The 282,418-nt window shown below is 48.4% G+C and overlaps 12 protein-coding genes across 39 annotated transcripts; 5 read left to right on the forward strand and 7 right to left on the reverse strand.

The window, feature by feature from the left end:
• The first annotated feature begins 3,575 nt into the window (after positions 1-3,575).
• ARMC7 (armadillo repeat containing 7) lies at positions 3,576-6,756 on the forward strand. 2 transcript variants are annotated; one of them, XM_080629522.1, is made up of 3 exons: positions 3,576-4,550; positions 4,623-4,766; positions 5,698-6,756. In XM_080629522.1, the coding sequence occupies exons 1-3, from the start codon at positions 4,484-4,486 to the stop codon at positions 6,033-6,035; spliced, it is 549 nt and encodes a 182-aa protein (XP_080485648.1). In that variant the 5' UTR covers positions 3,576-4,483; the 3' UTR covers positions 6,036-6,756. The 2 variants fall into 2 exon arrangements, with proteins under 2 accessions (XP_080485648.1, XP_080485647.1); XM_080629521.1 differs by having other exon boundaries at positions 3,576-4,766.
• A 679-nt stretch (positions 6,757-7,435) lies between these two features.
• NT5C (5', 3'-nucleotidase, cytosolic) lies at positions 7,436-11,649 on the reverse strand (the record flags this gene model as incomplete). The annotated part of the gene is made up of 5 exons (XM_080629546.1): positions 7,436-7,578; positions 7,660-7,774; positions 8,541-8,601; positions 8,705-8,805; positions 11,476-11,649. The coding sequence occupies 5 exons, from the start codon at positions 11,647-11,649 to the stop codon at positions 7,436-7,438; spliced, it is 594 nt and encodes a 197-aa protein (XP_080485672.1).
• A 918-nt stretch (positions 11,650-12,567) lies between these two features.
• On the reverse strand, positions 12,568-23,145 carry JPT1 (Jupiter microtubule associated homolog 1). Its single transcript, XM_080629575.1, has 5 exons — positions 22,978-23,145; positions 20,080-20,222; positions 19,414-19,511; positions 17,491-17,518; positions 12,568-13,558 (listed from the first exon to the last, which is right to left on the reverse strand). The coding sequence occupies exons 1-5, from the start codon at positions 23,031-23,033 to the stop codon at positions 13,416-13,418; spliced, it is 468 nt and encodes a 155-aa protein (XP_080485701.1). The 5' UTR covers positions 23,034-23,145; the 3' UTR covers positions 12,568-13,415.
• Positions 23,146-29,941: 6,796 nt separating this feature from the next.
• Positions 29,942-37,114, reverse strand: SUMO2 (small ubiquitin like modifier 2). Of its 3 annotated transcripts, XM_080629584.1 has the most exons (5): positions 36,789-37,112; positions 35,185-35,316; positions 32,177-32,248; positions 30,984-31,043; positions 30,530-30,617 (listed from the first exon to the last, which is right to left on the reverse strand). In XM_080629584.1, exons 1-4 carry the CDS (start codon positions 36,807-36,809, stop codon positions 31,032-31,034), a joined length of 237 nt encoding a protein of 78 aa, XP_080485710.1. In that variant the 5' UTR covers positions 36,810-37,112; the 3' UTR covers positions 30,530-30,617; positions 30,984-31,031. The 3 variants fall into 3 exon arrangements, with proteins under 3 accessions (XP_080485708.1, XP_080485710.1, XP_080485709.1); XM_080629582.1 differs by lacking the exon at positions 30,984-31,043 and having other exon boundaries at positions 29,942-30,617; positions 36,789-37,100; XM_080629583.1 differs by lacking the exon at positions 30,530-30,617 and having other exon boundaries at positions 31,021-31,043; positions 32,128-32,248; positions 36,789-37,114.
• A 3,837-nt stretch (positions 37,115-40,951) lies between these two features.
• On the forward strand, positions 40,952-53,297 carry NUP85 (nucleoporin 85). Its single transcript, XM_080629478.1, has 19 exons — positions 40,952-41,177; positions 41,249-41,342; positions 41,410-41,572; positions 41,952-42,022; positions 42,498-42,541; positions 43,322-43,391; positions 44,331-44,452; positions 45,022-45,156; positions 45,696-45,818; positions 46,185-46,316; positions 46,721-46,827; positions 47,129-47,212; positions 47,903-47,968; positions 48,423-48,574; positions 48,665-48,782; positions 50,129-50,229; positions 51,816-51,967; positions 52,571-52,657; positions 53,188-53,297. The coding sequence occupies exons 1-19, from the start codon at positions 41,145-41,147 to the stop codon at positions 53,287-53,289; spliced, it is 1,956 nt and encodes a 651-aa protein (XP_080485604.1). The 5' UTR covers positions 40,952-41,144; the 3' UTR covers positions 53,290-53,297.
• On the reverse strand, positions 53,260-73,544 carry GGA3 (golgi associated, gamma adaptin ear containing, ARF binding protein 3). 7 transcript variants are annotated; one of them, XR_013958007.1, is made up of 19 exons: positions 73,472-73,519; positions 69,421-69,585; positions 68,239-68,323; positions 67,444-67,519; positions 66,858-66,956; positions 66,005-66,128; positions 65,103-65,206; positions 64,491-64,571; positions 63,294-63,431; positions 62,249-62,330; positions 61,661-61,777; positions 60,454-60,702; positions 59,755-59,822; positions 59,039-59,361; positions 58,266-58,531; positions 57,913-58,082; positions 57,111-57,221; positions 55,648-56,017; positions 53,260-53,323 (listed from the first exon to the last, which is right to left on the reverse strand). XR_013958007.1 is itself a non-coding variant. In XM_080629473.1 (18 exons), the coding sequence occupies exons 1-18, from the start codon at positions 73,509-73,511 to the stop codon at positions 55,907-55,909; spliced, it is 2,409 nt and encodes an 802-aa protein (XP_080485599.1). In that variant the 5' UTR covers positions 73,512-73,519; the 3' UTR covers positions 53,320-55,906. The 7 variants fall into 7 exon arrangements, 5 of the variants coding, with proteins under 5 accessions (XP_080485599.1, XP_080485600.1, XP_080485603.1 ...); XR_013958008.1 differs by having other exon boundaries at positions 53,320-53,558; XM_080629473.1 differs by having other exon boundaries at positions 53,320-56,017.
• An 85-nt stretch (positions 73,545-73,629) lies between these two features.
• MRPS7 (mitochondrial ribosomal protein S7) lies at positions 73,630-77,124 on the forward strand (the record flags this gene model as incomplete). Its single annotated transcript, XM_080629334.1, has 5 exons — positions 73,630-73,685; positions 74,354-74,545; positions 74,807-74,870; positions 75,451-75,618; positions 76,417-77,124. 5 exons carry the CDS (start codon positions 73,630-73,632, stop codon positions 76,636-76,638), a joined length of 702 nt encoding a protein of 233 aa, XP_080485460.1. The 3' UTR covers positions 76,639-77,124.
• A 192-nt stretch (positions 77,125-77,316) lies between these two features.
• MIF4GD (MIF4G domain containing) lies at positions 77,317-95,027 on the reverse strand. 15 transcript variants are annotated; one of them, XR_013957983.1, is made up of 12 exons: positions 92,415-92,511; positions 92,123-92,262; positions 91,487-91,642; positions 90,573-90,743; positions 89,485-89,668; positions 88,176-88,306; positions 86,925-87,055; positions 82,955-83,039; positions 82,482-82,508; positions 80,960-81,097; positions 80,073-80,182; positions 79,779-79,805 (listed from the first exon to the last, which is right to left on the reverse strand). XR_013957983.1 is itself a non-coding variant. In XM_080629169.1 (10 exons), the coding sequence occupies exons 3-10, from the start codon at positions 92,246-92,248 to the stop codon at positions 82,260-82,262; spliced, it is 1,233 nt and encodes a 410-aa protein (XP_080485295.1). In that variant the 5' UTR covers positions 92,249-92,262; positions 93,734-93,804; positions 94,875-95,027; the 3' UTR covers positions 80,966-82,259. The 15 variants fall into 15 exon arrangements, 6 of the variants coding, with proteins under 6 accessions (XP_080485293.1, XP_080485292.1, XP_080485294.1 ...); XR_013957982.1 differs by lacking the exon at positions 82,482-82,508; XM_080629169.1 differs by lacking the exons at positions 79,779-79,805; positions 80,073-80,182; positions 92,415-92,511 and adding exons at positions 93,734-93,804; positions 94,875-95,027 and having other exon boundaries at positions 80,966-82,508.
• Positions 95,028-95,065: 38 nt separating this feature from the next.
• Positions 95,066-145,192, reverse strand: GRB2 (growth factor receptor bound protein 2). 2 transcript variants are annotated; one of them, XM_080629172.1, is made up of 6 exons: positions 145,038-145,192; positions 139,902-140,116; positions 104,453-104,550; positions 100,051-100,173; positions 97,508-97,676; positions 95,069-96,152 (listed from the first exon to the last, which is right to left on the reverse strand). In XM_080629172.1, the coding sequence occupies exons 2-6, from the start codon at positions 139,977-139,979 to the stop codon at positions 95,967-95,969; spliced, it is 654 nt and encodes a 217-aa protein (XP_080485298.1). In that variant the 5' UTR covers positions 139,980-140,116; positions 145,038-145,192; the 3' UTR covers positions 95,069-95,966. The 2 variants fall into 2 exon arrangements, with proteins under 2 accessions (XP_080485299.1, XP_080485298.1); XM_080629173.1 differs by lacking the exons at positions 139,902-140,116; positions 145,038-145,192 and adding an exon at positions 138,879-139,128 and having other exon boundaries at positions 95,066-96,152.
• Positions 145,193-153,857: 8,665 nt separating this feature from the next.
• TMEM94 (transmembrane protein 94) lies at positions 153,858-204,090 on the forward strand. 4 transcript variants are annotated; one of them, XM_080629290.1, is made up of 32 exons: positions 153,858-153,931; positions 162,053-162,177; positions 173,385-173,504; positions 174,322-174,449; positions 175,026-175,162; positions 175,800-175,996; positions 176,759-176,910; positions 177,505-177,607; positions 177,920-178,006; positions 178,509-178,625; positions 181,721-181,777; positions 183,570-183,674; positions 184,270-184,434; positions 184,685-184,891; positions 185,060-185,375; positions 186,123-186,296; positions 189,399-189,501; positions 190,718-190,935; positions 192,125-192,306; positions 192,481-192,619; positions 193,231-193,346; positions 194,063-194,162; positions 195,563-195,671; positions 196,205-196,394; positions 196,937-197,014; positions 197,385-197,470; positions 198,038-198,119; positions 198,490-198,644; positions 198,959-199,053; positions 199,994-200,087; positions 200,335-200,505; positions 201,257-203,722. In XM_080629290.1, the coding sequence occupies exons 3-32, from the start codon at positions 173,391-173,393 to the stop codon at positions 201,327-201,329; spliced, it is 4,050 nt and encodes a 1,349-aa protein (XP_080485416.1). In that variant the 5' UTR covers positions 153,858-153,931; positions 162,053-162,177; positions 173,385-173,390; the 3' UTR covers positions 201,330-203,722. The 4 variants fall into 4 exon arrangements, with proteins under 4 accessions (XP_080485416.1, XP_080485418.1, XP_080485417.1 ...); XM_080629291.1 differs by lacking the exons at positions 153,858-153,931; positions 201,257-203,722 and adding exons at positions 164,034-164,136; positions 203,985-204,090 and having other exon boundaries at positions 162,115-162,177; XM_080629289.1 differs by lacking the exon at positions 153,858-153,931 and adding an exon at positions 164,034-164,136 and having other exon boundaries at positions 162,115-162,177.
• A 2,666-nt stretch (positions 204,091-206,756) lies between these two features.
• On the reverse strand, positions 206,757-234,154 carry CASKIN2 (CASK interacting protein 2; the record flags this gene model as incomplete). The annotated part of the gene is made up of 20 exons (XM_080629310.1): positions 206,757-206,853; positions 207,551-207,860; positions 207,971-210,106; positions 210,428-210,566; positions 210,770-210,871; positions 210,952-211,062; positions 211,252-211,346; positions 211,459-211,540; positions 211,693-211,814; positions 212,212-212,391; positions 212,583-212,700; positions 212,782-212,876; positions 213,158-213,266; positions 213,389-213,497; positions 213,684-213,814; positions 214,632-214,727; positions 214,841-214,986; positions 215,091-215,188; positions 217,013-217,064; positions 234,061-234,154. 20 exons carry the CDS (start codon positions 234,152-234,154, stop codon positions 206,757-206,759), a joined length of 4,422 nt encoding a protein of 1,473 aa, XP_080485436.1.
• Positions 234,155-250,309: 16,155 nt separating this feature from the next.
• Positions 250,310-254,718, forward strand: LOC308226995 (melanin-concentrating hormone receptor 1-like; the record flags this gene model as incomplete). The annotated part of the gene is made up of 2 exons (XM_080629249.1): positions 250,310-250,367; positions 253,667-254,718. 2 exons carry the CDS (start codon positions 250,310-250,312, stop codon positions 254,716-254,718), a joined length of 1,110 nt encoding a protein of 369 aa, XP_080485375.1.
• Between the last annotated feature and the right edge of the window lie 27,700 nt (positions 254,719-282,418).

A 282,418-nucleotide genomic window follows, 5' to 3' on the forward strand; every position in this document is an offset into this window, starting at 1 on the left:
AGGTCCCCCCTGAGCCTTCTCTTCTCCACACTGAACCCCCCAGGTCCCTCAGCCGTTTCCCATCACACTGTGCTCCAGGCCCTGCACCAGCTCCACTCCCTTCTCTGGCCTCGCTCCAGCCCCTCAATGTCTCTCTTGCAGTGAGAGGCCCAGAACTGAACACAGGATTTGAGGTGCAGCCTCACCAGTGCCCAGTGCAGGGGCACAACCACTGCTGCCACACTGAGGCTGATACAGGCTAGGATGCTGGTGGCTTCCTGGCTGCCTGTGCACACACTGGCTCATACAGCTCACAAAACACTGCGGATGAAGACTACTCAACACATCAGAACCATCAGAGAGACAGAAGTGTAACACGGGAGTGAGATGGAAGAGGTATCAGCCCTTCAGAGGGGTTACTGCTCCCACAGCTCAGCATCCTTTTCAGTGCTGCTCTAGGATTACTGAACCAGCAGGCTTTGCACTTCCTGATCAAACATATACTTACATAAAACAATGAGTGGGAGACCATACACATCTAATCTCTTGTCACACGTGTTTATTAACTTGTGTAATGCTTACATGGTCCGTAAGTACAAAGCAAACAGCGACTGGTGCTTCTTAGCTTACGGAAACAATGACTGCTGTACATTCCTAGGACAAAGATGGGGCTTTCTCCCTTCCTCCGCAAAAAATCAATGCAAAGGGTGAAGTCCCAAACCTTTCCTAGCTATTGCAAATAAAAGAGCCATGCTGCTGAACAGATTGCTGCTTTCCTGGGTGTAATTCTTACATTTTAAGTTCTGTTCACCTTTCTACACTCCCTGTTTTCTTCCAGAAATATGGGATCATATTGTCCCACATCTCCCCACTGCTACAGATACCATGGGCAAAACAGGTAAAAGATGGTGTAAGCCACAACCCACCAGTTTATCCCAGCAAAACAAAGGTTAGTTGGAGGAGCAATGGAACACATCTTTGTGGAGCCAACTGCTCCATCTGCGATGCTTTAGTCCTAGAGCTGGCTCGCAAGCAAGGAAATGTGTCGTCTAACGCATGCTTGTGAGATATAAGGAAGCTCCCCATGTCCTCTTTTGCTCCCTTTATCATTTAAGGTATCATTAACCTTGCAAGGTAAGCATTTCTGCACCGAGCACCTTTCCTTACTGCAATGAAACATTCACCAGGAAGTTCACACTGGGCTAGTGCAGGATCATGATCCTTCAGAGCCAAAGTGACTCATGGACAAGTTTAATACAAACCCAAAGGAAGGTCACGGTGAACTTACACGCTCTGAAACACCTCAGAAGGGCAAAAGCACTTCAGTGAAGAGCTTGGCATCCTGCCTGCAGACCTGGTTAGTGGCTGCAAGAAGGGAAACGTAACTACTAGCAGTAGTAGTGTTTCTATTGAATCCTACCTTGCAATGTCACTATAGACCAACCCCTGGAGCTATAGCAGTCATTCTGCACTAACTCTTCTGGCAAACAGCAAGTGCTTGGAGCATTCAGAGATTAAACATAGAATAGAATCATAGAATGGGTTGGAAAGGACCTTAAGATCATCCAGTTCCAGCCCCCCTGCCATGGGCAGGGACACTCCACACTAAACCATGCCACCCAAGGCTCTGTCCAACCTGGCCTTGAACACCACCAGGGATGGAGCATTCACAACTTCCCTGGGCAACCCATTCCAGTGCCTCAGCACCCTCACAGTAAAGAATTTCTTCCTTATATCCAATCTAAACTTCCCCCGTTTAAGTTTTACCCCGTTACCCCTTGTCCTGTCACTACAGTCCCTAATGAAGAGTCCCTCTCCAGCATCCCTATAGCACCTCTTCAGATACTGGAAGCTGCTATGAGGTCTCCATGCAGCCTTCTCTTCTCCAGGCTGAACAGCCCCAACTTTCTCAGCCTATCTTCATACGGGAAGTGCTCCAGTCCCCTGATCATCCTCGTGGCCTCCTCTGGACTTGTTCCAACAGCTCCATGTGCATTAAACGTATAAGACAGTATTGGATGAGTGAACAGTCAACTCCTGCTACTGCCAAGTGACCTGTCTGGATGATCTGGCCAGACTCCCCACAGTAAGTCAGCACAAAGACAAGCAGCGCAGTGCCAGTAGCAGAGCAGGTTGGGTGGTCAGGACTAGTGTGGGCTGTTGGCTCTGCAGAGAGCCTCTGTTGTCAACCTCTGCTCCCGGAGGCAGCTGTGACACAGCAAAGGAAACGTAAAGCATCCCTCACATCTCCCAACCAGCCTTGGTGAACCTCAGTGCCAGACAAAGGCTGGAAGGAGCTCAGCTCGCAGTCCCCAAGGTGTTCCTCTCTCCTGGTTACCTCTTGCCATGCACTGAATAGTGTGATCTGGAGATGCATCACCTGGAACAGACACCAGCCTTTCCTAAGCACCACTGCCTGTGAAACCATGCCAGGGGACAAAGTTCCTCCTGTGCATGCAAAATGATCCTCACAGACACAAATCATTGCATTTTTCCTCTTTAAAGAAATGGTTTCACCCCTTATTAGTCAAGCCCAGCATCCTTAATCGCTTCTCTTTGTGCTGTGTTTGCTTTCTCTTCCCCTGCTTTCTCCCATTAGTCATTCACTTTCCATGTAATGACGGATGTGGCTTTAAAGTGTGTCAACACCTACCACTTACACAGGCATACATTAAGGGATTTGTTAATACACTAGCAAAGCATTCTGATATAGGAGTTGTCTCTAGCACCTTTGTGACCACTTTCATGTATATACACATATACACACACACACATATAAACACATGTATAGACATACCTATACATACACATACATATATATACACACATACAGATAAATATATACATGGGCCTATAAGGATGCTGGAGAGGGACTTCATCAGGGACTGTAGTGATAAGACAAGGGGTGATGGGTTCAAACTTAAACAGGGGAAGTTTAGATTGGATCTAAGGAAGAAATTCTTTACTGTGAGGGTGCTGAGGCACTGGAATGGGTTGCCCAGGGAAGTTGTGAATGCTCCATCCCTGTCGGTGTTCAAGACCAGGTTGAACAGAGCCTTGGATGCCATGGTTTAGTGTGAGGTGTCCCTGCCCATGGCAGGGGGGTTAGAACTGGATGATCTTAAGGTCCTTCCCAACCCAAACCATTCTATGACCCTATATATACATATACACACACATACACACACACACACACACATATATATATACACATCAGCTTGAGAAAGCTGAAGTTGCTAGCACAGGCTTGACTTAAATCTTTATGCTAGTTACAAATAAACACCTTCCCTTTCCCATTCTCTGCCTTCCCACAGCACTGCAATGTTACAAGCTTTAGCAACCCTGCACTCAGCATAGGTCCTTTGCTCATCCTTCTATTGAATGTGGGCATGGGCACGCGGGTTACTCCACCCAGCTGTATAACAGGGAATTAGCAGCCCAACACACTTGCCACCGGCACCACGTAATCCGGCCACCTTCAATTTGCTTTCTATGAGAATCAGCTGCATTTGCGACAACACAAAAGACAACCTGTTCCCTGCTTATCTACAGAAGAACCTCCATGTGTTTAATTGCTCCAATAAAAGCAGCACCAATTTCTGCTGAGCTTCGGTACCTTTACCTTACATATTTATAAGACATGAACCACACGAATCCACTTGCGACGCCTGCAATCACAGCGGTTTCACCGGCACTGGGCTGGTTCAGGCTCATTGTTATCACTCTGCTCCGCGCTTAGACCAGGGCACTGCGCAACCAGGATGGAGTTACCCGATGCTGCCTTCATTCACTCCTTGCCTTCACATTTCTTTCCCTGTAGTTTATCCCATGGAAGTTTAGTGGATAGGTAACAGTGAGCGAGGCAAGGTTAGCTGCTTCCCGGAGCAAGGCGTTTAAACAGCAGGGCTTGGCCGTACACTGAGATACGAGAACCCAGCACCTCGGGCACAGTCGTTTATTGTGGTGGTGGTGGTGAACAGGTTACACAGTCCATGGGGAAAGAGAAGAGGGAAAGCGGGGAAGGAAAGGGGGGAAAAGGGAAAGGGGAAAAAGTAAAGGGAAAAAAGGAAAAAAGTTGGAAAAGAGGAAAAAGAAATAAAAGGGGGAAAGAAGAACAAAAGGAAAAAAGGGAAAGGGGAAAAAAGGAAAAGAGGAAAAATGAGAAAATGGAAGAAAAAAGGAGAAAAAGAGGAAAAATGGAATAAAGCAGGAAAAGAGGGGAAAAGAAATACAGAGAAAAAAGGGGGAAAGGGTAAAAAGTGAAGAGAGGGGAAGAAAAGTGGAAGAAAGAAAAGGGAAAGAAAGAGAAAACGAACGGGAGGAGGAGGAGCCGCCTCGCCACGCCCCCAAGATGGCGGCGGCCGCGCAGTGCCTCGGTTGGTGCTGAGGTGGCCGCTTTGCCGCCGGCTCCGCTCCACGCCGCGGTCCGGCCCTGAGCATAACCGAGCCGAGGCTCAGGGGAAGGCTGTCCCCGGCACCGTGAGCTGCCGGGGCACGGCGCGGGATGGAGCTGGGCCGGCTGGAGTACCTGCAGGCCCTGGTCACCGAGTTCCAGGCGACGGAGAGCGCAGGTACCGCGGCCGCGGCCGCACCGCAGCCCCGTGCGGAGCTGCCCCGCGCTCACCGGCGCTTCTCTGTTGCAGAGGCCAAGGAGCAGGTGCTGGCCAACCTGGCCAACTTCGCCTACGACCCTCGCAACTACGAGCACCTGCGGCAGCTGCAGGTCCTGGACCTGTTCCTCGACATGCTCAGCGAGAGCAGCGACACCCTCGTGGAGTTCGCCATTGGTGAGGAGCAGGGCCAGCAGCATCCAAAGGGGCCGACAGGGCAGGGGACACCGGGGGTGATGCTGGGCTTTGGGGTTCATTTCCCTCCCGAGGGGCAGAGAGGAGGCTGATGCATGAACAGCCCCATGCTGCGCTGGTACAGCCTCATGGAGTGGGGATGAGCGGAGGGGGGGAGAGGTTGGATGGAAGCATCGCCCCTTCATCCTCATAGGGCTGCTGTGCTGCAGGAAGGATTCTTTATCCCTGAACTCTAACTGAACACTAGCTGAATGAGTTTTTACTGAAATTGCTCTCAATTTTAGTGAAATTCAGTGAATTTTAGTGAAATTTTAGTGAAATTAGTGACAACCAATAGCAGAATTGACAACCAAATTCCAACAGTTACTTGAAATCCTGTAATAAGTCCTCCAAGTAACTGCCTTACACTGACTCAGTGTGGTCCAAACAGAAACTAAAGGGGTACATCCTAACTGTGAGTGATGCCATGAGCTGATAGTATATTTGATGTTTAAGGTTTGTGGCTGAGCTACACCAGGACATGGCTGCATCTTAAAGTGTCACATTCGAGCATTCTGCACCTCTTGCCTTGTGCTGTTGCCTCCATTCTGTTTTCCTGTAACACCTGCAATGAACTGCAGGCTTTAGCCTCTGTTAGGGTTAAGTAATCCTGGCGTTCTGTGGAAGAGGTTACGTCCAGCAGTAACAGTGCCCTCTAATGACATAAAGGAGAAGGAATGTTCTGATGGAAAACGTGTGGAAAACATTGCCCAGGACCCATTAAGAGTTTTCCATCCAAACCTCACAGAGAATCTGGATTCTTATTTCTTTGTTAGGCAAAGGGCTCCTCAGTGAACCTGAATCATAGCATGAAAAGCTGACGGGGTGAAGCGCTTGTCTTGCATGTGTCAGATGCCCTCTCTTGCTCTTCCAGGGGGTCTGTGTAACCTGTGCCTGGATAAAACGAACAAAGACTACATCCTGGAGGCGAACGGGGTAGAGCCCATCATCAACTGCCTCTCCAGCGCCAACGAGGAGACCGTCATGTCGGCGGTCACGACGCTCATGTACCTGACGACGCCGCAGTCGCGGCAGCAGACCACGGCGCTGCCCGTGGTGGAGTGCATGCTCCGCTTCTCCCTCTCGGCCAGCAGAAGGCTGAGCAACCTGGCGACCGTCTTCCTGGAGGATTACTGCACCCCTCTGCAGGTGGAGGAGGCCAGGAGCCTGAGCAAACACACGGCCGTAGGCATTCCTCTCCCCAAGGACTGATCCTGTGTAGGCAGGACAGTGCAAATCATAGCATCAGCCAGGCTGGAAAAGACCTTTAAGATCATCATCAAGTCCAACCATTCCCCAGCACTGCCAAGGCCACCACTAACCCATGGCACTGAAGGCCTTGTCTACATGGTTTTTGAGGGGGAAAAAATAGGGAGACCCCCCCTCTGTTTTCCCAGGCCTCCACTTTCTGCTCAGCAGGTCAATAGTGGTGTCAGGAACAAAATTAGAGTGAAACTGGTCGCAGCAGCACTGGATTTAGTTACTAAAGAGGATGGATAGCACTGCCCTGACAGGGAGGCCAAGCACATAGCTAAAACTGAAAGCAGATACTTACAATAGCACAGGTCATGGCCGTTGGAGAGCAGGGTGCCATGTGCAGCCCAGCACCCAGCTGGCACAAAGAACCCTTCCCAGCAATGAGCAGGGGTTCTGCTTGGGTTACTGGGCACCTTACATCCCAGTCCGGTTTCTGCTTGGTGAGGCTGCAGCTTTCCAGTGTCAATTCAAAGGACTTCGAAATGTCTCATAAACATTGTTCCTCCTGCAGAAGCAAGGTGCTTCCCTGCCCTCGCAGTCTGCAATCTTCGTGCATCCCTTTGGTACCAACTGTGCCATCTGTCATAGTGGCACAGACTAATAAATCACTACACGGGACAGTGTGTATCCTGTAAATGGGGAAGTGAAAAGCTGGTTTTCTTTCATTACCACTGGTGAGAAAGAAGATTAAAAGGAGGGTCCATGGCAGCCTGGCTCATGAGAGCAGCTGTCTTGTAAAACCTTCTTCTAATAAAACATTAACTTCAGCGCTGTGTAAACAGTTTGGTATAAGCTCATAAATACTTCTCTCCAGCACCTGCAGCCCAGCCTTCACCCACCCTTACTCACGCACATGGGCCAGAAATGGAAGCCAGCTTCGTGTCCTTTCTTCATCAGCCAGCACTGCAAAAGGTAACCCAAAAGCCACGGTGGCTAAATCGATAACATCAGCAGGGTCTGGCTATTGCACAGTGTTCCCGACAGGCACCCTCGCCGTCTGCTCAAGTTTCAGAGCTTTACTTCCTCTTTTTTCTTCCATTCCACCCCCAATGGGCCCAAACCAAACAGGACTGAGGTTAAGAACACACACACACACACACAAATACAACCCACAGCTGCTTGTATTTTATCGTTTCACCAGCAGCAAACATCCCAAACTCTACAGACGTAACTGCAGAGCAATCTTCCAGACACGTGGAGCAGCAGCAGCAGCTCTGCAGCTAACAAAGGCAGCTCTTGTTGTAACTGCTCCCCGAGTGCCTCTGCCTGGATGAGGGCGCTCGCTGCCTCCTGGGAATGGCATTCCCTGCCCATGGATGCGTTCCTGGCAGTGGGAAGAGCACCCCCTCTGTGCACTACTGCCTGCGCTTGCTTTCCAAGATGCCCTTCCAGTCATCCGCCCAGGACAGCAGCCGCCTGCGCGGGGCCTGCAGCTGGATGTGCCTGTTGTGGCAGCAGGTAAAGAGGATGTGCTCCCAGCTCGGGTTCGGCTCTGCACCTGTGGGCAATGGAGGAGAGCTGGGCTAAGGCAGGGGTTTCCTTCCTGGCTAACAGAGAGCAATGGAAGCACTTTCCTAACCTGTAATGGTGTCCTTGTCATCAAACAGCAAGTCCGCAGACACGATGGTCTTATCTCGGGTTAGAATAATCCGCTCCACAAACTCGGGTCCCAGATGTTTCTCTACCCACTTATACTGCAGAGGTAAGAAATGAGAGAAGACGCAGCTGTGCTTCAGCTCCAGTCACATCAGCCCCAGTAGAGCAGCTTTTCCCCTGCAGACCTACATCTGTGTCCATGAATCCTCACCGCAGAGACTGGCCATGGCCCAGGACACTGATTCAGCCTGGTTTCTATCAGCAGCACTGTGCTTCCCGTGCCTAATCACTACCCAGTTTGTGAGCAGCACTGGCTGTTCACCAGAGCATGCGGATTGTGCCCATCCAAGTCATTTCAGTGATTAAGGTCCTCCTCTCTGTTCTTATGCAGTGGCAAATGGGACCAATTCCAATGGTGAAGCCTCCACTTAACTCAGCACTGGCCTCCTTCGGGACACTGGCTGTCTCAGGCTCTGCATTTAGACAGAATAAGGATTGAGGCTGGGTTGAGGATTCTCCAGTGTGGAATCCCCTGGGAATATCCCACCCCTATGGGCCATTCTACAACAGTTCCTTCGCTATCACCTGCCAACACAACTGGAGCAGCAGGGTCACATCATGCCAGCTCTGAGAGCACAGGGCGCACATGCCCCACAGTAAGGACACTGGCACCATGTGGCACTCCGAGATTCCTGTGCTACTATCCTGTGTCTGGGAAGCTGCCCCTCAGACAGAGAGATCCAGGGAAGCCTGGGAGCTTGAGCCAGCCACTGCCTTTGTAAATGAATTATTCTGACTTGGGCGATAAAACAAGGCCTTGCAAAAGCATCAAAATAAACCCCATTAAACCAAATTCTCTCCCACCTTTTCCAGGATGCAGTGCTCATAATTCCGGAGAGGACTTGTGCAAATAAAGACTTCAGTGCTGAAAAGGAACAGCGTTATTTACTATACATTATACATTCCTTAAGGCAGGGAAAAGTGTGTAAGATAATGGAAAAGGGCTGTGGAGTGCAAAGTGTCCTTACTCCTGCATGCGGATCATCTCCTGCAGAGCTTCCAGGGCGCCTGGAATGGGGTCCAACCCTAGAAAGAAGCCAGGTGATTCATAGACACTGGCTACCTTAGCCTGCAAGAGACAGGACAGTCAGCAAAGCCCACCCGTGCCTCTGTCCGAGCTCTGAGCACTACAGCTGTCCCCTTACCCCAGGTGTAACAGCCATCAAAGGGCAGTGATGCTTCACTCCAAGAGGGCATTACAGCATTTCTCACCTTCTGGGTTCCGGCTCAGGCACCCAAGAAGAAGTTCCTCTCTGGTGGCTTGTCTGGAGTGAGGAGGCAGAGCTGGTCCTGACCTTGCGCAGCACCACAGACCCAGCTCTGACCTACAGCTCGGCTGGCTCGTGTCTGGTACAGGGGAGCTCACGGCTCACCCCTTCCCAGCAGGTCTCTCTCTACTGCCTCTTGTGAGGAATCAAAGGAACAAGTTCAAGGCTCCTGCTCCTCTGTCCCGTCTGACTGGAATGTGCTGGTGGCTCGGAATCTACCAGGGCTGAGTGGGCAGCAGCCACATCCCAGCAGCATTAAAAGGGCTGAATCCAGGCCTAAGTTTCATTCTCAGAGGACCCTAAAACATGTGAATCTCGCCTTCCCTGGGGTCACAGTGAGCTCCAGAGGTGTCAAGGCAGCATTTTCCACTAGCTTAAAGTCAGGAATTTCCCACAATTTGGAAATCTTAGTTCTCTGTGAGTATTCTTCAGCCTGGCAGCTTCTCTTAGGAACTGTACCAGACTGCTTTATAGTCCAGCTGATGGGCTCCTTGCTCTATTTCACCAGTGGAGCTTCGACATAAAGCCCATTTCAATTAAGCAGCAATGAGGAGTCAGCATTAAACAAGTCTCCCAGATCAGGGTGCTCTCTCAGCTATCATAATTTACCACTACTCGTAACAGCCAGACATGTGAAAGCGCTGCCTGATTCCTCCTGCAGAGCAGAAGAGTTAAGGCGAAGATGTGGGGATCAGACCTGCTCCGATCCCTGCTTCCAGGCAAAGCCTCATTGATTTCAGCAACAATTCCCTGGAGCTCTTCCCGAGGAAACTCAATTACAGAACCAGGGCTTGTATCGGAAAGCTCTTTTATCCACCGCAAGACACCAGAAACGGGCCAGTTTCCAGCATGTCACCAGCAAGTCTGGCTTTGCTGGAGAACGAGACTGGAATTGATGACTTTTAGAACCAAAAACCATTTTACCCACCCAAAAATGTGACAACTCATTCTTATGCCATTGTTGCTGAAGGTTTCCTCCTAACAGTGATGCTCCTGCACCAGCCTGGCAGAACTGAGGTCTCTATTTACAGCCACAGGATTCACATAAAAGAGCTTTAAAACTTTACAGTTGTGCCAAATGCACCTAAACCAGCCCAGAGATGCGAAGGTGACTGAAGGAGACAGACACACAACCACATACACCTCATTTCTTTAGGAAGCCAGGCTAGTAACGAACAGTGAGCTAAGAGCTTTGTGCCACTGCTGATCTGCATGGGATTCAAACCAGTTACGCAGTTATTGCATTGACACACCTAAAGGTCTGGGAAGGAACAGGATGAGCATGAACCAACTCAGGGAATGGGAATGCCTGAAATAGAACAGGATGTGCCTTTCAGGACAGATCAGATTGTAGCCCTTCCAAATAAGAGCAAATAAAAAGCCATGATCCCTTAAATAACCTGCCTTTTTTTGGGTCCCTGTAATGGGATTCACTTAAGGAATACTCACATAAGCAATAAATCACGTTTGGCTCTATAAATGATAAACAATTCATGCCCATTCCCCATCTATACAAATTCCAGGTTCAGGAAGTTCTGAGCATCAATAGTCATCCATTAGAGCTCGGTCACTTTGGAGCCAGCACTCCTGTGGGTGCAGGGGCCTGAACCTTGCCATGGAATGGGGGGGAACTGATTGTGAGTTGTCATTTTTCAGCAGTAAAAAACCCTCTACAGGCCCACGACAACATCTTATAATGAGCAATGAAAGCACAGCCTGGATCCGCAGCCTGGATCCACATCCGTTCCATCTTCTTACAGTCCCTGTGTGTTCTGAGGTAACCAGAAGGAAGCCTGAAGTCTGCATTCACACTGCTTTTAACTTTGCCTTGCAAATGTCTCTGATGTTCACTCACGCATTAGCAAACATTCAAAACAGAAACTATCTGCAGGGATGGGGGGGTACCACCAGCATTTTACATGGTTCTCCATGGTTTAAATACCACACACTTTGCTTGTCAGAGGGCATGATCTGGGTGTGGGGTTTCACTAGCTGTGCAAACACAGTGTTCTGTTTCTCATCCTGCTAGAGGTACATTAGTACTTACAGAGCGCTCAGAGAGCTTTCAGTTATTACTTACCTTGTTATTATTTTAATAATGTTAATATTACTTTTTAATACTACTAATATTATTATTACTGCCGCACAGTAATACACATACCATAGAGAGGTTCACGAGTAGGTAAAGAACAAGCTGAGGATGGCTCAGCAAACAGTTTCATCCAGTTATTTCGAAGAGAGAATCAGGCTTTGCCAATTGATTCCCGCATGCACATCCCTGTGAAGGGCAGGAAATCCTCCTGGAAGAGCTCGCTAATTATTTCCATACAAATGAAGGCACGAAACAACCCTTTGCAACACTGTGACACCCCCCTCCCCGCTTTGCATACCCACAGTGGGTAGGAAGAGATTTCCTCTGCTCCCAGCAGCATACAGGGGAAGAGGCGCTGCTTCCCCCGCCGGGCACTCACCGCCAGGTCCCGGCGCAGGCCGCGGTACTGCTCCCGCACCGAGAAGCCGCTCCGCGCCGCCAGCTCCACGCGTGGCTCCGCGGGGAAGCGGGCGCTGAAACCCCGCAGCACCGCGCCCTCGAAGTCGGCCACGACGCCGTCCATGTCCACCAGCACCCGCAGCGCACGGGCCATGCCGCCCCGAGGTACCCAGCGAGAGCCGTGCGGGGCGGCGCGGCCGGAATATGCATGAGCATGGGCGGGGAAGGCGGGCATCGGGGAGCCCCCCGGCCCCGCACACAGGTGGCTCGTACCAGTGTCGGGGGTTACTTGCTAAGGGTGGAAAGCAGAGCAAGAGCCGCTGCAGGCTTCTCGGCACCATTGCCACGCTCCAACCGAGACAAAGAGGGCAGGGGATGGAGGGGCAGCCCCGCTCGGCTGAAGTCTCAGCAACTGTTAAAGGAGCAGTAATGAGTTCTGCGGGTTGTGGGGCTCGCAGGGGAAATGGGATTTGATTGGTTTTCTCCTCCCAGGGCAGAAAACAAGTGGGCACGATTTACCTTGGGAGCCACACCGCGTTTACCAGCCACGAGGAACAGCACCCCCAGCTGCAGGAGGGGAGGAGCATGTTAGAGCAAATCCGGTTTTATAGGTTAAGCAGGCACGGCTGGGGCTTCCCAGGAACTGAACTGGAAAGCCAGGGTATTTTTAAGCACCGGTTCTTCGCGGGAAAGGGTGGAAATGGAGCAGTCACACGAGCTCTGTGCAGATCCACTGCTCTGGCTTATTGTGCAGCAGATCCCCTTCCAGGACAACAGAGACCTTCATGGCTTGGTCTCCCCTCCCCAGTTAGGGTCTAATTTTCACGAGAATAAACTTCCTTCTATTTTCTTGATAGAAGAAAGCATTTGGATAAAGCAGGTTACAGCAATCACACCATACCCCACACTTCTCCGACCTAGAAGATAGAGGCCAGTCAGACACAGCCTTCAGGGGAAGATGGCAACTCCAAACCAGGTACACAAACACTCCTCCTCCGCTGCCTCCCACCTCTGTCAGAGGCTGAACAAAGGCCGACTGAGACCAGAGTGAAATAAAACCCACACAGGAAACACTGCTTCAAAACTTCTATATTATTTACTCGTAAGCAACAGTCCAGCTTTGTGAAATTACAACACACACTTGAAAGGATGAGATTTTCCACCTCATGGTCAAGCACCAGCATGATCATGCACAGCATTGAGTCAGTTGTAAAAAAAACGCCCTGTCATTTGTATTGATTTCACTGATCCACTCCACTTCACTGAGTAAAGTCTGAAGAATTCCCCTCCTAGCATCAGGCCAGGCGGCTCTGCTCATCAGCCCTATTTGGCACATACCCTGCTTCATAGTAGTCCAGTATCAAGTGTTTGATTCTATAGTGTATTTTAAAGGCAGCATGGTGTACACTAACCACTTCAGGATTCATATGGCACAGCAGGGCTCAAGGCATTTAACCACATGCAGTCAATGAAGCCCTTTAGGGTCCCCAAATCCTGCATGTGGAGGAAAGGACTGCTCTTGCTGATTGTTTGCTGGCCTCTTTAACCAGGATTCTAGATCCTTGTAAAGCTAAAGGGGTTCTAAAAAAACCTCAGTACAAAAACCCTCTAAGCACACTTCGAACCAATCTACTCTCCTTTGAGTTACAATGACGATACTTCATAAAGCTTTCCCTCAAGTCTATCACTAGAAAACACTCATGTCACTTCCAGTAGATCTGGGGAGGGGAAAACACAGGACAGAAAGTGAGGAGAAAATAAAACCAACCCTTGATCTCAACAAAAGATGGGAGTACATAAAGTGCTTCTTTTTAATGAAAGGAATTGGAGATGTACAGTCAGGCTCAAGTTGTGCAGTTCACAAGCATGGGGGGGGGAAGAAACAAGACACGAGTTCAAAACAGTCAGGAAGGGAAAGGTTTAACCGAGGACTAGGCTGGACTTGCCACCGGGTGGATTTCTCCTGGTTGGTGCTGGTGCTACTGGGCTAGGAACAGGTGCAGCAGGCAGGGATTTCTCTTCACTCTGACCTGGGGCAGCTTCTACATCAGCCTCAGTGATTTCTAGAAGAAAAGAAGCTTTTAAAGTGTCTGATGTGGATGATGAAACCACGTTTTGTGGCTTAGACAGACAATCAACTCCTCTAAGTCTGCTTCAGGCTGACACACAGAGTGCTGCTGTAACCTGCTGGCAGGACAGGCTGCAGCCCTCTGAAGTGTTTCAGATGTACTCTGATGCCTTAAGGTTCGGCTTCAGGCATTCAAGAGCCACATTCACTCAGCTGCTATTAAGGAATCCATCAATTTTTCATATACCTATATTTTAAAGACAAGCAGCTTAAGTCTTGTCAATGTTATTAGTCAGTGTATGACCATGCCAATTGTAACCCAAAGCCGAGCAGGTGCTGGAAACCAAGTGACGGAGGCACCAGGACTTGGAAGCAAGAGCTCAAACTACATTCCCAGTATCATGAACTAGAGGGAAGAGCTTCACAGAGACAGAGCAGGGAACAGCCATGCATGGGGAGGCTCCGGCTGTGCACCCCCTGGGAAGCACACGATAGCTTAATCTATCTAAATGCTTCTGAATGACCACAAGTGAAGACACGACACAGGAGGAATCTTCATAGGAAGCACTTTAGATACTGTAGCAAGTAACTAATGGTTCTCCTCCACTGCCAATTCATTAAGGAGCACATCAAATACATCAGCAGCTCATGTTTTTATAAATGAACACAACCAGGTATGAGCCAAAGGCCCAAATCAGCACCAAGCAGCCCCTGATACTTGCGGGGGATGAAGGGAATGCAGTTTCACCATCAGCTCTGTGAAGATGAACTTAAGAGACCCCTTTTAGTTTCATCTAATCACTAGTTCTTGGTTTGGAGGATTCACCTTCACCACCACCTTCATGATTCAGTAAATCTTGATCCTATTCCCTCTCCCTTTTCCAACTGAAGCCATTTTAGTCTCTCCTTACAAGGCAGCTACTGCATCCCTTTCCATTTCCCCTTACATTCCTCTGCCTCTTTTTTACCTCCACTCCACTCTACATGTCCAGAACTGCATACATGAGTCAAGACGTGGGAATACCATTGTTTACAGAGGCAAAATTATGTCTTGTTCCCCATTCTCTCCTTGACAACACTTCAGAGTGTCAGAGAACTTCAGTAACAGGACTCAAGGCAGATCCTGGGAGTTAATTGCTGCAGAGCTGAACCCAAGGCTGGCATCGTTTAGGCGCTGGGCTCCCCACCCGTCAATGCATTGCTTTATACTTACTTACACAAAAACTATCTTGCCACCTTTTAAGCTACCTGCCTTATTGAGTTGAGTTCTCTTGACAGTGAGATTTTCTCACCATCAGCACAATTTGGCTACTTGAAAGAACTCATGTCACGAACAGGATGGGAGACTTCACAGTTCATTACCTTTTCCAGGTCACAGAAGAAGGCACTGAATAAAACCAGCCCTGGCATCACTTCCATTTTTCCAACATGAAAAGGAATCACTAAGCTCTACCCTTTGCCTCCTATGCTTTAGCTCCCTTCCTATCTAAAGGAGCAGTTTTCCTCCAATCCTATGGCATCTTTGATGCAGAATTTTATCCACAGCGCTGAAAACACACTCGTGTGGACTGACCCCCCCCCTGTATCCATGCTTCTAATAATGTCAAAGAGCTCCAGCAGCTTAGTATAGTCTGCATGAATCAGAAACAATCTACAGGACAGATTCTCTGCTGTATTCATTAACCCACATCTGAACATCACAGTTACTATGAAGCTTGAAGCTCTGCAGCTCATGTGTACCACTGCCTGCTTACTCAGCAAGCTGCGAACAGCTCAGGCCATCCCCACTGCTCACAAAAAGCTGAATGCTCCATTGTCTGCACCTTCAGCAGACAGTCCAAGTACTGTGCAGCACTCCCAATGATGATCTGTCCACCAAATGCCAGACTCTACCTTCCTGTGTATCATCATGTAGAGTCAGTCATTGGTGACAGTCAATCGAGGGCTGGCTGGTTCTCCTTAGCTGGTCACATTCATTAGGCACGCAGTGCTAACTGAATCACAAAAGAAACCAGAATTACTGTCACAGAAGGCTTTGGGGAAGTTTCTACAGCATTTAGAGGCTCACTTGGCCAGCTGATGCACACATTAGTGCTTCCCACATAATCAGGGTGTAGCTGAATTCAACCTAATAACTGAAGTAGTAAATGCAACAGGATCAGATCAAATGTTAAAGTTCTTCCCTTATCAAAAAGGCTATGATCTCTGAAACAGCTTCCTCCTGAGTATACTGCAAGCCACTGGAAACTGATACACAGAAAGGAACTACAGCTTCCAAACAAGCAGCAAGAACACTGATGCAAAAAGGAACAGGTTTTCTTCCCCCAGACAGGCATGATTAATAAAGATGCACACACCTGACACCTACTGGGGGTTTTACAATCAGTTACATACAGAAAATCATTTCCAAATTCAAAAGAATAACCACTTTATTCTAATGATGGGAACCCATTAAGAATCTGGTTATGCAGTGAACTGTTTTGCCTTGGAGGTGTATTCATTCAGCCCAGAGACAGGTGGGATGTTCACCAGCTCATGCCTGCCATCTCACACAGCAGGAACATCAAGTGCAGTGACACAGCCAGCTCAGCAAGATGCTGCGCTCCATTAAGCTCCGATACCTGAAGCTATCAACGGTAGAAATTAACTTAACAATCCACCAAGGTTCTCAGGTATCTGCCACAGTCACCATTTCCACTTTCTACTCCTTCCTAAGCACCATCTGTGGAAGTTTAACATTCACACCTCTGCTGTCATTTTTATTTCATCTTATACATCTACCTAAATGCAATTTGAGTCATGGCTACAACAGCAAACAGCCCAGTCACTGGCCAGTAACACAGCCTGCATCTGCTTCCTCCCTTCCCATCTCTACTTGCCTTACCACTGCTCACAGGCTCTCATCTGACCCCATGTGAGCTCTTTAAATACTAGGAGAAGCAGCAGAGCCCTCAGATCAGTTTACTTCTATTAGCAAACCACATCCTCCTACTTGAAACATAAACTCCAGCTGCCTACAGTGCTAATTAAGATCAGACAGACATGGGAAAGAAACACAGAAGAAGCCTGTACAGTTTGATTAGAAGCAGCAAGACTAATTTTGGGCACAGATACCACTTAGAGGTAGGTAAAACATTCAGAGAACACTCTTCCCCCTCCCAGCAGAAGTCTTTTCAGGACACTGAGCTGCTAATGGCTTTAGTGATCTCCCACAACTCCTAGGTGTTGAAAGTAGCACTTGGAAAGCAACAGTCAACATGCACATTCCTCTGGTCAGGAAGTAAGCTGTTCTTAAGGTCAGTCTTACAAAAGAGAGATTTCCAGCCTCAGAGCTAGAGAAAACACTTCAAGGTTACCATGCATGCTGCAAGGGGAAATGCCTGTTTACACCACGTTTGCAGTATGCATATGAACTTCCTTGACAGAAATCAGCATTTAAAAAGCAACAGGAGCTTAAAAGCCAGTAAGTGCAGACACTTCCAGATGCAAGTGCTGGGTTTGATTATTTCTGTGAATGTAGTGTTTGCTGCAGGAGACAACAGGAAACTGAACTGCTAAACTAAATCAGTTGACTGTACTATTGAATTATAAACTACTAGAAGAGCAGTGCAGTCTCAATCACTGAGCTCTTTGCAGGATGGTAGCCACCTTGCCTTCTAGTGCTTATACAAATCCGGACATCAGCTGCTGCTGGCAAAATAAATGAACAGGACTGTTCTCACTTTTAACCTGATGGCTACCAAGCACTCCAGCATTTCACCCCACAGCCACATTGCCACTAAAGCAGTCAGCTGACTTTACTGATTTGATGGATTCCAGGAACAATCCTGAGCTGTCTCCTGACACACGACCATTTATATATCCTGTGTCCTCTTCTATTTCAGAAGTCCTCAACTGCAAAAAGGCTTTTACGAAGGAGTTACTCACCAGAAGTTTCACCACCACCAATTTCTCCCTAGAAGAGAGAGAAACACATTAAATCTTACACTTCACGATGTGTTTTCCCCTTCTATCAAGAGGGTAACTCAGTACTCCACATTATGACCATGGTGGTTGGGCATCACCTTCCAAGTGACATTCAGTGAATCACTTACAGACCAACAACAGGCTCTTAGGGACAGATACCAGAGTAGTGGGTTCTGCATACGTATTTCTGCAGATATTATGGGTTTGTAAGCCCCAATTCTTACAGAATGACTAATACAACTTCATCAGCTGTTTATTTATCTGGCATAATTCTTAATGTTTAAGCAGAAAGATACTACTGAAGCAGTCCTGATTGCCTCTAACATGTGGCATTGTACTTGTTCTCACACTGTGAAGGACATGGATGGGCAAGGACACTTATTACAGACATCACCCTCCATGAGGCAGCAGACAATAACCAGGACACTGTAACTGCTGAGCAGTAGTAACAAGGAATTAATAACGTAAGCAATTCACAGCAGTTCAGTGTCCCCTCCCTTCTACTAAGCAATTCTTTCCAACACCAAATACTTATCTGTCAGCAAGGCCAAGAGCATTTCTTCCATCCCTTTGTGAAATACAGATCAGTTTTTTGCAAGGTTACTGATAAGGTTCCCTTCACTACATAAACAGCTAAACCCATTCCTTTCATGCTGAGTCTCTTCACAGGCTGCAACTTGCCACAAAGATACAGAAAAGTCTTTCACCAGCAGCCAAGGCTCCCCAATGGCAGGAGGTTTCAGCAGCTTCCATAGATTTAACATTGTTTATTACACAGTAAAACTGCAGCCATCAGGATATAAAATACACAGAGACTCATAGAAATATACCAAGTTAAATCTCAGATGGGGCTACAAAGCACTAGCTCCAGCTTCTGCTGTTCGCAGTTGTAACTACTGCACAAAGTTAAACTATTCCACATTGGAACTGTCTGCAAAGCTGAGAACCACAGTATTGAATACAATTAAGTAGAAAATAGACTAAACAGTTTGTGTTTTCTGTGGCAGCAGCTATAAATTTAATCTTACTTATATCTGCTAACTGGAACAATGTATTTCCTGCAAGAACCATTTTGTGGCTCCAAGTGCTTATTGTTAGAAAAAGCTACAACAAATGGGTTGTGATGATTGATGCCAATTATCAAACTGAAACTTGCTCTTTAGCATCCATGAGCCAAAAGGTTCTTCCACAACAGTTGAGATCCACAATTTACCTGCCCAGTTCTTTTCAGAAAACCTAAAGCTGGAGAGCTGTAAAGAACAAGGCTTCTTCTTTCCCCACCTCTAAAATTTGTTCAGGCAAGCGCAGCCCATCCTGGTTCCTGTTTTCCTAAGTTCAGAGGAATTGCTACACTTCATCCTGGTTTTGGTTTTCCCATTAAATATAATCATACCTCAGGCAAATCCCATGTTAACACTAAAATCTTGCTCCATATTGCCACCAAGTACAGTTTATCTAGCCAAGAACACACCTGATGACAGTAACAGAAAGAAAACAAGCATTCATGCTACTGAGCTAAGTACTTGTTGGGATGTGAAACCAAGTCCTTTGTCAGATCCAGTTTGTTGTAGGTAATTATTGTTTGTAAAGTCTGTTACAAACACAATTGCACACATGTCTGAAGCTGATTTCACCCCACTTCATTACTGGCTCATCAACAAGAATTGCTGAGAGCTCTAGAAAGTGGTCCTGTTACAAAAATCCAGCCCTTCGTCAGCATATGCTGCAAGACTATCACATGGAAAAGTGAACCTTCAGGAAAAGAACAGATTCGAGGCTTCAAATCCTACAATGTTTCCAACTGTGTGAACAGCAGTGATAAAGCGATCCCACACAGAGCATGAATTGTCCCATTATCAGGCTCTTCCTAGTTAATGTACTGACCTTGGGATCTACAGAGTCTCCACAGTTTGCATCAGTTGAGTTTCTTCTTTGTGGCCCAGATGATTCACAGTTTTCTCCGCTTTCACCTGGCTTAGTCCCTACAAGCAGAGATTGATGCTAATCAGGCTGCAAGATAAACTTCCTGGGAAAGTACATCATTGGGGTTTTTTTTTTACCCTTCTTAGACCTTTAGATAGTAACTCACAAATTACAGTCTTACAATAGCATTACATGCAGTTAAGAGTGTTCTTTAAACAGATGGAAACTGGGGTCCCAGGGCCACCCATACCGGCAGTGCTCTGCAGAGATGGAAGCTTAATCCCACAAAGCTAAACTTCCTCTGAATATCCAAGACCAACCAGTGCTACTAAGACACAAGTTCACCTTATTGTGACTTGGAGAAATTGCATCCCAAATACAATTCCCTGCTTGCAACACCTATGCCCATGACTTGCATAAAAGAATTCCCAGCCAAGCAAAACTCTGGAAGTAATTCAAAATGAGAAATAGAGAGTCTTAGGCAAGCAGACATCATTTATAGCCCTCAACTCCCAAGTGGGAAGTGAACTCTGGTTTCCACACTAAGCCACCAACAGCTTCAGGCCCATTCAGACACTGGAATTAGCACATGTCAGCAGCTCTGGGAACAAAGCACTACGTTCGTACCCGATGATTTAGCCCAGGAAGGTGGATTTTCTTCAGGAGTTCCAAAGATGCTGGATGCCATTTTGTTCCTTCTCACAGGTTGTTCTTTTGGTTCATCAAAACCCAGGGAAAAGTTGGACCCACCTCCAGGAGGACGCAGCACTCTGGGGAGAGAAAGAGGCAGCTTTACAACCCTGCAGGGACCATTACTGAGTGCAGTCCAACATGTAAAACAGGACTCCTAAGCCAAGAGATCACAGTTGGCTCTTGTACCAGGCAGTCATACTGTCCAGACAGTACTCTGTCCAGACAGAAACTGCGAGATGACTGTATTAAGCACTGCCTTTTAACAAATGACACAGGGTGTCATGTCTTCAGTGCAGGATTTCAGCTCTAAAGGCAAGCTGCCTGCCAGCATTCAAGCCAGACACTGTAACTCCACTACTTGTCTCGTCAGCAACACTTCGAGCCCTGAGAATTCCAACATTAATCTTCTAACTGGCAGCACAGCAAAGACAGGAGCCAAAGTACTGGTTGTATCATTGATCACTGGGGGCTGCAGCCTTTATCCACATTTGTTCCATTGGAAAAATCCTTAAGTCTGCAGCATGCTGCTGGACTAGACTTAAAAGGTGCAATTAAACAGTCTTAGGCTAAACTATTAGGAGACACATATATATGAGGCTGCAGGTATATAACCTAAATCTAGCAATCCTCCTATTAGACAGACACAAAAGAAACCTGCTTGGTACTTTGTGAGCTATATTGTGGTCTGCTTTCCAACATGCAGACATCAACCCAAATGAGCAGGAGCAGTAAAACGCATCTTTAAATGTAAATTCCTTCAGATCTTATTTTCTTAAGCATGAGATGTTGTGTTAGCTAGAGAAGCCAGACAATAGCTAGGAGCATAAAAACACATAAGGAGAATTGTCATCAGCCCCAGTCAGAAGTGAGTGCATCAACAGAACTGGGCTTTAAGACACCCAGTGCTCTGTAATGAAGCCCAGAACACACTTGGGATGGCGTACATAAAATAAAGCTAGAACTTTGCAGCAGAGAACAGTGCAGAGCTCGTCAATGCCCCCAACCCAGGAACTCCACACAAAGAACACGTCTGATTTCACCATGCCATCACCATCAGTGAAAGGGTTTAGATCTTTTGAGACTTTGTGCCTATTGCATTCCAGATGCAACACAAGAACAATTCTCCAGCCTATAGAGATCACAAAGCTCAATGGCAAGAACTGACACAGGTGTGTGGTGTGGGTATTTAGTGTTACTTAACCAGCACACTACTGTTCCTAACAAAATTCTTCTCCAAAGTTCCAGTAATGCTCAGCTGTTAATGGGAGGATCCCACGAGACTGTGGAGCATGTATTGAGAATCCAGGAATGGTTTTTTTATGCCTTGCTTTGTCTTCCTTCTGAATGCAGAGATACAATGTGATGGTCTTGAAGCTTCTTTATCTTTTTTCCCCAAAGAAAATGTCCCCATGTAGGTTTATTTTCTCAGTTACATCTGTTGCAGTAATTCGAAGAACAGACTATTCAAAGGGATTGTTTCCACATCTCAGATCACCTTTATTTTACCAGAGCAGTGAAACCTGTACTCTCTTAACAGCGCAAGTTTCCACTGACAGCCTTAATGAAATTAACAGAAGAGGGAATTGGAGGAAGAAAGCCATCACTCAAGCTATTAAAAAGGAATAATCCCTCTTGCCAACCTCAGCTAAAGGTTCACAGGTTTTATTAGGAGCCGCTCACAGCCTCAAGACATTGCAACACGTTTGGTCAAAGCCACATCTAACACTTCAAGCAATGAGCCGCTCTTAAAATTGCACCTGATACCCAGGGATGTTTACTGCAGATTCACCACAGCTCCATCCAGGAAGCACACTGTTATACGGGGTTTGCTTTGTCTTAAAACGCACCCCAAAAAGCCAGAAGCAAACAGGAAGCAGCTGCTTTATCAGGCCAAAACCTCATAGAAACACACTACATGGTTCTCCCCACGCCAGCTGCTCCTGCTGCAGGAACGTGGGTGCCGAGCATCTTTTCCAGACCTACCTGCCAAGTTTTCTTTGTCTCCAGACAGGCTACAGCTCCCCGACCCCCCCGCAGCTCCCCAGCCTCCGTTAGCCACCGCAGGGCCGGGAAGGGGCATCCCCCCGCCCCACGCATGGTCCCTGCTCGCCGATGGTCAAGCATCGAAACGGCCACCTCCGGGCGCTGGGAGCTGCACCGGCCGGCCAGGGGGGCCCCGCTGAAGCGGGCAGGTGGGGAGGCCGGGGAAGCAGACAATGGAGCCCGCTCGGCCCCACCCAGAACGCGGCTGCTCCGCCAGGCCGAGGGGTAAGAACGGCGCTGGCAGCCGGAGGGAGGGGAGAGCGGCTGGCAGAGGAGGGGAGCGGAGGGCAGCCGGGTGCCGAGCCCCCCCCATCCCAACCCCCACGGTGCGGTGCGCGGCCGCGCAGGGAGTCGCCTCCCTTCTTTGTTCGGGAGAAGCAGGGGCGCACGCCCGAGGACCCGGGGTGGGTCTCGCCAGCTCCCTCCCCGCAGCTCCCACACCCACCTCTCCCGGGCAGCTGCGGCAGGGCACAACTCCGGCTCCGGCCTGGGCCCCCCCGCCCGCGGCAGCGCAGCTGACGAGCCGAGCCTACCGGCAGCCCAAGGCAGCCGGGTGGGTGCGGCCGCCGCCTCCCGCCCGGGAAACGGCGAGGAAGAACCGCACGCACCTATCCCCGACCCGGCCGGCATCCGCTGCACTCCCCCTCCGGGCCGGCTCCGCGCCCCTCAGAGCCGCTCCAGGGAGCCCCCTCCACACCCGGCCGGGCCCTGAGGCGAGGCGGAGTGCCGGCCCCGCCGCGAACGCCCTCAGCCCCGCCGTCCTAACGGTCCCAAAGGCCCCCGCCGGACCTGGAGCTGTTCCTGCCACTGGGGTCCATGCCCGAGAAGGTGGTGGTGGTTGTCATGGCGGCGGGGACGGTGGAGATGGACGCAGAGGAAAGGGCTCCGTGGAGCGGCCAGCGGGCGGTGACAGTCCCGGGAACGGAGCTCCTCTCCCTTCCCCGCCCGGCCTCCCCCTGCTGCTGCCGGTGACAACTGCGGCCACCGCCCGCTCTTTTTATACCCGCGTTAAGGCCCGCCCTCTGGGCGCCGCTTCATTGAACGGTTCAAACGCACTCCCGAGCTCCTATTCGACAGCATCCTGCCACTCTGCCCTATGGCCCGCCTCCCCGTCTCTACTGAAGCCTTGCCTCAGCGGGAAAAGCTCATTGGTGAAGCGCTACGCCTGCTCTGCGGTGATTGGCTGGGCCTGGGCGGCGGCGCCTTTTATTGGTGATTGGCAGGAGCCCCGTCGCTCATTTCAGGTGAGCTGCGATTGGCTTTTCCGTACATGAGGCGAGACAAATGTGCGTGCGGCGCTCCCCCTGTGAGGGCTGCTGGGTCAGCGCCCGGCCTTATGGCGGCTGTCCGGTACCACCGGGCTCCCACCGCCACCCTCACACCTATCGCCATGCTGGCAGCCGGCCCGGCCCGTGCCAGCCGAGAAGGTGCCTCAGAGCATGTCATGGTGCTACCTCAACAGCCATGGATGAACAACAAAGAGGCCATGGAGGTGTGGAAGGCGTTCCCATGAGGCCACTGCGGTGTCAGAGGCTGGTTACATTGAGGATAGACACAGCCAGAGCCCTGCAGAGACACAGGGCTGGTGTGAGATGCGTTCGCCTCGAAAGACACGGTGGAATGAAGTAAGTTGCAATATCAGATGGTGGCTATTCCATGAGTATCACTGTCTGTAGTAGTGAAGTACGAGGCCCAGCAAGGCTGTCTGTTAAACCCTGGAGGCTGTGCGGATCCTCCCCAAAACACGTGCAGCATGGACTTCTCATTACCAGATGTTGGCTGCTGACCTATCTGTCAAATCCACCTTGGAGCTGTTCCTGGGCTTCCAGACACACAGATGCTTCCTGGATCACCACCAGCACATCTACTCCTGAATTAAGACATCAGGACCTCCAGCTGCAAATGTTATTGTAATTAGCACTTGCATAAAGGACATAGAAGGGGGAAAGAAAAGCCTTGCGTGTTCTCCCAGTCTGCCACTAACAACAGCCCTTCACAGCCTCAAAAACCCATTCTTCTAGATAATATTCCTTTATGCTTTGGCAAATGCAAGTTGGTTTTTGCTGCTTCACCCTGATTGTACAACAGAAGGCATCAAGTGTCCAAGTTATCATTAACCTTAATATTAACACAGCTCAGAGCTGAACTGCTGAAACCACACAAACAGGAGCACAGCATTTTAATTTTCTAATCTAGGACCTATAAGTTCTTGTTTTGTTAAGAAAAAAGCCCCAACCACTATTTAGGTCCACAGGGAATTCTGTCACATTTTTCCAGATGTAGATTAAAGGGAAAGTTTAAGTAACATGACACAGTTGTTTTAATTCCATTATCCCTTAGGCTTGGGCATTAAGAAGTCAAGTGATCCCTCCTCACATACAGGTAAGCAGGTGCTCTCTCGGGAACTTGCTCAAGTATTTTGCCATCTAAATGCTTTTTATTCAAACCCACAGCATTTGACTCCTAAATTTGTACCCTTGAGACAGGCAGAGCCTTTTCTTAAAGTCAAGATGAAGAAAAACCCGTTCCCTCTGCCAAAGCCAGTTTTAACACGCAGCATTACAACTCTGAACCTTCAGAATTTCCAAGGGGACCCCACTGATGTCTCAATCTGTGCAATGGTCTGTAAAGAAAAGCTGCTTTGCTGATTAGTTACTCATAAGAAGAGATTTAGGAAGATGGCTACAGAAACTGGGCTTGTGATCCTTCTCAGCATGATGGCATTCGACCAGAACAATCCTCAGCAGCTGTTTGACCAACTCAGACACCACAATTCCACCTGCTCTTGAAATTCAACCAGCAACGAATGCAAAAAGCATCTGGAAGTGCAAACAAGGCTCCAGGAAATGCAAGGGTTAGGCAAGGAGAGATGCCATTGGGTTGAGAAAAGCCCCATCTTGGTCATCCTCCCATGACCAAGGGCTGCTTCTTCATGACACTCTCTGCTACTTATGGCACAGCCACGAAGAACATTTGTTCTTTAGTTCATTTTACCAAAAATAGGGTTTGACTCAGTCTTGTCTTCTCCTATCCCCCCACTCCATTCATAGCTGAAGGTAAGAAATAAGCTTCAGCTAATAAATAATCCTTGTCACAGCTGGATTTGCAGCTGTAAAAGACCTCTGCATCTGAAGTGGTGCACAGTGCATCCTAAAGATCCAACTGTTCCTACTGAGCGGATGCTGCAGTTTGCAGGAGCTGTAAAAGCTTCTTTGGTGCCCCTGTACATCTTTATGTAAAGTCCGTAACAGTAAGCTAGTGTTTGGGAAGGAGGCTTGAATCAATGTCCAGATTCCTCTCAAAGCTGCAGAGATTTAGTTCTGAACAATATAAAAAGCAGAGTGAAATTCATGCTGCTGTTCCTGTCTGGGCATCCAGCATTACCAAGGCTGGCTGTATACTCCAAAGCACCGTTCCTCAGTGGAAAAAGACAAGCATCACTGGAAAGGGAAGTCAGTGTCCTGAGATGAGAGTCCTCAAAGCGCTCCTTTCATTCCAGATTGCTTAAACTGAAGTTTTCTTTGTTAAGTCATCCTTCGAGAGACCTTGCAGGGCATCAGATGTGCTTTAATGAGATCTATAGATGGGAGCTGAAGGGGGGTGCATCTAAGCCACCAAAACCAGCACAAAATCCATCCCAAAGGGTGTCCTGTGCACCCACATCCCCCCTGGAGAATATTTCTTTCCTAAGAAGTAACAATTTACTATTTATTTGGGCTTCTACAGCCTTAAGTCTTTCCTCAGTGCTCCAAAGTCATCTTCCTATCAGGATTAATTGTGAGAGCCTCCTGCCCTGCCCATTCCCACCACAGCTCCTCACTAACTTGCTCTTCCTATAGCACCCATACCCTCATTACTTCCAGGATCTCTGTTGCCAGTGAGCCATTTACTTCATAGTACCATCAGCTCTACCTCATCCCTCCTGCAGTCTGAAATTCTTCAGGGATAGGGGAGAAAGAGGAAAACTCTTCCCTTCAAAGAGACTCAAAACCATTTCACAAACACCCGCTGGGCCTCCCATGTTAGAGGAAGATCGTTAGTCCCATGCTCTGAATGAAGAAACCAGGAAACCTCTGTAATTAAGCACCTTGAAGGCCAGCCAAAAACTGAAACCAGATCAAAATCCAGTCTTCCATCTCCTGATTATCCTTACACTTCTTCTACGTCCTAACCACCAGGGAGAACTGCTGTGCTACCAATCCCTTCTGACACCAAGTACAAAAAAGGGAAGGTAATTTTCAGGATTAAATTATTCCCTATCAGAACACATTCACTTTGGCAACCATTTAACAGCCAGAATGAACTTCAATAATCCAGAGAATGAAATCTATTAATGACAGTGGTAGCATTAAGTTATTTAAATGCTTTTAGAGTGTCTTTTAGTACTCCCCAATAATCCCTCACCAGCTGGTACAAGTGGCCCGAGAAGCAGCCACGACCTAAACCTCTAATAAAACCCTTCAGTTTATTGTTCACTTTCAATTTAGTAGATGATGATCAAGGAGTATCCAGTTTTTCATTTTTAGCTTTGAAAACAAAATGCTGTTCCTTAGCAATTCCCTTCTTTCTAGCTGCCTGAAGCACAGAAAGCATTCTTTCCTTGAGCAGGTCACATGCCTGTTCATTAATGTTGCAGTGACGGTCACAATAGAACCAGTATCTGACAGATGAAACGACAGCACTTACATTACATTGACTCAGAAGTAATGAAGTCAAGGTACTAGAAAGGAATATTCTTGCAAGAAAATAATCTCGTTTTGACACAACCTTTGCAGGAACACTCTTATCTGTTTTGCTATTGTCATGATCTTGAAGCAGCAACTATCATACTGCTACTAGAGGTGCTTTTCTTTTGTTGAGAACATCTCTATAGCCAGTACAAGAATCTCTCTTACATCACCACTCAGAGTATTTCCTTACCCTCTTGGCAGCTCAGCATATTCTGTTTCAGACCAGCCTTGCACTCCCAAACCACCTCTGAAACCAGCATCTCAGGCTACTTTGTAGTGAACAAGAGCCCTATTAAACAGGTGTCATCCCCCCTGTGCAGATAAAGGGAGGCTCTGGCTTTCAGGTGTTAACTAAGAGTCCCACCACAACAGTTGTACTTCCAGTCTGCCATTACCCCTCCCAGAAATAAAAATACCTCAACTTTCCATCTTTTTAAACACTGGTACTGTCCATTTCACAACTGAAACTGTCTGAGGGACTGAAGACCCAGCATACAGTAAAAGCAAGGCCTTATCATCCGCAAGAACTCCCTAGAGAATTGTATCTGACTATAACTTACTTCATTCTTTTTCATTTAGAAACCAGGAGAGGAACATTAACTAAATCACACAGCAATCACTTCAGAATGTGTTATTTGAAAGCTGTGGGTAAAAGTATCATTTGCCCAGGCTCTTGAGAGATCTCAGCTGTTAATAAACATGAAAAACTCACCACCCAACTAGTGTGACAAGACCTCTGCACCCAGTTTCCCATTATCATCTGACATGTGGACTTCTAGTAGGCTATTAGGGCACCAGTGTTAAGAACTGCTACAAACCAAGCCAGGCCAAACAGCCAAGTGAACTCCAAATAATCTGTTCTGAATTGTTCATACCCCTGCACTTCATAGAACTCCTGAATCCTCACCCCTAGAAGCAGCTTTCCCAGTGAAGAGGTCTCAGAGGAAACCCACTGAGGTCCCAGCAAACAGGAATCAACAGGTAAATTCTCCAGCCACAGAGGAATGGTACCAGTGAGTACCAAGTTCTGTCCTAAGGAGAGTATTAGTAAGATGAATTCTACAAGAATAGGTTTTAAAAGCAGGATTTACACAGCATTTCTGTATTGCTGTGTCCACAGATGCATCAGAATGTGAAAACTCAGCAGTTTGCTGGACTAGTGGAAATTAATGCTTGAGGCTCTTGAGGAATTCAGCCACTTGAGACAGTTTCTTGATACCAGTCTAACCGAGAAAAAGCCCAATTCATCAGTTTCTGACTGCAGTCACCAACTCACACCAACACCATCCAGCACTGTTAGAGCAGTTATTGCAGAAACATGAGGCGCAAACCCAGGTGAAGACCAAAGAGACGTGAGAAATGAGGACATTTAGGCAAATGCTGGACATTAAGTTCATGACAAATGAAGTGCCCCTCTTAATTCAGGAAATTAAGACACTGTTTTTGAAAGCATGTTCAGTACCTGTCACTTGGCTTTTATGGCCTCGGGAAAGAAGAAATAGTTGGCAAGATATAATAGGGAGTTTTGAGCTTCCCAGGCTGAAGTTGGGCTGGAAAAATCCCTGTATTTAAGGAGACCTCACCCTTTCTTCAGAAACCAAAGCAAGTCCAAACATCTTTTTTGGCTAAACGAGACAGAGAGCTTTCTCCTGGGAGAAGTGTTGGCATGACATCAAGTTGAAAGAATTTTAGACACTGTTATCAGTGCCAGAGATTCTAAAGCCAACAAGCAATGTCTAACCTAGGAAAGGTGTTGAAATATATTCCACCCCCCCCCCCCCCCTTTTTATTCTTCCCAAGAAGTTTTTTCCAGGTCTGTGCGAGCTTGGATATGAAAACATTTGCTCACAAGAGGGAATTCCAACCTTGCAATATACCACAGAAGTCTCTAAGGTACATACCAGAGGAAGAAATCATCTGCTTATCAGGAGAATTCCCTACAGTGGAACCAATGGCAAATGGTACACATCATTCTTCAGCTCCATAGTCAAAAGCAACTGCAAAAACAATGCTATTTTTCTTCTAAAAAGTAATGTAATATCATATGTGTTCAAATCATGACAAAAGTCAAACAGATCATTGTCCATCAGCTAAATGCACAGACCTGATCCAGCAGGCACTGGCCTCACATATAATCACTTCTTGAACTGACCATTACAAAACCCATCACCCACAAGTGAGCTCTGCCAACAAGTTAATACCAGAAAAAGCATTTGCTCACTGCAAAAACTACAAGATATCGGAGTGTTCCCAGGACATCAGAGAATGCTTTGGGGGCACTGAGTCGACAGGCCAATCTTTCATGAATGTCCCTGGATTTCACTGCAACCTCTAAACTTCTCCAGGAGAAAGCTCCAGATCAACAGCCTTGTGGAACAGACTAATGAAAAACATCACTGTCACCAGCTCCCTTTGGTACCTCCAGCCTTTTCCTCTTGCAGGCAGGAAAGAGGTTATCTTCCTCCTTTACCACCATGATAAAGCAGAGCTTGGAATCTATGCGACCATTGCTAAATACACCCAAACCCCAGAACTCAGGTTATTTGTGCTTTACATTTCCAAGCATCTCCCATCTGATACCATGGGAAAGTGAATGGTTAATGAAATTATTTGCTATTTTTAGCTTAATTTTTACATCAAAAAGCATTCACATAGTTTTAAATAAGCTACTGGAACAATACTGATACTACAACAATATTGATGCTTCTATTACAGACTGACAAAAAGAGCTCAACCCAAAGTCCAACATTCTGCAGTTTGCCTATTGAAACATTTTTGCCTTAGCAGAACATCTAACACAAGAAATCAAAAGAGAAAACCAACTTCTACTTCCAATTCAGCTACCAACTGGGAGGGCTTAAGGAAGCCTTTCATTATCCAACAGTCTTCTACCTGTAAAAGGGGAATTATACTTACTTACCCCACGGAAAGCTGAGCATTGGGAAGCATAAAGTGCTGCAGAGAAAGAAACATAAGTGCCGAGTACTGTTACTCCAGAGAAAACTAAAGAAACCTGGTTATTTTAAACAAGAAGTTTATTTAAACAACAAGACGCTTTACTTGAAGGGAAAACTATCTAGGATTTTTTTTTCTTCTTTTTTTAGAGTAATTTACCCCTACTTAGACAGAGATTGCTCTACATGTAACAGCTACGTACAAAAAAGTTATAAAATTGTCCTTGGTTTTACAATGATAAAAGAAAAAACATTGAAATTATCCAATCAAACAAGGTATGCAAGGTTCTTTTGTCGGTTTTTTAAACAGTGAGAGCAAAATAACTTACTGGAATATAAAGATAAAAGGAGAAGGAGCATGCCACTAACGGAGAAAGGGGCATTTTTCACAGAACCAGTTTGTTTTTCCCACCCCATCTCCATTAAATGTTGATCAAAACATACCATTGGCCATTTAGTTAAAAAAAATATGCATTATGTCTGTGCACATACACCAGTTACTTTATGTACAATAGAAGGAATAGGAAAAAAAAAAAAAAATCAAGAGAGAGAAGAGAGAAAACTCTACTGCAGTAGTCAGGATGTGGCTGAACCAAGTCTCGTTTGTCTAATTGTGAATGTGTCGCCTGTGGGAGCACAGTTCTGCAGAGGAAACTAGCAGGTTGTTTGTGTGTTGGTTTGTTTAGTAAACTCCTCCTGTTTGCTGCTGGAACACATCAATTGTATCTTCATCCTCCATTTCCAACTGTAGCAGAAAAGAAAGACAGAAAAGGCTTTTAACTCTTCTCAGGTATCTACTATAGGCTCAGTTGTTCTCCCACTTCCTATGTTCCCATTTACTTTGTATGCACCTTAAACCAGTCCAGCCCCTCTCCCTTCTATTACCATCACTTTGTACATTTAACCTCAAACACCAGAACTCAAGAGCAAAGAAATTACATAGCAAAATCAAAAAGCCAGTTGGTAACTCTTGTCCTACAATGGATTCTAGTATACAACTTCAGGGTGCACTGTAGGACTCCTGTGGAAAAGACCAGCATTCGTAACATTTTGATTCAGTTGCCTACTTTTCCACAACATCTTCTTTCTCCTATTTACTTCCTCAGTTTACCTTAGAACATTGACACAATTCCACCTTGCTGCTGTTGTTCAAATGGGTTCAGCTACAGCACTGAAGAAAACAGACCGTAATTAAGGCCCCCAGCCCAGGCAGGCAGTAAAACCAAGCATCAGCAAGCATGATATAAAGCACTTCACATGGTCACCCATGTAACAAACTGCCAGTGAGCAACAGCAATACTTCATAAATGTAAGTCTCTTTTTCATCCTAATTTTTACAGTTGGTATTTCTGGGATGTTGATGTTACCTCGTGATAAAAATCTATTGGAAGATTGAAAGAGTTGCTAAAACTAATGTTATATCCCTAAACAGTCTCAATTTCTACTCCAGAAAACCAAACAGGTCTATGGCATTTACCACAGCTATAAATAGACTGATCCTGAGCTTCAGCATAACATGGATGGAGAAAAAAAGCACCCTGTTACCTTGATTATCAGCGTTCCGAGTTGAAAGGTTGCACAGATTGTGCCCATAAGAGGCACATTCTTTGAAGCAACTGCTTAGAAAATACAGATCTATTATAAACCTTCCAACACCAAGAATTCCTTATTTCATAACAAGTAGTTCTGGCAAAGCACATCAACCTGTATCACTTGGAAACACTGATAAAACACAGCTATGTGGAGCAGTACAGAGAAATACTCAAAAGCCACAGCAAACCATTCTGTTCTTGGAATGGCCTTGATTACACTCTGTTACAACCCCAAAACACAAGCTTCACAGTATCCATTGATTTTCTGCTGCTGAAACAGAGCTTCCAGTTACAAATAACAGAAAATGACTTTTGCATTACAAAAGCCAGTTTGCAAACAGGATCCTGATAACATCCTGGCAACCTCTTACAGAAAAAAGAAAGCCACTGCTTCAGGAAAAACTCGATTCTTGACTTACCAACTCTTAGCTCAGAGCTGTGACTCAATAAGGTGATAGTTTTACAAGACTCACCATCTGTACACTGCACTTCCATTTCTTATTTTATTCCTGGTGATACAGACTCATTATTTAAAACGCTACAGAAGTCTGAGATTCCAGTTCCAATAATCCTAAACTAGTTCAACCATAATACTGCTAAAAAAAGATCCAGTTCAAATATACAATTACACAAGTACTTCATATGCAAGAGAAGCATCAACACCTGCAGTAAGTATCAAATGCAGTTCTTTAGCCTTTCTTCTGCTGTTTACCTGTGCAGGTGTGTCTGATTCATTAATAGGCTGCCCATCGAACCGGAATCTGATTTGCCTCATTGACAACCCCTGCACAAAGGGAAGCAAAAAAGAGAAGTAAGTCTGGTGTAAAAGTACTCCCTAGCTTTCTCTTGAACTTGTCAGCATGATCATTAAACACCACGATATACTTTTCATACTCCCCTCATTGCACTGACTTTAAGGCATTTCACTACAAATCCTTGCAATCTGTTTTGTATTAATAATTGTATTGTGGCCAAAACTAAGAGAAGCAACAGTGCCCCCACTGACTGAAAGGTAAAATAAAGCAGTTTCTAGTGCTCACCCCAAAAGCCAGGATTTTTAGAGCTTTTTAATAATAATTGACTTAAAATTAGATGCAACACTTCAGGTAATAGATGTCAAACAGTAATAGTCAATATTCCTTTTTGATCCTTCCCAAAACCAAAAGTATTTGTCCCATAAATGCAACCACCATCTCAGTCTGCAGCAGCAAAGCGCAGGCAATGGTAACCTTTTGACCTCAAATTCCTATTTACAAGAAGCCAATGGATCAAAGTTCTTCCCTGCACAGCTGAAACTTTAAAAAAGATAAAGGAATTTTCTACTTCCAGAAACTACTGAATAGGATTTGAACTCATTTTAAGCATTTCTACCACACACACAGTCACTTTGCTGACCTCTTCCATCCCCAGAGGATGGCTCATTCTTGCCTGAGCCAACTCAAAAAGAAATAAAGAGCAACAACCCCTTCTAGTAATAACATAAGCCTCAAATTCACAAGTCTTCAAAGGTATTCTACTGTACACCATGTTCTGCAAAGGAAGATGAATGAAGTTTGAGGATACAACCAGAACCAACAACCTTGGTGTCTACTTCTTCCCCAGTTCTATCTACTCTCTACAATTCAAGTTGAGGTAAATCCAACACGGTGCTGTATTTGAAGAGCAGCCTTTATTTAGCCCTGCAAGAGCAGCTCTATCACACAAAAGGTAGTTCATTATTCTTGAGATTTGTCAGGAAAAAAAGATTTTAAGAAAGAATGAGTAAAATTTTCAGTCACAATTTAAAATTCAGAGCAAAAGCCTTCTCCAACATGACTCAGACTCTGCAGTGTTCACTCAGAACATCATCTTGTTTAAAAAAACCATGTGGCAAAGTGGCATGGCAGCAACACATTTTTGCACAGCAACATTTGGTTGGAGCTGTTTTCTCTGTCATTGTGTTGCTTAAAATATATTTTTCCTATTCCAAAAGTGTTGGGGTTTTTTTGCAGGCTCCTGACAACTTTATGAGCTGGATAAATGTTAGCTGAAAACATCCTCAACAATGGTACCTTGGTGAGATTAACAGCCACAAGAAACTGGCTGTTCCATGGATTAGTTTTCCCCACACGAATAGTTTTGATCTTCTAAAAGTATCAGTCAAGGTTTTACTTCCATTTTAGGTTTACTACATGCAATACATGATTTTCCTTCTTTAAAGCTGCTCAATTCTCTACTATTGCAGCTTCCACCTCTCCAAACTTAGATCTGAAGTCCACAGTTTAAGGATTTTAAGACTGGATGTGCCCAGTTACAAAACCAAACTAAATCTAACTTTTAGACTAAGGCAAAACAAATGCTTCTAAACAAAGTAAGCACCTCGGAAATGCAATTTGAAGACAACATCCTTTGCACACCTACTGCCTTCAAACTGAAACAAGAAATAATGTCTCCCATTATAAAGATGTATTCTTTTTCTCCTCCAGGTGACAAATGGGGAATTCAGGCGATGAGATTATAGTCTCACTTTTGTTTCCAAGTCACTGAAATATGAATGGTGCTTCTAAAATCATCTTTCCCAGGACTTTACAGACAACTGACCAAGACAGATGTAACTGCACTTCATGTTTGCAAAAGCAGTACACAGAGATCTCCATAATCTAACAAGAGTTTGCATGACAGAGGTAGGAAAAATGAGCTGACAGCTTCAAACACTCACTAATTTATCCCCAGAACACCCATACAAGTACATTTTCACACACTCAGTGAGAGCTGATTTGCCCTGTCTTTATTTGTATCACTATCCTGCTGAGGCAAAGGGTAAATCAAAGAGGTTTTACTGCTCTGAATGTGAATTAGTTTGTTTTTTCCTGGTAGTGAAACAGTTACCTCAGTATTTTATACTGATGTCACTGTATTTGATGGTATCACTGAATATTTATGTTTAAAAAAAAAAACCAACCCAAACCATCCCCAGTTCCAAACACTTTTGTACAGATGGAACTTTTTAAAGGCAAGACAGTCATTAAAAATTCATGGGCAGCAGAGACAGAACTTTCCTAACTGCAAGCTCCAGATTAAAGTGTTAAATAGCACCGCTCTTATACAGGTGGGTGTAAAACTTGCAATAGTTGCCTGCATTTGCCATTACACTAACAAAATCCAAGGATTTTTGCTCCTCAGAGGATTAATCTGACAAGGCCACAAGAGAAAAAACAACCCACGCTCAGCATTAACCGTACAAGCTCCTTCTCAAGGTGGACATTTGACACCTTTAAACGCTGCAATACCCAGTGATGTTCTCCCATCTCAATACAATACTAAGCTAATAAAGCAGAAGCATATGACCACACCAAGACGCTACCCAGAGTTATAAAAGTACCTCTGATTACCATTCAACTCTCTATCCTGAGTTCATACCACAGGTTCCCAACCCACCCTTTCCATATGGGTACTTTTGAGCCATAGAATAACAGTCACCTCCCAAGAGCCTCCACCTATAACACAGATTTCACAAAGATAACAACAGATCTTTATTTTACCCGTTTCCTGTCACAACCCTGTCAGTCCACTCTGTAACACATCCTAAAAACAACACACACCCCACAACACAATTAGTTTCTGTTAAGCCTTTATCATTTTGAACATTTACATAGATCTAAGCCTCTACTGTCTTTATGTGTCACCTCTGGAGATCACCTCTCCCCCAGCCTTCTCCTGAGGACCACACAAGAACCATACCTGTCGTTCACAATAGGCTTTCATTAGTTTACTAAGTGGTGTATGCCTCTTAATCTTAAACTGCACCACAGACCCATCTTGCCCTGCCACCTTCAGATTAATGTGGTCATTGTTTTCAGTCTTCACTCCTTCCTGTGGAGGAAATGAAAGAAGAAGACAAAAAAAACACACTTTTTAAAAAAAAGGTATGAAACAAGAAGTGAACATTTCACCACAGTGCAACAGGTCATTAAAAAGGAGGAAATAAAAGGCATTATAGCTTGAAAATCTGGATTAGGAGATAAAGCTCAGTAGTTTTTATTTGAAACTTTAAAGAAAAAAGCCACGCACACAAAAAGAACCCCCAAACCCAACTGATATTGGTTGTCACTGGTTAACATGCCAGGTAGCAATGAAAAACTAAGACAATTGTTTTACAACATATTTAAAGATAAAGAAGTAGTTATTTCTATAAAGGGCAAAATAATATGCAACACCATAGTTCACAACCAAAGGAATAAAGTTAATTATATTATAGCTATGGTCTCCACCACTACCAAGTGGGTTTCTTACTACACCTCAAACTTTTTCCTACCAGCTGAAGTCCTTCTGAAGAAAACTTCAAGCTACTTTCAAAGGCTGTACGCGAAAAGGTGGCAAAACCTGACAAGAACCAAGCTTCCTCCTTCATTAAGCACTCAGTAAAGCCCCTCCTAAACCCCGAGTCCGGTCCTGTCGCTTCCACATGCACAAACTGCAGAGAACCGACTTCAACTCTGCTGTTCGCGTTCTGATCCGGAGGGAAAGGGAAGATTGAACGCGACCCGGTTCCTGGGTAACGTGTTTATCTGTGTTTCCTCTCGGACAAGCGACCCGGGGCCGGGTGCGGGTCGCCGCCGCCATGTGACAGAGATGCCTCCGAACCCCGTTTAAAATGAGGGAAAAAATAACAATTGAGGGAGAAGACGGTGGCAGAGCTGGCTGTGTTGGGGGGTTTAATTATTATTATTTCGCTGTGGTTGTTCTTTAATTGCCGCTGTGGAAAGCGAAGCTCTCCCCCTCCCGCCAGCGCGCACCCCCCGCGGCCAGGGCCTCCGGGCCCGGAGGCAGCACAAAAGGGGGCAGGGAGCGATATCCGCCCGCCCCTCCCGCAGGACCAAACGGGAAGGGGCTGGCAAGTGCCTCGACGAGAGGCTGGCTACGAGCGAGGATGCTGCGCCGCCAACCGCGCAGGGGAGGCCAGATCCGGCCTCGCGAGGAGGAGGAGGAAGAAGGCAGCGGCAGCAACCGCCTCCGGACCTGCCTCTCCCCCTGAGGAGGGCGGGAAGGGAGCCCGGATTCGCCCCCATCAGCCCCACTCTTCTTTCCCCGCCACCCTCCCCGGGGATCCCCCGCCCGCCCCGGGAGGCTGCGGCCCCGGCCCCCCTCCCCCGGCGGGGCGGGAAGCGGCCGCGGCCTGGGTGCGCAGGGAAATGGCGCGCAAAGCCGGCGCGCCGGAGCCGAGGCCGCTTGGCTGGGGCCGGGCCAGGGCCGGGCACGGGCCTCCTCCTCCTCCCGCCGCCGCCTCAGGGGCGAAGTGAGGGCGGCGGGAGCGAGGGAGGACGGCGGGAGAGCGCCTGCCTCACCTTGGGCTTCTCGTCGGCCATGGCGAGTCAGCGATGTCCGGGCCACTCCGAGCGCCTCACAAAGGGGGGGAAGAAACGACCGAGCGCGGCGGAGGAGAGAGAGAGAGAGGGGAAGGCGGGGGGGGGGGCAGGGAGCGCGCACGCACTGCCGCGGGGCCGCGCCTTGCCCCCGTGCGTGCGCGCGCCCGACGGGCTCTCCCCCGCCCCCCTCTTGCCTTCCCCCTCACCCCTCAGGCGCGGCCCCGCCGCCCATTGGGCTCCAGCGCGCTGCGGTGGGCGGGGACAAGGGAGGGTTGAAGCGACGAGGTGGGAGGGGGGCGGGAGAGGAGGGGGAGAGAGGAGGTGGTGGCGCGCGCGCGCGCTCCCCGCGGCCGTTACATAACGCGGGCCGGCGGGAGGCGGAGCGTGCGCGCGCCCCAACCGCTGCGTGCGCGCGCCCCGCCCCGCCCCGCCGGGCGCTCAGCGGGCCCCGCCGTGCCTGTGCGGCGGGTATTGTCCGACTCAAAATGGCCGCCGCGCCCCCCCTCAGGCACCTCAGCCCGGGGCACGCCTGGATGCGCCCTCCCCATACGCGCACACACACACACAAACACACCTTCCTGTGGGGCTCCCCTGCTGCCTCGGCCTTCTCTTGGGCCTCATCAAACATGAGGGGTTTCTACTCCCCAAGTCGTGCCCTCGCTGTTTTCACCCCCGACACCGAGGTTTGACAGCCATCCGATACACCTCTGACACCCCCTGCCTCCCCATCGAGGAGTTTGGTGCCCCAAAATAGGTGGATTCTGCAGAAGGAATGGAGCCTGCTCTGCTGCATCCCAAAACTATAGCTTGGATGTAGTGCTAACAATTGCAGTCAAGGTTTACTTGTGTTCTTCAACGAGCTAAGGACATGAGGCAGCACCTCAAAGATTATCATACATAAATAAGATACACTAATGATGCAAGTGGTCTCCTCAAGTTCATTTCAGTAGGGAAGGGGGAGTTCTCAGTAACTCCAGGGATTTCACAAACCAGAGTTACACCCACTGCTGCCATTTGTCATCTGCTCCTCCACAGCACAGCGGTGCAAACAAACCACCACAAAAAGGACATTTGGGAATGCTTCAGGGCTGGATTTACCATTAATGGTGGGCATCAGCCCCACTCGGAGCCACTCATGTGGTGAATGGACGCGCTGCTCCAGGCAGGACAACACCCAGGCCTGTGTTTAAGGGACCATCTTGGAGACGCTGCAAGGTGGGATTTGTCCAGATTAAAGCACTTAAATAGTGAGGTATCAACTGAAGAGAAACTTCTGAGCAAAGCTCATTCTGCAGACGTGCTTCCATATAAAACACAGGCCATGAAGTCTTCTACCATCTCCTTGTAGACTGGGCTCCATAGATTGTGAAGTTTTCCCTCTGCTTCAGTGCTCTGAAAGATCAAATGTCACCTAGAGCTTCACAGAACCTTTTAGTACTTCATTCCTGAAGAGCCTTAACGAGTCAGTTCTGGAATCACAGGCATTGGAAGAGCTCCATCTGACCCAGCAAAGCAACCTGGACGCTGTTCTAAATGATGACTGCAAAGATCCTCCTTTGAGCTGTACTTTCCACTCCTACCTGTGTGATTTTCCTTATCATCAAAAGACTCTTCCAATCAGTCGATCCTGCCTGTTTTCCCTGCATTTAATGCCTCATGCTATTGCTTTTTCTATTTACTTTAGCTACTAGGAGGCAAGAAGCACCTGTGACTACAGAAAACAACACCCTGCTGTACAAATCCCTCCTCAAGCAGTCTAATGGTGACTCAGCCTCCTGTGATCTCCTTTCACCTTTTCTTTTAGCTCTGAAAAGCAATGGGCAATGTCACTGTGACCTTCTGAAGTCCATTATCACTGCTAAGAAACAGGACTATACGTGAGGACAAGGGAATAAATCATCTTAAACTCCACTCAAGTCTTCTACATGGTACATAGCTTTCTTTAAGTGAGGCTCTGAGCACCAGGGGTGCTTTGCAGAACAAAAGACAAGTGCCATTTCCCAAGAGACCTTAAGTTCTATTTTTAGAGATGATGCAACATCACAGAGGAGCACTGCTGCAAGGAAGGGCATCACGAGACTGATGGTGCTTATTTTGCTCTCCCTTCCCTCTTCGAAGACCTCTGTGCAGCAAGTCCAGGAGGAGGATTTCTTGGGGGAGAAGTGGGATGAAGCTGGCCAGGGCCTGAGAGTAGCATGGAAGAACTGAATGCAGGAGTGGCACTGAGACGTACATTGAGGCCAGTATTACAAACAGAACTTGAGATGGGAAAATACACTAGATTTTATGAGAACATATGAAATTTTGCTACCACTGTGGATGTTATATGTGCTCAAAAAAGCTGAGAACTGTTTTCACCACTGGTCTCACCACCAATTACACAGAGCAGGTTTGTACAAACCTCTTATTTATATGGCTTATCTTCTTATAGAGCAACAGAGGAAACAAGGAAACACATACAGGAGACTTGGAGGAGATACCAGTACATGCTAAAATCCCCAGAGAACTGGCCAGAAGGGAGCAGCAGGGGAGAAGCCACACTGGGAAATACAAAAGACATGGTCCTGCAGGATCCAGGCTGCAGCAGAGGGGAGCAAAAGGCAAAGCTTTTTTGTCCCTCTGAGCTCCTCCTCTTCAATGCCTGGAGTTGGAGGGAAGTGAATGGGGCAGCGGCACAGTGAGCATTCCAGAGAAATTCCATCGCTGGGAAAAAAAATTCCACGTGTTGGTTCCTAAAATGTTTCCACGCCTCATTTCATTCTTGGACAGCAGCTTCGTAAAGGAGAAATACAATTTGTCTACATCCCGCAGAGAGTAGAGCAGCACCATTTGTAAGCCAGTAGATGAATTTGTACAACAGAGATTCCAGCAGTCCCACGTTCCCCCAGAACACAGGGCTCTTACCCACAGTGAAGGATGAGCTTTCTGAAAACTGGTGAGTCTCAGTTTCTCAAGCAGGTTTCTGAAGAGATACGTTCTTCTACCCTGCAACAAGCCATTCCTCCTGCCTGCCCTGCACAGACACCACTGCCTTTGCTCAGCATGACTGGCAATGCAACATGCTGTTACCAAAGATAACTGCTGGCTTTATTGTTATTAGGAATGATGGATGCAATAGCCAGTAAAGTAAAGAAGGAGGATTTAGCAGTGGAGTGTTGCAGTTGTATGAGGTCAGCAAATGATTTAAGCTATCTTGAAAATAGTGAGCTTTTCTAAAGCACCAGTTTGAGGGCCTGTTGCCTTCTTGCAGTTGGGAGCTCAGTGAGGCAGCATTGCTAGGGCTTTTGTTAAACAGTGAATCACTGAACAAGTTCATTAGTGAGAGGAACGAGCAAAAAGTGAGGAGCAAGCAGAGATGGGAAGGAGAGCAGAGTGAAGGAAAGGAGCAGCGTGTGGTCAGGGTTTTACCACACCAAGTTATTAACGGATCCTTAAGTTCAAGTCCATCCATAGGTGAGCTCTCAGCGTTAGCAGAACGTCCATCAGGCTCTGGGGGTATTAACCCTGCCAGGCAGAGAATGGAAAATATCTCTTGACCCTGAGCAAGTGAACAGGGCACAATGGAGCTGTTCTTCCTGACACCTGCCAGTGTATCTCCCTGATCTGCTGCCATCAATCTAATGCTTCATTGCAGTCCTTCTTCAACCTACAGGCAGCCCACTTAAGTCATAAAGCACATAATCTGATTACTCAACTTTATCAATGAAAGAATATCACCTCTGACAACCTGGAGGCTCATTTACCTGAGAGTGTTTGAAGTGCATAAAGAAATAAGACAAACCAGTTATTACAAGGCAGTCAAGTCAATGAAGTGAACACGAAGACAGTCTTGACTGTCCAACTAGATCACTGCGCACCAGAGCCAGCACCAAAACCGTCGAGACAACAAAACGAAGTAAGTGGGGATAGGGCGGCCCCTTCCCTCTCCGGGCCCGGTTCCGAGGGGCTCCGTGCTGCCCGAGGCACCCCCTGCCTCCCCGCCGCGGCACTGGGCCCTGCCCGGGACCGGCGCCCGGAGTCTCCCCGTGCAGCTGCAGCCCTCCGGTGCAGCCGCTGCCTGGCGGGCTCTGGAGGCCTCAAGGGAGCGCCCAACGGAGCGGAGCCCGCCCCGCCCCGGCGGGGCCTTGGGACCAAGCGGCGCTTCCGGGGCTGAACTGCGGACGCCTGCCCCGAGCCGGCGCATCCCCGCTGGGCCCCTTCCCCCGGCCCGTGTCTCACCCAGGGCGGGCAGCGGCGCGGGGAAGCGGCGGAGCGCGGCGGGGCTGCGGGGCGGCGCAGGCAGCGGCGAGGGCAGCCGCGGCGGGGCCTTGTCGGGAGAGCAGCGCGGCAGCAGCCATGGAGGAGCTGGACGCGGAGCCGCCGCTGATGGTGCGGGCCGGGGGGCGCGGGGCGGGGCGGGACTGTGCGGGCACCTCTGACGTGCCGCTGTCCCCTCGCAGGTGGTGCCGGGCGCGGACCCGTCCGCCAGGCAGCTCTGTTTCGCCTGGGGCCCCGCGGAGGTGCTGGTGTGCGAGACACGCTTCCACCGCACAGGTGGGTCCCGGCCGGGGCGGGCTGGATCGGGCGCCTCTGCCCCGGCGCTGAGCTCGTGTGTTTGCAGGTACCGCGGATGGAGGACCGAGCGCCTCCCGCGTCTTCGTGGTCCGCAAGGATCAGGACATCTACATCCACACCCTGCGGAAACTCTTCAATGAGTCGCACGGGATCTTCATCGGGCTGCAGCGGAGCGAGGAGGAGCTGGCGGGGAAGTCGAGGAAAGCGCAGTGAGTGGATGGGGAGCGGGAGGGCGGGAAACACCCGCTCTCCCTGCGCCTTCTCCAGCCAGGAAAGTGCCTGGGGCTTAGAAATGCCTCTGGTGAGGCAGATGCAATTGACCAGTCTGCCTCGAGCTGCTGTAATCAGCTGCAGTGCAGAAACAATGACTGTTTCGGAGTAAAAAAAACCCAGAGTAACAAACCAAGTAACTGTGCTGTGTCGCCACCATATAGCAACCACTGCACACAGCCTCACTGATCCCCACTGATTCACCCAAGTATTGGGAGCATCTGCTGCTGCAGAGGAACTTGCAAAGCTAGTTGTCAACAGACAGGAGACTAAAACTCACACAGCACTTTCTAACTGAAGCCTTTCTGTGTTTGGCAGTTTGGTTCAAGTGAGTAAAAACTACCGGTCGGTGATCAGAGCCTGCATGGAGGACATGCACCAGGCGGCTAGTAAGTTTGTTCTCTTACAGCAATAAAAGGAAATGCTACTTGGGATTATAAAGTAGCATTTCAATTGTGAGTTATCACAACTACTGTAAAATGAAATCTGCATCCAGGAGATTTCCAACTTTGTAAATCTGGTCAGAGATTTATTTTTTTTTCCTACCATATTTTAACAGATTTTCTGGGGATTTGCAGTCTTTTCATATCTCAGGTTGCAGTTTTATGGGAAACAGAGTCCAAATTAAGAGCTGGCTCCCCTGATAAAGTGGGAGATTTTACTCTTCCATCCATTCCCTGTTGCCATACCCAGATTTGCACAGGATTTATAAAGCAAACTTCTCTGTAAAAGTTAGCTTTGCCATGTGCGTACTCGGGCCTGTGCTTGATGAGTAATCACGTACTGTTGTCTTTATTTGTGAGCCCAGAAAGGGCTGTGAAAAGTAAATCTGTCACACTTTGACTTTCCTTGTTCCTCTCTCAGTTTCAGCACGGGACCCTGCCCTGCAAAACCAGTACAGCACCCAGGTAATGTCATGTAGTCACACTAGAGCATTAATCCTGGCTCTTAAATCCATCAAGGAGGCCAACACTGTGGCAGTATGGAATTTTAGATTCAACTGTGGTTTAGTATTTTGGATTCAGTTTGTGACCAAGAATAAATGGGAATAGTTAGCCCTTTTATTTCTAGAACAAAAAAAAAAAAAAGAGCCCAACATCTCAATTCACTTCCGTTTCTTGTGCACGTGTCCAGTGTTATAGGGGTGATGTTTTCTTGTCTCTTAAGTCAGCTGTGAGCTGGTACTTGGCTGTCTGAAACTTCACCCCTCAAACATGCAAGTTCCAATAGGCTTCATGGCAAGCTTTAGATTTTCACTGTGAGTGTGTAGGAAGAGCAGTGCTTATGGTAATTTTGTCCTGGTAACTGCAGTGATACCGCTTCATTGGCCTTTCTTTGCTGTTTGTATTAAATCTTAGGAGTGCAAAAAGGCTGAAAATAACACTTTCTGTGTACTACTGTACTACTACTACTGTGCTCTCAGTCTTGCCCACTGGTGACGGATCATCACTGCAGTTCAGTACACAAACAGTGGCAGTATTTTCTAAGCTGAATCTGTGTAGCCAAGTTGTGGCCTGTTGCTGCCTTTTAATATGTATCTCTGGAATGTCAATATGACATTTCTCTTGCCTGTAAAAACTGAGCTTACCTGACTGCTACAGACAGCAGATGCCTTTGTGTGTTATTATTCCCAACAACTGGAATAATGACTGGATCTGACACATGGCCCTGTTTTTTTCATCCTACAGGTTTCCATCCTCTCTGCGATGGAGCTGATTTGGAACCTGTGTGAGATTCTGTTTGTTGAAGCAGCTGCAGGTAAGCAGTGAACTATCTGACATTAAGACTGAAGGGCTTTTGGTTTGCGTGTTTATTTGTTTAAAATATATATAGCATCTATTGTGTCATATTTTAATATGTTTTAGAGATACAGCACATGTCAATAAGCCTTTTAATACCTCTTCAGCCCCAGTAAATTGCCTTTGTCATACTGAGTTATGTCAAGCTATTAGATTTGACTCCTACCTTTTCCCCTCATGTAGTGCACTACAATGTAAATTCTCTTTTTGACAGGTAGGGAAAAAGAGGGATATCAAAAGTTGTTGCCAATTTATTTGACTTCGAAGCAGAAACACATCTTTGAGCATCAAATATGTTGATGTCAACTAACATTTACTCTGCTGCAACTCCTTTAACTTTAGATGCCATTTCTGAAGTCAGTTTTACACTGGCGTTTGAAGGTAGTAAATATTAAGGAAATGGGATTCTGCAGACAAATACTCTACTTACACAGTCCCAGAAGTCAGAAGAAAGATTCAGACATTGTAGATTACTTAATCTGAAGAAAAGTTAACCAGCAAGTGCCAGATTTCTTCCTTATATTCAGTTAAGAATAATGAATTGATGCTAAATTAAACAGGAACATTCTGTGTGTCCTTTGGCATTGCAAGATTTATGATCTGAATCACTCACCTTTTATTTCTTCAAGTTTCTGGTTAGGGTTTTCTCCTGGACTGTGGTGCTGTTCTGATTTGCCACCTGGAATTCTGTCAGCAGGCTGGGGCTCCCACAGCCTCCGTGCTCTCACAGGCTGGCTGCTGAGGAGCTCTGAGCCTTTGTAATTTGATTGTGGCAGGTAGAAATCCAATCAGTAAACCTCAGATAGTGATTGTCAAGCCATTAGGGTTAGAAGCAAGTAAGAGAGCGGCTTGGGACCAGACACTTGGGAACTAACAATGCAATCTTCTCTGCATAAAGCTGGCCCCCTCCTGCTTCGCCTCCTCGACTGGGTGCGACTTCATGTCTGTGATGTGGACAACATGGTCCGTGAAGTTCTGAGCAGTGAAGATCCACCAAAACACGAGCTCTTCTGGAATGTGGTGAGTACAGTCTCACCCAGCCTGTGTGCTTTACCTTCCTCTTCCCTACTCAACACTAGATGATCTCTAAAAACTGATTCCTAGGATGCTGCTGTCTACCTCCATAGCTTTTAAGATGAAGCCGTTCTGAAGATCATTCCCATCCTCATCCTTTCATTTTCATCCTCCACAGAGGTCAAGACACTGTGTACTTGAATTAGCAGGCCCTAGAGTTTAAGCATTTATAGAATCATAGAATAGTTAGGGTTGGAAAGGACCTTAAGATCATCTAGTTCCAACGCCCCTGCCACGGGCAGGGACACCTCACACTAAACCCTGCCACCCAAGGCCTCATCCAGCCTGGCCTTGAACACTGCCAAGGATGGAGCATTCACAACCTCCCTGGGCAACCCATTCCAGTGCCTCACCACCCTTACAGTAAAGAATTTCTTCCTTATATCCAATCTAAACTTCCCCTGTTTAAGTTTTAACCCATTACCCCTTGTCCACTTAACTCACAAGTGAACTCTGACACTCTCCTGGGTGTTTTCCAGCCCTGTGTGGTGCTCACAGATGGGTTCTTTTTGCAGGTGGATGTCTTCGTGCTGCAAGGCCGAATGGATGAAGCACGGCACTTGCTCTCCAAGGAAGCCAGTGCCAATCCCACATCAATGAACATGTACAGAATCCTGGATGACTTGATGAAGAAGATGCCTGTGCCCAGCGTATGTATAAAGAAGATTGTTATCATGCTGTTCCACTGGGAAAAGAGAACTGCTCTGATGTGGCTCCTGTTTTAGTATAGTATGTTCATCACTAAAACATCTCAGTCTTAATCCTTTACAGTAATAATATTTGTGTTCTTGAGTTGCCCTAAAGACCCAACCATCCCAAGAAGAGCTTGGTAGGTGACAAACCAACATAGAAAAATCATTTTGCAGCAGAATCCATTATCCAGGTGTGTGAAACATCCTGGTGAGAACTATTCCCTTGTACAGAATATTCTGCGAAGGCTTTTCCAGCAGTTTCCCTCTGTTGCAGTGATTTCCTTGTGGAGGAAAAACTGCAGCTGCATCACAGTAACCTCTCACAGGCTCCCCTTTGCCTTATTCAGATGGGTAAAGTAAGACGCTCCAAATATAACTGTAGGACAATGTAAAAATGGATTTAGCTTTTTATCACAACTGATTGAGTTCAGCCCTAAGCATCTGCTGTGATTTGACTTGGTGTTTTCCTTATTTTATGTATCTTCTCCTCTGTTCAGCTTAACAACACCCAGACACTGACCGAGATGGAGCTGAAATGGCAGCACTGGCATGAAGAATGTCAGCGGTATCTACAGGATGGAACTTTTGCTTCCAATTCCCACATGGAATCCATCTGCAAGGTGTGTTTTTGCTGGGAACGAGAGAAACTGGACAAGTATCAGATCAGCGTCTCGTGTATTTCAGGAGCCGTGTGTAGATAACTTGAATATGCAGGATGATCTGTTCATTAAATCAGGAGCTTTCAGGCCAGTCTTCTGTGTTCTTTGTTTTGCAGCAGTCTTTGCAGGACTGGGCAGATCATTTTCGCTTCCTGTCCAAGGCCATGGGGCTGATGAGGAAACTGGGCTCTGAGAAGGATCTTTGTCATTTGTTATTTCATTTTGATTAAAACTTTGAAAACTGGGAGTAATGCTTCTAAAGAGCTCCAGTGCAACTATGTGCATTGCTGGATTTGGAGGATCACTCCTGTGTCTCTTTTCTGTTAGATCCTGCTGGGAGATGAGGATGCCATACTGGAGAAGAAGGAACTCATGACCACTTGGTACCACTTCCTGGTTACCCGACTCCTGTATTCCCACCCAACAGTGAAGCCGATGGAGCTGCGGTTTTATGCACAGGCATGAGATAGAATTACTTGGATATTCTCCTCTGTTTCACACACACACACGGGTTACTGACTTAAAGAAAACTTTGGGAGGGTTGATATCCTACAGCTGCATACCTGTAAGATGTTCCCTAGAATCTGAAGTGGGTCAGGAGACTGATACAGTGGACAAATTATTGTTGAAGACCCACTCTCTTCAGTGGCTGCTGTCACCAGTCTTGTTCCTGCAGATTGCTTCCCCAGTTTCCTTATGCTAAAATAAGGAAAAAAATCTTATTTTTATTAATGTGTTCAGTCTCTGTGACCTGTTATTTCCTGTAAAATAACCGAAACAAGACTATTACATCCAACCAAATGTCTTCCTTTTACCATCTCACAACTGCGGCATTTATCATGTCTTGTAATCTCATTTCACAGTCTAGCATGGACCTGTTCCTGGGAGGAGAATGCAGCCCTGAGCCTCTAGACACGATTTTAATGGCAGCCTTTGAATTTGAGATTCATCAAGTGATCAAGGAATGCAGGTGGAGTTCTAAGGTTTTTGATTCTCTGGTTCTACAGTATTGCTACTGTGTGCATTTACTGCAGTAGGATTTGGGGTAGAGGATACGGGTACAGCCACCTCATCATCCTTTCCAAGGATTTAGCAAAAGTACATGAAGCAGGCAGCAATTACAAGTATTCTATTAGGTCTGGGACATTGCAACCAGACATCATGCTGGAATACAGCCTCTGTATTGGGAAGAAATGCCTGTGGAAAATGTGACACGTTTCTTGGCAGTGGTAGGCTTAGTTTTTCCTTTCTTTTCCTTGTTTCAAATACAGCATTGCCCTGAGCAACTGGTGGTTTGTGGCTCATCTGACTGACCTGCTGGACCACTGTAAGCTCCTGCAGTCTCACAATCTGTAGTAAGTATTTCTTTGCATTGATTATTCAGACACCCAGCAGTAGAGATGACTGAAGCAGCATGTGAATGTTGGTTGAAAAGAAGCATCTTGGGCCTGTACAGAAGATGGAGAATAAAGGTGCTGCATGTCATCTGTGGCAGGGGGTTGGAGCTACAGGATCTTAAGGTCTTTTCCAGTTCTTAACCATTCTATGATTCTATGTGCCTCTGAAGTTACAGGCAGCCCAGATGCTCTGAGAAGCAGAAGCAGTTGCTGATGAATTTGATGTCCTGTTCAGCAGTGCCTCAGTACAGTGTTAGCATTCTTAAATATAATTTTATCTGAAATACAATCAAGGGCCCAAATATTTGTTGATTATTTGGAATGGTGAGAAATGAACCTAAAAAGAATTTCAGTATTGCATCCGGGATAAATTGATGTTTGAGCAATTGGATTTTGCTGTCTGAATTCCCTTGAGGTTTCAGTTTCTTAAAGCACTTTCTTTCAGTTATATTTGCTCAGTGCCGTTAGCTGTGTGGCAGGTCTCCCCAAGGAGAAAGCTGACCTGCAACTTAGGCCCAAGGAACAAAGATTAAGATGGCCCATGAGAAAACATGGTACTTAAATTGAAATGCTTGTGAAATCAAGTCAGCAGGTTTTTCCAGTGAGGTGCAAATAATGGCTCCTGTTCATTTCCTCTGTCCCCCCTAGTTTTGGTTCAAATATGCGTGAATTCCTCCTGCTGGAGTATGCCTCAGGACTCTTCTCCCATCACAGGTACCAACTTCTGTTTTTTACTCAGACAATAGACTAACGTAGGGGCAGCCAACACAAATAACTCCATATTAATGAAACAAAAAGGCAAAACTTACAAAGCCACTGTTTGGATCCTAGCAGAGGTGTCCTGAAGGGATCATGCAACATGAGCATGTTTTCTCTCCTGAATGGAAGACAAAAGCTATTTGTTAGAACCTGTGGAGCGTGCTGACCTGGGCAGAATCCTCCTGTCATGGGGCTTTCCTAGTACAGAACAACTTGTACCAAGGCACTTGGGAGCTGCAGGTGTTCCACAGTTGTATTTGGTAGAAAGTAGAACCCATTTTAGGTCTGAATACTGATTGACTTACTGTTATTAATGCAGACCCAGCTTCTCCTTGTGACTTTACTGTTGCGCTTATTTAAGATGTACATGATCAGAGTACCTGATGGTGGGTTTTGTCCCCTCTCTCAGCCTGTGGCAGCTGGGAGTCGATTACTTTGACTACTGCCCTGAGTATGGCAGAGTGTATTTGGAGCTGCACATTGAACGGATACCCCTCAATACAGAACAGAAGGCTCTCAAAGTGCTGAGGATCTGCGAGCAGAGGCAGATGCAGGAACAAGGTGATTGATTTGTAAATCTCACTGCTTTGTAGTGATAAGTGAAGTCACTGGAACTAATTCTTTCCATGTTCTCCTGTATTTCCTTCTCAGTCCGTAGCATCTGTAAGATCATGGCCATGAAGGCGCTGCGGAATAACCGCTTGGGCTCTGCGCTGTCCTGGAGCATCAGAGCTAAAGATGCAGCTTTTGCTACACTCATCTCAGATCGGTGAGTGTGAGCAACAGCTCCCAGAGGAATGCTACCAGAGTGGGGTGGTGGGGAGAGGGCTGTCAGCCACTGCAGTGGAGCGGAGCAGAGCAGGTCCTGCTGCAGGCAGATGGACACTGGCTTTCCTTCAGAGCAAGTGCCTGCTTCTGGACTAGCAAATGACATCCCCAAGTACTCTCATCTGCACTACCCTGCCTGGTTCTTTTCTACACTGTTTTACTTCGTGCAGTCTAGAGATGAAACAGATTGGCTTTATCCAACAGGCCAAGCCTTTTAGACCTTGCTTTGGTAAACATCTCTTTGGGCAATCTCTCTCATCTCATGAACTGCCCTTTCACTTGCTTTGAAAGGGCTGTTTGATGGACTGTACAGTGAACCAGGGAACTGGTTTGGGTGGAGGATGAGGCCCTTCTGGGCTTTATATTCAGCAGGTTATTCTTAACCAGTCCAGTTCACCAGGAAACCACACAAGTCAATGGGAGTCACTTGAGCCACCATTTCTGCAAAGACTCTCAGCCCCCATTTAACAGATGTACCAGAGAATGAAGTTCTGTTGTGTCCCTGGTTTTGCTTAAGCTTGTCGCAACATCTGACCTTAGAGGGGGAATGTTATAACCTGAAGAGGATGCTGATAAGGCCTGGGCAGAAGCTCTGGCAACTCTCTAAGCTTTTCACTCCCTCACAATCCATGTCATGTATTTGTTTGCTAATGGAAATGTGCAGGCACCTACCTCTGCATGGTTTGAGTCCGGTACTGAAATTACACCTTGGGTAGGTGGCGAGGCAACGCTGTCCTCAGCAGTGGAAACAGGGAGTAAGAGATTGCTGGGTTGGGGGTTTAGTTTGGGGTTGTTTCGTTTGTTCTTTCAGGGAGTGGGAATCGTTCTGTTTCTTTCAACAGAAGGTGAAAGGAAACCAGCCCAGGAAGCAGCTCTGCAAGAAGCAGCATCATGAAGGCTGCAGCAAAACAAATGAGAAGCTTTTAGAATTATTTTGTTCCTGCTGCTTATCAGCGTTTTTACACAGCAGAAAAACAGGGCTTTTTGTTATGATCTGGGAGTATTATTTATGCACCCGCCAGCCTCAGCTTCCTGTGCTCCCTCCTTCACTCACTCCTTTCAAAGAGCAGATCTCAACTCCCACAAAACCCAGAATAAATTGAGTGGCCAATTTATTCATTGTCCACTTTCAGGAAATGTTTTGATGCCTTTTGAAACCCTCACAAGGGGCTGATTGAGGTGGAGCTCAGTACAGTGAAGTGTTCTGGGAAGGGATTAGGAGATACAAAGCTAACGTGGATGATGTTCCTCCCTCTAAGCTTTAGTTGCGTTGTATACTCTCCCCAGCTTCCTTAAGGATTACTGTGAAAGGGGGAGCTTCTCTGATTTGGACCTCATTGATAACCTGGGACCATCCATGCTGCTCAGTGACCGACTGACGTTTCTTGGTGAGACATGCAGTTTTCATTCTGGGCTGTTACTTAGAACACAGCTAACTCCACAGGATCACTTGGATTTGGCTCTTCTTCCACCTGGCTACATCCTGGTTTAGTGATGAGGGGAAAGCAAATGGCTGAAGGTGATGGGGGATGCAGCCTGATCGCTACCAGGAGACTGCTCATACAGCTGTGCTCACAGCAGCATATGTCCTGCACTGCTTTTAGCAGGACAGTCTTTTCCAAGCCAGTATCACTACCTAGAGAGCCTCTGAAACACCAACAAATGTGGTCTGGAAGACCTGAGGGGGCTTCCATGGCAGAGAAACGAGTGGTTTAAGTGATCTTGACAATGTGATGATGTTACTGACTTTAGAAAGTTCCTTAGACTCTCAACCACTTCTCTTGGTTCCATGTGCCAAGGTCAAGCTCATTCAAACTTAAGCTCTCTCTTCCCCTCTCACTGTGGCAGTTGTGCCCAGTAACAGCTGTTTCAGGCTGTGGTGACCTGGCTGCAGCTGCTCTGGGGCCTCTGATTGATGGGCTGAGAAAGGAAATGGAGACAAAAGGCACCTTTCTCTGGAGCTGGGCATTAGGGAGCACAATCACTGGGGCTAAAACCTAACCAGAGTTCGCAATAGCTGTTGGCAGCTGGGCTGACTCCTTCTGGCTGACACCAGCACTGCAGTGAGGGTGATCCTGAATTTGATCTGTTCCTGTTTGGTCCAGGCTTGCAAAACTGGAACTGTATTTCCCTTCTTTAAACCTGATCCTAAATTAAGCCTAGAAGCTGACTGTGACTTTGCAAATTGGTCACATCCCTGTGTGCCCAGTGTTACCCAGTGGCCGTGGCATCAGCCCCAAAGATTCACAGCTTAATTGTGAAACTGTGCTTAGAAACTGTGGTTGAGAGAAATTCCCTTTCTGCTGTTGATAAAACATCCTGAAAGGCCTGAAGATATTCCTGCTGGGAGTTTTTTAGGAACATCAGGTGTTCTTTTGCTGGACAACTTTCACATGTCTCTGTCTTGAGCTTGAAGCATTAGTTGAAGGGGATCTGAGTGGGAATCACTGCTGCAGTATGTGGATACAAACAAAGCCACAGATTAAACCTCATTTTCATCCTCAGGCAGTTCTCACCTACAGGTCTAACTGATCTTAGTACTGATCTAACTAATTCTTAGCAAAACCAGAACTTTCCACATTAACAAGGATCTCAGTTTCATTGAACCACTCAGGAAGACAGTGCAGGCATTCAGACCTCCCCATTTCTGTGGTATCAAAGGGAACAGTTACCCCCTGCTTCTCCCCTCTTGTTCCTGGTTTCTGCAGATGACACCAGTGTCTCTGAGCTGCTCGTGCTGTTGCCCAGTGAACACCCAGCACCAGACAGCACCAGTGAGTGACCGGCCTGGCTCAATCAGTGAATCCTACCAGCACAGTCACAGGCTTTTAGCTGCCTTCTCAGCCAGCTTCTGTTTTAACAACATTCCCCTTCTCCCTCACCCAGCTGCTTTGGAGTCTCAATTGGGGGTGGTTCTACCTCTGGGTCTGACAGACACTGACACCTTTTCCCCTTCCCCAACACCCGTGTGCAGGCAAGTACCGGGAATTCCACCGGCTCTATGGGGAGAAGCGGTTCTCCGAGGCTGCCAGGCTGCTGTTGATGCTGATGACAGCTCACATTGCTCCCTGCTCCTTCTGGATGACCCTGCTGACAGATGCCCTTCCCCTGCTGGAGCAGAAAGAGGTGAGCAGCTGGTCACACACAGCAAACCCCCCCCCATTGCTCTTTCCTTCCTTCGTGACAGCGGATCTCAAAGTGGTGACCCCCTTTCTCCCCACATCCCAACTCAGAGATGCACCTCCAGTGCAAAAGAGCTCATCCAGAACTGCAGATCACCCAAGGGTGCCATCAGTGGGAGCACACAAGAGCCAGGACAGAACAAACCACTCTTAACCTGATTCCCTGCCTTTAGAAAGCAGCAGTGGGATCCATCGGAGTACACAGCACATGCAGCTCCTCTTGGTACTTGGCTTGAAGGTTGTTCTGGTGCTTCCTTCTTCTGCACCCTTCTTCTATACTTCATTATCAAGAAAATGACAGTTCAGCAATTGCAGACCCATGAGTGGGTAAAGCCCAGAGGACCCATTCTGACCTCAAAGCTGACCCTGCTTTGTGCAGGAGGTGGCACTAGAGGCCTCCCAAAGTCACTTCCAGCCTGAATTACCCTGGTTTAACAGGTCAGGATGGATCTGAGAGTGTGGGAGCTTTCTCTTGCTCTCAGCTGAGTTCTGGTTGTGTGATGTCCTCAAACTCCATCCCTTTCAGTAAATGCTTCCGTTCCTACAGGTCATATTTTCAGCAGAGCAGACGTATGAGTTGATGCAGTGCCTGGAAGACCTGACAGCAGGGAAGTCAGACAAGCAGAAATTCCAGGTACCTCCTACTCTGAGGACAACTGGATAATGATCAGTGGGGAGGGCCAGGGTCACACAGCATTTATAGTCCTGTGCGAGGGCAGAAGGGGGAGAGCCCGAGGTAAGGCCAGTCAATTGGGATTGCCATAGACACAGACCCAGTGCTGGAGCACTTCTGCTCCTCCCTGTTCTGCTGGAGCTGGACTGGGATCCTTTTCCAAGGTCAGTAAGTGCACAAGACATGGGCAATGCAAAGTGGAGATGCTGCCAACAGCTTGCCAACAGCTCGAGCTGTGGAAGGTTCCAGATGCAGCACAGGAAGCATTTGCTGCTCATGCAGCTGACAGGAAAAGAAAAGGCTTTGTAGTGCTGCCTGTGTGATCTAGAAAGTAGGAAATGCAGCTCTTCCTTTTCTGAGGAGTTCCCCTTAACAGGTAGACACTCACATGCTTTGCCTCTGAACGTCCTTTCTTTCCAAGACCCATGGAGAGCCCATCCCCAGCTCACTGCTGTGTGCAGCAGCCTAACCCCAGCTCTGCTTGCTTCCAGGATGACAACGTTGAGACGATGAAAGTGGAAATGCTGAGGCTTGCTCTTGCACGGAACCTTGCACGAGTCATCGTCAAGGAAGGCACGCTCGAAGCATCCTGAAGTCAGTGTGATTTTACTCTTCCTCTGTGGTTCACTGTACATAAACCCAAGTGCTTTTCTAAGAATAAATGCCTTGTTTTGCATATTGCTGAGATTTGCTCTTGGCTGCCGTAGACACAGCTTCTAAGAAGGAGCTGCATCAAAAGGCTGAGGGTGTTTGTTGCAGCTGCCAGCCCTCCCCAGTGAAGTCAACCCCGTCACCAAAGGCAGTGTTACCTTGGCTTTTCCGGTTGCTTTGCTCCAGTACCCAGAGCTGACACCAAGCCCACCTTTTAAGACAAGGGAAGTTTAGGAAACAGCAGCTTCTCCATTTTCCCTTAGTTTGATGGCCTTGAGACAATGGGTTGAGTTTTAGGTTTCCCAGAAGCAGCACTGACCGCAGCAGCACTCACTAGTAAGGGCGACCCACAGAGCAAAGTAGGGAAATCAATTTATTTCACATGCAGCAGATTGAATGCATTGGAGATGTATGTACAGTTACAGCTGTGGGGGTGAGCAGGAACCTCACCCTACAGACAGGGAACATTCAGAGGTTTCTTTTCCAAAGCTTATAACCGCATTTCCACACAGCAGGACTCTGGAAGCCTCTCTCTGTCCGGCTGCACAGCACGGGCAGCACTGACACAGAACAAAGCCAGGCTGCAGAGAGCACTTGTGCTCCTCTGACCTGCCCAGAGTCACAGCGAGACTCACACTGCGTCCCCAGCAGTGAAACCTGCCTCAGGACATGCTGCCACCTCCTAAGCACCACCCTGCACCTGCTGTGTCTAAAGTGCTGGCTGAGGCACAGAGAATTCTCTCCTTGTTCCCTAGCCTAGTCCATCGGGTTAAAACTGCTCTTTAGGCATCCAACAATCCAAGCTTCAGCCCAGGCATTTACAGCAAGTTCCTTGGCTGAGCTTTGATTCATCGTTCAGGGGTTTCTACAACTGGTGCCTCCCCTGATCAGGGCCCTCAGACCTTCAAATCCACTGAGTTTTTCCCCTCCAGTGATTCTACTTTACAGCACAGTAAAGGAAAGGCAGCTGCACGTACCTGAGCTACGTGTGCAGCCATGGGGTTTACAGCAGCACCTTCTCCTCCAGTTCTCCTATCTCAGGCAAGGGTCTCCTCTCATGCTTCAGCTGACAGCTCCCACCCTGCTCTGGTAAGAGCCGCTGCCTGGCGGCACTGTGCAGTGTGCAAGGACCTGCCCTGCCTGTGCTGTGGTCAATGCACGTTAAAAACCCCATTACTCTAAACCAGTCTCAAAGCTCACTGGGGCACTGCTGGAGACTGGACATGGAGGAGGAAGGGACTGCTGGAATCACATCTTTGTGACTTAAATCTTGCTTCTGTAGTGGAAGGGGTTGGCTTTTCTACCTGCTCTAGTGGAAGGTGTCCCTGCCCACGGCAGGGGGTTGGAACTGGATAAGCTTTAAGGTCCCTTCCAACCCAAACCATTCTGTGACTCTGTGATTCTGCCCCATTAGCACACAACACCAGCGTCCAGCAAAACTGCTTCCCCTTGCAGAGACAATTGCACTTGGCCACTTACTTAATACATTAATGGGGCATCAAACCCCACACATGCACCATCCCAGCCCAGAGGAGCTTCCTTCCATTCACTGCCTGCTTGTTGCTATTTAGATATCCTATAGCTCTATTATTTACATCTTGTATGTCATTGTACTCAGCTCAATAAAACACAGTATTCAACTACAATAATAATACTGCCCACACGAGGGGACACAAGAGGCATCTCCTGATCCCTGGATTCAGTCGCTGCACCTGATTAGTGATTGTACAGACATTCCTGCACGCCGGCTGCTGTCCTCCACCAACAGTGAGCCCTCCATCCCAGCCCTGTTTACCTCCTCACTACACATTTCCTCTTTTCCACCTTAGGGAACGCGATGAAGGCAGAAAAATAACCAATGTAACCACCTGCATCCAAACCTCAGCTGCTCCGAGCAGATACAGAAGGGAGGCAGCAAGTCAAATACAGACCAACTAAAGACAGAGCAGCAGCACACAGCACAGAGTGAGGGGCTGCTTATGTTGGCTGTTGGGAATGAAGCAGCAGAGGGGGAGGAAGGGATTTAAGTGCCATTCCAGTGTAAAAAATGAGCATTCCCTCACAGATCCAGCATTATTGCTCCACATGCGTAGTGGGTCCATGTGGCACTGAGGAGGAGAGAGTCTGAGGGAGGGCGTGCGTAAGGGCTCTGCACTGAGGAAGCTCACGGTGGCATCATCACCCCACCAGCCTGTGGTATCTCTGGACAGCAGTACAGGAACGAGCCAACTAAATCCCGCTCTGCCCTCAACATACAATAGCTTCAAGTGTAACGGAGTGGAAGATAGAACCAGACTCACCCCGAGGTCAAGAGAAAAGCAGCCAGCGCTGCCTGGTACCGGCTGCTACCTCGGTCCATGCTTGGCATAAATGTTCCAGGACCCCTCCAATGTGGGGCAAAACATTCTGGACTAAAGCTACAAGCAGAGTGGTCAGGACATGTAAACAAAGCTCAGCATCACCAGTGGGTAGCACGTGTGTCCCTCGCCACGCCACAGCCATTCCAGTCCTGCGGGAGCCTCTCCTGGTCCTGTCACAGTCTCTGGCAGTGGCCCAAGGTCATAGGTTCCCCCACTGCTCTACAGGGGGAAACTGATCCACTTCGCCCACCTCTGTGCTGGGCTGGTCTCCCAGCGTGAAGGTCAGTCTGTATCTCAGCCTCACTTTCTCCTGCAGGTGAGACAAAACCCAAGAGCAACATGAGAACAGCTCCTGAACAAAAACACGGTTACAGCTCTATGGAGAGCATCAAACTTCTGCAGCACACAGCAGGGGAAGAGGGCCTTGAAGTCCATGAAGTTCAGCTCTTCACCTATTTCCCTTACAGTTTTTATACCACACAAGCTTTATTGCTTATCATGGAGCAGCAGGAGGGAAGCAGGGATGAACTGTTTGCACACACGTGGCCAGCACCACTGAGCCTGAGGAATGCTGCTGGAATCGTTCAACTTTCCAGATTAAATTCCTCATCATGTGGAGGAAGATGAAGTAATTCCTGCTCTGCAAACCTCTGAGAGAGGCAGCAAGCAAGAGATGGAGCCAGTCCTTCAGTGAGGGGATCACCATGCACCCCACAGCGTTGTTCATCTTCCCACCAAACCCCTCTGAGATTTATCCTTCAAAGCTTTCAGCTGATTCTTTAAGGACCCTTTTGCTTCAGTTCTCAAGTAGTACCATGTGGACGAGTACATCTGTGCTAACCCTGCACACAGCTTTGAGCTTTAGGCAGTGGGCTACTTAAATGAGTCACCACAGCAAGGACAAGCAGCTGCTCAGGTGCTCCCAGTACCATCAGCAGAAAAGGAAGAGTTAACCACGTTGTTTCACTGGTCCCAGGGACATCCCCACAGAACAAGGGAATAGATGTGATTTGACATCTGTCTGTTGGTTCAGGTCTGTCAGGCTACAGCCTCAACATGGCAAAAGTACATCTACAGCACCAGCACCACCAAAGCCAGACACTTCCAGTGCACAAGAGAGTCAAAGTCCTTGTACAACTCCAACTGCCACCCCTCAGAGCTGAGCCTTACATGTCTGTAACCCTTTTGCTCAGAGAAAGGTCCTTCTTGTTGCTCTCCTCACTGACACAGTCTGCTGGGGAAGAGCCTCCCTCCAGCCCTGAATTCAGACACCAGCGTTATGCAGTAACCACCTCTGGAGGGCAGCTTACAAACGGCTGCATCTGCCCAGATGTTCAGTCCAACCCCCCCCAGAATCCAGCTTACATCAAACCTGACAGGATAAACCCCACTGCCCTGCTCACCTTCGCAGGGTTTGCCAGGAGCATGACTTGGGTGATGGCAGCAGGCGGCTGGATGGGATTGAATGGAGACAGCTCCGTGCCAGAGGGTGGCTGGAGCTTCACCTTCATGGACTGCAAGTGAAAAAGAGAGAGGAACCTCAGGGATTATCTCCTGCCCTGGAGACCATGAGAGATGCTTGCACAGGCTGGGGAGGTAACAGCACACATCAGACTGAAGAGAATCAATCCACACATGAGGATGAGGAAACAAGAGTCACCCCTACATGACAGGAACATGTTCCTACATGACTGAACAGGTACTGACAAGTCAGCCCAAAGTAAAAGCACTGGTCAGGCGAACACCAACAGCACCTTCATCTGTGTGCTCTTTGCCAGAGGTTTTAATGTGAACACTTTCCTGACAGCAGCAGATCACAGCTGAGACTGAGCCAGTTTCCAAAACACAAAGCTGCGCATCCCAAACTGTCCAGGTGCATAAGACCAGAACAGAACACACTGCAGATTTAGGATGTCTTAAAAACTGATCCTGAAGACCTGAAGGGTGGCTCTATCCATGTAACTGTCTGCCTGAGCCACCTCCATGAACACACACAGCTGGACTGGTCCTAGACAGCAATTAACACAGAACCCTGCCTGCAGCGCTTGACTTATCCTACTCAGTGTTTTCTGCCTCTGACAATCACCTTCATGTTCTGAGCACAGCCTATAGAACGGCAGAACCAGGCTGCCCCAATTGCCAAGCTCACATCCAGGCCTTCCCAAAAGCAGTTTCACATCGCTGTGGGTCTGACCCCATCCCTACCTTTGGCACAGCAGCCTGGAGCACGATGTTCTTCACAGGGAGCGGTGCCGTGTTCAGCATGGAGACCACCACCACCAGCACATCCGACCTTCCCGGCGGGCATTCCCGGGCAAAGTGCAAGAGGATCCGGAAGCCATTCTTGTCGTAGGCTGTCACTGGGAGGGCACTGCCTGCCACAGGGAGGGAAGGGGACAGGAATGCAGGTTTATGGTGCAGAACATGACCTGTAGCAGCATTAGGTACTCTGACTGTTCAGCTGGGACACCTCAGCCTTTCTCTACTTCATGAGCTTGGGGAAGAAACTTGGCTTTTCAGAAATGTTCACAGAAAGGTGAAAATCCCAAAATACTCACTGGGTTTGATGGATTCCAAGGGAACGTGGACATTGGCCAAGGAAATCTCAGGTGCTCTCACGGGACTGCCTTGCTGCTGGAATGATGCTGGCTGGAAGAGAGGGCTTCCTGAGCCAGCAGGGCAGCTGCTTGGGAAGGGAACTGGAGGGGCTGCAGGGGCGGTGGCTGGCAGCCCTGCAGGCGCTATCAATGGGGCAGAGGTGACAGTGGTTGGCAAAGCAGCCCCAGGGAACACTGAGGGTGTCACTATGCCTTGGGTGGCAGTCCTGCAAGAGAGACAGGAAAACATGGGAAATGGAGCTGGAAGTGAAGCAGGAATTTCACCACAAACCCAGAGGTAACAGCAGATCTCGAGGACACAGCAGTGGCCTGGAGCCAGACTGGAGTCTGTCGCTCAGTAGAGTCCCATGTAAGGAGGAGAGCTACAAGGAAAGCGATGGTGGTAGGGTCAAGCATCACCTGTGTAAGTCAAGAAGGAAGCAGAGTCCCACCAGAGCAAAGGCTGGCGAGGCCAAGAGGGGTGCAGCCTCTGTACCTCACACCACACATTTGTTCAGGCCAGAGCACAGGTGCTGTGCTCTCCCTAGTGGTGCCTGCCCTTCCCTTCCAGAGGTGGGACCCTCCTATCAGTTTGTAAACTGAAACCCTCCAAGAAGACAAATCCCAATCACACATTTCTACCCAAATAGAGAGTTTAGAGTCTGCCTCTGAACCTGCAGCAAGTTTGGCTTTCCAAGTGCAGAGACAAAGCAAAGTCCAGGACTTTTGGTTACCCTTTGGCTTCTTCAAGGAGTTGTCCCAATGCATCCATCTTATGTGACATATTGCTCCCCACAGATGAGCTGAAGTACCCAGGAGCAGCTGGAATAGTCTTAGGAGGCCCCAGAGGGGCAGCTGGTCCAGCAGGGAATACAAACGGTGCCGAGTTTGGTGCTGGGATGCTGGGAGCAGTCTGAGAAGCTGTGAAAGCAGAGGGCAGCGTCACTGACGTTCCACATGTGGTCTGAGATGTGTGATGGAGAAGAGGGTTCCCTGCAGGGTTGCAAGCAACAGTCACCATCTTCGGGTTAAAGAAATCCAGGTCCAGCTGGTCATTCTGAAAGAGAGGACAAGTAGATGCTCTAACTCGCTGCTACCCCCTCTTGTGGAGGTGTTACAGAGGGAGATAGATTTACCGCAAACACAGGTGCTGGGTGGCAAGCAGCAAAGTCTGTGGCCTATGTCAGGGCTACCTCTGATCTGTAATTTAAGCAAAGGAAGTGCTAACATCATGGGGGACAGATGGGGAACTGAGAAAGCCAGGCTCAGGGATATCTACTCTGTTTAACACACAGCTGTCCCAGATTTTAGGGCTAAGCCAGACTTTCCCTCAGGAATAGCTGCCCCTCTGCCTGTGTGCTCGTTCCAATGCTTCTTAAGGTGACACAGTGAGTTCTGAGATCTCCCACAATGACAATCCCTCCCCTTTGCCCCAGACCCTCCTTCATACCTCAAACATGCTCCACTGGTTGTTTTCTGAGGTCTCCTTTGGTGCTGCAGGGGCAGGGTCATTCAGGCCTGAAAGGAAAACAAGAAGGAGGTGACCGGAGGAGGAGGACACGAGTGAGGTGTCATCTTTTGGCAACTGTTTCAGTACCATCAAACCACTCGATTCAGCTCTGCCACAGCCCAAGAACCTGAGGAAAGGCTGAAATGGGCTGCAAGTCTATGATGAGGAAGAGACTGACAGCACCAATAGCTGACAGCCATCCCCTGTGCACAGCTCTTCTAGCCCTGGTTTGCAGTGTCTTCTGCTGTTCCTATCTGGGCTCCACAGGTAGGTGTTCTGCAAGCTCCTACACACAACCCCTCTAAGGCACCTTGTTCTTTAGTACTGCTTGGTACAGGGGTGAAACCTGTACCGAACTGCATGTCCAAGCACCTACAGAGACCAACTGCAACTACATCAAGTTGCTTCACATGCAGCCGAGTCTGGGAAGATCAGAGTTTTTAGTCCTGACTCAATGACCAAGTCTTGTATCAGGGATGATGCAAGGGAATGTCCCCTGGACTTCTCTAGAAACCAAAGGCATCTCATGCTCCTTTTTGGCACGCCACACACAGCCAGCCCTCACTCATGCAGAGGGAAGAAAGCAGTCTTTGTCAGGCATGGACTGAGTAGCCCTTTTGTGGCCCCTCAGTGTCTTACCTAAGCACAGCAGCTCCTCATCCAGCAAGGACAGGGAGTTGCTGCTCTGCTGAGCAGGTGCAGCTTCCACTTGGCCAGAGGAGCTGCTCCTCAGGGGTGCAGATGCCTGGGGAGGAGGTGGGAGGATGGGGATTTCGGCTGGGGGGGCTGGTGTCAGGGTGCTGGGTGGCAGTGGAGGTGGTGGGGTGCTGCCGACGTCCAGTCCAGCCAGGTCAATGAGGGTGTTGCGGTTACTGGTGGAGTTACTCCCTGCAGCAGACAGGAGAAGAGCACTACTAGGAGAGAAGGCAAAAGGCTCAGAGCAAAGCCAATGCACAGAAGAAATGATCAGAGAGATGGTTTAGATAACACAGATCCTCATTACATCTCTTTGTAACACAGAAAGCCCATGCATTTGCTGCTACCTCAGCATTTGCTGTCCAGAAGCTACTTAAATCAACCAAGATACTTGGAAACTTCTATATGAAAATAAGCACCTGCCCCAACCTCAGTGCTTCTTGTAGTATAATTTGTAATGGTTTCAAAACCTTTTGAGCTCAGATGAGGCTTTGGGAGATCCTACAGAATTACAACAAACAGGGCTACCAAGAGCTGAGGAAAACTCATACTCTCTTGGGTCTTCTATTGAGGAGAGTCTTGTTTCCACAAGATGCTGCCAGGCAGCATTATGCATTCCTCTGCTGCTCTCCCTCCAGTTTAACTGACTCCCCAAAGGTAATTCTGCTGCACACATGTGCAGAGCTTTCAGTGGTGAAGCTGAAGTGTCAATGGGCAACTGGCCTAAATTCACAAATGGAACTGCTGGCAAAGTCAGGAACAGCACCTGTGGCCTGGCTCCCACCCTCCAGCTCTTGTCCTTTGATAAAATCATCTTCACCTTGCATGTCACCATTAAGGACAAATGTGGAGAGGAAAATGAATGGAAACTTCCAGCCACACAAACCATTCAGATGCAGGTTTGCTGCTGATGTTATCAAAGGTTTCAATAACATGGAATGAGCAATGGAAAATGCAAAGCTGCAGCACTGTTGCTCATATCCAGAACTGTTTATCCACTGCTTAGGAGCTGTCTTGTCCCCCTCTGATTGAACAAACTGTTGGCCACAAGAACCAGCAGTTTTCTACTTTAGCACAATAGGAAACCCTGTCCAAAAGCCTTAGGATTGCAGGATTCAAGACTGGATCAGTTGGCTTCCCCAGAACTCACCTTCCACTACAGACATCCCAGGGAGATCCACTTCACCATTGAGCACTTGCCCCTCTATGATTTTCTTATAGGAATTGATCACACGGGATAGATTGTCAGTGGCCTGCAGAATATCCCCTACATGTGAGAGAGAAACAACCTCCAGGACCTCAGTCACATTGCTCCCACTGAGAGCACCAACTGAATAACCAACAAGAAAATAACCCATGATTATCTGGCAAGGAGCTCCATTACTCTCTGCCTTTGCCTTGCTTCTCCACACAATACCCTGACCTTCCTAGGTCCATGCACATTACAGTAACGATATAAAATTGAGTCCAAAGGTTTGTCCCCCACAGCAACTCCCTTCCCCTTCCAAAGCAACAGCTCTCCCCCATTAGCACCCCCAGCCTCCTCTGACCATCATCTGTACTGTCAAGTCATTGCCTGAATTGAAATGATAAGGATAAAGAGGCTTTTATCTGCTTGTTCAAAGCAGAGTGCATCACAGTGAGGAGGTGCCTTTCCAGCAGCCATTCCCCTGCTGAACCCTTGCACAGTCACAGGTCACAAAAGCAATTAGCAAAGGAGAAGTGGCATTCAGCTCACCCAAACTGCTGTCATTATCCTCTGTCTCACTGGCCAGCTTGAATAATGTCCTTCTTTTAGTTTCACACCTTTCACAGAGCTCCTAGGAGGAGAGAAGAGGACAAAGGGTTTCATCAACCAGGAGCCATCATCAGCAATACCAGGCAGCACAGAATGACTCCCCAGGCACACTGGAAAGCCCAGAATAGAAGAACCAGTCTCCCTGTGTCAGTGTGGCTGGACAACCAAGATCCCTGTCCCTGCCCTATTAACAGAGCTGTGAAGCATTACCTTAGCCTAGGAATCTAAACACAGCCTGCATTTCAACATAACATCACCCAGCCCTCCCTCACATCAGCACTTATGGCCAGCTCTAGCCCCAAAGAGATGTTCACTTCGTGCACTACAGTTGGTCCCTAACAGCCACAGGAAGAGCAGAATTGTACTTCAACTATTATGCTTCAGTTGTGCTGCAACCACTACTCAGAGTCTGCAACTGCACGGAAGAAAGGTAGGAAGAATGAAATGTTTCACAGAAACAAACCAGTGTCTTAAGCTTCTTACCCCTGTTTCAGAAGCCTATTAAAATGAGTCATTTTAAGAGAGCAACTCTTCAAGGCCCTGGGCCTATCCAACCATCCTTGGTGGCTGGTTTCATTTTTACCTTTCTGATGGTCTCCCAACCGTCTAACAACAGCTAAAATTCTTCCTTTGAAGGGGAGAATATATTTTCTGCTTTTAGTTTATCCATCCACAGTGCTGTAAGGGACAGATCTGATCCGCAATCACTGTGGCCTACCAGCAGCAAGAATTACAAACTGCAGCTTCTTGATTCTGCCACATTGCATCTTTGGAGCACAGCTGTACCTTACTTGCATGTGCAAACCCAAACCATTACCCATGGAGTCCTTTGGTGAAAGGCTTTAAAAACAGTTATTTCCTTTCCTGCTATTTCCTGCTTTTGTTTCTCACCATTGCTCTCTGGTTTACTGCACTCTTTGTAATTTGTTGCAAAACTCAAGTCTGTCAGAAGAAAGGGCTGACTCCGGGAGCAGCTCAGACCCACCTTCATCAGCTCCCTGTCGGCCTCTGATGATTCCTCTTTGCTGTAATGAACCAGCATCTCATTTAGCAGCTTCACGTTGTTATTCACTTCCTCCAGCGTGTGCATGCGCTTTGTCACCTTCTGAATCCGAGCCTCATCCTTCAGGGAGTAAAACACAGACATAAAGTGAGTTTCCCTGTAGAGGTCCATGGTATTACAACAGCAGGTATAACCCGTGTCAAATAATGTCTATTTAAACTAGAAACAAACCAACCACCTCTCCATTCATGTGAAGCTTCACTTATTTTATTACCTGTTCCAAACAGTCTCACTAAATAGACTTTGATGTATAATTCTACCACTAAAAATAGAAAAGTTCCTTTCTGACCTTTCCAGAATATTGATTTTTTTTGGTCACTTGATATCATTTTGTGGAAAAGATGAGTTTGAAGCAAAACATTTACTAGGAGCAACAAGAACTCTCTGGTCAAAAATGTCCACCTATGGATTTGAGATTCCAACTACAAATGCAGGGAAGTCTGCCCTGGGGCCAAGAGGAGCTTGGATGGAAACACTTCAATAACCTACACATCCTCTTCAGTCTAGAAGCTATCCTCTTTTTTTGCCAGAATCCCAGTGAGTCATTTCCTGGCCTCCAGTATCTAATGACTGCCTGGGCTGGGTGCATCAGAGCTCTACAAACAGGAAGGTGTTTCCATGAAGCCTGCTTGTGAGAAGACACACTCCAAATGACTCAATTCTCAGTATCCAGGGCTGGTACTGCAATGCTCCACCAAACCCTGCCATGAAATACCATCTCGAGTGATGAGAGTGTAATTGCAACAAGGGGTATTCAATCCTTGCCCCTTCTTGCTCTGTCCTCCACCAGAGCCACCAACTCGCAGTTGCGAGCTAGAGACAAATCCCAACGCGTTCATATCACACAGAGCCCTTTATTCTGGTACCACAGGGACTAGATGCAAGTTAGCACTGTCAGAGGTTTTAAGAAGAATAAAAGGCTGGATGTCATTGGTGGTCAGTCTCATCCAGTCCCCACAGCTTAACTATGGGATGTGCTAACACAGTGCTCCCAGAGCCTGAGGAAGGCAGGTTCTACCATTCACATGATCCTAAAGCTCTCCACCAGTTTGAAGTCAAATTGCTGGAAACCTGGAAAGCAGATTGCTAACTGGGTCCAATCCTACAGGAATTTCTTACCTCTTTTACCATGGATTTGATAAGTTTGTTGGCCTCTTGTAAATCATCTGGGTTTTTGCTTTTCAGCAGCTTGGCTAGAAGCTGTAAGACGAGAAGAGGATATTCAGGAAACAAATACAGACCCTTTGACAAAGGGAAGCAGAGAAAGGAATCTAAGAGAACAATTCAGAGGAAAAGAGATACAGCCTGCTATCACACAGCTTACACTGCTGTAGTTACAGTGACTTCAGGAAGAGTCATTTATGGTTTATTATTTTATGTGAGTTGCTGTATTCTTGCCTCTACACAGGACATTTGCTGTGAAATCTTAGAGACTTCAGACACAAGACCATTATTCCTCCTATATATCATTTTTGGTCCTAAGTGTTGAATGTTCTCTGCCTTTAGTACTAGAGCAGGATGGTGCTTTAACCAGGAATAACCTCATAATGGTGACACAGACAAGGCTTTCACTTGAACTTCAGGTTAGGTAGGTGGACAAAGCAATGAGTTCTGTGCAAGTCCACACCACCACCCCAAAACCAAAAGCTGAATTTAGTATCCTTTCTTATTCTAAATGTGCACTGACTAATCACTTTTCATTAATGATTATGAACTAAGGCTTCACTGTACCTTGGATTTCTCTTCATCATCAAACACCGGGTTTTTGGGACGAGGCGGTGGAGAAGGAATCAGGGTTCGGTCTGCAGGAATCACAGGATCAAACATAACGATCCCTGAAAAGAGAAAGGGAACCCACGTGGGTTTGCACATGCAGTCACCCCAGGCAGTGCACCCAGTTACTCACAGGCTGCTATCAAAGCCATACACAGTCAATCTGTCCACTGATCCCAGCACGCTGCCCCAGTGAGCAATACAGGATCAATGTCTGCGCTCAATCGAGCGTGCTAGCTCGAAAAACAGTTTTCTTTGAGAAAGAAAGGCCTAACCCCCACAAACGTGTTGCTATGTCTATATTGCTCCTCTAATAGCTCAGTATAATCAACAGCTCTCCACTGTTTGTCTTTCTTCTTTTTTCTTTAGCTATTGAAGTACTAAGTCCAATCCCAGACAATCCAGCTTTGTACAGACTCAAGGGCATGACACCTGTTTGTACGAGCCAAGCAGGAGAACAGCAGTGCAAAATGGGGTGATGAGCAGACTTCTAACCATGGCTGGGGGAAGAGCTAAGTCCCTGTTTGCTCCACTGTCACATCCTTAGATTTGTGCTCAGCCTCAAGAGCTTTTCTGGAACCAATTTTCCTTGTGTTGAAGCCGCATCTCCTCAGCTGAGCTTTTCCACTGTTCCCACACAGGAAACATGTTATCAACTGAACTAAAGGTATAACTGTAAAGTGATCTAGTTAAAAGAACTATATAGAATCACAGAATGGTTTGGGTTGGAAAGGACACCAAGATCATCCAGTTTCAACCCCCCTGGACAGGGACACCTCACCCTAGACCATGTCATATGTGACACTCCTCCTTAAAGCCCAGGCTGGAGGGGATGCATGAACTAGCAGCCAACTTCCTACCTTGTCGCTTCAGCATGTAGTAGGCATCCTTGATTTTAGATTCCTCTGGCAGTGCCACTGTCCAGCTGTACAGCAACTCAATGACTTTGGTCTTCACCTTCTCTGAGACTCGGTCTCCCAGGTACTAAACGTGTAAAAAAGATGTAAATTCTCCATGTTCTTTATTTCTTCTTTTACAAATAAAGTCCAAACCCACAGAATGGAAGTTGAGTGATGTACATGAAAAAGTGTGTAACCCAAGGGCCAAGATTATCTCAGATACATCTTATTAAGAGGAAGAATTGCTCCTCTAATATGTTTGAAGTAACAGTGAAGAGAAGCTTTGTGATTACCTTCAGCAAAGGAAAAAGCAGCTATTTTGTGGCTTTCAGGATTTTGCTATTTAAAAATTACAGCAATACAGATATCCACCCCCTTCCTTGTCCCCAAAGAATCTGGAAATACTCAGCTGCATCAATCATGTCACGAGGTGCCCCTGTCTATTTATCACCACATGAATGTTGAGGGACTTAGCCTAGCCAGGCCCTCTTCACATAGCAAGTCAGCAGCCGAGTGAGGAATAGAACTCTCTGATGTGTTGCCAAGTGTCATGTTTTAACTTCTGCATCACACATCTCTTCCACTGATGCTGGAGTTTGGTTTGGTTTTTAAAAACAGAGATTGATGGTAAATAAGTACAACTTACTGAGAAGAACAGTAAGCAGAACATAAACCAGCCAAAAAACCTTAGCTGAATGCTCTTGAGTATAGGCTAATAAATGCATGAGCCAGCCAGAGCACTGCAAACATTTTGGATGCTGCCTGTAAAAGGCTAAACAAGAAGCAAATGCAGCCATATAGCTCAGGGACTAACCTTTGGAGACACGACTTTTATCAACTCGTTTAAGAAGCGAAACTTCCCTACTTCATTGTGAAATCTTCTCCCACAGTTCTTCATACAAGCTTCTAGCACCTGCATTCAAGGAAGAAAAACAGGGCTGAAATGAACACAAAACTCTACAGTAACTGTGTAGCTGTGTTGTGCTTATAAAGGAACTCAAAGACCCATGTCAGTGAGACACGTATTCCTGCTCTGCAATACATGAACCTCAGATCTTCAGAGGTGACACATCAAGGCAAGCAGGTCTCCCACCCTCAGCCAAATATACATGTTTAAGTTATCTCACCATTAGATCTCCTAACAATGAACACAAATCTTGCCCAAAGATAACAAACAGAAGCAGCTAAAACTAAACCAGAGCTCTTTCTGACTGCTCCCTTGCAATGAGCAACGTGGACACTTCAGTGAGGTCCCTGTGCTCCCACTCCCAGCAGAATGGAATCAGGGCTTTCAGCCCCAGAACTGACCCCACTGACACACTGTGCACCCCTTATACCCTGCACAGATGACATGAACTGATATGTAAGTGGATTTAAGAGGAGGGGTAAGGACTACCTACTGTCAAGGCTTGAACTGCCTCCCATTCCTGCGGCGACTGGATTTTATGAGCCAGGAGTCTCACAGCTATCTGTGGCCTGAAACAAAGCAGATTCCCATTACAAACAGAGCGGGTAAACACAGTGAAGGATGTTTCAGACTTGCACAAATTTGCTGTTTAAATGAGCTGTCTTTCACATAACTAAAGAAAAGTAGTACTTTTTATCTTTCCCCCAGTGTACAAAGGCTAACAAGAAGCATCGTTGTAAGGCTGGGTGTTTGCACATAGGAAAGGAAGTGAGGGCTCGTAGTCTGAGCCAGCAATTCCAGATTCCTCCTTGGGAGGGGCCAAACAACTCCCAGTCCAGTTCCCAGCCCAGGAAATCCCTTCATTTCTTGTGCATTAGTTTCATTTTTCCAAAAGAAAACTCTTCTCCCTTAACTCCCAGGAATGCTGTGGCCCAGGAGGTTGCCTCAGTTAAGCCTAGTAATGTTTTTAAGGGTGTGAGGCCCATCAGGCACTAATAAGAGTTATGACCCCACTTCACCACCTGGCAACCAGAGGAACTCTGGCCAGATGGGAATCTGCAGCTGCAGAATTAGGGGCAGATTCAGAATTCCCATTTTCTTAGTGCTCAGCCTGTGTATAAGCCATGCATCTCAGAAAAGAAACCACACTTCACAGCATCTTGTTTCTTTTATAGCCACATCTTCCTTGTGATATCAGCATATATAAAATGAAAGTCTGATGATCAAGTGATATACTTAAAGCTGTGAATATTAATTTATGAAGCCTACAGCACTTTGGGACACCCACCCTTCAAGTTCTTTGTTGATCTGGTCACAGAATCCGATGATGTATTCCCAGTCTTCTTGCCTGTTAGATGGGTTAGTGGCTTTATCTTTGGCAAGGGAAAGAGAATATATTACCAAGCAAGCAAAAGAAATGGTATAAAAGGTCATGCACTTCCTAGACAAAAACATTTGACATCTTTTGACAACTATAAAGGAGGAAGAAGTTTACATAGGTTCTGTCTGTTCAGAGAAAAGGATGTGTTCAAGCTGAAACATCCAAATATCCAGCAGGAATCACTGCTTCCCAAAAAGCCAGGTGCCAAATCTCAAATACTTATACACATGTTATTTCCATACTCTAAATGAGAGCACAAGATAAAACATGTGAGCTCACAGAGCTTCCCTCTGCCTGAATACTCTTTCTCTTTGGCTCTAACATTAAACTTCTTAAAAGCTAAACCCTCACACTCTCTACATAGGAAATTATTAGTGTATTCCCTGGAAGTTTAGTGGAAGAGCTGGAACATCAGATGTTTAATACAGGCATTTAGCATTAAGTATTGTTTTAAGAGTGCCAGTTGATTTGTTAGATACCTTAGCATTCCTTCTGGGAATTACGAAGTGAAATTTATTATTACACATTGAGTTGTTCTTGCAAGTAATGAACACCCCAGCGTGGGCCTGATCAGCAATTCAAACCCTGCATGCTCAGACTGAGAGATCGATGCTTTACTGACTGGGCTATTTCAGGCTTCTGAAGGATCCTCCCTTGGGTACCAGGACCTCACTTACTGTGCTGATTGCAGAATAGTGATGCTATCAGCAGCTTTTTTTGTTATGAATGCATCTTATCCATGTATTCTACTTAACCCTGATGGAGCACTGGATTTACAGGAGACAAAATTCCTGCTTTAACCTAATTTTCCTGTTAAGATGAGCAGACATGATGATTTTTCTTTCCTGTAAGGGAATAAACAATGCTATACACCTCAGGGCTGGCATTTAAGGAGCCTTCATAAAAATTTCAATACAATGAGAACAGATGCAGAAAAGAAAGTATTGCTTAGCTAGACAGTATACAGCAGAGAATGAAGGGCAGGGAACACATCCCTGTACTTTCATCATAGAGGGAAGCATAACGAACTCCACACATGCTACATTACAAAGTGTCATTGTTTATCATCATTAAAACACATCCTTTTACCTTTCCACAGGTAGATAAAACCAGCTGCCAAACAGAATAACCCCACTTTCACAGTGCACCTCAGTCCTCCTACTGTTGCAGTCCTACAAGGTTTGCTTGTATTTTCTTCCTCCTCAAAGAAGAATAGTTGCAAAGCCATTCTGTAACTTATTCCATGGTTTTCATCTGGAAAACACTCCACAGAGGTGAATCCCTATGCCTGCTGTTGACTTACATGGGACCCTGAAGAAGCAGAAGGCACAGAGGACAAGCTGGAGAATCCCATCCTGTTGCAAAGTGAAGCTACGAAGCTATTTTTTGAACTCAAGGGATTCAAGAGAGGCTCAGTTCAAAACACAGCTGCTGCAGAGCCAAGCAACTGTTCAAAACATATGGGACACTTCAACCTGGTTACCATATACAGCTGCTCAGCACCCTGGAAGCATCAGGAAACCATGGGCTTAGAACAATGCACGTCAAATGGCATCATGCACAGCTCAGTGCTCCAAAGCACCTCTGCTGCTTTGAAGATGAAAAAGCACAGTTCTTGGCTGGAGTTAATGGAATGGATTTAATAACTACAGGAAGAGCACAAACAAATAAGGACACTCAAGCACATGAACTCTTTGTTGGTTGCACATCCTGAAAGTAGAAAAAAGCTGCAGTACAAGCAGGAAAATGTAACCAATGGTTCCATGTTCCAAGCATTAATTTTAAAGCTGTTCCAAACATCTCCAAAGATTGGAATGACATTGGATTAGTTCACACTCTCAAACTGAGTTCAGACTCGTCTAAGTTCTTGCACCAGAAGCTCTCACATAGAGATAGTAAAGTCTCAGAAGGAGGTTACTGAAGGGAAGTTATGTTCCACATGAAGCAATTCCCTATTTCTAATACTCGTAAAATCTCAGTGTGAATCCCTAGATCATAAAAGTTAATAAACTTCATCAGGAATCCTGCCCTGGCTCTGGAGATTGATGTGTTTGCACGACAATAACACAATGGTGTGTAACGAACGGATCCTTATTCCCATCTGAGTGCAGCCACATGAACACAGCATCCCAAGTGAGCTAAATTTCCCTTTGCAGGACATCCCTACATGAAGCTGCACCATGTCTATCAAGGCATAACTTAAAAGTTCTCTATTTTTAGGCAGAACACTTAAGATGTGGGCAGGGAGCTCCTCTGCAGTGCCTTATAAATATGCTTCAACATTTACATGGAAGGATTCACCCCAGGAAGGAGAGTTTGGCACTCTGGAATATCAAATCCTTGGACACATAAAGTTGCTTCATACCTGACCTAAGCACCAAAGCCATTCAGGCCTCAGCTGCTCTGACAGATCCTGGAACACAACGAGGCAACGTTCAGATGCATCATTAGATACGAAACAAAGGTGCTTCTTTTCTGTACAGAGAATCAACTGTTGGAAGGCAGAGAAGCACAGACCATTAACTGACTGGTAATGAATGCTCATATTTTCCCAGGTTTACTTCTGAAATGAGACAAAAACCATCCCGAAAAAGGGTTTCCCCCAGGTCAGGCCTGGTACATGCATTGGGAATCCCCAGCCCAAGCATGTCAAGTTTAACAGCCCAATTTTGTTTGTATCCCCAGGAGGAGAATGCTGACCCACGACAATACAAGGGAAAAAGAACTGAAGACAGTCATAATACTTTATCCATCTGCATCTATCGTATAGAGAGGCACTGCCTAAGCCTGACATGACTGAGACACACACAGCTTCCTTCTGGATGCAGTAAAGGCAGTGCTAAAGTCAAAGGATCCAGCTGTGTTTGTACAACTGCCACTATTTCCTAACCTCCTCTATATTTCAGCTCAGTGCAGCAGAAGAGGCTGCTGGCAGGGAGAGAACAGCAAGAATCACCTTCTTTCATCCCAGCTGCCTGAGATGAGGCAGGAAACATGAAGATGCTAGATCATCACTGGCTGAAGTGCAGATCTTGCTGCAGCATTAGGACACGAGGATGATGTTACTTCATGGGTCTATGACTCCACCTGATGACAGACAGGGCAGCGTGGAAGGTACAGAGGAAAAATCATTGGCAGGAGGAAATTTTCCACCTTCCTGTGCCTGGGAAGTTGGAATTCCAGAGCAATTCCAGCCCTTCCCTTTAGGAAGGGCACAGCAGGTGCTCACCCTCAAGGTTAGCAGCTGGACACAGCCCAGCTTTGTGATGGTTACAAGAGTAAAGCCCTCAGGAGGCCTGGTGGAAGCTGCACAGCCTCTGCACCGGGCTGCACGACTCCACTAATTCACATACACTAAATGCTCTGTGCTCCTCTATGATGGGAGGAGCAACAGAATCACACCAGCACAAATCACTGTGGCAGTGACCTGGCATAAAAGCATCCTCTGAAATGAGAGTGCAACACCCAGGCCTTGAAAACCGTGTACACCTCTGCAGGCAGGCTCACTGCACTACTTACAGTGAGTAAGGCTTTTGTAACGCTACCCTTCAGCATGTGTTCTCCTGTGCAGAACATGCTACTGCTTGGCCAAGGAGGGAGAAGTTCTCTCTTAACATCCACAATGGCAAAACAAGCCCACAAAACAAACAGGCAGGAAGCTTTCCAGGCTACACAACCTAAAATAGCATTCCTACTAGAGATATTTTCACACACAAACTGAACTCGGTGAGTCAGTGCTCCTCAGAGGAAGATAAAAAGGATGGGATGTGGGTGTTTCATGTGTCTCACTGGCTACAATAAGAGATATTGACAAACTGTGGGAGTTCAGAGGAGGAGCAAAAATGGTGAGGGGCCAGAAGGCACTGATCTAAAATGAGAAATAAGAGCTGAAAATGTCATTTCTCCAGTAACTCCTGTAACAGATGAGGATACTGAGTATGTGCTGGAGTTTTATATAAAAATACCAAGAAAGAACAAGAATTAGTCTTGTTTATGGGAAGATAACTGCGAAAGGGTAAGAGGCTTTATACTTTATGATATTTAATGACCATCTGCTGTTTGCCTACTGCCCAGCTACTTCAGAATTCCACTCCCTGCTGTAACCAAACAGCTATTACAGTAAGAAGACATTCCATACAACGAGCTGGCAATGCCCAGGACAGCCTCCCAGGGGCAGCAGCAGCAGCCCCTGTGCATGGAATATAGGGAAAACAATCACTGTTATGACTGATTCATTCAAGAATCACCTCCGGATCTGCCTGCACCGTCTTGGGATTCTGCAGCACCAGGTTCTGTACAGCCAATAGCCCCACAGCCATCTGACTCCCAGACACTCAATGAGGAGATACTCAGCAAGGGCTGGGGATGAACAGGCTATGGTTTGGGGTTTAACCTGGGTTTAATGTGATGAAATAGACCTTATCTTGACAAAGGGTTTTTAAATATGCCAATGTATACGCAACAAACACCCAGAACTCCTGCCCTGAAACTGCACCTAGGCACGAAGCAAAATCCCTCTGCTTGACAATCATGGTTGTGTAACACAGGAATACAATTTACTAGGTAAATCCCCACCGCTGTCAACCTCACAACAGCACTAATGCTGCGCGCTTCCCTAACCAAAACCCAGGAGAGGGTTGCACACACATACGAACCCTCACGGTCAAAATACCCCCCAGCAGAGCAAGGTGAGCTCCAAACCTGCCCATTGCTCGCACCTCCCAAGCAGCACATCGATTAACGGACCCCAACCACAATGACACCCCTACAACCACCACAGCCGCGTCTCTGTGGCACCGAGAGCACAGGACACCAGAGCAGGCGATCGGTGGCCGCGACCCCGGGCGGAGGCGAGGCCTCAGCCGCTTTCCCCCGCGCTGGCGGAAGTCTCTGCTCCGGAGAACCGGCCCCTGGGTGCTCTGACCACCCTCGGCCTCTCCTGCACGGACACGGCCTGCGCGGGGGCTCCCGGCTCGCTGAGGCGATGGGAAAGGGGCCGGGGCTGAGAGGGGCGCGGCGGGGCGCCGATGGGAAGGGCCCGGGTGGAGGAGCCGGGGCTGAGGGGGAGCCGGGGCTGAGGGGAGCGGGGACCCCGGTGCTGAGGGAGCGGAGCTGAGGCGGGGGCTCCGCGGGTACTCACTGAGCCACGACTCCAGGCTCTCCCCTTCCGCCTCCGCCATGTTGCCGGCCCGGCCCCAGGCCCCGCCCCGGCCGCGCGAGACCGGCTGGTGCGGAGGGGGCGTGGCCATCCTAAGAACCGCCCCTTCACCCCGCGCTTGGCCCCGCCCCTCAGGAAAGATGGCGGCGCCCATGGCGACTGGCCTGGGCGGGCGGCTGCGGGCATGGCTGCCGCGGTAAGCGGGGCCGGGGCGCGCTGCACCGCACACACACGGGGTTGTGCGATGGGGTGGTCTCCGGGCCCGGCCGCACACGGGTTGCGGTGCTTTGGGCTGCCTGCGGGGCTCGGGGCAGCCGCTGTGTCGGGGGAGGTGCGGGGGTCTCGGTACCGTGTTTGCTCCGCTCCGAAACGCATCCACATGCGTTTCCCGCTTCGGATAATGGATGGAATTACGGTGTAAGGTACTCGCCCCACTGCCAGGGGCACAGAGCGGTGTTTGTTCGAGACACACACAGGCTGGGCCCTCAGGGAGCGTCACGGTCGGGCAGGGGACCAGTGCTGTGCCTGGGACTTCAGATCCCGCTCGTCCCTTTGGCGTGGCCTGCAGCAAAACTACTGATTTATGGAATCCTAGAATGGTTTGGGTTGGAAAAGACTCAAGATCATCCAGTTCCAACCCCTGCCATGGGCAGGGAAATCTTCACTAGACCAGGTTGTCCAGAACCACATCCAGCCTGGCCTGGAATGTGCCTTGCAGTAGAAATGCAGCGATGGAGAGGAAGGTGGAGATGCCTCCCAAGTGCAATGTGTCCATCTGGGGCGTGCTCACAGCTGCCTGCATCCCCATCCTGACATACCGTGTGTGTCAGTTTACAGCCCTCCTTCTCCCCTTGCTCCTTGCAGGCTGACACAGGTGAGATGGAGCCGCTACAACCCCAGTTACATAGAGCCAGAAGTGAACAAGGAATTGTACCGGAAACCTCCAGAGGAGCTCACTCAGGAGGAAAAGGAGAAACTGGAGCTTAAGGCTGTTCAGCCCATCAAAGCTGCACCCCCCACTCTCTCCAGCTCTGTGTTCAGCGACCCCATGATCAGGTCAGAGAAGACACCGTCTCCTGTGGAGCCACAATACCTGGGAGCTGTGCCTTTATTTGCTGCGCTGCCCTTGCCTTCTGTCACACACAATCCCTTTATTCCAGGTTAATCTTTTCCTCACAAAGCCAGTGACTGGCAGTGATTAGAGATAATCAGAGCAGATCCAGCAGCACCCAGACTTAATGACAGGAATGGCACAAAGGGGGTGGCTTGTTTCTGTGCGTGATGGAAATCGGTTCACCTTTGGCTTTGTGTTTGCAGTAAATTCACCAATATGATGATGAAGGGTGGAAATAAAGTGCTGGCCAGAAGCCTCATGGCTCAGGTGAGAACCCGCGTTTCTTCTATTAGGTTAAACCAATACAGAATGGAAGGCCGGGATGTCAAGCTCACTGGAATTAGGAATTATCAGAACTCAGGTTATCCCTGTGGTCCCTGCACACACTTTACTCTCACTGTTATTTACCTGATAAGGCATTTTGTACAAGCCTCAGCCTCATTCAGCTCACAGCCCAGGTGGTGAGAGCCTAATGGAGAACCTTCTCTTTCCACTCTTCAGTAGCCCCTGGACCTTATGTACTGCATAAACTCAGAGAATACCTTTAAAAGCATAATTTTCTCAAATAATCTTCCTTCCAGCTCTTTCGTGCCTTATTTTCTGTATAATTTGCCAGTGAAATCTCACAGATGTGTCACAGCTTTGACCCGTGCTCTGACCTACAGTAACTGGTATTAGCTGATGGTCCCATCTGGTCCATTCCATCCTTCAAAGCCCTTGAAACAGGGACACAGTGCCCAAATGTTCCCCAGTTGCTCAAGTGAAAATAGAGTGCTTGCAAAAGTGATGAACCTTCATGGAGTGGGATAATCCATCTGCTCTGTATGTCTCTTCTCTTTATCCCAAGACTCTAGAGGCCATTAAGAGAAAGCAGCTGGAGAAGTACCACAAAGCTCCAGAAGATGAGAAGGAGACAATTGAATGCAACCCTTATGTCATTTTCCACCAGGCTCTGAAAAACTGCCAGCCCATCATTGGGCTCAGCAGCGTCACGAGAGGAGGCAAAACCTACCAGGTGAGACGGGGGCCTGGGGGGGACTGGGAGCACATCTGGATGGGAGAGAGTTAGGGAAGCAGATGAACTAGTTTCCACCCCTTCAGCTCAAGCTTTCCTCCCCCTGGAAAAGAGAGATGCTTTGCAGTCTGGATTAAAACAGCACCTAGAGCTTTGTCCAAGATCAGGACCCCAACCTGTGAGCATGGCAGTTCCCTGTCAGCAGTGGTTTCTGCTTCTCTGATGAGATAAGGAATATGCAGCAAATGTTATTCAAGAAGACAGAGATCAGTGACAGGCAGCAAACGAACTGGCAGTCCAGTACTATCGGTCTCATCCTCTGTGCAGCACCACATCACTTGGGTAGAGGTCCCAAAGACCTGGGGCAGGTCAGTGTAGCAGAAAACATCAACTAGATACAGTGGAGGGTTGAAAAGGAGCAGAACCTGTCTCTAAGTACAAGCTCTGCACCATGGAGACCTCATGGGGAAATAAGATCTGGAGGCATTTCTCTGTCATTCAGTGCAGGGGAGTGGGGACCATCTCCCATCTCTGCAGCACAAACCAGCCTGGCTACAGCTCCCAGACAGCCCAGAAGTCCTTACAAAGCCCATTCCAAGGCAGTACCAAGGCTGGTAAGAACATCCATTTGGTAGCAGTGGCCAGTTTCTGTGGATAGGAGGTGAACTGGGACAGATGAGCTGCTGGGCGCTGGTTTTACTGCAGAGAGCAGCATGGGCTGGACCTGTGCAACTGCTGGAGCAGAGCAGGTTCCTGCACTCTCACTGTGATAACTGTTACGGGTTCAACCTTCCCCAGGTACCAGTCCCTCTGAAGGACAATCGGAAGCGCTTCCTGGCCATGAAGTGGTTGATCACTGAGTGCAGGGAGAACAAGCACCGCCGGACGATGATGCCTGAGAAGCTCTCCCAGGAGCTGCTCCAGGCCTACAACAACGAGGGGCCCATCATCAAGAAGAAGCACGTGCTGCACAAGATGGCAGAGGCCAACCGGGCATATGCCCACTACCGCTGGTGGTAGGGACTCTGCATGGGACACAGTGCCCCCAGCCCCAGGGCTGCCTGCCTGGGGGAAGCTGGGGAGAAAGAAGAGGGAAAAGGGGAAGATCCCTTCCAGACAGCTTCTGAACTAAGGCAGGGAAAGCTCATCTGATCCCACAAGGTCCCTCTGTGCTTATTTGGATGAGGAAAGGAGGAATGTGGAGTTACCAACCCCTGCTCCGGTTATTTCATCATCACTTCCCTGTAAAGACAAGGCCTTAAGATGTTTTCTTAAAGCAATGCTGCACAAAGTAATCTTCCACTTACCTTTACTATAAGACCTGTAAGTCTCTACTCCTGCAATCAGCAATGGTTTTGGCTGCACAGCTAAAAACAGAGCTGGATTTTTGTCACACCACACCACTCTGAGTGGTACAAAAGGCAATAAAAGGCCCTTTTTGAGTTGGTTCTGGTCATCAGCAGCACTGTCTGCACAGGTTTGATGGGAATAACAGCAAAATAAAACCAGTTGTATGGGAAAGGTTTCTCAAGTCCAAACCTTTGTTGCTTGACTCTCACACTGCTCTTTCCAGTAACCCTGCTTGTACAAAGCCTTGGTGACACCCTACACCTGAAGAGAAAATGAGTATTGAAGCCTTAAGTCAGGAGTAACCTTTAAGTAAAGCTCAGCAGCTGTGCAGACAGAAAGCAGGGCATGTTAGTGGAAAACTTTTATTAGAAAAAAATCCTTCAATAGACTATTTTGTTTCTTTTCTTCTATTGTAAGAAACATTCCAGAGTTGAAATTCCCTAAAGTCAGATAAAACAGGACAGTTGTATAAAAGTTACAAAACCTGTGCCTGGTTACATGTGCTCAGGGACCTGCACATGTAGTAAAGAACTACATGTGAGTAGTTGTGTTCTCTGGAACCAGCCACTAGAGCCCTGTGGCAGCTACTCGTGGCTGTGTGCATGCAGGTGCTGGAAGGAGCCTGGGAAAAATAGCACTTGGTTGAGCTGTTCGTGAGGCCATGGTGTTTTGTGTGACTTGTCCCAGAGAACCGGGTACAACCTGAGCTGGGATGGATTTCCCCTCTGCCTCCCACAGCCCTTGGATGAACCAAAATGTTCTCAGCCTAAATTGTGCTTCTAACACTCACAAAATGCTGGCTTGAGCTAGAAACTCAAAGCTTGCCCTTTGCTGGCAGCAGCCCAATGTTAGCCAGAATCAATGGGAGAACTCCTGGGTTAAATGTGCCCTTCCCACCTCTCCCAAACTCCAAAGTCAGGTTAGTGCCAGTTGCAGCCTGACAGAGTGCCCAGAGGCTCTACCCAATACAAGCCCTATTTATAGGAAGTGCTAGAAGAACATTAACGTGAAAGGAAACTCAAACTTGGTATGAAGCTTGCTGGTGAAGGTGCTGGGGACATCTCCCCTCTGCTGCAGAGCTTAATCCGTCACTTCGCTGTAATAGTACTTCTGGGCAGCGTCCGTCATCTTCCAGTCGGCAGCTCGGAACTCGATGATCTCCAGCAGCAGGAGCTGGGACAGGGAGCTGAGCCCCTCCTGCAGGAGGAAACCATCCCGGAGGAGGGAGAAGAGCTCATCCATCCGCTGGGAGTTCATCTTCTCCAGCTGCTCGCCAATGCGGTGGAGCTGTAGGACCAAGCAGTCCACCTTCAGAAAGAAGAGATAAAGGGAATGGAGAGCTTTGGCATATCTCTGTGGAAGTCCCCATCAGTCACTTACGGACCGACTCATCCTGTTCCCTCTGTTCTGGATTTCCAACAGGTGATGGTTCTGCTTCCTCAAAATTGCTGTGAGCAACTGCAGCTACCTACCACCACCTCCCAGTGCCACAATGCCTTGGCACCTCAGTGTGGCAGCTGCTTTTCCAGATGTCCAGCAATTGGGAATGCTGGAAAAGCAGCTGGTTCTGTGAGAATGGGGGAACTGTCTGTTTTTCTCACAAGATGGGACTGAACCTGAGTAGCACCAGACAATGCTCTGCTGCTGAATCTACAGTGATGATGTGTTGGCAATGGGGAGGAAAGCTGCCCCAAGGCAGGATGCGCAGCCTGGGCAAGGGGGTCAGAACCAGCACCTCCATCCTGCTCCCTCCTGGGCTGCAAAGCCAGCACATCCCATCCCAGGAGGCAACTCTCCCTTCTGCATCCCCCCAGTCTGTGCCTTTTGCTGGTTCTCAGCAGGACCCAGGCACATCAGCATCCCTCTTCCCTGCACTCACCTCTTCCTCCTTGCGCAGGCTGTCAGGCTGTGCCAGCCGGAACAGACAGTCATAAACAGGGTTCACCAGAGCCATCATGGGCATGTTGTTCACCTGCAAGGAGGCAGGAGCCATGGTCAGCTTGGGGGCAGAAAGGGAGGAGTCTGCAGCTATTCTATATAGCTGTCCCCTTGCTGCTCTTCAAAGGAGAAGGGAGCAGCATTCAGTTGTGCTGCTAAACCCCGTACTGGTGGGATTCCTGTAGGAGACCAGACACTTGAGTCTCCAGGAGCCAGAGAAGCTGAACAAATGATGTGAAAACCATTTATTTTTAAATGTAAGCAGGTAATCATGGGAAATGCACTTGTTGCAACAGCATTTTCCTGCCTGCAGCTCTGCTTGCATCATATTTACATCTACTCCAAGCACACACACTGCAGCAAAGGCTTGCAGACAAGCTCTGTCAGTACATGGGCTAGTAATTATATCAGCACCCACAGGTCCACCCAGGACTAAACCAGTTCAGTCTGGGACATCTGGGAGCAGGCAAAACAGAGGATTTCAAACACCAGGTACAAAACGGGGAAGCTCAGACTTTGTGACTGTTCAAGGAGATGGCTCTGCCTCTCCAAGCCTGTTTGCTTGCCCGTAGGTATCACAAGCTCCAGCAGCATCCTTACGCTGAGAACCATCTCTGGCTCCCACTGCTGAGCCATGGCCCTAGGGCTCCATTCAACACCCTCCACCACCCCAGCCCTGGCACCTCTGGACACCCAGGCCCCTCTGGCACCCCCAGGCAGCAGCAGCAGCTCCTGCTGCTCACCCTCAGGTAGTCGAAGATGTTGCAGATGAAGGTGACGTAGCAGATCCAGGCCTGGAGCGAGCGGGTGCGCAGCTCCTCCCGGTCCTTGTACTCCTGCTGCAGCCGGTTCAGCAGGCTCCTCCGGAAGATGCTCTGCCCAACTTGTTTGCTCTCTGCCTATGAGCCCACAAAGCAGGATGGAGGCATGAGCTGGGGGTGTGAGAGGGGCAGGGGGATGCTGCTACTTGGGGGATGCAGGACCACACAGATACCCTCCTGTGACTGCCCACAGAGGCAGGACAGCTGCACCCTGTGCTCACTGCTGCTCATTTGGATGCTGCCACAGCAAGGGGCAAGCAGCAGACAAGCTGAGGGGTCATGGCACAGGGCTGGGGCAAAGCCTCTCCTGGCCCAGCCCAAGGACCAGACACAAGGAGCTCTCACCTGGATGATGGTATAGCAGATGCGCCCTGCCTCCTTGCTGAACACACAGTCTTTGAGGGACTGGTCCACTATAATATTGGCCACTTTCTCCAGGTCCACGTTGCTGGGGTCTGCAAAGAGGAGAGGCACTGTCAGGAGCCAGCACCCTTTGTGTCCTGCTTGCTTTGGAGTACCGAGAAAGCAATCAAGGTCAGTGTGGGGCCTGGTATAACCATGTTATATAGTGCAAAACCTCATGCTTGCTCCACATCAAGAGTCCCAGCCCCTTCTCACACACCAGCTGCTTTAGAGACACCAGCTCCAGTGGTCCATGGTCCTCCCAGGCTGGAGACACAGCCATCATGATGGGAAAGCGATGGAGAAAGCAGATAATACTGGAAGCAAGTTGATCTGAATGTGAAATCCCAGCACTGCTTCAAAGCTGGGTTAGTGAGAGCCAGATGGGCAAACTCCTGCAGGGCTTTGAACAGAGATGTGATCAGTGAGCAGGAGACCCCATGGGCCAGGAGGAGGAGAGGACCCCACAGCATGGAGGGTCAGTGAGCAGGAACAGGGTGCTGGAGAAGGATAAGAGGCCAGGTCTGGGCAGAGATGCTGGGTTAGGGCAGAAGAGGGGGTACCCCGAAATCAGAGAGAACCCCAGTGATGAGAACCAGGAGCTGAGTTGGAACAGCAGCACCATTAAACACTGGGGAGAAGGGGAGAGGGGGTAAAAAGAGGAGGGAGCAAAGACCTTCCCGGAGAAGATTCACCAACAGGACCCAGTCAGGGATGAATAGGGTTTGTGGAACAGCTCTTCTACACTGAACACTGGGTGTTCCTTAAAGGGGTCCAGCTTCACGTGCCTGCCAAGCTGCAGCAGAGGAGCAAGTACAAAGCCTGCTGACCTTTGAGGGCTGTTTTCAGCAGCTTCTGCGTCTCAGCATCAAATGACTGTATTTTATACTCTTCTTTGCCTGTTTCCCCCATGACTGGCTTCCTCCAAGGGCAAGAGCCAGGGGCAGTGGATGGGCTAGTGTCAGTCCCTGGGGAAAGAACACACACAGCATAGCTGGACAGAGGCAGACCTTCACCAGGCCATTGGCAAATCCCATCTAGTGCTGGTGCACAGGCTGTTATCATGACAGCTCCCACCAGCCCTACATCTGAGCAAAGCCTTGCTCCACATCCTTTTAAGACTTGTTTCCTATGATAGGACTTAATCTTCAGAGCCTTTATGTTCTTCTGATATGAAACCTGTTGCAGCCTGTTGATCTGCAGGTTCGCAGGGCACAGCACACCAAGGCAGCCCCAAAATACACCTATCTCACCTTGGAAGGCTTTATCACAGGGACACACACACAGGAGCACCCAGTGCAGCTGCTCCCTGTGCCTTTGACACACCAGCTCAGCTGGTGTCACACAAAACCCTGGGAGGAATCAAACCCAGCACCTAAGCATCCAGAGCAGCCCCTGCACCACAACCAGGCTCCCTCATGGAGACACAGCATGCTCTGCAACCAAATCCCCACCAGCTCCTATCCCATCCCACTGCAGCCAAGCACAGCTCTCTGCAGGCCCAGCACTGCTCCTAAAGAACCTTCAGATTAATTTGCTGCTGCTTTGTGATACACTAAAGACAGCACAGAGTCGTGGCACAGAGAGGAAGGGCTTCTCTAACACACACACATACAAGGTGATCTGCTGAACACAAACTGCTGGCCTGGCCAGACCCACAGCACACACATGGGGAGGGCACTCGGCTAAATGGGTTTTGCCAGCTTGAAATTCCTCTGCTGTTACTCATCCCTCACTGCAAATAAGTCCTGACAGGGATTAAAGCCAAAGAGCCCACTGCCCTTTGGAGGCATGGGACACATAGACACAGTACCTCGGACCAGAGACAGTGGGTAGAGGCTCTGCCTTCCTCTCCTGCCCCATGGGGTGACAACTGCCAACGCTGCTCCCACAGCCAAAGCTGCCACCTACACAGGGTTACCTGCGGGACCAGCACTGAGGTCTCTTTCCCAGATGGATTCACAAGCAGCTCTGTGCCCTCCATGCCATGCCTGGGTGACAAACACCTTCCCATCTGGCCTCTCCAGCCCCGTGTCTCAGCAGCAGCATCGCTGTGCTGAAGGAACCTGGTGACAGCTCAGCACCGCACACAGTGAAGCCGAAGCGCCCGAGCCCGTTCGGCAGCGTCTGTCACCACCGCCCAGCGCCGCCCCCAGAGCATCCCCGCAGCTCCCCGGGGATGGGCACGGCTGCTTGGAGCTGCTGTGCCAAACAACCCTGCCCTGAGTGCAAACCAGCCAGGACCACCGTGTCTGAAGGGCTTGCGGCGGTGGGTGACTCCAAGCACAACATCACCCGTGGGTACCAACTACTCCAGTGGTCCCCACTAGACGAGCTGTCCTGGGGACTTACGTGGTTGCAGCTGGTGTCCTCGACTGGCTGCACCGCAGCGCGTCAGTCCCGGTGGGAAGGGCAGGACGTGCCGCGGCCACCACAAGCAGAGGGCGAAGAGCAGTGAAGTCTCCTCCGAGGGGCACAACCACCCCGGAGACCCCCGTCCCATCCCCACCGATGGAACCCGCAGCACCGAGACCCCTCCGTGCCCGGGTACCACCCCCCCCGCCGCCGCCTCCTCCCAGCCCCACGGCCAGGGGGAGCCGGGCCCAGCGCCACCGACCTGCCGGGCCGCCCCGCTGGCTCCTCCGGCCGCGGGCGCACCGCCGGAGCGCCCCGGGCCCCGCCGCGGCCCCGGTTTCCTCTTAGGTCATTTCCTCGCCCGAGCCGGGGGAGGGCCGGGCCGGGCCGGGCCGGCCGAGCCGCGGCCGCCGCCGCAGCGCCACCGCCTGCGAGCTCCGGGGCACCGCGGCTCCCCCGGCCGCACTTACCGGTCTGTCCCGGTCCCACGTCGGGAGCACCGCCCCGGCCCCCGCCGCTGCCTCTGTCCCGCTGCGAGCCGCGGTCAATCCGCTCCTCCCGGCCGTGGAAAAACACACAGGGAAAATAATCAGGAAAGGGGAGAGGCGTTAAAGCAACTCACTGCAACGGGAGCATCCTCATCGCTTAACTCCCAACTGTGTCAACTTCCTCAAGGGGAAGGCTCGGCAGCACTTTGACAGGAGGAGAGCAGCCAGGAACAGCTCAGAAAACCAGAATGAGTGGTTTGGGAACTTTCCGGCTTGGTACAGACCAAGCCAGGACTCATCCACCATGGTGTGGGGCTCCCACCCATGAGCTTCCACTTGACCCTCTGGGGCAGAGCAGTGGGACTGGGCTGGAGACCCCCCTCCACTGATCCCCCTGGGTGCAGCTATACCCAAAGCATCACCTCATATCACAGAGGGGATGGGATGGCTCCAAGGAGCCAGTGATGGGGAGGGAAAACCTCCTGCTGCCCCATACCCTGGCCTCGCTGTCCCCCCCAGGGCAGGATTGGGGCACAGCGATCCCATGGGATCCAGCTGAATATTCATACTAGGAGGGAAGGAATAAAGGAACTGCAGCCAGATAGGAGCATAACAAAGTATTTAATGTACCTTGTCTCAAAGGTAGCACATGTTGTGCTCGGACACTTTCCAACAGCAGCTGCAACAGATCTGCTCAGGAAGCACAACAAAACACCTCAGACAATCAAACTACATCACATGAGAAACTTAAACCTAAACTAAGAACAATCGATTCCGAGCCTGACTGTCAAACATCCATTTCTTTTCACAAACCATGCTCTGGAGGAACATTCCGAGAACAGTGTCCCAGGATTCAGTGTTGGAGGACACTGTGTCCATCACAGCACTTGTGTGTCCATGTCCTCCTCCCTGAGGCCAGCAAAGAGACAACTAGAGCACAGCTGGGCTTTCCCTGCTGAAGTGCTTTTGGATGTTCTGACGGTACAAGGCACTATTAGAAAGCTAACACAACCGCAGGCAACGCAGATCCCCCTGACAGGATGACATCAGAGGGAAATCCCAGCCATCCCAATGGGAAAAACCCAGCACAGATTGACAGTGAGTCACTCACCAGTGTGGAGTATCTGAGAGCAGATCTGTCCCCACACAGCAGAGAACAAGGTGACTGCCGATCTCTCCTATCTCCTGCTCCTCAAATTCAAGGAAACTTGGTTTCAATCAGCATCACAAGTAAGACCTGTCCTCCTAGTGCTAAACCAGTCATTCCCAAAGAGAAAACAAGCCAGGCCCTGTGCTGAAGCTCCTGACCAGGAGTGTCTCTTCCACAGACTGCACAGCTTCAGCTCCACCTTTGCCATCTGCTGGATGGAGGCAAGTGTATTTAATGCAGCGGAGGAAAAAACTATCCCAGAAGGAGAAGCTGCTCTGTACCCTCCATGGCTGCTCTGCACTCTCCACTGCTGCTCTCCCTGCAGAGCAACCAAGTTACATACCCCTAGAGCTGCATCACCTTAAGCTCCACAGCACACTCAAGGAGCACTGTCTCAGCAGTCTTCTTTATTCTTTACCCCTGTGACAACCAAAGCAACTCCCCCCCTCTTCCAGAGGCTGCAATTCCCACGGCTGAGTCCTCACCAGTTTCCCCCTATTTTGTGCAGTTTAACAGCAGCTCTTTGATATAAAGTGAGAAAGAAAGAGTCTTGTAAGGTTTACACAGGATGGATGAGGCCTCATTTCCTATGGGAGCCTAAGCACAGAAACCTGCTGTGGCCAGTCCTGTCCCTGCTACCCATGACAGCATTCCTCTATACCAGCAGCCAAAAGCCTAACAGTCCCAACCTGTTTGACTCTGTTTCACAATGAGACGCTTCTCTCATTGGAAGGATGGCTTGAGGGTAAGTCCATCACTGGCTGTGATGTCTTTCCAAGAACAAGAGATGAACAAGAAACAAAGGCAAAATATAGTTAAGAAGATTTGAGGGGAATCTCAGCATAAATAACACAGGAAAATGCCACTCAGATTGAGGCACTTTGAGACACTTTACTCCACATTCTTTGTACTATCTCCAATAAGCAAAACTCTGCATTTTTGGAGTACATGCAGCTAATACTCTGTCTTCAAGGCTCCTGTATGAACCTCCTGCCTGCCACCACCACTGTTCAGTGGATTTAACTTTAAATAGTTCTCAAAGTCAGCTGCAAACAGCCACTTCACACTCCAAGATCTCAAACCACAGCAGACACCAGGTTATTTGGCCTGGGCTTGCAAGGAATCTCTCTGGATACCTCAGATACCAGTGAAACAGCTGCTCTTCGGAACCAGCCTCTCACAATAGCACAGGATAAGGGAGCAATGCCAATATGCTCAAAATTGCCAGAAATTGCATCAGCAGAATGGAACTGGTCACGCTAGAATGTGGCCAACATCTAGGATTAACACCCTGGATACTGCAAAAGAGCCACGGGAAGCCGTGCGTGAAGAGAAGAGCTATCAAACCATCCTCTAAATAACAGCAGCGCTCTGCCCCATCCACCACTCACCAGATGACCAACAGGCTTTTGTACCACAGCAGCTCTTCCTCAGAGCTTGCCTTCCATAACTGGTCCAACCACACCCTGCTCAGCCTGGAAAAACAGTAAAAGAGGAGGAAGAAAGCAATTTCCCTCTTTTCCCTGCTACGTAAATCAGAGCTGCTGGGTCGTTGTTTTGTTCCGTTTCTGAAGCACCCCTAAACCCTTTGAAACTGCAGAACGTCACTTCTCCAGCTCTAATTCCACCACCCTTTACTTGTCAAACACCATGCTGAGCCAAGCAATTTCCATCTGATGCTCAGTCCTTTCACTTCAGCTTAGCTTGTCAAAACACTTTCATCTATTAGCATCACAGCAGGAGTGAGATTCAGAAAGGTTTTGAGCAGAAATACTTGCTGGAAACTTTCAAAGGTGGCATTAAATAACAGTATTAATAAAAGATATTTACTAGTTTCCACAGGACTTTTCCTTCATTATTCCCACTTAGATTAAGTATTTCTAGAACTCTATACAGCATTTGGTTACTCACTGCACTGAAGCAAAGAACCCTGAAGAATTGGGCTTGTGCGTTGAATTCCCTTACATAGGGGTTCTTCATCTGCAGACTGAATTGCAAAAGTGTGACTGAGGCAATGCAGAACCCCAAGAGATGTGTGGCAAGACGTGCAAGAAGAGAAATGGGCACTTTGGATACAATCAAGCTCATCAGAGTTAAAGGAAGAGCAAGTTTGAGTGTGATCCACGAGAAGATGCTGTGTTTCAGGTGGCTGATTCAAGTGGTAAGCAAGAAGCAGGAGCTGGCAGCAAAGAAAAGGAAAACTGAGGTTCTGTGACACTAACAAGGTTTGAGTTGACTTCACAACAGCAGCACAGAGCTGCCTGTGCTACACCAAGGAAAGAACACAGTGCAAACAGCAGGCCAGAGAGCAAGGAAACACAGCTGTGCGGATGCAGCCACAGGAAGTGGTGTTAGGTTGGATAAGCAGCACCAGCTACACCAGGGATCCCAATCTGGGATCCAGGGCAAGCACAGGAATGCACCCACTTTAGCAGGTGCCTCTTCACAGCAGGTAGTTTTCTGCTTGGTTCCCCCCCTCTCCCCACTAAATGCGTGCTGATATTAGGGGAGACAGAGGAAAAAAGTGCTCAGTTGAACAGCTTGCAGCAAAGCAGTTCAGTGTCTTTAGCAGAACTGCATCTGCCTTCTCCTTCTGCTTGGTCCCAGGAGGTGATTTCCTACAGGCTGATGGAGCTCTGGGAACTGACATTCCCAACATGCTCATGACAGAGCAAAGCCCATCAGTTTCCCCTCCTCTAGGAGGGCACCAGGTAGCCACAGACGTGCCCCTTTCAGCGTTCCTTCCTTGCAATGCTATCGGCAGTCTTCAGGGAGCACAGGAGGCTGCAGAACAGCTCATACCAGAAGAAGGTAAGGCCAGTGGAGACAGCAGCCTTCAGCAAGCTGGGTGAGAGGCCCTTAAAGAATCCACCCGGGCCCTCCTCTCGCATGATCTGCCTTATGCAGTCCAGGAGACCGCTGTACACCCGCACCTAGGAGAGAGATGGCAAAAGGGTTAAATAAGGAAACTCCAGGACAACTTCACCTGGAAAGGAACACCAAGATCCCCAAATATCCCACAAAAATGGGATGTTTTTCTGCTATTATAATGAAATGCTTTTCTGGCTATTACAATGAAATGAATTGAGAGCCAGTTTGTAGCAAGTGGGGTGGAGGAAAGCTGTATGTTTTGCATCAGCAATGGCTTATGCAGATCATTCTAACTGAGTGGCCCTAAAATCTTCGTGCTGCAACCACATGTATTATTCATGGTACAAGTTCATGCGGTGGCTATTTCAGATTGTGCTGCTCTTTTCCATCCCCTTCACTCTCTAAAAAGGGACTTTTCCAGTTTCCTGACAGAAAGAAAACACAAGCCTCAAAAATAGCCATCTGCATGTCATCGTGTCCCAGGGAAGTTTTAACATCTTGTGACACATCAGTGCTAAGAACAACTTCTGAACCTCACTGGAAAAGCATCCAATGCAATGGGTTAAGACTTCGAATTCTTATCTCTGAGTTTCTTGAGGTACAGACTGATTTGCTTCTCAGATCCAAGGAATTTGAAGGAAAAAAAGACATTTTCCACATGTCATGTAAAGAAAGAGAGAGTTCCTTGAAGGATCTGTATTTGTCTTACAGCGTTATTTTGAGGTGAAATACATTGTAAGACAAATAGAGCACAGAGGAAAGTGCTAAAGAACACCAGAGGTATTTAATTTGCTCTGAATTTCAGGATGTTCTGGTACATAAGACATATGCTGAACACTTGGTGCCTTGTGTCAAAATATTCACTGCAGAAGAGGATCCTGACAGCCAGGTGATCCCAGCATAAAGCCAGTGTCATCCTCTGCTAGGAATGTGGTCCTGAATCAGAACTACCAAATTGCAACTAGAAACTAAATATATCAACCCTTTGTTTCCTGCTTTCATCATCTCCAGCTTCAAGATAACCAACAGATGGAGATGGGCAAGAAGAGCAAGTTCATCAGGAGCTCCTAACCCAAATACGAATACAAGAGGTACCACTGGTGAATCATCACTGGTGGACTGGCCTTGGATTGTCTCACAAATCCATACCCCTAAAATTCAGGGAATTCCAACATTTTTCACCTGCCCAAAGGCTGCCCGGGCCTGCTCAAAGCCACGCACTTGCAGTCGCTTCTTGAACAAGTCGAAGGGGTAAGTGAGGGTTTTGCTGATGATTCCAGCACAGCTGCCACAAACAAGGTTTTTAACGTTGCCTGAGAAGCAGAAAGGGGAGACAGGAGGGGAAAAGAGGATTAGCAGGGAGTTTGCATTAAAGATCATGAGACTTCAGTTAAAGATCACTTTGCACAAGAAGTAAGGTCAAAAAGGCCCTTTAAAGTTCCATCACCTCTTCTGCAGAGTTTGGGCCACAGAACCTCAATCTGTATTATCTACTTGCAATGGCTTGCAATGTCCTCTGGGGCCAGAGTGTAACAGCTCATCTTGGTTCATTGCACTGATCTTGTTTTGCTCTGCCAAGTGGCTTAGCACAAAAAACCCCAGTCACCAGAGAACCTGCCACTAGTGGATGGAGAAGTTTCCCTGCTCCCAGTAAAAGCCCAGTCACTGGAAATCTTGCAGTCCTTTCTGCTCTGACTTATTATGGATTGGAGGAAGTCACAAGCTGGCATCGCCTGATGAGTTCAGAGGCTTGTGAGAAATGAGTTTTGTGGCATTAGACTTCTTCCTGAGAAACCTGAGTTCCCAGCACACAACCATCATCAGCCTCTGCCGTCTAAAACTAAACATGCAGACATCATCTTGGAAAGTCTAGATCCTCTACTGAAGAAATTCCATCCAGGAATAAGAATACGCTGATCCTGCATACACTCTTTCTCAAGGAGGCACCGGTATCTAAAACTGTCAAGGTGAAAGGCTGCATCAGGATGAGGTTCTCTTATAATGGAGCTAGGAAGCATCACAAAAATATCAGCTCAAGAGCTTGGCAGTTTTAAATGAAGCTGAATGAATCCTCTTCTGGAACAGCTGGGCTGGAAACTCAGGCAGATTTCCTGAGGAAATCCAAGAGTCCCACCCCCACAGCACTAACGGAACAGAGGAATTGAATGGAAACTAATGGAACAGACACGTTACTGTCTTCCCAGAGGATCAGTAATGTGACACAGCTCGAGAAGGAGTATTCGAATCTGTGACACCTCACTTTCCCATCCATCTACATTTCCATCATGCTTATTCCATAACAGGAGCTGTCTGTAAACTTCACTGTACTTACTTTTGCACTATCTGTGCAAGGGTAAGAATGAGAGAGGAGAAATTGAGACACTTTTTCATTGAAAAGGTTGATAAGAAAACCGAGCTTATGTCAGTCTCCCAAAGTAGCATTCATCCTTTCTCTCCCCCTACATCAGACATCACTGTCCCAGGTGCCTACCTCCTTTCTTTCCTTCAGCTGGAATCACCCATTCAGAAAACTGTTGCAGGATGTTGTAGAAGGAGAACTGGAGACCAGCATTTGGGAAGACAGCAATGATTGTGGGGGACAAACCTCTATAGAATGTCCAAGGTCCTTCTGTCTGGTACATTGTGACCACTGCATGGCGAAGGTTTTGGTAGATCTAGGCAAGAAAGAAGAGGCTGATTCTCTGACGGAAAAGGCTTAAAACAACAAACCAAGGAGCAGTTTATTTCCCAGTGCCCAAAATACAACTGACTTTCAGCACAAAGCAATGAACAAAGTGATTCTGCACATCACACGGTATTCTCAGCTCAGCCCTTGTGACTTTTATAAGCAGACAACCTAAACCCTCCTCTGGGCTACCAGAGACTAACTTAATGATCCATAGCTTTGCACTGGGCTGACATTGTATTCCACATTCAAGCTCTGCTGAGGGGAAGAAACAAGGCACAGAGCTGAGGCCAGAGACCACTTGCCTCACAGACAAGATTATTTTTCTCTTAACAGCTCTGCTTGCTCCTGCAACAGAATTCATGTAATATGTATCGTGAGTCTACTGCAGGCTAACGGCTCTGATACAAGCACATATAAGTCTAGTTATTACAGATCTAATTAGCATGGAGACCAATTCTTGCATAAATAAGAACATGAAATACAAGTGAAAGGTGACCGGTTTCAGGTATCATCCCCATCATTATCTAAACATGACTGTGCAAGTAGAAAGTTTCAAAACCACCATGTTCAACAGACTGAGGAGTGCATTTATAAATGGCTAACAGGGCAGATGAAAATGGACTTATCCTGGTAAGGACAGTTTCTCCTTTCTGGATCATCTGTGAGGAGTCAAACACAAATCAGGAGCAGCAAAACATAATTAAGAAACCTGCGTCAACAGCACTGCGGATAACTTGGCAACAGTGCAAACACTGGCCAGTAACAGCACTGGCTCCTTTATGCTAACCCCTGGGGCTGTTATGTACTTTTCAAACCTATTTTCTCACACATGGAATATTGCTACTGCTATGGAAGATAATCCCAAACACACACAGATCCCTAAGCCATACCTTAGGCTCACCCTGAGCAGCTAAGCGGGTGCGTAGTGTGTCAAGAGGCTGCACTGCAACAGTGGCTGTGCAGGCAGACAGCCCACCGCAGGTGAAGTGCACCAAGGGGTCGCGGGCGCCGTAGGAGGTGACGTTGTGCGCCAGTTGTGTCATGTTCTCAAACACCATGAACTGGCAGGAACAAGCACACACAGGTCAAGGAGTCAGCGCTTACTGGCGACACGGATCTCTCACTCCTCTCTCATTTCACCCAGAGAGCTCCACCCACTGCCTGTAACCACCTTCTCCCTCCGTCCTTCAAAAGTCCTTCCCAACTTGCACACTGAGCATGTGTGTGCTCAAAGAGTAAGGTGTAAAAACCACTCAGCAGCCCAGGGAATGCTCAGCATGGTCTGTGCTCTGACACTTGTGCTAAGTCTTGCAGTTAGTACTGTGTAAAGCTCATTTCAATGCTCTGTATAACCTAAAGTGTTTGTTATATTACAGATAACACTGTGCATTCCTCTTTCAACCACTGCTCACAAAACATGTTAGTAGTTACAAATTAAGCATAACAATGCGGTGTAAAACACCATCATCAGCCTAATTTCTTCCTTACAAGCTGTTAGGGAGGAACAAAAGCAAAACCACTGCACAGGTCTGGAACATGAATGGGTAAGCCAAGTGTCAGGAACAAACAGGGTTATCTGTGACAGCAGATACAGACAGAACTCAGTCTGCTCTATCTGTGCTGCAGCTTCAGCAAGCTCAGAGATATTAAGTTAGGAATTACCCATCAGCAAGATACAGCTGCACATCTTTACATCAGTACAGTGTAACCCCAGACCTTCCTGCATCTGCCCATGCAGCCAGCCTGAAGAGGAGCAAAGTCCTATGTATGTGCACTGGGCCCAGGGGATGTCTGGTCACCTCACCTGAACGGCTCCGTAGCCAACTGAAAGCAGCTGAGCAGGAACATGGCCCTTCCAGAAGGCGACCAAGCCCTCTTCCCGGAAGATGCACTGTGCAGCCTGCAGGATGCTGTGATACTTCGCGCCTGGGTTTTTGGAGGAGAGCTGCTCGATCTGAAGCTGGAGGAGAACACAGAGAAGGTTTGCTCTAATTCCACAGCACATTTCAACAAGTTCAAGTGTCCTCTTTGGGAATTCACAGCCCTGAGAGCCAAGCAATGCCCTCCCATGGACTCACACCTGGAAATGACTGGGATGTGGTTTATGTAGGGCTCTAAAAGAATAAAGCCGCACGTGCAACACAAGATAATCAGTAGGGATGATGGTGAAATCCAGTTAGATAGCGAAGATGGTTCACTCATAAAGACAGAGAAAGAAAACAAACTATAAAAGCCACAAGGTCCCATTTAAACACTCCAGTTAAGTTATATAAATAGAAGTAGTGGACACAGGATAGCCCTGCTACCTTGCATAACCTGTACACCATGAGGTGAGGGCTGAGGAGCAGCTTTAGCGCTCTCTGGTTGCACAATGACCTATTCGCCCAGGCCATGCTCTGTAACGGGCTCTTTCACTCCGAGCACGCCGTGAGGACCCTACCTGGAACCGGATCTTGATGACATCCAAGGGACTGATAAGGAGCCGGGTGACGAAGCCAGATGCTGACCCTGCTGCAGCCGCTTCCGCCGTGGAGACGCACCTGGAGCCGGGGTCATAGCCGACCATGCCTGCCTAGAGCCCTGGGCGGGAGACAGGGGCTTTGGTGAGCCCGCCCGGACAGGCTCCGTCCCACAGCCTCACCCCCTCACACACTCCCCATCCCAAAGCCCCCCGATCCCTCCCAACCCCACACAGCTCCCCCTAAGCACACGCTGAGCCCCGCGGCACGCACCGGAGGGGAGCACGGAGCCGAACGCCGGGCCGGGCCCCCGACCGCAGCCCGCCCTCGGCCCAGGGACCGCCGGGGCGCCTCAGCCGCCCGGCGCCGCACTGCGCCTGCGCGCCGCGGGGAGTGCTGGGACGTGTAGTCCTGCGGTGCCAAAATGGCGGGCGGGGGTTTGGGCTCCCAAGGACAGGCGGATGGCAGCGGGACGAACCGGGATTTAGGCGTTTCCTGCGGCACACCGCCTGCCACACACCACAGCTCTGGTGGTGGGGACAAGACAGGCCTTGTTCCTGGTGGTTCTTCCTGCCTGGCTGTAGCCTTGTTACACAGTCACATATAGAGACAAGTGTTTCCCTTGCCTCGTTAAAAGTGGAAGGGAAGAAAGGGTTTCCACGCTTTTCAGTAGGTACCAAGCTATAAACAGCACGATTTTGATCCATCCTGTCCTGCTGCAGTGCTAGAAGAAAACCCAGAGCTCCAAACCACATCATTTCTGTATTGACTTGACCGAAAAATAAAAAGAACTTACAAAATCCAGGCATTTCCACCACAAACTCCTTGACTGTATTTGAGCATAACTAAAAGCAACAGTTCAAAACCAAGGCAAACCCCGAAATGGGCCTTTTCCTATTGTGTATTAAGACTACAAAATGGACCAGCACTGAGCCCATGAGCAAAGGCTGACCCCGCAGGGCTGCCGCACACCCTGGTCACACAACCAGGCAGTTCTCCTTCAGCAACAGAAGGGAAAAGGACCTACAAGGCACTGATGGGGCAGGGCAAATGCTCAGGAGCAGTCTGAGCCATGGCAATGTTGTGTGCCCATCATCCCCTCAGCAAGGTGCTCCAGAAACAACTGGTGTGTCTCCTTACAACAGTGCAGTCTGTACCGCAAAGCACTTGAGCTGTTGGGTAAAAACAGTAAAGCAATGGGGGAAATACTGCAGTATCACCTGCCCGCTCAGCAGACACATCGTCTTTGGTCCTTGCACCACCATCATCATTCAAATAATCCCATACTGGTTTGGGTTGAAGGGACCTTAAAGCTCATCCAGTTCCAACCCCTGCCACAGGCAGGGACACCTTCCACTAGAGCAGGTTGCTCCAAGCCCCTGTGTCCAACCTGGCTTTGAACACTGCCAGGGATGGGGCAGCCACAGCTTCTCTGGGCACCCTGTGCCAGCGCCTCACCTTTCCCCCCTCCTCACTGTTCATAATGCTACATGGCAAGTGACAAGGCTCTGTGTTGACATAGCTTGAAAGAGAAATGAATTCAGACCAAACTACAATGCTCCAGAGGCTGTGTACTTCAAGCCAGAACACACCTTACAGCTTCTTCCCACAGCAATTCAGTATCCGACACGTTAGCTCCATCAATCGTATTTTGGTCAGTGAACTGAAATAACAGACAGATGCTCAAGTGAAGAATTCAATGTATATTTATTATTCACAGTTAATTACTATCTACCAAATGCTGCTGCAGAGTTAAAGGATTAAGTACATAGGCCTTTTTTTTTTTTTATTTAAACACTGATTTTTTTTTTTCTTTTAATATATATACACACACAAGACATATGTCTGCAAGGCTGCATGATATACACCAATTCCAAAATAAGGAAACAATCAAATGGTCCAGGTGTAGAATGCCATAGATTCCTTTTCCAATCACTTTACAAAGAAGGAAGAAAGTGAGTGACAGCTAGCAAGGAGAGGGGGAGAAAGTAAGAACTCTACAGGATAGCTCTCTCTTTCATCTGCTGGAAAATCAAGTGTAAGGCAGAGTCCAAGTCAGGAAGAAAACGTCTGTAACACTTAGTACAAAAAAAGGCACCCTCCAACTCCAGCTTGCCCATGCTCAGGCAGGGCGGGAGGAGATCTCCGCTGCAGGGTTTGGATTCGTTGGTGGGGTGAAGGGAGCCAAAAAGGCCATCCAAAGGAGAAGTAATGCAACTGAAGATTGGCACAGAGAGCAGTGGCACTCCGTTGCTTTCCTTTCCGTCCAATTTAATGTCACACTGTTCTGGTGGAGGAGCAAATGGCCACAGAAAACACCATTCTGGTGCGGGGTGGGGGTTACAGTCATCGCACAGCCTGCTGTGAATGGGGAGAGGGGTGGGGGGGATCTACTTCAACAGTAACACTGACCTGAGGAGGGAGGAGAAACTGGAGAACAGTGATGCCAACCCCATGTTTCAAGAGCAACACGACTGCAAATATTCCCTATCCAGGCCAAAGAGACAGGCTGATTACATGCATCACGTAGAGACATTCACTAAGAGCATAAAGTTTTCTTTTCAAGCACTATTTCTTGAGGTTTCTCTGCATTATAAAGTTTTCCATCAAAGGAATGTACATTTTGTAGGACATCTCAGGGCTATTATTCCTCAAATCCCCCCCCTTAACCCTCCCCTCCCCAAAATATTCTTCCTCATCTTCCCTGGTCATAACTTCCCCCCTTTCTCTTACTTCTTTTGAGGCTCTGGTTGCAGCTCCTCACCTCTGAGCAGCACAAGTTGCCGCTTGAATGCCTTGATTTTACTTTCCTTGGAAGAAGGGAAGTTCAACAGTTAAGACAAATCTTAAAGCTCCATCTCTTGTTTGTAGATTCCTCTCAAGTGTGCATTGATAAACCCCCCCCTCCTTCACACCCCTCCCCCAAAAGTATTTATTTACACATAGGCAGGAAAAAAAAAAAAAAAAAGTAGTTCTGGACTGTCCTTTTAACTTAAAAAGAATAAAAAAAAGAAGGGAAAGGCACTATGGAAAAAAGTACAGAATGTGCTCAACCGTACACCTTTAAGGAAAGAACACAACAAAAGCGCTGTCAGCACAGCATGAACAGACCTCAGTTGTACGTTGGAGTTTCTCAAAGCAGCTCTGTGACTCCAAAGAAAAGAACAAAAAGCCACACAACTCTTCTCCCTTCCCCTGCTTGGAAGCTGCTGAGCTTCAGAAGAAAGTGCCAAAGGAGAAGAGACAATAAAACTTAAGATTAACACCTCATCTTTCCCAGGCAAGAAGAGCTGAATGTTGAAGGCAAAAGCAGAGACTGATGATTTTTGTTTTGTTTTAAAGGCAGGACTGTGGATTTGGTTCTTCTCTCATGTCCCTTCATGTCAAATGAAGACCGTTTGCAGAGAGAGAAAATACCAGCAGAGTTTCTCCCTTTTCCTTTAACTGCATGGCTAGGACTTTATATGGCATTAAAACTTCATGCACTGATGGACAGAGGAGGGGGGGGGTAACAAGAAGAGTGGATGGAAGGGGGTAACCCAGGAGCAGCTGAGGAAATTTGTTATTTTCATTGTTTTCTCTCTCTTTCTCTCTCTTTTTGTTTGTTTTTTTTTTCTCTTTTTTAAGGATAACTTTTGGTGTGTAAGTTGAACTCTGCCCCCCCCAGCCCCTGAAGTTCCGTACTGAGTGAAGGAGGGGTCACCTCACGGTGGAAGGTGATTCGGGTTTTATCGCCGTGTGATTTTAGGTCACTGGCTGCAGTTAGGCTCTGTATGTGTATTTACTGGTTCTCTTGTTTCTTTAAATAATCTCTAATATTTATCTCTAGATGTTCCGGTTCACTGGGTTCACGTAGTTGCGTGGAAACATGCCCGTCTGTCCGTGGCAGGCTCCCTTCCACCAGTTGGGGTCAGAATTGTCAAGGACTTGGATAAAGTCTCCACGACGGAAGCCCAGCTCTCCTTCCTCTTGGGGATCGAAATCAAACAGGGCCTGAACATATGTCGGTTGCTGGAAGGGCAAAGAAAGAGAGACACAAAGTGAGAATCATCTGCAGTGCTCGAGAAACCTGCTCCTTCAGGCAGGAGCTTAACCTCCACCAGGGTTAACAGTGAACATTTGGGCTGTTCCATTTCCCTGCAAGCCAGCCTACAACATCTGTAATAAGAGGCTAAAAGAGGAAGGCATAGTCTACAGAAGACCTTAGAAAAAGTCAAGTTTCTGTGAAGGAGCAGACATAAAGATAGCTGATGACTCAGATGTTTTCCTAGTGTTTTCCAGTCTTCACGACTACTGTATATCTGTATGTACTGCAATACAATAGTATTCTATTCATCCTGTGCTGACCAACTGACAGTGTGAATATTACTGATCCACCTAACACACTGATACACAAAGCTTATCCTAAAAACTGGATGTTAGCATTTAGATTTTCCTTAAAACTCTCCACTATCAATAAATCCTGTCACAAAGTGTTCTGCCTGGTCAGCAAATACTTCAATTCCTATGGAAAAGCTAATGGTTCATTTCAAATAAACCTGCATCCTTGAAATCATGAGGTTAGAAAAGTATCTTCATGGCTGTTGTTTTCAGCCAGCTGTTTGCTCATCATCTGTTTATCACTGACCCAACTGTGCAGAGCCAGATGTTAATTCAGACCACCTTCGGCAAAGGGTGTGCTTGGCCCCCAGTAGGCAGCATGAATTCCACCCCCTTTTTTCTCAAGCTAGAACCAGAATGCTGCACATGGAAGCAAAAGGATATATTCAGAATTGACAAAAGCTCCTGTTACATGCAACATAATGTTCTGACTGTCCTGGGAGATGGAACAAAACAAAGAGCTAGATATCCACAAGCTGCTCTGCTAGCACTTAGCAGTAGTTCTTGGTTCATCTTAACACTGGCTAGATCCAAACCAGAAAGCTGGAGATGTTGCATATGCTGTAGCCACCTCTTCAGGAAAGACCAGGACCTCTACTGGCTATGGAGGGGTACAGTTATATAGTACAGAACTATTCTTTCTTCCTATGTCCTAAACCAGGAGTAAACCCACTTTTAATTCACAGGAATAAGATGATCTTTCTGCAAGAGTAACCATAAAGCATTCAGATAAGCCAACTGTTCAAGCAGCAACAATAATGCTTTGTCTGAACTGGACACTAGAAGTTCCAGGTAGGCTTTGCACAAACATCCACCTTATTTGCCAGTATAATTCTGGCTGCAGGATGTAAAGTTTACACTTCCACAGACATGAGAACATCAGTCAGCTTCTTTCCACCCCTATTCATTTACTCTAAGCTGCAATCCCACTTCAGACTGTGGTTGCAATAGTCTAAACGTGCACTCTATGAAGACGCTTCTCTTACCTGCGGCACCTGCTCGATGTCCCGGAGAAATATTTGCTGGTTCCTGGAGACAGATGTGGATCTGTGATAATCTACCAGCTCGTTCAAAGAATTGAACTTCACCACCCAGAGGAAATACTTGCCAGCCCCATCTCTAAGCACCTTGAAGTGCTGCACATCATTTCCAAACCTGAACAACACATAAAAACCACATTATTAGTCACCAATCTGGGATGTCACAGAGTTTGGAACAAAAAGGTCCTTCAAGGACACAGTGAAACTGTCAATGATGCTGATAACACAGATACCAATTGGTATCTGTAAAAAGATGTCTGAAAACCACTTGTCAGTTGTATTTTAAAGAAATCAGGGATCAGAGATAGAACCCAAATACTGAATTTATCTTGAAAACAATCCTGCAAGCTTCACGTGTGCTTTCCTTGTAATAGGGCTTCAGTTTAAAACCAGCTTTTCAAACTACTCTGAATTTGCAGAACCTTGAGGTCTTTTTGTAAAGGATTTTTGGTGTCACAAAACAGTTTATCTTGACTGACATGCACTATTTCAGCTTTTTACTTTACGCTACGTTGCCACAAAGTTGGCATCCAGTACACGTACTTCTTCATGTAGTTATGCAGTCACCTGAGCTGCTGAAGACAGCGCACAGAGGACTGTGCAGTACAAAGACAAGGCCACATAAAAGTAGCTGCACCATGGTGCCTTCTACTTCACATTCCCAAATACCACATTCTGAAGTCAAACAGTACAAACGTTTCAGTTTAGCTCTTCACACACAGCTATCTCACAACTGACTTGAGCCAGTTTAGGCTGGAGCTACTCTTGCTGTGGTCCTGGGCTTGTCTCAGTCCATCCCTCATGCAGCACCGCTGTGTGTGTGTGATAATGCAATACATAAGCTCCGGACCCATTATAGGTAAATTCCTGGGAGACACTCACAGGGAGAGTAGGATTGTCTCCTCTGGCAGCTGGTTTGGGCTTAGGCAAAAAACTGCCTTGCAAAACGAAAGGATCCCACAAAAAAACAACCCCAAACCCCCTCATGTTTGAAGGGTGATGCTGCACATGTAATGCAACAACTTCAATTTGACGTTAACTATTCTTTCTGACAAGTGGTGCCATTCAGTTGAAGCTGCTTTTCCAACAATTTCATTCTGAATACAGAGGAACTCTGAAGAGATCCATTGGGATCTCCAGACGAATGGCACATCTGTATTTTTACTTCAGTCTAAACCACTGCAAACAGACGACAGCTGTTCCCCACTTGGCACGCACAGCTCCGGTACACTGGCTGACACAGTAGACATTAGCTTGGCTATAAAGCTAGCAGGAACCATCACATTAAGTACTGCCTCTGCTCTCCCTTCCTCAACCTGAGAGCTTCCCACCATTTAAATCCTGCAGATCACTGTTTAGGAAAAAGCCTTTTCCAAATCAAACAAATGGGGAGGAACAAAATTAACTGAGAATTTACCACCAGATGGCAACACTAAGCTAAAGGCACCAGAGCCATGCTAGCCTGACTTCATGTTTCTTAAAGGAATGCACTTTCTGAAGTGAAGCTGCCATTTACATCTAGTATTCCAGCTCAGATGATTGTATTCAAGACAAATATAAACTGGAGGACAAAAACTGAGTGAAAGGTAACCAGAAAAAGCAGGACTCCTATTGAAACAGATCACTGACAGCCACAGACAGCAGCAGATTAGGGATTGTGCGTAAATAACCAAACTTTGTTAGGATTTTAAAGAAAATCCTATTGTTTGGATTGTAAGCAAAGGGGAAGGTTACAGGAAAAAAATATAAAGGCAAAAAACAACTGCTGAGGACTGAACCCTCCCACCCCCAACCCATGTTGAATTAAGTCATGTACCTTTTTAATACCTCTATTTTACAGTGACAGGTAGCATAGTATAATATGGGCCATGGCTAACCAGCAGGAACTCCTGCTGGTGTACAGCCAGTACTTCTAGCAAGGTTACTCAAGGATGAGAGCTGCTCCTCACTTCACTGTTATTAGAGTGAGTTTTTCTACCAATGGGGAATGCATTTGTGAGAGATCGGAGAGCCCTCCATGTCCCAGTGCCATACAACACAAATAGACCCAAAGGATGTCCCAAGCAGACATGAAAAAATATTGGAAGTATATTTTCTGTACCACACAGAGAAAAGATACAGTAATAACTTGTACTGCATAAGAAGAACGAAGGAGGATGGGAGAAAACATGTACACACTGGGCACTTTGTGGCTGTAAGGAGGAGGAATGGGACTCAAAACCAGACCAACAGATAGTGCCTGGAACTGTATGAGCCAGACAGGAACATGCCACCAGGTCACCCCTGTACTCATTACAAACCAGAGCATGTATATTTGTTCTCTTAGAGAGGGACTAAATAAGCATCACTGAAAGAACAGCAATGCTATAGGCCATCTGGAAGCTTATTCCTGTTCCTCAGCATTGCCCTCACCTGACCTTTCCTCACCCATCCATATGGGCAGTAGGTGGCCTGATTACCACACACAGCTGCTTCTGGGCATTACTTACTTGACTGAGAGGGAGAAGTCCCCAGGAGCACTCTCACTCTCCCTGATGAGGAAGGCACCATCGTGTCTCTGTTTGCCCAACATCTCTTCAGCCTTCGCTCGGGGAATCTTCCCAAAAAACCACCTGTGGATGAGGAAAACAACAGGGAAAGAGGAGAATTGTAATTCCTTCATGGAAGAGCCAGATGTAGACATTCACACAAAGATGAAGTGATTCCTAACAGAAATAACTACACTGCACCTCGCTGCCACTCCAATACAGGCCACAGAACCATGCAGCTTTTCATAATGCTTCCTCCTGGCAAGGAAGCAGCCACAACCTGATAAGCAGGTGCTTGCAGTAGCCCTATTCTACCCAATGCAGTGAAGCAGAGATGTGGCAAGAGTGAAATCCTCAAATTATAGGATTTATTTGCAGAGGTGGAAAAAATCCTGCTCAAAATTTAATGTATTATTCACATTGGTTTGCTCCCTATAGCACCTGCAGTTTAGCATCTAAAACATCACAACAAGAATCTCATGTACACAACTGCTTCAGAGTCTCACAAAGCAGGACTTTGCTAAGATGAGAACCTTGGAAGTGGCTACAACCTTGGATAAAGTTCAAATGTCTACTGTGGTCTACAATGGTATCTTAGTAATCAGCCCTCAGAACCTAAAGTCAAACAGATTAAATGCCTTGCTCACACAAGTAACTCAGGTCCCTCTACCACGAAGGAATAAAGTCCTGTGTCTCTACCTGCAAAGTTTTAATTGTCCAAAGTGTACAATGCCATCAACTCAGAGACAACAAAGAAGTCCTTCACTGATGGCTGGTCACTACTAAACTTCCCTATGACAGAGCAGCACTTAGTCTCCTCTATTACTTATGCCTCCTAAGGAGGAGCTATCCATGCCTTAGCCATGGTTTTCAATATAGAAAATTAAAGTTATTAAGGATTAAGCACAGAAATGTCACTATTTTAGCAGGTAGAAATCTCTACCAAAACTGCATCATTTGCAAGATGCAAGTGAAACACCAGGAGTTCACTCACAGGTTTCTCTTCAGAAACATCACAGCTATACAAAGAAGACCTTGTCCATGGATTGACCCTATCCTGCACAAGTGGAAAGGGTGTTCTGTATCCAAACCAATTTCTAATCCCTTTTAGATCAGGTGGTAAATCACCACTACTTCAGGCAGAATGAGTCCTTTCATTCAGCAGGTTCCTGCAGCCCAGAATCCAATCCTTCTGTCCCATCCCGCAGCACTGGTGTCAAAGATGTGCATCACACTTCAGAATGCTAAGGCAGGTGCCACGAGTGGAGTTATGTGTAGACCAAGTGAGAAAAGTCCCCTCCATGTCCCTTGGCTCCACTGCAGAGGAGTGCTGAGCTGGGCATGCAGCTCAGTTCTAGGGAAGAGGCTGATAATCTTTGTTTCAGCAGCTCGTTGCCTTGCTTTTTCCCCGAGCCAGGACAATCCAGCAGCTTCCACCCAAGCAGGCACATCAAAGAGCTGCACCATGGAAGCCACGTCTGAGATTCTTGGCCGCTGTGCAGAAGTCTGACCACACATGCTGACCACCTCCATGACACCAAGGGTGAACCTACCTCAGGCAATCGGATAGGCAGCACTGACCAACAGCCCCTGGTCACAGGATTCTTACCCACATTCACATTTGCACTTCCAGACTACTCCAAGATGAAAGGGAAACAAGGGCTGAGTGGTAGGTCACATGGTGTGGGGAAAGCTTCACAACCAAAAAGTACAGCTTAAAGTTCTGAGGAATGGATCACACAGGACAGAAGCACTCAACCACAGCCTATAGCCATGCAGATGGTTGACCTCAGAGGAGAGCATTTAGCAACAAGAGCTCCACACACAAAGTTTACTTTCTACAGTGAAGGCTTTGGTGCAGCAAAAAGAAATTGCAGAATCCCCCATGAAACAGTCATTTAAGAGGGGCTGAAGCTTTCAAGTCACAAAGTCACCAGATCTTGCCCTCTAAGAGGTTTTTCTATGATCACCTAGACATGTTCTACTTGCTTGCAAATCCCCTGCGCCTTTTATCCCCTGAAATGGAAAGCAAAAGCTTTCTCCCACAACCATCCTATTTCCAGTGATACTTCATGGCATTTAGTCCTTTCCTAATGTGTTAGCATCTGTGCCGCTTCTTGGTACCTGAGGTGGTGGCAGAGGCAGCAGAAGGAGCACCTACCTGTCCTCTCCTTGCACTCTGCTGCCTTTAGAAAGCCACCTAAAGAAACCAGTATCTGAAACCCCTTCAGAATTCAGAGGCAGTATTTTGTTTCCTGGGCTTTTGGCACAATGCTCAGAAAGATAAGGAAGTCTTGGACTTTGCCTCTGCCAAACACTACATAAAGCAAGTTTTATATCATGACTTCAGTATCTTGCCATAGTTCTTGTTTACAAAGTGGTTTACTTCTCGTTAGATCTCAATTAAGTCTCAATTGCTCACATGTGACTTGGAAATGAAAGCCTTATCTTAAAAAAAAAAACCCTGAAACTCCTCATCCCTCTCCATAAAATAGAAGGAAAGCCTGAAAGAGCTCAAGAGCACATCTATAATCCTTCCTGAAGCCGCTGTTTTCCCATAAGCTTTACTGAATCACTACAAAGGACAAGTGTACAATTCGATTAAAGGAATTAAAGCATGTCAAAAATCAGAGAATTAGGCCAAAGAAACCGACCACAACATTCCCACAGCTTCCCTACGCTTGGTAACACTTGTCTCCGACTGGCTTTGTAATGGAGGTGAAACTCAGCTAGTCAGCACTGCAAAACCCAATCCAAATCCAAATCCTGGCATTACTGCTGATGCTGCACAGTGAGAGGGAGATGCACTGATGATGGCACAACAGAGAGTTCACATCACTTTCAGACTTGCTTCAATCCACAGTTTGGCAATTCCTTTGGCTTTACTTAACACTAGTTAGCTTGGCTGAGTTCCACCTATGTTACAATACTGCAAAGTGAGACTTCAGCAGTATCTTCAAGAAAAGCTGATTAGGAACACAAACACTTGACTTACACACACCATAACCAGCAAATTCTTCCCATGCCCCCTTACAGAGAGCAAGGTGCCCCTGAACTCACTTGTGCCTTCACGGGAAGCCTCCCTGTCTGGCTTCCTACAGCTCTTCCCTCAGTATCATGCCCATGTCTACTTAAATCTTTGTTAACTGATGTGGCAATTCAGATTAACCCCTCAGAACCCTCAGCTGGTGAATGTGAGGTGCCCCATTTTCCTTTCAGCTTCATTTGCTACTGGTTACAAAGCAAACTAAGATTTGCAAAACACAAGCAAGAAGAAACATGGCTCTGGGGCTGGAGTCTCAGATCCTAGGACAGGATTTAAAGCCATTTGCAGTTGCTGTCTTTCCAAATCCTCTTGAAAAGTGTTTCTGCCACCTTTCCACAACGCGATTTGATACCACGCTGAGAAAAGGAGCATTCCCTTTCTCAGCTGCCTGCAGTGTGCTTTTTGTATGACCTGTATGACAAGAGGGCTGTTAACACACTAGTTCAGACTCCCAGCATTGCTGACACATGGAGCTAACTCCATCCAGCTGCCATCAGCAGTTTAAACAGCTTCAGAAAAGGTCAAAGTAACTATACTTAAAAACCACCAATTCATCCACTTGCAGGTTTGTTCATTCCCTTTTGATATCAAAAACCTGACAGCTCTGTCCCTCGAAACCATGGATGATTACAGAACAAACTGATCATCATCACAGAAGACATCACCAGATTAGAACTCAAATGCCTGCAAAAGTGTTGCAAAGAGATGTATGATAATTGAAAGAAATGATGAAGAGAAACTGCAATGTACATGCCCTGATCATGCCAGACCAAACCAGAGAGTGGCCTGTTTGGTGAGGAAGGTGTTGGAGCAGATGACTGTTAGAGGTCTTGTCTGACCTAAATAATTCTGTGATTCTATACTCAGGATGTGACAAACATACTAAGAGTGCTCCAAATATCCTTAAACATGTTTCTAGGCAGCTGTGAATGCCAGTTTTTACTCTTATCTGCTATGCTAAGTAAAACAGAGAATCATCACAGGAACACAGTCACTCTTCTTTCCTGTGACAACTCACTACTGAAGAGTTCTCTGCTGGTTTATGCCTGCTGCCCTCAAGACCTGTCTGATCCTACAGCAAAACACCAGAGCAATGACCAGAAAAGCTTCCAAACATGCCCTCCTAAACAGCTAGCTGTGAATGAGTTACAGTAAACAGTATATCCATAGATACAACTCAACAGCATCCTTTATCTAACCACATATTTTGGTAGATCCGGTAAGGTACAGTCTGCAAAGTATTCAGCAGAAAATGCTTCTGTTTGAGAGGATGCACAAAAGTAAGATCAGGGAGCCTGTCACCAAAGCTCTACTTACGGATGTGGTTTCATTTCTATGTAGTTCTTGGGAATGAAGCCATCTTTTCCATTGAGTTCTGCCTTGTACCAGTTCTGATCGCATTCTTCATTCAAAACCTGAAGGAAGCAAACGAAAAACAAGCTTAGGACCCTTCAAAATACAGCAGAAGTGGTGAAGGTACTCGCTTATTCTTCCCATTCTTGTTTCTAAGACTGCTCTTCTGAGATGAACCTGCAAGAAATTGTGCCAGTCATCCTGCTCTGCTGCATCTCATGAGTGTTCAGAACTGTAATTTAAAATAGCCAAAGGAATTTAGTGCCAACCCCGCATGCTTTAGTAAGAAAGTCACTCAGCACAGGTACTTTTAACAACACCGTCTTTGACACACATCTATCAAGTGGGCTCTCATCATCACAAAATTCTGTTCAAAATCTGCAAGCCAAGAAATTCTGCTTCTTTATCCCTTCTAATAATCACTTTTCCCTGGATTCAGCTGACAAAGCTGACGCCATCAGCATAAACATGATTCCATCCAGCTTTTCTGCATTTGCAGTGGTTGCACGTTGGGTATGTTAAAGGTTCAAGGCAACACCTTTGTTATAGAGGATTCTACAAACCACCCCCTCATGACAACATTAGCACAAGTACGGATACAACTGGCAGCTTCAGCTGGCTTTGTCAATACAAGTTAAACCCAGGTTAAAACAGACAGCAGAGACAGTGACCTGCCTGTTGAGCATGTTTTACGTTAATAAGACAAGTTAAACACACGAACAGCAAATGTACATGGACAAAGTTTCTTAAGGGATGCTTTCCTTACTCTAACTTTATTCTACAATGAATGAAAGATGAGGAGTCACAAGAGAGGAGTCACATGAATAGGTGCTTTACAAAGCACAGATTGATACTTCAAAGCATACTTGCTCTTAAAACTTCAGTGCTTTATTTTTCATGGAATCTGTGGTACAGTGCAACAGGCAGGGCTGGGGTGCTGCCTGAAAGCAGTCTCTTTAATGGTGTTATGTGCTAGAAATAAAGCCATGCTATAGGCTGAAACTACCTCTCCTCAGACTGATTTTATTTGGTATTGGAAGCAAACACTGTACAGAACCTGCCCCCACTTTAAAATGAAGCACAACACACAGCTGAGCACTTCTCAGCTTTCTGAGGTTCTTTTTTAGCTTTGTGACAATGGTAAACAAAAAGCTGGATCTGAATTTTGGTTTATTTATTTACTTAAAGCTTCAGGTCACAGAAGTATCACATGAGCAGCATTGCCTGGATGCAGGAAGATGAGGAAATGCAAAGGGAAAGACACCACAAATGCAGATCCCGAGATCACTACTACATACACACATAGTCACCATGAAGATATCCACCAAATAAACTCCAAAACACTCTTTCCTACCTCGCTGTTGCTTTTGGAAGGGTGATGAGAGGAAATAAAAGAAGATAAAAGGAGAGAGGAATTTGCATGTGCAGGCTTTAAAAGTCTTACAGCTGATGGGAGTGCTCTGGAAAATTCAACTCTAAAGATCAATGTCTGCTGCCCTTCAAACAGATGTGACAGATCAGCACCCCCATCTGCCTCATTGCTCACTGCTACATAGAAAAGAGAAAAACCTCAACACCTACCGAGATGAAACTTGGCAAAGCAAAGAGAAAACAGAATCTGGACCTGCTCAGTGAACTACAGCAGGCAATGTTACCTGGCTGTTCCTTAACTCCCAACTGATGATGTGCATCCTCCACGTGCCAGCATTTCCACTGCAGAACTGGCACAGGAGCAGGGCCACATCTACAGAACTTTAGATGAGCAAAGTTATGCACCTTTACAAGCCCATATCATAGTATTTTTAGTTGAAGAAACTTTACCACTTCAAAGTTCCTGACTGCTTTTATATGGATAAAAATACTCAAGCTATCCTCTGTGCAATTACTGCTTTGGGCTTCCATTTATTTATTGACAAGCAGTTTTAGCATATGCATTACAGTTCAGTCATTTAGCAAGGATAACCTGACCAAAGGTTCAAGTGTGGCTCTGTTACAGGCTTGGAGGTAAAAGCTAATGCAGATCCACAGATGTAAGCAAGAAAGCAATGCACGTCTCTTACAACCACCATAGCGACTGCGAGGCAGCATTCTGTGCAGAAACATATTCAACTCCAGAATACAAAGTACAGGTAGATGATACCAAGAGGCAGCTGTGGGATACCGGGCAGGGAAGATGATTAAAATGACTATGAAGTCTGGTTGTTACATACCTCAGCTGCCATCACGAGAGTCATTTACAACAGAACACAAACATGACACATTGTGATGCGATTTCTAACAAGCCAGATTTTATGCAATCATGTGTGTTCCTTTATCAAAGACAGCACAGATTAAACCTTTGATAACACTGTGTCCTCCAAACTTGTTTCATTACCCTCAGAGAGCAGTTAAGGGATATGGCAGTCTGTTCTTTTTCCAAGAAGAAGATAAAAAGGGCAAACTGTAGCTTCATGTGAAGGACACCACTACGGATCTGTGTGTTTAATACTGCTGCGCTTGGCAATGGCTATTAAAAAGTATCACAAATTCTAATGCCCAAATGTAAATTATTTTAATGAGTTTTATCTTACTCTGAAGATATGCTAATAGGTGCGGAGGAGCCAAATCACACAGGGCTTGGGGTACTCATCAATTCATGGCCTGAAGCCAAATGCCAGTGAGGGAGCACTGCTGAAGCAGACATTAAGCTTTGTGACCATCAGAAATAGCTCGTTAAAAGGTAGAGTAGGGAGAACTGCCTACACAGATGCATGTACAACCTGGTCGGGGGACTTCTGCTGTAATAATGAATCCTCCACAGCTCTCCCCGTCAGTCACTTTGTTTGCTCCAAGGGCTTTTTTCCTGCTTCACACCCAGGCTGATGGATTTTCAGCTCCTGCTGTCCTTTCTAGGATCAGTTTAACTAGCTATCACAGCTCCATTCACACCCCAGCACACAGCCAAACCCTCCATGCCACATATTATGTATCAGAGAGCTTAGGCACACACAGTTACCCTGTAAACACCCCTTATTCTTTCCTCTTTCCAGCTCTTGCAGTGTGCACTCCTCCAGAGGCAACAAAGGTGCTGTTTGCTGTACAAGGCTCCATGTTCATGTGCCATTTCAAGGGGACTCATCTCCACAACAGAGGTATCTCCAAAATCGTTGTTTCCTGACAGAGCCTCAAACAGGCACTGCTGGGGCTGTTCCCAACTCTCAGCCAAGCAAAAATGAAGCTTGTTAAGGTACTGAAGTACCTTAAATTCAGGGCAACTTTGCAGTCATGTGCACAAGGCTGGAATTCAGGTGCTGCTATTATGAAGTTATGCAGCTGTACGACAACTGCAGGATAGTTATGTAAAATTACAGCCTTCAAGAAAACAACTTACGCCACTGACAGCCAGTAATGAAAGACAGCTAAAAGGTAAGTCAGGAGCACATGAACTCTCTGCACTGATGTATCAAGCCTAAGACATTTGCATCTGACATTGCTCTTCTAAACTGTAAACCCACTGAAATGAAAGAACTGACTTTAAACCATTATGCTGCAAAGCATTTAAAGAAAAGCATCCCGTAAATCCCTCTATCCCATAGCTCCAACTGGCCTCCAGTGATTTCCAGACAGTAAAATGTATCACCTGGATCCTTAAAACACAGAGCTATGCCTCTAAGGAAAATAAAGGTTCTTACCTGAGCTATGGTTAAGATTTTCCCAGACTTATATTCCCAAGTTATAACTTAGTCCAAGTACTGCATCACTGCGTTTTGCTTTGAAAACTTCCCCAAGTACAAATAAATACCAAGAAACAAAGCAACAAAATGAAGCTTAAAGGTTCAGTGCTCCAAAGGGAGACAGCCTTCAGAGGCTGCAGAGAAGTCTAAAGGCACAAACACTTACTTCTCTCAACTGCTAAAAGCTGCTGCTGTTTGTATAGGTCACAACATAAACCATTCCTTTGCAGCCAGCCCCCCTGCCTGCTCTAGATCTAAGCAAGTCTCTGCCAGAGCGTCTCTTCCTTTCACACTGGGGCATCTGTGCTTAAGAGGAGGAAGAAGGAAGGATATTTTTAGCTACTCCATTTGAACACATAGTGCCATGTGATGTCCTCAGCCTGCAGTCAGCCCTGTTTTACTGTAACAGTGGCTCAACTGCTGCCCATCAGTTTCCTACTTTGATAATAGATCTCTTATCAACAAAAGCCCATCTGTTCCCATGGAAATGAGAAGAGGCACAGATCTCAACAGCAAGCATCCCCAGCCATTCCTAATGCCATACCTAGCGAGCATGTGTACACACAGCCTTTCCACCTTTGTGAACTGTTGCACATCAGTCTTGATCCCCCCAAAACCAACCAACTTTCAGGAACATGCAGGCACTAAACCAGAACGTAACAGGCAGATCTGGCATCTCAACTCTCAAGCTGACTTCCATATGCAAACATGAACTAAACAGAAGGCCTCAAACGTACTTATGGGCTTGCAAATTTAGCCAAATTCATTGGAATGCTCCAGTTCTGGAGTGACAAAACCCAAAAAACTTGTTCAGGAAGGGCTCTGAACTTCCTTATTTTCCTGATCTGTAAAGTCTGGCGATTCTTCCTTTGTGTTTCTTAGTGCAGCAGCACAACTGCTCAAGCACAAGCTGTTTGCTGCCAATCTGTTTCTGCTCCTCCACAAAGCTTAACTGACACTGCCACAAAGAAAATGATGCAGTACAGGAAACACGCTCTCAAAGCCTCAGGAATGCTAGGGAAGTGCTTGTGACACTCAAACAGAGTGTCACAGGGGATGAAAGTGTTAAAGTGAATTAAAGTGTTAAAGTGAACAAACGATTCAAAGGTAGCAATTCTGCAACTGAACTTTGAAGCCTGAACACATGTCCCAGGATGGGATGGTGGTTGGGAAGACAGTTTCACCCTCCACAGAGGTGCTTTAACACAGCTTTTCATTTCAGAGGAAAATGGCTCCTTTTCTGCTCCAAGAAGAGAGGTACGAACCATCTAACAAACCAGTAAGCACCCACTGCTTCAGGGGAAGTTACGCCCGGATCCAACACAGCAAGTTCACTGGAATGGGTTGCCCACTGAAGCTGTGAATGCTCAAAGCCAGGCTGGACAGAGCCTTGGGCGACATCGTTTAGTGGGACGTGTCCCTGTCCACGGCAGGGGGTTGGAACTGGATGATCTTAAGGTCCTTTCCAACCCAAACTATTCTATGATTCTATGATAAGTTCAACACAGTCCATTATAGAGCACTTTTCTTCCCCCTAAACTTACTGAAATGGCTCCACAGGACATTCAAATCCATCTCTCTGGGGTTTTGCAGAAGACAACCCAAAATGTGGCCTGGTAACCTGGAGCTCCCATCCTCAGGTTCCACAGATTTCCCTGAACAAGTGAATCCTCCTCACTGTGGCTGCCAAATACCATCAACAAGGTGGCAGAAACGGCATCTTGGGGAAAGCCAGGGTGTCAAATGGCATTGTAATTCAAGTGTTAGCCAATTGAGGTGAGTAGCTCAAGAACACAGAACTGCTGAAAGGTTTTGGACCTTTCCTTAAATTCAATTTATCATAATTACACAGAGGAAATGCAAAATGTCCGTTTTTCAGATCAAAACCTCAAGCACCATGTTTGGACATGCTTGAAGACTGTGAACACTTGCTCTCTAGGCGGATATAAAAAGCTGTGAAAACACTTAACCACTGAGCAAGTGTTACTGGAAACAGGAGGAGAAAGATTGCTTCTGAAACTGCACTCACTATCAAACATTATAGAATAACACCTAAATAATGCATGTAGATTGGAATATAATGCAATGACGTGTACAGGTACAGGTTTTCATTCTCACCCTCTCCCCAATTCTCATTATCACTATTGAAACACTTTTTCCAGCCTTTTCAAAAGCACGAAACACAAACTCCAAAATAATCCTTGCAGAAAGGCTTCCCACCACAGCAAACACAAAGTACAAAGGCCTTTCTCCCCTGCTCACAGGCAGTGCTACGGCCAGAGCTTATCTGAAGTGACGACTGCTGCTTCAACAAACTGCACACGCTTGACTGTTCACACTGACAGCACTCACCACAGCAGGCCAAGCTGAAAGCAGGAATCAAGAAGAGCAAATGTTGGTGTCTGGGTTAAACACTGCTGTCTTTAAACGTATTTCCTTCTTAAAGAGACCAAGAGCTCCAATTCATCTTGAAAGAGCCTGGAAACTGGTCCAAAGTAAAATACATGACCAAGGTGAGAGACAACAAACCAGAAATGACAATGAAAGTCACAGGACACAGCCACTGTAGGAACTAAGCTTCTCTTTCCAAACTACAGATAACACTGTCGTCCCTCCCAAGTCTATCGAACAAATCAATGGAGGTTCGTCCCATTGAAATGTTCATAGGTAAATCCAGTATTCCCCTAACCGTCAGCAATGGTTGACGGGAAGAAGTAGCTGGGTAAGATTATAGGAAACAATGTTAGTTCTAACTACATGAGATAAGGGCAAGTTGCAATGACAATACCATGCAATACTTCACCATTCCAAACTCCAGATAGAGAGAAGGAGATACAGCGGTCAAGAAACCCACAGTAGCACTGGCTGGCAAGTACAGTAAAGTGTGTTGTAACAAAGCAAAGTGCAAGGAGAGGAATGGAGCTGGGAACCAGCACTCAAGTTTTCATTTCAAAACCACCTTTTCGTGTTTTTTTGTATGTAACACAAGAATACTTGAGGCAACTTTAAGTTAGCTGAGGTACAATGAAGTCTAGCCACAAGGACAGAGCTCAGCACAGACTGACTTACCCTGCCTCTCAGGCCTTGCAAGTCTTGTACTACTACTACTTCCCCTCTGGCAAAAGCCTTGAATTATGAAGACTTATTTATTTAAGATAATAGGAGAAAGAGAAGCAAAAGGAGAACAATCTAGACAACAATTCTCTTTCCCTATCATGGAATGGTTTGGGTTGAAGGGACCCTAAAGCTCACCCAGTTCCAACCCCCTGCACGGATACCTTCCACTGAAGCAAGTTGCTCCAAGCCCCTGTGTCCAGCTTGGCCTTGAACGCTGCCAGGGATGGGGCAGCCACAGCTTCTCTGGGCAACTTGGGAGGAAAACCTCAGCATTTTAAGTATATTACAGTGACCTCCAAAATATTAATGGAGACCTTGGAAGGAGTCACTAAAGCTCGAGGAACTTTGTCACAGGGCTCATCTTCATTGAAGTTCTGTGTAGGAAGCTCCCACTGGCATAAACACATAGAAGTAAAATGATAATGAATTCGCCAGTTCTGCTTATGTTGCTTGTGAAAGATAGTGAGATGTCAGCCTCAGTGATTACAGAATTCTCTTCAAATTAGTCCTGCCACTATTACCACTTATATAAAGGTTAAGCTAAAGATACCACAAAATGCGTATTTTCAAGGAGGAGGTTGATGCAAAACCTCCATTATAAAAAGAACAGGAGCCTGCAGTAAAAATCAGTATTGGTGCTTTTACAAGCCAAACAGAAATAGCTTTACAGAGCTAGAAGTAGCTCCAGCTCATGCTCTAATTAGGTTACCCTCATGCAAAAGACCCCCAAGTGTTTCAGTCCCAGCAGGGACTCTCAGAAGAGAGATTAGTTTTATGTTCAGCAACTTTTATGGTGCTGGAGTGAACACTAATTCCGATGAACTTCATAACGTAAGGGCGAGTGCTCATCATTCGGGTGTTGCAGTGAGTTCACTGTCTCGTGTCAGTGCTTGACCAAAATGGAGTGCAAGAAAATGCGACTGTTAGCGCAGCATAAGCTCCACAGCTTGCCTGGCACATGCAGAGAGCAGAATGCTACGGGATCCGCAAGAAGAGTTTCTTAAAAAGAGGAAGGGGAATGTTGTTTTTCCTTAACAGACCCAGGGTGAGTTCACAGTGACTCAAGACTAGGACCAGACTTTTATAACTAGCTGTAGTGCTCAGGATGTTATCACGGAAACAGAAGACAAAACATCCTTCCTTAATCTCAAACCAAATCCACATCGACTTCAGAAGCATTGAAGGGCATTTGGTCAGTTTTCTGTTGTGCAGTGTGGATTAATTCACTCAGGTACTACTTGGGATGGTCATTTACTTGTGTCTTTCCCATTGAGTTTTTAGGAAGTCAACAGATTAGTACTGTTTCATTCAGGTTTCAGCAGGGTCCCAAAAGAAGAACCAGCAGTGAAGCGCACAAAGAACAGTTCAAGCTCTAAGCCTAGAGAGCTTGAACTCTACACCGTCCTCCATCTTTTTCACTGAGTAAAGAGAACAGCCTTGAATTCAGAGTAAAAACCTGCTCTATTTGGAAAAGGTTCAAACTCCAAACCCACACCCCAAAATAACCCAAATGCATATATGCACATCTGTACATAAAGAACAGAGTATACATTGCCTTAAGCATCTCAATAAACTCTCCATTTTGAGAAGAAATTTACCTAGCGGTCAGAGTCAGGTTTCCTGGTTTCTATTCCTGCATCTGCTGCTAACACAAATGTTATGAATTCCAGGCCATCTTAAAAGAGGGGTTGTTTCCAGCTATCCCTTCCAGTTCAGCAACATGGATACCAAGCATAAAACACATCTGTTATCATATGCTCTGGACTATTTCTCCGAAAGTACAACTTTTCAGGCCTTTAATGAAACCGTAAGGCCTTTGTAAGAGCTCTTGGCACGAGCTCTGAGGGATGAAGGTCAAAGGCCACTCTACCAGAAAATAATAATAATAATAATGATGATAAAAAAAAACCCCTATAACACATTCCAGTGAGTGTTTCTGAGCTGCTTGCAAACTTCACACAGAAACAGTGCTCGAATAACAGCAGTGGCTTTGTGGCTGTTTGCAAACCTATCCATAGCATAGATTTCTCACACGACTTCTCCCATCACGCAGGCTCTGTTGTAAACCATTACTTGATGGTGTGTATCAAACAGAAAAGCTCAAGAAGGTAATGAAGAACAAGCAATCACATAGCATGTGCTTGCCATTCCAGCTGTGGTTGCCTTTTTAGAGCTTTACAATACAAATGAAGCTGGTCACCCAGTAAAAGTGAGAAATACCCTGGGGAAATACATGTGTGACAGTCCTTAAATCAGACTAGATTCACAGCCTGTGAAATCCAGTCTTAATCTGCTTTGCATAACAATTTTACTTAATACCCCAGAGTTCCTATTTCTATTCCTAATTCTATTTGCATGCATCCTAATACCTTACTAAAATGCACTGCTGGAGAATGTATTCCTCACCATGTCTGAGGAAGCAGATACACCCATCTCAGAGAGACAGGGACAATTCCTCTGTGATTATACAACAGAGCTAAGACCAGAAGGCAGAGTTCCTTGCTAGTTGCCCCACACCTTGCCTATAACCGCACCACGGTAGTCAGCACTACTAGAGGACAAGGAAAGGCTGGCATCTCATTGAAGAACAGGATTCTTCACAGTCCAACACTCCATTCCTGTACTTTCATTCTTAATTATTGCTTTTCCTAGCACACAATGTTCACCCACCGCTTTTAAGCAGCCAGGAACAGTTATTGGTGGAGTTACATCAAACAATTGCTCCATGTAAAGAAGTTCTCTATTACAACCATTCTAATGCTTGTACACAACAGGATTGCTATGACGTACGTAAGTAATAACAGGTTAAAGTCCAAAAGGATGTGTCAAGGAAGCTGCTTAGTAACAGCTATGCAATGCAAGCCTCTAGAGAAGGTGACTGCAGCCACTGAAACTGAATATTGCTCAGTTCACTTGGCATCCTGCAGGAAGACCAAACTCTGTCCCAGTGCTGGGAAAGCTGGGCAGAAGGAGAGATGATAACTAGTGGAACTTAATCGTTGATCAGCACTTTAGAGGTGGTTTAAAGTCTTGTAGCTTTAAAGTACAGTGCTCCCCAGCCAAGGCCTTACATGCTCTGAGTGGAATTTCTTTGCATGTCGTAGAGGTATTACAACCCTGTCTATACATCTCATTGTAAGTTTTGCTTAAGAGTGTGACACTACCTCAGTTTCAGCCAGTCTCCCACTGTAATGTTTCGGGTATTTCCAGAGGAACTGATACCTAGCTAGTTATTCCCCAGCCTGTATTTGGGCAGTTGATTATTTCTGCCTGTGTGTTTTAACAGTACATTAATTCTTGTTGACCATCTTCCTGGTTTTAGAACACATTCCTTCACTGGATCTTCAGCATAAGCCCAACTCAACTAATAATCACCACAAATATTATCAGCATGCCCTATTTCATCACCCAGTTCATTAATGCAGTATTATCATAGCCAAGATTACACTGTGGAAAGGGAGTGCAACCGTGAACCTCTGCTACCCAAGCTTGGTTGTGATTTTCTACATCCCTCCTATGGTAGATTTCACCTAAATGAGGTCTCCCTGGTAGCTTATAAAACAGGCTGCCAGCATCAGTGGACTACTGGGCTTGATTATCCTGGGATGCACTGGGAAGTTCAAGTGACCAGCAACATGTGTACAGACATAAGGAAAACTGCAGTGTTGATGTACTTCAAAAACCTGGACAAAGACAAAATGCACCTACCTTGCCCTGACAACCACAGACTTACTTGGCGAGGAGCAAGTCAGGCATCAATGTTAACTGCCTCCTACAAAGCAAGGCAGAAGGGAAACATGCAAAGGTTACCCGAAACCACTACCAAAACCCAACTACATTTCAGTGGGAAATACAGTAAGAGACACTATCTGCTGCATTTTAAAGAACACTAAGAAATGATGCACCCTGTAAAGGCCTTAAAGAAAAATGTCAAAAGTGTTCAAAACACAGACTTTCCTTTTTTGCTTGTAAAAATGTAAATTCACTTGATCTGCAGCTACTCTGTTTTATTCCCAGTCAAAACCCTATTGCAACCATACAAGCAAAAGGTCCAACATCTTTCCAAAGATCAAGAAGCAGATTTCTTCTGACTATAAGCAACATTATTGGGAGGGGGAGAAAGGGGGAAGCTTTCAGTGCAATTGGCATATATTTACAAGACAGATCATCTTCAAATCCTTTTTTGTCTTTAAATGCCTGGCTTTGTTTAAACTGTTTTATTACAGTATTTATTATACATCTATTTTACAGTCCAGACAAGTTAAAAGAGCAATAAACCCTTTAACTTCGCTTCTTCTGGTTTTAAAATGTCAAGGCCTTAGGATTCTACCAGCATAGGTTCTTGTATCTAATATTGATTGCTTCATATTTTATAGCATTGTAAATTTTACAGCATGTGAAACAGCCTTACTCAGCTCTTCAACAGACACGTATCGAGAGTTATATTTGACAACTAATTAGACACAGAACAAAGTTCCCCAGGTGAATTACACCTGATAGGCCATATTAAACATATATATTTGGAAAGCTAAGCAACACTTTAGTTATTCTGATATCACTGAACTTTGGTGTATTTCAGATCTCTTATTGATGGTCCTCAAAAACCACAGGAGCTCAGTCATGCCTTGAAAGTGGCACATGTATTCAACTAAACATAGAGCTGCTACAAGCCAAAATCCAGACGATTTAAACCTGCATGCAGGAATGAGGATGTTTGTGGCATTTCTCCGAACACTCAGGGATGAAATTGTTAGTACCGACCTTGTACGCATCTTAACCTCAGAATTAACAACCTGACGTGTTAATTCACACTTCCAAGCATGAGTTCCTACCCAGCACAAACTCAGAGGCCAGGCTATCAGTCTGTAGTGGCTGGGTGTTTGGCAGCACTGTTTGAGTTGGTTTGTGCAGTCAGTGCTGTGTGGCTGCAGCCTCCCACATGTACTCCACTGCAGCGGTAACAAGCACTTGTGTAGTGCAACAGATTGGGGAACTGATGTGCAGAGCAGCTCAGGGAGGTGGAGGTGCTGGTGGTGGTGTATTTTACACCTGCCTCAGTTGACTGGTTGGCAAGACAGACCCACAGCAAGTGCAGGGTACAAGTCTAGAGCTGAGACAAGCAACTAAGGAGACGGGAAGGAAAGGGATAGGGCAGGCAGTGCCATGAAGGAAACACCCTTCATTCCAGTTTCAAAAGACACAAACTGCTCTACAATTCCTCCAACAACCAACCTTAAAACTCACATAAGCAAGAATTAATCTTCCACTTGCGTGAAGTTTCATCTAGACAGAGTTAAACAGAGCAGACTACGGGAGCAGGTGGACAAGAGCTTGAGAAGCAGTACACAGGTAGTCCTGCAAAGGGGCAGCAAAAACCCAAGACTCAACTGAATGTGAGTGCGTAGAAGGGAAATGGGGAAGCAGAGTGAGGTACTCAGCTGAGGCTGACCGAAGTGTTTGTGTCTTCTGGGGACAGGCTTATTTGGGCAAGTGGTAAGACAGCTTTGTTTCAAGGTGTACGCAAATTGAAGCTGGGACCTTTAATGAGTAAGATAGAAAGAGAAGTTACCTTGAGGTCATGCAGCTAGGTTAAGCTAAACCTCATACTGATCCTGGTAAGACACCTGAGGATTTCTGCAGCATAGACAGAAAAACCACAGACCTGATGCATGAAACAGCTATTGAGTTCAGGGACACTCACAAGAAGTACTGGTGGGCTGATCAAGTCTGTTTCTGCTCCATACTTCCAGCTGTTGGTCCTTCTGACAAGGTGGATTCTTTATGGGCTTATCACTGCTATGCATAGCAAAAAGTCAGCCCTTCCATCCAACTACACATTGTGAAACAGCACACGAGAAGAGCTGGGCTTTATGACTACATGTTTAAAAATCATATGTCAGTACCAGTGCACTGACATCGAACCTTTTAGACATAGGATATCAAGCAAGTGTTAACTGCAATATCCTTTCTGAAACAACTGAATTATCAGTATTTGCTAGGAAGAATCAACACTCCCTTATTTCTTGCACATCTCAGGCACAGACATACTTTTTTGCCAGTCCCAAGAGCATATACTGCAATTTGCATTTGAAAGTACAGAGAAGGAAAAGCCCAAGTTCCACTGCCCTCAGACAGCTGCCCCAAATGTCATCACCATTCAGTTCAGACCCCACCTGCAAAGGCTGATCTCTTTCGCCAATGAAGCTAAAGTCTGCCATTTCCTGTTAGCACCAAGGTTTCACAGCCTTAGTGATCTAAGGATAGATTATTGACATCTATTTGAAGTGCATTTCCTCCAGCTTCAAAACGCATCAGTAACTCCCCGCCCATGCGTTTCAGTCCCTGCCCTACTGAAAGAATGAAGTAAATGGTGCTGAAATCTCATTCTGAGATGAAAAATGAGAATTCCAGGTGAGGAACCCTCTACAAACAGCTGTCAGTCCATGCAAGGAAGCTCTATTTCTCCTTCTTGTTAGGACGGCAGCAGCAGTTATACCTACACCTTTGGGACGGCAGAACTTAGCTTTGGCTGTAAAATTTACCAGGCATATAGATGGAGAACAAGATGATATCAATGCTTGTGGGACAGAAGATACTGGTCTTCATTAAGCAGACTTCACACACCAGCAAAATGGGAAAGACTGACTAGTGATAATTAGACCAGGAAACAGGCTTTAAAATACTGAAGAAAGCCCCTTCACTTTTCTACTGTTACAAAAACCCAGCCTCCAATCTCCAGGCTATGTGCACTTCTCAGGTGTAAGGCTTACCGCAACCAGCAGACAGCACAAAGCAAAGACTTGCCTCATCAACGCAGAGCTTCCAAACTCTGTTTGCTAGAATTTAATCAGGAGTCTTAATGCTCCTTGTTTATAGAGACAACCCTGCCCTCATAGTGACTGCAATCTATCCTCTGCTTTGTCAAGAATCAAGCTCAGGGGAAGTTTTGCATTTGCTGCAGGAGGGGTTCACTGTGCTCATTTGAATTATGCTCCTCTTACAACAGAGGAGATATGGCTCATGTCAAGCAAAGTCCACAAATCCTCAATGTCTTTATGTTTCCTTAAGCCCTTCACAGCTGCTCATAGAAGCCATTACTGGAGGAGTGTCACAGAAACAGCCCTTACATCACCATCTATTCCCCCTTCCTCCTCCACTACCCCAAATGGAACAGGCATGCTATCACTAAGCCAGCTCATGCAATTCTTTATTCTTTGCAATTTCCTACCTCTCATTTGAAAAACAAATACTTCACTGTTATCTAAAAATATATTAAAACATTGCCAGCAACTCAGCACTCGAAGCAAAACAACCATCACCACCCAGTGTGAATGCACAATAGAAGCAGTGGTTTTGGTAAGGCAAATTTTTAAGGAGTTCTTAAGAACAGCAAGAAAAATAATTCAAGTTACAGAAAGAAAGGGCTGCTCTGTAATCAGCAAGGGAACGCTGCTCTGCCATCATGAGACTTAGCCAAATGTATAGCCCCAGGGCAGAGATGAAGGCTGAAGTCTGACAGCAGCAAAAGCCATCAGCAGCAATGCCAGCGTAGGGTACGCTGAGTCGGCTCCCACACCAAAGCTGCTCCCCCCCAGCGCAGCTCCTTTGACCCAAATCAAACACAACCTCAGTTAAAAAACCCCAAAACCAAACCAAACAACAAAACCCCAAACCAAGAACAAACCCCCCCCCAAAACCAACCAACCAAACCCCTCTCCAGTGACTTCTTTCCCCTGACTGGTTCACAGTGCACCTCTACAGATGTCTGCACTACCACAAGTGAGTGACACACAAAACAGAGTATCCTGTTTTGGAATGCCAAGGCATATCCCCAAGGCAGTGATTCCAGAAGTGAAGTTTGTGACAGAGCTACCTACTCTAAGCTTCTCCCAGCTCTTTCTCCCCTCCAGCCTTTCATTCCCAACTCTGCACTCTCCATCCCCACCCTGTGCTGGCCCAAGTGTTTGAGAAGTTAAAGACTGAGCAGGGTGAAGCTCATTTGGAAAGGCTCCATTTTTGCCAACATGCTTATTCCCAATGGAGCTTGGTCACTTACATGAGTTTTCTATCAACAAAGCACAGGAATTAGCAACTAGAGGAAAAGCTCAGGTGCTCCTGTACTACAAAACAATGAAGCCTAATGCAGTGTTACACACTCTGTACTCTAGGCAGTTGGGGTAGCAACTTAAGTGATGTTCCTGCACTACATGCTTCTCCCTAAGCAAAACCAGGTCTAACAATACACCCCAATCTACTAAAGGGTCCAATTCAGATAACCTGTAAAAATGATAGAACACAGAAGAAGGAACTTCCTTCCTTCTATCCCAGCTCTGATGTAGTAACACATCTCCTTTCCCTTCCTTTCTAAAAGCAACTTTAGGATAGGAACTGGAAATATGCTTGATGTTCACAGATGGCAGTAGAACAGTCACAGCAATATTCAAATGCTTTAAAGAGAGTTCCCTCCAGTATCTAATCTGGAAGTCCATCAGTGTAGTACTCTCAAACAGCCGATGAATCTGTTCGAACAGGAGTTACGATAAAACCCAAATCTCCTAAAGACAGAGAAACATACTTGCTTTGTAACTCCCACAAGCATCAGCTGCCACTTTGCTTTCTTTCCACTTACAGGCTTGAAGAAGCAACAACACTTGGTTCATAAGTGGTGCCTGAAACTGTGCAGAAAGGACAGAGCTTCCTCCGTAAATTGGAGACAAAGACCTCTTGTAATCCTCAAAGTCCACCTAACAATGTTTGCATTAGTGTTCACAGTAAAACTTACTAGCCCTGTGCAGAAGAGAGTCCCTTTCTCCACCACAGACTAGAAAGTTAACCCTTTGCAATCAACTAATACTGACCTACCAGTAACAATAGTAACGTTGTGCTGTAGATACTAAAATGTTTGGGAATTCTGTGCTCCAATTCAGTTGTCCCTTCTTCATTTAACATACACAGCTATGTGTTTTCCAGCATCTCGCATTAACTTGCGTGTACTTGCAATGAGATCAGGAGACACTCCGTTAAGTTTTATGGTTTTCTGTGTCAAACATTGGGACAAAACCTTGGAAAAATCCCAATTTCTTTTCAGAAAAGCTAGAAAAAAAATAATTCTAACCTATCACGAACTAAGGATCTCCAGAAGGTGTTTTCTTTAAGGTGAAAATGCAATTCTTAGCAACCTTTTCCTATTTGTTGTCATATATACAGGGTGAATATCATCCTTTGTAACTCAAAGGAGTTGATTTACTCATCATTGCAGACAGCCTGTTCAGACAAAAAAAACCCCAACAACCAAACCCAACAACAACCAATTACTCTCAGTAGGAAAGTCTTTGAGAGCTTCATTATTTCAGGGTAATGTAAAGCTTTAATGTGAAGTTTGCAGAACACACCTCCAATACCTTTTCTGTACACGTTTTTGCAGCTGCTGAAGAAAGGGTTAACCCCAGGACATTTTCAGATCTAGAGACTAAGTGTAATGAGATCAGAATAATAAGATTACCATAATCTGCCTCACACACGTAGCTTGGATCAGATCTAATCTCTTCATTTTGAGACAGATGGAAAAAGCATGAAATCAGAGATAACAGGAGGCCAATTTCCTAGAATAAGCAGCTTTGTAAGGTGCACTGTAGCTCTAAGTCAATATTTTTCTAGATTTGGACCCATTTAACCAATTCTAATATAACGTATCGGAAAGGAGAATCAGGAATTCCAAATCCATACTCTATAAGCAATAAGAAATAGCAATACATTAATGTAATTATAATATGCTGCAGAATATTGAATTTACTGAGACTTCAGTCAATCCCATTCCCAGATGCTTTAACTGGGAACACTGAGTAAAGAGCCAATACTTTGAAAAACAAGGATCTCAAAACTGCACATGACTGGAGATTGCTCATTGATTTCTACTACAAGGCAGATAAACATTGTGAAGATGGCAAATTGCATCTGCAACCAGTTTGCCATGGAGCAGGCATAGGAAGGGACAGTTTTAATCTTGGTTTAAGATAGCACATTAAAGAGATGCACATTAAAGATGGAATGACCCCTTAACTCTTCTATTATATGAGTACTGGTGAAGGGATAGGGGAAGCATGAAATAGCCTCAGATATACAAGATAGCTGAGGGTGATTACCGTGGCCACTATCCAGCTACCTCAGCAGAACCTGGCCAAGAATCAGCAATAGGGAAACTTAGAGAAAAGGAAGAAAGGCATGCCAGATTTTGGCACTAAATAGGATCAGCAAGATGTCTTCAGATTAAATAACATTGGTAAGAGAAACAGAGGTAAGCAAGAGATCATACAAAGAATTAAAACCAGGCTGGTGGCTATAGGATAAATGGAAAATGATTTTTCAAGCAGCAAACAGCTCCTAACTTTTTCCAGAACAAAAGGCCTACCCTGTAGGTCAGCAGAAGCCTCAGGCTCTCTAAATCAAAGCAACATGAGACCTTTGAGGCTGGATGTGCCGTTCAGCAGCAGTACTGTCAGCTAGTTATGCAAAGACCTGAGAAAGGAAGGGAAAGATAAAGGCACTACAAAATCCAACCTCTTTCTGAGCAGGTTCAGCTGCCAGTTCAGACTAATTGCACCCATAACTTAGAGTACATCAGCAGTTTGTATGTATCTGCTCTAAGCCAGTGATTTTACAACACATCTTAACTCAGCCCACAAAAGGCCTGTTCACACTCACAGCCCTCATGATTTTGTCATGTATTATATAGATATGGCCACAATTAACGATTTGGTTGGCATCCACATAAAGCTCTTTCTATTGCCTCAGCACTGTGTACCTGCATAACTTGCTGCCTGATCTCTTATCTGTGCACTTGAAATGTTAAATTTAACTCTCCTTTGTGGGGAGGACAGGCAGATGTGCACTTATCCCCCATTTCGTTTGGGGGTGCTTCACTGACAAAAGCCAGGAGATCTGATCACATCAGTTCTACAGGGCTGGTCACACAATTCTGTCCACATAGAAAAGATAGCAAAACCAACAGTAGTGGAACTTCACGTCACTTTTTGCTATCAGAATCTTAACCTACCTGCATGTAAACAAACCCTTGCTTAAACCAAGACACCTTCATAATGAGATTATAAATTCAATTTTAAATCAGCACTGACTAAAATCAGGAGAAATCAATGAAGCTTAGCTTGCCCTGTACAAATCAAGGCAATTCCAGTGCACACAACTAACAGCGTTAGTGACGCAAGAGCTCAGCTTTCCACAGTATAAACCCCATCATTTAAGGCACCTAAATACTAATGTAGCACTAAGGACTGCAACTATATTCATCAGAGATTTGTTAAGGGCAGGGTGATGCTTTTAATTAGCGTATTTTTGATGGATATAGCTTATTTAATCTGCTTTTACTGATTTATGTCTACCAACATCTTAAACTGGAGAGGAAATGTACAGGTACTTGGTTTGGCTGATCTTCAGAGTGAGGATATGAAGAGAGACAGGAACTCTTCTTGTTTTCCAGTAACTGCAAAGCTGCTCAGACTTCCTCTCTAGCGGGACACGCACGCAGACACAAGAGGAAGACACTTGCAAATGGTTTCTGATCAGAACCCTGAACATCATCTGACTCATTCCTGCCACATTTGCACAATGCAAAGCACACTGAGAGGTCTTGCAATGAGAGCAGAAGTGTGGTATCAAACTAAGCACACTGAGGGCAGTTTGAAGAATGGGCTCTAGAACATTATACCCACTTAAAAACATTTCACAGTACATGAAATGAAACAGAATCAAACAAGAAGAAATGAGATGAAGCTTTACCGTAAATCATTACATTAGCACCAGTGATTTTCCTGCCCACATTACACTGAATAAGGGAGAAATAGAGGATAAGAGAGGCCCTTTAATGAATAAAGGTTTGCAAGGGACTTGCTTTTAAAGGCCTGAGATGGCACATTGCCATTTTCTTGCACCCAGGTTTCAACCCAGCTCCCAGCAGGGCATCGGCCACACTTTAAAACACAGAACACCCAAAACAAAACAGACCCAACCTGGCTGGTTTTAGAGAAAGTAACAAAGGAAGCAACCAACCAACAACCAGGATCCTGCTGGTGTTGCGCTAAGAACCTGAAGTTCAATGGCAGTTCAAACAGTCCATTCTTACACACCGTTCAAGTCATCATTGGAGGTTGTTACGAGATACAACAGAGCTTTCACCCTCAACTCTGGTCATTTCCACCTGGTCAAGTTCTGCTAAGAGAAAAACACTGCAAATAACAAACATACTTAAGGACCATTGTTAGCCAAAGACATCAGGTACACTCCAGATTCAGACTTCTGGGATCAAAAAACAAACACCTCAAAAAAGGCAAAGAAACAAAAAAGGAAAAAGGGATTTCAGTGATTTAGCACCTAAATAACCTTTGTAAAAGTACATTTAACCACAACTCTTCTGCCCAGGTTTTGATAAATGTTTCTAACAATAGTAAAAGCCAGTAAAACCAAACTCCACCAACTGCCTATGCCCCATCACCTTGCTAAAAGTGCCCAAGCACTGGTCTCAGATCTAACCCCTTCATTTCTTTTCCAGGTTTCCTTAACTCATGAGGGATACAACTTGTATGTTAATATTCTTCATTTTATTAGGAAGACTTGGGTGATACACTCCATCCATCCATCCATCCATCCATCCATCCATCCATCCATCCATCCACCCCTCCCTCCCTCCCTCCCTCCCTCCCTCCCTCCCTCCCAGCTTTTCCCCAGCTGCCAGACACACCAGCCCTTCCTGCACAAAGCTTCTCTAGTGCTTTCACAGTGACTTGTGCCCTTTGCATACATAAACCTCAATGAGGAAATACACCAAATTCTATAAACACACACACTGGGGTTGGAGTACTCAGGTCTCATGCTGATCTTTAATTCATGCTAACTTTAAGAAGAACTGTATGACTGTTTTCACCCTGCAATGGAATAATGAACTATTATATCCTAGAATCTTTTAATGACATTTAAATTCAGCCTATTTTGGGGTCACAACAGGCCTTAGTGAAAAGTGTTGGTTCATTCCAACACTAACCCATTTTTGTTTCTTCTGCAAACTCATCATAGGATTATGGTGCAATTTCTGGACAACCAACAGTCTATAGAATGAAACACCCACAACGCTGTACTCACCAAGTTGGAATAGCAAAATGCAGTATTCCAATGGCCTCAATTTAACCATAAAAAGCCCCAAAATTTCTGACAAACCAGGAAAGATTGGCCTTTTAAAGAGAAAAGAAAACCACACCCCCCACCAGAGCCTGCACAAATAGACTGAAAAAAGAACCTGCTTTGATAACTAATGCTAGACTGAGGAGCTGGAGAGGACAGCTGAACCATACACAAGGAATCAGATGCTGAAGAATAAGGCTCATTCTTTTAAACAAGGAAAGCTATCCCAACTACATCTAACCCCAACAGAAGCCTATATGGAACGCCAGAAATCACTGTGAATGGCAAAAAGTGAAAAGATACCAATAACCTCCTCTTTTGGAAAAGAAGGGGATGCCCACCATGCAGTTAGGATCCCAGAGCTGCCTGATGGTCTGGAACATGGACTCATTCCAGTGTCAAAACAGTGCTCCTACTCTGACTTAAACTGGGGAAGTACACAGCCCAAGAACTAAAAAGCAAGTATAACTTGCATTCTACCCCAGAAAAAGCCCAAGCCCACAGCTGTGGGGGCTTACTGAGAGGAAACTACGGAATTACACACTATAGGGGAAAGGAGAGGGGAAAATGAGCAGCATAAAAAGAGAAGGGGGAGAAGAGAACATCTGCACATTGAAGAGATGCTTTAAAAAATTCCCCTTATGTTATGAAGTTCCTCTTTCACTTCAGAGCTAATAAAATAGCTTCAGTCCATGTGCAAGTCTCTCCATGAAAGGAAACTAAAAGGCTTAAATAGAATTTGCTCACACCAAGTTACAGTAGGAGAACTGCGTGTATTTATGAGACTGAGCCTACAGCAGTCACTGTAATTCACTATCATATGGATTGGGAAAAGAAACACTTGTCCTAAGTTACTCAGGGGTAGGGAAGAAGTCAGTACACAGGCATAATTTAAAATAGATGCACTACCTACAATACCTCAGAGGAACAGAGAAACATAAACCTGATAAGTAAGTACTGATACATGCTTCTTTCTCCTTCTTTCTTTCCTTTTTTATTAATATAACATACTATTAGAAACACCATCAATCTCTACACGAAAAGTCTATAGGTGCTTTCTTAGCTAATAGGCAAAAAAGAAAATCAAAGAGGCTCTTTAACATGAATAATGCAGAAATGCAGATTCCAAATGCCAAAAGCAATAACTTGCTCCAGAATCCTGGAATCGAGGCAGCTGAGGCACCAAATTCTTTATGGAAAAGCTCAGAGATAACTCAAACCATCTCCTAATTAGTGGCTCCAATTAGAAGGAACTGTTCCAGGTCAAGAACAAATTAAAACAAGAATAGAATTCATTCAGGCTCCATAGTAGTAACCTGGAAGGGATATCAGAATGCAGGTCACTCACACCCTGGGGTATATTATTTGACCACAGACTAATTTTAAGCTCCCAAGTACATTACAGCAGCACGGTATCTCCATTGTAAGTCTCAGTAAAAGCTAAGGCACTGAAACTGTCCCTTACTGGGAGATCCAATCGGGAGATCAATGCCTTGACCACACAAAACTCCCCTCAGGGCCCTGACAAAGGGTCAATTGTTCCTACGCAACTAAATAGGATTTTAGGCCATGTGTTAGCTACAGATGGATTCAAAAACCTTCCCAAAAGTAGAGTTCTGAGAAGACCTCGATAAGTGAAGCCACCTCACATGTGTTCACAAACCAGGATCAGACCTTATCAGCAGATATCAAATACATATCTTGCACTATGACAGATGCCAGTTGGTCTCAGCTGGTCTGCAGCAATATAGCCAGTGTGCAGCCATAAAGCCTCCCTGGAATGCAGCTCTTCAGTTCAGCTGACTGTCAAGCAGCTGTTTGGAAGCTCTGCTCTTCTGGCAAAGCTATAAAAGCAAAAAGCATCTTCACCTCAGAGCTCCATTTAATCAGTGGCAAGAGAGAACAAAAACGTAACTCCATATAGAAGGCAGATGAATCACTGATAGAGAGAAACTAGAAGAGTTGCAAGGCCAAGACTTGAGCTTTTATTGGGTTTATGTGGGTTTCTTAATTTCAAAAGAACAACTTATGTTTTTGGCTACTCATCTCACAAACACACTCATTAACAACACAGGACCCCCTTTGCTCAGTGGCTTGATAGAAGGTTAACATGGAAAGCAAGGGGTCAGTATCCACAGCGGAGGGAGGCTGTACCACAGGGATCCCAGGGGAGGCTGCACTGCTCAATGGCTTCACCAGTGAGCTGAAAAGCTGACAAGAGAAGTGGCAAAGTTCACCAAGACGTACTCAAGCCTTAAAATTTACAAGTTGCATGGACAACTCAGTACTAAAAGACCAAGTGATAAATGTCAGATACATGTGAAATAACATGCATGAGGAAAAACACAGCCAAAACCCCCAAAGAACTGTAATGATTATGAAGCTATGTTTTAAACCAACTATTACTCCTCAGCAAATATCCCAGAATCATGCAGGCAGTAACCTGAATACAGATTAGAAACATTACCTAATATTCCATATAAAAGAAACAAATGATTTTGACGCTGTAGATCTGTTCTCTGTCAGGCTCTGAATTCTGTAAGTACCTACACTCAACCCACCTCAAGAAATACCAAAATGAACTAAAGCAGTTGAGAAAGGAACAAAGATAAAGTAAGTATGGAATGGTTTATGCACTATAGGACAGCAGACACGAGAGGACATTTGCAAACATATTCCTTTCAGTACAGGAAGAGGTGTTTTCCTGCTATCTCTTGCAAGGGGAGCAGGACAGAAGCAGGGGGGAAGTCAGTAACATTACCAGGTAGGATGTTTCAAACCGACAAAGGGAATCACTTTTTTCCACACAGTACACATTTACATGATGAGAATTTAATGTTATCACATACAGATGGACTCAAAATGGGTTTAGAAAGATAGGCGGAAGGTGTGACCATCAGTGGCTGCTAAAACATAATAGTTCAGGTACAGCCTCCAGCTGAGAAAGTCACTAAAGCCTGCCTATGGGAAGCCAAGACCTTCTGCAAGGAGGATGATGATGCCCAGTGCTAAATGCCTCATCCCAAACAGCCAGCACTCCAGGGGTCCATCTAGCCTGGTCTCTAATGGCAAATAAGTACAGATATTCAAATAAGAACAGAGGAAGGTGTCCCTGCCCATGGCGGGGGTTGGAACTAGATGATCTTTAAGGTCCCTTCTAACCCAAACCATTCTGTGATATGTGTAAAGAGCTTTCTATTATGTTTAATCATGAAAATGGCATATAGTGCACTTCACATGGAAACTGCTCTCAGATAATAGAGGACAGTATTTTAACATTATGAAGGGTGGAATTTACTTCCACAGGAGCATGTCTAAAGCATAATCCATTATAAAGGTATAATAAACTTGATGTTATTCATGACAACGAACAGTGAGTAGCAGAAAGTTGGCTAATACTGGTAGTTGACAACATGGTCCAAAGGCCACGTAAAGGGTCAGCTCAGACCTGTCTATGAGAGTGCTGCAAACCATTGCCAAACCCAAGCACACTCCAGCAGTGTTCCTTCTTCCTCCACTAGAACACAGGAGTTAGCTTCACTCATTTGGGTGATGCCCCTCAAGCCTCCTCTCAGTTAGTGAACTGGGAGTTATAGTGACCATGACTGAGGGAATAAAAGGTGGTTGTGCAAGAGTCTGATTAGGCATTGCCAGATCTCTCACTTTGGACTGCAGTCCTAAACAAAACCACCTAAATCCTGTTAGATTCAGAGCAAACTAAGAAAGAGGTAGAACCATATTTACTTTGTGAGGACTTTAAGCTAGGGAGCCCAAAAGGATGTAGAACTGCACTCTCAGACATGGCCACAGTACACTAACATGCAGCTCATGCAAGTCACCCTGGCTGGGTTTCAGTGCTGACCAGGCTGCAGAGCAGCTCTTTTCTCAACACATATTTAGTAACTTCAGCTTTTTAGGAAGTTAAAAATCATTTTTCTTCTCAACAAATAATCGTTAGGGGAAACTTACTACTCCTGATGCAAACAGCACCAACAGCATCTCTAATCTTCCTGCAGCATCTCGCACATGTTTGTAACCCAAACAGAGGCGGGTGGAATGAAACCGAAGCTCCCCATGGAAAAGAAAGTTCGAGCAAGTTTATAGAAACATCGGAAGCCTCTTTTTACCTATGCTCTTCCTTTTTACATTACCTAAATAAACTGAGGGGAGGTAACAGCTTGCAAGATGTCCAGACATATCAAGCTGTGAAGGAAGGGTGGAAGCTGGGTGAACTGTAAGCACTTTGGTTAGCTCTGGTTTTTGTGAGCCTGTGAAGAGAGTTATTTTTAACCTGGGTCTTCCTAGGTAGAGTCCCAACAGTCTTCATCCATCCTGCCACAGAGCCAGTTACACTCTTAACCTAAAAGGCAATTTTCAGGAAAAGAAAATGAAGAACGCATCACTTCCTGCTAAGGAGTAAGGAACTGTCAATATGGTTTGATCTGGAAGAAGGTTTAAGCACCCTGGTACAAATGCTCAAAACATTAGTTTTTGACAAGCCGTAGTTTCATTAGAGGTGTCCTGGTTTAGCAGTAGCAGTCATTTTTTCTACGGGTGCAGTGCTGTGTTTTGACTTTTGGCCTGGGAATAATACTGATAAAGCCGATGTTTTCAGTTGGGGGTCAGAATGTTTAAAAAAAAAAATTTTTTTTTTTGAGATAAGAACAGTTTAATAACTAAGGTATAACACAAATCACTACTGCTACCACCAATAATAATAATGATAAAGGAAATAACAAGGAAGAGAATACAACCGCTCACCGACCGGTACCTCACCCCCACCCTGCCATGATCCAGCCCTTCCGGGAACTCTCCGTTCTACCTCCTGGGCATGACGTGCTGTGGTATGGAATACCTCTTTGGCTAGTTTGGGTCAGGTGTCCTGTTCCTGCTTCCTCCCGGCTTCTCCTCCTCCCTGGCAGAGCATGAGACTCACAAAGTCCTTGGTCAGGGTAAACATTCTGACCCCCAACTGAAAACATCGGCTTTATCAGTATTATTCCCAGGCCAAAAGTCAAAACACAGCACTGCACCCGTAGAAAAAATGACTGCTACTGCTAAACCAGGACAAGAGGTCAGAAAGAGGCATCAGTGAAAAATACATCTTGAGAAATAAGGACAGAAGTGAAGGCAAGGAGGAAGCAAAAGCAACTTCTGCTTCCTCCATTCCAGCACTCAGAAGAGAGCCTGAACTGCCAGCCCAGGCTTTCTCACTTGCAGGATTCCTCTTAACAAAGTATTCTTCAAGGACATGCAAAACATTACAGAAACAAAACATTCAGTCATGGAATATCCATACAAGTTCTCCTGATACTGCCTGAACAAGGCATGTTTATCACGCTGACGTTCCTCTCACCAAAACCCAAGTAGTGTTTGAAGGCAAGGTTGGGAAAACCAACATTTTAAATGCCGAATTTCACCTTTGAAAGTTTCATTGTACTTCTCACCACTATGACTGCACCTCCTCCTCATTTCTTCCCTTCCTCTGCAACTGTAGGACACACTTCGAGCACTTTGGCCTTCCCTCTCTGCCCCCACCAAGACACTTGGGAGTTTCCCCTGACTAGTTATGCCTCAAGTAGCAGCAAAGATCAGAGCCCAAGACGTGAACAGGAGGTGAGGGAAATAAATACCTCTTAAGTCAAAGGGGAAGATTTTCCAGAGGAACCAGTGAAAGATGCAGCTTAAAATCCTTCCTAGTATTCTGAAATAAACTCACTTAAAGCTGGAATCTAAGCATAGCTCTTTCCAAGCAGACCATAATCTACCGTTAAAAGCAGAAAGCAGAAGCCAGATAAAACGGTTAAAACCTCATTTTCATATTTATGCTAAAGAAGTGTAGGGAACAAAAGAACACTCAAAATTTAACTGCACTGGAGCTCAGCACCAGTTGCAGGAGGTTTGAATGTTGTGCCAGTTTCTCACAAAGCAGAGGGCTGAGTAGCTTAGACCACAAGTCTTCTGCACCAGCAGAGCTGCTAGGATTAGTGGAACCTGCTGGCTCATACATAACTCATGCAGAATTCCCCCCTTTCCTCCCAAGGGAAACAATTTTGCATAACAGCAGCACTTTTTTTCCTCCCTCCGCATGTAAACCTGCGGAGTTTGAGTACAAGTCAGAGCAAGAAGTAGGTTGGCTCCATGCAGCAAGCGTGAATTCCAGAGACAAATTATTTAAATCAGAGGTTTTAGAGACTAACAGCATAATTACAGTTCAGCTGAACTGCAGAAAGAAATGCTTTCTGTTCTGTGCACCAGGCCCAGCTGCAGCGGAGCCAACTGGCGGCTCAGGACAGAGCGTGCACACTGGCATGAACACAGGCAAAGCAGCTAAATGAGGCAGGTACACACTGAACACAGCTACTCTGCGAAGGATTCTCTATTTTGTTTATGAAGGTCAGTAAGGTTTGAACAGCACAATTATAAATTCATCACTCTACACAGGCTGACAATGGACTTCCTAGACAAAAATAGCTCGTCCCCACTGTTGCCTTCTTCCAGTCACCAACCTGACCTGCCCCCATGGGATCAAAAACCCAACCAATTTGATGGATCTCCAGGAACAGGACTGTCTGTTTTCCCAACCCCTAACAGAGACAGAAGGATCCAGGATCAGGTTCCTAAAAGGGGAAAAAGCATCTTTGGTGTTCCAAGACATCTTTAAAATAGGCTTATACTTAGTATCTATAGAAAAACATTGCTCTTTAAGCAAAGGGAGAAACAGGCTGAGGGAAATGATGAACACAACCATTTAACGTGCAAATTTCAGATGCATGTAGTAACTAATGGGGAAGTATTGCAGAGTAGCATCTGGGGTGCAGGAACGAATAAATATCCTCAAAATCATTATCTTGAGCAATTTTGGGGAATGCCAGTTCACTTCTTGCTCCATTAGAGCTCAGCAGTACAAGCCCATGTGTTTAGCACGTGTCACCATGAGAAAACACATTCTTAAGTTTGTTAAACCAATTCTCACTTGAGTTGTCAGATGGTGGCACCAATCATGCATATAAGACACGGGAACAAGTTCAGGCTCCACCACAGTCTGCTTCACAACCGGTTTTCTATGCCATCTGAACACCTACTCTTATGAGGTGTTACAAGATGACTTCAAAGTTGAAGGCATGTGTCACTCATAAGCAGTGCTTTAAATACTGAGCACCAGGGCATGAGCCTAGAACGTGACAAACAAAGAGCAGCTTGAGGCTTGACAGATTGAGATCGACAACGCTGCTGTTCCACCTCAAAAGATACAGCTATTTGAGGGGAAGGAACAACTCACATGGTAGGTAATGCAAAAAAAACCCTAAATAGCACAAAGTATTCTCCCATTTTTCTTCCCCAAGGACCAAAGCATCTAAAATAACACATTTTACTTCCTTGTGTATATTCTAGTCACTGATGTTTGCCCAACTTGGGAGATAACATTAACTGCCACTGCAGGGCCAGCAAAGGAAATGAAAGAGCTGTGGGATAAAGCTGCAGATAAGAACTCATGTATCAAACTCCTGCAGTAACAGTTTGCTGATCTGCACAGAAATGCTGAATGCATACACTCACCTACTCATTTGCATTTTGAATTTAACAGAATCTTCAGAGTAAACTGGAACTGATAGAGATCAAAGGCAGCTTTCTTAACAAAATGCTAAATAAAGCCAAGTAAAAAACCCCAAAACGTTGAGAGCTGGTACCTTTTTTCACTAGAGCCCCAGTGAAATGGCTTACTATACAAAAGCTCCATTTCTAAGTCCGTAAGATCAGGTATCAGAGGAAAACCAACACATTTCTTTGGTCACTTCTCTACATTCACAAGTCACAGCTTCAGCTCCCTGGCTAACACCTATCCCATCAGCACTGAAAGAAGGGAGTGAAAGCAAGGGGAAGAGAGAAGGGAAATAGGCTTATCCTTTGCTACGCATTGCTAATTCAGACCTCCAGAGCAGCCTGCTCAGACATTAATGCATCACACCCCCTGTAAGCCAGAACGAAGCACAGGCCAAGTATGTTAGTTCTGAATCCCATAATGTGATGATCATCACTCCAGTTCCCTGGAAGTTAGCTTGCCTATAACCACAGAAGATACAGTCCCATCTCTTGACCATGCAATGCAGACACACCCATAAACCTGTAAGCAGAGGGGTGACAAGACTCCTCACAGCTCTGCTTAGTGCTTTAACAACTCTGCTGGCAAACCCAAAGGACATTCTGCACTTCAACACCCCAGACCAGGAGAAATGTGATGCAACATACACAGTCACACAGGTAAAAACTAAACAGAACTCACCTCAATCAGTCCATCAATGTTGCCAAATCCTTTGCTGATGCCTGTTTCATGAATGGTTTTAAATGTGTTTTGTTGGAGGCAGGCAGGGGGGTATGTTTGGGTATTTTAAAGCTGTTTATTGTTATGGTTCCAGAACTAGCTTTGATTTTTCAAACCTTTCAAGACCTACATAAATAAATTAAGAATATAGAAAAGGTTTTAATTGAGTGGTAACCAGCAAGTATGGCCAAATCTGGCATCAGCAGTGTAACAGCCTAAAGTTAATCCAACAGCTTAGTCTCACAGCAATTGTGAGAATGTCCTGATGTTATCTTTAGTCTAGATTTATGTTGTCAAATTCATCAGGTTTGGTAAATTACATTCCCTTTTTGCTCAGTGGGATATAGGAAGATTTTGTCTCCAGCCTTGTTAGGGAGCTGATGCTTCATTTTCCTTCATTTTCAAAGAAACAGAATTAGTTTCACCCAGTGTATTTTGTTCCTGAGGTTTAGGCTTTGGTTATTGATTTCTGGTACGTAGCCACTGGCAACTAGAAAGCACGAGGGATTTTATCAAGGGGTTATACAGTTCCCTGCTTACATTAGGCTGAGCTGCACACAGTCAAATTGGATTCCTTATCTCCTCTTGCTTAGTTGAATCCTTATTATAATGAGAAACCATAAAAGTCTGAATTTCACTATCAACAAGACCCCTCCTCCTCCCTCAAAGAGCAGGGCTCTGCACAGAAACTGGAAAACTATTAATACTACATTTATGACACTCTCAATCCTCTATACATAATCCCTCTTTTCTTCCCCCAACTGAGATCAAGCTTTTACCATTTTAATTGAAACAAAAATTCAAGTTGGTCCATTATCACCTGGGATGTCCCCCAGAAAAACTGATTTTATTGGCCTGAAATTCTCACCATAGTTATCATCAGAGAAGTGTCACTGAACCAGAGAGGAGAGGACATTTCTGTGCTGGCAGTAAATAAAGCCAAAAGCCCATCACACTGGCTGCAGTTTGACACATGTTGAACAAAGCAGATAAATCATTTAGCAAAGCAAAACCTGAGTTGCCGATTATGTCTCTGCTAACACCTCTCAGGGGTCTGGCACACTGGGCAGAACACAAGCTGGACCTCGCAGAGAAGCTGGAATGACAGCACTTTCATTACACTGGCAAAAGGCAGCTGGAGCTTCAGATGAGCATCATTTCTCCTGGTTATAACAGAGTGCAATATATGTTAAATCAATACAATAAATGAGCTGGGCTGACCGCTAGCTTTAATCAGTGTTTCGTTTGACACTCAAACGCCAGTAGCACACAGCTCACAAGGGCCTATTTCTCTCTGCTGTCAGTGACAAGTTTAAATAATCATCACAAATAGCTTCTAAATAAACACAAAGATGCTGTTTTTAACGCAGAATGTGTTTACTCCTTGCTTGCAAAGCCCTTCAGTCTGGAACACTCCCTATTTACGTCTTCTGCACAGACACACCTTCAGCAATACAATCCAGCTCTAAGCAGCTCCGAGCTCTTTTAGAAATACAGACCGTGAGCGTGTTCCTTCTTGGGCAAACACACCTTGTGGAGGTTAGGTAGGTCCTTCCCACAACCCTGGGAAGTTCACTAATAAAACACATCCCACCTTCTCTCTGTAGGTTATTATCATGCACAGAGGAACAGTATTTGAGAAGTTGGTACTAAAAACATAGGCACTGCATAGCTGGGTAGACCAGAAGAATGCAACCTCTTATAGGAGGCATCTCTTCCTAACACAGAACTCCACCTGCCAGGCTGGCAAATTAACTCCATTTAAGATAATTATACTTGTCTTTATGAGTCTCTGTAATTATCTGAGGTTTGTGTTCTTTGACTGCAATATTGATCACATACTGATGACAAATACAATCTTTATCCAAGGCTGTGAGCCAAGGAACACAACCAAAGCACACTTCTGTGAATCAACCACCACATACAACAGTTACCACACGTACAGCTCAGTCACAGAATAATGTAGGTTGGAAGGACCCCCAGAGCTCCCCTAATCCACCCTCCTGCTCAGAACAGGTCTAATTAGATCAGCTTGCTCAGGGACCTGACTGGTATCTCCAAGGATGGGGTTCCACAACTTCTCTGGGCAACCCCTTCTAATACTTGACCTATTTCACTCTAAAGCACACAGGGCTTCAATTTGCCTTAACTCTGAAAATGGTTTCTCACATATTAAAATCAAGCCCACACCTGAGTCCATTCCCTTCCAGAAAAACAGAGAAAGATGAAGTGTGTAAGGAAGGGAGAGAAGGATGAGAGTAAAACCAGTTTCACCCTGAAGAGAGGAAAAGTCTTTGCAGTACTCCACAGCAAGCCATGGATTTCCATTCTCTAGCACAGACACCACGATGTAACAGACAATGCAGGTGAAGTCAAAGCCCAAGGATGAAGAAGGAGGAAGACCATACTGCCCTTGTTTAGCAGACTCCTCCCTCTATTAAAAACTGTTTCACTGGATCCAGTCACACAAAAATGGTCTTCATGCAGGAAGTGAAAATGCCACCTCAGCATCAACTGTTTGCAAACACTCAATCCTCTTCAAGGCTGACAGAAAGAAAAGGCTGGTGGGAAAGAAGCACGTGAGCAGAGCCTGCGGTGACTGTCCTGTGTGTGAGCAGAGCAGGGGAAAAACCCCATGACTTTGCTGAATGGAGCTGTCAAGTGATCAAGATTCTACCAAGGAATTCCTTCTTTTTGCAGAGAGGGAAGCTGGTCTGCGTGTGCCACACCAAAGTGAACACCCCAAAAGCGAAAGATGCTGACCTCTATTTTAAACCACCACCTGAATAATTTTCCTCCTAAAAACTATCTGTAAGTGCCCCTGAATTCATTACGCTGACAGCTACTGGGAACAGGAACTTAATCAGTTCTTCAGAAGATCACTTTCCAGCTATGCCCCAAGCCTGTGACACAAAAAAGAGAAAGAGGAAATGGAGCAGCGGTCTGTAGTTCTTTAAAAACCTCACAACATTCAGGATATGCATGAGTATGTTCAGTGCTTCTGCATTAACCATGCAGAAACGGTTATCAAAGCCCCACAGTATTAACTGTACTCTTTGGATTAGATGTAGGAGGAATAAAGAAAAGAAATGATGATGAGATGAGACAAAGAATGATGATTTTTCTTCTCTCCTCCCCCCATCTCCTGCCAAACCACCAGCAAGTATTAGCACACTTTAGGTCTGGATACTTGCCAGCTAGCACAAAGGCCAACAAGACCAGAAGCTGCTACAAATAGTTTTGGGGGACATAAAACCTAAGTAACAAATATAGACAGAGACTGAAGTTAGCTACTCCCAACTTCAATAAATAAAGCAATTGAAAAGGGAAAAGACTAAAAAAGCATCATAGCAACCATCAACTATTCCAAGTAAATCAAGTAGGAATCCCTCAGTTTCATTTTATTTTTACTTATTTAAATACTAGCACAGGGTATCTTCACTCCTCTAATGGGATGCCAGTCATCAACAAGATTTGGGAAGCAACCACCATCACATGAGAACAACAGTGATCTAAGAGCTGTAGCACTGTACTGTAATCAGAAGATACAGAAGGAAGCAGAAACCTTTCCTTGCTCTGGAAAAGTAGGATTTAGTGTATTTAAAACATTTACATGTCAGCCTGCACCTCCTGAATGGCAATACCACACACTGCTACAGAACCCCTAGACAACAGGGTAAAGGGATCCAGTGCACTGCCATGGTTTCAAAAGCACAGAGGCAGCTTTTGCCATGCAGTGCCCACACAAGCAAAGGCCAAGCACTTTTCCTCTTCCCTCAGCTGTTTTACAATTGCAAGCCAAAGGTCAACTATCTTCACTCACTTTTGGAAACCAGCCACAAGATTACTACAACCAGCTTAATGGCTACAGTTCAAATGCTGTTCAATCAAGCCCCGAGTATGTGGGTATGCAGCAGTAATGGCACCATGACATCATAGGCAAGTTATCTGCTGAGATCAGAGCAAGTCAGTGTGCATCTCTGCCTGCTTTCCCCACAGAGAGAAACATGAACTTCCCAAGGAGTGGGAATTGAAGTGTTAGAGATTGTGTTCTTTCCTTCGTGTGGCCAAGGTGTAACATCTCGCTATGGAACAGTCCTTTGCCATCATCCTCTTATGAAGAGCTGGGGGCGGTTAGTCTGGAGAAGAAAAGGCCCAGGGTGGACCTTCCTGCTCTCTACAACTGCCTGACAGGAAGATGGAGTCAGGAGGTGGCTGGTCTCTTCTCCCAAGGAACAAGGCATGGGACAAGAGGAAACGGCCTCAAGCTGCACCAGAAGAGGTTTAGATGGAGCTGAGGAACAATTCCTTCCCCAAAGGGTGCTCAGGCATTGGAACAGGCTGCCCAGGGCAGGGCTGGAGTCACCGTCCCTGCAAGTGTTCACAAACTGTATAGACAAGGCCCTCAGCGCCATAGTTAGTGGTGGCCTTGGCAGTGCTCGGGAAAGGTTGAACTTGATGATCTTAACGGTCTTTTCCAACCTGGCTGATTCTATGATTCTATCATAGATGCAACCAAACTAATTTGCCTTTCTTGAGGTGCATTAAGACAGGTATCTAGATTCAAAGAAGTCCTCACACATGCTGAGTTTCCTGCACACCACAGCAAAAGGTATCTCAGGAGTGAATGTGCAGGTGCATTCAACAGGTTACAAATTTATTTCTCTTCCCAATTCATTTGAGGGCAGCAGGATTGACCTGCTTCATAGGGCAGCTCACACGAGGCACATGAATGGGTACCCTGAGATCTCTCAGTCGTGAGCGAAGTATGAACAAAACAGATCTGACACGTCAGAGGGAAATTCATTTCCACAACTGGAAACACACTTGAAGTGAACCAGACTTTCAGAATGACAAAGCCCCACAGAGGTTTGTCAGCCTGAATAAAGTGAACTGTAACAATTCTAATTGGGTCTGGCTTATTTGTCTAAGCTTTGCCAGCTTCAGGCAGTGACCCTCACCATGCTGCACAGGACTCGGCAGCATGCTGAAGGATTCCTCAAACTCTCAGAGTTTCCACTGACCTTAGTGATAATCTTGAGCAGTTCACCATTTCTATAAATCAGTTTACTCCTCTGTGGAGGAAATCTGTCAAGTTTGCAACCATTTTCAGAACATGACCTGAAATACAGTGTGAAGAACTGCTCATCAGCATTAAGAGGAAGTGTTCAGCCTAGGGTTTGTGTGGGGTAGGAAAACCCGTCTCTTTAGAAAAATGTAATTAGTAATGCAGTATAACACCATACATACACCATGTTTCTATCACTGGGAACAATGTGTCCCTGTGGGATGACATCAAGTGCTAAGACTCAGGAACACAGAATCAGATTCATAGAACAGTGAGGGTTGGAAAGGACCTTAAGATCATCTAGTTCCAACCCCCCTGCCATGGGCAGGGACACCTCATCACCCACTGTGTGTAGTTATACAAGTTTTAGCGGAGACTAAACTTTCCAAAGTCTAAAAGTAAGTTATTTTCCTTTAATTCTCAGAGAACAAAATGCTTTGAAATGAATGCAAATTTTCCCAGATATTTTTTCCATGTACTTCAGTAAATTTCTAACCGAACTAGATCAAAATAATTAAGAATCCAGTCTAAAATAAACCATATTTCATTATCCTTCAGTTTTTCCTTCCAGTTCAGAACGTTCAACAAACTGACCTCAAATACACTATGAAAACTGAGGGTAGCAGTAACCCAAAACAGACAAATACAGCTCAGGTTAAGAAAAATAAATGCAAGATTATCACAGAGGCTTCTAAAACTCTGACAGTCTCAAATGTTTAAAAGCAGCAAAAGGAAATATTCTGGTCATTTATAACAGAGGAATTGAGGTGTACAGGTCTTTTTAGGCCAAGTCTGAGACAGGCATGAGTAAGATACACACAGATGCAGTTATTTCAACAGTGGGATACATTTTTGCAACCTGTATCTGTTGATGACCACATATTTTACTGCCCTTTTAACAAAGCCACAGTTATGTTACTGAAATATCAGTTATAAAAGGCAAAAGCTTATCCATAAAGGTTGGGTTTTTTTCCAACTTACATTCAAGCAGCAGTTAAAATCAAGCCCTTCCCTGGCAAAAATCTTGCGCATATGAGTAATCCCATTGAGGTCGGAGGACTTGATTTGTCAGCACAGAGTTACAGCATTACATCTGCAGACAGGCACCTCTCAACACGGTTTCTACTCAAAGCATTTGAGAAAGAAGCAGCTTAAAATACATCACACCAGAAGGGTAAAACCGATCTTATGGGGAAATATTGACTCTGAATGAAGCTCCATTAAAGCATTCTGTAATATGGCTCTAAGGACTTGGGAGCAACAAAGCTCAGAGCTCTGCTTCACTGAGGTCAAAGCGCTAGGGGGTTTTATCCAAATCAGAAAATTTTGGGCTTGTTCTGCATCCAGTTTCTTAAATAAAGCTTTAGAAATTCAAATATTTACCAAATTCCTTAATACAGCCAAGATGAAGCCTAAAAAGCCTTTGATATATTGAAAAAAACTATAGACCAGAATTCCTCTAATGCACTCCAGCATCCACTTACATTTGCACAGATCCATTAAATATTCAGCCACAAGCTTATCACTGGAGCTCATCAGGACTGAAGATAAAACTCAGTGCCAATATTTGACAGCCTGATGCTAAAGATTATCTACTGAGAAATAATCCAATCACTGTTCTTTGCTACTGGAATCTCTGGCAAGAGCAAAGGAAAGGAATATTAAATTGATCTTGATCACTTTAAGGGGTTTCCTCTCTTTGAAGGGAATTCAGCATAGACTGGTTTGTACTTCTGCTTATTTGCTACCATGTTTACTACTAAGTTTTCAGATATTCCAATCTTAGAACAGAGAGAAATGAGGATGCACGATGAACACCGATACCAAACTGCTGCTCCTGCTCTTCGAGATAAGGCTGGGACTGAGGAAATCTTGAGGTATCCTATTAAGAGGAGGCAGCATTCCCTGGGGACTCAAAAGAAGGTCAGGTCTGATGGACAGGAAGAGAAGCTGAAAAGCCCAGGGGGGAAGGAGTGAACTCCCGAGCCCTCGCCCTCCGCTTACCTTAAGGATGTCCCCCCGTTTGAAGCTCAGCTCGTCATCCGCGGTAGCTTTGAAGTCGTACTTGGCGATGGCTTCCATGCTGGGGCTGCCGCGCACGGCGGTGCGGGCGGTGGGCAGGAAGCGCTCCCCGAAGCCTCCGCTCCTCCCGCGGCCCGGCTCCGTCCGAGGCGCCGGCCCCGTCTCTCACATACAGGGAGGCCGGGGGACGATCCGCCCTAGGGGAGGGGGAGGAGGAGGAAGAGACGGGCCATTAGGGGAAGTGGCACGGATCGATGGCCGGGGCCGCGCCCAGCGCCGCTCCCTCCGCCCGGCGCGGCGCGGCTGCCGCTTCCTCCCGCCGCCGCTCGCCCAGGCGCGGCTCGCCCGAGTGACACGTCCCGCGGCCAATGACCGCCCCGACTGCCCCGGGGGCGGGAGGCGGCTCCGCGGCCGACACCGTCCCTCCGGGAGGAGCCGCGGGCCCTCGCCCCCGGGCGGTGGCGGCAGCAGCAGCAGCGTCCCGGTGGTGCCCGCGGGGCAGCCGGGCGGGCAGGGCCCGCCGGCGGCGCCGCTCCGCCCGGCTGCCGAGCCCCGGGAGCGCAGGGCAGCGGGACCGCCTCTCCCGGGCAGACACCCGCTCCTCGCGGTTGTAATCACCCCAGCCACCGAACCGAGCCCCGGCAGACCCTCCGGCCGCGGAGAGGAGCAGCCCGCACCCTGCACCGGGAAGGACGGGTCTGAGGATGCAGCCCAGCAATAATTCGGGTTTTTTCCATTCATTTAAATACAGTGACACAAAGCACAGAGGGCTTCTGGGGGTCCTCTCTAAAAAAACCTTCCTGGAACTGAAATGCCCACCAAAGCGTCCTCAAATAATATTACACAGAGACAAAAGTTTGGGCTCACTCTAACATGAAGCCATCCCAAAATTCCAGTGTCTTGGGCAATAGGACATTTTAAAAGCACTTCAAATGCACAGCATGAAAACCAAGATGTTTGTTTATCTCTTAGGAGCACAGAGAACGAATGACATCAAACCCAGCAAGGAACAGTGAAACCACTGGAAAGGCTTAAATCTTGATCTTGGGTTTGAATTGGAAGGATATAATCTAACTCCAGCTATGCTGGAGAGCAGAGAAGATACAGGATCAGGAGAAAATCAAATCTGTAAATTCAAAGCTATTGTGAAGGCCCAGCAGAGAGCTGGTATCTGTCAGTGACAACTCAAGACAGAAGAGCTGTGACAACCAGCAGTGAACCCACGCACCTGCTAATTCAGTCACTGGTTACGGCCCAGAAGGAGCCCTGCCACAAGCAAAGGCAGCAGATGGCAAGAGAATTCTCTCATCTTGGAGAGAAACCTGCCTTACATGAATGCAGAGAAGCAATAAACATGCTCCTGTTCCACGAACCCCATGTTTGCCCAACCTTCGGCTGCCCATAGCAAATAACAAAGCTGGAGGCAAATCCCAGAAGAGAGATTTCTATCACAGGAAGCTGGCAGGATGAGAAGAGATATGTACAGGATTTACTCTGATCAAAAAAAGACCAGCTCAGTGAAGTCCCCATGTGGGCACGGCTTGGGGTTTTCTCTGGTACTCTCTGGTACTCCTACACAGCACTGCTGAACTGTCAGTGAGACTGACAGGGCTGTCAACAGCCATAGAGATCTCAACTGAACAATCTGCTACTGCAACCACAGGAAACAAATCTACTGGATCCAAGTTTGACCAACATGCATAACTAAACCCAAAAGGTGCATCACCTTTGCGACATTCTGTTGATTCGAAAATACTTCATTTTAGTGTCAGTGCTGATGAAAAAGCATCATCCTGATGTCAGTCTTCCACACCCACAGCACACTCATACGAACAGCAGCAATAGCTTTCCTTCATCAGGAACATTTTCTCTTTGCCAACTCTGTGTTCACCTCCACATCTCTGTAACCTGGCCTCTGGTCTTTCTAACTGATGGTATTTATGATTTCCTGCTATTAGAGGAATATTAAGGAGCAACACGAGTAACTGTGTGTGAAACAATGGAAAATGCAAACATTTGTTCTATACCTCTCACACCTTCCATGGTAAACCTCAGCAGATTCTAATCCTCTCAAAGGGTATTACTGGCAGCAGTGCTGTGGTGTTTCAAGCAGCATAATGCTACATTTGAAGATGGGTATCACTACATGGGTATGCAAAACCCATCAGCTAATGGAACACTGCTTGAAAACCCCAAGTTCCAAACCTAAGAATGTAACAGCAAGTTGCACAACAAAGAATACATGATAGGCTCAAGACACAGTTAAAGAAAGAAACTATTGCCAGTTGGGAAATGTTCCTTTCTTTAGGATACACAAATATTGCCACTGCATTAGCATCTAAGAACTATTTTTTTAACAGAAGGAGTTACTGCTCAGCTTTCTTAAAGAAACTGATAGAGCATTTCCAAGAACTACACTGGCATTTCCCTGAGCTTAGCAATAGCACAATGTTGGGAAGTTTTCCAGCAAAATTCAGGATGAAAGAGATTCATCACACAATTTTCTTCAAGCATTCACTTTACTACCACCATCATATACACTGTCAGCATGTAAAGGAGGGATGCTTCCAGGTACCAGAGCTAACAGCAGCTGCAATGTAGAACCAAACTTTATAACCATCACTTTAGGCAAAAGTGTAGCTGCCATTTGGACAGGGAAGTTCCATGCAAATTAGGGAAAAGCTTTGAAAATATTAAGCCAAGATACTTACACAGCACATGTCAGAAAAAGTAAAGGTTGAACATCAGCTCCCTCGAAGCCACTCAGAAAGCATTTGCTTTTCACTACTCATGTAAGTCATTATAGACAGTCAGGCACAGTTATTAAAATACAAACCAACTGCACAACAAGGACAAAAATCAGCTTACGGGGAAGCAGCTTGTGCTCGTCTCTGCCCACTGAGAGCACAGCTGGAGGTATCTGCTGTGGGCAAACAGCAAGGAACAACACACTGCAAATACTACAGTGTACCACAGCCCCATGGACTTCAAATGGAATCAGACCGGTATGAAGGGCTAACAGGCAAAATATGAACACAATGAACACACACCACAAGAATTATCAGATGATCTCACTAGAGAAATGACTGAGATTGCTCTGTTTTTCATCTCTTGCCTTACTGTGATTTGGGGCAAGATACTTCCCTTGCTCTTAAAATATCTGGGAATGGGGAGGGAAGCAGCAGATGCAGCAACCACCAGTAAATTCTGATTACCAGAGAGTGCTGCAGCTCAGGATGGGCTATAAGTAATTATAAATACAAACCTGCCTGTGGTAGCCAACAGGAAACAATTCTCATGTTCTTTTCAACAGATATTTCAAAAGCCACTCAGGCAGAGGGAGGCTTTTTGTCTGCTTTCACAAACAGCATTTTTTCTAGCAACTGAGAGCTTTCTCATTGTTCTCTTTCCACTGTTTCACTGGAAAGTGATATGGGCAGGAACAGAAGAACAGACGGCTCAGAAAAGCCAAAGCGAGGGAAGAAAGGAGATCCCTTCAGTGGAAGATTTTGCAAATAATCAGACCCAGGCTTCATCAGCTGCTGTAGGACAAAACATTACAGAGGGTGGTGGAAAGAAAAATGTGTGGATACATCATCTGGAAGACACGCAGAAGTGTTAAGTGACAGGCTCTACACAAAAGAATAGAAAGAAAAAACTGGTAAGGGCAGAGCACTAATTCACATTAGCCAAATAAGGAAGTAAAATACAAGAAATGAATGAGGTAAAACAGAAATTATCAACATATAAACTCCAGACATTCAGGATCATAAATAACACTCCTGATCTACCGGCTTAATACACTTCAACTTCCTTAAGCACGTCTTGTCAGAGGACAACTCAAGATAGCACAAAGCTATGCTACAGCACAAAGCACAGATAATATTTATCAGATCAAATAATTTTGTCAGGTAATAGAAAACTTTATCTCTGGAAAATTTATTTATTGCCTTTCTTATTATTGTTGTTTTGAACTGTATAAGCAGCTTTGACTGTTCCAAGCTTTCTGGTATTATGAAATACTTAAAGCGCTACATAACATAATCAGCATAAGAAATGATAATTGAAAGGCACAAGTTCCCAATACCCAAAGTTTGCAGAGAAATGGATTATAAACACCAGAGTGCTTGAAGAACAGTAACAATCTGTGACCCTGCACATTCTGGCCCTCGACGACAGGCATTTAATATTTTCTGAAACAAGGAGTTAACTTCCCTAAACACTATATTTATCTATGAACTGCTCTCCCAGTTATTAACCGTGCTACAGAGTATTTTGCTCTTTAGGTTATAAAGAGATGTCTGAGTCAGATGCTGTGGGAGTTAACAAGACTGCATCCTTGTCTTCTACAGATGATCTGAAACTATATTGGCAAGTTAAACCTTATCCCCCCCCCCCCCCCCAACCAACGCTGCATCTCAAGCAGGAAGTTCAGAAGAGAAAGCGGTAGCAGAGAGAAAAATGTCCTTCTTTAGCATAAAACTCACGTCTGAAGCATGACCCAGAAGGTCTTTGGAGAAAGAAAGGGATGGATGTTAACCTGCCTACAGGGTATTCACAACCTTTTAACCTGTGGAAGCGGCCTGAAGTTACGGAACTCTTCCAGGGAATATTAAAAATAAGCTCCAAGAACAGCTCACACTCCCTGGACATTCAGCGACGGGGAAAGCGCCCCGAGACCAACACCCGTCCGCGGGATCCACGGAACAGAGCCGTGGGAGAGCCGGCGAATCTCGCCCAGCAGATAACGCCTCTCCAGCCCAGGCCCTTGCTCCAACCCCCACCCGCCCGGGGCAGCCCTGCCCTGCAGCACCCGCACCCCGACAAGCGCCTCTGGAAGGTCGGGGCCCGCCGGGGCGCGGGCCCACAGCCGCGGGGAATAGGGACAACGCTGAGGCGGCTCCTGCGGAGCACAGCGGGGAGAAGCTGAACACCCCAGGGGCTCAGGCCGCGGCACCGGGACTCAGCGTGTCCCCTCTAACCCGCTCCAGCAAGGCCCGCGGAGGGCATAGGAGCCGGGCCCCAACCGGGAAGGGCCCTTCCCCGCGGCGCACCGGGGCGGGGGCTGAGGGTCGGCGGCCCGCCGCCCGCCCTCCATACACACCCCCCCAGACTCACCACCGCGCAGCGCTGGGGGCCGCCGCCCCGCCCGAGGGTGCTCGCCGCCTGCCCGGCCCCACGCGGCCCGGCCGCCCCTCCAGCGCCGCCTCGGCTGTCGCTACGGCCCCGTCCCGCGGGCCCCCCCCGCCCGCCGCCTGCTCCGCCGCGGCCGTTCCCGCAGCAACTCTCGCGAGAGCGGCCGTGTCAGCGCTCTGCGCGATTGCACCGCCCAAGGCGGGAGGGGCGCCTGCGTGCTCACAGCCCTCCCCGCGCATGCGCAGCGGTAGGCGCGGGGAAAGGGTGGAGGCTGTGTGGAAGGAAGCAGGGAAAGGCGGGAGGCAGGAGCCGAGATACCTGAGCCCTCCCGAGTAGTATGGAGTTTGTATCCATCACCCCCGGGGAAGGGGATCATGAGCACAGGGCTCCGGAGGTGAAACCACGCAGGGTTTATGCCTAGTTCCTCTGTAAAACAAGGCAGCCTAGCAAGGAGGAATTCATTGACAATCCCCACCTTGTTCACACTGTGTTTGAGGGGGCACCGAGGGTACAGAGCTCATCAAACTCGGACAGCAAAGAATACACCCGGTAGAGACATAACTTGACAACTAGCATCCTTCTGAGCACTGATTAAGGCAGCCAGGCTGTAGGAAAAACACACAACAGTGAACACACATTGCAATTAAAATATGCACAAGGGCAGAATTAAGATTGCACCTGCAGTTGTCTGACCTCCTGACGTTCTTTGAGCTTGAAAAGAAGCTAATGACAACACACAGTAAAGGTGTTGCTCAGATAAGCACCAGGCCTTGATTCCTTGATAAAGCTATGGAATAAAAGCAGCTTTCCCCTGGCTCTAAAGAGGAAAGCTGGGTTCTGACCTGGGGGCTTTTACAACTGTAATGAAGGGATGAGCCAGCTAGAGGGGTTACTTCTGGGTTTTTTTCCTCCAGTTGCTCTCCACTCTGCCACCCACCAAAAGATGTGGGGACTGGAACAGAGAGCACAGCAAATACACAGAATTGAGACACAAGCCACAGGATTCACATCCAGGTTCCTGTAAATTTAGGATTATCCTGGACCAAGACTCCATCTAATTTAGAGATAATCAATTTTTTCTTTTAAGCAGATTGAGATGCATATTTCCAGCCTCCAATTAAACCCACTTCTATTACACATGCTACCACACAGGCTGACCTCCCCAGCTTACTCTGCAGGGGGGTGTCACGGTTCCAACCATATCGAGAGTAACATCAGAGTATATATACTGCTTTGTACAATTCAGCTTAAAACCATGGTCTGCAAACACTGTCTGCTAACATTCCCGTTCTAAATGCTTAATAAAGATTCCTGAAAGGTTATTTTGGGATAAATAACCCAAAAACCCTTAGCAAAGTCCTTTTCTTGTCTTAACAGCATTGTATTTAAGGGGCTTTAACTTATTGACACATTTGGGTGCTGGGGGAGAGTGTGAATTCTCCCAATACTTCATTCAAAAATTGGAAAGGGTGGAGAAATGGAGCTACAGGAGTTGAGGGTATTACAAATGTTTCAGATGTTCTTTCTGAGGATGCAGAAGTGATGCATTCAGGGTGACAGAAAGATTGATGAAATTAGAGCTAGATTCCAAGACCCCTCCAAGCCCCCAGTACTTGTTTGTAGCACAGGCTTACAGACTCTCTGGTTTCATATACGACCTCAAAATGAGCATTTAGAAGTTCTTAGTAAGCCTTCTGTAAGTTAAAGAACATCTCAGAAAACCTATAGCAGCTACTTTTAGCTGGATTTGAAAAGCCAGACACAGCCAACAGCTGCCAGTTGAATGATGGATACTTTAGGAGCCTGCAGCTGCCCGACTTTAAAAGGGCAGTCCTAGAAAATCAAACAAGCAACACATTTTACAAATAGCAGAGATCAAAGTGGTCAGAGCAAGATATTCCCAATAAAGGAGCTGCTGAGATGTACTTGCTTGCAAAGCAATTAATGTAGAATGTCTCCCCAGCTTGCAAACACATTCATGCTTTAGAAAAATACACAACTCACTGTGCAAATAGTGGGCAGCTTCACTGCAGCAAAAGCTGAAATCCTGCATAGCTGTAAGCTAGGGTGGAAAAGGCAACAGAGACATTGTTTTGCTAGAGGATCAATTTCAGATGGTTTTAGTAGTCTAGGAATAGGCTGGATTTTCTGTGAGAGTTTGTGGTGATAAAAGATAATCTAAGATTAGCTCAGAGTATTTTAAGTACTAAGAGTAAGACAAATCTTGGTGTCTGGCATGTCTCCTGGTTGCCTTTCTAAACTTCTCAGAGCATTCTGGAGACATAAATGTCCAGGTTTTGCTATCAATAAGTCAGAATATTCATCAAAAGCTGGTTTTGTATAAACAGCCACTCAAGACTTGCAATTTCTGCTTGGAATATCCTATTAATGCCATGGTACTGCCTAAAGACAACAATTACAGATAAATATAAACAGAAGTTTAACATTAGTAACAGCAGTTACATTAGTGCAAATGTTATGAAGACAAACCCTAGTGATAGCACATCCCTTATCTTGTCATAGTCTCTAAACTCTGCTCCACGAATGTCTGTGTCCTTGCAGTGCCATTTAATTGTTGTGAAAACTTCTCCATTATTAGGGCTCAGAGCTCCCACTTTATGTCATCTAAAGATTAACTTTCTAGCATTGTCACAGGAAATGCATGAACTCAGCACGCACACTTCTCTGTGCAACAGCAACTCTGGCATGTACTGAGATCTTATTAATATATTCCTAGTTTTAGTCACCATCTCAGTGCTACTGTACACAGTAAATGTGCTTCTTTGTAGGGCTGATGCAAGAAACTAAATGATAACCAGGAAGATATTCTAGACTGTTTCTTTTCATTCAAAGGAAGAAAGAAGTGACCTCTCACTCCCACTTGCTGAGAGCATCAACACATGCAACTTCAAAGGTGGTTTTGAAAACTAAGCATCAGAGCTTAAATTGGAGCCCAGGGGCCTCTGCCTCAAACAAAAGAGCAACTAGAAACTATTGGAGAGCTATTGAATTTTAGAGAGGGTTCATAGTCACAAAATATTTGCTCGAGCTTTGATTCATATCTGTTCTCTCTATTGGCAAACACAAGTTAAAAGCTTGTGAACTGACAGAGTAGTAAAAGAAGGAGCCTTGTGGTCTCTCCGTTCTTTGTGCACTGTGAGCAAATTCAACTCCAGGAGGATCTGTCTCGTGACAGTGAAAGACGCAAAGACACCTGAAAAAAAAAATCATCTCTCTCTGGTAGAGCAGAGACTGCAACAAGAAAAACCCAAGCTTGAACGGAGAACAAAAGTGATCCTTAACTTGCAGTTCCTTAATTTGTAATGTTAGCTTGATGCAAAATTGTATGAGACCAATTTCTCTCAGGCATCTAATCAATCAAGAGGAAAAAACCAACATCTGAGTACTTCAGATACTGTCAGTATCAAAGATAAAACAGGGTGGGTGTAATTGTTGAGAATGAGTAGGAACTGCTTAGTGGTGGCTGGAAGCTGACATCACATCCCAGATCTAACAGAAGGAACCTCTGGCCTTGAGGAAGTCCTTGCTTCACCAGCACTGGTGTTTCACAGGCCCATCAGCTCCTTGACAAACTTGTAACACTTAAGCAATTTCTTTACAACGATGTGGCTTAACCTGCATTCCATGTGCCTCAGCCTCTATCTCTGCTCAACTCCAGGCAGAGGAAACCTCCCTGGCTAGAGCTGTCCAAGGCAACTCACTTCATTCTTTCTGTAGCCTTTTTCCTAAGCCTATTCTCCTCAGACATGAAGATCTGTGGTCATCATGAATTACAATTCACAATTGCCAATTTATGGAACTGTCTGTTGCAGTGATTTTTTAATGGCATCTGGCACAATAACTGTAACAAAACACATTACTAATACACCTTTCTTCCTCAGGGGCATTTCCTGATTTCAAAGAATGACAGCAATCTTTTTCTTTTAGCTCCCCAAAGCAAACCCTTGACTCAGTCAACACAGCTGAAGATGCTCAAAATTTCACATTGTGATTCTGCATTATATTGCTGCAGCTCACACAGCATAACACTATATATGTGCTACCCAAGTTGTATATTAGCAGCCTGATGTATGAACCAAGACAGAAAGCTTCCTCCCATAGAAAACAATGCAGAGAATCTGCTGGGGAAATGTAGAATAGATGTAGATAACTCAAGATAGCCCTGATCAATTTTCTTGCAAGCTGAAAATGTAATGCCATAAGAGTGTCCTGACAGCTGTAGGGGAACTGACTCGCTATATACCTCTGAGATGCACAGGAATAAAGTGGGTGCGGCAAATAGCAGAATGCCAAGAATGTAGGCACAGCAAGGAGACAATGCTGGGAATGGTGCTGTAGACATCTGTTGCATGAACATTATTTTCTTGCCTTTTTCTTCTCCCATCACCCCATGTTGGCCTCAGTATAATCATCATGCCAGGGCCATTAAAATCCAAAACTATCCCATTTGCGAGATCGAGTCTTGGAGTAGAAGTTGCTTCATCAAACGTGCCTGATGCAACTAAAGAGCAATGACTTTGACCTGCTCTAGGAAGATGCTAAATACCTTGAGAAAACCTAGTATCTACATGCTAGTCTTAGCCCACATGCAACAGACCCACTGATACTACCCGCAGACAGAAAAGGCAACAAACTGCCTTCATTCATAATTAAGTATTAAAATAGTCACCAAACAGGCTTGGCCTATTGATGGAGCCTTATAGGCTTAACTGGTATTACTAGAGGTTCTTTAAAACCTTAATTCCAGATCTAGGTTTCCTGTCTAGATAAAGGATTTACCCACATGCCTGTATCTGGAACACTGTGTGTGACAGCACAAATTAGAGACTCAGACAGCAAAGCTATGGAAAAAGCCTGTCCAGGTGTGTTTTCTGTGCCTGTTCTTTGGAAAGCAGGATAGTGAATGGACTGAGGGTAACTGCTCTGCTAGCTGGTTTCATTTTAGTTTGTAGTTTTCTTATTGATAAAAGCAGTATCAAAGGGATATAATAGATGTAAGCACATACAGAATATATTCTGTATACAGGGAAGCAGAGATAGAGTGGACTTGCCCAAAGCCATACAGTAATGTCCAGCAACATTATGAACAAAATTCCTAGTTCCTGATTCCTGAGCCTTGCTACAACCATCAGCTCTCCCTGCTTCAAACCACTCCTAATGCTCTGCTCTGCCTTTCTCACGCACATATTGAAACGTTACCACAACTGCCTATTTCTGTGAATCTGTCCAAGTGCAGTAAATGTGCTGGTGCTTGTGACCCAGACAGAACAGCTGAAATAGCTTCACCATTTTACTCATTACAGATCTCACAAGCACTTGTGAAGCAGCTTAATCATCATGTGAGACAAACAGGGACTGTTTTGACTTTTATAGACCAGCAAACAAAAAAGTTAGCTTTGCCTCAAAAGTAAGCAGAAAACAAATAGTCCAAACCAAAACCTCTGCAGTCTTATCTCTTCTCAGTGAGCTGGGAAGAATGTAATAAAAGCAGATTCTCTTCTGTACCACATGTGTTTCTATGGTCACAAAGAGAAGAAAGAACAAGATTGTTATAAAAATGACTATGTAGGAAATACTGCTCTACCTGGGACTGTAACAGCCATTGCTAACATTAAGAAATTCAACAATAAAAGAGTTGGCTGAGGTCACCCAGAGCTGCTTAACCTCTGAAAGACATCTGTAAAAGGGAACCAGATCCAACTATAGTGTGTCATCTCCCCTTTCTTCAGTACAAAAGAGCTTCTGCTTTCTTCCTACTCCCAGTTCAGTCATCTGTCATTTTCAGGACAGCTTGGAATTGTCAGTTCAATTACCTTTCAGTCTGGAGAAAAACAAAGCAGATGCTGTTTGTTACTAAAAGGCAGAATCTCTCTCTTTTGAGGAATGTAGTCTCTTTTTAATTAGTTATCGAATTATGGTACATCTCCCTTATTTATTGAATAATACACAGAAGCTGGGAAGGAATATCATTTGGCTAAAATGAAATAGTATCTTCCTTCAGCTTTGGTAGAGGTGTTGGCCAGCTCAACTACTGCTTTTAAGCCTCAGCCTCTATCAATCTTCCCCTTTTAATTCCTCTTATCATTACAGACATATTAGAAACATGGTCAGTTCCTAGCATCTATCATGAAATGTGCCTGGGGGTGGGAGAATCAGACACACAGCGATTGCTCTTCCTAAACAATACAACATTTTCTCACCAATGTATACATTATTTGTTCAGAAATGCTACTCAAATATTGATAAAAAAATGCAACTTCATCTTGTCAGAGAGCTTAACTAAAAAAAAAAAAAAAAAAAAAAAGGCAAAGAAAGATGATTTTTTGCATACAATACCTGCTTTAAAGTGGTCCTACTCAAATTTTCATGTCTGCTCTACCCGCAGCAGCGCACTGATGAGCACTGACTGAATGGCATATGCAGGGAGGCCAAATAGTTCTCCTGGATCTGTCAGGCACTGCAAGCCAGAGGCGGAAGCTTACTGCAAACTGAGCCATGTTTCTACCCATATGTCACGGTCCCAAGAGGAGACAGTATATCCCTGCACTGAGGACATGGGAAGCATGAAATTAAGCTTTTTCAGACTATACAGGGAGGTTTGCAGTAGCTGGTTCATTTCTGTAAACTCCCTTCCTACCAAAACAGTACAAGAGGCCTTTACACAGTGAAACAATTCCAAGATGTACAGCGATGTGGAAAAAGCACCCAAACATACAGAGGTAACATTATCTTGTTTAGCTTTAGAGCATTCATTCACAACTCTAACATCAAAAAATAGAGACACTGCTTGCTTGTAGAGCAGGTCTCTACACCAAAGTTCTCAGATCCAAAAACCAGACCAGTTTAGTGCCTCTTGAGTACTTTACAGCATTTGCCTTTTGAGCTTTCCCTTTGTCATTTAGTACTAGAATACACAGGAAAAGTGCTCTCTGGATACCTGTCCTATTTCTGATGCTATGGCCATATTATCCAATTCAAGGGTGTTTCTGCTCTTCCAACCATCCTGGTAATAATGCCTTTTGATAGTGTTTTTCACTTAATCTCAACATGCTCTTCAAGCATCAGGTCCATAAATCACCCTGAGGGAGACTGGTAGATCAGATTTATTAAGGAGGAAATAGAAGCACAAATAGGTTAAAGGTCCAGTATATCAGCTCCTATAACTGCACATCTCATTGACAGAAACTCTATCCACACCATACTTGTGAGTGAAAACAGGTTTTATTAGTGGCTTGCTCAAAACCCACAGGGAATTGGTGTCAGAGGGAAAACAATCCAGACTCCGGATCTCTATTAGGATGTATTTCTACTCTGACCTTTAAATAAAACCTTCTACTTATTAAGTATATTTTATTAGGGGTGGGACAACATGAAGAGGAACTAAAGATGCTCATGCAGCACTATGCACAACACACCATCTTACTACAACTCCAGTAACATATTTATCCTCTTCCCCTTCTTTATGGTGTAATTTCATCTCTAAATTACACCATAAAATTCCCCAGACCTGCCATTTTAAACCAAAATTACTTACAGTGTCACTCAAGTGTATTAAGAATTGTGGGGTTTCTTTGTTAACTGATTCTAGGGAATCATTCTGGATAACAAGCTCAGGAAAAGCAGTTGTTTCGTGGCTTCCATTCTCCTCATCAGAATTTAGACTGCGTTTAAAAGAGCTGAAATCACACTTGTAGAACTCCTGCACTCTCTATGCCTCCAGACACCATTGAAAGTAGAGTGTCTCAAAGGAGTATTAAGTACATTCCCAGAACACTACTTTCTCATCCAAAACTGCATCTGCAGGGAAAACAGTGCAGAGCCTTTGTACAATTTATTGCCATAAAATCACAAACAACTGCACCTGTAGCTTAATAAACTAATGATCATCAGTTTTGTAAAGCAAAATCTCACATGAGAACTGCTGCATCACAACCTGGGATAATACACACTCTGCAGTGAATTACAGGAAGAGGAAAGGAATTAAAGCTAAGAAACATGCATCTTTTCAATTTAACCACTGTGAATTGGGAGCACAACCCCCAAATCTCTGCACAGAGGCACAGAAACGGGCCATCTCCGCCTCACACCTCTGATTTCCTTTCCAGATACTGCAGCGGCTTAGATTTCTCGTTAGATTACCGGCTCGGTACGGTTCTGTGCTCGTTCCACAGCGGCTTCCTGCGCATCCGGCAGCCAGCGTGCGCGCTCACCTCAGGGCTCTTTAGAGACTGCCAGCCCGCTGGTTACCCTGCGGCAAAAGTGGCTTCTCAAAGGGAGATCTGCAGGTGTCACCCTCCCCTTGCAGAGGCACAGCCCTGGCAAAGGGACACCCCTTCTCCCTCACACTCCCGTGACAGGGGGACCCACCTCGGCCTGCCTTTGCCAAGGGGATGACGCCTCAGGCCGCTCTTGGGCTCTCCTCATCCCCTCACGCATTCCCCTCACTCCCGAGTCACTTGACTGCTCTCAGCACCGTCCCTACGACGGCATCCCAGCACCCGGGAGCCAGCGGGATCGCTGCTGTGCCGCCTGCTCCCCTCAGCGCTGGAAGCGGGGGTAAACCGCCACTCCCCAGCCAGTCCGGGCTCCCCTCAGGGCTAGCCCCGACCTGCCGCCAGGGCGGATGCTCGGCTTCGCGCGCCACCCCGCCTAAGCCAATCAGCGCGCGGCATACGGGGGCCGCGCGGGATCTCACCAACCAGACACCAGCTTCTTGGGGCCGCCCCGAAGCCCCAGTGCGGATCCCTGAGCGCTGTGACGTCCCGCTTGCCAGTGACCCTGATGGCGGCCCCTGCGGCGCGGGGGGAGGCCCGGCGGGCGAGCGGCTTCCCCGCCGAGAGTGCCCGGCGCGGCTGGTGAGTACGGGCCGAGCGGCGGCGGGGCGCGGCCGGGCTCCGTCCCGTCGGGGAGCGGCGCCGGGAGGGCCGGCCGCTCCCACAGCAGGATCCCCACCTCGGCTGGAGGCTGCCCGCCATGGCGGGGGAGGCCCGAGGCAGAGCCGGCGGCGATCCCGCCGAGCTGCCCGCCGCCCCTCGGGCCCGGGCTCCCGCGCAGCGCCGTACCCCTCATGCACCTTCCCTTGGCATCTCTCCGGAGCGGCCTATGAGGGAGAGGAAATGAAAGAGACCGAGAAAAGCCGCTCCCACACGTGTTCGCGCCTCAGCGCACCCGGCGGAGCTTCCCCCGCAGCTGAGGGGCACGCTCCACCTCGCAGCGCATCCCGCGCCAGGCCCCTCAGCCCCGGCAGCGCTGATCCGAGCCGGGTGCTCCGGCTGCAGCTGCGTGTTCCGCGTAAAGGTTTTAGGGCTGGCCCCAAATTCCGACTTAAAAGCCTTCAGGAGTTTGCCTGGATCCCTCGGCTCAGCCGGTTGGTTCACTCCTGCTCCTACCTCATCGCAGTCTTTTGCTCAGCAGAAGTTCATGGCATTCTTCGTTCTGCCTCAGACACTCATCCATGTGTGGTATTTCCGAAAGCTGTGATCCATGCAGTTCTTGGATTATGATACTGCTGTTTGTCTGTTGCTCAGGAGCTTTCTCCTATCAGGATAACACTGGCCATGGTTGATAAGAAAAGGCCTAGCAATCCCAGGTAAAAATCCCTTTACATAAATAACAAGAAGTTTGTTTTAGATTATATTATCTATCTAAAAAGTAGCTGGAGAGGAAAGGAAGTCCCAGAGAAGTGAATAGTGTTCCAGCACACAGCTTACAAGACTCACTGAACCTTCACAGGACAGCCTGTGCTACAGAAGAGTTTCTTTAAGCTACTCTGACCCATCTTAAAAGTTACCAAGATAGAACCCTTGTATCTCCCCAAGGCGGTTACCAAGTAGTACGTACTGTTAACTTTCTGAGACAAGGAAGCAGTTATTCTGTGCTTGCCTAAAATCCTATTATCTCCTAGCAATTGCAGATTAAGTTCCTAATTGAACAGTTCATATACAAGGAGGTACAATGGTATAGGAGCACATGACCTCTGTGAAACACTTTAGGTTCCTTAAAAGAGCGTGGTTATACAGAAACAAGCTTCCTTAAAAAGGGCTGTACTGCACTAAACTACGGGGCCTGCTCAAATATAACCAAATTTGAATAACCTACTAAGCAAACCAGATTTGCTTTCTAAGAAGCCTGTTCAATACAGACATACATGTAAATAGCTACGCTATGATGGCTTTATGCAAGGTGTTCTGTTCTTTAAAGCAGTACCTTGTATTTCTTTGTTTTCTTTTACTTAAGTACATCAGAACACTTTATATAATACTGCTCTTAACCATGACCTTTTAATAAACACACTGCCAACATTTTTTTGTCATATGAGAGGATTAAGGTATTAGTCCCTTTTAGTCTAGGCTACAAAGCTAATCAATATTGTTACTGCAAGTGGAACCAAGAAAACAAACCTTCCTCTGGTCTTCATATTACACTCTAACTGTTTGAGATTGTGTATCTTTGAGGCCAGCCTTACTTCTTCTGTTAGAGTCTTACCCAAAGTACCTGCTAGAAGCAGCTACAAACACCCCAAAGACCTCAGTGCTCCACCAGAAATGCAGCCCTGAGACAGGGGTGGGATGGGGAGGGTTTATATCACCCCTCTGGTTGGGTGGGACCAGCCAGGAGCAGGGCTGGGCCATGGGGGATTGGCCAAAAGACAAGTCCTTCTGTAGGGTGGGCCAAAAAGGAGAGGCCTACCAAGGCTTGGGCAGCACTGTTCTGCACTTAAGCCTGCGAGGAGGAGGAGGATTTGGGTTGGGTTAACATCTGTCATAGTGTATATGGGGCCATCTGTATGCTAATTATGGCACTTCGGAGTATTATGTGTAATACTCTTGAGTGACTAGTGGAGAGTAGTTCTTAAGGAGCTGTAAAGATCTCTGTTTTCCTTTCACAGGAGAGTGAGTCAGCTCACTGCCCGAATTCTAGACACAGTTCGTCAGACAAACGTTCATCATAAAACTTTCAAGGAGCTGCTTTTGAGAACAGCAAAATACACAAATCTCTTGAACTGATCAGTGTTTTGCATAAGGGCTGTGCTTTGCTTTGCATGAGTGTGGGAGCTTGGTCTGGTTAATGCCCTCCAGGTGCTGCTTTGGGGAACTCCCAGTGAACACCTCCCATCAGCATGATATTGTTAAATATCTCCACATGGCAAACACTAGTGTGGGTTGGGTTTTTTTGCCTAGATTTACTATAAACTATACATACAACACCCTTACTTATAACCTGGAATTAAGAGAAAGAGCTGCACTTTTATCTATGAGTCAGTGTACATCAGCAAACATTGGTTTGCTGGAAGGTTCTATAAATACACCACAAGCTTTTTGAATGTTATTTTGGGCTGCTGCCTTTTTGTGGGTTTGTAACATTTCAGGATGGGTTTTAATGGAGGCAGTTATACAATCCTGATTCCCATAATAACCAACATCACAATGATGAGTGACAGCTGCCACTTTTGCAGTGAATTCTTCCCTACATTTGCTGTGAAATGTTTCAGTTACCATTCAAGGCATCGTGCCACGAAGCAGATGATGTCTCAGCGCTCTGCAGAGGCTGGAGGGGCCCCTCCATCTTTCACAATTGAGCCTTTTGTTGCATTTACCACTTTGATCCAGACTGTACATATGCTGTCTCTTTCTGTGGCAGGCTTAGGGTACCTGAAGCAGAAAAGATAAAGCAATCCTTTAATTCCCAAACACTCTCTTTTAACAAAGTAAGGAAAAATGAACACAGCAAAGATGTTTCAGATTTACTATCCCTTAAGCAGTATCAGCCCCTGTGGAAGCAGGAGGTAGACTGATCTGATTTGATCATTCTTTTGACCATATCCATCAATTAATTCTCAACTCACCAGAACAAAATTAAAACAAAAATAAGTGCCTTCTTTTGGTTTGACATCTTGTTTTACCAATGTTAATCTTGCAAGTCTGGCTCTTGCAAGTGTGCCAAATCATAGAATCCGGTAGGTAGGAAAAGACCTGTAAGACCATCAAGTCCAGCCATTAACTATTTCCTACTCCCCTTCTCCCTCCTTGTTGCTCAGCTTTTAAGCCACCACTGCCCTTTGAAACAAGTCTAATGTGCATGTTCTCTGCTGAAGAACGGAGTACTGAGTATTGAGAAAACTCCTATTGAGTAAGGGTTAAACATAAAGTACTTTCACCACCAAAAGGCACACTTGGCAGTTGGAAGACAGACTTTAAATTCGTTTCAAGTTTAATCCTATGCCTGATTCAAGGTGAAGTAGATCTCTAATTGGCTGCCATTTAGCAAGGGAAGTGTGAAGTCAACAGATTCTTCACAGCCATGCACAAACAAGAGACATGACCACTGCTGAGTTGATAATTCTTAGCACATATGCAACACTTAATTCAGCAGATCTCCCTTACTTTACAGATACTAATAAATAGACTTTACGGCCTCTCTCTGAGGCAGATCTGCACATCCCTATCTATAATCTAGGGTTAGTGAGGCAGAGGATGTTCAGCTGGCCCTATTTTTGACAAGGTTTTTCACAAGCAGCTACTGAACCAGAACTGTGGCTGCCAGCTCACTTGCTGGACTTACTTTGTGCTCTCAGTGAGTCTCAAAGCAAGTCATTGGCAGTTTCACTTGGGACATCTTTGGAAGTCCATAGATCAGCAAAGGTGCCCATGTTGCAAATTATCAGCTACTCATGAAAAGGAAGACTGTGTGGTTGTGCTGGTGTCAAACCCATCAGCTCTAATCTAAGCCATTCTCTCCAAGGCAGCTGCTTTTTTGGTTATTCTCTGTTCCCCCGTGTTTCTATTCTTGGTTACAGTTCAGGCTTCTGCTCCTGAGGAATCCACTTTTAGCAGCAAGAAATGCTCAGACTCCCCATCATTTTTCATAGACTATATCTATGTTGGGAATTTTCAGTAAATAACGTGAAAGTACCAGTGATGGAACATTTAGGGAAAGCAGGACCATTAGGTTGATTTATTTTCCTCCCTAAAGACCTGCAGCTTCTGAAGCACATTTTTCTTTCCAAGTGTCTGTAGGTTGTACAGTTATCTGATCTTTCTGTGTGCTAGTTGGTTTAGGAGTGCTGTACCTCATGTATCATGCTGTACAGTTCCTTATTAAATATCACTATACTTATGTTGTGAGCTTTGGTTAAGTTGTCATGCTTTGAAATCCCTGGATTTCAAAGGAGCATCTGCAAGCACAGTGTTTATTACCTGTATGAATACTCTACTGTATAAGACAGTGCTGTTTGAAAGGTGATTTCATAGACAAATGTTTGAATGGACCCTTGTAAAGCTTCTGCTCTTCAGAAGGATGTTTCAAACACTTGTTGATACTCTTAGATCAAGCTATAAGACTTACTGTATGCTCAGGGCACTTGCAAACAGAAGTGACTTTGGGGTGATGGGAGATTTTAAAAGGTGTCAGATGCACATGGCATCCTGAGCAGTGACCTCATTTATTCTTACAAATATAAAATAGACATATTCTAAGTGCATTGCAGACCTCTCCACACAGTTGTGGGGTAACTACTGGCCAAGTTCAGCATACAGGACTTCCAGAAAGTTCATTTGCTGTTAGTGAAAGGTGCCCTGGATTGAGTTACTTGGTGGGACTCTAGATTGGGTTTCACTCTCCTGAATGATTTGGAAGTATTTCTCATGCTGAATGCGGCATGATGACACTTGGACACCACATCCAACCATTTCAAAGTTCCATGGACTCCTCTAGACATGAGAATCCTGAGGAGGATGGAGTGTGCTGGGAAAGTGAACTGGCTGTCCTTGGAGCCTCTGGTGTCTGATTAGAGCAACCACAGCTTCAGGCATCTCTGACTGTCTGCAGCTGAATACTTGACGCCCACTGGCATGTTCCAGCAAAGTCCCACTTCATTTCTGCCCTCCTGTCTGGCCCAGTTTAACGTGTCAACAGCATGAGTGACTAATGGCCTGGGCAGGCAGAAGAGAAATAACACACAGGGAGGGCAGAGGCAGGCAGATACTCTAGTGTGGAAGAAATAGTAGTGCACAGAACTCCTGGGATGGGTCCAGAGTGTGGCGAGTCCTTGCTATTGGGTAGAGGTGGTGGAGGGACACATCTGATGGTGGGAACTACAGGAGTCTCGGAGGGGATGGAGTAGGTGGATGCACAGCTCTGCACATCTGCACGTTGCCTACAGAATGAACTGCCTCAGCTTCATTGTGTGAAGCTGTGTTCTGAATGTCTGCAAAATCCTCTCTAATGCTGATGAGGTTTTTTGTTGGTGTGGCAGAATTCCTGCCATTTTCTTACAGACTTCTTGTCTTGTTGAATTCTGATTTATAAGAAAGCAGGCACAAACTACATTTTATATGGCTCTAGTGCCAATCCTGGTGCAGCAATTGTGGGAGGATGGTTTATTACTGTAGCCTGTCTTTCCTTTTGGCTTCAGTTATCCTAATACTAAGCTATCCCAACCTGTCCAGGCTTAGCTGTGTCTGGAATTCTTGGTTGTAAATTAAAGCTGTTTTTAAACTTGGAAAAATGAAACATTCCACTTGGTTTGTATATCCAGATTGGCACAGGAGAGACTTGGCTTCTTGCTCTCTGTGTGAAACGTCCACAATCCAACCATTGTCAGCACCTTCAACTGGGGATTTGAGAGAAACTGCTTCTGGGTTCCAGGTCAGTCTGTTCATGTTCTAGACAGCATGCTGGTGATGGAGCAGTGCTGCATGCACCACTGGTTACTATCACAAGCTCTTTAATTGTTCATTGTAACAGCTTTTGAACTTAACTAGGTAGGGAATATTCACTCTTTCCAACCAATCTTTCATCTTTTAACACCCTTGTTGTGTATAGAATCATAGAATGGTTTGGGTTGGAAAGGACCTTAAGATCATCTAGTTCCAACCCCCTTGCCATGGGCAGGGACGCCTCACTAGACGATACCCTAGTAGGATACCCTAGTATCCTGCTTCCTGGCACTGAGTGACTTCAGAGTGGTATTCCCAAGCACGAGGATGATGTGCTCTGAACTGTAAGGAATGGTGTGGTTTGTACTCAGGATCACATTTCATTTGCTGCCTAACCCAGAATGTCACTCAGGGCAGTGCAGCAAACCCTGCCTCCTACCATCCTGCCACAGCCACTCCTAATGATACGGGCTCCATGGGATGAGCAGCAGCAGCCCAGGATATATTTTCTTGTTCTGCTTTTGTGACTTTGGCTTCCCAGTTACCCACTTGTGTCACACATAATTATGCTTTTGAAGTCCAGATCCAGAGAGACATTCAGGGTCTTAGCTTTGAACCAGTGAGAGCACGGTGCAGAATCCTTCAGTAGATCCATCTTTTGTCAGAGGGGAGTAAAAAGAGGAATCACTGATTTATTTCTCCGACCTTTTATTATTAGTGACCTTAAAATCATCCCCTCATGCCTTCCCTTATATTGAAGTCACTCTCAAGTTAAAGGCAAGATACTGATGCTCTATGCTGTGTGCAAGCATACAAAAGTACCTTTTCCTCTTTCCCACTCCCAGCCCTTTACTGGGAGCTTTGTCAGCTTCCCTCCAGTAGCTCTCTGATTCTCTCTTTGCAATTGCTAATGGCCTGGCAGGGATACAAAGGGACTGAAATAGCTTCATTCCCAGGGTGTGTGCACACTGACAAGGGTCACAGCACAGCAAAGTAGGGCAGAGTCCAGCCTTGTGGCTCATGCCAGCCAGCCAGCCAGCAGCCAAAAAAATGGCAGTTGCAGGTGCTGGTTGCTGTACTGCAAAGCAGTGCTTTGATAGCCAGCGTCAGAGTACTCAATGCTTGCTGCTTCCCAGAATGTGGATGCAGGACTTGCCTGCATGAGAGGAAATCCTGACATGGAACTCTTCAGTGTGGGGCAGGAGGAGTTTTCTGAGTGAGCTTTGGTTGCTGTGTGTTTTCCTTGTCATGATGGAGCATCATGAAGAGCAGTGCTGCAGGTGACTGCCACAAGGATGGGATCTTGTCCTGGGTTCAGCAGCAGCAGTCAGTTTTTCTCCTTCTTAGTAGCTGTTGCAGCACTGTGTTTTTGGGTAGTTTTCGGTGTGTTTTTGGGTAGTAAATCCCAGTTGGGCTGGTTTGCAGATCTTGCTGCTTCCTTGTTTGCTTGGGTTTACTAGAAGTCCAAGCTCTGCGTTTGTGTGTGATAAAAAATAGAACCAAGAGTTTCTGATCAACAAAAAGTTTCCAAGGCAAATCATAGCATCATCTTAGAATGCTTCATTGTGTTTCTATGTAAGAGAATCCTCTGGAGCAATGTACACAGAGCCTTTGTTTTAACCAGAAAATACATTTTACTTACGTGGAAGCAGAAAAAATTTGTGCCATGGAAGATCAAGGGGGAAATGGGCTTGAAGAAGGATGTGGGTTCTAGAGCTGCTTCCTATCTCAATTCTATTACAGGTCGAGCTTTGCTAAAAAGGAGAAAGGGAAAAGAAAGAAGATCTAGTTCCCTGGAAATCTGGAATTGTTTGTATGACTTCTGGCCCACTGAATGTTGGTCATCTGCAGGCTCAGCCCAGCAGCACAGCCTTGTCAAAGACTGCATGTGCTGTTCAGCAAATGGAAGACTCATTACTGCAGGCTGCATTAGAGATTAGCTGGACAAAGCTCTTGGTAGATAAGAATAGCAAGACAAACAGCCAGGGGTGACAGCATGCTCCAGCACCTGATGGAATCCACTGCTTTGTCAGCTTGTTTTGGAGGCTTGCCTCAAAGTGTGTCAGGACTGCAATAATCCTGTGAGCTGCTGGGAACTTAATTCATCTACTGCTGCATTTTTTTGGGGGGACATAAGCTAATGGAATCAGTTCTGAGTGAGAGGAGGTTCATGTACTATTAGAAGCACTTTCAGGTCCCCAGTTCTCCTTCTTTTAAAGACCAATCTTGTAATCTGAGTTTTGTGAATGTCATCACTTTCTTGTCCTAAATGGAGTTATATGGGGAGATTGATTAACTGCTTCCCTTCTGTTTCCACAGCTGGTGATGTGATAAGTGTGGCCAAGCTCCTCTCTGCCTAGGAGCCATCCTCCCATGAGCAGCAATCCCTTTCTGCTGCAGATGCTGACAGAACCACACAGCCGTGGAGCTTGAAGAGGTGGCAGGTAGGTTTCCTGATAAGGGTCATGCCCAGCTGCGATGTTGAGTACTTTTAATTGTCTTTCATTATTTTGGGTCAAGGCTTACCATTTGTCATTATAGTATAACCCATGGTTACTATCAAAGCTGAGGGTTCTGTCACCTTCAGATTTCTAGGGATGTACATGCTTGTGTCAGTAAGCCCTTTGCAGGCTGGGACTGAGGCATCATGGTGGAGCAACATACCAAAGTATATGCTGTCACATATGCTGTGTCTTTCTTGAGGTTTAAGGTAGGGCTTCAGTCCTCTGGACACTTTGCTTGACTTTATTTGAGAGGCTGAATTCACTAGGAAGAGTTTTTAAATACACCAAGGTAATGAAATCATCTGAGTCCAGTTTTTGTGATGATAACTGGATGTATTGCTTGGGTAAATGCATGTCTAGGAAGTGCTGCAAGATAGTATTTCTACATCTGGTTTAGAAAGTTCTAGGTATGTCTAGATATTGTATGGAGGAATGCTGTCTTTCCATGCTTTGAGATTCAAAGGGAAAAGAAGAGAGAGAGATCTTCATGAATAGCTGCTGTAGATGCTAAAAAGACATATCTGCTGTGGCTGACAGGAGACTGTCAACTTGGCACATCACTACTTCCTGAAAGTAAAGTGATTTTGATCACTTCAGCAAGCCATGTGCTGGTCACTTCTGGTTTAGTTTCAGCAGCCACCTGAATATTAAATGTATTTCTTACTCAAAAAAGTGACCTGGTTTTTATTCTGGATCCCAATCAGAAATGGGACAGGTAGTTTGAGAACAGTGAAGAACACTATAGACGCCAAGCTCTCAGCTGGCTCTGGTAAGAGCACATTCTTGGCTTTCCTTTTTGGTGTCCCTCTCTCCACCACACAGTAACTTTGCCAGATCATGGTGCTGCCTCTTTGTTACTCTTGCATCCCTTTCTTGCTGTTTTGTTTACAGTGCTTCCAGCATCAAGAAGTGGTTTTGTTCATTAGTGCAAAGTACCTTTTAGGTAATCACCTCAGATCTGCTCTCAAAGATTGCTACAGCAGTGTGAGTGACTCCAAAGTTACTCCATTTTTAACATCAGCACTTGCCTACTACACTTCTTACTTGCTGGGGTCCCTGTTCTGGAGTGTGCTTGTCCAGAAGGGTCTGGGTTTACTCATGCCTGAACCTCCTGGAGCTGCTGTGCTTGGAGCACATGTTTGAACTGTGTTGTTTTGTATCTGATTGCTGTATTACCATGGAGGTAACATTCCAATGAGGATAAATACCTACTTATTCTCTTATTACTGACATCATGGGCTAATCTGGAATTGTTCATTTTAAGAGATGATGCAGTTGCCATTCTGTACAGGGATGTGTTCTGGGTACAACATGAAAGCACCAGCACTGGCATGGCTGCAGCCACGGCAGAGCACAGTGGAGACACTTCCACTGTAGGCCACTATCTTTGGTTCATCTTTCTCTTTCTCAGATGACATTCTTTACTGTACAATGCAGGAATTGCATATCAAATTGCTGGAATGGCAGCAGCATGGACGGTATTGTAACAGACCTTTAAAAGGCCTGTTAGGAATGTGTCCTGTACAAGGACATTATGGGGGACCATGGTGTTCTAAAGTCTTAATCTCCTCTTCAGAGTTACTGAAGCTTTTTCTCCCTCCTTCCTGAATGGGGATTAAAAATGAAGGCAAGATATCATCACACTCCTCAATAGGAATTAGACAAAAAGCCTTTTGAACCATAAAGCTGGATTTTACAACTTACTTTGTTTGGATCTGAGGAAAGACAATGGATTTGTTCTTGTAGCAGTAGATTATTTGGTGTTAAGAAGTTTGCTCCTATTTTTTTTTTCCCAGTACTGCAGATCCCTGTCTCACCCCCTTTAAGGTGGAATCCATCTTCCTTTCCATAGTGAAGAACTTGGACACATACATGCTGATAAGGGAACAAATTAACCTGGTATGTAACCTCAGTAGTAAATTCAGTGTGCTAGTTTTATTTTCAGATGCTAAAAATCAAATGAACCCAAGTGAAAACATCACTCTCAAATCTAGCTGAAAGCAAGCCCTTTGCTCTAATATATGTATGTAAAGAGTTAGCACTCCTGAAACAGATGTGCTCAGAGCACTGTTGAAGCACAGACATTTGTCACTCAAAAGATGAGAGATTTGTTCTCTGCTCCTATGGGCTAATACAGTTCCCTTGTCAGAAGTGGCTGGGGATCAGAGTTTGTCAGGTGTAATATAGGCCACCTTCCAATTTCTGCCAGAAGCCAGACACTGCAGAGAAAGGCAGAGTTTATTTCAGGAGCAGTGCCAAAACCTAAAATTAAATGTGCTGATATCTTGTTCTTCCTCTTCTCCTGACTTTTTAATTTTCTGTGTATTTCTGAAGTGAATTTAATACTTGGGAAAGGTGCCAAAATCTCTGCTCCAAGACGAGCATATACCAAGACAGACAACAGCACTGGTTGCCACAGGACAGTGTGAGGCTCAAGAGTTTGAGTTATTTAAAATGTATTCACAGCGACACAACTAGTAAAAATCATTGGCATCACAGTTACCAATAACAACTGAGCTGGGTTATCCCAGTGTGATTGCTGCAGCCTGGATACAGCACCAGGCCAGACCCTGACAATGTGTCCGCATTGCTCCAGCTCCAGCACAGTCTGTCCTGAGCTGTCCAGAGTTATTCCAGGGTGCCTAACAAGGGCTGCAGTCCTACCTTTGGACTGAAAATTAGCCCAAGTCCTTTGCTCATCCCATCTTGCCAGCAATTGTATCTCTGGTTTATCCCCTGCTGTTCTCTAAAACCTCAGCTCTTCTTCCAGAGGCTTTGTCACAAACTGATCTTTTTCTGCACGTCTCTCATCTATGCTCCAGTTTTTGTATGGATCTCAGTCCCTGCCTTTATACTCAGCCTCTTATTTCAAGCCCCAGTTTTATCTTCAGATCTCAAGTTTACAGCCTCTGCTCTTTCATTCTGTTACTTAATGCATAAATGCATATGCGGATGCAATTTAGGCTGATGTCAGAAGGACAGAAGTAAGAAGAATTAGTACAAATTACTGCCCTACACAAAACACTTCAGAACAAGGCCTCTCAATGGTGGGGTAAACAAGAAGAGGCAATTTAATCCGTTTCCAGTTGTGTTCACAACCAAAGCTGGAGTTTTTGAGCTGGAAGAAAGTTGTATCAGGACCTCTTACCTGCATGAAGCGCAGGGGTTGTTCCTGGTATTGCACTGTCACAAGCAAGTTGTCCTGTTCCCATTCATTTCAGTCTCCAGGAGCAGAGCCATGGGATCAAGCACTATGATAAAAGGAGAGGTGTTACATGTATGCTGTATGAGGGTTTGTCCATTCTTACCCCGTGTTGTTGTTGTTGATCCTTTCTTCTCCTTTTTTCTTTGTGTTGAAGTGAGTAGGTAAGTAGTTTCTTAGCAGGAAAAGAGGAAGGAAGGAAAAATTGTGTCATTAGGACATTTTGTTCCTCTCTGTGATTTAAAATTGTTGTCTAGGAACAAAATGCCCTATAGGAGGATGAAGGATGTCTTGCCTCTTGCTCCCCCTGCTTTCTCCTGAAATTACGTTAAATTACGTTTGTTCCTGCTCTGGCGGGGGGATTGGACTAGATGATCTTTTGAGGTCCCTTCCAATCTCTAACATACTGTGATACTGTGATACTGTAAATGGAGTGTCAGCTTCCCTTCAACTTTCGCTTTAAGAGCTTTGTGAGGTTACATACTGATGTGTAACTTAGTGCCAACACAGGGTGATAACCAGACCCTGCTTTGGGTTTATAGTAAATATTGAGACCTCTTATTCTTTGCACATCTGGCTTTAAACATAGAACATGGGCTATGCCTGTGGAGGCATTTGGAGTTTGGTGAAGCAAAAAAAGTGAAGAGCTTGGCCAGGAAGGGTGGAGAAATCCTGACACCTGTACCTGGTCTTCAAAGCTCCATGATATGCTGAGACCTTTGCAGTGCCTGTCTGTTCTGGTCTGGCCAGCTGTAATCCTCAGCAAGGCTCTTGGCAGGGACGGTTCCTTACCTCTTTCTATGTGGAATGAAAGTCATTGGTTTAGTGATTGCTCTGCAGAGCTTGGGAGCCCCAGGGAGAATTAGGGCAGCGCTGAAGTAGGAGCTCCATAAACCCCCACTTACACAGGTACTTCTTTCCAACAATGAGAAGGAAGCATTGCTGGAAAAGAATGGGAGAGAAAGCTCATTTTTCTTCACCTCCCTAAGCCTTTTTATCCCATTACCTCTTGTTCTTCCCTCTCAACACTAATCCTCTGCCTTGTCTGTGGCACTGCCCTGGTGTCAGTAAATGGGAAGCCCCCGGCATGGTGCATGGCTGTGAAGAATTCAGGTGCACCTTTTGTTTAGATTCTGTGGCTCAGGCTATGTGAATATTGGGTGTTGAGAGGGGCTTTTGCTGCTTTCTATTGTCAGACTGTAGCCATCTCAAGTTGTTCAAATAGCAGATGGTTATAGTTTTAAATTGAGCTTGAATTCAGAGCTGTGGAATCATCTGGGAGACTCTCCTAGATTTGTGTAGAGGAGTTAGTGTTCCTGGGTCTCTCTGTCTCAGTCTAGTCTCTTTCCTTGCCTGCTCGGGTGTTCCTTCCCCTGCAGTATATTTTATAGCACTTTGTCCTATGTAATTTGCCATCTGCTTCTCCACAGACCCCTGTCTGTCAGCATCAACCCTCTCTGTGCATGCATATGCTTCTCTCCAGGCAGGGAACCCAGGGATTCTGGCTGTGTCGGCTCCAGCTGATGAATGAACCATTCTCACAGACATCTGGTGCTATCCTGGGCAAACTTTCTTCTCTCCCTGCCTCTTTTTCCCCCCCTTTCTCTCCCTCATCCCCACCCCCATCCACCGCCTCCTTGCTGGAGCTGCAGCGTGACTGGAAACAGGCTGAATTAATCAGCAGCCTGGTGCTTCACTCTGCTGCTTCTGTCTCATTCTCTGCAGCGCTGGGCTCTGCACAGTCTTGCTCTCTCTCCCTCTTTGCTGGCTCATTTCTGGAGAGCAGCAGCAGTGCAAGTTGCTGGGGAAGTGGCGCAGGAATTTGGCCCAGATGCTCTTTAAACAGGCTGATTTCTGGATCCCCCACCAAGGCAAATGCTGCAAAGTAAGTTTCTCTGCCTTAACATTTCAATTCAAAATGGCTTTCCCTGTCCCCCCCCAACCCTCCCCCATTCTGCATCCTGCCTGATGTGATGGTGCTTGAAGAGCTTTGAGGTTTTGAGGAAAAGAGGCTAAAGCAGGACATGAAGCAGTGAATGATGATTTTAACTAGGGAATAGCTTAGTGCATTGGAGGGGATGGGGAAAGAAGCTTGCTTTCTAGAAGCAACAGAAGGGGCCAGACATGGTTTTAGGTGCTGACTCTTGCTTTGCTACCCCTCAGCCTCATGACTTAAATTTGTCTGTTTCTTCTATGGGCTTTGATCTGTAGCTGTTGAACCTACTCATCCCTTTGAAATGTGCCTGGCATCTAGGCTGTGTCATACTTTTAGTCCCCAAAGTCTTCAGCTAAAGAAGTGGGGATGGGAAGGGGGGATGACAGATGTGCTGAAGTTCTGTGCGTTTCTGAGCGTTGCTGGCCTCTGGGAGGGGATTAGCATCCTCCGGAGTAAGGTCTGCATTGGCATAAAGCAGTGTGCTGTGTGTTAGAGCCAGAATAAATCCAGACCCCTAAGTGCTCTCTGAAGTTGGAGGAATAATGTAATTAAAGCTTGATAATTGCATAGCACAGGTGAGCTTCAAAGCACTGCATAAACACTGCCTCATCCTGCCAGCAGCCTGGTGGGGCAGGTAACTATGGTTGAGGATTTGCTGCTGCAAACAGGACTGAAGAATGCACGATTCAACACTGGGCTGGTACCTGGGGAGCAGTCACCTCCTCTGCTGTTGAGCTGCTGTAGCTGAGGGAGAAGCAGAGCACTGGGCTTTGCATTACCCGTGTGGAAAGGTTGATCGTGCCTGCTGGCATCTTACTCAGTGCTTTATGGAGGGGGTAAAATGTGAATGTCGTTGTGTGGGTTAAAATGGACTCTGCTCACAGCAAAATGCAGCGATGATTCAGGCAGCTGATGAGTGTTGCTTTGGCCACATCTCTCAGAGATCTGTGCTCCTGCAGCAGTGTCTGTTTGCAGCGCAAATCTGCAGGCCCTGTTAGCAATGAGCCTCAAAGCCAAAAGGCCTTGCAGGCACCCAGTTACCAAACTGTGGGGGCTCCTTTGTCCGGGGGCAGGGGGAGGTCTGGGCTCTGCCTTTCATACTGGTGCTGCAGATGGAGGAAGGAGGCGGTTGTTGACTGTTCCTCTGTCCTTTAATTTGGGCACTGCTGTGCTGAAGTCTTTGCTTGTTTCATTTGATTTGAGACCACCAACAGCTAAGCTGTGGCTGCCAAACTCGTGGCAGGTGCCATTTAAACCAAGTTTAATTCTTTGTGCCTTCTGGTACCTTTCCCAGCATGTCCAGTTTTAAAGGCAGTGGTGCCCACAGAGCCATGATCTGCTTTAAGGAGCTGCCTGAGTCCTGTGGGTATCAACACATACATAGTTCTTTTTCCTGTGCTTTCCAGTAGTGTTCAGGTGGGTTGGTGACCATTATAATCCTCATCACAGCTACAGTTGGTAGTCACATTGTAGAGATGAGAAACTAAGGTGCAGAGGAGCATCCAGTTGTCACACTGTCATGCAGAACTATATTTGATGAAGTTACTCCTTCTCATGTGTTTCTGAAACTGTGAACAGTGCTTACATTTCAAGAGGTGTAATCCCCAAAGTAGATTAATAGCAAAATGTCATTGTTGAATAAAAAGCTGCCTTCTCTTTCTGCTCAGGAATGCAAAGTAGCTGTCAGGGAAAGGAAGAACATTCTGCTGCCCAGTTGCCCACCTCCAACTATTGAAAACTGAAAAGCAATTGAGCAGAAGTGTTGAAAAAGGGGCCTGTTGTGTGCAGCCTGGAAAGAGGGAACCAATCTGACATACGGCTCTGTAGTGGTTTTCTGTACCACTCTGAATCGAAGGGGTGGATAGGCAGGCTGTGAAAACTGAAGCTTTCAGCAAATATTCTGTTTTCTATTCCCTCAGTTGTTCAAGCAGTCTTTGTAAAGGCAGTTACAAAGTGTCTTGGTGAGAAGCCCTTATCCTGCAAGAGGCTGAATCCACAGAGAATGGAGGATGATTCAACTCGCTTTGGGAAGCAAAGAATGTATTTGTGTTCTGGTGTTATTTAAAACAATATTTGGCACATGTGCTACAACACCACTTATTATATCAACCTTTACTGGTACAACAAATAAATATGCTACTATAGATGTGTAATGGCTGTCTGAAAAGACAAGAGGACTTCATTGTACTAATACTTTGTGGCTGTTTCTCACCTGCATACATCTGATCTCTGCTTGCTTGTTGCTCTTGAAGGAAGGAGCAAGACCTCTGTCTTTCATTGCATAGCAGAGAATAGCTGATAACCTTCAAAGATATTCTTGAATGTTTCCATGTGTCAAAGAACAAGATGGGAATTTTAGGATGAGACATCAGGAATCGCTGGTGGTTTGTGTGAGGATGGAGGTGGGCTGTGGGAAGCAGATGTGTAGGTGGTGATGCTCAGGAACAACTTCACATTGTGGGAGGCAGAATCAGAAGATAGCCACTGTTTTCCTACCTGTCAGTCTGAAAATGCCTCTGCAACCCATGAGGAAGGCAAAGGAAACCTTTTAGCTCGAATCCTCCTGGATCATTGGGTATTTGCCCAATAATTTCTCCCTGACAAGCTATGGAGGGCCAGCTGAGAAGGCAAAGAAAAGTCTACAGATTCTGTGCTCCCTGTCTCCTAGCTCTGAGCTGCTTCTTGTGTCCTTCCTGCAGAGCCAACACAGCTCCTGAACCTGGGCATTTGCTAGATCTAGCTCAGGTTCCTTTTCCCTGATGTTAGCAGGCAAGCTAAGCAGTAATTTAACATCTAGGGTGTTTACTGCAAGTGGAGACATTGACACATCTTTTCATCTTCCCATCCAGTCTGCGCCTCAGCGTGTTCATTCCCTCTACAAAGCAAAATCACATGCACAGAAGAGATCTGCACTGTGTGTTTTTCCTTCACAGCCATCCTGCAGATCACAACTGAGAGCTGTGGTACCATCCCCAAGGCAGAGGGTTTCAATCATCCCCTGTTTACCTGCCTTCAGTCATGCATCAGGGACTAAAGCTGTGACAGGCAAGGCAGGGGTCATCAGTGCACTTAGAGCCTCTCGTGCTCTCCAGCCCCTTGGAACAAAGGAGGAAGCAACTGCTGATTTTCTCCTCAGGACTTTTTCCCTTTAGGCATGGGTGAAAGGATAGTGTAGCCTTTGAAAATGCCTCCTGGTTCCCAGCAGGGGTTTGCTTTCACCATAACCTGGAGTTTACTGGTTTCTTCTGTTCTTCAGAGGAAGCCTATGGGTGGGATGGTGTCTCACTGCTTTTGTTTGGACTTGAAGATTAGGGGATTACTCTTTGAATGCCACTTTCCAAAGCAAAGAGATGAACATTGAGGGGTTTATTAATGACCTACCACCTCCTGCGAATGGCTTCTTCACCCTGGGGTGCTCACCTCCTCTTCTGTGGCAGGAAGAGCACTTGCAGCTGATGAAAGGCTGGGAAGATCCCTTTGGGACAGCTTAAGAGCGCCAAGGTTTGCAATATACAAAGGTTTCCTTTAGGGCATTGTGAAACATGCCTCATTAGCAGCTGATGGCTTCTTGCTGTGAAAACCCAGAGCTGCCCCTTGCCAGCAGCTCAGGGTGGCTCTTCTTGCCTGTCCCTTTCATTCCTTCATTCCAAGCCCATTCCCTTGGTGCTCACCAGCAGTGGGTGATCCGAGTCACCACAGGCAGCCTCTCACTCCCATTATCCAGTGTGTGTTTACCACAGGCTCTGCCTGCTTTGCTGAACGCACCATGTTTTCAGTGTCAGGATGGGTGTTTAACAATCCCTGCCCTTCCTGCTGGTCTTCCCTTGCCACCCTGCTCTTGTCCTTTCTCACCTCCTAACAGCCACCTTCCTTTGTGGCTGCCCTTACCTCGACTGGCACTACAGCAGAACAGCAACTCCTGTGTAAAGCCTGGAGCAGATGTACACATATTTTGGGAACCTTTTTGATTACCTCTGGGTTTGCTGCCTTTTCCTGCTCGCTGCCTGCTGGGATGTGACACTTTCTCTTTCCAGGCAGTGTGTGACTGTACTAGGTGTTGGCATTAAGTGCAGCTTTCCTCTCATTTCATCTGTAGCTCTTGGTGCATCCTTTGGAAGCAGTTTGGTGTCTAAGCAGACTTTGCTTTCCAGTTTAAGTCCTTATTGCTCATTCTGTGTCTTTTATTTATCTCTCTGCTCTCCCTGTGTTGGAGAGGATGTTTTTGCAGGTGCTTTGTCCCATACAGCCCTCAGTGGAGAGGCAGGAACCTTTAATGTCACTTGCGCCGTGTTCTCTCAGGCACTCCCGTTTGCAGCACCCCCGTGGTGCAGCAGCATGTCTGTTGGCCATCTTCTCCTCCGGGAGTCTTTGAGAGACTCCTATGTTTAGTCCTGTGCTGATGTTACCTGGGTTGCTTCCAAGAACAACACAGAACTGCTTCCTCTCTTCCTAAAACTGACACAGAGGATGAAAACTGCAGCAGGATTATTTTTAGTCCTGTAAAAGGGCAGCTAAAGCAGCACTGGAGGCTCTGCCTGGCCAGAATTAGCTACTTCAGGTTGTCCCTGGTAGGTGGGGAGTGTGTGTGGTAGATGGTAGTTTAAAGAGCATCTATCTACTATTCCTTTTGGATTGGACCATCAATGCAGATGAGTCTGAAGTCCAAGATCGTAGTTTCTGGTAAATGTTCATCATGAAACCACTCAGCTGAGGAACAGGAAGAGAAGTGCAGGTCCCAGTGAGCTGCACATGCAGAGCTGGGTGCATGCATGCCACTCCTAAGAGCAGAGCTGCTGCACTTTGATACCATGGTGGCTTTGGCAGGGCTGGGGAAGAGGTGGTGACTGCAGTAGCAGGAAGAGCTGCAGCTCCTGCCTTTGCTGAGCTGTGTCACACTGGTGGGGACCGGAGGGGGCAGCTTCCTGCCTGCTTTGTGTTCAGAAGTGCTGTAAACAGTATGAGACACCTGAACGCTTCTAACATGCCAGGATATCCTGTGTCTCTACACTCTCCTCGAGGTGTTCATATGAAAACATGCAGTACAAATGGTAACTTGTGTTGTCCAGCTCCCTGCTCTCTGCTGTAGCCCTTTCAGGGACATCTGCCTGCTTCTGATTAATTCACTTTCAGTGATCTGGTACCCACCTCGCAGCAGGGATTTGAAGGAAAGGGAAGTGCTTTCGTTCTTGCCTTGCCCCAGAAATGCAAGTGTTCACTCCGCTTTCTTGTCGCCAGCATCCTATGGCAATCTATTCCAGGTGGCATGTTCTTGGGTTGCATCCTTTCAGGCTGCTGCTGCCTCTTTGCTGACCAGTGATGGAGCAGTGCTGTGGACTCTGTGCTTCCTTCATGTCTAGATGCCTCCCTCATATGTTTGTACAGTTCACCACTTCAAACTCTAGTGCTCTCTCTTGTAAAAGTAGAAGTTGATGCTCAGGAGCCTCCTCCTGAACTGATTCATGGCCTAGCACTTAAATTTGGCAGCTTCTGTGTCAAATACCCATAGGCAGGACTCATAAACAGAAATTCATAATAAGAAGTTGTGGAAATTGGCCCACTGTTGTTTAGAATTGCAGATATTCTACTACTTAGTTGTTACTACCATTAGCAAAACCCATCCTATTCTACTGTAACTGTATTCTGTTGTCTCTACAAGCTGATACCAGTTCAAGCCTGCATAACCTTGGAGCTGAGCAGCCTCCCTTTGTATTGTCCTCAGCCTGTGCTGATTAGAATCTTGTTTCACAGCAATGGCTTTGTATTGTGCTTTGATAAGGTGTTTATCTGGCACAGTCAGGACTGGTTTGTTTATCTGATACTATCGAAGGGCTCCAATTCCAGCCAGCAGGCTAAAGTTCACAGGAGGGAAGATGATTCCAGGAAGGTGCAGAATCAGACTGGTGATGATGGGTGCAGGGCATTCCTTGTAGGGTGCTCTGTCAGCCTCCAGGAAAAAGCCTAACAAGGACATAAGGAAGCACTAATCAGTTTGCTTTTCTGGCACCTCAGGATGAGATGACTTCAAGTTTGGGCCTAACCACAAAGAAAGCCCTCACCATCCTGAGAGACCAGTTGTCAGCACTGCTGGAGGGGCATCAGAAGGAACGGAAGAAAGTGGCTTCATGGAAGGTGAGGCACCAACAGCACAAGGTTGGGCACTCCGTCTCCTCAAAGTAAAGCTGATAGGTGGGGAGTGTGTGTGTGTGTGATAGATGGTAGTTTAAAAAGCATCTATCTACTACTCCTTGATACTCAGTTACACTTTTGGATTGGACCATCAACGCGGATGAGTCTGAAGTCCAAGGTGATAGTTTCTGGTAAATGTTCATCACGAAACCACTCTGCTGAGGAACAGCTGAAGATGAAACAAAAGTTGGCTGCGTTCCCTCCCAGACTGCTCCTGCAGAGTACCTGGGCGTAGAACTGCTAAAGTCTTTGGGAACAAAGCAAGGAATCTACCTAACGATATATTTTCTCCCAGCACTTCTCTCCCGGATGCTGGAACTCAACAGAAGCTTTGCACCTGTGAAGGATCTAAGGGCTTCAAGAGCTGCTAATGGTAGTGAGATCCATATTAGGTGGAGAGCAAGAGCTGCGAAGCTCAACAGTCTCCCTTGTCCACCGTGTTTGTCTGGCATGACAAAGTGCTGGTGTTTGCACAGTATTTATACACAGTGCTTGGTTAGTGACCATGGGGCAGCCTGGCACAGAAGCCTTTTCATTCTTTCAGGCAAGAGTAAAGCAAAGAGAGTTCACTCAGACCCACCAGCTGAGCAAGCATTACTGCTGTAGCATTTCCATAACTGATCTGGGATGCTTGCTGTCATATTACAGAGTCCTGTTCACCCTGGAACGTCCACTGCTGCCTTCCCCCTTCCCTTCTGTGCTTTTCCAAGCCTTTGCCTCTGTATTATCCTAAATGGTGTCTGCTGCTCTGCTTTTGTAGGAGGTGTGGAGGAGCAGTTTTCTGTACCATGGTAACCGTTGTTCCTGTTTTCACTGGCCTGGTGCATCTCTGATGCTTCTGGCAGTGTTGCTGCTGCTGTGCTGCTATGGGAGCCAGCCGCAGGGAAGGTAAGAACAACATCCTATGCTGGGTAACTGAAGTAAGGTGGCAATTTTATATTGTCTTGACACTGTGGCTGATAGAACAGTGTTGTCCCTCATTCTGTGCAGACATCAAGACATTAGCCTGCACTGGTAATTCTGTCCTTATCAGTTGCTTTCATAAAACTTCAGCCAACTTAATCCTACTTCTAAAAGATCCATAGAGTGTCCTATAGAGAGATTGAGATGGTTTTGCCACAGCATTCCTAGATCTTGAAAAATCCTAAGGCATTATCAGAGCTAGGAAGGGTTTTGAAACTGGAGAAGTTAGTGGCTCATAGTGCTATCACATGTGCCATAGCATTTCTTCGCTCTGTTTGTAAGGGTACTGTTTAATTGGGAAAAGACCTTTCAGACTTCTCTGGTGGCATTATCCTAAAGAAATGTGATCATAGCTCCCCTGCTTTTCTTTTTTAGCCATGAGGCTGTGGAACGTAGGAATAAACAACCAAGCGGGTGTGCATTTATCTCTGTGGGTGGCTGGCAGTGTATTCTGCTCATTTACTCAAACCTTCCTGCTCTCTTCTGTTTTGCTGTGCAAAGCCAAGGGGCTGAGATAGTCAATGCACTGGCACTCTTCCTCCTCCTCCTCTTGGATCTCTTCATAATCGGGCGTCAAGAGAGGCTGAAGTGCAGAGAGGTGGAGAGAAGACTTCAGACAATCATTGAGAAGATAAATGGTGAGGTCCTGTTCATCTGTCTCTTACTGGCATTTGTCTTTTCCTCCTGTTGGATTCTTCTCCGAACCTGGCCAGAGATGTTACTAATTGAGCTTAGTAGCCTTGCCCTGTGGTGCACACAAACACTGAGAACTGTGTTCTACTGCCTCTCCTGTACAATAGTTATTTTGAGCTATCATGTGGCCATGTGCTTCCAATCTGTGTGTTATCAGGTGGGCGTCTGTTATGTCTGTGCTTTGGAGTAATTTGAATCCTCAGTAGCCTACAAAAATATCTGCCTTGCAGCAGATGATGAGGGAAGAATACGTGGGGTTGTACCACAACAGAGACCAGAAGGAAATAAACTGCTGTGCATGAGCATCATCTCAGTGGGGGTTTGAACCTGAGGAGGTAGTTCAGTTCAGTGTGGTGGTTTTAAGGACAGACGTCAGCTTTTCCATTGTACAAGTGTGTATTTGAGGTTATAGAATGCTTAGTTGTTAATACGGGGTGGAAGGAGAGGGGAAAAAACATCAAGGAGAAAGAGATGATGAAAGATCACAGGCTTAGCGGCGGAGGACCTATAGCCACTACAGGATGTGTGATTTGCCTCTCCAGAATTGTTATCACTTAATTCTTACACACCCTCTGCTTTCAGATACACTTGGCAAAGAGGTGAAATGGCCAGACTCCATGTACCCTGACCTCCACATGCCTTATGCCCCATCCTGGTCCCTCCACTGGGCCTACAGGGATGGTCATCTTGTCAACCTGCCTGTGAGCCTGTTAGTAGAAGGAGACGTTGTTGCCTTGAGACCAGGCCAGGAGTCATTTGCTTCTTTAAGAGGGATTAAGGTAACTTGCTTATTTCCCTGGCCTGTAACAATGTATTTCCTGGGATTTTCTTGCTAATACTCTGATTGCAAGAGTACAGATTATTGCAGTGTTTGATTTCTTCTGACCTTGAAAATAGCTTGAAATTCCAGTTCAATCAAGGACGGTGCTTTGTTAGGCAGACTGCATCTTCCCTATGAACTCCTAAACCCAATGGATGGGAGATACTAATGTGATACCAAAGGACCATATTTCCGTCTCTTTCAGCTCAAGGGGAAATTGTAATGTGCTGCTAAATAGAAGTGAAGTGAATCTATCCAGTAGATATGACATACAAACCCCCTACTTTATCCTGGGGTTTATGTGGAGAAATAAGGTTTGTCTGCTTTGACCTTCTCCTTACTATTAATTCATTATAAGAGAAGATAATATAAAATACATGAGGTAGAAGTAAATCTCAGTGAAAACATGCTTGAAGAAGGTTGGAAGAAGTTTAAAGCTTGAAATTTACCTTTGTTGGGTTTTATCATAACTTTCACTCCAAATGCCACTTGTCATGCCATAACCAGATGTGCTTGAACACAAGCATTTCATTTTACTTCAGGTTTGAAGCAACAGTATAGCTAATGAATATTTGAGAGCTGAGAGAGGGAACTACTACAATATGTGTGATCAACACATATTGTAGTGGGGATCCTGCTGGACTAAACCTCCAGTCCCTCGCAGCAGGATTCCACCCAGGCCTTGACTGTGCAGCCTTTGACTCTCTGACCTTTTCCCTAGGATGATGAGCACATAGTTCTGGAGCCAGGAGATCTGTTTCCACCTTTCTCACCTCCACCCTCGCCAAGGGGGGAAGTGAAGAAGGGACCTCAGAACCCTCAGCTGTATCGTCTCTTCCGTGTCTTGAAGACGCCAATAATAGATAATGTCAGGTGGGTTAAACACAGTGCTCAAGGCCTGCCCTTGTCTATGTCCTTGTGACTACTTCATGTTGGTGAAGAATGAGACTTACTCATCCAGAACAGGAGATTTCAAATATGCTGTGCTGTGTTTTCTTTATACGTGGGAGTTTTCTAAGTCTCTTAACTCTGTCTTCAGTTGTCCCCCTTAGCTGGTAGTTTAGGCTAATACATAAACCCACACATATGTCAAGTATTAACTGTTCAGTTCATTACTCTCCAACTAAATCTGAACGAGGCAGGGAGGTCACAGATTTCATGCATTTGACATAACCAGTGATACGACACCCTTCTGCCAACTGAAGGTACAGATCTCTGAATGTCCTTTTGGAGTTTCAATACACATTGGGGTGATGGAGCCTTCCTGTTAAGCAAGTAGGGAGTTTGCTGAGCAGCACTGCAAATTCACCATGGCAAGTGCAACGCTGTTATTGTAGGATTTGGCTTCTCTTTTGAAGTACATCCCCACAGAATAGGGTGAATGCAGTGTTCTAATCAGGTCTCCTAGGAGAGTGCAGGGTTGGGGTCTTGGTTGCTGAAATCTCAAGCTCTTTTCCATTTTTTCAGGTGGTGTCTGGAAATGGCTTTGTCACGTCCTGTGACAGCCCTGGATAATGAGAGATTCACTGTACAGTCAGTGATGCTGAAATACGCTGTCCCTATTGTACTGGTAGGTCTCAGTCCAAGCCTCTGTTGTTAAATATAGCCATGTTTTGTCAATAAAGGTGAAGAATTTGCAGCCATCAACAGGAAGTTGTGGCCAGGCCGTGCCTTACACAGCTGACTCAGTGTGTACCTTGGGTAGGTCAGAGAAGCAAAGATGCTGAGCCATCTAGCTGTGAGAGCACAGGGAGGAACTGTGCCAGCAGACCAAGTGTATCTTCCAGACTTTCCCAGGGCTGAGAGTGTTACAAGGCAGTGGAAACTCCTTCCCTGCAAGCGGTAGTAGTTGCTGACAGTGCCATCTCTGTTTGAATTGCAGGCTGGCTTCCTGATCACCAATGCTGTGCGCTTCATTTTCAGAGCTCCTGGAATTGCTTCTTGGCAGTACACTCTTCTTCAGCTACAGGTAAAGAGCTTTGAGCTCCAGTACTCCTCCTTCCCAGAACACCACTGAAGCTGATTCCTTCCCTCAGTGAGTTGCTTCATCCTGTGACAGCATCCTATACACTCCCTTGTGCATGCTGGAACCAGGAGCTCTTGGTGGAGCAGGACAACAGCTCTACCCTTGCCATTCTTACTAGACTGCCCTTTACATTTCTTACTTCTTCTCACTTGCTATATGTATGTGCCTATGTATATGTATATATGGTATCCTTTGCCTTTAAACTTGAAAGAGTTTATGCCAAATTGAGCAGGAAAAAGAGCTGCAAGTTTATGTGATTTATTCATTCCCTCCATTATAAATCCCTCCTGTGTTTCCTCCGGTGCTGCACTGCTTCCAGTGCAAGCAGTGTCCTTCCTTCCTGCCAGTGCTTTTTCACCATCTTCTCATGGTGATGGAGAAGGTATCATGTGAGACGTTTGAGTTCTTGTCTCCGTGCTCACTGGTGATTACAAATCCTTTTCAGGTGAATGGTGTCCTCCCCATCCTTCCGTTGCTCTTTCCTGTCCTGTGGATTCTTGCTACAGCCTTTGGAGAAGCCAGAGTCTTGGCGCAGATGAGCAAAGCCTCATCCACCTCACTGGTAGGTATCTCTCCACATCAAACTATTGCAGAGCAGAGGGCAGGAGATGAGAAGGGCTGTATGGAGAGAACACAGTGAATTCAGCAGACATGTCAGTTGTAAAAGCTTGTTGGATCTTTGCCCAGCTGTGCCCTCTCCCTGGAGCATGATGTGACTTCTTCTTGAGCAGATGTTCTAATTTTTTCAACCAGTGATTCTTTAAATCTCTTCAAGACAAGTGCTTTCTATCCACTAAATATAATCTGCCAGAGGGGTCAACATGGAGATAAACACCCTGTGGTGGCTGTAACTGGGCAGCGTTAAGCCATTGAGAAGGAATGGGATGCATGAGATCCTCTGCAGTCCCTGGTTTTAACATGTGGGCAGTCTTGTCTTGGCCTATTTTCTTCCTTCCTTCTCTCTATTCAAAATGTAGCAGGTAAGACCCTTTTCCTCTGCAGTCACTTGCCCTGTGTGATGTTCTTTCCACCTTCTGCTCCCTCCCATCATGTTCAAGCTGTTTGATTCCCACTTTTTCAAGGCCATAACCTCATCAGACATTCTGCAGGACACGAACCAGTGCCCCCCAAGATGAGCCCCTGCCTCAAATTGCATTACTACAGTTGGACTACAGCAGCATTCCTTATAGTAAGGAATTTGATGTTGGTTTGAAAACATTTGCACTGCCTTTGAGAGGTTGTTTCAGTAACTATTTACCTTCACTGCTAAAAATGAGCATTCTCTCTTAGTGTATCTGATTTCCAGCCCTTGGAACATTTACATCTTTCGTCTCCTGTATCTGAGAGCACATCAGTCAAATTTGTGGCCTGTTGTAGCTACTCAATCCCTTTTACCATCTCTATGATTAAGTAAATAGTTTAAGCACCTTGAGTCACTATAAGCATATTTCCCAACCCTCTAATCTTTCTCTTGGCTTTCCTCTGAGCTTTCTCCAGTGCTTCAGGATCACTGTAGCATTATGAACCTCCAAACCTCACAAAACGTTCCAGTACAGTTGTGCTTGTGCTAGATTTCAGAATAATTTGGACTTTCTACTCTGTGTTTCTTTGTTAGTGCAACAAAGGATCATACTAGATCTTTTAGCCACTGCTTTAATAAAATGGTCAGTCTTTGTTCAGCTGATAATCTACAGTTACTGCTTTCTAAGTCTGAGTCCTCATCCTTTAAGTCCAACCTGCATTTTTGCTGCTAACTATGCCACCTTACTTTTATGCCTGTTGGTATACATGAGTTTGCTTCTTTGCCAAGCAATCCATATTGTTCTGTAACAACACTCTGTTCTCTTCATTATTGGACCCTGCCCCAAACTTGGTATAGTTTACAGTCTCTATCAGTAATGGCTTTTTAGTTTTCTTTCAGGCTATTTATGAACTACCCAGATTTGAGCATCCTATTGCAAATAATTCCTCAGTTTCTCTTCTGTTTGGGAATAGTCTATTTCTAATATATTTAATACAGGGCCTATTTCTCTTCTATTACTCTAGTTTTTGTTAGAAAACCATTAAAGAGTTTTGTGTCAAGTCAAAGTATAGAATCATACAATGACAGAATGGTTTGGGTTGAAAGGGACCTTAAGATCATCCAGTTCTAACCGCCTGCCACAGGCAGGGACACCTCACACTAGACCGTGTTGCCCAAGGCTCTGTCCAAGTACCAAGTGATCTATGTCAAAAGCATTACTTTTATCAGTCAAATTTGTAATTCTGTCCAAAAAGATCTCACAGGAGTTCCATGAGATTTATTACTCACATACTTGTGGTGTTTGGCACTGGTTATATTATTCCACTTCTTTTAATTGAGTCTCATATTAGCTGCTCTGTTATTCTGTCTGAAATCAAAGTCTGTCTGGGTCCTGCACTAACCTGGTTTGTTCTCCTTATCCTTTTTAGGCATTGGCACCACTTTAGCTTTCTATTGCACTGGGACTTAATCTGTGCTTGAAGCCTTGTGCTAAATCAGCAGGAACAGTCAGAAAGTTGTCCAGACCTGCTAATTTAAACATAGTTACTTTCAGTAGCTAAGGGTAGAATGGAAAATATTTCATAGTTATCATATGGTGTGATTGTATCACTGGGTAAGGAATAGCAGTATTTATCTTGCTTTGCCTTCAATATCATTTGCCTTGCCTGCAATATCATTTGCAATGTCTGTCTTCATCAAGCAGCAGACTGGTTTTAATTACATATTGATATACTTTATCTTACTTTTATGTTAACTTTTACTCTTTTACTTCTATTTTCACTTCCACTCAAACCTGGGCTTTTTGAATTTTCCTATGGGATTATTTAAATATTAATAAAATTATTAAATTAGTAAAATATTAATAAAGTGTTGTTAAACAGTTCCTAATTCTTCTTCTTAGCTCTCAGCTTAAATTATTCCTGATGAATCTGTCTTGGTAACAGGTCATTTTTAAGGTACCACATACATGCATTATTATTGGGGTGGTGTTTTATTTCCATACAAATGTAATTGCCATATGCACTTATGCTTATGAATATACTTCAGTTTAATGTACTTCAATTTAAACTGGTTTTCAGAATGACCTCTACTGTGGAATCCCTTTGTGCTGGATGCAGATTTAGAGTTAGGACATTTCCCAGTTTAATTCCAAGATAATTCCATGGCAGTGCCCTGCTATAATGTCGTTTTCTATCCACATCCCATTCATATCACCTCATTCCTCTGTGTCCATTGTATTCCAGGCGCCTGCTTTTACACCCACTTTCCTAGCTCCCTTAACTGACCCATATAGCTTAAAACCAGATCAGTCTGTCCTGGCTCTTTCTGTCTAAGAATAACCATCCAGAAACAGCCTCCTCTGGGTGTAATTGCTGTTATTTTCTCTGTAGACATTTAGGTAATGACTGTTGTCTTCTGTGATGTACAGCACCAAGCACTTCGTGCTTCACAAATAGATAAAGACATAGTCCATTAAGGACTTAATTGCTTGGATGAATTATTGCTCTGTCTTGGTATTCCCACTGAGCAGGACTCCTGTCTTCTCCTCTCTGAAGGCACAGTATTGAGAGAAGGATGTTCCTCATGACACGTCTGAGCACGATTATACTAACTGGTCTCTTCTCTTGCTGCAGCTTGCTAAGTTTTCAGAGGACACTCTCAGCAGCTACACAGAGATGGTATCTTCTCAGGTACTATTATTATGGTTTTCTTCCATCTTCACTGCACAACTTCAAGATATCCTTTTCTTTCCTCTCTGATCTCCTGCTTGTTCCTAAACCCTTTTTACTTGTGTCACTTGTTCACTGTCACTCATTTGCTGCTCTAATTTGCTGGTTGCATGGCTTTCCCTTGCACCTTCTCACATAAATGCTGCTCTGCTGACCAGAGATTGAGGTGACTTTGATACTGAGTCCAGTTGTGCTTTTCTGAATATTGCAAATGGTTTGATACCATCTTTCTCCTGTCCTGAAGAGCGTACCTCTTTGAAGCCCTCTTGTTCCAGGAGTAAAATCAGCTTTTTATGGTGTGTGTCAGAAAGAAGTATTTTGCTTGTACCAGAAAAGCCTCCTTTTCCAAGCCAAAACTGAAGAACAGAGGGGATGGTGGTCAATAAAGAGGGGTCCATGGGCTGTTCAGGCTTTTTAAAAGCCTGATCCTGTTTCATAGGCTCCTTAACAAGCTTAAGTACATTACTTGTGCTTCCAAAGCTGGACTAAAAGAGCACTCAGAGGACCTTTTTCTGGGGAAGGAACTGCATCTGGCCACTCTGTAAATTGAATCATCCAGATTAAACAGCAGGGTAGAGGCAAGACACTTTTCTGTCTAATCTGGCATTAAGATTCCCCTTTCCATAAGGAGGCAGATGGACTCCAGAAGTGATTAAAATCCCGAGGTATTATAAGAATCAATTCATATATCCCTCCCAGGCACACAGAGGAATGCACATGGATGCACACACACATACATCCTTTGATGAATAGTTTGTTTTCTTTCTGGGACAGTTCATTTAGCTGAGATGTTTTTCAGGTGTTCAGTGGGAGTGATTTGAGCTGAAGTTCCTCACTGAAAAGCTCTGCTTCTTCCCTTTTATACCTATGTAACATTATTGCTTATGAGAAACTGATTTAAATAAGAGCTTTTTTTCTATCTGATTGTTTTGCATTTGAGCTTATGGCTGTATTAACGCTTGGGATCTAAGGAACTTGATCTAAGGAGCTCTGGGGGAAGTGACAGCATTCCAGAACAACAGCTAAAAAAGCAGTAAAAGAACACTGCAATGCAAACCTGGCTTTGCTGGCTTTAGGAGTGCACAGAGAAAAACACAGAGCTCTGGTGCTTGGACTGATTGCCACCATCCAGACTCCCTCTGCAGCAGTTTTGTGTTGGAAGATGAAGGTGCCAGCTCAACGTTTTCATTTTGCAAAAGAGCCCTTTCAGTTTATTACCACGTTGGTTACAATTCATTTGTAATGATGGAGTAGGGCACCTTGGCTTTGTTTTCAACACTGCCACTGCCTGTGTAAGTAACCTTGGCCAAGTCACCTCAGCACAGTGACTTCATTTACCCCCATTCACTCATTATGGTGATCATAAACTTAAGGCCTCAAACTCTATAACCCAAGTGGATGAGAGTTACTTTAAACATACTAAGAGGTAACAACTGATTCACCTCAGATAAAATAATTTCAGAATTCCTCGCTGTGTTTGTGGGTAGACAAAGGTAGTTTCAGTGAATTCTCAATTCAATCACTGTTAGCAGTGATTCTTCCCCCTCTGGAAGGGGGGAGAAATGCCTTTCCCTTGAGAACATCAGCACTGTATCAGTTACCAGGTTCCCACGGATGCTGATGTTTATCTCACAGTGTATCACTGTGTTGAACCTGAAAGCAGGTAATGTCATACTCCCTTTTTTCCTTCTCTCCCCTCATCTTGCACTGAATGAGCCTTTCACTGGCTGATGTCCTCTGTTTCCCTTGGCAGGAAATGATACGCTGTATCTGGAGCCACTTCCTCTGTGTTTTAAAAGGCAAATCCCCAACTCTGAGCTTCACTTCCAGCTTGCTCCATAGTCTGGGATCTGTCACTGTGAGTATTGCTGGGTTGTTAGAAGGAGGAGCCCTACATGAATGATTCATTTGCATCCTTCACATCATCCTTCCCTGAGCATAGACTGTTAGCAGTCAGGTCACTGTGCTGGAATTAGAAACCCTTCAGGCACCTATCTTTGTAGAAGAGTTGATAACTGTCTTATCTTGTCCAAACAGCACATTTACAGGCTAAAACAATGGTTAGAGATACTCTGTGGCATCTCACGGGATATCTGTATTTTCCAGCTCTGGTTCGGGTCCCATAGCCCTCTTGACTCCTGATCAAGAACCAGCTGAGTAGGTCCTCATAAGGTACTAACTGGTGAAACAGGCTGAGTAGTTGCTTCCTTCAGTGGTCTTCATGCTTAGTTTTGCAATATCCTGAGATAAAACTGGTGTTAACCAACCCCTCAGTCCTGCTAGAGCAAGGAATTCTTGGAGGGTTAGTAAGTGCAGTTTCTTAGACAGAAAGTTGGCACATGTCTATTCTCCCGTGTGTTTATTACTCTTGTGATATTTACAACTGTGCGTGAGCACTGAGATGTGTTTTCACTGAGATTTTGCCTTCTTGGGGGTGTTGTGGGATGTTCTAGGTGCTCTGCTGTGTAGACAAGCAGGGAATTCTTTCCTGGCCAAACCCCAGCCCAGAGACTGTTCTGTTCTTCAGTGGGAAGGTGGAACCACCTCATGATAGCCATGAAGATTTGACTGATGAGCTGTCGACACGGTCTTTCTGCCATCCTGAGATGGAAGATGAGGTGAGTAATATGTAAGCCATAATGCAGGATTTTGGTTCTGAACATAGTTTGACTGACATGCACAGTGTGGTATTATAGAAGGGGCCCTTTGCTTGTAGAGAAATCCTGTGTTATAATTCTTTGCTTAAAGGATAATGAAGCAGCAAGGATGAGATACTATTCTATAGGAGTCCTAAAGCAGCAAGTGAATCAGTAATGGCTCATGTTCAGCCACTGAATTACCACTGTTCATTTTGCTGGTTTCTTGCAGCCCCATGAAAGAGATGCTTTGCTCTCTGGCCCTCTGGCAGACACAGTCCACATGGCCAATGAGCAAGAGAGGAACAACTGGTCTAGTGACCCTCCAAAGGCTCCTGATGCCCATACGCACCGAAAGCCAAGCAGAAGCAAGCATCCCTCTGGGTCCAATGTGAGTTTTAGCAAGGACACAGAAGGTGGAGAAGAGGATCACGCACAGGTAAAACATACTGATGGGGCACACAAGTGGTCTTTTATACAGCTATAAGACAGACTTAAGCCTACAGAGTGTCCCCTTTTGGGAATTTAGTGGGGAATTGCCTGTGGGGTTCTAGGCTCAAGCTGTATTCTTTGTAACCAACTAGAATTTTCCTGTCTGTTGGCCCAGGTTGTTGGTGACAGTGAGGCGATGACTTGTGAGGCTGAAGACTTTGTGTGTGACTACCACCTTGAGATGCTTAGCCTGTCCCAAGACCAGCAGAACCCCTCCTGCATCCAGTTTGATGACTCCAACTGGCATATGCACTTGAATTCCCTCAAGCCTCTGGGCCTGAATGTGCTGCTCAACCTCTGCAATGCCAGTGTGACAGAGCGTCTGTGCCGCTTCTCTGACCACCTCTGCAACATTGCCCTTCAGGAAACTCACAATGCTGTGCTGCCTGTCCACGTGCCTTGGGGCCTCTGTGAGCTTGCCAGGCTAATAGGTAAGGAGAAATTGGATGAGCAGACACAGAGAAATCAGAGCTGTCGATAGACACTTAATCCTTAGAGAGCCCAAGAAAAATACTTCCCCAGTCCTGGTTGCTGAGGAGGTGAAATTACAGACCTGGCTCTGTTGTTCACTTGCCAGAAGAGTCTTTTAAAGAGATTGGTTTTGGCAAGTCCTGACATTGCAGACACTATCAAAGGAACAAATGTCATCAAGGATATTCCCAGCCAGCCCTGGCTAGGCTTGGAATTCTTCTGCTTGAGTCTGCCAATCTCAACAGGAGAGAAAGAATACCTGCTAATAGATAGACAGCTGCCCTGTCTTTACAGTAGTGCTTTACCAGCAGTTTGGGTATAAATGATGTGAGGTACCTCAGGTTGTTCATAGGTGGGAAAACTGAGGCATAGGGGAGATAAGAAGTTGGAGGTAACACTAGGATGGAAATCTGGAAGCTTTTGAACTCACTGCTGTGCTTGTCCTTCAGCGTCACGGTTCTTCTCTCCAGTGAACCAGAAGCATGAAAGCTGTAATTATTAATAACATCAAGTCCTTCTGAATGATTTTCATCATAGATCTTGAGCCAGCTTGATGTAGCTGCACAGTGAGCACAGCTCAGCTACCTATTGCTGCGGAGATGTCAGAATGAGCACAGGCAAAGCGGGTGGCACAGAAGCAGGAGGAAGGACCTTTCCTTTGCTTTTCTTAGAGCCTGTTTTTGATCCTTGTTGTGTTCATGTTTCAGGTTTCACACCAGGTGCTAAAGACCTTTTCAAGCAGGAGAACTATTTGGCCTTGTACCGCTTGCCAAGTGATGAGATGGTCAAGGAAACAATCCTGGGGAAGCTTTCGTCCATCACCAAGAGGAGACCACCCCTGAGCCACATGATTAACCTTTTTGTGAAGGACACCACTACCAGTAAGGCTGCCCCATCCTTTGGGTATCTGCTTGATGCAGGAGGATCTTGTCCTGCAGAGAGCCTAGGAAATGTCAGACTGGAATAGTCTGGAGTCCCTGTGGGGTGATAGCCTTGCTCTGTCCATGGGCAGTACAGATGTGCTCACCAAACTTTAGTGATCAGTGCTATGGCACACTGAAGGGGGGAGTTCTTCCCAACTCTGGCTTACTCCAGGATCATGAATAACTTTTTAGGATTATTTCAGCACATAGGAAACCTGGTTTCTGGGACCAAATGGCAGTGCAGAGCAAGGTGGGGCGGTTATTCGGTTTTGAATAGACTTCATTATAATAGTGAGACTGGTACTGCACAGGGTTGAATATTACTCAGGGTTTTAGCTTCAGATGCTAATCCTGATAACCCAAATCAAAATCATTATCTTTGTGAGTTGTCTAGTGTATTATATTGCATAGTCCATTTCTATATTGCATATTAGTAAGAAATCACAGAAATCCCATGCAAACACATGGTAACTATGCATACAATACCTGAAGCCATGTTGACTTCTCCACTCTTAATCCTTCCTAGTCTAATAGGAACGGGCTAGGATGAAAAGGAATTATAGCTGGGTACCATGAGGTCTTAAAGCACCTCAGCAAGATTTAACAGCTTGACTGTCAGAGCTCTTAGTCTCTTTGTAATACCTTAAATTGACTGAAGTTGGCTCTCTGGAGTTGACCATGTTTGATATTGAATTTAAACCATTATTATTCTGCTGGCCAGAGGTTTTGTCAAGTAAACTGGCTTCTCTTGACCAATTCCTCTTAAATCTTTATCTTAACCTGGGGAGGAGCTTTTTCATTTATCCTGCTTGCTGCTCTCCTGCCTTTGTGAGCAAGAATTTTCTGATGCTGAGATTCTTAATGAAGCAAAACCCCTTTAATGTTTCATGTTGCCTCATTTCAACTCCTTATCCTCCTTTTTAAACGGTTTAGTTTAGAGGCTGGAGCTCAGACAAATGTGTGTGTGACCTGGATTACACTGTCTAGAGTAGATGCTAAGAGGAATTTTGCCGGTGGGGTTAGTTAACCATTGGAACACCTCTTGTCCCTTGAAACTTTCTTACGTGTACAAGCAGAGGTAATGGATTGTGCAGATGACATTGGCTGCGATCAAATGGCTCTGTTTGTGCAGTCAGAGCAGATGATCCCAACTAACCTCTCTTGATCCATTATTTGTGAATAAATCTTTGAGTCCACCCATTCCCAGGACGTGCTGAAGTCAAAGGGAGATACATAATAAATTCTCCAGCTGTAGCAGAAATAGGAGGCAGCTTATCTGTATGCTCCCTTGCTGTTCCATGGAAATATGTGTCTCACCATCTGGCAGCGTTCATCCCACATCCATAGTAACCACATGGAAATGAGGGGCTCACCATCACCTTCAGTGGAATAAAGTGGCTTGATACCATCTCTGCCTTCCTTTGCTATAGCTGCACTCCTCCATTCCTTTTGCTCTGTGTCACTGGCTCAGCTGTAGCAGCTTGATTCTTCCTAAAGAGTCCCAGCACTCATGAATGGCTGTCATACTCCCTGTCCTATTCATTAGTTTTCTCCCTTGTGCCAGAGAAATCTTGGCCTTCAACTTCATGATTTAAGAAGGGAAGAGGCTGAGCTCACTTTACTGGCAATGAAAGCTGAATGAACTCCTTCCAGTTTACAGTGCCTGCTGTCACTACCATATACCCCTTAGGGCTGTTGTGCAGGATACTGATGCTGCTGAGTGGGAAATGGGTTGCAGTTGCTGTCAGCCTGAATATAGGTATGTCTGTGGTCATCTCTATGCTCTTGCTCTGATGTCCAGGGCATAGTTTTTGCATGAATCAATAAACATCTCTTACTCCCTCTTTCCTAGCAAGGACTGTCTGACCCTAGGAGCAAGGTGGGAAGGATTAGGTGCTCATACAATATAATTAATCAGAGCTTGGCACAAGTGCTCCTTTGTGTCCCTGAGACAGGCTTCTCCTTTCACACACGGCTCCTATTAGTTGGAGGTTTGTTATGCTGATAAACTTGGCCTGAGATGGCTATTTATAGCAGAGAGCAGAGAGCTGCTCTGCTTTGGAAAATCCCTCTGTGTTCCTGAAGGTCCCTGCCTGGTTTGTGCCAGTGGATATTCCTGGCTCTTGGTTTCACCAGCTCGTGGGAGCATTTGCCCTCAGCAGCAATGCCTGCAAGGAGCCTTTGGGCTCATTTTTCTTGGCAGTGAGGTTTTGTCATTAGATCAGTTTTGAAGCTGTTGGGGGCAAAATCATGGAGCAGCTGGAGGAGGGAACGTCCACTGGGAAGTCTACGTGTGTGCAATGTTAATGTGTCAGTGCAAGTGAAAGGAAGCAGGAAGTATGAGCAGGGAGGCAGCATCCTTTACCTTGTGTCCCGTGCCTGGGACCTGCATCAGACAAGTGCTATCACACACCTTTGAGAAACACTTTTTAGCACCCCTGTCTACAAGAGGAAACAGAAGATTTTAAGTCTGTATTAAAGAGTGAAGTAGTTGAAGGAAAACCAGGGCAAGCTGTGGTGTCTGCTGAGTTTCAGTTCTTTGATCACAACAGGAGTTACTTTTCTAGAGTCTGTTATGTTGAACTTCTAACCCACCCGGATTTAACACATTTTCAGGACCCTTTGTGAAGCAGGCTGCTATCTAATGCTGTAGAATTACCTTCTGCTGCTTGAATGGAAGGTACTCAAGAACAGCTCTTACCTTTTAGATCCAATCCTGGGCTGAAACTGAATGCACTTTCCAGTGGACATAAACTTTGATCCTCACGGGCTCATCACAGGTGCTCATAGTCTCATGGGAAGAGGCACACAGGGTAACTTTTCTTTTGTTCTGTTGGATACAGAAGCAAGGTATTATCCCACTCATTGTAGGAGCAGGATTGTTACACAGTGTAAGGAGTGAACAGGAACTGACTTTGTGGCTCACATCATAATTTGACAAAGGGGCTGTTTGGAGTGCATCAAGCTCAGTTTGCTTGAGCAGAAGGAGCAGTTGGAATGAGATCCCTTTCCTGTTAGCCTGTATGCATCATGCTGACTTGTTGTTCTCCTACACTTCAGGCACAGAGCAGATGTTTTCCCATGGGACAGCTGACCTCATCCTTGAGGCCTGCACAGACTTTTGGGATGGTACCGACATCTACCCGCTCTCTGGCTCTGACAGGTAGGCACTGTGTCAGTGGGTGCAACTGCAGAGGGAACCAGATCACCGTTTGCTAATATTCCGTTTTCTGCTGTTCATTAAGCTATTTAGTAGAAGCTTCAAGCAGGTTATGAACAGGAGCCTTATAATTAATAATAATGAATTGTTGAAATTACAGCAACATAAGAGATTAGCAACAAGCAATCTGTTGGGCTAAGACTAAGAGACTTACTGTATCTGTTAACACATTAGCCACTTCTAGGTGGATTCTATTATGTAGTAGGGCCATGAATTATTATCAGGTCATGTGCTGGTGGTAGATAATTTTTGTTGTTGTTCAAGACAAATGCCTTGTCTTACACCAAATACAAAGTGATCAATTCTACCTGCTGCTGTCAGCTTCAAGCCAGTCCACCACAACGCAGCACACCCTTTTAGTCCTGCTGCAGGATCTGGCAATGTCTGTTGTATTCATGTCTAAATTTCTGTTCCCACTAGCAGAGCAGAGATGTTTAGTTTCATTGACCAGCAGCACATTGTTCTTCTTCCAAGTCTGCTTATCCATAAGTGTCAGAAAACTCCCACTGGTCCTTTTTGGAATATCATCTTAGAAGCCAATGAAAAATCCCATATATAGTCTGATATGTTTCATTTGTGATTTCAACTTAGAGAAGGAACTTTACACTATTCCAGTGACTGAATATTGACTAAATGGAGACTTCACATACAGCTCCTGGGACCCAGATCTGAAAGGGGATGGGACAGAAGTCTGTTGCTGTAACTATCTCTGCAATAGATACTATTGTCAGAGTCATCAGTTCCTCCCATGGTGTTTATCTCCCTACAGATAAATGCTCTCTGATGCTCTCTTCTGCTGTCATTCAGTGAACTTCCTTGGAGTCATCTGGCAGCCATATAGAGCATATTCTGTTAATAAATGTATTCAAAGAGCACTGTGTTCATACTCATCAATCTGTCTGATGAGCAAACAGAAATGTTTACCACTGCCCCTGATGGAATATGTGTTCTTGTTGTCCTAGTTTGTTGTTTCTAGTTCCTGTAGCTTAGAAAATGAAGAAACTCTAAGGAAAGGCTTTTTTAGAGCCTGTCATCACTCCTCATGGAATACATTTTCCCAAATACCCAGCTGTTGATTCCTACATTGAACTGCAGTGTCCATTGTCAGAAATGAGGCATATGTCTACCTAACTGTCTCGTTTTTCTCTCTTCCACATAGGAAGAAGGTGTTGGATTTCTACCAGCGAGCTTGCCTCTCAGGATACTGTTCTGCCTTTGCATACAAGCCAATGCATTGTGCCTTGTCCTCCCAGCTCAATGGCAAGTGCATAGAACTGGTGCAGGTCCCTGGGCAGAATGCGATCTTCACGTGCTGTGATCTCCCTGGGACAACCCCCATCAAGCAGAGCAGTCGGAGGAATAGCTGGAGCTCAGATGGTATGTGTCCTCTGTGCTGTCTATAATAAGTTTTGCTGCTGGGCCTGGTGCTTGCTCTCTGATCAGTCTAGAGCTGTAAGAACATTGTTATTCAGAGCAGCAGATGGAAATTGAGAGCTAAGGGTTTCTGAAGGAGATGCATTTCCAGAGGAAGTAAGGATGTGGCAGCTGGTGGGTATGTTTCTAGTTAAGTTACAGCGAAATTCTTCCACTTGAGGGAAGTCTTGAAGCTGGCGACTCAGAGTCAAGATTCCTGGTATTTCAGTACTTGGTTTGCTATTTGTCTGATCCTGTGGAAATCATATATGTTGGGTTTTTCAAAGGAATTCCATGCACGGTGGTATGTGACTATTCTCCCTTGATTTTGTTGCTGTGCTGGAGGAATAGATTCTCACCAGATGGATTGTCCATCTCCTCCAGAACAGCAATGGAACTGAGAAATAAGCACATAACTCCGTTTTCTTATAGAAAAACAGTCCTAATCTTCTTCTGCCTTGGTCTCCCATTCTGTAACATGTGAATTATGGGATTCCCAAGTGCTAGGAAGCAGTTATGACTGAGTGTTTTCAGCACACTCTGCAGTCCCACCTGTGGCAAGCTTTGCAACTGTGTGAAGCGTTGTATTATTTTCCTCATGCTGCATCCAGCTCCCATTCATCGCAAGCTGAGCTGGTGATGGTAAAGGAACCCTCTCGAAAAGCCTTTGCAGGCTCTTTGGGAGCATCTGCAATGTCACTGGAGGGAATATGCTCCAGTTCCTTTGTGTCAGCCCCTCGTACTCTGATGCCAATCTGTGCCTAGCTAGACTGCCCGTGTTGTCTAAGCACAGTTTGATGTGTTTAAAATGCACATGTGAACATTATGCAGCACAAATCCTTTACCTTTCTGCCACAGTTCTTTGTGACTGATTCCTGTCTTCTGTTTTGTTTTTTTCCCTTCCATGCTCACTGTTCCATGCTTGTATTCTTGGTCACACATGTGGGGATGTCCTGATACCACTTCTGTGACTGGGTATGCTGGGACAAATGGATGTGTCTTCATCTTTCCTCCTGTGTGTGTATCTGCATGTTTCTGGGTACTGTGTCTTTGGGTGTTATCTGGGTGGCCTCTCCCACCATCTGTACTTTGCGTGATGCACATGTGGCCCCTCGTGTCTCAATGTGATTGCGTGTTGTTTGCATGCCTGAAGAAGGGATTGGGGAAGTGATGGAGAAGGAAGACTGTATCCAGGCTCTGAGCGGACAGATCTTCATGGGAATGGTCTCATCTCAGTATCAGGCCCGGCTTGACATTGTCCGCCTCATTGATGGATTGGTCAATGCCTGCATCCGTTTTGTCTACTTCTCCCTGGAAGATGAGCTCAAAAGCAAGGTAAGCTGCCTCTACTGAACCCTGAACTTGCATGTCCCCTGGCTGGCAGAATGGAGAGTCCAGCACCAGTGCAATCTAAGGTTAATCTGATTCAGCTAATGGGTCCAGAAGGTACCAGTATGGCACTGGTCTGCACCACTCTGGCACTAAAATCTTCTGTCTGCTCATCTACAGGTGTTTGCTGAGAAGATGGGTCTGGAGACTGGCTGGAATTGCCACATCTCTTTAACACCTAATGGTGATGTGCCTGGCTCAGAGATCCCTCCCTCTAGCCCCAGCCATGCTGGCTCTCTGCATGATGACCTACACCAGGGTGAGAGAACCGTGCCTAAGCCACTTTGAATGTTTCCTGGATGGTTCTTTTAAACCCATTCCTAGGTTCCTGTGTCCTCAGCAGCTACCTGAGCCTTCAGAGCTTTGAGCACAAAACTGGATGGGCCCGAGGTGTGTGTGTATATGTGAGAGAGTGCCTTACATTTATAGCCTTTCTACCCAGGCAGCACTACAGTTGTTGGAAGCAGACATCCTTCTGCCATGATTTTACAACTGCTTATTAATGCTTTTGGTTCTTGCTGGGGCCCTGCTCAAGCCACTGAGGGTCTCTTGCCTGTGCATTTTGCTTTCTTCTTACTTCAACTGGGATTTCTTTACTCTTTTCTTCCTCTAGAAGAGAGAGGAGAACAGATAAACTACTGTGTCTCAGAAGAGCAGAGTCTGGGCTCACATCTCTACCTCTGAGCAGATTAGTCATCTAAAAATACTGCATTTTAGATGACTGAGTGGGATCTAAGTGTTGCTAACCTAGAAAATCAGACCTCACATTTCCTATCTTCTGCAGTGCCACGTGAATACACCATGTGGGTGGCACAGGGGTGGCAGAGGCAGGGTTGTGCTGATTGTTTATGCTGCTGCTTTCTGCTCCAGTTTCTCGAGATGATGTGGAGGGGCTTCTGCTGATGGAAGAGGAGGGGCACTCGGATCTCATCAGCTTCCAGCCAACAGACAGTGATATCCCCAGCTTCCTGGAGGACTGTAACAGGGTGAGGCCTCCTTTCCCTACACACCTTGTTGTCGTGGTCAGCAGTGTCACCTCATTACTTATAGAGGGGATTCCTCTTCAAAGCAGAGGAATCTCTTTTGCAAAATCCCAGTTCTGCACTGGGACTCCTGATCTCCAGCTTCCTATCTGGAACCTGAGAAGTTGAGGGTTCTTTCAGTTAATCACTTTTACTGAACAGGGTTTTTTGGAGTTTAGGAATGGAGATGACCACACACATAATAGCCTTGAAAGCCACATCTCAGTCCATTTGTGTCCCCTTCCCATGTCCTTCCCCTGTCCACTGTGCAGGAAGTGGGAACGTCCCCACCTTCTGTGCAGACAGAAGAAACTGTCTTTCCTCCAGCTATAAGCCATGGCTTGTGCTGCCCAGTAGCCAGTGTGGGACAAGCTTTTCCTGTCTCATACAGAGGTCAGGCATGAAATAGAGTGAGTTGCTGGGAGGCAGCACATAGTCTCTGATGAGTTTCTCCACACAGGTAACAAGTCCTTAGAAATCCTTGAGCACAGGTTTATTGTGCTGATCTTACAAACCCTCAAGGCAAGCGCAGTTTAGCATGTTAATGTGGGCTTTGTACAGCGGCTTGGGAAAGCCAGCTTCTATCTGCAGGGACAGCAGTTTGAAGTTACAGTTCCTTCTGCAATGCCTCTCCCTCACACCCACATTCCCCTGCTTAGTCTTTTCTTTCTCTTTTCCAGGCCAAACTCCCCCGGGGGATCCACCAGGTGAGACCTCACCTGCAGAACATAGACAATGTGCCTTTGCTGGTGCCCCTCTTCACAGACTGCACCCCAGAGAGTAAGTGGCACAAAGCCTGGATCTGCCCTACTCCTGCCCATGAATACCTTCCCCATCCTTTGCTCTGGCTCATCTGGGTGTGGACAAGGGAAAGGGAAGGGGATACAGCCCAGGAATCTAGAAGGGCATTTTGATATTAAACCCCCTCTATTTGTACCTGTGGGAACCCAGGTGTTAACTTCATTTCAGTGATGCTGTTTCCTAGCTACAGAATTGGGCTAACAACTGTTCCTTTCATTTTGCATTCATAAGACACACTAAAGCAAGCATCCAAAATACTGCTGCCTTCAATTAAATAAGCAATATCAGTGTGCTAGAAGACTCTGACCTTTGCTCGCAGCCCTCACTGCCCTCATACAACTTGGAAATCACTTCCCAGAACGATTTTCCTCTTGCAGTGGCTGTTTAAACCTTTTGCTTTGCAGAGCTTTTGATTACAGGGACCAGAAAGAACACATTTCTTATCTCTGAGAAATACTATTTTATCTAAGAGATGGGCTGAGTGCTCAGCTGGCCAATTCCTGTCTACAGGTATTGGAACTGAAGTGTAAGTTCCAAGCATCATTAGTTGTTTTAGATACCTCTGGGCACAGTTTACAGAGTGGCAGTGAGACCTGGTTACAGCCCAGCCTGCCTAACCAGTCAGTGCCCAGGAGATTGCCTCTTTCAGCAGAAGTGGCAGTTTCCTGCTCCATATAACCCTTGCAGTGCTGCAGACATGGGTGCACCAGTCATTAGCTAGCTGTTTGCACAGGAGTCTGCACAGGGTGGGTTTGGGTTTGGTTTGTTTCTTGGTTTCTTTTTTCCTGGAGCATTCTAAAAAATCCATCCACATACAGAGCACTGTGCAGAAAGCTCCAGGATAAAACGCACATCAAACAGCAGCTTTGATTGAGAGGCCCCAGGAGGGTATTGATAAAGAGATTGATGAAGACTAGAGGTAGTGGTGGGAGTGCAGGAACAGGGGCTGGCTCTGAGTATGGCTAAGCATGGCACTGCTTTTGGAGTAGCTTGTTGTATTTCCTCTGTTCCTTTAGACTCAGGACAGTAGGGATGTGCTGCTGAGCATGTTTTAAAGTTGTATGTTCATTTTGGGTTTTAATTTATTTAGGTTTATTTAATGTTCTGCTATACCTACAGCTCTGGTCTGAAAGAGATGTGCTAAAGATGCAAATCTCTGGGTGACAGTTCTGGCAATCACAGCTTAATTCCTGCCTCCTGCAATTAATCAGCTGTGTACTTTGACTGTAGATCTCATTGTACACGAGTGATGAATATCAGTTGGGGGAACTTGAAAAGCTCTGATTGCTTGTCATCCAGCCTGGGAGGGGTGTGTGAAACACTGCATCTGTGAGCATGATGAGATAACACACTGTGTTTCTCCTTCTGTCCCTTTACAGCCATGTGTGAGATGATCAAGATCATGCAGGAGTATGGGGAGGTGACTTGCTGCCTGGGAAGCTCTGCCAACCTGCGGAATAGCTGCCTCTTCCTGCAAAGTGATATCAGGTAGGACAGGATCCAGACTCCTCCTGCTGCCTTTACCTTATGCTTAGCAAGTGCCCAGCCATGGGTCACACTAGATCTGTGGGTTGTACAAGGGGATGCTCATGACTGCTGTCCATTATGAAATGCATTTGTCTCCATAAGGAGATCTGGGTGGTGTTGGATGGGATGATTACCTAGATCCCTAGACACACAGGTATTTCTCTCCATCTTTGAAAAGAAGATGCTGAACTGTTGTGCACCAAGTGGCATTACAGATGCTTCTTACTGGGTGAAAGAATGAAAATGCCCCTTTGGATCAGCCAATTTGTTAACTTTCAAACACCAAAACCCCAAATATGTTCATTATTTCTCTGGGAATTACAGAAAGTCTAGGAAGCTTGATCCTAAATTCATGTCACAGCTCAGGACTTCCCTGCCAGCAGGTAGATAGAGGTGTCATAGCACAGCACAACTGTACAAGCTGGACTGCATTGGAACATAGGTTCTTCTCTGGGATGAGGACTTTCCCTAATGCTCCTGTGTTGTGCTTGCAGTATAGCACTGGACCCTCTCTACCCATCTCGCTGCTCCTGGGAGACATTTGGCTATGCCACCAGCACCACCATGACTCATGTCTCTGATGAGCTCACCCCTCTGCAGCTCTCAGGGCAACTCAACAGCCTGCCTTGCTCTATGTCCTTCCGCCAAGAGGAGAGTACCAGCATCATCAGGCTCATAGAACAGGTAAGCCTGGCACATCCCCTCTCTAACACTCACCCATCTTCCTGCAGCTCACAGAGAGCAAAGCTGGGAGCTCATGTGAGCATTCTTGTGGAAGCTGCCAGCATTAGCTTCGCTCATGTTTCCTGTCCTTTGTTCAGGAAGCACAACAGATACACTCTTCCTGCCTGGCCCTACCAGTCCAAGGTGTAGGGGATGGTTTGGGAATGATGTTTTGTGGCCGCAGAACATGAACACTGTTCAGTTGGATAAAATAGAAGCTTGCAGAGATCCCTAGCCAAACACCAGTGCAGTGCTGGTGAGAAGTGGTACCCCAGAAAAGCCAGGAGGTTTAAACTTAACCGTTGTCTAAATTCTGCCTTCCCTTCACAACCTGTACATGTACGCAAGAGACCTTCCCCTTTTGCTTACAGTGGGTCCAGATCCTCTCCCCTCCCACTTCCCCTGCAGGCCTCATGTCCTGCCCCTGCCTGCCAATAATTGCTCTTGGCTGATAGCCGCTCCCATCGCAGCAAAGGGCTCTGAAGGCTTATGCTTCCTTCCAGGCCAGGCATGCAACCTATGGGATCCGCAAGTGTTTCCTCTTCCTGCTGCAGTGCCAGCTGACCTTGGTTGTCATTCAGGTGAGTCCTGGCTTGGCTGGGGACAGCATTTAGCTCAGAGGATGGGAGTGCTAGCATGGATGTGGGTGGCTGCAGTGGGGCAAGTGAGGAAAGTAGCCTTTAGTCAGGTTTACACAGCATCTTTGGGGAAGGTACAGGCAGAGACTATGTGTTCTCAGCTGCATTGCCCCTTCTCTTTGATGCTCATAACAGGGGTTTCTTTTCAAATCCTTTTTCCCTGGGGAAAAGCATCCCCAGCAGCCTGGAGCGTGTGCAGTGGCAGCCTGGTTACCAGCTCATCCCAGTGTTTTGTGGGAGGACAATGGCATCTTGGGTGACAGGACTGTCCTAGCACTGCTCATGCTCTTCACTGTGGGTTGTTCCTGTGCAGTTCCTCTCCTGCCTGGTGCAGCTGCCCCCCATCCTCAGTACCACAGACATCGTGTGGCTCTCCTGTTTCTGCTACCCACTGCTCAGGTGAGTCTGTCAGGGTGGAATCTCCTGCCTCCCACCCACAGGATGTACAGGCTAGTCCCCCAGCCTCACTGTGTCCATAGGAAAAGGAAGCTGACATCACCCAGGGCATGGTAAGAAGGCTGGAAGGATTATTCCAAACACCTGCTTTAATAAGGTGCTTGGGAACATAGACAGGAGCATTTGTGTACTGCTGTGTTAGCCCTGCCCTGCTGTCTGAGAGCTGCTACTATCTTGTGGCTTGAACCTCCAGCTGAAAATCATATCTTAGTGTCATTAATCCTGATACTACTGCACTGATTGTAGGGTGATGGAGACCTTTGTGAGTCAGGCAGAGGTCAAAGTACCATGGGTGGTGTTTCCCCTATCACACATTTGGAGGTCACTTCTCTCCCTGTTTGCACCTGACCTAACACCTTTTATAACATATGCTTAAGGCAGTGGCCAGATAAGTGCCAATGCTTCAAGCTGTCTGAGGAGGTTATTTGGGTTCAAATGTTAAACAGTCAAAAAGGAGAAGAGTTCTGGTGCCTGAACTTGTTACTGAGACACAAACTTACCTTTCTGCAGCATCTCACTCCTGGGCAAGCCTCCCCACAGCTCCATCATGACCATGGCAACAGGAAAAAACTTGACTTCCATTCCTAAAAAGGTAGGTGACCCATCAGATTAAAACAGTTCACATGTTTTTCTCTTCTGCTTTGTCCCAGTGTTGATGCATAGCTGGGGCCCTGTGCCTTCCAGCTCACTTGGGAAGTTGATCCATGGCATGAGCCATGCTATCCAAAAGTCTGTCATGGACAGGGGTTGGAACCAGATGATCTTAAGGTCCTTTCCAACCCTAACTATTCTATGATTCTCTGACAGGAAGGGAATCCCATAGTGCCAGTGTGCCCACAGGGCAGCATCTCACCTGTACTACAGCTTGTCTTCTGCAGCCACTGGTCCCCTGATGGCTCATGCAGGGGAGGTTGGGCCAGTGACATGCCCACATCATCCTCCTGCCTCTCCCTTATTCACAGACTCAGCACTACTTCCTGTTCTGCTTCCTGCTGAAATTCAGCCTGACCATCTGCTCCTGCCTCATCTGCTTCGGGTTCACCCTGCATGAGTCCTGCAGAGGGGTGAACATTACCAGCCTCAATCTCACAGCCTGCTCCTCCATCATGCTGCACAGGTGAGAACTGAGCCTGGCACACACCTCCCTCACCCTGCAGGGCCTGCTGCTCTTGCCCTTCTCAGGAAGGACTGATTCCCCTCTAACAAGCTTCAGACTCCTGCATGACCAAGCTATAATGGCTATAGAGAGGATGGGGGGCTTTCCCCATAGCCTTGGTAACTGCATCTTTGCTCACTGTTGCCTCCTGGTACAAGGACAGGCTGACTCCAAGCTCACTCCTAGTTCTCTCAGCAGGGGCACGGCCCTGGTGGGCACAGGTCAGGCAGTAAGTCCCCACTGTTGACATCTTCCTGTATCCTCTCATTTACTAGCAATGCTGATGGTGCTCCTGACTGGTTTGGGACATTTTCCAATGCTCTTCTTGTAGCCCAGAAGCTCACAGCTGGTCTGGTTGTCTTACACACAGGTAAATCTCTGTTCCCCAACCCCCATTACCCACTCTGGGGGGAAACTTGCCCCCTATTCCAGAGTACAAGCTCCCTGGTAGAAGCAGACACTGCAGTGGTCTCTCAGCACAGCCATAAAGCCCTTGTCTTGCTAAACATTGCCCTTGCAGATAGGACAGCACCTTCAGAGCTGATTCTGCTTCTTACCAACCTGATGAAACACTGACTCCTTTCCAGTTTCACCAGAAGAGCAGCATCTGTCTGCTGGAAGCCTTTTTAAGCCCTGAGGAGGGGTGGGAGTCAGCTCCTGGCTGACCCTCACCACCTGGATAGCATTGCCTGGCAGAGAAGGTCCAGCTGATCTCTGAATACCTTAAAGGGTCTCTGTTCCCTTTCTGCCACGTCATAGGGTGTTGTGCCCTGGTGCCTGGCAGAGCATTGCTGTGCAGGTTGTCCAGGCCAACAGAAACACTTCCTCGTTTGGGAGGCAGCCTTACTTTAGAGAGATGTAGTGTGCATGACTGTTAATGTCCTTCAGACCACTGAGGCAGGTGGGAAATGCTGTTTAGAAGAGCCCAAGGAAAAGCTGAGCAAATGCTCTTGGACTCTGGCTAAATACCCATCTCTGGGCTGGAGCTTTCTGCTGGTGCAGGCCTGCAGTGACCCAAACACAAGGGCACATCCCCTGCTCCCTAGTTGTGGTCCTTTGCCCGATCTTTTGTGGCGTGCTGGCTGCAAACCAACCTTGGCACCGCCATAGTGAGTGATCCTGTGCAGTACTACTGCTGCACTCCTCCCACCCTGCATATCGTGGAATTGCTGTGGGGAATCTGGTCTGAAAGGACCTTGAATGAAGGATTGGTTTCAGGGACATAAAGCTCTTCGAGTTTATAGCTGTTGGTGTATATTATAAAGTATGTGTGTCTGATGCTAAATAACCCTCTTCCCTCTGTCCCATAGTGTTCATATCCATCACCCACGTCCATCGCACCAAGCCATTGTGGAAGAAGAGCCCCCTCTCCAACCGGTGGTGGACGCTCACTGTGGCTGTTGTGTGAGTATCCCCAGGCCCTGCTGGAGCACTCCAGGATGCTGGAGGAGGGAGGGCTCTAGATCTGCTCCAGCACCAGTTTGCTGGTGCTGAGGAAAACGACAGTACATGGCGATTGTTCTGCACTGAACTGGGGAAGGGTCTCTGTTGTGAACTCAGGAGTGTTACATCTGGGCCTCAACCTCCATGTGCAGATCCTGGGAAGGCTGTTAGCTCTGCTGAGATGTGCTGTGTCTCTTTATGATCTTAGATTGCTGGGGCAAGTGGCACAGACTGTGCTGGACCTGAAACTCTGGGAAAACCTCAGTTCTTCATTGACCTTTAACCATGTCTCCATCTCACCGGTCTCATGGCTCCTGGGTTTTCTTTCCTTGGTCCTTGTGGTTATCATCAACGAGATTGTCAAGCTGCATGAAATCAGGTATGGGGATAGTAGGGAAGATAGGGAGAAAGGGTTGGAGCCTCACTCCAGCCTGGCCTTGAGCTGGAGAGAAATGCTGCACAGGGAAGAGGGTGGGGAATGAAAAGGAAAAGATGATTGCATTGTGTAAATCACCTGGCCATTGTGTGCAAGCTCCTGTTCCACCTCTTGGGGAGGAAAGAGGGTCAGGGAGGGGCAGTGGCAGTGATTGGGAGCAGGAAGGGAGACCAAAATCTCCTTATCTCAAACCAATGAGAGGGACACAGCCAAGGCCTGTGGAATACCGGTATGGAACTGGAGAGGGCTGTTCTCTCTATCTCGTCCCACGAGGACAGAGAGGCATTGAATCACAGCAGAGGAAATACATCCTCACACAGTGCCTGGACTGTGGGACTCGTTTTCACAGGAAGAGGCTGAAGCCAAGAATTAGGAGCAGGCAAAGTGACTGGTTGTTCTTCCTAGCACAGGGAGCAGCAGAGCTGGGAGTTAACACTAATGAGCACTTTGTCAGGAAATGGGTTGGTGAGGAAAAACAGTGGGGATTGAGAGAGCCCTGATGGGGACAGAGCTGCTCTCTCTGTTCCTGGGAAGGCGAAGGCTTTTTAGACCTTTTTCTGCTTTCTCTGGAGATGGGACTTGGCTGGATGGGGTAGGACTGAGATGGGTTGCTCTCTGGATTCAGTTCCCCTCTTACGGTACTACAGGGCCTAGGTCCATATGCTGACTCCCTTCTTTCGTCTGCCTCCTCCAGGGTGCGAGTCCGTTACCAGAAGAGGCAGAAGTTGCAGTTTGAAACAAAGCTGGGGATGAATTCTCCATTTTAACCACTCTGAGCTCGAGTTCCCTGGAGCCAGGGCCACACAGCCACAGCCTGCACTGAGAGTGGCTGCTCCAAAGGCTCGGGGAGCTTTCCCTCACACATGCAAACCAGACAGCTCCCTGCAAAACTACATCAGCACCTTCCAGGGGCCCCAGACAGGGCACTGCTAGCAGGATCTTCCAGGTATGCAGCCCTTCCCCAGCCTGCTTGGGCACTCCCAAGGGAGCCTACAAGCTCCAGTGGCTGTTGCGGCTGCTCTTCCTTTATTTATTTATTACTAGAGGTTTCTGTTAGTAGCATGGTGATGCTGAAATGAAGTGACTCCTTCCTTCTGTGTGAGCAGATGGGTTTCTTGGAGCTGGCAGGGGAATCTGGGGCCAGCATAGGGCTGCTGAAGCAAGAGATCGCTATTGAAACCCATTTTGGTTTTCCATCTCCACATGCTCTCCTGGATGATGCTTGTGCATGTCCTCACCCACCTCCCTGTGTCCTGGGGCAAAGGAGCCCTCTCTCTTGCAGCTCCAGGAGCGCTGGGTGCCGGATGAGAACTGGAGCTCACATTCCCAACTTGACACGGGGAAGGGTCTCTGGCAGGGTGCTGGGAAAGCCTCTGCCATGGCCAGGCTGTGCCAGGCCTGCCCTCTAGCGTTGTTGCTGTAGCCGTGTGCCGGCTGTTGAGTGCTTCAAGGCAGGGCTTTAAGAAAAGCTGTCCACATTTGACCCTAGTGATCTGGTGAGGAGGGAGGCCGTGAGGGCAGCTCTGCCGGCCTGCAGGGGGTCAGCGTGGCTCAGCTTCCTCCAGCCCTGTTGAACCAGCTCTTATCTGCTTTAGCAAGCCCCAGAGCGGTTTATAACCATCATCCTTCTTGTGATTCACAGTGCTGGTTTGCTTCAGTAAAATGCCTGCTTGAGAAGGCCATAGCTAGAGAGAAAACCTGAGCCCTGCCTATCCTGCCGTGGAGGGAGGGGGATGTCTTTCCAGGCAGGATATCTGCATGCTGCAGTTGTGGCTAACATGGAGCTGGTGGATACCTTCTTTCCCAGTTCTGGCACTGTGCTGCATCCCGTACTTGCTCTTCAAGGCACAGGGAAACATCCCATATCATATCTTTCTGTGACAGTGCCCTCAGACCTGTTCCCTGTTATTCTGGAGGTCTCTTCTTCATTTCACTGGGAGGAGCCTCTTCCTGAGGGCTGCTGCAAACCGTGGTTTGCCCCAGCATGGCACACATGCTCTTGAACTCCGGACAGACCCCAGTTATACTGGGAACACTGGTGCCATTGTGGGTTGACAGTTGAGGGCCACATAGGAGCACACAGATTTGCCTACCAGAATTGTTTCAGCCCATGGAGATACTGACTCTCTTCCTAGTGCTAAAAACTGTCTAAAGCTGGTAGATCCTGGCACTGGTTTTGCTCCCAATATTAACACTACAGTCTAGAGCTGATATTTCTCCTTCGGCTAACAAATGGCTGCTGGTTCTTCCCTGGCAGGCAGGGAGCTGACTGGGATCCCACAAGCTCTGCCCTGCTGCTCCACTTTGTCTTCCTTACATTTCAGCATAACCAGAGAGCAGGCACACTACTGCGTGTCTCTAAGCAATACCCTTCTCCCTGCTGTGAGTCTGGTAGGAGAGCCAAGGGGGGGTACAGCCAGCCTCTGAGCTCTGGGGACATGGAGGATGCTGGAGAGGGCTGTTGGGGTGGTGAGAGGCTTGGACCCTGTTCCTATGGCTGGAGAGAAGATGTTTAGGTTCCATGCTGCTGGCAGGGCTGCATGGGATAGGGAGCCAGCAGCTCATGCTTCCATGCTGCTGTCCTGCAGTGCAGCAGCGCCAGGCCACCCCTGCTTGCAGAGAGGATCTGCTCAGCTCTGCCAGCCAGGCTGAACTCTGCCTTCACTCCTCTGGGGCCTGCAGAGCTCCTGGCTCAGGGAGAACAAGCTGCATCGTTCTCAGCCTCACTGAACTCACTGAATGCCAGCTCCAGATCTGCTGCCCTGGCACCTGAGAGATCAGCTTTGCTCCCCTATGCCAGGCTCAGCTCAGATACAGTCTCCTCTATGGCCAGGCTGAGCTGGAGTCAGAGCCACCACCAAGCTGCTCCCTGCAGAAAAACCTTCCCCTCCAACCCTTAGCTCTTGCCCTGTGCCACTGTTGTAGGTGATAACAGCAGATACCGGTACTTCCTCCTGCCTGCACCTCCTTCTAGAGGAGGCACCTCTATGGTTTCCTTCCCTGGGTGATCACAAATGTTTTCCTGCACCCTCCTTCTCCTGTTAGAGTTGGAGGGAGCCAAGGCCTATGAACGAAGCCTTTTGGATGGAATTGCCAATGCCCCCCTTCCCTCTGCCACTGAGGTACCCAAGGGTCAGGGTACATGGCTTCAGAAAGAAGTTTCCTACATCAAGATGTTTTTAAATGGTGTATATTTTATATTAAAATTTTTGGGATGTATGTACAAATATTTGATTTGTATTAAAACTTGTAAATTGTATTAAAAAAAAAAATCAGGCAAGAAACTCAGACCCACACACATCCAGTGTATGAATGGCAATAAATGAGTGAGCTGGATAACACAGTGAGAGTGGGAATGAGTCTGCACCCAGCAAAGCAAGGAGGTAGAAGTGTATATGACTGCTCTGAGTTACCTGTTGTAGGGACATGGCCTGAGGAAGCTGGATGCTCCTGGGACCTGATCCTGGCACTTTCTGCTCAGCTGTAGGCAGATATGCCCAGCTCTGAATGCATCTTCTTACAGAGCACCAGTCACTTACCCCATGGTCTCCTGGATCCCAGGCACTGCCTTGGCTGGTGGCAGTGTGAAGCCCTCTGGTTGGAAGGTTGGGGTGAGCTGGAAGAGGCACTGGGAGCTCTGGAGAACAGCGGTGTGGTGAGATGAGGCAGCCCTGCCTTCTTGTTCTGAGCAAAGCAGGACCTGGTGGCACTGTGGCTTACTCCTTGGGTGGCTGAGGCTTCAGATGTGCCCAAAAAGCAGGGCAGGAGAAGGTCATGTTGGTCCCTGCACTCTCACCATGGTGCTAAGACTCCAGCTGAACACTAACCTTGCTGGAGGTAACAGCAGGACTCTTACCAGGGGAGATTATCAGAGGAAACCCCAGACTGATGCTCTCTGAGGTCAGGATGAAGCTGATCCTCAATGAACTTCAGAGTAGGTGCGATTTGACATGAAGGACACAACTAGGCAGAACTATCAAAAGGGTAAAATATGCCCCACTGTTTAATAGCATTTACTCTTACTGCATGTTAGTGGAAAACAAAACACATGATTAACACAAACAGAGCAGATGGTTTAGAATCTGTTGTCAGTCTGGTGATTACACGGGCTATTTTTTCCCCTCACTGCCTTGCTGCACGGAGCAGCTGGGGTCAGTTAGTCCCACTTGCAGTGTACATAACTTACACACCATACAGTAGCTTCAAAATAGAGATCTAGAGCTTCAAAAATAGGCATTTTCTGCAAAATCAAATGGTTCAATTCCCTTATTGACAACGAGAGCAGCGTCGTGCTGCCCTCAGGTGGCTCAGACAGCGACAGCTCCACCCCAGTGTCCTCTTATCCCTGACCCTGGAGTCCAAGGCTTGCAGTTCTGGTTAGTAAATATATAGAATAAATCACATTTAAAATATATACATTGGCCTTTAGAAAAAACCCCACGAACATTTACAGTTTATCAACACTGGGAAAAGAAAGAACTGGGCTTGTCCCAGGTTGACTTGAGTAAAAATCAGTTTTAAAAGGTTTCCACAAACCTTCTAATAAAGTGCCACTGGTTGTAGCTATTTACAACCAGTCGGGTCTGTGGTGTAGCACTCGCCTGTCACATACGGGCATTTAAATACGTCAATCAGAGCAACCAACTAGCCAGGAGAGAGGGGTCTCATCCGCCTCCAACTAACCTCAAGTCCCAGCCAACGAGAGGGTTTCTGTTTTTCCAAAGGGAATTTTTTGTCCTTGCTCCTGCTTTCCAGCAGTTAAACCCCTCAGGAATGTCCAGGCAGGCAAGGGGACAAGGGGCTGCACAGTCCAATGCAGTCTCAACTCCCAAAAGGATTGGGAAGCAACTACCTCTTGAGCCACCTTCTCCCATTCCAGTTTGGTTTTGTGTCAGTGATTAATCTAAAAGAAGAGGGATATGCAGATTATTCTTTTCCCTTTGTCAGGAATTTCTGTAGCAAATGGCACTTGAGTACAATCTTAGCTTCCCTTCTGGTGCTCGGATGCTTTCACTTGCTTGGCATGCCGAGCGCAAGCCAAGTTCAGGGCTCTTGGACATATTTAGACATGCACTACTGAACAGATCCCGCTGGAGAAATCCGTCTTCCAGTGATGCCGTCGTTCCTCCCACTTGGATGCAGGGAGCTACTGCTGCTGCTCCCTGACCACATCCAGCCTGCATGCATGGTAGCTGCTGCTGAGCTGAATGCACCCGGTGCCCATGGGGTCACCTCTCCTGCTGCGAGGAAGTGTCCCAACACTGCTCCTGTTCAACCATGCTCCCAGTGGAGTTAGTGCCAGCAGGGAGGGGAGTGGGAAAAGGGACTGATTTATCCCCAAATAAGGGATAGAGAGGGGAAAAAATGGGGGAAAAAGCACTAACCACGCTGCTACTTCCCCCTGGGAGCACCAAGGTGCTGGTTTCATAGGCACAGTGTCTGCAGAGGGCAGCTCCATTTAGCAGCATGATCCAAAAGCACAAGCCTTCGGCGCTGCCATCACCATCCTCCTTGCTCTGGGCAAGGGGCAGCCAGAACTTCACATCCAGCAGTGCCGTGGTGGAGCATCCACTGCTTGCCATGCTCGAGGGGTGCGAGGGTCCCGCAGGAGGGATTTCCATCCCCTTGGATTACACGCTGCCTGACGCTGATGCGTTTGGAAAAGCAGCAAAGCAGAAAAGGTTCCTTCTCGCTCCGCGAGCTGCCAAACTGCGACAAACCCCGTCTCCTTTGAGCTGCTGTCAGGCCCTGCCGGGGTGGGATCTGCTCAGTGAACAGCCAGCCCAGTGCTGGCTGCCCAGGGAGGTTTCTCCTCTGACACATTGTTGGCAGGGGATAAATAATAAGAGGCAGGACTCAACAATGCAGCGGGGAAACAGAAGGGTCCCTTGTGGAGGCTCCTCGGCTTCTCCGTGGCCTCCAGGACCCCGTGTGCAGCCCCTTGGGGCTCTCCTCCCGCTGCCAGTCTGGTGGGAAATGCCTGACCCCTCGGAAGCGAGCCCGCAGCCGCACTGGCACGTGTGATACGGAGCCAGGGGTGAGCAAGGAGGGGCAGCAGCGTTCCCAGCGCAGTGCAAAGTGTGGGGATGAGGCAGCTGGAGAGACCTGGGGTCACCTCAGTGCTGGATCCGCTCTTCCCCATCACAAGGGACACTGTTGGAGCAGCCAGAGGCAGGGAGGGGAAGGAGAGAGCCTCAGTCCAGCATCGCATCCAGCTGGTCGGCCAGGTCGTCAAACATGTTGCTGATGTCTTCCAGGATGTTCTTGGCTGAGTGCACGGCACCGGGGTGGCTGGGGAGGAAAGGGAGAGAGGTCAAAACACTGCTCAAAGGCTCTGGGTGCTGAGGGGGTAGGGTTGGCCACACTGGACCTGATGGTACATCCCTTGTACATGTACATCCCTCCACCTGCCATCACTAGGGACTTCCCATGGATCCGATGGTACATCCCTTGTACATGTACATCCCTCCACCTGCCATCACTAGGGACTTCCCATGGATCCGATGGTACATCCCTTGTACATGTACATCCCTTCACCTGCCATCACTAGGGACTTCCCATGGATCCGATGGTACATCCCTTGTACATGTACATCCCTCTACCTGCCATCCCCAGGGACTTCCCATGGACCCTATGGTACATCTCTTGTACATGTACATCCCTCCACTTGCCATCCCCAGGGACTTCCCATAGACCCTATGGTACATCTCTTGTACATGTACATCCCTTCACCTGCCATCCCCAGGGACTTCCCATGGACCCTATGGTACATCTCTTGTACATGTACATCCCTCCACCTGCCATCTCCAGGGACTTCCCATAGACCCTATGGTACATCCCTTGTACACGTACATCCCTCCACCTGCCATCACTAGGGACTTCCCATGGACCCAACGGCACATCCCTTGTACATGTACATCCCTTCACCTTGCCCGCACTGGGGGCTTCCCAATCCCCCTGCAGGGCCCATCCCCAGCATCTCCCTCACCTCTCCACCTCCTCCTTTGTGATCTTCTTCTCCGCCGCCTGCAGCGCGGCAGCCAGGGTGCAGTTGGTCTGTTCCAGCCGCTGCTGCGCCAGCTGCCCTGGGGCCGATGCCGATGGCTTCACCAACACCTTGCTGCCCGCCTCCATCGCCCCGGCACCGGCCAGGGACCCGATCACATCCGGCACCGCCTCAGTGCCCGCCCAAGGAGCCACAGCATGGCGGGAGGGCTGCAGGACCTGCTGGTAGATGGTCTTGGGCCCGGAGAACACGAGCTTGGTGGATGCCACCGAGGTGTGCTTGGCGGGGACATCTGCAAAGGAAGGGGAGCCATGGCGTACAATGACACACATCCTCCTCACCTCCTGCACCAACCGAGGGGGAAGCATCCTGTTCCGCTCCCACCTCTAATGGCCCACATACCTGAAGCAGGCGTCCTCACCACAGCAGTGCCGAGCAGCTCCGTGGGGCTGGGGGCTTTGGTAGGGCTCGGTGCCTTCTTGATCCCCTTCTCCAGAGACAAGATGCTTTTCTCTATCTCGGCAATCCTGAACTCCACACTGTCATCATCAAACGCATCCCCAGCCAGCCCAGCCTGCGGTGCCGGTGCGGTGGGACCGGCGATGCTCACTGCCTGTGCCTGGGCATACTGGGGCATACTGGGGCTGGTGGGTGCCTCGGCCTGCCCGGCCATACTGAACGCCTTCAGCACCGCCTGCAGCGGCTCCCGCTCCCGGAACCGGGGCCGGCGCTTCACTGTGTCCGACTCAGTGAGGTTGAACTCCAGCACCGGTGGCTCCTTGGTGACAGTGGGGACCACCGGCTCCTTCCCAATGGAGCAGGGGGACTCTGCTGGCTGAGAGCCGGGCTCTGTGTCCCGCACAGCTGCATCAGCCTTGGGGTGCCCGGTGGGCTTCGGCCGCTGTTTGATGGTCAAGTTGCCTTCCTCAGCAAAGGGGATGCACTCACTGGAGCTGTTCTGGGAGGAAGAGGAGGACACCTCTGGCTTGGCCTCCTCCTCCGTGTCCGAGCAGGCGTCCTCCCGCCCTCCCTGTGCAACCACCTCCGTCATGGGAGTGCTGGGCTCGCTGAATGTCCGTCTCCGTGGCTTGCTGCTCTCAAAGGGGTCCCTGCCAGCATCGGAAAGCACGGTGCTGCTGCTGTCACCGCCGTTATAGGACTTGCCATCCACATCTCCCCTGGGGACACAGTCCTGAGCCACATGCAGCGGCTTTGGGGCCAGGAGGGGCTTGGGCGGACTTGGTGTCCCCTCCAACGCAGCCGCCAGGCTCTTCACTGTCCTGCTGCGGCCACTGTCACCCGCATCGGGCACATCCAGGGGGGCTGAGGGCTGCCGCTGGGGCTCAGGGGGCTGCTCGCTGTCTGCGAGGGTGCTGGACACGGAGCTGAGGCGCTTGGGAGGCGGCGGCGGGGGACCCTTACGCTTGGCCCGGATGGCAAAGGACTGGCTGCGGGTCACCTTGGTCTCTGCCTGCACACAGGAACGGGGCATCTGGCTGCGCCCCGGCCGCCGCGTCAGGGTGGCGTAGGAGCCCAGCGTGCTGGTGGGAGCCCCGTCCTCCTCCTCGTGCTCCCCGTCCGACAGCGCGTAGCGGTTCAGGCTGTGCGAGCGCTTCTTGTGCTTGAAGCCTTCGCCCCCGTTGTGCTGCTCCCCGTGCGGCCAAGCACTGGGGGCTGCCCCTGCAGTGGGGCACGGGGAGGGCGGCTCCGTGGGGCCGCACTGGCTGTGCAGGTAGGAGAAGGCTTTTTGGGCTGATGTCTGCAGGCTGCTCTTCTGTCCCGAGGAGAAGGGATGCACCAGGGGCTTGGGCTGCTCTGCTCCAAGGAGGGAAGGCACCGCTGGGGACTTCAATGAGACGTGTGGGTACATGAAGACGTAGGGGGCTGTCGCCTTGCTGGGTGTCTGGGGAGGAGTACAGGGGGTGCCCGCCAGTGCCCCGGTGCCTTTCTGAGCCGCCGGCCGGGTGTACTGCTCCGTGCCCTCGGGCAGGTTCCTCTCCTTGAGCGGGCTGCCCCCGCCACCATTGGCGAAGCCATTGAGCCCCTCGGGGGAGATGAGCTTCCCATAGGGCTCAGGACTGGGCCGCCCCGGCAGGCTGGCCGGGCTCTCCTTGCTGCGGGGGGGTGCGCAGGACTGCCCGCTGCTGCTGCTGCTGCTCTCGCCGCTGCCCAGGCTCTCCTGCGAGGGGCTGGAGAGGTGCCGGGACAGGACGTGGTCCTGTGAGTGCCCCGAGCCCCGCGAGCGCACCCCGATGCTCTCCTGGCTCCGGGACATGCCCTGGCTGCTCTTGATGCCCAGTGTGTCGTGGCAGCTGTTGGACATGGCTGTCTGCAGCTCGTAGCTGAGCTCACTGTCCTGGAAGGTCGTCATCTTGGGGGTGTGCGGGGACTGGCACTCGCCGTTCTCCAGTGACTCGATGGTGACGATGTCCAGGGCACCGGGCACTTTGCGCCTTGCCAGGGTCGCTTCTGCTTGGTTGAGGCTTTTGCGCAGGTCTCGGAGCTTCTTGACGGCCAACATGATCTTCTTCTGGTGGCCTGCAGGAAGGTTGCAATGGGAAAGGGGTGTTGGGTCGGTTCTGGCCCCTGTGGCCTTTGTTTCCTGGCCAAGAGGAGTCATGGTCACACCACAAACAGGGGCAAAGGCCTCCGGGTTATCCAAACACTGCCTTTGGGAGGAGACAAACTACGGCCAGTGTCCTCGTGGCTCCAGCCTGCCAAGGGAGTCCTTAGGGACAGCCAAGAACAGCCCTTTCCGAGTGCTCCGGACAGGCCTGCACCTCCCAGCCTGAGGAAGAATGGGGCGTGGGGACCTGGGCGGGAAGCTTGGCTGCCCTGGGCATGGCGGCACGGACTCACCCAGCTTGTTGATGCCGATCTCCTGCAGATCCTCCCACGTCAGGTCCGTGACGATGGTGATGGAGTCGTAACCATTGTTCACCAGCTTTTTGTGGTACTGGGGCAGCCCGATGGCGCTGAGCCAGTCCATCAGGTCAGCCTGTGAAGAGCACAGAGATGCTGCTGTGAGCAGAGGCATGGGCAGCTCCTTCACCCATCCCTTGACCCGGAGACTGCATTAGGGTCTAATTGCATTAACACGGCCTGTATGTACTTACAGACCCCGCTCCTGTGCTGGGGTAAAAGAGCTCTATGACCTGGGACAAGAGGGTGATAGACCCAAGCCCCAGCACCAGGACTCACCGGGATGTAGTTGGGCAGCCACTCGGTGATGCTGAGCTGCCCGATCTCAGTGGAGATCTTCTTCCTGTGGCCTGGCTTGGTCACGCCGATGGCGGTGAGATCCTAACGTGAGCAGAGCAGGGCAGCGGTCAGCAGTGGTACCCACTGCAGCAGCTTGGGAGGTGAGGAAGGACCCCACTTACCTCTGGGGTCATGCGGCTGATGGTGGGGACATCGTAGCCGGCATTGAGGAAGTTGGCAGTGTAGGATTCCAGCTGGAACTCGCTCAGCCAGTTGTAAATGGCTTCTGCATCCTGGGAAGAGGACAGGGCAAACGACAGCCCATGATGAAGGGGCTGGAAGGACCTGGGTGCTCCAGGAAAGAGCTCCTTGGGCATCCCCAATGCCCTCAAGACCCATCCCCTGTGTCCCCAGTGCAGCGAGAACTGGGCTGAGATCCCCAGCTGTGGCCCTCACACCCAGCACACCAGGTCCCCAGTTACCTTCCCCTCGAGGAGCTGCTCAGGACGCAAGAACTGGTGGGAGAAGACCCTGTCTCCAGGGGGGCAGCCGCCGGCAGGCTGGTGGCTCTGTGTCCCTGGCACAGAGGAGACAGGGGAGCTGCCATGGGGGTACCTGAGCAGCGAGCAGCCCCCAGGGCCGGGGGCAGAGCTGTGCCCAAGGCCCCATGGAGCTGGGACACCCCTCACCTGCTGTGGGGGTCAACTGCCCATTGCATGGCTCGGATCCCAAGTGGTGTTGCTGGAGGTCATCACCGGTGGAGGGCAGCGGCTGGGGGAGAGGAGGAGCGATGGAACAGGGAGGCCCTGCTGCACCCTCCTGAGCAGAGCTGGGTCCCCACACTGAGCACAGCTTCACCCAGCAAAGGGCTGGGGCTCCAGCCCTGGGGGAGCAGCACGGGGGGAGCAGAGACTGGTGCCTACCCTGGCGTTCTCGATGAGGATGCTGGTGCTCTGCCCGTTGGTGCCCTCGGTGCTCTGGCCGCTACCGGCGCTGCGGATGCTGCCGATGCTGCCCTCGCTGCCCACACTGTTCCTGTCTCCTGCTGCTCGGGGCATCAGGGAGGGATCAGCAGCGCCCCAGAGTCAGGGCTCACACAGGGCACACAGGTCCCAGCAGGGACCCCTGTGCCAGCACAGTGATACCCCTAAAACCAGCCTCCCATGAGACCCCTGCAGCCACAGATGATGCATTGGTCCCTCCTCCCTCCCAGCACACACAACACAGACAGGGCGACCAGGGCTGGCAAGGGACACACAAATGGACACGGGGACACAGCCTGGGACACAAGGAGGGCAAGGGCTGCTCTATGGGCTCCCCTACACTCCCTTTCCGTGTGCCTGCTCCCTCTCCTGTGGGAGGTGGAAGGAGAGCATCCCCCTCGTGTCCCCCTGCACGGGCAGGGCTGGGAAGAGGGGAAGGTCCCCGGCTGCACCCCTGACCTGAGCTGTCAGGGCCCGGGGCCGTCCGGGTTAGGGTGAGGTGCCCATAGGCTGGGACGCTGGGGGCTGCCTGGTGAGGACACTCGTCGGGGAGGTGCTGCAGCCTGCCGGGGGGGGCCGGGAGCGCCGCGGGGGGGCCCTGGCGCTGGTGTGCGGGTGGCACGCGGGGCACAACCATGCCTGCAGGCAAAGACAAAACACGCGCGGTCAGAGCTCGGGCGGGAGGTGTGAGCCTCAACCCCCGAATCACAGCCCCTGCACCCAGCCCAGTCCTTCTCTGCCCCCTTCATGGGCTGTGGGGACCTGTCCTACAGGAGGTGCAGGGAGGTGTCACACAGAGCGCTGCGCCTGGCTGTAGGATGGACACCAACCTGTTCTCTTGCTGATGACTTCAGCGATGGACGGGGGGAAGTACCCGACCCGATCGGTGCCTTTCTGAGAGTCATGGATGTGCCCCTTCCATCGCCCGTCCGGATGCTGCTCCAGGACCTGCCGCAGGGATGAGAGGGACAGGGTTGGTACCTGGGGCTATGCTGGGGCAGGGGGACAGGGAGCAGGGAGCAGACTCACTGTGATGACATCTCCTGCCCGGACATTGAGAGCGGTTGGGTCATGGAGGTTCCAAAAGTCCTTCAAAGCTCGGACCTTCAGGATTCCTGATGCCTCTGAAGACAAGGGACAGGGGGAAGAAAGAAGGTGCCAGAGCACAGAGAGGAAAGAGAAGTGATTCAGAGAAAGCAGGGGGAGAAAACAAGAGCGGGTAGAGAAGAAAACATTAATACTCGATCCCTGGTCACTCCCATAGGGAGGACTGGGGCATGTATCACACAGGACCAGGATGCTGATGCTCGCAGCCAGGCTGGTTTGGGTGTTCAGGAGGAGCACTGGGAGCCCCATGGGGAAGAAGCCCCTCTCAGTGCCTGGCTGTGTGCCGGCCCCACCTCACCTCTCAGCAGCTGCTTGATGTCCTTGCTGGCGTGCGAGGTGGTGAACTGGTTCACGATGTCCAGCGCCGTCTGGTTGTAGGTGTTCCTGATGTTCACATCGACACCGCCCTGCCCACGAGGGGACGTGGTCACGGCCAGACCCCACACGCGCCACCGGACCCACGGGAGATGGAGGGACCGAGGGGAAGGGGATGGTGGCTGCCCCAGGGGCTCGTCCCCACCGCGCTCACCTCCAGCAGCAGCCGCACCACCTCTGTCTTGCCGTACAGCGCGGCCTCGTGCAGGGCTGTGCCCGTCTTTGTCTGCTTGTTGATCTCGATCCCGGCCTTCAGCAGCTGCCTGGTGGGAAGGAGGGAGAGGCATGAACAGCAGGACACGGGCATCAGGGCCAGCCTGGGGACAAGCCCTTGTCCATCCGAGGCTCTGGGGATGAGGAACTGAGGGGGGTTTGGGAGGAAGCAGGACTGAAGCCAGGATGGGTTTCTCCAGGACAGGGCAGTGCCCAGGCTGGCTGGGGGCTGTTACCTGATGATCTCCTTGTGCCCGTTCTTGGCTGCCAAGTGCAGGGGGGTGGTGTAGTTGGGGTCAGTGGCATCCTTGGACTGTCCCTCCAAGAGGGCGACGCACAAGTGGCTGTTCAGCAGCAGCTGGGCCACCTACACAGGCAACATATTGAACAGGGGGGTGCAGGTACCCCTGCCTGCACCCTCCCAGCATGGGGCTCATCCCTGGGGCCAGCCCTCTGCTCCCCATCCCTTTGCTCCCCTCCATCTGCAGCCCCAGGGCTTGGCTGGCGCTGGCTGGTCCTTGGCATGGCCACACTGTCGTGAGAGGCCATAAAGGTCACAACAACCAGAAATAGACTTCCCATAATCGGGCTTTTCAGACCAAGCCCTAAAAAGCTCCAGTCTCTCCAAGCCCAGAGCGACATTCAGCATCTCAGGGCAGCCCAGAGGCACAGAGGAGTTATTTTTACTGCCCTGTTTATAGCTGCAGACATTATAGATACTGCGAAGATGGAAATATCCCCCTGCTCCCCTCCCCGGGGGGGTATGGGACAGTCTGGCTGGATGAGCTCCAGCCCAGCCTGATGGTGTGGTGCTGGTTGGTTGGGGTCTCCCAGAGCACAGAGTGGCCCTGTCCCCATGAGCCATGCCAGGACCTGGAGCTGGGTGCTCACGGCTTGTGGGAATCAGCCAGCAAAGCCTGTCTGAGCTTAAACAGGAACCGGGAGCAAGGACTCCTGGCTTCTCTCCCAGCCCGATGCTGCCCTGTGTGAGGTCAGGAACAAAACCTGCAGCTCCCAGGTTCAGGATCCAGCTTTACCCAGGCAGATGCTGCCTGCTGGGTGCTGAGGCTTGTGACAAAGGGAAAGCACAGCCAGACCCAGTGCTTTGCTCCCATAGGAGCCAAAGAGCTCCAGAGCTGCCCCCAGAGACGTGCCCAGTGCAGGGCAGAGCCCCCAGCACTCACCTTCAGCCGCCCGAACTCGCAGGCCAGGTCCAAGGGGGTTTTCTTTGCTTTGTTGATGAGGCAGGGGTTGGACTGGTGCTGCAGCAGCATCTCCGACTGCAGGGAGCAACGTGGTACAGGAGCTCAGCATCATCCCACACTATGGGGTTCACCCCATGCGTGATGGAGTTCGCCCCAGAGGGTGTGTGGGGTGCTGGGCTCTCACTTACCACCTCGTAGTGGCCGTACTGCGCCGAGAGGTGCAGCGGGATCTGCCCATCCAGCGAGGCCATGTTGACGGAGGCAGCGGCTCGCAGCAGCACCCGCACGGGCTCCACGCGCCCCTGCCAGGCTGCGTAGTGCAGGGGCCGCATCCCTGCAGGAAATGGGGCTCAGCAGGGATGGATGCGGCCCCCAGCCCTGCTCGGGGGGGCTGCTGGGGCCATGGGGCTGTGCTAGGGGGTTGGGGCCACCCCTTACCATTGCTGTCCTTGATGTCGACGGTGGCCTGTGCCTCCAGCAGCAGTGAGATGAGGTCCAGGCTGCCGCCCAGGGCTGCGTGGTGCAGTGCTGAGAACCTGAGACACAAGGCAGGGCTCAGCCCAGCTCCATCCCCACCGCGCTGTCCCTACAGCCCCTGCCTGCACAGCCACACGGGGCTGGTCACTGGCTGGTCATGGCCACATCCCTCCTGATTCCCTGCTCCCAGTGCCTCAGTTTCCCCACAGCAAAGCAGAGATAAAACCCTCCGTACTGTCCGTGCTCCAGGGCTCAGTGAGGGATGCAGGGACCTTGTGCACCCCGATACCACAGCAAGAGGGGTCCCTCAGCCCCCAGACAGGCAGGATGGATAGGGATGCATCTCCCCTCTCTGCAGCGCAGCCACACTGCTCACAGCACCCAGCAAACACAGTGGCACAGCAGCCACTGCTGCTCCCTCCCCATGCCAGCAGGGATGCTGGGAGCCCACGGCACAGTGTGGGAGTCTGCTGGTAATGAAAGAGCCCTGTGTCTTGGGGCTGTGAAAGGGGCCTGTCTGCCCGGGGCTCCCCCTGTGCTGCCACGTGAAGGGCCATGGCCAAGCGAAGGGTCCCTGCACCGCTGGGGATTAGCAAGCTAAGTGCTGCTCCAAGGGGTGTGAGGGGCTTCCAGGCAGAGCCAGCCTGGGAATCCAACGTGCTCAGCCCTGTGCTGGGGACACAGCTCAGCTACCATGGCTCTCTCCTCCTGATCCGTGGTCCCAGAGCATCCCCAAATCCCTATGGGCAATGCAGGAGGGATGCGAACCCCAGCAGGGAGGGATGCTCCTTCCTTCAGTGCAGCCACCGTGCCCCTGAGCTCTGCCTTGAAGCGAGAATGTGGGAGGTACAAAACACCCCCCAGCCAACCCTGCAGGGATCCCTGTGGGGCCAGCTCTGCCCTGGAGGCAGCTCCAGCAGCCCACGCTCACCTGCCCCATCATCTCTAACACACAAGCAAGGTGACACCAAGGACATCATCATCCATGTGGCTCTCCCCATGCACAGCTCTCACCTCTCTCCCATCCCCTTCCTGCATCCCATGCGCTACCCATGCTGTAAACGCCCTCTCTGATGAGGAACCCTCTGCCCTTGTTCCCATCCATCAGCAGCCCTCCAGGAGCTGCCCGAGCACGGGCCCTGTGCCCTATCAGAACCAGATCATTGCTTCTATTATTACATTCTTTCCCTATTAAGCTCCATTTGCACAGTGTTATTTTCAGACAGAGCCATCCTGCACATTCTCAATCCCTCATTGCCCTTTAGGGCTCATCATGGACACCTCCTCCTCCTCCAGAGTCCTCAAACAGAAAACCTGTAGGAATTAGGTACAACAACAGCACAAACCCCAATGCTAACAGCTCACAGGTCAGACCTAATCCAATAAGAACACCACACTGATTTATTTTATGGGCCTTTGTGGTTTCTTTAACTCTCAGTACCCATCTTATTAAGTGCTTGGATTCTGGCACTGATGAGCTACACAAGCACGCTGTGGTCACTTGGCAACCTCAGCTTGTCTCCCTCTAACCCCCCCCCAAATGAAGGGATTTTGCTCTTGGGGTATTAGACACAGGCACAAGCATGTGCAGGCACTGCCTCAACAGCACCGAGGACACAGCTCACTGGCTGGACACCCTTTTCACCCCCATCCCTATGGAAGGGGACAAAGAGCTTTATAAAGGGTTTTGCAGGATGGATGGAGCACAGTGCTCAGCTCCTCTGCGGGGCTCAGACTGGCTTTGGGATGCTGCTGCGTCCTCTGTGCCTCAGCAGCTTTACGATCCCCAGAGCTGCAGAACCGACTGGATACAGGGAAGAACAAGCCCCCCCCCATGCTGGCAGCAGCAGCAGCACCCAGCACCCTGCCAGGGGAGCACTCACCCGTCCGCATCCTGGTAGTTCACATTGAGGCGCTTGGCAGACCCCAGGAGCTCTGCAGAGAGAAGAGGTGAAGGTCAGGGCAGGAGGCAGCCCCCAGCACCCTGCGAGACCCCATCCCGCAGCCACACCGACCTCCCAGCGCACAGAACAGTGCCTGCCCCATCCCGGCGGCCTCTGCCCTCCTCTCACTCCATCTTCACATCCACGAACCCTCAATGGGCTGACCCAGCTCAAGCTCAGACCCCTTCCTCCTTCATCCTTCCTGCTCCATCTCTGTGCACGCCCGGGACGGGTCGGACCCTGCAGCTCCTGTCATGCCTGCTCGGTGGGACCAAGCTTCCTTCCCTTTTATAGGCAGAAACACCCCAAAACTGCTGAGTGGGGCCATTCTGCTCCCCACTCACTCCCTGTGCCCATCACTGCTGCCAAAGCCTGGCCCACAGAGCACATGGCTGGCATTTTATGGCTGAAGCCTCTGTGAATGTGAGGATTGTGCCACCCCGGGTATCCCTGTCCATCCCCCCCCATCCCTCCCCATTGGGGACCACTGAGCCGCAGAGGATGCTCACCCCACACAGCCTCACACACTCCCCCAATTGCTCCTTGCCGCAATTAATTCGAATGAATTCCTTCCTCCCACACGGAGAGGACGTTTTATTCTCCACCGAGGGGTTGAGAACGGATTAACATCCCTGGAATTCACCCGCCAAGTCAAAAGGGAAAGAAAGGAGAAGGTATGCGGGGGGCACGGAATGCTGCCGCTCCTCCTCTGCCCCATGGCCGAGCCGGGGAGGATTAAATGCTTTGAAAAGTTCTTTTGCTGTTTCCTATGGAAAATCAAAGCCTGAGAGCCAGGCCTGAAGTGCTCCAACCCCACTAAGATATTAGTGGGGGTCCTGGGGAAGGAGTCCCTTTCCTTGCAGCCAGACACAGATCCTCAGGGCTGCAGCTCTTTCTCCTCCTTCTCCCGTTTCATTCCCTTCTCTTTTCCTCCTCTCCCAAGGTCTCTACCCACCTCGCATGTGCAGATCCCATACAAAGCCATACTCTGCTCTATGGCCCCTCCGCTGGAAAGCAGGGTTGAAGAGGGGGCCGGCTCATTCCCCATGCAAATGGTAATTAAAGGAAACCGGGGAATGGTGTGTTCCTTACTGCAATCTGTGCTGTTTTGTAAACAGCCTCATTAGTGCAGAATGGGCTTGGAGTGGCTGCTGGTGAAGGACTCGTGACTCCTCACCACAGCTGAGGGGATCAGGATGGGATCACCCTAATTACCCCTTCCAGAGTGGCAGTGAGCAGCTCCACCAACACGAAAGCTCTTCCAAAGCCACATCCCATTGTGGGACTGCTCCCATCAGCTGGAAACTGCCTGAGCTGAGAAACAGGGGTGAGGAGGAGGAGGAAGAGAGGTCCTAACCCACTGCAGAGGGGCAGAGCCTGCATTGTGCTAGGAGGAGAAGGGCTGGATGGATATTCCCACTGTGCACATCCGAAAGAGGCTGAAACACCCCACAGCCCCCCCGGCGGGTTCTGGAGTTGAGCAATGCCCATTATTTGAATAGCAAAAGCTCTCCCTAAATCCCATCCCGAACCATCTCCTGCACTGGGGTGGCTGATGGGGTCCAGTAAGCAGGGCTGGGATGCAGTGGGTGTCGGCTCCCCAGCCCCAGGAGGCAGCTGTCAGCATCTGCACAGCAGCCTCTGTGTCTTTGCTCCTCTTTCCAAGCAGCATTCCTCAGATTAGTTCCCTGCTCCAGCTGCCCAGCAAGGTCGGGACATGGGGCAGGACCATGCGGACCATGGACAGCATGGGTGGATGGGAAAGCAGCAGGTCCCCAAAAGCTACAAACTGGGAATGAACTCCTGGGAAGGGGAAGGGTTTCCCTGCATCCCTCTTCCTCGTTACACCCATGTGCTCCTTTTGACCAGTTCCCCCATTTTTCTCCCCATTTCTTCAGCCCCTTCTCCTGGTGTCCTGGCAGCTCCAGGCTCTATGGCCTTCCTCATCCAGATGTTTTGAGGCTCAGCATTCCCAATCCCACAGCCCTCCCAGACTGGTTTGGCAATGCACCTCCAGCCGGGACACCCTAGAGCCAGGCAGGGAAAGGGCTGCAGGGCTGGGGCTGATCCAGACCCTTCCCATCCCAGGCACATCATCACCTCCTGTGTGTTTGCAGCAGGGTGGGAGCACCCACGGGCCTGATCCACAAAACCCCGCTCCCTGCCGGGAGCACATTGACATCCGAGGCAGATGAACACAGGAAAACACGGATTTGGTGCCAAAATGCAAAAAGCCCTTGAAGGGGATGATTCCAGGAGCGTGGAACCCCAAGGGTTAACTCCACCTGCGGGCTCCCCAACATGCCCCCTCCAAGGGGTCCCATCGGGCTCCCATCCCGCTCCAATCCCTGCTCCAGCGCCTGCCCAGGCAGGATAAGGCTCGGCAGCGCGGGGCCGGCGCTGAGCGAGGCCTCGAGGGAGGCAGAGAGCTTCTGTGCAGCGCGGGGCTGCCAAGAGCCGGCACAGAGCAGCGCCGGGAACTGCTCACACATGTGCAGGGCTGGGAAAGGCAGCGCGGCCGCCAGAGGAACCGGCACCCTCGGCCATGGGATCATGGAATAACCGGGCTGGAAAAGACCTTCAAGCTCATCCAGTCCAACTGTTCCCAGCACCGCCAAGGCCACCACTAACCCATAGCACTGAGGGCCTCGTCTTCGCAGTGTGTGAACACTTGCAGGGACGGTGACTGCAGCCCTGCCCTGGGCAGCCTGTTCCAATGCCTGAGCACCCTTTGGGGCAGGAATTGTTCCTCAGCTCCATCTAAACCTGCCCTGGTGCAGCTTGAGGCCGGTTCCTCTTGTCCCATCCCTTGTTCCCTGGGAGCAGAGCCCAGCCCCTCCTGGCTCCATCCTCCTGTCAGGCAGTTGTAGGGAGCGATCAGGTCCCCTCCTGAGCCTTCTCCTCTCCAGACTGAACCCCCCAGCTCCCTCAGCCGTTCCCCATCACACTGTGCTCCAGGCCCTGCACCAGCTCCATTCCCTTCTCTGGCCCCGCTCCAGCACCTCAATGTCTCTCTTGTAGTGAGGGGCCCAGAACTGGACTATGGCAAAGTGCCAGCCCACGGCCATTTGGATCCTCACTGGTGGAGGAGCCAGGATGGCACAGCCCCACACGGCACATCCCCAACCAGCCCCTGTGCTGTGCCCTGTGCCTCAGTTTCCCCACGGCTCCAGGCTGCACCCCTGGTGTGCTGCCCACGGGGCTGAGCTCATCACGGGATGCAGGGGGCACCCGTGGAGCCGCCGGCCAGGGCAGGCACCTCACCCGTGCCGCTGGCACCCGGCCCGGCACCAACCCCTATTTACCCCCCCGGGCGCACACCCGGCGCCGGCTGTGCCGGCTGCGTGGAGCCAGGCGTGCCCCTGCCCGGCCCGGCCAGCACCCGGTGCCAGCGCAGCGGGTACGGCATCGGCATCACCGCTGCTCCTCACCGCACAGCTCGGCCCCGGGGACTTCTCCCTGAGGTGCTGGAAACGGATACGATCCCTCCGCAGAGCGGAGCCAGGAAGGAGCCACGCGCGCTCGCCTGGATTTGGCTCCCAAGTCTCCTCCGTTCGCCCACAAAGCGCCCCTTGGAGACTCCTGCCCTGGCTCCCACAGGGAGACTCAGGCTCCAGAAAGCGCTGCTTTAGCTGTGACCCCCCCACCCTCGGTTTTGTCCGATCAATGTGGTCGGAGCTCTTCCACTGCAAGCCTTTGTGGAGAACACAGATTGGTAACTGGAGACACCTCCTTGCCAGTCCCACCTCTGCTGAGCCTCTGTCACAGACCCTCATCCCTTCCCCTTGTCTTCCCATGACATCCCTACACTGCTGGTTGCAAGTATCCCCATGCCCTGAGCCTCCCCGCACTGCAGGTCTGAGCATCCCTGCATCACGAGCATCCCTCAATATCCAGCCTCAGTGCCCCTGCACCATGAGCATCCCCGCACTGCCAGCCACAGCATCCCTCAACATCCAGCTTGTGCATCCCCACACCACGAGCATCCCTGCACTACCAGCCACAATCACCCTGCATGCAGGGATGCTCTGTCTGGGCACTGCAGGAACAGCATCCTTTTGCCCTGTGTGGTGGGAGAAGGCTCATGTGTTCCGGACATACCAAATGCCCTCTCGGACAAACAAAAGCCATGCAGGGACTCTCACCACTAAGCCAATAACTGAGCTGGAGGAGCTCATCAGCTGTGATCCTGCAGAGCACCAAGCATCTCCTCCCTCCTGGGGCTGGAGGTGGCAGCTTCACCCGACCTGCCTTGCCTGGCCTGGGGTGGCCCTGCCTCACACACAGTGGGTTCATGTTGGGGCTCTACAGATGCTTGGTGTCTCACCCAAAACTGAGACCCAAAGAGGTGATGTCTTCTGCAGGAATCTCCCTTCCTGTCGCCCCTGCACCCCCAGGCACGTCCGCTGCAGCCACCCACACCCGGCTCCTCCTGGAAAACCGGCTGCTTCGGATGCAGTTTCCCAATAGGCTCGGAGGAGATTCGCCCGCTCCGATAGGGAAGGAGCTCAGCCACAGCGGTGTGAAGAAACTCAACCAAAGTTGCCCAGCAAGCTTAGGATGGAAGCTGGGTGAGAGCCAAGAGCTTCTGACCCTACCATAGCCACAGCCCAGCGCTGTGCCCAGCTCCCCGGGCATGCAGGGCTCCCCTGCTTCCCCTGTGATTCTGGGTGCTGCTGTCTGGGATACCTGGATGAGCACCTATACCTGCATCCAGACGTTCAGCTGCCACGGGTGCTTTCCTGCCTGCAAATGGCCTGTCTCAGGGTCTGATGCTTCACAGCACCCCTGTGAATGGGCTTCCCACCAACGCTGTCAAACAGGTCCTCCACCAAGCCAGGCACTGCGGGGTGGGTCCAACTGGGGCAAAGCCACTGGGTTAACTGGCAGGAAAAGGGAGGCTGCAATCAGAGAGGCAGACTCCCATCCGCACAGGGCAAACGGCAGCCGCTGGAGAGCACGATGTGCTAGAGAACTCTTTGTCTTTCCGTACACCATTTCTGGCAGCTTCTTCAGGATAACCGGTATCTTCACCCCTGAGAGACCTTCCAAACCCAGTGGGACCCAGCCAGAGCCCTGCCTGCTTTGACACTGCACGATGGCTACTGCATGCAAGCCCCACTCCCAATTTCAGGAGCCTGGATCCAGCTGGAATAACCCCATCAGGAGCTGAACTCCTGGCAGTTCCTCACAGCACCCCGAGGGCTGGACACAGCATCCCTGCACTGTGAGCATCCCCACTCCAAAACACACACTGCTTGTCTTTAACCTCAACAGCCTCCACCATTAACCCTTGGCTTGAGCCCCAAATGTTAGGGCCTACAGCCACGCAGAGCCCAAGTTGTTCCTGCCACCAAGCTGTCTCTGTTGACAGCATGTCTGAGTCTCTTCTGGCAGCTCTGCCTCCCTCCTCAGCTGCGCCTTCTCCTTCTTTAAGCTTTCCTATCCTGTAATGTGTTCAAATATGATGGATGATGGTGAAGACAAGGGATGGCAAAGGACCGGGGGTATTTGAGAGGTCCAAGGCATCTTCCTCCCTGAGCTAGGGACACATGACAGGCAAAGGGGACATGGCAGCAGGACCATGGAGTCAATTGGGAGCCTTTTTCCTTCTCTGGGAAAGGCTGGGAGCCCTTTTCCCAGGGAAACCCCAACAATTAAGTTTCTTCAAGAGGCTGGCAGCAGGAAGGGCAGCATCCCTGCACAGCACTGACAGGGAGCGCTCAGCCCCAGCCCAGCCGCACCGGGACCCCCGGCCGGACCCCCAGTTTCCCCCCGCTGCTTCCATCCCAAGAAAAGCAGGAAAAAACAGGCAGCTCGTTCAAAGGGAAGGCTCCCATAACAATGAAAGGAAAAGAGAGTCGGAAACCCCATCCCCATCCATGCAGCTGGGAAGAAGGTGCAGCTCTTGCCTCTCACCCCCAAGGTTTGATGGCCACATGGAGGAGGCAAATGCTAAGGGGAGGAAACAGCATCATAAGAGTCCTTTGGGGCTGGATTCATCCCTTGCAAATCCAAACACATGCTCCTGCTTTGAGTTTGAGATCTCCAGAAGCTCATGGTGTGATGAATGGTGCTCACTCCCCTTCTCCCCAGTAATGTGGGGCTTCACACTCTCTGCGCCCCAGCCCGGCTCCCCTGGCAAGGGGCAGCAGTAACACCCCTTCCCCATGGAAATGCATCTCCCAGCCCCGGCCAGGATGGGAAGAGCTGGGAAAGGCTTCGGGTGTGTTGAGCCGGGCGGCTCCTTCATTGATGCAAAAGCTCCTTTCCCAGCTGGCCAGGGAAACGCGTTACCGGGAGGTGAAGTCACCGTCCCTGCTGGGACCTGGCTATTCCGCTCTCCAGGATATGAACTCAGAGGAGCTGTATTTGCCCAGGGAAGAGGTGGAGCCTTTTCCATTTCCCCCATCCTTCCGAAAGGACAGGACGCCTCCCGAGCGGGAAGAGATGGGGCGATAGCGGCGGGGGCCAGTGGCCAAGTGTGAGCTCTGCCTGTGCCCACAGTGCATCACTGGGTACACCCTGGGGCCAGAGCCACCCATGGGCTGCAGGACACCGCGACCGGCAGAGCAGTTTGTCCAGCATTAACACACCTCAGTTCAGGTTCAACTGGTTCCATACCGGTTCCAACAGGGAGCCAGGAAAGGGGCTGCAGGGCTCCAGTGCTCTCCAGGTACCCACGCAAAGGGGTTCTGCACCTACAGACCCCCTCTGCATCCTCACTGATGTGATGCCAAGGCAATAGTGCATTAATATAATCCTTGGAGGATGCGCAACAGAGGGATGAGGGCAGAAATACCACAAAAGGGATTTAGAGAGATTAGGAGAACAAACCCAGGCAGATTCAACCTGGGCAAACTGCAGACTGCAGCATCTGGGGAAAAATAATCCAACCGGCACACGGTCAATGGGAGGAAGAAAGAGGGAAAGCAGGAGGCAGGGGGATGGAGAGAGCAGCGTGAGTGTGGGCACAGAGGGAGCTGCCAGCCAGGAAAACGGCCCTGCCCAGGGGGGGTGCTGCTTCCTGGGGTACCATCTTCCATTGCATCCCCAGGGCTTTGGACATGATATGGGCTCACAGGGGACATGAGAGGCAGCAGGAGCCAGCAGTTAAGGGCTTGCCTTGCACGGGAAGATTAGGGCAGGTCAGTGAGTCTGGATTTGCTGAGCAACAGTTAATTAGGGAGGGCGGGCAGGGACGCAGCAACCCACCTACACCTGCAGGGTTGGACGCTCAGGAGCAGCACGTAGCTATTCATTTGCTGGTTCTAACGAGGCCCAGATAAAAACTAGAGCAGCCAAAAGCAGCCACCAAAACCCTGTGAGCCCAAGGGAGTGAAACAAGCATCCAGCCCTCTGCTGTAGTTTGGGTGGCTGCAGCAAACCATGCAGCTCCCAGGAGCAAGTGATGCTGGAGAACAGGGCTGCTGCAAGCCTATGGCGCTCTGTCCCCACCAGCGCCAGCCTGGCACAGGGCACCCGGGAGCTGCTCCAGCCGGTATGGCCAGTGCTCAAAGCACACAGGGATGTGGCGGCGGCTGGAAATCCTGCACCATCCTCCCTGTTTGGCCCCGGGGAAGCTGCTGCCGTGTACCTGGAGCTGCCGGGGCGGACGGAGCGGCTGTCCCCACCCTGGCTGCTCTAATCTGGGCACGGCACACACAGGATGGGAGGGGAGGCACCGGGAGGTCACCCAGCAGGTCCATGGTTCAAGTGCTGTCGCTCCTTCCCGAGCAGCCGGGAACTGAACCTTCCCAAAGCCTCCCCATCACCAGCCCATGGGCAATGAGCAGCCGAGGGCGAGCCTCAGACCTGCTGCTGGTGGTTAAAAATACCTTGCAGATGCCTTTCCTCCACTGTGACCCTGCAGCCGGTGCTGCCGCCAGCACAGGGATCGGCCAGTGTGGTCCCCTGGGACACACACACAGCCCCATCTGTGCAGGGATGGGGCAGACGCTGCCTGGGGACTGGGTTTTCCTCCGTAAGACCCAAGGGTTTCCGCTCCTGGGGGGCTGCTGCTGCTACACTCTATTGCTAAACCGAAGCGAGAGGCTCTTTGCTTCCTACAGCTTCCAGCAAACGATGCATGGGCTATCCAGCTCCATCGGAACTGCAGTGTGGATCCCAGCTGCTTGAGCAAACTGGTTTCTTCCCACCAGTACAGAGACAAAACATGGCCTCTGGCTCCCGCTGGTCTCAAGAGATGCTGGATGGGCAACTGCTTCCACAGATGCTGTGGCACTGCAGCCATTCATAGCACCTGCACTGGGAAAGATCAAGAGGATCTCACCCAGCAAGGGCTGCTTGGTGCTCCCAAGCTACAAGGGATGAGAAGGATCCCTTTCCGTATCTCTTGGTGCAAGGGTGCAGAGGACATCCATCTATCCTTGCTGCTCCCATCCCCTGCACAAGGTTGCCTACCAAAGCGAGTGGAAACTGCCTGGCTGCTCCACACTGCTGTCAATGGGAAGGGGAGAGGGATGAGTCCATCCCTAGCAGACACGGGCCAAGCTCCCTCCAGCCTGAGCAAGACAGATCAGCCTCTGGTCTCGGCTCTATCACAACACCCTGCACCACCACGTGTGTCCCCATGTGGAAGCAGCAATCTTCTATATGCACTTAGCAGCCGGCGATGCTGCATGTCCTGGGAGCAGCATCTCCCAATCCAGTGGTGGAAGCAGGACCCCACACCAGGACCCTGTGCCCATCCTGTTGTCCCTGTGGGGGCCTCAGTGGCTGCTGAGCTATTCCTGGCGCCGCGTTCCTGCCCCCGTCCCCTTGTCCCAGCTGCTCCGGGGCCGGCAGTGGGTTCCTCCCATCACCCAGTCTGGATGCCAGAGCCTGCCAGCAGCTGCTTGGGGACCAGCTGGGGACAAGGACAACACCGAGCAGCCCCGTCCCCCCCACGTACCACGGGAGGGACACGGGCTGATTTACAGCAAGGTCAAACACACCAGAATACAACTGCGATGGATAAGGGGGGGGGGGGGGTTGGATCTGAGGAGCCCCAGTCCATGGGCTTCCCATGCAGGGACAGAAAAGGTGGTTTGGGGCAGCACCACCACCTCTGAATCCCGACGGAACAGACCCACCTTAGCACTGGGGGTAAACTGAGGCAGGGGCAGCACCCCGGCCCCCATCAAACCAAGGTCATACCCAGCTTCCCGCAGGGACCCCTCCACCACGTTATCCCCCTCCCTCCACACCATCCCCTGCCTCGGCGCTCCCCATATCCCAGCCCGGCCGCGGGCGGTGGGACACAAGCCAAGGCCTGCCCGCTCCCTGGACCCCTGCCGGGAACCTGATCTGTTTACGCCTCTCCAGCACAACGGGTGCGTGTCGGGAACGGCCCCGGCAAGCCCGGCTTGGCGGCGGAGGCAGGACGTGGGAGCCGAGCATGGAACCCCCCCCGATGCCCCGCAGCATCCCGGGGGGGTGGTGAGGATGAGGGGATGCACAGGGGGAAGAAGGGTGCCCCCCACCTCCCTTGGCTCATTATCATAGGGAAAGGCACTCTTCTTGCACCGTGCCACCCCTGTGCCCTCTACCCCAGCCAGGGAATCATGGTGGGCTGCTCCATCCCCAAACCTTGCCAGCAAACGGCTTTCCAAGCTGTGCCAGTGCTGCTGGGAAAGCCCTAGGTGAGCGAACCAGCCCTTCCTGGCCAGCGAGGTGCTGGATTTGCAAGCACATGGCTGGACACACGTTGGGGCTGATGGGCACGTGCTGATCCCCATCCCAGCGCCTGGGTTGATCCCGTATGGGGCACCCACCTGCACTGCTCCTGGGAGATGTTTATCCAGGTATTTGGAGCAGGATGTATGGGACAGAGCAGAGGCATCACTCTGGGGGCTCAGAGCTGCACCCCACTGTGTCTCCACACCAGGTTTGGGGTGGAAGTAATAGAGAAGCAGCTCCAGGATGTCCATATGCAGCCTGGCACATGCTGCTATATATAACCAGCGGGACAGATGCTCTGACACAGGGAGCTGCCTGTGTCCAGCACCACCAAGGAGGATGCAGATCAGGATCAGAGGCAGCTCCTCTGTCTGTGCAGCACCCTCTTCCCATGCAAGGAGGAGTGTGTCCCTTCTTTTTGACCCAGGATTAGCGGGTGCTCATTCAGGAAAGCCCGGAGGGCTCCTGCAACCTGTGTCAGCCCAACAAAACCAAACCAGAAGTGTTCCAGGCTGACCAGAGCTGCAGCCCAATACAATCCCCACTGCCTTGGCTGTACTGGCCCCCATGCAGCTGGCTGGGCTCACCATGCACCCACATAACCCATGTCATCAATGATTAGCCACCGGGGAGGACCTGAGCCCTTTCAGAGCCTGCTGAGACAAGTGGTGGGGCTGGCGAGGTCCCCGAGAGGCCACCACGCTGTGAGCTGGGTGTCCTGCCCAGGGAGAAAGGACACCAGTGGATGGGGAAGTTCCATGCGGCTCCCCATCCACTGTCTCCCCACTGCTGTTCGCACCCAATCCGTCTCCAGCTGGAAAACCCCCTTCAGGCTCATCCGCACCCATCCTGGCACAGAAACAAGACGATGCCTCAAAGATGGGCTGCTCGAGGTGGGGGAGCGGGGGCTGAGCACCAGCCAGACCCTGGCACCGATGATGCAAGGGAGCAAGAGCAAAGCCGATGGCAGAGTCTGAGCCAGCCCTGCCATTGGGATACCTCCGTGCCGGGCACCCCAGCACCCGCGCCATGCTCCCCAGCTCCCTCCCAAGCAGACATCCTTACACAACGCGCCTGCCCGCGGCCGTGTTATGAAATCCCGGGAGTTTTCACCCCTCATGGCACAGCCGCCCACCGGGGTCACCGATCCAGACTCTGGCTCCTGGGATAGCATCCATGGGATGCCGGGATGAGGGTCCGGGCTCGGCGGCAGCGCCAGGGGCTGTGTGCTCTGTGCACAGCCTTGGCTGGGTCTCATACGGGGAGCGGCGCTGGCACGGCTTGGCGGAAGCACAGCCGGACGTGTTGCACCAGGCCTGGGATGCTGCAGGAGCCGCATACCTGCTGCACACGCAGGTTTTCCCTGCTTCCTTATCTCCCCGTGCTCAGCCCCAGCTCCAGCCTTTCTCCCTGGGGTTGCGCACATACCCCAGGCCCAGGCTGCCGCAGCCCTGGGGCATCCCATAGGAACAAGGAATGGGTGAAGATGCCCAGCCCCTCCCTGATCATCCCGGCAGAGCCATTTCCAAGTAGTTTGGGCATCTCCAGACAGGTCTGTGACTCACCAGGACACCTCGGCACTGCCCGGGTGATGTTGCAGCCTCAAGGTTCAAGCAGGTCTCACCCTCTCCATCCTAGGTATGGCGAAGCCAAGAATGGGATTTGGGATGCATGGGACGATTTGGGACGGACGGGATGAGCTGGAATACTCACAGCTTCTCCCTCCCCCTCTTTGCTTGCTAGAACAGCCCCAAAAAAGGTGGTTTATTGTTATTTAGTTTCTGCCCCTTTCATACTCCTTTGCTGGAGTTTTTGCCAGCGGCGGCCCCGGCTCTGGCGGGGATCCAGGCCAGAGAGGAGCTTTTAAAAACAAAACAGGGCGCGTGCATGCACACACACACGCACGGCGTCCAGCCCCTCTTTTAACTCTTGATGGGGTGATGTTGTGTGGGAGCACGCTCCCAACCGGCTGGAAACCATCCTCCACACAAGGGATGCTGTGAATCACTGCTGGGATCTGATGATTCACTCTCCCCTTCCCCAAAACACCTTCTTGCAGCATCTCCTGATGGAGAGGTGTCCGGAGTGATGCCGTCATGGACCATAGGGGCAATGCTGCATCCCCCTTCTAGGTCGCAGCCAAGATACTCCGACCCAGCAGCCCTGAGGAGGAAGAGCACGATGATGTTTTCACCTAAAAGCAGCCTCTGCTCTCACATGGTATAAAGTGGGAGTGCCAATGGCACGCACACAGTGCCATCAAACCCGTGGGGCCTTGTTGTATGGGCTGCTGCCATCCAGAAAGTCTTTATGCACCACGTCCAGCCCCACGAGCCCAGCCCAAGGACAGGATGCCCGTGCCGGTTGTGTCCTTGCTTTATCACATCCTATCCTGCCTGGGTGCAGCCCTGGGGAGCACCGTCCCCATTACAGTGCCCATGTGCTGCTGGCAGCCTGGTACACAGCGTTCCGTGGCTCAGGTCTGCCCTCCCTGTCTGCCTTTGAGCTGTTGTCATCCAAATTGTCCCGTGTTTCTGGGTCAGACAGCCAAAACAGCCTCTGAAGCCTTTGGGAAGAGCCCCCTCATCTGGGATGATTCAGTGGGAAGTGCCCAAAGGATGGAAATCCCCCTCCTGTCCCAAACCTCAGCCTCCTGCCTGTGACACTGGGTTTGGCCACCAGCTCAGCTCCATCCATGGCCCTGAGAGACTGGCAAGTCCCTGGGATACCCCCAGTGCTGCCCAGCCATCCTCAAGTGAAGGCAGCACGGCCTGAAGCAGCCTTGAAAGACCCCACACTCATCCCCTTCCCTAGAATTAGCCCTTTTTCCCACCCCACTCTTTTACCGAGGCAGGGAAAAGGCAGCTGCAGGTAGTCCAGGCTGACAGCAAGAAGCCATGGGCTGCCCTGCCAACGGGTCTTCAAAGGCTGGGGACCAAGGTACAGACCTGGTACGGGGTGAGATGTGGCCCTGTGAACACAGGGAGATGGGGTGCAGAGGGCCATGGGGCTGGGTGCCTCAAGGATGCAATGCCCAGCACTCCTCCATCTCCCTGTGCCACGTTGTCTGCTCCTGCCTTATCTCCCGCGCTTTCCCTGGCTCCGGGCACAACAGCAGCAGCCGGGCCCCTTTCCAAACACAACACCCGTTAGAAACCAGCTTCGAAAAGCAATCACTGCTTTCATTGCCTATGTGGGGCTTTACTTGCCTGGGGAGAGAGCTGCAAAACAAGGGGCAAAACCCACCCCATGCGCTCCAACAACAGGGATGTAGATGGGAAAACGCACCAGGCTATTAGAGACCAGGAGCCACGGGGGGGGGGGGGGGGGAAGAAAGGACGGACCCCCCGTGCAGCGCTGCAGCCTCCACGCTCGCCTCTGAAGCCTCTTTTCTCCTCCCCTCCCCATCACCGCGGGCTGGTTCCGGAGCAGGTCTGGGCACGCTGCGGGCGGAGGGGTCCCGGGGCCGCGCTGCCCCGGGCACGCCTCGCCCCCGGTGCCGCGGCGGAAGAGGGAGCTTTGCCCGTTTCGGAGCTGTTTCTCGGCGCCTCTCCGCAGGCGCGTCCGTGGCGGCCCTCGCACGGCAGCGAGCGGCGGCGGAGCCGGTCCGGCCCGGCCCGTCAGGCACAGCGTGAGGGCAGCGCGCTTGGAGCTCGTCCTCAAGCTTGGGCTTCAAGGGACATGGCCAGGGACACGCTTGGGATCAGCGGCAGAGCCTGGTCCTGCAGTGCCCAGGGCAGGGCTGGAGCAGCAGGCAGGGTGCCCAGACACCACCAGCAGGGAAAGCCATCGGGTGTAACAGAGCCTGAAATGATGAGGATCCTGCCTGAGGCTTTTGCCCACAGCCAAACCAATGCAGAGTAGCTGGAGCAACCCAGGCTTGGGACAAACCTCGCTCAGGAGCAGCAGCAAGGAGGACAGTCCTCCCCAGTGACAGGGGATGGCATGGCCAAAGAAGTGATAAATGCCCCATCCCTGGCAGTGCTCAAGGCCAGGCTGGACAGAGCCTTGGGTGACGTGGTCTAGTGTGAGGTGTCCCTGCCCATGGCAGGGGGTTGGAACTGGATGATCTTGAGGTCCTTTCCTTAAAGAACCCTAACTAGTCTATGATTTTACGCTGGTCTTGCAGGTTGGCACAAAACCACATCTAACATCATTGCAAAATAACCCCCAAACTGCAAAAAGGAGCAAACAAACGGAGGCTGCCGCTGCTCAGAGAAGGAAAAAGCCCATCAGGACACAAAGGGTGTTTCCACAGAAGACAGGGACACAGAACGCCGGTGGCAAAGGGTAACAAATCACAGGAGAGATATTAAACCTCACGCTTCAGGGCTTAAACTGATACAGCTACTAGGGATTAGGAGGAAATCGGGGGGGGGGATGGGACTGAGTTATCCCACATCTGCCTGCTGCAGTCCCATTGCACATGGAGCAGCAGCATCCCTCTCCTATCCAGCCAGACGGGTGATAGCAGCATTGGAGGGCCAGCACTGCTCTTGGGAATACCCTGGAGTGCCCTGGGCTGCCCAGACGCAGCAATGAGAGGCACCAACCCATACGTAGGGACAAAACCAAGACACCCGGCCAGCTTCACTAGTGTTTAACACCTTGCTAGGTCACAGCCCAGGCACAGCCAAGTCCCAGGCACCCACTCCTGTCCTTGATATATCCAAGGCCTGGAAAGCCCCATCAGAGCTAATGAAATGGGGCAAGTGGCTGGCCAAAGGTGGCTGAACGTCCCCGAGGCAGCAGCTGAGCCCTGGCAGGGCTTTGCTCCCCGTCCTTGAGAGTTTCACACCAGTTTGCTCAGCTGCTGCCCTTTCTTTGCACTTTGCGCACGTTTAAACAAAACCCTTCACCACTCCCTCGAGGAAGGCAAACAGTGAGTCCAGCTCCCAGTGCCTTCCTCGGGTCCTCCAGCTCCTGCCTATCACAGGAGCATCACACTCTGCCCCAGCATCCCCTCATCTCCTGCCCCTTAGCTGTGCACATCCAGGGATGCAGGCACTCAAACCTCACTGGGCACCGTCCCGCTCCAGGAGCCATCATCCCGTCCCAGGGATGGGAGCTTGGTCCTGGGGGGGGGGGGGTCTTTCCTTTCACATCCCCTGGGAGCCCCAGCCCCACGGTGCAGCAGCAGCAGCCCTGGCCCAGCCAACTGGGGCATTGTTGGTGAGCGCAGCCAGCCCAGGCTGTGATTGATGGCCAGGGAGAAAGGCCAAAGCCGTGACGGGTCGGTTAACAATTTCAATTAAACTCTCCAGCACTCTGAGGCGGAGGGGAGGGGAGAGAGAAGGAAATGAACAAGCAGAACATTTGCTATTGTTGCTCCCTCAGCAAAGGGTGGCAGGAGCAGCCCAGCTCTCCTGGAGGAGATCCCCTTGGTGGCCGCAGAATGACCACAGCATCAGCCGGACATCCCTTTCCTGCAGGCAGGATACCTGCCTTGCTTCTGCCCCCGAAACCTTCTCCCTGTCTCATAATAGGTGCTGTGACCCACTTGCACGGGGAGGAGGGCTCTGCATGGTGAATGTTAAACAACACATCCCTGAAATTCCCGCTGCCGGGACTGGCGCTTGGTTTCTGCTTACGCGCCCTGACTTTTTTAGGCACAGGAAGGCCCAGAGGGCTGATCACAGCACCCGAGCTCCCAATGCACTGAGACAGCAGAAGGACTCTTAGACGGATTTGAAACAAAGATAAAATTCAGCATCTCGGCCTCTCATATGGACGAGACGCTTTAACGAACGGCAAATGCTCGGCTCACATGAGAGAGGAAACTGGAAGGGATGGGGAGCAGCGATACCCTCCATGCTGGGGATGAGCCCCTGGGACCAAGCAAGTCCCCCACAACAGGTCCAGCATGGGAGCCCTATCGAGCAGTGTCCTCACAAGGGTCTGGGCTTGTCACACCCCCCTCCTTATGAAGGGATAGAGTGAAAATAAGCAGAGGGAGCTGCTGACGCTGCTGCAGCGGGGGAGTGAAGCACACGTTCACGTGGGTGCCCCAAGGCTGCAGGGAGGGGAAGACGCCAGAGAGAAAACACACAGACAGGGTTTGACTGGGAGGGAGTTACTGGAGGGGACTGGAGGGAACCAGTGTAACTTCACCCCTCTGGGTGTGCAGGATTGCCATGGGCCATGGGACGGCAGCTTGGGGCTGCATCAGCTGGTGGGATGCTCAGAGCCTGATGTTATTTATTGCCTTAGGGATGTCTTTCAAACCAGTGGCACAGGGAAACCTCTTGCTCCAGCTCAAGGACCCCTGAGCAAGCAGAGACAATGGCACCCCATCCCTTTCCCTGGGGAGAGGGCACTAAGCACCCCTGTTGTGGCAGGAGGTGGCCCTCAGCCCCCCTGCAGCCCTGGCAGTTGGGATTTGTGAAGTTCTGGCCCAAATCAAAGCTTTCCAGTGCTGACCCAGGGGAGCTGATCCCTTCTCACATTCATAATCCTCAGCATAACTCATGTTTCTCAGCACCAGCCTCTGCGCCCTGAGCTGCTCCTAAGAAGCCTTAAGGCTTCCTCCTCTCCTGGACGAGTTCCCCCTTTCCCTCCCCAGGACAGCTTTCCACAAGGCCGCCCATGACAGGCATCCCTGGCCAGAGGTCTCACATCCCCAACCCAGGCAGGCACCGTGCACCTTCCCCTGGCCACACACCACCCGAGAGAGCTCTGTTATTTACTTTTCCCAGCTTCCTCCTCTTAGCAGGTCATGAGAAACAGCCAGGAGCTCAGCTCCGTCCAAGGACACTGTGGCCATGATCTTCTCCTCCACCTTTCCACCCTTCCCACGTCCTCCAGACACCGCGCGGCGCCTGCAGAACCCCAGTGCCCTTGGGGACCCCCATGAGCCCAGTGTTTGCTCTGAGCTGTGCTTGCCGCTGACCTTTCCGAGAAGACCTGCAAGGAAACAGCCCCGCTGAAGGGTTAAACATTACCCGGCTGAAATTCAAGGCTTGACGATTGGTTCCAGTCCACTGGCTGGGATGATAATTTTTCACAAGGTAAATACAGGCAATCGCTACAGACCCTTTGTAGCAGGGTTTCCCCTAAGTGGCTTCACTTCCCCTCGCCACCACCGTTCCCCTTTACCCATCCCTGCTCAGTGGACCACACTTCCGAGGGGAACCCCAGCACTGCCAGGACAATCCCTTACATTCATCTGCATGGGCTGCAGGGTTCAGAACCAGCACTAGAGCCCAGCCTGGACAGCACTGAGCCCACTGCTGGGACTCACAGCCTGGTACAGGTAGCAGTGCCCAGCCAGACAGAGGGATCCCACAGCTCCGCACCCCAGTACTCACTGCTCTTGGATGCCTTGATCTTGGCTACAAGTTTCTGCACACCAGGAATGTCCCCGTTCTTCACGGCCTGGATCAGCTCCTGCTCTCGCCCCATTGCAGACAAGTGGGAATGGTGGTGGTACGGAAGGCAGACACCCTCTGATCCTGGCAGTTTACAAAGCCATAGGAATAAGCCCCTAATTCCTCAAAACACACTTTGATGGGAGATGAAATCCAGCAAGAAAGATGCTTTACAATCCCACAGGACATAAAAACCAGAAGGAAGAAGTCTTTCTGTTAAGGGCAGCAGCCCTTTTCTGTGTCGGGAGGAGCAGGACCCGAATGGGGTTTGCTTGGAGAACATGCGATCAATTAAAACAACAGACAGTTCAGTGCTCAGGGATGGGCTCCATGGGACAAAGCCAGGCTGCTCAGCGCAGCATGGCCAGTGCAGTCAGCATCAGGATCCCTTTGGCCTCTCACAGCACTCCCGGAGCTGGAGGTGTCGTGCTTTGCTCCCCTCGCCAGGCTCTGCTGCGCTGATGAGTCCCTAATTCTTCCCAAAGGGATTATGGGCTCATTGCCATCTGGAAGTTATAGATCCTCCCTCTCTGCTGCTCATTAGCCTCTTCGTTTCGGCATTCCTCTTGGCGACAGCGCTGCAGCCACGCTGGGGAGTCCCGTGCACAGCCGAGCCCCGGCACGGCAGCCCCGGGACCTGCAGAGGGAAGAGCAGAGTCAGTGCTCAAAGGACATTTACCTCCCGGCTCCGTCGCGACAGCCTTTGTATCCACACTGAAGAACGAATGCTTTGACTATATTTAGTCCTGGCCGGACTTGGCTCATCCCTGTTAAACAGAGAGGGAAGAACCTGCGAGAGCTCCTAAGGGTGCTGCTGGGGGTGGCCTTCCCCATCCCCTGGGGTGGCATGAGACATCCCCTCCCTAAAGGCAGCACATGGGCCTTGGGGCACCATGGCATCTCCTCCTCTCCTTTCCCAGTGGCAGCACCCAAGGGATGGAGGTTTAGCCAAAGTCCCCTGCAGCCCATGGGAGCAGGTCAGCCAACCTGGCACTACTCCCATCCCATGCAGGGATAAACCCTCACCTTTTGAATTAGCCATGAAGCTCAGTGCCTTGGGACCCAACACACTCCTTAACCAGTCCATGAGCTCTCTCTGGCCCATATGAGGAGCTGGGTGTAATTCAGCAGCACAACCATGCTCAAGTGAACAGGATCAAGTCCACATCCCAGCTAACTGGAGTACCAGAGAGGGCACAGAAGCAGTTCACTCCTCTCAGTGCTCTCCTGCTGCACTCGGGCTGCCCAGGCTGGATGGTGAGAAAACCTCTCCTGGTTGAGGGCCATGGATCTGGCAGGCTGCTCCAGCGCCCGGGAAGAGCGTGCGTGCAGGAGGGCAGGGAGCACTTGCTGTGCCAGCCGCAAGGCTGGTGCCCGATCACCCTGCAATCCCCCGTGCCGATCCGCACCAGATCAGAACTGGCTCCGGCATCCCCAGCCATGGCTCTGGAATGCTGAGCCCCCTTCCAGAGCACTCCCCCTCAGCCGTTTATATAATAGCGGGTGTCGCTTCTCCAAGCAATCCAGGTCACTGTTTGGAGGATGGAAACCACAGGGCAGAGAAGGGAACGGTGGGAACAGAGCTCCTGCCTGGGTCAGGAGAGGCAAAACCAGAAGGGGTGTCCCATGGCACAGCACTGCTCAGCCCACCCACGGTAAAGCTGGAAGCTGCCCATGAGCACAGACCCCCCACAGGCTCCCCGTGCTCCAGCCCCCCCCCGAGGTGCAGCCGTATTCAGTGCAGTGAGAGGGGAGATCCTCCAGTGCTGGCTTGGCCTCTGGGACAAGGGGATGCTGAGGTCCCTACACCAGACTGGAGGGTCTTCCCCTCCATCATCGCTCCCCTCAATGAACACCTTGGCACTGGGGCTGTTTGGGGGCACTGAGGCCAGTGCTGAGGTCAGTTGTCACCTCCCCACATCCCAAGGCACCCACACCAGCTTATCTACATTACAACGAAGTTTCAAGCACTTGACTCTCTTGCAGCAAACAAATCCCCTCCCGAAACCTCCTGCTCTGCTTCTCACCGTCTTCCAAACTACTCCATTTAACCCTGCGCACTGCAGCCAACTTTGTGCTGCTCTTCAAAAGCACTCGCAGAAAGCGTGTGTGAGGGCGCTGAGCCCATTCACTCCTCTATTAAACAAGCCTGCACGGCCTCACTTAGAAAACAGCCCCGTGCTGGTGCCTACCTCCGCCGGAGCACACGAGGCTCCGCGGGTACCGAGAGCTCCGAATACCGATCTCTACCTCTTCAGCGTCTCGAGAGAGGAGCAGGAGCGAAGGTAAAACGAGAGAGAGGCACAAAACTGGAAAAGCAACAGTAAAACATCCCTCCCACCGGAGCAGAGCGGAGCCTCCAGCCCAGGAATCCACCTGGAGAACCAAAGTATCCCAAACATTCCCGCAGCCAACGGCAGGGCAGGGAAAAAGGAGGGAGAGGAGGAAAAGAAACAACAACAAAAACAAACTAATTACGTAAATGGAGAAGGAAAAATGTAAACGAGCAACAAGCACCGAGACCGGGTCCCGGAGGGAAAGGGGTGGGGGGGCGGAATCCCCCCTCCCCCAGGAGGCCCCAGGGAGCCCCGCACCGGCAACGCGGGGGGCACCGGCCGCATCCCCCCCGCACCGGGACCCCCGAGGACCGGCCTGGGCCGATCCCTGCTTTAGGAGGGGGTCGGGGGGGGGGGAGGGATTTTCGCCCCCCACCGAACCGAGTCGCTCCGCGGCTCCCGCGAGCGGCCCGAGCCGGGCGGGCTCCGCAGCCACGGCCGCACTCACCTGGTGCTGCTCCCAGCCCCACCGCACCGGAGCGAATCGAACCGAACCGAGCTAAACGGGACCGCTCCGGACCGAGCCGCACAGAACTGAACCCGAGCCGAGCGCAGCAGGAACCTGCCGAGCCGTGCGGGGCGGGACCGGGACCGGACCGGAGCGAGCGGCGCGGTCCCGGCTGCCCGGCTCGCGGCGCGGCGCTCGGCAAAGTCCCGCTCGGGCTGGCCCCGTCCCGGCAGGAAATCCCTCCCCGGCCCGGCCTGATTGGAAAAGCCCGGCGGGTTGTGCGGGCTGGGCAGGGCCGGGGCTGCTGTCACTCACCGTGATGCGCCGGCTGAGTGGGGCAGGGCCGCGGCCGCCCGCCGCACCGGCACCGCTCCCGACCCGCCGCGGGGGTGCCCCGGGGCTCCCGGGCAAGCGGCTTGCTCTGAATGGGCCCGGCTTGGAGGCACAACGCGGACCGAGACCGGCTCCGGGGGGTGATTGCCCATCCTCGACCCGGGACCGACCCAGAGCTCCAGGCCCGGCCCCGGGCGGGGATCCCCCACCTTCAGACCCAGTCCAACCCAGTCAACACTTTGCCCCCTCCATTACCAACCACATTGGTAGAGGGGCGGTGCAAAGCTGCTGATAGCACCCACGGGACCAACATCCACCTATTCCCAGCTGCCCAAACCCCAAGTTAATCCTATTCTCACAAAGCACCAAAACCACCCAAACCCACCCTTTTCTGCCAGTCCACAACAGAAACACCCGAACTGGGAGCTCCCCTGAGCAGTTCTCTTAAAACAAGAGATTGCCTAATAAAGCTGGACAGCTTTTGCTGTACGATACCACTGGATTATCATCAACTAATCAGATTAAAAACACGGAGGCTTTGATTTTATTCACTAAGTGCCCAGCCCACAGCTCCCTGGGGGAGATGCAGAGATCCCCTACCTCTTTGAACCAGGCCTGGAGACATTACCCCAAATGAGCATGAGCAACCCCAATAAGGGGGATTCTCAGCAAGGAGGAGGAACTGACGTTTCCAGACACACCCTGTCTTTTCAGTTCGGGGAATAAAGAGATTATTATGCACATCTAATTATAAATGTCAACATTTTACAGCTGCGATGTTGAAGCACGAAGCTCTAAGTAACCCTGCTAGGAAGGGCTGTGAAGTGAAAGATCTTGTTATTCCTCCTGTGAGTTTTGCCAGAGCTTGTAAAGCCCAGTGACATTTATAATAATCCCCCGAATTTATGTAGCACCTTTTGTCCTTTTAAGGATCTTAATTAAGCATTAAGCTTTGCAGCTCCCTGAGCACAGACTAAACCCACTTTGCAAAAGAGGAGTCTGGGCCCTTCTTTCTATGTGTGTCCTGTTTCAAGCAGGAGCAGGACTTTTCCTCCCCAGCGACCTCCAGCAGCACGCTGTTATACCGCAGCAAGCGGGTCTCGCATCGATACTCCCACCCAAAGGTTATGCTGCTTCAGTTACACTAAATCTGGCTAATTTAAACTTTAAGCTCTGCTGCCATACAAGCCTTTTGAATTGAGGGTGCCACTGGAGGGTTTACCACAATTTACTAGAAATCCACAGTTTTTAGTGCAGCCTTCGAACATTAAACCACAAATCAGTGCTCCTGACTGCACAGCAAAGCCTGATGCCTTCCCTTTACAGTCCTACCCACAGGCAGGCAGCAGGGCATTTCCTATCACACACCTTACAGGTTTCCATCGATCTCTGATATGAGATGACCCCAGCACAAAGATCCGCCAGTGGCTCCAGCCATGTCCACCTTGCAGAGCCAACAGACCCACTGTGACACCTATTCCCCTGTGCCCACAGAGCAGGTGCTGAGAGCATCTGAGAGCATCAATTGAGTTTCCACTGCAGAGAAACCCTTTCAACATTCTGCTGCCCCTGTAGTGGGGTGAGATGTTTGCAGTCTAGGAGGATTTTGAGATGCTGGCACCCTTGGGTGGCCGGCCCTGTCCTCAGCCTCTACATTAAGGTGTCCAAAGCAGCACCGCCTCCTGTTCCCCACATCGGCCCGGCGGGGCCCCTACTCCTGCTTCCATGCTCTTCAGGTCGATGTTGCCATCTAGAGGCCCCAGCTACAACGATCGTCTCCTTGCGAAGTCCTGGGAAGTTTCGATGGGGTTTGTGTCTTGAATTCACTGCAACATTTCAAAGCAGCGTTTTTGGCTTAGGGGCTGAGTGGGAGGAGCAGATGAGTTGTTCCTACAGGTGATGTGGTTTTGACTCAAAAAATCACTTCCAGCTCTCCCCAGCCCGTGTCGCATGGCTGCTTGATGGCTGCACCTCAGCCTGGCTCATGCAGCTGTGCAGACCTGTCCTCTCTACTCCGAGATTAGTTTGTGGGTGGGATAGAAAACCCAAAGGGATGTATTCTTCACTGTGAGGGTAGTGGGACACTGGAGCAGGTTACCCAGGGAAGTGCCCCGTCCCTGGCAGTGCTCAAGGCCAGGCTGAATGGGGCTTAGAGCAAGCTGCTCTAGTGGAAGGTGTCCCTGCCTGTGGCAGGGGGGTGGAACTGGATGAGCTTTAAGGTCCCTTCAACCCAAACCATTCATAGAATCATAGAATCACAGAGTGGTTTGGGTTGGAAAGGACCTTAAGATCATCCAGTTCCAACCCCCCTGCCATGGGCAGGGACACCCCACACTAAACTATGTCACCCAAGGCCTCATCCAACCTGGCCTTGAACACCGCCAGGGATGGAGCATTCACAACTGCCCTGGGCAACCCATTCCAGTGCCTCACCACCCTCACAGTAAAGAATTTCTTCCTTATATCCAATCTAAACTTCCCCTGTTTAAGTTTGAACCCGTTACCCCTTGTCCTATCACTGCAGTCCCTGATGAAGAGTCCATCCCCAGCATCCTTGTAGGCCCCCTTCAGATTCTGGAAGGCTGCTCTGAGGTCTCCACGCAGCCTTCTGTGATCCTTTGTTTGATTCTATGATTTGCTGCCAGGGAGGGACCAGCCCCACTGGCAGGAGCGATGCACACAGCAGCACCCACAGCAGCTCCGCTGCCAGCACTGGCTCCTATCTGAGAGCACCAGACTCCTACTCCCAAGTCTTACACATAAAAGCCAAACTTAGCAAGTCATGACCATCGCATCCCCACCAAGTGGATAGGGGGTCTGCAAAGGCCCATACCAGACATCCAAAACATCTAAAGCATGCTATGAACCAGCTGGATGGACATACACTTGTCCCATCTCAGCTGTGGCTCAGGCTCCCCCTTTCAACTGCTGTTTAAAACATCAAGGAGCAAGCCCCGCTCAAACCGAAGCTCCCTGTGGCACCCAAGCAGGAGGAGACTCAGGCTGACCTCGGAGTGACAGCAGCTGTGCAGGCAGAGCAGGATTCCATAGGCACACAGGGCTGCTTTCCCTGGGTGGATGTACAAGCACTTCTGGCCAGACACCCTTCATTCAGGGTCAGAGCAGGGCTGGAGGCTGGGACCTGCATACCCACAATACCATTGCAGCAAGGCTCTGTGGTACCTGCATTGGCATCACAGCATCTGTCCTGCAGGGAGGAAGGTGTGGGGTGAGAATGAAACATGGTGAGGAAGAGCCTCTCTGGCACTCAATCAGGGCACGGCACAAAGCAGGTTATTGCTCAGATTTAAAACCACCCCCAGCAGCCGTTCCTGCAGCTCCTGACATTCATTCCCTCAGTTGCTGAGTACCAACAAGTGACGGGTGCCCCACTGCTGGGCTTTGGTCCTCTCTGTAAGCAGCTGAGCAAGTTTCAGTCTCATTCCTGGTGCTCAGCATTCACATTTCATCCCCAGGAACTTTCCCATATAGGCATCCATCTCCTCTCATGGCATTTCCCACCTGGCTCAGCTCTCCACCTTGCTGGCCACAATGTGAAGGGCAAAGGTAGAGAAGGATGAGGGATCCAGATGCATAAGGTGCTTGTGTGTGCATTTACTCCTGACAATGAATCCTCCTGACAGTAGCTGCTACTTGAAGAAGTCCAAGGAGAAAAAATAGGCGGTCTGCTCAGAAGGAAGATGCACTGCCCACAGGAAGGAGGATGGAGGATGCTGTGCTCCCAGGGACCAGCCTCTGGCAGAGAAGCCTTTGGGCCTGTTTGGCCTCAGACACCTCCTGTCCCTGCATCATGTGCAGCACAGCCACTGGCCACCACCACCAGCAGGAAGGCTTCAATGCCAGGACACATCCCAGTCCAGGGCCAGAACCTGGACACAGCTCCATGTGCATGTGCCCCATGAAGCTGCACATCAGCCTTAGCATGTAAAGCAGCGGCTGCCCTCAGTGGTACCCTGGTGGTACCTGCTGGTGGCAGCCAGCAATATAAACCAGCTTTCCAGCAGGTAACAGGGCTTGGGAGGTGATTTAGGAAGCTCTGCTCAGTCTTTTGCAGCAAAGAAATCCCCCCCCCACACACCCTCAGGTAACCAGCCCTGTTACACCATTCCACTGGAGCTCAGCTCCGAGCTCCCTCACAAAGCAACTCCACAGCCACAGGTTGAACACGTGCGAGCTGGGAGGTACAGCCTGCACCAGCCTCTGCCCTGGCACGGCAAACTCTACACATGATCCCTTCCCCTGCATCCACGTGGGAAGCCGGGCAGGTACCGGCATGGAGCTCCCGGCAGGAGCAGCCATCCCATGTGCCAGTGCTCAGCTCCCGCTGGACTCACCTCTCCAGGCACACGTGTGCTGCTGCTCGCGCTATCCTCGCCGTCTGCCTCTTTCCTTCTCCTCCTCCTCCATGAGCCTCCCTTTGCTGACAGTCACTTCTTTCTGGTCCTGTGCCTTTCTTTGCTCTCCATCTCCCTTGCTTAGTCCCTCACTCAGGAAATTAAAGATAATCCTCCCTTTTTTTTGCCGCCGGATTCCCTGTTTAACATTCGCTGCGTGTGCTTGCACTGATTCAAAACAGGATTAGACTTTCTGTTGCTTTGATGTCAGCTGGGCTTTGCACTTAAGGCAGAGGGAGAAAAAGGAAAATGCCTGTTAACAACCCCTTGGGTTCTGCCCATCCACTTGCACCCATCCTGGAAATGAAGGTCAGGCACATGTACATACAGAAACTGGGTCTCCTTCCAGCATCAACCTGGGGCAACAGGCTGACCTGCATCCCCGGGACTGCAACCTCAGCACTGGGGTTTATTCTCTGGAAAAGGACCAGTTTTCACCCTGTCTCCATTATGACCCAGCAGTGTGGAGGCTGAATGGCTCCCATGGGCTGCGGTGTCATTAATCATCAGGAAACCACAACTCACTGGCTGTCAGGGAATATTGCAGCCCCCAGCTGCTGCACGGCAGGAGCATGCGGACCACCGGCATTGCTTCAATAGGGATCGGGGCTCAGGGCTTCCCACTGGGAATACCCCGAGCAGCTTATTTCTAAGGGAGAAGCAGGTGCTGTGGGATGGATAAGATGGAAATCCATGCACTGCTCCCTGTGGTGTGATGCTTGTGCTGCGGCACAGTCCATGCATCAGGCATTTCCCTCTGCTTTCTTGAGCCTGAGCTTCTCCCTTTGGAGGACAAGGACCCGGGGTGGTTTTTACTCAATGGTGTCTTCAACTCCAGTCCAAAACAGACCAAGAGCAGGGGCAATGGGGGCCTTACAGGGGGTTTCTGCTGCCTGTTGCTCTAGCTCCATTCTCACCTGAGCTTCACCCACAGGCAGCTCTGGCTAACAGGCAGACTTAGGGGCTGCAGAATTAGAGATGTACCTGGAACCACCCCAGGACCTTCTGCAGGTTGTTTGGAGGAGCAGCTCCATGGACAAGCATGGTCCAGCCATGGCCAGGACCCAGCCCTGTCCTCAGGACAGTGCCTGCAGAGCAGAAGCAGGGGCAGACCTAAGCTCTCCCTGGGATCTGGCAGCCATAATCCCTGTGTCACCCGCATCACATCATTGCACTGCAGCCCTGGCTGGCACTGCCAACACATCAGGTATCCTCTAGGATTGCCCAGGGGTTCCACCAGCAGCGCAGTGTCTGATCCATTTTGCCCAGTGCACGCACACAGACTCGATTAATGTCTGCAGTGAGCTCCATCCATCATCGGGGAGTAAAGGAGATTAACTGGGCAGCACGCCTGCCTCGCGTTGATCCCATTCTCCAGGCCTCCTGATTAATGGCAAGGCCGCCTTATCTGTCAGGCCAGGAAACACGGATATCCGGGTGACTGGGGATGAAGGGAAGCTCTGGATGCTCAGGCTGTTGCCAACCCAGCCACAGCTCTGCCATCAGCACCATGCTAACACACCCCTGCTCCCCATTTCCATTGCTGCCACCATTCCCATTGCTCCCTGTCTTTCTGCTCCTTCCTCCTAATACTTCCCTGCTGTGCTGGCAGGGATGACCAGAGGAAGAGTGGCAACTGGAGTACTGATGCATTCCTGCAGGAATGCAATGCTGAAACCAAAGTCTAGGGCTCCATTTGCCCTCAGCAGTCAGCAGGGAAGATGTCACTCCCCATCCATGGAGAGAACTCAGATAAGCCAGTTTGGAGGCCTGGAATAACCCATGCAAATCCCCTCCCTGGGCCATGGGAAGGCTGGGGCTGACCAGTGCTGCGGAGGGCGCCCGCTCATCCCAGCTCTTCCCCAGGAGGACACACGTGTAAAGTGGATGCAGGGAATTAGCAGTGCCATCTGGACAGGCTCCAGCTCCAGCCCCTGGCTCACTGCTGATGCTTCATTAACAGCTCCCTCCTTTCAGCTCCCGTCTCCTTGGCTTCAGCCGCGATCAGCTGGGCTGGAGTTTTGTTGTCTTGGGTTATTTCCAAGTGGAAATAATTTCTCATTTCTTTTAACAATCAGGAGACAGAGAAAGAGACAGGAGAGGGAGGAATTTCCAGGAGATGAAAGGGCAGGATTAAGGACACGGCTTTTGCTTTGTTGTCCCTCTAGTGTGCCTAAGAAATTCCTTTCTGGAAAAGGCTTTAATTAACTATGTTTTTCTGACAGGAAAGGAACCTGGACCTGGAGATAGGAATGACAATCCTGGCTGCAACCTCAGCAGATTCATAAACACGAGCTCTTAGCACAGTACATTGCAGTTTGCTTTACAAAGGCACTGACCATCATCCCAGCCTGGAAAATAAGGCACAGAGGGAAAAAAACCAGGCATGAGCAAGGCTGCCGTGCTTGGCGCCTGCAGGAATAGGAGCCGAGTGCACTGAACCACAGGGCTACAGTGGCCCAAGATGTGGGAAGGGACCTTTGCATAGAGGAATAAGCCAGTAGAAATATCTCCATTGCCTTCTGGACCAACAGCCCTTCTCACACAACAGGAGTCATCAGGGGGAGAGGAGAGAAAGAGGCCCGGTGGCAAACTGGGACATTTAGAAAGCATCGCACTGATGTGTTTGCATCCTCCACTGCCACAAACCCCTTCAGGAACAGAGTCAATCAAAATTAACATTTGGGGCTGATTTTTATCCAGATGAGCTCTCTCCAAATGTTCTAAAGCACCAGTAAACCAGCCAGCTTCTGGTTTGTTTAACCCTTCTCATGGAACCTGCATCCAGTCTGAAAGAGAGCATCATCTCAGAAAACATCCTGGTCTCAACCTGCAAATCTGGGCATGGTTCTGCGTCTGTTCTTCATCAGCAGCATCCCCAGTCACCTCCTTGTGCCCTGACCTGCTTAGTCTTTCTGCAGCTCATCTTTCTACATAGGCCTGAACACAAAAGGCCAAAGAGCCGTGTAGGTTTCCAGAGGAAGCCTCACTCTCACCTTACACAATAACGTTAACTTCTTGCAGGGGAACCGATCCCTCCGAGAATGGCATTTGCCCTTTTTTGAGCCATGTCAAACAGGGAGCTCACACTGAACCCACATCTTGCTCCTCTCACATCTTTCCAACTAATAAACTCCCAGCTGATAACAAATGCTGATTGCTGCTGCTGAAACATCTGCCTCTGCTCTCAGCATTTACCCCCCCAAGAGACTTACCTGGCTTACCAATTACTGCCTCCATAAGTGAGCGTTGCTCTACTTTTCCATTATCATTTTAAAACGTTCCCACCTCTTCCAGTGCCCTCAGCCCCAGCAGATGCCTCCGTGCCCAGCAGCAGCACAGGGCACATATGGCTGATGTGCCAGGGGGAAAACAGAGAGAGAACAAACATCTGCCTGCTTCAGTGAGCCAACTGCTGAAGTGGGCAGAGCTTTTCCTAGGGGCTGCAGGTCCACGTCAGGAGGGTTTCCCATCCCATGCTATAGCTGCTAAGAGCCCCCTTCTCAACACAAAATCTCAGTCTCACTTGTGATTTAATTCCTTATTCATTTTACAGGTGCTTCTCGGAGCCTTCTGCAACCTAAGGATTTCCTGGGAGATGCTGTATCAAATGCTTTAGTGGACTTTAGGTAGATTGAGCGTACTGCAGCTCAGCAATGAGCTACTACTGCTTTCCTCCCTCCTGCCCCTCCTCAGAATCAGGCAGCAGGACTGCAGGCTCTGGTTATAAAACACCAACTCTTTTCTTTTTATTATTAGCTCTGTCATAAATCCTTGCACTTGGATTTGCAATTTCATGTGACAGCTCTTTCCAGGCACTGGAGGGAGTTTATCTTGTCTCCCTGACGAACCTCTCAGGATTTTTACTTCTGCTGCATCTCAAATCTCTGATTTCCAAGTTCAACGTCATCATCATTCTTATTGAAAAGGGTGGCAGAGCACTCATTTTGGGTTGGGTTGGGCAGACATCTCTTCTTGGTCATCAACCCCTCTGCATCAATCCTGCTCTGCCTCCTCTTTAGTTCCATGCAGAGTCATCTGTGAGCTACTCATCTGAGCCAAAACTTCATCTCCCCCTTATTCATACTCAGGAGGAATCGAGGTTACAGCTGCCTGCTCCTGGTGCTGGAGCCTGTTCTTGTACAAGGGGAGCACAGTGATTAACACCACCCACCCTATGGCAGGATTTGCCTCCCTGGGGCTCCTGGCTGTTGGTCCAAGAGCTGCCAGCAGCTTATCTCTGATGACAGGATCTGCCTGATGGAGCACGCATCTGTATCCGTGACCTCGGCACATCATGGAGCCCGCCAGCCTCTCGGTTTCCCCATCACAGGGAAAGACCTGCTTGGCCCCTTCGTGTTATTTTTGGCTCTGCTTTTGTTTCTGGGCTTCTCTAACCTTTAGCAATGAAAAGAGAACCACAGAAAGCTGCTGCCCTGGTCTTTAGCTGGCAGTGAGCAATCAGAATGGGCAGAGGCTGAAGGCTAAAACCTCAAATTAGCAGCGTGGGACTGAAATGAGCCAGGAGTGACCAGGCAGATCATACCTGAGATTTCAAGGGCAGAAATCCTATGGAGAAAGGGGAGGTGGGCATCTGGTTTCAGATAAATGCCCACTTTGTGCTAATTAATTAGAAATCTAGCACAGATAAGAGGGTTTAGGTGATTGTATAGCTAAGTATTCCTGTAAAGCCATGTGTGACTACAGAGCTGCTGGGAAAGGGAATTCACCCTATGTTCATTAGAGACACACATGTAAGAGAAAGCTGAGTCTGGACATGGGAAACCAGGGGTTTGCTCATGGCTTTGTCTCAGGCCACAGCTCATTAATACCAGCTCAGCACAATATCAGATCACCCAGTAGCAATGATATGAATTGAATCAGGCATCGAGACATGACAGCAACTTCTTTCCAATCAGCCACACACATCTAGATCGATGGCAGCAATGCCCAAGTTACCAAGTTGCCTTGAGGAAGCTACTCCTCCAGACCTTTGGGTTTGCTGTATTTGGGGTTTTTTTTTAATCAAATGATTACATTCAGCACATATCCATCTCTGGGGATACAAGCAGTTGTGTTGGGATAATCATTGCAGGAAGATGGATAAGACGCTGCCTAAGCCAGCGTTGCTGTAGAGAGAATTACTGTCAATTTTTCACCTCAAGCTCAGCATCTGGCTTTAGGGAAATAATTTAACTTTCCACATTTTCCTTCCCTGTAAATGAGAAGTGATAGCAAAGACTCACTTTCTAGAATCAAATGAGGTAAAAAGCATTAGCAGTTGGAAACTACTTTACCAATCTTGCCTGAAAAGGTGTGAAACGATAGAGACAACAATATTCAAGTCCTTGGCCAGAATGGACCATATCCATATCTAACACATCCTGAATGAAATCATCCCTGCCCCTCAGGCCGTTGCAAGGGCAAAACTTCACCCATTAGCTATTTGATCGATATAAACAAAGAGCTGAACAATAAAAATGTGAGGCCCATTCTGTAAGTCTGGAGTTGCGAATAAGGAAACCAGCGAGTTAGAGGGAAGGATTTGCAACCTGACTCTTTGTGAAGGCTCCTCTCTCCAGAGTGCAAATCAGAGTAGTAGCTAGGTGCTAAATAAATATTTAGTAAGTGGAAAAAGCTCCATTTAATGAGGAATTATTTGGTGAAACGAGCTGTGGAAATGGTTTCAGTAGCGCTGCAACAGAAGCCGGCGCCGCCTCCTGCCCCACGGGATGCTGTGGTTCTACTCATGTTGCGTAAGACAGGATCTCCAGCTGGGACAGACGCAGGAAATATAACTCATTACTGAAATGCAAGAGCCTTTCGGGGTTAAACCACTGTTAGACCAGCCAGATTCATTCCTGAGCCACAGAATTTGCCTAGCAGCAGCTTTGGAAGATGACTATCTTCCTTCATAACAGCGATGTTGCAGACAGGATGGTCTAGGTGTAGTGGTGATGCCAAGTCTGCAGAAAGAAGTAATTTTTTCTCCTCTTTCATGTTGAAGGGCTGAACTCCATTTCCATGCCTTTATCTACATCATTAGGCTGTCGAGATGGTAGTTCCATGCTTAAATGGTAATTACTGTATCTCTCTTTTAAGATGTATTTTCAAGGGGTTAGTGCCTAAATCTTCCTTGCAATTACATGGAGTGGTTAGTACAACCCCTTGGCTATATCCCAAGGTCCCTTGAGAGTTCATCCCTGCCGCAGTTTCCAGTAGATGAGCGTTCATAGAACTAGTCCTTCAGAGAGCTGCTGTCTTCAAGTGTTCAGCCAGATAATGAGCCGATTACTGTGCCTGCTCCTCCTGGCAATGACGACTTCTAGGCATGAACAGGCTGTGCACCACCAGTTGCTGCAGTTAACATTCCATTCCCTTCTAGCCCTTCAACTTGATGGGGCTGGTTTTGCAGAGACCAGCCCCTTTTGGGACAAGAACTTCTATAGATTGACATAGCGAAAACGGAGAACCAAAACCTTGCCAAGGCCCAAATATAAAAGCCCAATAATAAACCAGTCACTCAGCCTTGCTGATGAAGTGAATCTTGAAGCGCTGAGCACAGATTTGTCATTGCAGCTGTGACACACGTGCATCAGGGATGGAGTGGCTGTGGTTTATTATGCCCCTACAGCTGAGAAGAGAAATTACAGCCCCCTCAAATGCAAAGCTGTTTCTAAGTGAACAGCAATATTTGAGATCACAAATTAAAAATCATGCTGTGCTTTGGAAACTGCTGAATTTAAATGTCAGGCTCTTTCTTTGAAAGCTGTAAGATAGCTCATGCCTCTCCAAGGAAACTGAGTAGGAGCTTGTCTGCACAGGGAAAGTGGAATAGCAACTGCACACCAGTTTTGCATGCAGACTCATACTCTGTACTTCAAGACTGGGTTAAGCAAAATTACGCAAAGGCATTCACTAGAGAGGACAACAGCCCTCCTGCCTTAGCTCCCATCATCCCAGTACACAAACCATAGCTTGCTTTGCAGTAGTAACCCCACAGATGAACATTAACATTTGCCCAAGATGTGAGGGGGGAAAAAAGGTGTTTTAAGAAAATATTAAGCGTCCGAGAAACAGCACTTTTTTTGCAAGCTACGCAGGTTCAAAACTGGCTTACACACCATGGATAAAGCCTCTTGGGCAAATCACTGTCTGAGGCAACTCCAAAGACCCAGCAAAAACCTCACAGCACAGCAGACAAATTGGCCCCAGCCTGTCTCTAGTTCCCAAGAGCTACAATGCCTGGGTAAAGCATGCTCCAGGTTTGTCTGCTGCTGGTCCACTAGAGGACAACCTAATAATGATGAACTCCTTTGGCTTACATAGTAAAAGGCCCATACTGAAAATACTGCTGCCAAATCTGGTTCAGAGCCCTATGCTGGCATTGCTGCTGCTATGTGTGCTGGGCCTCATTTTTAACAGATTACTTCTCGTCCCAAATGATAGAGAGCTGTGAAGCTCCAAACCCAGGCTCCTACAGCTGATGCCACCCTTTGCAACTACAGAGAAGGAGACAGAAGCAAGAGAGGTTTCCAGACAGACAAATGTGGTTTTCATAATGCAAACCAAATCCCCTAACACTGCACACAGAAAAAGCTGCCTGTTGCTGCTAGGTTTCTTGCAGAATCCTGACATATACTTTTTCAGAGCAGGAAATACTCAGAGGTACAGAATGGTCATTTTGTCCTGGTAACATGTAATTTATCAAACCATAATGGAGGAACTCAACTCATATATAAACAGTGGGCAGGAAGCACAACAAAATCATCACCTCAAAGCCACAGAAAACAGAAGGTGACTGCTCTGGAAAAGCAAATAAAGAGCAAAGCAGCTTCTCAAAAACCAAAGGTCTTCTTGCCTCATATTATTAAGGAAAAAAATAGAACACAAATAAAATCTGAGCTAGCAGTAAAGCTCATTTCTGGAGCTAGGAAGCAAATGAGCTGTGGCAAGAAGCGGAACAGCAGAAAACAGCAGAGAATTAATTACAAGTCAAGTGTCTCAGATTGGAATTAGAGTTAGAGGGGTCAGAGGGTCAAAGTAACAGAGTTTTCAGTGGGTAATTCGGTGCCTTGACATCCCTCGGCCCCGCTATTAGAGATGTGCTGGTGACTCAGGGATGAAAAGCGCATATGTCTCTGTGAGACAGCGGAACACACACTGAAGAAGGCAGATCAGAGCTGAAGTCTGATACACCTCTCCTACTGTCGACAGCGAGGCCAGGGTGGCTGTAATAAGGAGGGCACAGATCCTACCCATCCCTTCGTGAGCCACTTGGAGAAGCGATGGCACTGCCCAGCCCCTGGACCAGGAGTCAGCCCCCTCCTGCAGGAGGAGGGCAGCTCCTCCCGGCCCCGCTCAGCTCCGGCATTCCCTCCCACTCGACGCCGGTGGAGGGATGCTCTCGGAATACGCGGAGTCAGCTGCTCATTGATGTCAGTACCTGCTCCGGGCTCGGCGGGGCGGGAGTGGGCGAGCAGAGCGCAGCGCAGCCGAGTCGCAGCCTCTGCTCGCCGGCTGAAGGAGGGCTCCTGCCTCCCGCTCTCTGCCGGCCTCGTCGGGGTAAGAGGAGACCCCTCCACCCCATCGCCGCTGCTGATCCACCGGGGGAACTTGTCCAACTTTCTCCATCCCTGCCACCGGGACTCATTGCCATGGCCCCTGCCAACTCCTCCCGCAACTTCTCGGCGCCGGAGACTCGGAACGGCTCAGGTGAGCAGGGGCTGCGCGGGGTGGTGGCGCGGAGAGCTTGGTGGAGGCACGTCCGCCTGCCCATGGCTCTTGTGCTGCTCAGCGGTGCTGAGCACGGTGCTGTTCGTACCCCATGAAGTGGGAGATGCTGAGCTCAGGGACCCTCCAGCACCCCAACCCCGGACCGCCGTCCGGGGAGAGCCGCCTTCAGCACCCGCGGGCGGACAGCTCCCGGGACACCCCCTTGCAGCCGGACCACCACCGTCGGCCCGTATGGCTTGAAGAGCCTCTATCCCTTTGGCTGCGTGGCTGTAACACCACCAGCAGCCTGCCGATCGTAGCTGCAAAGAGATGGACCAGCCCTGCTAAACAGGGAGGGGAACAAGGCACAGACAGCGTCGTTGGAGAGGGAGGCTAAGATCCTGATCAGTCCGTGTTTTCCATAGTACCACTGTTCACAAATCACTGTTCAGGGTGAGGCAGTTCTTGATGATGCACGTTGGTGACACTCTTCAACAGAAGGTGTTTTGTATGTGGTCTTTGACTCCCTCTGCACCAGCATGTGTTTTATAAACTGAGAGTGTGCTTTAAGGTGCTTCCTTCTGAAAGGCAATAAAGGTGTGGTTTCTCATGTGTTTGGGTGTGGCTGAGAGCAAAAATCACCTTAGAGGAAAAGAAATAGGTCAAGTCCTCATTCAGCTCACATAGTGCAAACTCCTTTGAGACTTTAAAGAGTAACAGAGCAGTCACAGATCTACAAACAGGGACAAGTCAATGCCTGAAGTAGTTTCAGCAAACAAAGTACAGACACTGGGGTGTACACAGAAGCAGCACTGGAAATTCAGATTCAATGATCTCAAGATGAAGGAGACTTTAGAAATAACTTTTGAGTATTTGATACACATGCACTTCTGGCTCCAGCCTGTCATACACACATATGAATGATTGCTTCACACTATTTCCAGCTAATAACACTTGAGAGTCCTCCTTGGACAAACACCAGCAGCAGGCAAGATGCTACAGACCTGTACAGGCTACCTTTCACACAAAGCCTTTGGCCTTGCACACATTCTGCTTTAAGGCCAGCTGAACTCATTGCAAGTGTTACAGGATCACCATGAGCACTGTATTGATTATACTGCAGGAAAAGGACATTTTTGTCTCAATTTCCAGCTACCCAAGGGGCCTTTACATTTCACTCACGCAATCCAATCCCACTACATTCATTACAAAGTTTGGGGCTAAGACACAGGAGAGCAGAACTCAATAGCTATGTGCAGAACAGCAGGACATCCTCCAATTTCTAGTCTACCACCTTCAAGCATTAAGGAGGTGTGAGATCTGTTTGGATGTGCAGGGGATCCACTGGCTGGATACTGAAGACTAAGTGTCAGGCCTCAATAGGGTGCTGATGACAATATGTTACCTACCAAAAGCCATGTAACATGGGGCATTTCCTTGCATTAATGAGCAGCCAGGAGGAACAGGGACCATTTAAACCCTCACAAATGGCCTGGACCAGGCTTTTTTGTCTTATCTTGGCTGTCACCTGTAGGCCTCTGCCGGTTCTGTGCCTCATTGGCGCCTTTCTCTTATCTGCATAGAGGCTTTCTGATAAAATGGTGCAGCAACTGCTCTACTAGATCCTAACCTTGGCGTTGCTTATGCCTAAGCTGGCTGCTTCCTAGTGCCAGAAGGACTGAAGCAGTGGCAGCTCGTGTCTTGCTTCTAAGAGCACTGAAATATGACATAGAAGTGATATAGCACACACTTTTCCAGTCACAGGCCAGCTGTGCAGCCCCAGTTATCCTTCCAATTCAGTCAACATTCGCTGTCACACCAGAGTAAACCTGGACAAGTTTGTACTCAAGAACTCTAGAGGTCAAAGTCGGCAAATAGACCCTGCAAACAGACACTGCTTTGGCAGAGACACCACCCCATAATTACCTCTTATTTCACTTTACCTCCTCTTCCAGATTTCCCTAGGTTCTGTTGGAGGACACTTCCCCACTTCTATAGCTGCAGGCTGCTAAGGAGATGGAATAGTAAAGTGACTGAAAGCACTTCCAATTACCACCACATTCAGTCATCTGCAGTTCAATGAAAGACACATGCAGCCCAGGCTTAGAGACTGTCTTGCGTGTCTGTAACACCCACACAAATAACTCACGCAAAGCCTTCCCCTAGGACAAAAACCCACCATGTCCCATAGGAGAGGAGTGATGAGATTTGTCTGAGCTGAGAAGAGTGATTTCAGACTCCATCACACCCTGCACGTGGCAGTTTGGCACACCACAACCAGTGCCTCAGACACCACCTTCTGTGCCCAAGAGCAGAAATCCCTGTTCGTTGGCACTGAGGGCTTGTGGCTTCAAAACATGGTTTTAAACCCAGGTTAGGGACAAGGGAAATGCGAATTTGATTATGTTTGGGCCTCCTACCCCAAGGGCAACAATCAGACATCAGTAATAAGTGGTGTTAGCAGGCAAGAATTTTCCCTTGGAAATCCACCTGCATCCAGAACTCAGAGACAGCATCTTTAAACCATATTTTAATCCTTGTAGTATTAGGGCATTCCCTGTTGAGGGGCCACTCAAACATACTCCCAAATCCCTGTCCGGCCACACACCTGGATTTCTTTCTAGAAGGGAGACTAGAAAGGGGGAGAGGGGCAGGGAAGGAAGATGGAAAGCAGAGTATGCTCCTGCCTAACCCTGACAACAGAGCTGGGACACAGCCAGGGTACAGTCCTGGGTCTCACAAGACAGATAAGCATTAGTTATCTGCCTGCACGGCCCACAAACTCTGTGTGTGGTGCTGTACAACAGATAAACCACCCAGCAGATGAGCTGAGGCTTTCTGACAACAGCTTGAGCATTGACTAGATCCAGATTCTGGCACCTCCTCAGCGGCTTCGCTTCTCCCATGTGTAAAGCACCATCTGCCTCACCCATTCACCTCAGAAATAGCAGGGCAACCAGCACACCCTGCAGGAGAAGTTACTATCGGCTCCGTCAGATAGTGGTGAGTGCAGAAGCACACCAGTCTAATGTTAGTTCCCCAAAACCAGAGCTGGCGAGATACAGGACAGAAGTGCATGGGGAGAGCTGGGAAAGATGCCCACACATGGACACATTCGGGTGGTGTGCTGCATGTACTGAGTGGTGAAAAGTGTCACATCCCAGCTAAGCCTCTCAGAGTCTTAAACATCATTCCAAGCTACACCTTTGTGGGGGATCCAGCTGCAGGACAGGGCAAGCACAGAGAGGTGTGAGGAATTGCCTCTAGGTTGCACTCACTGCATTGGTCTGTTTTGGCAGCAGCAGAGAAGCCAGCACCGTACACCAATGTGATCATGCCTAGTCTCTTCAGCATCATCTGCTTCCTGGGCATTGTGGGGAACCTCATCGTCATCTACACCATTGTCAAGAAGAAGAAACTGAGATGCAAACAGACCGTGCCAGATATTTTCATCTTCAACCTCTCCATTGTGGACCTCCTCTTCCTCTTGGGCATGCCCTTCCTTATCCACCAGCTCCTAGGCAATGGTTCATGGTACTTTGGAGCTCCTCTATGCACCATCATCACCGCTTTGGACACAAACAGCCAGATCACCAGCACCAACATCCTTACAGTGATGACACTGGACCGCTACCTGGCGACTGTTTACCCTCTAAAATCTACCTATGTCCGCACCCCATGTGTTGCAGCTCTGGTTATCTGCTTGGTGTGGCTCCTTTCCTTCCTGACCATCATTCCTGTGTGGATGTATGCAGGTCTTATGCCTTTGGAGGATGGGACTGTCCGCTGTGCTCTCTTGCTTCCCAACCCAGAGACTGATATCTACTGGTTCACCCTCTACCAATTCATGCTGGCATTTGCTGTGCCATTGATTGTGATCTGTGTGGTCTATTTTAAGATCCTCCAGCACATGGCCACCACCGTGGTCCCATTGCCCCAAAGGAGCCTCCAGATTCGTACAAAAAAGGTCACCCGCATGGCAGTTGCCATCTGCTCAGCCTTTTTTATCTGTTGGGCTCCCTTCTACATCCTCCAGCTGGTTCACCTCGGCATCGACACACCATCCATGGCCTTCTTTTACGCCTACAACTTTGCCATTAGCTTGGGCTATGCCAACAGTTGCCTCAACCCCTTCCTCTACATTGCCCTCAGCGAGACCTTCAAGCGCCAGTTCTTAGTGGCCATCCGCCCTGCCAAAGAGCCATGTCGCAACAGCAGCTCCATCATCAACAACAACAGCGTGACAGAGGCCAGCGTGTGTCTGAAGCTGGCACCAGAATCCACTCAGCAGACCCAGTTTCTGGAGGACTTCTCCCCACGTTCAGTAGCTCTGCCTGTGACTGTTCACTAGGGCACTCTGAGGCAACCACCTTCAGATCTATGAGCTGATGGAGAAGCAACAGCTTCAAGCAATTCTTGGTGAAGCATATGAACTACAAGCTTCCACCTCTGAGAGCCCAGGTGCCTCTCTTTGTCATTGCAGGGCTCTGCTCCTACATTGCCCTTGGCCCATGAGATGCTGCCTACTGCTGCGTCTTTCCCCTCGTGCATGGGAGGGCTCTGTCATACAAGACACTGAGCCCCCAGAGAGGATGAACAGAAAAGAGAGAAAGAACAGAAAGGATTTCAAGGGGGAACATTCACCCTGGAAGAATAAAACCTTCATCAACACCACTGCCTGATGGTTCCTCACCTGGCCTGATCCAGGTTCCTAAGCAACATATCAATAGAGAGCTTCTTAATTTAAAACTTAAACCTTTGAAACACAATGTCATATATTTACTTTTGATAAGCAATCTGACCTGAAAGCTTTGCTGACTGGGCTCATGTCCTAGAAACCAACAGCAGAGAGAGATCTTGGAGCCACAAGTCTCACCTAGGTCCGTCACTTGGCCTTTTGTTCCATCTGCCTCTTGTGGACTCTACTGTTTGGCAACCAGGCCATCTTCAAGAGCTGGCTAATTTTGATGCTAATCCTATGTATTTCAGGAAAAACCAGGCAGTTCCAACTGCACTGCTTCAAAGGACTGCGAACAATAACCAGAGCTACTGCTGCTAACACCAGCTTTGAGGCTTTTCATGGCAATGAGCAGGTTTTCACACCGCTAGCTCCTCGCACTGCTCTTGTGCCTCGAAGCCTGCATGGCCATCAGGGAACCCCATGCGGAGGGTTTGGAGAGGGACTGAAAAGCACAGTGTGCAGAGATCTGCGGGGCGAGGAGCTGTGAACAGAGGAAGCAGAGTTGCTTATGCCGCTTTCTCAACGCTTTACAAAGTGGAAAGAAGGAAAATTAAATGTCTGTGTTTTGTATGTGCAGCTTTAACAGTCGGAGGTTAGGAAACGGCTTTACTCATTACAAAAGACTAGAGAAAAGACAGCACAGATGAGCTTAATGCAGGGGATTACACTGACAGCCTGTGCAGGGCTCCAAGGGGACCGTGCAGGCATTGTTCAACAGTGTCAAATGTGGAAGAACTGGTTACTGTAGATGAGTTTAATATAAAGAAGAATTAAAACCATCAAACAGCACAAGAGAATCTGTTACCGTGCTTATGGTTTCGTGCCACCAGCCACCCACTGCATATCCAGAATAGAAATTCACCCTTACACAGCAGAACTGTGTCACCTGCACAGGGCTTCCTAAGCCATGTGCACAGTGACGTGCAACAGTACCCCCACACTTGTAGGTATTAAGTACAGCCAATACTTCATTCGACACACAGGCATTCACGCACCTCTGGTGACGGATGCAGGCTGGTGTGCTTGATTTTGACATCAGATGCAGCACCTTGCTTTTTGAGCCATTGCACAGACCTTGTAACAGGGTCTCTCTGTACTTTCACCCCAGGCTCTGCCAACCTGCACCCACCTCAGCAGCACATCCACACTGTGACTACCTGGTCTCTTGTCAGTTTTCCACCCCCGTTTCCCTGGGCAATAAAGCCAGACACGTGTGGAGCTTTTGAGCTTTACGGCTGTGTCTTTGCCGCATTCTAAAAGCCAGGAATTGTCAATTGCAGGTTTTCGTGGAGCTGCTTTGCTCTTTGGTCAATACCCACTCCAAAGGGATCAGGAGCAAAGGTTGAGGAAGATGTGTGCTCTCAGGACAAAGGGAGCTACTGTGTTAGCTCTCTCTCATAAGGAAGTTAAAGGGAGGACTGGCACACTTCTCTGTGAACAGAGGTGATAATATAGTTGGGTGTTTTCTTCCCTCCTTTAACACCAGCAAGAGGGAAATGAAAACAAACTGAACTGTGCCAGAGCGGCACACTGTAGATATTATCTTGGCTGCACAGTAAAGGTGTTAATGGTTGAACCAGTCTGTTCCTGTCTGACGTGAGTCAGTCTGACCCACTGCGGCCAAGCCACACGCTAAAAAGCACAGGGGCACCATAGGCTAACAAAGGAGGGAGGCCAGCACCAGCTGGTGAAGCATTCAAAAGGCTCTTTGGGGGGCAGATCTTTTCTAGATCTCATCACACTGAAGTCAAGGCACAGAACACGGGCACCTTCCCAGGCTGAAGTCCTTTTGGATCTCATTTATGTGAAGTGGAAAGCCACAGGAGAGAGACCTGGTCCCAACACCAAGGACAAGGCTTCCCATTTAGCTGGTGTCCCAGCAGGGGCACCTACCCCTTTCCACCACCCTGCAATGGTTTCTATCCCCTCATGTCGCCAAGGGGTTTCCTAGTCCAGATGTCTAAATACTGGCTGTAGGATCTCTCCCTTTCCATGCGCATTCATAAAAGCTGTGGCAAACACACTTTGGGAACACAAGAACGCGGATACGTGTGGATGTGCTGGAAGCATGGGAAGAGAGGCACAGACAGCATATAGCTTTCTCTAAATCACCCCAATACACTGGGCAAGATGAACAAAAGCCTCTCCAATGAAGACAAACCTCTTGATCCAACACCTTCAGAGGTGTTCCCCTACCTAGGGGTCAAGGTAAGGCCTTCCCATAGCTGAACAGTCTGTGTACCTTGGAGTGACCTAATCCAAATATCCTACCCTTTTTGCCTATTTTTCAGTGCCAGCTTTAAGTCAGAGAATCTGTCGATGTCCTGGGTTACATTCAGCTTCATCACCTTGTCTTTTCTGTCCTTTGTATCTATTATGCGATCCCCCCACCTCAGTGCCTCACTTACTGATGGCAGAGCCTGAATAAAAGCCATTTCTAAGTAGAAAAGGACACAGCTACTCACACAGAGATAGGCAGCCTGAAGTGCTGTGAGGCCTGGCTGAAGGGCATGATGAGAAGGGCACAGAGATAACATAGTGTGTTTCCCTGCAGTCCTGCCTCCCATACACAGCCCAGTGTCTCTTGCTTGACAGGAATAAGGGGAATTCAGCTAAATAACGAGGGGGAAAACCACCCCCATACCCAAAGAGGGGTAGGAAGAAACTATTCAATGTTTGCATCAATAGCCTGACACGCTGGGTGAGACAAATTCCCTTGGCTCTTTTTGCCAGCACTTTTCCCATGTGCTCAAGAGCTGCCTTGTCAGACAGCAGGAAGACAGATGGGTTCACATTCCACCCCCTCCTCTTCCCCTCCTTGTCCTCAGAGGTGTGACTGAAGCCACATGTCACAGCTCTGCTCTTGATGAACTCCCACATGGGGCAGATGGTCCAGCTACTTTTACTCTTGCTTTCCCAGACAGCAACAGAGCTCTCCTTGGCTGGACATGGCAGGATTCAGTCCCTGGCTCATGCTTCTGTTACCTCTTTTCCACTACCCACATCCCTGTGTCCACACCAGGTAGTGTCTTACACTTCTGCATTGCCCACAGTCACAGCTCTGCCAAGCCAGCCCTAATGACAAGCTGGAGCTGAGGTCCCCAAAGCCCTGCTAGGCTCCTGGTGGTACCCTTTCCCAGTCGCCCTCCTCCATCTGGAGTGTCTGTGCAGCTAAACCTGCCCCAGAGCACACTGTACCTGTGATGGAGAGCAAGAACAAGGCTGGGGGCTGCCGGGTGGGGAGGAGGGAAAGGTGAGGTGAGTCACTGGCCCCTGGGACACAGCCAGAACCTGACTAATCATGTTTCATCAATCCTCCTGGGCTGCTAATTGGATGCATTTCATTCAACAGGCTCACACTGGTGGGAGAGGAGCCACGTGGCAGGTACAGATATGTTCCAGCCTACCCATTTCCCATTAGTCCAGTGCAGGGACCACACAGCAATGCCTTTTCTCACTCACCTCCCATTAGCAAAGCAACGCACCTAAACCCTCGCACCCCCCCTGCAGCCTTTCCACTTACCCCATCCCTGATGCAGGGCTGGAAGGGGGACAGAACACTTCATCAGTGTAAAGTAAAGGGCTCATCCAGCAGACCAGGCTCTTCAGTTCCTCCAGGCAACAGAAGATGTGTTTTTGAAGCTGTATTTACAGGGCTGCAATTGAACAGGGAGCTCACTGCACCACTGGAGGGTAAACCTTTAAAAGAGATATAGACCCTGATTGCAGGAGGGTATGAGAGATGATACCTGCTTCCTGCTTTTAAAGCCTTTGTTCCCTACCCATATCCCATTTGGGAAACAGCTCCTATGATCATACAAGACCCAACAGCTGTTCTCTCACAGCATCTTTCTACCAGTATGGTTATACTGGCAATTGAAATCACCAATACCTGATCCCCCAGTCCGGCTCAAGGCAGAGCAGCAGCACTGGTTTCTCCTGAAGGGTAGAGCTGGGCTTCAACAACTGCAAAGTTACACTTGAGAAGTGGCTCTAGTACGAGACACGATGGCGCATGCAGTGCAGCGCTTTCAGAAGCACTTCTGGATGTGCTGAGGACAAGCACGTTAGAAAAGCTTCCAGGGTTGACAGCTCAATATCTTTCACCATCTTTAAATGCTGCTTGCAAAAGGTCAAGCTTTGTATGACAGAATCCTCCTCCAAAGCAAAGTCAGACTACACCAGTATTGCCTTCTCCAAGCACAGCAACTGAACACCACAAGCACCACTGAAGACTCAAGGCCCCATCCTGCAGGTCCATACAGGGTTAGTCCCTTGGGAATGAGAACTAAGTTCTGCTCATCGCACCAGAGCCTGAGTTTACACCACAGCAGGGTGGGTTTTTAGCACAACAGGGAGCAGACCTTACCCCAGGTACTGACTGCATCATCATCCAGCACCCCATGAGAAAAGGAGATCTTCAGGGTCTGGCTCCACAGAGGAGCAGGGACTTCTCTGAGCCTCAGTTAAACAGTGAAGGTTTTTCAAGACCCGTAGGTTTTGGTTTAGTCCTTAAACCTTATTTCTTCCACTTAAACCAAGTTAAGGGATGAGTCAGCCCTTCCCTCCAACCTGTGCTCCTCTGTCCCCTGCAGGTTTCCACTCGCAGGGCAGGCAGGCTGAGAGTAATGACATCATTTTAATTATTCAGGTGTTCGGTTATTAACTTGCCTTTGCTAAGTCTGAAGAAGCTCTTACCATTCCCTTCCTACACGCGCTGCTGGAAGCGCAACAGCTCAGTGACTTGGGGCTGCCTTGCCCTGCTCCACCAGGCACCTCAGAAGAGAAAGCAGAGCTCTTCATAGCAGCCACAGCAAGGAGAAGACTCCTGCCTCATCCAGGAGCAGCGCTTCTCACACTCACATCCCATTGCTGGCTTGGGGATGCAGTCCTCTGCCTATTCTCCTGAGGGCCTTGACCACAGAAAGCCAACACTAACATTGTGACATAGAGCACCCAATAGGGACAATCATGGTGGTGGAAATGGTGGGGGAAGTTATCACTGGTGAGTGATTCTTAAAGCTCTTATTGACTTACTCCATTAGGAGGCTGGTTCTTGGAAGTGCACCTTCTCCAGCAGCCAGCTCCCTCCCACTGAGGAACGGAAACAGGTTTGGAAAGGAGCAGACTGTTCACACCGGGGTTCCCTCTGTCCTCCTTCCCGTCTGCTTGTAAATGAAGACTTCGGATTTCAACTCACACAAAGCATTTTGAGGATTCAATCCCCTCCATCCACTCTTTCTTAATAGTCCAGTCCTTACAACCTTTTAAACCATAATCCCCAACTTAGACCTCCAGCTGCAATGTACATTCATTGTTATCAACACAGAAACTGCTTTAGAAGAGGAAAAAGAGTGAGAGCACATCTCCTTTGCTTTTAATCCAGTCGAGATACTTCTCTCCCCAGCCAACCCCTGCCGCTGAAGAAAGCACACAAATATTTGCTCCCAGGCTGAGCCATGTCATGCCAAGCCACGGCCCCCAGCCAGTACTGACACAATCTCTGTGTTTAGGAGCACAAACACTAGCAGCTCAATGAGAGGGGACTCATTTGCTGGCATTAATATTCAGTCTTTCTGCAGCATGGGAAGCATCAATTGTTCCATGTGAAATAAATCATGTGTCTTTCCTGGGGGGATTTTAATGAGGCCTCCTCCCTCTTCTCCCGACATTCTCAGATTGGGGGGAAAGGGGGAAAAAAAGGCAAAACAACATTCCAGCATCTCCCCATCAACCCTGCATAGTAATGGCCCAATCAAGGTAATTAGGATGTCTCCTGTGTGCTCAGGAAGGCTTTACCCAGCAAATTCAGCCTGCTGTTCATTACGTTGCTGCAGCATAGCTAATTCCTCCTGGGCTTAGAGGGAAAGGGAGCAGAACAGCTTTGTATGCAGTTGGGAAAAGGGCTGTGTTTGAGTATAGGCTTTGGCTTTACCTCTGGTCCTGCTGGATCTTCTGGTATGCTGAAGGTTACAGGATGGAAGAGGCTGCTGGTCTGGGTAGTCAGCTCTTAGAAGAGCCAGCAGAAGGACCTACATGCCCTGGAGATCACTTTGTTTATCTTCAAACTCCTTCGGGGCACTCAGCAGCTCCTCTTCCTGTGCCAACCAGAGCACACATGAGAGCGAAGAAACATTCATGCAGGAAACTAAGACCCCTTCTGCTGAGCCACAGGGCAGCCCTTTGGGGCAGGAAAGCTCACACACTGTCCTGGCAAGTGACACAAATGAGAGCCTTTCCCAAGGCTGCTGGAAGCTGGATGGACACTTCATCTCCCTTGCCTTTCTACACTAGATCCCATAGAGCCACCATCCCCTAGGTGTGCATCCATAGTCAGGCTGGCAGACCCTATTGAGCCCCTCTGTCATCAGGTTTAAGGAGCCCCAACAGTGATCCCGTCACCCAGAGATGCTCTGGGAGAATCTATACACCCCACCTCCCACCCACTGACTAACAAATGAGCTGCTCACAGCTCCCATCACTGGCCTAATTTATCATCTTTCCAGTCTATGTGGCATCATGTCCAAGCTCAGGCTTGCTAGGAATGGATTAAGAGCTCCACAGTTGATATCCTGCTACTTTCTCATCTCCAGATTTGGCTAAAGCATGTAGCAGAAGTGTTGGTGTGCGGATGCGAGATGAGGGAGGATACCACTGTGGTCTCAGTCAAGGCTGCACTGAGCTAGCCACATAGCTGCACATTGAGACTTGGCTCAGTCTACAGCAGTGACTGCTTAATTCTTTACAAGTCTGTCCAGACAGGCCTGGCAGGTAGGCTCAGTCCCTCATTTTGTGGCTGTCTGCTCTTTTCCTTCTTGATGCCTCTGTTTCCTCAAGCCTGGAGAAGTTTCTTTAGCAGCAACAATTGCCAACTCACATTTGTGAAACTTCATATGAGTTACTGGCTTTGCTTCAAGAGGAAGGCTTGAAAAAGTGAATGGGGGGAGATTATAAAGCAAGACCTTAATGCAGAAGCTGTAATGTGCACTGCTGGTGTACAAGACACAAGGCAGCTGTGGACCAGACACTAAGCATTCTTCTGTGCTTCCGTATCATTTCTCTCTTCTGCACACCCACAGTCTAACTTGCTCCTAGGACAGCAGTTAATCAGGGAACCTGCCCTGAACAGGCAGGAGACAAAACTGACACTCCAAAGGGGTGAAAATACCACCCAGGCTCAGCACTCATGTTCACACAGGTATGTAATCCCTTCCAAAATGGGATGGCACCCCACGCATTGCACACAGGCACCCATCAGGCAATCACAGGCACTGAATAGCCCACGATCAGACAGGGAAACAGGCCAGTTGCACAGGCAGCCTCGGACCCCCTTCACTGCTTGGCCACAGGAGGAAATCCAGAGTCTGCTCTGGCCGAAATCCAGAGTCTGCCTCCACCAAAATTAATGACTTGGGATTAGGGGAAAGCCAAGTAAAACAAGGTCTGAGTCATGCCAAAAGCTTCTTCTGTGGCTGCCCAAGAGTGGGGTTTGACATTTCAGGGCTCCGATTTCCCTGCCAAAATGAGCTGCCAGGAAGGAAAGCTGACATGTTGCTGTCCTCTAGTTCCTTGAGTCTAATGCTTTACAAGTATTAATGACCCAGAGCTCAGATGATGGCTGGAGATAGGAGAATTATGATGATCATTTCATCCTTGGAAAGTGTAAGCTGTCATCTCGGATAAAACCTATAGTACTGCTAAGAAAAGCAACTGCTTATCTTGATTCTGCCCTTTGGTAAAGGAAAGGAAAGGAAAGCAGAAAAGAGTAGTGGGTTATTCAAGGAAAGACAAAGTTACCAGAAACACTTGTCTGCAGCATTGTAAGTGACAGATAAAAGCTATAGACCCTGCCATCATCAGGGACGAGGCAGATCAGCTGAGCAGTTATGTACTGGAGACAGGACATAACCCCTACTTCTTTCATCTCCCCACATCACCTCCTTGTACTAATTCTCTCAAACTGTGCTTATTCAAATAGCTGCCAAGATCTCAGATTCACTCACGGGTCAAGCCCATGGGATGTGAATATTGCTTCAGATGAGTACGAGGTTGCCTAAGTGACACACAGCCAACTTAGAGAATTACTAGCAGCCAACAAGCTTCTGTAACCAGTGACAAGCTGTGTGATACATTAGTTCTGTCAGGAGAGTTTTGCAGGGGTGTTTAATCTTTACTTTAAAGAGGAGCCATCAATACTAATGAACTGCAATTGTGACAGCTCAGTGTAGAAGCCCAGATTTTATATTCCGTATCTGACTCTTCATGTTGTAAAGGGACTCAAAGGATGCTGCAGAAGCACTGGGTCTTGGTAGTGAGTCTTCAACGCTTTTGCTACCGTGTTAGACGTTACGAGCGTGTGGAAGGCGTCAAAGGCCACACAGGCAGTTCACAAAGTTATATCTAAGCTCCAGTTCCTATTTTAGAACATATTTTCCATACAAACCTAATAAAAACTAATTTATTTGCACATATACACACTCAAGAACGGCCATCTCAGGACAGAAAGCAGCAGGGCACAGTCCAGTTATTGCAAGCTCTGGAGAAGTATTTATGTCAATAGAAACCCTTCATTGAAGCTCCTATGGAGAGGATCAGTCATACCAGGATACCTCACCAAAAATGAGTCACAAGCAGAAAACCCACATCATGTTTCTCCCCTTGCAAGAAGCTGTTGGGTGATGTCCATCAACTCACTTGCAAAGGAAGCTTTGAAGATGTCTCATCATGGAAGAAGCAAGATCCCACATTCCAGTGGGGGAAAAGCTGCTATCTCACCTTCCCATCAACTAGAATGGGATAACCCCCGAGGATGTCAAGTTTTAAGGAAATTCCACAGTTCCTTTACTCTCCTCCTCCCTCACCTTGATGATGAGTTCGGTAAGGGCAGTACCATCCCAACTGGGTTTGACTTGTAAAGCACTGCACAGAGGGAGGAATCTGGGGACGGCACTGGTGGTGCCAAGGGGACAAGAGCTGACTCGTACACAACAGGAGGGCACCAGGAAACAAAACTCAGCTTATTGGTAGGCTTCCAATCAAAAAAGCCTGGCTTCTGAAAGGGCAAATCTGATACATCCCAGGGGAAAGAAAGCTTTGAGGAATATGGAGTATAAAGTGCAACAGGAAGACTAGAGGAATTACAAAATACATATTCCTTTTTAACCAAAAGAATGATGAGGAAACAGGGGAGAAAAACACTAAAAGGCTTTTTGGACCAATGGCTAAACCAGGTTTGGTCCTCACAAACTCCAGATAGGAACTTTTAGATGCTTTCACTAGCCCCTAAAAGAAAAATTGCTGTCTGAAAGCAGGATGCACTCAGTGACCTGAGACATCTGCCTGCACTTGGACAGTGCCATGCATAAGGACACAGCTTGCAGTGGTGGCTCTGCGAGTGGCTTACATTGCCCCATCCTGCTGCTCCACATCGCATTGGACATTCGTGTGCCCATAGCTGTAGTTCAGGATGCATTAGTGGGAACAGCAAATACCTCAAGGGGAAAAGAAATTAGCCTTACTTGAGTTGTAGCTGGTTGGGAGCAGAGGGAGTGGGAATGAGTATTGATTAGAAGATGGTATACTGCCTTTGAAGCTTGCAAAAGTGCCTTAGGTAGCGCTTCTGCAGCACCCCGTGGCCCATGTTATCAGCATTAACAACTTCATGCCCATAATTTGCAGAGGAGCTGGAATTTATCCCCATTTCCACAGTTGGAGAAACTGGTGCTTATGCTGGGTCTGACATATTCCAGTAGAACACATCAGGTCCTGACTGTTACCCCGCGATTTACTCATCCTGGGTTATTCACATCTTCGCTGCAGCAGCCTGCCTAGCAGCGTTTGTCCACACAGGAGAACCAGAGTACACACACACACTCTCTGCCTTAAAACGAGACGAGCTGATGGCACTTCAGAGGCTTTGCCCTGGATGATAACACAAGGTAAAAACATCAATAGTTCTGCATACATTTCCTTCCCTCCTGACTTGACTTTTCCCCCATTGGGCTTCAACTCAAGAGGTTTCCTTTTAGGTTCCCAGAAAAGGTTTTCAGCAGCCAGCAAGGCCAGGACACCAGGATGACAAGTGCATCAAGTGGATTTCATCAAGTAACTACAAGCAAAACATCTTTAGTCAAAATGATCCATGACCAAGGGTGATGATGCAGGCACTGGAAAAGGACACATGCAAGGAAGCTCTAAGGACTCGGTCAAGATTCCAGTCCGCACCATTTGTGCCACTCTGGGAGAAGAAACAGCCCAGAGAAACCAGCAGCACTCCTTAGGAGTTGTTTTAAGCTCCAGAAGGAGCACTGGGCACTGGAGATCAGAGCCAGACAATTTCAGCCCTGAGGGAGGAGTAGTCAAAGGGAAACAACCATTGTGCTTTATGAAGGAAAGAAAGAATTTGTGGGTTTGGTTCTTTCTCAGTAGAACACCTCAAAGGTCACTTCCTGCTACTTTCTCCTAGGGATGAAAATAAAGAAAGCAAGAATTCAAAGTCAATTCCAAGTCTTTCAAGCAGACTTTGAAGATGGAATTATTGAGCTAATTAAACCCAGAAGTTTTACCAAGATCTGTTGCAGTCTTATTTGCCTTAGGTAGCTCTGTCAGGAGACTTGGTTTTGGCTGCTTATGCTACTGCTGTTTAGGTAGCATAGGGGTTAAGATACCCCTTCCTTGCTCTGCTCCTCTTTCTGGGCATGTCCTGGCCATGCTGTTGCCGAAACACCCCACATAGCAAGCTAAATAAAACCACCAAAGAGCAAAGCAGCATTCAGGGTCAGCAAGAGGATGCTGCCAACGAACCCATCTAGCGTAACAGTGAAAGGTTCTTCCTGAGCTTCTGGCCTGCGTGTTTCCATCTTAATTTCCTCTGTTAGACAAAACTATTGTAACTGCTCAGAATGAACCTGGTGCTCAGAGCGTCTCTGCTGAGATATCCCTGAAGGTGGGTGATTGAACTGAGCAAAGACTTGATTTCCAATCCTTGCCCTCGTACACATCTACCTGAAAGCAACTGCTTTGTTGTGCTGAGCCTGAGCCCATCCCAGCAGCCTGCTGAGCACATCTTCATTTGAGAAAGGGGCAGCAGCATCCCCTGAGCATCCTCCACACGGGTTGGCACATGCCTGGCCCCTGCAGCCACACAGCTTTGTTTCCATAACCATCTTCCAGGGTCAAACAGGGATACTTCTTCAGCAAAAACACTTCTCTTCCTTCTGGGGGTTTGTTATTGATGTTACTATGGTTCCCATCTTCAGCTCAGGCCTTTAAAGTCAGGAGCATCACTGTGTGCAAATTGAGGGAATTTTCCAATCCCAGACTCACAGCACAAAGGGGCACTGCCTCTTTTCATACCAATTTCTTATTTATCACATTTGTGCAGAGGGACAAGCTCTCATTGTGCAACACAGCCCTCGAATCAGCAGCACTTGAAGCACAGATACTCAATAGACCTTTTCTAATTTAAAACCTGAATGAGTTTCAGCTGACCGAATGACTTGCACAGCTTTTTATTCCCCCTGTTGTACAATGAGTATTAAAAGTCAACCCCCACATTTGATTTGCTGTGAAGTCACAAACAGACTTCACTCTGTTCTGTTGGGCAGTAACAGCCCCAGAATCAAGCAGATCAATACCTTTTGAATGATTTCCCTGCAGCTCTGCTCCCACTTTTATTTGCTTTCTATGAGAATCTGGGCAAATTTACTTTACTTGAATAAGATGAAGCCTGAGCTTATTCTCGGAGGTGCGTGCGTAAGAACTACCCCTGCTGTTTGTGCATGGTTGAGTCATGATAACAGCAAGGTTAAACATCATGTTTTATTGTGAGCACAAGTGTGCACACACGGGCCTGCTGCATACAGGATTTAACAAACCAGAAAGGCATGCTAAACAGCTACAAATGCAGTGATTATTCAGATAGTCACAGATAGGGCACCCACACAGGAAGGCAGACCTGAATAGCTCCAGCACAATTATAACCCTGCCATTACACTGGATGATTTCCTAGCAGACACACCAGACTCCCCCAGCACAACACAGCCTTTGAGCCAAAGATCTATAAGCCAATTTACATGGGAAATTAAGAGGTGTCAGAAAAGGCAGAACTAGACAGGTCTCAAGGATATTAATTCCTGCTCCCTTAGCCCTGAGCTTTCAACATATCATTAATTTAAGATCATCGATGTTTGACTTTCAGCAACGCTGTGAAAAGAGGGAATGCTTCACTTAACGCTGCACTTGAGCTGGGTGAAGATAAACCACCTAAAGAACCAGCCTGCATGTGCAGTGAAAGCACTTCAAGGCCAGCCACGCTGAGATACTCACTCTAATGGCAGACAGACAAGGGCCCACCCCACCGCATCTCTCTGCACCCCAGACACCAACTGCCAGCAACACAGAAGAGATGACAAATGACACCCAGCTACTGCCACGAAGAGCTCTTAACTTCACAGGTTACCCAGCACCATCTTCCCTATTTCCACCTCCTCCCAGGCTCCCTGACCAAGGCTGTAGCACTCAGGGCTGTGATGGCTTTGCTCTGGAGGACACCTCCCTCCCTCCAAGCACTACAAGTTGTCAATCAGTTTGACACAGGGGGGTGTACAGGACACCCAGCACCCTGCCAGTCTACTCTTATCTGCAAGCAATTTGCTGTAGGCCAACAAAGCAGCAGCCAATTAATTCATGGCTGGGTGCAGTTACATCAATAACAAAGTGGATAAGAGATACAAACTAGTAGTGCCTGCTATGAGCAAATTAGCTGTCCGTTTAGGCAGAGCAGCACACAGTAATGAGCAGATAGCTGTATCAGTGAGTCATTAGAAGGGACACTAGAGCTCCTGCTGGATGCTGCTACCAAGTTTTAGCTCTTCCCAGAAGCTACAGCCTCACACAAAAACAGGGCAGAAAGGCCATTTCCATCAGGTTGAACACATACAGCTGTGAAAGTCTGAGGTTTGGCCATGCTGCTTCTCACAGGGCATCCAGCATCCTCCATGCATCCACACAGTGAGCAAGTACTTGTCTTCACCAACTCCGGAAGGCAGCTTAGCTCACCAAGGAGGGCTGTGCTGGCAGTGCAAGTGCCTCCTGCCTTGCCCATCAGCACACAGCAGCCTCTGCACATTCGTTGGTTTGAATACAGACACTTGGGGTTTGTTTTGTCCCTCCTCCTTTCCCTGAGCAGCAAAGGCTGGCAGCCCAGGGGATCACCATAGAATAGTTAGGGTTGGAAAGGACCTTAAGATCATCCAGTTCCAGCCCCCTGCCATGGGCAAGGAGACCTCACACCAGACTATATTGCCCAAGATCAGGTCTTATTGTGTGTCTGACACAGCAAGTCCTGCACCTCCAGTTCTGGCCTTTTGGCTATGATTGCAGTATAAATACCTGTCTTGCTCCAGTTCATGCCTGCAGTGGTGCAGCCCCCAAGAATTCAGGAAGGCACAGATCTGACACTATCTATAACCCAGTAACATGGGCAGCATCCTTCCTGTGCCAAAGCTCCCCCCCACTGCACAGGAAACCAGCCTTTCAGGAGCTACAAGGATAGATGGCAGGAAGTCCTCTGTGAGATGTGCTCTTAAGATCTCCCCTGCCAACTTGCCACCCTATAACCACTTCATTTTGGGTTCTTACCCTCAACTATTGGTGCTTGGTATGACAGGACTCCAACCCTCTGCCATAACAAGGTCAGCATCAGTGGAGTAGGAGCTGAGTGTGACAAATCTCTCCCTGAGATCACATAATTTCCACCACCACAAGAGGGAAGCTGCCTCTGAAGGAAACGGCAACAATAGTTAAAAATCACACCAGACAGCCAGCCACACCAGGATTATGACCACATTGCCACATGCACAGCTGTAGGCAGTGCTGCTCCTCATGCTTTGACACTGAATTCACACCCTCCCTTGGCAATGAAGCCTTCCAAGACTTCATGAAATGACATTGGATTACAAGCCAAGGCTGAGAGTACCACATCGGAGGCTCTCCTCTTCCTCCCAGGAGCCTGAACCCATTTCAACTCAAACAAAGAACACTGGTGAGGGGAAAGTGTATTTCCCCATTAGCATTTCCCGACTTCTCCTCAAGACACCAAGCAGCTGCTCCAGAAACGCACTTCTCTTATGAGTTAAAGTGGTGGAGGAGAAGCAACCAGGCAGCACCATTGCAGACCAACAGAGGATGGAGATGGCCCCAGAAGCCATTTCACTCTTCCAGCTGAAACAAAGACACTGCCCAGCAGTAGCTGCAGGTCCTCATCCAGTTTAACCCTACAAGAAGGGCTCTGTCCTCTCTGTAGACACCCAAACCCCTGGTCTCACCCTGCCAAACCAGCTGCCCCTGCAGCAAGGCGCTTTCTCCTCCTGAATCTCTTTCACCTGCAGCTTTTCCAAGAGACTTCAATTCATTTAAAGCCAAAATTAAAACTCAAGCTTTCATGTTACCGTTAAAGGGCTGCAGAACCAGAAAGTCCTTCACATCCGAATGGGGCCAGGTCATCCCACATTAAAGATGGGGCAACCAAGCTGCATTTGGTTAACAGCTAAGGATTAATCAGCACATACTGAACCCAACCCAGGCCAGTCACTTGTTTACTGAGCAGCCACATAAGAAACCTGGAGATCTTTCAGCATCAAGCACCTGCGGAGGCCTTTGTAGAGGGACACTCTTAACCTCACACGGTTTGAAGTTTAGAGCTCAGTTCGGTCCTCTCCCCTTGCTTCAATCCGGGGGCATCACTTCACTCTAGCCCGAGGACCTGTGACTCAGCTATGAATCACCAACCAACCTCTCCATCTCATCCCCAGCACCGAACCGTGCGCAGGAGCAATTAAAGAGATATATTGTCATGCTAAGCAGCTTGCCGGGCTCCTGCAGTCCCGACAGCTCCTCCATTCACCGTCTGGGTTGCAGGGGCAGGGGCATTTCTCAAACAAGAGCTGGCAATGGTGCTTTTCGGGCTGATTTAGCGGCGGTGGCTGCGGGCTGCGCTGTTGCCATGCCGCCTCTACCCAGCAGCGAGGAGCAGGAGCGCTGAGGCACAAAACCCCAGTCATGAATCACACACAGCAGCCAGGCCTGGGAAGAGTTTGAGCCTCTGAGTGGTCAGAGCGATGCACAACTTGAGAGATGCAGGCGGGGTCAGGTCCAGAAAGGGGCTGTGAGCAGAGTGATGGCTGCTCGCAATAGCTCGGTTTACTCACTTGGATCGAACTGGAGACTCACTTTAGCCTATAGAGAATTAATGTGGTTAAAAATAGAACCAAGAGGCTTTGGGCAAGGAAACATGAGCAGCGCTTTTCCCAGCAGCTAAGCAGGCTGCAGACACTCCTATGGAGGGGACCACATGGAGTGATGAGTCCCCAGCATAAGCACATCACCAACAGTGATGTAGGACAGCTTGGTGGAGGTCTTTGCTCTCCAGCTCTGTGATAGACAAATCCTTCCCAAACTGGTAGGCAAAGTTCTCCAGTTTCCCAAGCATGCTGGGGATGAAGGCAATGGTAGAAAGGCAGCAGAGTCTTGCCAGCACTGGGTAGCAGTATCATTTGTCCTATAGCAAGCTTCATTCTACAGGAGAAGTAACAACTTCATTTGGATGAGAGGGGGGTGAAAGGGCTCATCCAAAGCAGAACCAAAGCAAAGACTAACCTCATTTGTGCTGGAATTACTTCACTATATTGCCCTCCAGACAGTGACACTAATCCCTGTCAGTCACTCACTGACCAATTTCATCTCTGTAGGTTGCTCAAGAGCAGTTTTGTGAACAGATGCCATTTGAGATGGAGTGTTTTAGTTCTTTTTGCTAAGCATAAGATATCATTTGTTTTGCAGGACAAAGCCATTTGTATTTCAAAAGACACTTAATAGTTTCCAGTCCCCCTCACAAGCTTTTGCAACAGCAAACGTAGCTGGTGACTGTTCAAGGTGGAAGTGAAGTCCCTTGTATGAGACAGTGAAAAGATGTTCAAGTATCTGCTCAGCTTTAAGTAGAGACACTTGAGAAAGCAAAATCCACTTCCAGAGCACCTCAAATGCTTGAGCAGCTCAACATTTCCATGACTTAGGAAACACAGTGGGCTGCAGTAGCCAAATACCTTGTTCACATTCATCCTAGGAGGACTTATTCCATCCCATTTTTGTGGGGAAAAAAAGATAAGCCTTCACTCATGCACAGACAACAAAGCAAGCTCCCCAAACCTTCTTCTACCACCCATGCTGGCAGCCTGGTTCAGGTTCTGCAGGAAGTCCCTTGTCCCCAGGCTCTCACATCCCCACCACAGACCAGGAGCCTGGGCTCACACCAGTCACTGCAGCTCTCCTGGTTCAGGACAGCCCCATTCCCCATGGATGCACACTGTCCTCCAGCCAGGTGTGGTGGGAAGCTGGGTGAGCTCCAGTGTCTCACCTGGAATTAAAACTGCTCATTCTTACAGGAAGAGCTTATGATTTCCCAGCATAAGACAAGATTACGAGAAGGAACCAGATGGAATGAAGCAGAAGACTGGGAGAGATGCTCCCAGAGGTCCAAGATGCCAAGGGTCTCACACTGTCCCACTGCTTTTAGGTTTGGACCCTGACCCCTGCTGAGCTGCCAGGACTCCCTGTGACACACAGCCAAGAACAGGGTCAATGTCCTAGCAAGCAAGCTTGCAATGGCTCAGACCCACATCCCAGCACCTCCCTGAGCTCAGGCTGAAGGAGACATCGCAGTGCTGGTTGTCAGGAGCCGTACAGTAACTCTGCAGTTAAAATAGACCAACAAAGCTCTCTGCTCTAATCATGGTTACTGGAGGTCAGAGGAGCTCAGAGGCACATCACTAGAATTGATCCAGCTGCCCTGGAAAATTCATCTGATCCCCTTTGAGAGGGAGGCACAGGGTGAGAGTGTGATACAAAAGGAAGAGGGATGGATTCCCTCCTATTGCCCCTGCTCAGCACCAAGGCTTCGGCTCCATTATAGGAGACTTCCACCTCATCCGCACACAGGCAAATCTCAAAGCGAACAAATGATTTCAATGGAGCAGCTTTGATTTCCAAAGCGGATGAATTTCTTATTTCTTCTTGGGATTGCAATTTTCTCCCCATGCTGCAGAGGATATGAACAAATGAGCAGGGAATGAAAGGGATTAACGAATGAATGAGTGTGACCTGAGCTCCCAGCTGTAGGAGGAAGGGGGAAGCCAGCCACAATGCCAGGGACTGCCAGAGCAGATAACCCACCCTTATGGCTAGTGTTTAGCATTACAGACACCAAGGGCTCCCGGGATCCCTCCCTGTTTAAATGGAGATGAATTAACAAACATCTCTGAAAGGATTCACTTGAGGGGAAACATTCAAACAAAGAGAAAGGTAGGAAGGGTTTCAAGTTTAGACCAACCGCATATTGCATAGAGAGGCCTTAGCAGAAACACTGTACTTCCAATTGCTGACACCCCTCAGATTTCCAGTGGCTTTTGTTTTCCTTGAGAGATGGAGCCATGTGATGCTGGTCTCATCCTAAAGTCTTAAACTGCAGAAAACCAAGGCAGCATTTGGTATTTACTGAGGTATTTACACCAAACATCACTCATTCAAGACCTATTGACTCTCCCGATGTAGCTCTGTGGAAGCTGCAAAACAAGCAAAAGTTAAATCTCCTTTTCCCCCTCTTATTCTCAAGCTGTTTGAAGTCAAGTCCAACATGAGGGGATTAGAGGCAAACTTTGGGATTAGGATTAGTTTTCAACCTGGTCTGCTTCACATGGCAGTTGGTTTCTAGTACTGATACACCTGTAAACTGCATCAATGCACCCTTTGCTCTTGATGCCCTATGATCTTTGCTTTGACTGCCCAGTGCTTGGGAATGATGGGGCACATGAAAGCCACATAAAAACCACCACGGTTTGGGCTGGAGAAGCAAGCACCATCACCCTCTAAATCTAAAGAGTTAGCAGTTACCCATCATGCTATTATAATGCATGGCTTAATTTAAAAGCAAAGCTTAATTTGCAGATTAATTACTGTAGTCTTGACTGGATGAGCTTGCAATAAATCACCTGGGTGTGAAATTGCACAGCAATTACCTGATGGCACATAAAGCATGTAAATGTTGGTAAAGAGGTGTCACCTAATGGAGACTGATGTTGGGGAACTGCAGGCTACAGCCAGCAGAAACCATGGTGCAAAGCAGGTCAGGGGAGTAGGTGGCAAAGAGAGCAGAGATCAAGATGTTGAGCACATTCAAATCAGCCTTTGGGAGCAACAAGCAAAACTAATGCAGGATTTGCAGGGAGCAACAAGTTATAATGGAAGCTGCTGGAATTTCTCACAGTGCTGGGACAGGAGATTCAAGATGAGCCACTGCTTAGCCCCAGCCTCGCTTAGTGAGGAGCAACATGGACAGTGCTCAAGGGGATTAACCTTCAGCTGACAGCGATGTTGCAGCAGATGGCAGCTTTCTGGTGCCACAAGCCCGGGTTTCAGAACCATCACATCTCACCATGGACAGCCCAGTCCTGCAAAGCTGTTCCCTTACAGCAGCTATTCGTTTACAGCACGCTAGATGATCTTAAGGTCCTTTCCAACCCTAACTATTCTATGGTTCTATGCTTTGGGATGCAGATCTCTAATCTGAATGGCTTTATACTAGCAGGCCCAAATGTGTTATTTCCTCTAAGTCAGGATGAGCTGGAAACAAGGCAAGTTTAGAAGCAGCAGGGCTTAAGCCTTGGAGAACAGTTTGGCACCCTCAGAACCCACCTATGGGATGTCTGGGTGACATCTCCCCTCCACAGCACGAGCATTACCACCCCACAACATGCTGCATTGGCAGCCCAAACACTTGCTGCCAGCATAGCCCCAGTGCTGCTGGATCAGACACTCCAAGAGGCAGAGGGAAAACCTACCATTCCCCTGGAGGTGATCCCAAAATGGGCAAGTGGTGTTTCTGAGTAAAGGTGGCACAGTCCTGCAGAGCTGGAGATAAGAACACCTCAGTCCATCACTGCTAACAACACTTGTAGCCTCCTAGGTGAGATTCAGCTTGCCAAAGGAGCTGGGATTTATTACCATGATCAAAGCACTAGGAACAAATGTTGGATGGAAGCTGTGAGTGCTGCAGCTTTATACACACTCATCCAGGGCTTGAGTTAAGAGGAGTAGCCAAAACAGCCGGCGATTTGTATCCAGGGCCAGGGCACTGATTAGAGCCAGCAGGAGATGTGGATCCTTCTCTAATTCAACGTTGGCTCTTTCGCTGCAGGTTGCCCACAGGGTTGCTCAGCAACACAAGGGCTCATTCTACCAATTTATCCAGGGTGAGCCCTTGGATTCCCAAGAGGAGATGCTCTTACCTGGTACTGTGTGCAAGTTGTATTTGCATTCAGCCAGGATGAGCTGCTGCAGAAAACCAGGAGCTCCCAGCACTCCCAGGGTAAGGAGGACATTGTTCACAGTGGTATAATGCTGCCTGCATTGGATGCACCAAGCAAAAAGCAGCACATTTACATGGTACAACTGCCTGCAAACCCCGTTAACACCTTCCATCCCAGCAAGCAAGATGCTGGCAGCAGCTCTGGTTGTCCAAAGTTGCAATAGGGTTAGATCCATCCAGCACTTCATCAGGGATTGTAGCCATAGGACAAGAAGGAATGGGTTAAAACTTAAACACAGGAAGTTCAGGTCGGATATAAGGAAGAAGTTCTTTATTGTGAGGATGGTGAGGCACTGGAACAGGCTGCCCAAAGAAGTGGTAAATGCCCCATCCCTGGCAGTGTTCAAGGTCAGGTTGGACAGAGCCTTGGGTGACATGGTCTAGTATAAGGTGTCCCTGCCCATGGCAGGGGGTTGGAACTGGACGATCTTAAGGTCCTTTCCAACCAACCCGAGCCATTCTGTGATTCTACCATCTGACATTGATGTTCTCTGCTGTCTCTCAGTAAGCTCTTGACGTGAGGCAGACCTGGTAGGCAAGCAGAGGAAGTAGCTGCCTCTGACAAGCTCACAGGCACAGAAATGCAGCAGGATCCTTTTCCATGGATGAAAACAGGTCACCACTGCAGTCCTGCAGCCACTGCAGCCCACAACCGCAGGAGTTGTGTGCTCCCTTCCCTTTAACTCCCAAATGCAACTTGTGGGCAGCAGGAGGCCCCTGATGCACAGGACACTCCTGAAACAGGGTTCACTGTGTGTGGCCCTACAATGGGAGCATCAGGATTTGTCCAAAGCCCTACGGCAGCACCTGATGGCATCCAGAGATCCCAACTTCCCCTTAAACCAAAGAGCCCTTGCCCAGCCCAAGGCCCATGCTTATCTGCTTCCCCACACTAAAAGAACCCAAAAAGGAAATATGGAAAGCCCAAGTTAATATTTCTGCCTCTTGCATCAAGGCATTAGCAATGCTGTCACAGGGAGCTGAGATAAACAGTTCCTCCTGCTCCCACGAGCCATTCCTGGAAGGATTGAAGGCAGCAGGAAAGGATTTCATTCTTCACCAAGAAAGGGAAGTTTCATGAGGAATGAAGAGATGACAAAAGCTGCTTTGCTGCTGCAAAGCTCCCAGGGAAACGGGAGCAATTACAAACCCTGCCTAGGATTTAGCAGGCAGCTGCTGAGAAACGCATTGATTTGAATGGAGAAAGAAATGAGGTTGGAGAATTATCAACGATAAAAATAGAAGAGCTTTCCATGCTCAAAATCAAAGTCAGTGCAAGTGTCTGTTGCACTTAATCCATATCAACACCGAGTTGTAGAGCTGGAGATACAGGCCCATCACCCTGGGGATCACAGGGACTACCCAGGGCTCAAGCCCAGCTCTCAATCTTGCTGTGGGGAGTTTCAGCCTCATCTTGCAGCAATGGAGGTTTTGCCTCTTCTACCTGTGATTGCCTGAGCTCCCTTGTTCTTTAGCGCTATATGCAAAAGGAAAGTATGCTTTGGCTTCCAGTTGTATGCAGATTTTGACATGGAGGACTGAGATTATCAGTCACACATCTTATTCCATGCAACAGCAAAGGTGCAGCTCTGCTGCACTAGTACCCAGCAGCATTTTGATGCTGGTCCCAGGTCTGCAATCCTGCCCCTGGGCCTCCAACACCTCTCAGAGCTGTTTCCATTCACCCCTAGGAAACATTTACCCTTTGGACTGACACATCCAGTTTATTTCTTCGCTAGTTCCCAGCAGAAATCAAATGCATCTTTGGTGTCCCTACAAAGCAAAGGCATCTCTGGAAGGTCTGGGTCTTCATTAGCCTCCATCCACAGCAGAAGGCAGAGGTTTCATTAAGAAAGGTCAACCATTCCCCAAGCCAGACAGCAGCTAACAAAGGGAATTGCTCAAAGTCACCTCCCAACACATACAGCTTCATTAAACAAGGATTCTTCCTCAAGGGCACCATCAGATTTCTGGAGCCATGGGAGAGCAAAGAGAAGAATGGAGATGCCTCCAGCCACAGGGCAGTGTTAGCAGCCCACACTTCCAGTGCCAGAGAAAACCACTCCATTTTCTTGCAAATAGAGCTCATCAAGAACAATGCTGCCCTGAAGGTTTCTCACCCCTGAGCAATGCTGCACCATCCCATCTGCCCCCTTACATACAGGGCTCAGACCTGGTGCCCCTCCAGCATTAAGTACAGAGGGAGCAGCATTTTATGTGGACACTTCCATGCTCCTGTATCCTCCACTGAGGACCCATTGTCTCCTTGCAGCTTGGAACAGGAGATCTGCTCAATCCACACACTTTTCATCTCCAGCTCATAAAAGAGAAGACAAAATCCTTATTTTCTCAGGTGTTCTAAGCCTGATGCTCCATTTCTCTCCACCACACAGACCCACTGGCAGCTTCTCCATCTGCAGCTATGTCATTTAAATGGAATTATGCCAGCAGCAGGGATCACGCTGTTCCTGTTCTGTAGCCATGCTTTGGGAACGGATGCAAACTTACTTAATACCAAATTCTAACTTCCCTCAGATCTGTCAGTACAGCTCCCTTGGCTTCTGCATCGCTGAAGCGCTGGGTGCAACTGAAGGCAAGATCTAGCACTCTGGAGTTATTAGCAGTGCATGAACAATCTGGATACAATGCCCTTTTAATGCCAACTGCAGTGATGAAAGCTCAAGAACGGAGCCAGCAGAAGTAGTTTTTCTGCTCACATAGGAGCACAGCTTTCTGCCTCTGGCAGGAGCAGCGCTAGGGAAGAGCACGTCTGCTGCTGGCTCATCCAACACGCTCTGGACACCAGTCTGTGGATATTGAGGCCAAGGCAGGACCATCAGCCTATGTAACCACAGAGCTGCCTCACCACATCCCATATAAAGAGGATGGCCATACATACAGAGGTGACCAGGAGCCCAAGAATTTAGGGTCTGCAGCCCCACAGTGCCAACAAGAGAGCTCATTCCCCATGTCCTCAGGGTGAGAAACACCTTCTCATCCCATCTGACCAGCATTTCATCAGCCAAATGAGGTGCTTGGTTTAGTCAAGATGCAAGACAAGTGTGGCCAATTCCTGCCATCCCATCAGCAGATGAAATTCCCCCCTTAGGGTGAAAGTCATTAGCAGCCTGCACAATATTTCCTGCTTCAATTGGTCTGATTTTATCCTTCAGACACAGCCTCTCATTGTGCTGTTTTTTCACAAGATGAAAGTGCTTTTTGTTATCTGGGTAAGTACTTACAGTGTAATTAAGTTGCTCAGTCCTTCTTTTGATAAGGACTAAGCAGATGGAGTTCTCACATTCCCTCCCTCCTAGATAATTCCTTATACATGCCTTCCAAGCTTTCAATGTCCTTTGCCCTTGAAAAAAGCCTGAGACTGAAGCTATACAGGTGACTTTAGCGTCTCTGGCCTTGCCACTGCCCAAAGAGGGAAGAGATCACTTCCCTGTCCATGTTTCCCACCCTGTATCCATTGCTCCTTCCCATCCAGCAGCGAAAGGCAGGGAGACAACACTTCTCCATCCTCCACCCCCTTGGAGGCTCCTCTATTTCACCCAGCTGATAGCACAGCTGCACACTGGTACTATCAGCCTGCTGCAGGCATCCTGTTACTGCACTGCACGCTGATAACAGAAGGGTTTCTGCATGTAGGGTTACCCGTGGATGTGTAGGTATAATCCAATGACTTAACCTTGCCTGTTCCCGCCCCAGACCCTGCCAGGCTGGTGGGACTATTGCTAACCCACATTGCTTCCACAATCCCTTCCTCCTATTGCTGTCCTCTGTGTGCAGGGCAGTTTGCTGTAGGCATTTTGGAGCCAGCTCAGGAAAAGGCATAAATTCAATCTCGTTTTAGGAACTCACCAAGGAAAACCAAAGCAGTCTCTTTAGATGCATCAGGATAGTTATACCTGGCTGAAATCGACACTGCCACTATTTCTGCTGGAACAGCTTCTTGCTTAAATCTACCCATCCCTATAGCTACTGATAGCTCTCTGCAAGAGCTGGAACTCCTGAAAGAAGGAAAACAAGGCTTTCAGAAGAAACACTTCCATTTCCTTCAGGAGCATCGCCCTCACTTTCCTCAGTGCCTCATTCAGAGCACTATGTACAAAGATAACATCCCAGCCTGTCCCCCATGCTCAGACCAAGTACACCTTTCTGCTTTTAAAGCCTCATAGATGCCCAGAGAAAGACCCATAACACCAGTTTCAAGTGCTCCCAGATGAAACATGCGGAATAAAAGCATTAATTTAGCTGCACACTAATGTGAACTACTTCAAAGTCACATCTGAGGCGCAGCACAACCCAGGTGGCTGGAAATGCGTGGTAGGGGCATAGCCCTTACACTGAATTATGCTCCCTGATGGGCAGCAGCACATGAGCAAGGGAGCAGCTTGCACAGGAGTCAAGAAACCACTCCAAAAATCAAAAAAGGCTGCAGAGAGCCTATTTCCATCATGCCCTCTATCCCCCATTGTGCATACCCACTGAACTCTCCACTCTGATTAAAGACAAATACATAGGTACCTTCTTATCCTGAGAACATCTTAGAGTTATAGCTTTCATGCTGATTTCTTAGGTCTGGTCCCTAAGGGAAGCTGAAGCACCTCTTATAAAAGGCCTAGTGGGCTGCAATAACCACTGGGGAGCAAGCCTGCTCTTGCAGTAATAAATGAGAGGCACCTGCCAGCTGCTGTTATAAAGCTCAGTGCCACCAGGATGACCAATAGCAGCAGACACCAACATATAAAGCACTCCCATAAAGCAGCTAAGAGTTTTTTCAGCTGTTCCCTGCCCATAGGAGCAGGCTACCAACCTATTTCAGTGTTCAGCATTAACTTTATGGGGGAAGAGAAGGAAAGCAGTTTGGTTGTTTGGAAAAGCTTTATGGGATAATTCTTGTATGTGTGGCAGGACCTGCTGCATCCAAGACTCACCTGGATGCCCCAGAGCTGCTGCACATACATAGGTGGACTACACTTCTCCTGTAAGTGTTACTTCTCATGTGTCTGCTCCCAACATATTTTTAGGTAAGTAAAAGCCACCTTTTCTGGGTAAGCTGGAAATTACTCTATCCTTCAGTGTAAAGCCTTGTTGAAGAGCAAGAAGCAGGTAACTGGCTTTACAAGCTGGACCCAAATCTCTATGTGACTGGCCAAAAGGTAAGAGGCTTTTGGCACTGAGTGTTTTTCCACTTACACAGCCCTTTCAGTGCAGAAATACAGCACTTCTACAAACCTGCCTTTTTGGTCCAAATGGAATCCAATCACACAAAATACCATGTATACATTTGAGAAAGTTCTCAAGTTATAAGACTGAAAAATAAAAGGGAATTGGAGCCATTAAACGGCTTTGATGTAGCTCTGGAAGTTGTGCACAATTTCAAATTCAAGAGTCACTGCTTGGTTGGGAAATGGTCATTCCTGTACGAGGGTGGCAAGAAGTCAGTCTTTAGCATCTATTTAAGGTTCTTCAAGGGACAGGGCTCACCCTACAGGACGCTACAAGTAGTGGGACATCTGGGATGAAGACTGGGCATCCCATCAACCCTTTCAGGCTCCCAGCTTGGCTCTAAGCTGCACATCCAAGAGGAATGGAGCCCAAAGGGACCATTAAGGGGGGTTGCATCATATCGTTGTAAACCTCTTCTCAGCATTCAAGAAATGCTTAGAAGCGAGAGCTGAGTACCTGGCAGCAGCGCGGAAACACGGGCTGGCAGGAAGAGATGCATGAAAGTAGTCAGTGATGCAAAAGGGATGCTATTTGTTTGAAGATGATGACATGAAACCTCCTCCTCGGAGCAGCACGCCAGCCTCTCCAACCCACCCTGCATGCACTTTGCCAGATGCCATGGGCCAGCTTGCAAGCAGCAGCCCAGTTTTCAAACAGCTCAGGGCATAATCACAACCAACCTTCCTTCCCACTCCTCTCCTCAATGCCTGCCCTGTGCCAGCTGCTGGCTGGAGACTCATCCCTTCCCACTCCATCCGGTACCATGTCAGTGATTAGCTCCTCACAAGCAAAGAAGAAAGAAACATCCTTTTTAGCCTTGCATCTAGAGAACAAATCAACGTACTGTTGAGCTGTAATTGAAGTTCTCTCAACCTGTCACCATCACGGTGCTGTGGATGGGACTCAGTGTTCACAAAGCTGATTTGTTTGTTGGAGCTGTTAAAACATCCTAATTATTCTAACCCCTTGCTGTAGCACTTGAATTCAAGTGTTTTACTCTGTTTACCCAGGCTTAAGGGCCCAGAGGAGCACACATCCGTGCTCCAATGAATCAGTGCAAAGACCTTTGAAATGCAGGCAATGATATAGAAGAAAGTTTAGTGGTCTTGGAGGCTGGTGGTGCAGGCACTGAGGAGCTCTTCTCCCTTCCTTAGCACCTTAGTCACTCACTGCTCTCAGCCTCTTCAGGATTATGGACTCAGCCTTATGAGAAGCACAGCACAAGTTCTTTTTCCCATTTGGTTTAAAGCCTGCGGTGTCCAGAACAGGTAAGGAACAGCCTGCAGCTTCACAAGGTAATGGGACACTGTAGAGCAGATACTTGATCTCCCAGTTCCTTGCTTTAAACAGTAGTTCCTGCTCCTCTGTCCCCAGCACAAGACAAAGACACCCTGAGAGTCTAAACAGTCGCTTGTCTCTGACCCAAAGGCATGTTCCTACCAAGCATCTCCATTCATGGACAGCCCAGCAACAGGCAGCAGGTTTTTGGGTGCTTCTCCTGACCAAAGCCCAGCAGAGACATTTCAAAGTACCTGGTGAGTGCAACCACATTGCAGGAAAGCTATGGAACTTCAGCAAGGAGCCTTGAACCTTAAACACTGAGGCTTCTTTAGCGCAAGGCAGGTATCACAGTGCGAATCTTCAATCTGCTCAAGTGAACTGAGCAGGATGCCAAGGGAAATTGGGGAAATAAGGAAAGCTTCAGCCATTCTGACATTTATATGCCCATATATATTTATATGTCCATTATATGGACATAACTCAGCAGTTCTCACAGCCTAGTGCAGTGCATCACTGAGGTAAGAAAGGCTATTGACTATTTGAATCAATCTTGCTGGATTTGGTGCATGGTTCCTTGGCTTTTTACATGCAATTAGCAATGTATAAGTTCCAGTAAATGATTTCAAATAAATCCTTACAGGACTAACAGAGAGCAGATCTAGGAATTCACAGTGGGGTGTTTGAAAGCCTGGGTTCAGATCATTATTTGGGGCCTTCGCTTGCCTCATTGTGTACCACAAGACTTCATCATGATACCACATCAGTTTTCCTGCTGCAGAGCATAGCCCCCAGAGTTGTACTGTAGTCTATGGACAGTCACACAAAGGCAAATTCTACCACAAAGTTATCAGAAGAGAGAAGGGGAAATTGAAGCTCCTCCATTTCTCAGCCATCAGAAGGCAGCCAGTGATGCCATAGATGCCAGCGAACCCACAGCACGCACACACTGGTTATGTAGAAGTATTATCTACTTAATCCTCAAAGTCATGTACTCAAAGACAGTTGCGTTTGGGCTTCCCCCCCTAAAAACCTTCTCCTTACACATCCCAAATCCAACCCTGATAAGTGACAACAGAGATTTAGCCCAGAAACCTTCCTCGTTTGGGGGTAAAATTCTCTTTCCATTGCCCTGCCCAGACTCCCAGCTGTAACATGCTGAGGGAACAATCACAGGCATCACAAGCATCCTAACACAGCAAGGAATTAGCCAAAATCTCCTAGGTGAGGCTAGAAAATGGGCTGATCCCACACCCCCAGACAAGCTGTAACACCCGACACCGTTATCTGCTTTTCATCCAAACCCGTATACTTTGGTGTGTATTTAAGGTCTGCCAAACCCTGATGAAGTTGATTGCCAAACCCTCCCTTCTT

The sequence above is a fragment of the Psittacula echo genome, assembly GCF_963264785.1.
Source record: "Psittacula echo genome assembly, chromosome: 14".
Lineage (NCBI taxonomy): Eukaryota > Metazoa > Chordata > Aves > Psittaciformes > Psittacidae > Psittacula > Psittacula echo.

Coding starts and splice junctions, on each gene's coding strand:
- ARMC7 (XM_080629521.1), top strand. CDS start 4,484: ATGGAGCTGGGCCGGCTGGAGTACCTGCAGGCCCTGGTCACCGAGTTC. Junction 4,767..5,697: donor CCTCGTGGAGTTCGCCATTG/GTGAGGAGCAGG, acceptor TTGCTCTTCCAG/GGGGTCTGTGTAACCTGTGC.
- JPT1 (XM_080629575.1), bottom strand. CDS start 23,033: ATGACAACCACCACCACCTTCTCGGGCATGGACCCCAGTGGCAGGAAC. Junction 20,223..22,977: donor AGTGGCAGGAACAGCTCCAG/GTCCGGCGGGGG, acceptor TTCTCTCCCCAG/AGTGCTGCGTCCTCCTGGAG. Junction 19,512..20,079: donor TTCCTGGGCTAAATCATCGG/GTACGAACGTAG, acceptor CTCTGCTTGTAG/GGACTAAGCCAGGTGAAAGC.
- SUMO2 (XM_080629582.1), bottom strand. CDS start 36,809: ATGGCCGACGAGAAGCCCAAG. Junction 35,317..36,788: donor TGGCCGACGAGAAGCCCAAG/GTGAGGCAGGCG, acceptor TTTCCTCCACAG/GAAGGAGTGAAGACTGAAAA. Junction 32,249..35,184: donor AAGCCTATTGTGAACGACAG/GTATGGTTCTTG, acceptor CCCTTTGTGCAG/GGGTTGTCAATGAGGCAAAT.
- NUP85 (XM_080629478.1), top strand. CDS start 41,145: ATGGAGGAGCTGGACGCGGAGCCGCCGCTGATG. Junction 42,542..43,321: donor AAAACCAGTACAGCACCCAG/GTAATGTCATGT, acceptor TTCATCCTACAG/GTTTCCATCCTCTCTGCGAT. Junction 48,575..48,664: donor GAGGCAGATGCAGGAACAAG/GTGATTGATTTG, acceptor TTTCCTTCTCAG/TCCGTAGCATCTGTAAGATC.
- GGA3 (XM_080629473.1), bottom strand. CDS start 73,511: ATGGCGGAGGCGGAAGGGGAGAGCCTGGAGTCGTGGCTCA. Junction 65,207..66,004: donor CTACATGCTGAAGCGACAAG/GTAGGAAGTTGG, acceptor TTCTCTTTTCAG/GGATCGTTATGTTTGATCCT. Junction 63,432..64,490: donor TCAAATCCATGGTAAAAGAG/GTAAGAAATTCC, acceptor TACTCCCTGAAG/GATGAGGCTCGGATTCAGAA.
- MIF4GD (XM_080629169.1), bottom strand. CDS start 92,248: ATGGTCGGCTATGACCCCGGCTCCAGGTGCGTCTCCACGGCGGAAGCG. Junction 90,744..91,486: donor TTGGCTACGGAGCCGTTCAG/GTGAGGTGACCA, acceptor TGTTCCTGCCAG/TTCATGGTGTTTGAGAACAT. Junction 87,056..88,175: donor CCCGGGCAGCCTTTGGGCAG/GTGAAAAATGTT, acceptor TCTCTCTCCTAG/GTGCGGGTGTACAGCGGTCT.
- GRB2 (XM_080629172.1), bottom strand. CDS start 139,979: ATGGAAGCCATCGCCAAGTACGACTTCAAAGCTACCGCGGATGACGAG. Junction 104,551..139,901: donor AACGGGGGGACATCCTTAAG/GTAAGCGGAGGG, acceptor TGCTTCCTTCAG/GTTTTGAATGAAGAATGCGA. Junction 100,174..104,452: donor ATAGAAATGAAACCACATCC/GTAAGTAGAGCT, acceptor CCTCATCCACAG/GTGGTTTTTTGGGAAGATTC.
- TMEM94 (XM_080629289.1), top strand. CDS start 164,110: ATGCTGATAAGGGAACAAATTAACCTG. Junction 189,502..190,717: donor CCGCTCTCTGGCTCTGACAG/GTAGGCACTGTG, acceptor TCTTCCACATAG/GAAGAAGGTGTTGGATTTCT. Junction 199,054..199,993: donor TCTGGTTGTCTTACACACAG/GTAAATCTCTGT, acceptor TCTGTCCCATAG/TGTTCATATCCATCACCCAC.